The 275,967-nt window shown below is 49.6% G+C and overlaps 16 protein-coding genes, 3 long non-coding RNA genes and 2 other non-coding genes across 72 annotated transcripts in view; 8 read left to right on the forward strand and 13 right to left on the reverse strand.

The window, feature by feature from the left end:
- Nucleotides 1-34,807: 34,807 nt before the first annotated feature.
- On the forward strand, nt 34,808-40,144 carry CD27 (CD27 molecule). 6 transcript variants are annotated; one of them, XM_025283068.3, is made up of 6 exons: nt 34,811-35,434; nt 35,599-35,735; nt 38,313-38,465; nt 38,659-38,746; nt 39,384-39,509; nt 39,734-40,144. In XM_025283068.3, the coding sequence occupies exons 1-6, from the start codon at nt 35,299-35,301 to the stop codon at nt 39,862-39,864; spliced, it is 771 nt and encodes a 256-aa protein (XP_025138853.1). In that variant the 5' UTR covers nt 34,811-35,298; the 3' UTR covers nt 39,865-40,144. The 6 variants fall into 6 exon arrangements, with proteins under 6 accessions (XP_025138856.1, XP_025138853.1, XP_025138854.1 ...); XM_025283069.3 differs by having other exon boundaries at nt 34,818-35,434; nt 39,384-39,497; XM_006065789.4 differs by having other exon boundaries at nt 34,823-35,434; nt 35,599-35,730; nt 38,657-38,746.
- Nucleotides 40,145-42,617: 2,473 nt separating this feature from the next.
- On the forward strand, nt 42,618-49,573 carry TAPBPL (TAP binding protein like). 3 transcript variants are annotated; one of them, XM_006065793.4, is made up of 7 exons: nt 42,618-43,166; nt 43,712-43,930; nt 44,081-44,353; nt 45,523-45,861; nt 47,079-47,381; nt 48,895-48,984; nt 49,150-49,573. In XM_006065793.4, the coding sequence occupies exons 1-7, from the start codon at nt 43,106-43,108 to the stop codon at nt 49,191-49,193; spliced, it is 1,329 nt and encodes a 442-aa protein (XP_006065855.1). In that variant the 5' UTR covers nt 42,618-43,105; the 3' UTR covers nt 49,194-49,573. The 3 variants fall into 3 exon arrangements, 2 of the variants coding, with proteins under 2 accessions (XP_006065855.1, XP_006065856.1); XM_006065794.4 differs by having other exon boundaries at nt 43,715-43,930; XR_328178.4 differs by lacking the exon at nt 49,150-49,573 and adding an exon at nt 47,838-48,023.
- A 640-nt stretch (nt 49,574-50,213) lies between these two features.
- VAMP1 (vesicle associated membrane protein 1) lies at nt 50,214-57,211 on the reverse strand. Of its 2 annotated transcripts, none has more exons than XM_025283073.2 (5): nt 57,028-57,211; nt 53,871-53,997; nt 53,526-53,684; nt 52,736-52,787; nt 50,214-50,800 (listed from the first exon to the last, which is right to left on the reverse strand). In XM_025283073.2, coding segments are annotated over exons 1-5 (567 nt in total). In that variant the 5' UTR covers nt 57,030-57,211; the 3' UTR covers nt 50,214-50,573. The 2 variants fall into 2 exon arrangements, with proteins under 2 accessions (XP_025138858.1, XP_006065854.1); XM_006065792.3 differs by having other exon boundaries at nt 50,657-52,338; nt 57,028-57,205.
- Nucleotides 57,212-67,264: 10,053 nt separating this feature from the next.
- On the reverse strand, nt 67,265-68,596 carry MRPL51 (mitochondrial ribosomal protein L51). The gene is made up of 3 exons (XM_006065797.4): nt 68,364-68,596; nt 68,173-68,283; nt 67,265-67,752 (listed from the first exon to the last, which is right to left on the reverse strand). Exons 1-3 carry the CDS (start codon nt 68,440-68,442, stop codon nt 67,556-67,558), a joined length of 387 nt encoding a protein of 128 aa, XP_006065859.1. The 5' UTR covers nt 68,443-68,596; the 3' UTR covers nt 67,265-67,555.
- Nucleotides 68,597-68,711: 115 nt separating this feature from the next.
- Nucleotides 68,712-94,149, forward strand: NCAPD2 (non-SMC condensin I complex subunit D2). 5 transcript variants are annotated; one of them, XM_006065798.4, is made up of 32 exons: nt 68,713-69,432; nt 70,174-70,323; nt 77,179-77,254; nt 77,535-77,593; nt 78,051-78,232; nt 78,616-78,758; nt 80,424-80,551; nt 80,624-80,747; nt 81,777-81,924; nt 82,898-83,095; nt 83,419-83,553; nt 83,648-83,735; nt 83,832-84,012; nt 84,472-84,596; nt 85,096-85,329; nt 85,628-85,802; nt 86,320-86,404; nt 87,988-88,121; nt 88,445-88,577; nt 88,670-88,754; nt 88,830-88,997; nt 89,600-89,769; nt 90,490-90,601; nt 90,676-90,799; nt 90,882-91,037; nt 91,364-91,541; nt 91,628-91,722; nt 92,209-92,289; nt 92,392-92,575; nt 93,223-93,349; nt 93,446-93,598; nt 93,803-94,149. In XM_006065798.4, the coding sequence occupies exons 2-32, from the start codon at nt 70,197-70,199 to the stop codon at nt 93,886-93,888; spliced, it is 4,194 nt and encodes a 1,397-aa protein (XP_006065860.1). In that variant the 5' UTR covers nt 68,713-69,432; nt 70,174-70,196; the 3' UTR covers nt 93,889-94,149. The 5 variants fall into 5 exon arrangements, with proteins under 5 accessions (XP_025138870.1, XP_006065860.1, XP_044796931.1 ...); XM_044940996.2 differs by having other exon boundaries at nt 68,713-69,427; XM_025283085.3 differs by lacking the exon at nt 83,419-83,553 and having other exon boundaries at nt 68,712-69,432.
- Nucleotides 77,655-77,975, forward strand: LOC112584840. The gene has a single exon (XR_003109235.1). It is a non-coding gene; the product is annotated as a small nucleolar RNA U85 (small nucleolar RNA).
- A 2,485-nt stretch (nt 94,150-96,634) lies between the features above and the next one.
- On the forward strand, nt 96,635-100,987 carry GAPDH (glyceraldehyde-3-phosphate dehydrogenase). The gene is made up of 12 exons (XM_006065800.4): nt 96,635-96,752; nt 97,037-97,077; nt 98,868-98,967; nt 99,055-99,161; nt 99,280-99,370; nt 99,474-99,589; nt 99,682-99,763; nt 99,951-100,102; nt 100,189-100,267; nt 100,366-100,449; nt 100,535-100,632; nt 100,725-100,987. The coding sequence occupies exons 2-12, from the start codon at nt 97,055-97,057 to the stop codon at nt 100,792-100,794; spliced, it is 1,002 nt and encodes a 333-aa protein (XP_006065862.1). The 5' UTR covers nt 96,635-96,752; nt 97,037-97,054; the 3' UTR covers nt 100,795-100,987.
- A 748-nt stretch (nt 100,988-101,735) lies between these two features.
- On the reverse strand, nt 101,736-113,886 carry IFFO1 (intermediate filament family orphan 1). Of its 11 annotated transcripts, none has more exons than XM_006065808.4 (10): nt 113,087-113,886; nt 109,428-109,488; nt 109,239-109,334; nt 108,233-108,373; nt 108,008-108,013; nt 106,833-106,987; nt 106,609-106,729; nt 106,235-106,330; nt 103,249-103,379; nt 101,736-102,805 (listed from the first exon to the last, which is right to left on the reverse strand). In XM_006065808.4, exons 1-10 carry the CDS (start codon nt 113,857-113,859, stop codon nt 102,697-102,699), a joined length of 1,689 nt encoding a protein of 562 aa, XP_006065870.1. In that variant the 5' UTR covers nt 113,860-113,886; the 3' UTR covers nt 101,736-102,696. The 11 variants fall into 11 exon arrangements, with proteins under 11 accessions (XP_006065870.1, XP_025138873.1, XP_006065871.1 ...); XM_025283088.3 differs by having other exon boundaries at nt 106,833-107,011; XM_006065809.4 differs by having other exon boundaries at nt 106,235-106,327; nt 108,008-108,016.
- Nucleotides 113,887-114,385: 499 nt separating this feature from the next.
- On the reverse strand, nt 114,386-123,274 carry NOP2 (NOP2 nucleolar protein). 3 transcript variants are annotated; one of them, XM_045165265.1, is made up of 16 exons: nt 123,125-123,274; nt 122,752-122,861; nt 121,293-121,338; nt 121,024-121,112; nt 120,600-120,835; nt 119,623-119,678; nt 119,339-119,499; nt 119,025-119,224; nt 118,789-118,878; nt 117,945-118,032; nt 117,728-117,868; nt 117,104-117,243; nt 116,889-116,978; nt 116,628-116,750; nt 116,295-116,523; nt 114,386-115,153 (listed from the first exon to the last, which is right to left on the reverse strand). In XM_045165265.1, the coding sequence occupies exons 2-16, from the start codon at nt 122,855-122,857 to the stop codon at nt 114,483-114,485; spliced, it is 2,466 nt and encodes an 821-aa protein (XP_045021200.1). In that variant the 5' UTR covers nt 122,858-122,861; nt 123,125-123,274; the 3' UTR covers nt 114,386-114,482. The 3 variants fall into 3 exon arrangements, with proteins under 3 accessions (XP_045021200.1, XP_045021202.1, XP_045021201.1); XM_045165267.1 differs by having other exon boundaries at nt 122,752-122,895; XM_045165266.1 differs by having other exon boundaries at nt 123,088-123,274.
- An 827-nt stretch (nt 123,275-124,101) lies between these two features.
- Nucleotides 124,102-153,596, reverse strand: CHD4 (chromodomain helicase DNA binding protein 4). Of its 8 annotated transcripts, none has more exons than XM_045165262.1 (40): nt 153,442-153,596; nt 152,429-152,606; nt 148,930-149,051; nt 148,517-148,711; nt 148,210-148,328; nt 147,844-148,085; nt 146,294-146,421; nt 145,893-146,028; nt 145,571-145,749; nt 145,172-145,411; nt 142,985-143,188; nt 142,677-142,882; nt 142,204-142,335; nt 142,028-142,124; nt 141,176-141,367; nt 140,494-140,694; nt 140,195-140,332; nt 139,631-139,752; nt 139,344-139,517; nt 138,869-139,010; nt 138,649-138,780; nt 138,442-138,559; nt 136,985-137,109; nt 136,408-136,645; nt 136,071-136,246; nt 132,718-132,898; nt 132,547-132,633; nt 132,367-132,455; nt 132,133-132,266; nt 131,659-131,803; nt 131,381-131,546; nt 131,025-131,122; nt 130,792-130,921; nt 130,467-130,538; nt 129,857-129,994; nt 129,511-129,619; nt 129,264-129,396; nt 125,710-125,905; nt 124,827-124,990; nt 124,102-124,643 (listed from the first exon to the last, which is right to left on the reverse strand). In XM_045165262.1, exons 2-40 carry the CDS (start codon nt 152,526-152,528, stop codon nt 124,626-124,628), a joined length of 5,718 nt encoding a protein of 1,905 aa, XP_045021197.1. In that variant the 5' UTR covers nt 152,529-152,606; nt 153,442-153,596; the 3' UTR covers nt 124,102-124,625. The 8 variants fall into 8 exon arrangements, with proteins under 8 accessions (XP_045021197.1, XP_045021196.1, XP_045021198.1 ...); XM_045165261.1 differs by having other exon boundaries at nt 125,707-125,905; XM_045165263.1 differs by having other exon boundaries at nt 125,707-125,905; nt 145,571-145,710; nt 148,517-148,732.
- On the reverse strand, nt 131,204-131,341 carry LOC123465743. Its single transcript, XR_006641035.1, has one exon. It is a non-coding gene; the product is annotated as a small Cajal body-specific RNA 11 (non-coding RNA).
- On the forward strand, nt 132,260-134,995 carry LOC123465665. The gene is made up of 2 exons (XR_006640914.1): nt 132,260-132,514; nt 134,391-134,995. It is a non-coding gene; the product is annotated as an uncharacterized LOC123465665 (long non-coding RNA).
- A 9,351-nt stretch (nt 153,597-162,947) lies between the features above and the next one.
- On the reverse strand, nt 162,948-175,398 carry LPAR5 (lysophosphatidic acid receptor 5). 2 transcript variants are annotated; one of them, XM_006065812.4, is made up of 2 exons: nt 175,005-175,398; nt 162,948-166,889 (listed from the first exon to the last, which is right to left on the reverse strand). In XM_006065812.4, the coding sequence occupies exon 2, from the start codon at nt 166,664-166,666 to the stop codon at nt 165,563-165,565; it is 1,104 nt and encodes a 367-aa protein (XP_006065874.3). In that variant the 5' UTR covers nt 166,667-166,889; nt 175,005-175,398; the 3' UTR covers nt 162,948-165,562. The 2 variants fall into 2 exon arrangements, with proteins under 2 accessions (XP_006065874.3, XP_006065876.3); XM_006065814.4 differs by lacking the exon at nt 175,005-175,398 and adding an exon at nt 172,154-172,506.
- A 1,585-nt stretch (nt 175,399-176,983) lies between these two features.
- Nucleotides 176,984-184,830, reverse strand: LOC102408233 (acrosin binding protein). Of its 3 annotated transcripts, XM_006065817.4 has the most exons (10): nt 184,706-184,830; nt 184,256-184,474; nt 184,008-184,102; nt 183,438-183,558; nt 182,009-182,471; nt 181,417-181,549; nt 179,326-179,505; nt 179,028-179,195; nt 177,870-177,953; nt 176,984-177,292 (listed from the first exon to the last, which is right to left on the reverse strand). In XM_006065817.4, exons 1-10 carry the CDS (start codon nt 184,746-184,748, stop codon nt 177,170-177,172), a joined length of 1,629 nt encoding a protein of 542 aa, XP_006065879.1. In that variant the 5' UTR covers nt 184,749-184,830; the 3' UTR covers nt 176,984-177,169. The 3 variants fall into 3 exon arrangements, with proteins under 3 accessions (XP_006065879.1, XP_044796937.1, XP_044796938.1); XM_044941002.2 differs by having other exon boundaries at nt 184,256-184,829; XM_044941003.2 differs by lacking the exon at nt 179,028-179,195 and having other exon boundaries at nt 184,256-184,830.
- A 939-nt stretch (nt 184,831-185,769) lies between these two features.
- Nucleotides 185,770-193,366, reverse strand: ING4 (inhibitor of growth family member 4). Of its 5 annotated transcripts, none has more exons than XM_025283104.3 (8): nt 193,217-193,365; nt 189,907-190,008; nt 188,051-188,217; nt 187,755-187,869; nt 187,481-187,586; nt 187,121-187,268; nt 186,797-186,858; nt 185,770-186,700 (listed from the first exon to the last, which is right to left on the reverse strand). In XM_025283104.3, the coding sequence occupies exons 1-8, from the start codon at nt 193,251-193,253 to the stop codon at nt 186,661-186,663; spliced, it is 777 nt and encodes a 258-aa protein (XP_025138889.1). In that variant the 5' UTR covers nt 193,254-193,365; the 3' UTR covers nt 185,770-186,660. The 5 variants fall into 5 exon arrangements, with proteins under 5 accessions (XP_025138889.1, XP_006065882.1, XP_025138890.1 ...); XM_006065820.4 differs by having other exon boundaries at nt 189,937-190,008; nt 193,217-193,364; XM_025283105.3 differs by having other exon boundaries at nt 187,764-187,869; nt 193,217-193,364.
- A 1,890-nt stretch (nt 193,367-195,256) lies between these two features.
- On the reverse strand, nt 195,257-215,498 carry ZNF384 (zinc finger protein 384). 10 transcript variants are annotated; one of them, XM_025283100.3, is made up of 13 exons: nt 215,219-215,349; nt 214,956-215,019; nt 214,003-214,062; nt 207,495-207,565; nt 207,012-207,249; nt 206,729-206,776; nt 206,185-206,527; nt 205,242-205,334; nt 201,077-201,301; nt 200,206-200,388; nt 198,706-198,784; nt 197,598-197,756; nt 195,257-196,856 (listed from the first exon to the last, which is right to left on the reverse strand). In XM_025283100.3, exons 4-13 carry the CDS (start codon nt 207,558-207,560, stop codon nt 196,473-196,475), a joined length of 1,818 nt encoding a protein of 605 aa, XP_025138885.3. In that variant the 5' UTR covers nt 207,561-207,565; nt 214,003-214,062; nt 214,956-215,019; nt 215,219-215,349; the 3' UTR covers nt 195,257-196,472. The 10 variants fall into 10 exon arrangements, with proteins under 10 accessions (XP_025138885.3, XP_025138881.3, XP_025138884.3 ...); XM_025283096.3 differs by lacking the exon at nt 214,956-215,019 and having other exon boundaries at nt 215,219-215,498; XM_025283099.3 differs by lacking the exons at nt 214,956-215,019; nt 215,219-215,349 and adding an exon at nt 214,222-214,780 and having other exon boundaries at nt 214,003-214,117.
- On the forward strand, nt 215,496-222,149 carry LOC112584471. The gene is made up of 3 exons (XR_006550365.2): nt 215,496-215,683; nt 219,002-219,071; nt 220,463-222,149. It is a non-coding gene; the product is annotated as an uncharacterized LOC112584471 (long non-coding RNA).
- On the reverse strand, nt 221,570-227,174 carry LOC102411202 (PILR alpha associated neural protein). Of its 2 annotated transcripts, XM_044941008.2 has the most exons (7): nt 226,712-227,171; nt 224,532-224,588; nt 224,255-224,328; nt 223,817-223,939; nt 222,969-223,050; nt 221,993-222,214; nt 221,570-221,711 (listed from the first exon to the last, which is right to left on the reverse strand). In XM_044941008.2, the coding sequence occupies exons 2-7, from the start codon at nt 224,546-224,548 to the stop codon at nt 221,690-221,692; spliced, it is 540 nt and encodes a 179-aa protein (XP_044796943.1). In that variant the 5' UTR covers nt 224,549-224,588; nt 226,712-227,171; the 3' UTR covers nt 221,570-221,689. The 2 variants fall into 2 exon arrangements, with proteins under 2 accessions (XP_044796943.1, XP_006065891.1); XM_006065829.4 differs by having other exon boundaries at nt 223,817-224,328; nt 226,712-227,174.
- Nucleotides 227,175-251,444: 24,270 nt separating this feature from the next.
- Nucleotides 251,445-258,524, forward strand: COPS7A (COP9 signalosome subunit 7A). 3 transcript variants are annotated; one of them, XM_006065831.4, is made up of 8 exons: nt 251,445-251,600; nt 252,067-252,271; nt 254,152-254,227; nt 254,451-254,539; nt 255,335-255,537; nt 256,330-256,435; nt 256,603-256,754; nt 256,902-257,757. In XM_006065831.4, the coding sequence occupies exons 2-8, from the start codon at nt 252,110-252,112 to the stop codon at nt 256,939-256,941; spliced, it is 828 nt and encodes a 275-aa protein (XP_006065893.1). In that variant the 5' UTR covers nt 251,445-251,600; nt 252,067-252,109; the 3' UTR covers nt 256,942-257,757. The 3 variants fall into 3 exon arrangements, with proteins under 3 accessions (XP_006065893.1, XP_006065894.1, XP_044796944.1); XM_006065832.4 differs by having other exon boundaries at nt 251,553-251,713; XM_044941009.2 differs by lacking the exons at nt 251,445-251,600; nt 256,902-257,757 and adding an exon at nt 258,208-258,524.
- Nucleotides 254,122-255,818, reverse strand: LOC123333188. Its single transcript, XR_006550366.2, has 3 exons — nt 255,660-255,818; nt 254,971-255,115; nt 254,122-254,255 (listed from the first exon to the last, which is right to left on the reverse strand). It is a non-coding gene; the product is annotated as an uncharacterized LOC123333188 (long non-coding RNA).
- Nucleotides 258,525-273,839: 15,315 nt separating the features above from the next.
- Nucleotides 273,840-275,967, reverse strand: part of MLF2 (myeloid leukemia factor 2) — a 5,273-nt gene continuing 3,145 nt past the window's right edge. For both annotated transcript variants that reach the window (XM_025283108.3, XM_006065834.4), the window contains 3 exons: nt 275,812-275,967; nt 274,873-275,094; nt 273,840-274,349 (listed from right to left, as the gene is read on the reverse strand). The exon at nt 275,812-275,967 is cut by the window's right edge and continues 4 nt beyond it. In XM_025283108.3, the coding sequence (XP_025138893.1) occupies nt 274,907-275,094; nt 275,812-275,967 (344 nt within the window). In that variant the 3' untranslated portion in view covers nt 273,840-274,349; nt 274,873-274,906. The remainder of the gene's footprint in view (nt 274,350-274,872; nt 275,095-275,811) is intronic.

Below are 275,967 nucleotides of genomic sequence, written 5' to 3' on the forward strand. Positions count from 1 at the left end.
GCATATTAAAAAGCAGAGACATTATTTTGCCAACAAAGGTCCATCTAGTCAAACCTATAGTTTTTCCAGTAGTCATGCATGAATGTGAGACTTGAACTATAAAGAAAGCTGAGCACTGAAGAATTGATGCTTTTGAACAGTGGTGTTGGAGAAGACTCTTGAGAGTCCCTTGGACTGCAAGGAGATCCAACCAGTCAATCCTAAAGGAAATCAGTCTTGAATATTCATTGGAAGGACTGATGCTGAAGCTGAAACTCCAATAATTTGGCCACCTGATGCGAAGAACTGACTCATTGGAAAAGACCCTGATTCTGGGAAAGATTGAAGGCAGGAGGATAAGGGGTCGACAGAGGATAAGATGGTTGGATGTCATCACCACCTCGATGGACATGAGTTTGAGCAAGCTCCAGGAGTTGGTGATGGACAGGGAAGCCTGGTGTGCTGCAGTCCATGGGGTCGCAAAGAGTCGGACATGACTGATCAACTGAACTGAACTGAATAAATAAATAAAAGGGAAACATTTTTTCTAGATGTTTTACAGTTTCACTTTTTAAATTTATCCTTATGAGCCTTTTTGTGTGTGTGTAAGTATGAGGTATGTGTTGAACTATTTGGTCTTTGCATATAAATGTCTAATTATTCCAGCACCATTTGTTAAAAAGACTGTTCTTTCTCCGTTGAATTATCTTTGTTTCTTTGTCAGGTCAGTTGATAATATTTGTGACGCTTTATTTCTGGACTCTGCTGGCTCCATCAGCCTCTGTCTATCCTTTTGCTAACATCACAGTCTTGATTTCTGTAGCTTCCTAAGTCTTGAAATTGGGTGATGTAATTTCTCCAATTATTGTTCTTTTTTTAGTACCTTTCAGTTTCTTTTCCGCATACATTTTAGAATCCACTTGCCAATTTCTTTAAAAAAAAAAAACCTGCTGTGATTTTTGAGTGAAGATGATTGACTCTATGATTCAAATTGGGGAGAACTGACATCTTTACAATATTGAGTTTTCCAACCCATAAACATATCTTTCCATTTATTTACATCTTTTTTTTAATTTCTTTTAACAGTGGTTTGTAGTTTTCAGCATACAGATCCTACACATTAGTTTTGTATGCAAGATCTGTACTTTATGGAGAGAGGAAGCTACTATAAATTGCATTTTTAAAATTTCAAATGTTAATTGTATGTTGCTGAATATGGAAATATGATTGACTTTTGTATATTGGCCTTGTATCTTACAAGCCTGTTAAACTCACTTCTTAGTTCTAGGAAGCTTTTTGTAGATTAATAAACAGTCATGTTGTCTTCAAAAAAACAGTTTTCTTTCTTTCTAATCTGTATGCCTTTTATTTGTTTTCTTCACTTATTACACTGGCGGGGCTTCCCTTGTGGCTCAGCTGGTAAAGAATCTGCCTGCAATGTGCGAGACCTGGGTTCAGTCCCTGGGTTTGAAAGATCCCCTGGAGAAGGAAAGGCTACCCACTTCAGTATTCTTGCCTGGAGAATTTCCATGGGATCACAAAGAATCGGACATGACTGAGTGACTCTCACGGTTACACTGGCTATCTTGTATGATATTGAATAGGGGTTGTAGCCACGGACTCCTTACGACAAATTGATGAGATCTGTCAGAGCATTTACACTGATTGTAGCATTTATAGGACAGATTTTTTTAGGTTTATGGAATAGCTATACTAACTATACTACGCATGCTTAGTCGCTCAGTTGTGTCTGACTCTTTGCAACCCCATGAACTATAGACTCCTCTTGTCCATGGGATTCTCCAGGCAAGAATACTAGAATGGGTTGCCATTCCCTTCTCCAGGGGATCTTCCCAACCCAGGGGTCTCTACCTGGGTAGACTCTTTACTATCTGAGCCACCATAGGATATGTTTTATTTTGGTTTAATCTGGGTTGAGATAACCCCCTAAAGAACTTCCATAAGTTTGTGGGGCCACAAGATTCCCCCACGTGAGCCCTTTGGGCTTCAACAGGTAAGCAGAGGGCCACTGCCCCATGACCACTTCAACCTCCGTCTAATAACATGGTCAAGACAGTCTGTTGGGCCAGGGTACAGGCCCTTTCCCAGCTGGGTCCAGCATTATCCAGCATTATTGGTTGAGTTTGCCTGACCCACTTTGCTAAAGCCTCATTGTTTTGTAAGCTGACTCATCATTTGCTTTGCTCCTGAAAACTCCCTTAACTCTGCCTAGCCTAATTAATAAATCTTTTCTTCTGAATGTCATTCTTCATTGAAGCAAACTCCAATTTGTCCCAGGATACCTAGACCAGCACCTATGTCCCCTAAGGCCTTTACCTGTCCTGTGGGCCAGTCCACTGTACGTGCTGTTGCCTTTGGGTACTAACGACCCCTGTGCAGTTAGGATACATGTTTTGCATCCAAAAACGTTGGGTCCCCCCCACCGGGGTTAGGTGACTGTGGCTCAGTGGTAAAGAACCTGCCTGCCAATGCAGGAGATGCAAGGGATGATGGGTTTGATCCCTGGGTTGAGAAGACCCTCTGGAGGAGGAAATGGCAACCCACTCCAGTATTCTTGCCTGGTGGGCTACACTCCATGGGGTTGCAAAGAATGGGACATGACTGAGCACACACACCTAGATGTAGTTTAGCCTGAGTGTGCCCTGGGGGCCTCTCACAGTGTCCCGTGTCTCAAGGCGGGGCCAGTCTCCCGGAACTCAAGTCCACCACGTGATGTCCCCCTCTTTTAATTCCAACCAGGACTCATTGTTTTTCCCTATTGTGCTTAATAGCTTTCCATCCACAAAACAAGGGTGATGTGTATTAGTGCATAGCACCCAATGGGAATGGCACACTGGGCATGCATGCTGCTATTGTATCTTGTCAATTATAATCGGGGGCCTTGTTATGAATTTTATCATTAAGATTTATAGTTGCACAGCCGTAATTCTGTTGGGAGCCATACACCACCCGGTCTGAAGGCCCAGCAGGAAGCAGTTGTCAGAAACTGCTTCCCAAGTGATACCCTTTGTAATAGATGTAGCCTGAAAAATAGGAGTTCAAAGATACTGGCCAATCACTGCAGCTCCCTTTGGTCATTGACCATTGGTCTAGTTCACCATCATATCGTATGAACAGAAGGTCTTCCAGGGCACTGCCCACTCAGTTTTGCAGGCTGCCATTTGACCTTGTCAGTGTTGATCTGAACAAAGGATCAGAAATTGAGTTTATTCTGAAACAGTAAAAGAATCGCAATTTGGGAAAAGGAATCTCCAGCAAGCTACAAATTGAGGGTTTGGAGTGGGCTGGATTTATTGGCAAGGTCCCAGAAGTAGGTTCATTGGCCTCAGAATGGGGAGAAAACCTTGGTTGGGCGTTCATTGGTCAGGAGATAAGTCTGTCTCCGTAAGTCAGGCATTTGATGGAAATCAGTCTCTCGTTTTTTAAGTTCCCTTCTCCTGAGTACACATGTGTGTCTCCATTTTCTATTCCCCAGGTTCCATTTCAGACGGAAATCCTATTGTGTATTGGTTTGATATGATTTCAGATCTGCTTATTTATGATGTCAGTGAAGCTGTTTTAAATCCACTTGTTCATGGTAAAGATTTTTTTAAAAAGGTTGTTTTAGAAATAAAGTTGCTTGGGAGGGCAATGAATTGGGAGACTGGGATTTAACATGTATACACTATTAATACTGTTTGTTGCTGTTGATTAGTGGCTAAGTCATGTCCAACTCTTTGGCGACCCCATGGACTGTAACCCTCCAGGCTCCTCTGTCCATGGGATTCTCCAGGCAAGAATACTGGAGAGGATAGCCATTTCCTTCTCCAGAAGATGTTCCCAACCCTGGAATCGAACCTGTGTCTCCTGCATTAGCAGGGAAATTTCTTTACCACTGAGCCACCAGGGAAATCTATAAAACAGACAACTAACGAGAACCTCCTGCACAGGGAGCTCTACCCAACGCTCTGCGGTAACTTAAATGGGACGGAAATTCAAAAAAGAGGGGATAAATGTATACGTATAGCTGATTCACTTTGCTCTCCAGTAGAAATTAAACATTGTGAAGCCACTAGACTCCAATAAAAATGTTTTAAAAATAAAGTCTTACTTTTACTTATTACTTAAAAAAAATAGAAAGTTGTTTCGATGTAAGAATGTAGTGCCTTGGGTCAGGATGTCCCCACCTCATCTATTGTCTTTGATAAGCACAAAGAGCTTAACTTCTGAGGAGACTCTCGGGGGCTTATATGGATCAGAACACATGGAGAAGCAACTTTGATAAGGAGATGTCTAGGCTGTGAGTGCTGAGAGTTTGTGAGAAATATCCAGAGTTCCGTCTGGGCAAAAGCTACCGTTTGCTGATCCAGCTCCATGACAGTTTTGAGACACTGGCTCTTGCCCTGGTCAGGCCACTCTTGGTGGTGGTAGTGTTAAAACTGCAGCCGTCTCAGGGAGAGAAAGGGCGTCTGTTCCTGCCTCCGAGAGGCACTCCTCTTAGGCAGGTAGTGCCTGGAGTCATAACCCACAGTTCCTGGAGTGATAACCCTCGGAGCAGCTCTGCCTGCCCCCAGCACTCACACCTTCATTCCCTAGCAACACACATTAGCAATGAGGATTTTCATTTTTTGCCCTGGCAGCTGCAGGTCAGCTCTTGGTTCGTCAAGTGTCTCTGCTGAGTACCAACCTATATAAAGACAAACGTTGAACTAAATTTGGAGTTTATTTCTTTCATCTCCCCCTACCCTGGCAAAAATAGTGTAATCAGTTATTTGTTTGTACTATGTAAATGTATTGGTTTAGTAAAAGACATTATCCTGCAGGTGGGGAAGGAGAGTGTGGGACGAATGGAGAGAGTAGCCTAGGAACATATACACTACCATATATAAATAGAGAGCCAGTGGAAATTTGTTGTGTGCCTCAGGGAACTCAAACTGGAGCTCTGTGACAACCCAGAGTGGTGGGATGGGGTGAGAGGTGGGAGGGAGGTTCAACAGGGAGGAGATATATGTACATCTATGACTCATTTTTGCTGATGCACAGCAGAAACCAGCACAATACTGTAAAGCAATTATCCTTCAATTAAAAATAAATTTAAATAAACTTTACACAAATTTTTTAAAAGACATTATCCTAGATTCCATATATATGTGTTAATATACTATATTTGTTTTACTCTTTCTGATTTACTTCACTCTATATTACAGACTCTAGGTTCATCCACCTCACTAGAACTGTCTCAAATTCATTCTTTTTTATGGCTGAGTAATACTCCATTGTGTGCATGTACCACTTCTTCTTGATCCATTCATCTGTCAATGGAAATCACAGTGTATTGAGCTGTCCTGTCAAGGAGTCCCAGAAACACCTCCCAGAGACACCCCAGCTGTTTATCCACTCACATGCATATGGCCTTGAGTCCCCAGCTGGGAAATGGGACCAAGAAGACGCTGGCCTATCCATCAGTCTTTACCTGGATTAAGCTAAACACTGCCCCGCACAATTCTCATCATAATTTTTGCCTTCCAATTTGCAAAACTCCTACAAAATGGAGTAAATGGAATAAATTAGTTTGGGGCCTTTTAATGTTGATGGACCAGCAGAGGATCCAATTGGTCCATTGGATAAACTTCAGTAGAGTTTATCAACAACTATGTTTCAACACCATCAAAAGTCCACCATCATTCCCCTCATTTCTCAATAGCCATCTAAAGACTTCTACTCTGCTGGCACAGCCCAGGGTGCTCCCCTCCATCTCACCCCTTTTTCTTGTTAATTACTTTAATGTTCTCAGTATCAGTAAGAATCACACAAGGGGACTTCCCTGGTGGTCCCGTGGTTGGGAACCCCCCTGCCAATGCAGGGAACACTGGTTTTATCCCTGGTTTAGGAGGATCCCACATGCCACGTGGCAAGTAATCCTGTGCACCACAACTACTGAGCCCATGAACCTAGAGCCCATGCTCTGCAACATGAGAAGCCACCGCAATGAGAAGCCAGCACCCCACAGCTAGAGAGTAGCCTCGGCTCACTACAATTAGAGAAAGCCCCTGCTTAGCAAGGAAGACTCGGTGCAGCCAAAAATAAGTAAATAAATAAATTTAATTAAAAAAAAAAAAGGATCACAAGGAAGCTGAAACAGCAAGTTTGATAGGGCTTCTGCTATTGTGGTCCAATTTTGCAGCAGGAAAATTATATGAGGTATGCATACTAAAGTGAAACGTGAAAGTGCTAACCACTCAGTCGTGTCCAGTTCTTTGCAACACTATGGACTGTAGCCCACCAGGCTCCTCTATCCATGGGATTCTCCAGGCAAGAATACTAGAGTGGGTAGCTATTCCCTTCTCCAGGGGAACTTCCCAACCCAGGAATCGAACACTGGTCTCCTGCATTGCAGGTGGATTCTTTACTAGCTGAGGCACCAGGGTGTGTCCTAAAGACACCCCATAGTCATAGCATTTCCTACGACCGGATAATGAGCATGTTCATCAGGTGAGTATCCGGGTCATCCTAAAGCCAGTCCTTGGGGCTTGTACATGAAGCATATAAGCCACTTCATCTGGAATGTTCCACTTGGCTTTGATGGGGGGAGTGGAGTGTTCCCTCCTCTCAGGATAAATACACTGTGCAGTGGCTTTCACCCAGCCATATGTGATTCTTCAACAGTGGCCCGGCATCAACACAAACATGCTCTTCCGCCTCTGCAATGTCAAAACCAAAGACACAGCCCCCAGATTAAACACACTCACATCCATCTCCCTAAACGTTCCTCAGGGAGCCGAGGATTCCAGTCTACAAAGTGAGGCAATTCCTTCTCCCTGTACTCCCTGGCTTCCGTCGCTTCCTGATTTCGTCCTCCCTCCATGTTGACCACTTTAGAGATAAGCAGAGGCTTTGTCCTGCTTTCTGTTTTCCTGGCACAACTTTTCCCTTTGGGAGCGGCTTTGAAGCTGGTGGCCAATGCTCAGACTGACCTCAGTGTGAGCTTGGTCCAGTATTAAGTCCGTATCACTCCCTTTTATTTTCACTTTCGCTATGTCAGCTAACAATAACTGTGGGACTGTGTACTTAGCATGCTTCTGATTATTTTGCATTTCCTTATGTACTCAATAAGCCAGCTTCTCAGAAATCCAGTCCACCACCGTTTCTAAATCCCACTGGTAACCATCACCGCAAAGCTGCAGTTTCAGACTACGCGTGACTAGATAGCCATCAGGGATCAGAGGTTCCTCATCCCCCACCCTTTATACTTTCTCTTTCCCAAACCACAAGTTTCCGGGAACCAGGACTGTTTTAGCAAATCCCACTGCTCCGACTGCAATTAATGGGATCTGTTTCTATTCACGACACTTCTGACACCAAATGTGTGGGTTTTCCACAGCAAGAGACCCTCCAGTTCTCTGCAGACACCTATTGGGTGTGTTATTAATACAACTTAGTTCGGTTTTAACACTAAATACTCAGTGTTAGCAGGTTACCCACCCTTCTGTCCAAGGGGCTCAGATCAGGGATTCCCAAGATCCTCTCCTCAGGTTCGATAATTCGCTATAGCAGCTTACAGAGCTCAGGGAAAGCATTTGGTTTACTATTATAGGTTTGTTATAAAGAAGAAAAATGATCAACCAGATAAAGAGGTACATAGAACAAGGTCTGGAAGTGTCCAGAATACAGGAGCTACTGCTCCCATGGAGGCTGGGGAGCACCACCCTTCCAGCTCGTGGATGTGTTCTCCATCCCAGAACGCTCTGAACCCCGTGGTTTAGGAATTTTTATGGAGTTCTCATCATGTTGTTGCTGTTATTCAGCCACTCAGTTGTGTCCCACTCTTTGCGACCCCATGGACGAAAGCACTCCAGGCTTCCTTGTCCTTCACTATCTCCTGAAACTTGCTCAAATTCGTCTCCATTGAGTTGGTGATGCCATACAACGATCTCATCCTCTGTCACCCCCTTCTCCTCCTACCCACAATCTTTCCCAGCATCAGGGTCTTTTCCAATGAGTCAGTTCCTCCCATCAGGTGGCCAAAGTATTAGAGCTTCAGCTTCAGCATCAGTCCTTCCAGTGGATACTCAGGATTGATTTCCTTTAGGACTGACTACTGCTTTGATCTCCTTGTAATCCAAGGGCCTCTCAAGAGTCTTCTCCAGGACCACAATTCCTAGTTGTTCCTCTAGCCAGACCCTTGTTTGTGTCTCCCCACTTGGCTTTGCACCCTCCTTTTGTGCTGCTCCCCAGAGAGACTCTGTCTCTTGCAAGCTCTCCCAGGTGTGTCTCTGCTGTCTTGGCTGGAGCCTGTTCATGTGGTGATGGGATGTGGAGGAGGTTTCATGCTGTCTGGTGTTATCGCTAAGCCAGGATCTTAGGCAGACACTGTGAACCTGGGCCTTGCGCCAGGTGTTCCCCCTCTTCTCCAGATGCACTGCTGGGCCCTGCATGTGTTCCTGCCCTCCCTCAAGGGAAGAGTTTCTTTCCCTGCTCTCCCAACTCCCCCCGCCCCCATTTCAATGGGCTTCCCTCAGTGCGTTCAGCCTATGGGTTTTGACAACCTTTCTCTTGCAGATCAAGTCTTGTCTAAAAGGAGCAGAATTTTAACAGTGACAGCACCAAAGAGGGTGGGTGGGGAGACTTGCTCAGAACCCTTCCCCACTCCCACTGTCTTCTTTTGGGTGGCTGGTGGGGCTCCTGAAGGAAAAGTCTGAAAGAGAATACAAGCCCTTCTGTGTCTCAGCTCCCAGGGGCTCCATGCTTTCTCAATAGCCAATACTAGGCTTTTATTTGTCAAAAAACTCTAGTCTAATCCTCTTTCTCAAGTAAGCACATCACAAGTATTATTTCTCCATGTCAGTGTCTGTCACCTTCTAAATTCGAGGTTAATGGTTGGTCCTATGATCTCAATTCTCTGATGAGATCAAAAAAAGTCACATTTTCTCTCTCTTTTTAAATTAATTTATTTAGTTCAGTTGGAGGCTAATTACTTTACCATTTGGTGGTGGGTTTTGCCATACATTGACATGAATCAGTCATGGGTGTTCATGTGTCCCCCATCCCGAACCCCCCGCCCACGTCCCTCCCCATCCCATCGCTCCGGGTTGTCCCAGTGCACCGGCTTTGAGTGCCCTGCTTCATGCATTGGACTAGTCATCTAGGTGGAGCTGATGTAATAATAATAGAAATAAAATGCACAGTAAATGTAATTCGCTTGAATCATTCCAAAAACATCTCCCCCGCATCCATGGAAAAATTGTCCTCCATGAAACTGGTCCCTAGCCAGAAAGGTTGAGGACCACAACACTAGAGTGTCAAGCAGAAGAATGAAATGATCACATGTGTAACTTTATTTCTTCCTTGTTTTATGGAGATACAATTGACATGCAGCACTGTATACATTTAAGGTGTACAACATAGTGAAGTGACCTACATGCATCATGAAATGATCACCCCAATAATTTTAATGAATAGCTGCCATCTCAGATACAAAATAAGAGATGTAGAAAAAAATGTTTTCCTTGTGATGAGAACTTTGAGGATTTACTTTCTTAATGATTTTCATATGTAACGTAAGCACTGTTAATTATATATATCACATTGTATACTACATCTTTGTGTGCTAAGTCACTTCAGTCATGCTTGACTCTGTGTGACCCCATGGACTGTAGCCCACCAGGCTCCTCTGTCCATGGGATTCTCCAGGCAAGAATACTGGAGTGGGTTGCCATGCCCTCTTCCAGGAGATCTTCCCGACCCAGGGATCAAACCTGTGTCACTCCTGCATTGGCAGGCAGGTTCTTTACCACGAGCACCACCTGGGAAGACCCACACTACATCCTTAGTACTTATTTATTTTCTAACTGGAAGTTCAAACCTTTTGGTTACCTTTGTCCAATTTCCCCATCTTCTGGTAATCACAAATCTGATCTCTTTTTTTTCTATGAGTTTGTCTGTTTCTCAAGCACAGTTGACCTCCAACACCATGTTAGTTCCTGGGGCACACCATAGTGATTTGATATCTCTATACATTTCCAAATGTTCACCACCAGAAATGTAACCTTAAGTGCTTCTGACTTCAGTGGGCAGAATGGGGTTAGTGGTGGCAAGGGAGGAAGGGTTAGGAGGAGCCCATAGCTGTCATACCTGAAGGAGGGGATGCTCACCTGGGCAAGGCTCATGGCAGTGGGAATGAAAAGAAGATGGATTCTGAGACTTCCCTGGTGGTCCAAAGGTTAAGACTCTGCGCTTCCACTGCAGGGGGCACAGGTTTGATCACTGGTCTGGAAACTAAGATACCACGTGCTGTGTGATGCAGCCAAAAAATACTTTTTAAAAAATTTTAATTAACAACAAAAAAAGATAGCTTCTAGAGATACTTGGGAAGTAGAGTAAATAGAACTGGCTAACAGGCTGGATGTGGGAAGTAAGGGAGAATTGAGCAGACAGGATGACTCCCATAATTGTGGCCTGAACACTGAATGAGTAATGATGTCATTTACTGAACTAGAACACTGTGACGCGTTAGTACATTTGATTATATTAAAACGTAAAACTTGGACTTCCCTGGTGATACGGTGGATGAGAATCCACCTGCCAACGTAGGGGTCACAGGTTCGACCCCTGGTCCAGGAAGATTCCACAGGCTTCGGAGCAACTCAGCCCGTGCGCCCCGACAACTGAAGCCTTGGAGCCACAACTACCAAGCCCACATGCTGCAACCACTGAAACCGCGTGCCCAGAGCCTGCGCCCCGCTTCAGAGGAGCCACCAAAATGAGAAGCCCGAGCCCTGACGCTATAGAACGCCCACACGGCAATGAAGACCCTGCTGCTGCTGCTGCTGCTAAGTCGCTTCAGTCGTGTCCGACTCTGTGCGACCCCAGAGACGGCAGCCCACCAGGGTCCCCCGTCCCTGGGTTTCTCCAGGCAAGAACACTGGAGTGGGCTGCCATTTCCTTCTCCAATGCATGAAAGTGAAAACTGAAAGTGAAGTCTCTTCAGTCGTGTCCGACCCTTAGTGACCCCATGGACTGCAGCCTACCAGGCTCCTGCGTCCATGGGATTTTCCAGGCAAGAGTACTGGAGTAGGGTGCCATTGCCTTCTCCAAAATACAATACTAAAATGTAGTAATACTGTAAATAGTAAAAAATGTTGATACATGTAGCTTTAGTATCAGTCCTGTGACTTTGTTCTTCTGTGATAATGAGTTGGCTATTCTGAGTCTTTTTGCCTCTCATATAAAATTTTTTAAAAACATTTATTTATTTTATTTACTTATTTATTTGGCTGTGTCAGGTCTTAGTTGCATCATGCGGGATCTTTCATTGTGGTGGTAGGGCTCAGTAGTTGGGGCACATGGGCTTAGTTGCCCTGAAGCACGTGGCATTTTAGTTCCCCAACCAGGGATCAAACCCCCATCCTCTGCATTGCAAGGTGGATTCTTAACCACTGGACCACCGGGGAAGTCCCTCATATAAATTTCTAAATCAGTTTGTCAATATACACAAAATAACTTGTCAATATACACCAAATTGTGATCGCAATTGTGTTGATTCTACAGATCAGGTTTGAGAAGAACTGATATCTTAACAACATTGACTGGAAGATTTTTTTTTTTAAGATGAAGAGAAACTTGAGCATATTTTAAAGGTTTGGGAAAGGAGCCAGTAGAGAAGAAACGACTGAAGCCTCAGAATGGAAGGAATAATCAAAAGCAGAAGGCTCCTAAGCAAGCTGAAAGAAATGGGGTTCAGAATGCATGTGCAGGAACTGGCCTTAGACTGGAGGAGGGACCTTGGTCTGTTGTAAAGCGAGGAGGAGGGTAAGGATGGGGGCAAATGCAGGTGTATCTGTCAATTTGGGAGTGTTTGGATTTGGGGCAAAGAGGGAAGCCAAGTCATCTGTTAAGTGAATGAAATAGCACTTGGAAGTCTGACTAGAGGAAGCATGAATGGTCATTGCAGTGAGGGAAAGAGCAGGTTGACCAGAAGGACATAGCAGGCTCATCAGGCAGAGTTGGGGGCTCAGTTGGTCATAAACTGAAGTCCTGGTCTATGCTGATACGTGGGTGCTACTGCCTGAGGGTGCTCAGAGATCTAACGGCACACGTGGAAGAGGAAATACTTCTGTTCATCCAGGATTAAGATGTTCCTACGAAGGTGTGATTAAAAGTCAGAGAGGCAAGGGTGGAACTTCCCTAGTGGTCCAGTGGCTAAAACATCACAATTCCACTAAAGAGGGCTCGAGTTCTATGCATCTTCAGGGAACTAAGATCTCGTAGCCTGTGCAACCCAGCCAAAAAAAAGAGAGAGAGAGGCAAAGGATTTTATATTATTGACAAGAGAGACAGAAATAGGGTAGGATCTAAAGAGTACAGAAAGGGAAGTGAGAATGGAGGGAGGGAGTGGATGGCTGGAAACTGAGGAGAGGAGGCCACGGCCGGCAGCCCCGAGTGAAGAGCAGACACAGAGGGAGCAGTTGGGCAAGAGCTGGGGGCTGTGCCCACAGAGCTTCCACATCTGTAAAGTGGGGAAACAACAGCGCTGTAATGAAAAGTAAATGTGACAAAGCATGTGCTTCATAAACCGCTAGACACCATACAATGTTGGTTTGTTGGTTGGTTTTTCACTAGACTGCAAGTTTTCTCTTTTTTTTTTTTTTTTTTTGGCTTGTGGCACAGGCCTTGGGCAAGTCACTTCTGGGTGCTGATTTTGCTTTTCTCCCTCTATTTGCCACTTACCACATTTTACTGTTTGTCCACTGGTCTCCTGCTTTTCCCTGATCGTAAACCCGAGGGCAAGGCCTTGTACGTATTCCTCACAGTGCCATTGCTGGCCACCAGCACAGAGCTCAGCATCTAATTAGAGGCAGTTCATTTGGTGTTGCAGGAAGAGTAATGGTCTGGTAGGAAAACACCCAGGTTCCACTCCCAACATCACCATTACTATCCTCATGACCTTGGAGAAAGCTTTCCATGACCTGGCTTCACTCACCTGGTCAGACTCATCACTTTGCCCTCTGCTTTTACAGTAGCCCTTCTGAGATAATGGTTCTCAGAACCAACAGTTCTCAGAACATCGCTTGCTTTTGTATGTTTCTCCACCTATGCCCACATCTCAGGACTGGTAGTTCATACTACCAGTGAAGTATTTCACAAGTATTCTTGCCTTTGTGAAAATTAGGAAAAAGTACCTCCTCGTGCCAGTGGAGTGCAGGCTGGATTTCAGGCCCCTCTCAGCCCTTGGCCTGGCCCCATGTTGCATGGATCAACCTGTACACCATTTCCGAAGCCTGGAGCAAACACAGCTAGCCTGCCCAGCAACCCCCTACTCATCCACCAAGTATCAGCTCAACCACTGCCTCCCCTGTGACATCATCTTCCTCTAGCAGATGTTGTTGGGTTTGGGGTTTAAGCTTCCTCTTTTTTTGAAGTAGCCTCCGTTAGAGAAATTGTCTTCATGGAATCACGGTTGCTTGTCTACATACCTCTCTACCCGCTTTAGACTATTCTCAATGTTTGTTCCTCTTTTATTCTTCACACAAAGGCCAGTTCCTAACACATAGGAAGTGACCCCTAAACTTGAGTGAATGAATGAATGAGTGACTTTTTAATTTTCTGGTTCTCATGATGCTTGTCTGAGAATAAAGGAATCAGAATAAGGGACACCTGGACTTCCCTTGTGGTCCAGTGGTTAAGATGCTGTGCTTTCAATGCAGGGGGCATGGGTTTGATTCCTGGTTGGGGAACTAAGATTCCACATGCCATGGGACATGGCCAAAAAAAAAAGAGAGATGCCTGAATTTCTTACCAACTCTAGAATTCCCTTTTAAATATACATTATATAAATGGCTGGTGAGCAAATGAATAGAATCCAACCAAAATAAAATCCCTTTGAAGGTGCAACTCTAAGGCATGTGGGTCAGTTTGTTTAAGTTCTATTCTAGAAGCAGTGAGTTTTGCCTAAGTTCTGTTCTAGAAGCAAGTTATTGTGTTTTTTTTTTTTATCTCCTACATATTTTTTCTTGCCGCTGAGACCTTTCAGAGACATTTCAGACTATCTGAAATAGAGTTTAAGAGGAACTGCTTTATGAAGCCCTTCCAGAGAGTAGATTGCCTTTCATCTCATTATGGCACATTAACTCTTTCTGTTATTGATCTTTCTCAGATACTGTCCCAAAAGGAACAATCATTTCTCTACACAGGGCAGCTCTTTAGCCTCTTTGAAGCACATGTGCCTTCTCTCGAGAGAGAACATTTTACCCTGAATCTTTCCTCCCTCATCAAAAATATCGTCCTTAAGTAGACTTTGTCAGTCTCCCCGAAAAAGCAGCAAGTCATTCAAGGGCATCAAGCCTCTGCGAAGCTAACAGAAGCAGAAGGTCTAGAGTAGGGGTTTTACAGACTATTCCCTGGTTCCCCAAAGAGTCCAGTAATTCGCTGAGTCTAGTCACAATATTGTGTGCATTTTCCAAAGACAGATAAGGGCCTTTTCAGATTCTCAAAGGAGCCCCTTGACCCAGAAAAGCTAAATAAGAACCACTGGTCTAGAGTCTGGGCTAAAATAGACTGGGAAGTACAGGGGCTTTTAAGTTCAGATAAGAGGCTTTTCCTTGGTGGCTCAGATAGTAAAGAATCTACCTGCCATGCAGAAGACCCAGGTTTGATTCCTGGGTCGGGAAGATCCCCTAGAGAAGGGCAAGGCAACTCACTCTAATACTTTTGCCTGGAGAATCCTATGGACAGAGGAGCCTGGTGGGCTACAGTCCACAGGGTCACAAAGAGTCCAACACGACTTAGAGACTGAACAACAATAACAATACTCAACAGTACTCTCTGGGATGATATCAAAGACAGATGCTTCAATAGCCCCAGACTGGAGTCCTTGGAACCGAGTCCATCCACCCATCAGCAGCCCACCCTGAGGGGCTCCTCCAAATCCCTGGGTCTTGCTGAAACCCAACCTGCTCTGCAGACAGGGGGAAGCTTTGGGGAGGGCGGGGGCGGGATGGCCTTGGAGCCAGATGATTGGGGTATTGGTTTTCTAAGTAGCACCCGCGCGGAAGACAGAAACATTATTCTGCCACAAGGGGGCACCCAACACTCAGACAGATAGGACTATGAACTTCTCTTGCTCAGAGAAGCTTCTTAAGCTCTGAGCCAAAGCTTCTGGTTATCCAATCCGCCTACAAAGCCCTTCTACCCACGCCCAGTGTCCCGGGGGGAGGCTTAGTCACTCCTTTCCGTACAAAGTATGTTCTTGCTGGCTTCAGTCCTTTCCCTATAGGTGACCCTGGATCCCACGTTCCCCCTCGGAGTCTCCCTGGATCACGTAACTTGAATTGTGAAGATCCTGATCAGAGGTGAATGCAGCACATGCTTCCTCTCTCCACTCCCCGGGTTACTCCTGGGCCTGCAGGGTCGTCATTCAGGGCTCTGTCCTTAGGGTGAGTTCACGGCTGTGCGCAGAAGTCTGCAGATGCTGGTGGGATGTTATGAAATCATCTCTAGAGAATTGTGACCTACTCAGACAGAATGTTTAAAAGGCTGATGCTTTCAAACTATGGTGCTGGAGAAGACTCTTGAGAGTTCCTTGGACAGCAAGATCAAACCAGTCAATCCTATAGGAAACCAACCCTGAATATTCATTGGAAGGACTGATGCTGAAGCTAAAGCTCCAATACTTTGGCCACCTGATGTGAAGAACCGACTCATTGGAAAAGACCCTGACGCTGGGAAAGTTTGAAGGCAGGGGGAAAGGGGATGACAGAGGGTGAGATGGTTGAATGGCATCACCAGCTCAGTGGACATGAGTTTGAGCAAACTCCGGTGATGGACAGGGAAGCCTGGCATGATGCAGTCCATGGGGCTGCAAAGAGTCAGACACGACTGAGCGGCTGAACAACAACAGCAGCAGACAGGATAAGGAAAACATCCAATACTTACTGAAGCTGAAGGAAAGGGTTATCAAGAATTAGCTGAGGCTTGGGTGGGGTCCCGGGCCGCCACGTACTGTAGCGAGGGTGCAATTTGGACCCAGAAGGCAGGGTGCAAATCTAAACCCATTGAAAGGTTATGGACTTAGACAAAATCAAAAATATTAAATTTATAAATGGAGGTTAAAATATTTCAGGGAACTTATTGTATCCAATCGAGAAGACTCACCAAGTTGTACATTGGCCCCAGGTCTGGAATCCTAGCTTCAAATCCCTGGCAAATAGATAACTTAAGCCTTCTTGAGATAGTCATCACAGATCCTGGTCATACATTGTCCACTTGAGATAGTAACACTGTTCCCTTGGTGGATAGGTGTCCTTTTAACTCCAGGAAGGTTTGGGATCGACGCAGTGGCATTCTCAGCATAGCTAAGATGAAGCCACGTTTCTTGAAATTCCCTCTCTGTGTGGTTCCAGATGAGGACTGGCTATGAGAGACGTGTGCGAGGGGTCTGAAAGGTGGAAAGGCAGAAGTGAAGCAGCAACCACTGCCCTGAGGGTCAGCATGGGTGCATGGGTGCGGCAGCCCCCACCCGTCGCAGCTGCCCTGACAGTTCACTTTTTCAGTCCAGGGAGCAACAACCGGTCCTGCACAGCCTCCTGCTCCTGTCAGACCTCCCCCTTCAGCTACGCCAGGTCCTGGGCCAGGAGTGTGTGCCTCTCCATGGCAGAGGGTGCCGAGTACTTCTGCAAACAACCCACGTCATCCAGGTTTGAGCTGTGGGGGACAGATGCAGGTTCCACGTGGTCCTTCCGAGCCCTCCCCCACTTCACAGCCGGCATTTCTTCCCGACTGATCTATGGTGATCTCAGGCCCACCACAGAGCCTTCCTCAGTCCCTTATACCATGTCACTCACAGCGGTTTTGCTTCTCCGGTCAAACCTTAACTGATCCCAGCAAGACGTGATGAAGGAAATCAGACTCATGCTAAGCTTCACATATGTTTGAGTTCTTTTTGGTTTCTTTTCTTTTCTTTGGTAGCCTCACATGGTAATGCAGAATTTTAGTTTCCTGACCAGGGATCAAACCCACGCTCCTTGCCGTGGAAGCTCAGAGTCTTAACCACCAGACCACCATGGAAGTCCCTCAGTAGATTTTAAAAGATAGATATCATAAAAAGTATCTTCTCTGATCAATAGAATGAAGTTAGAAATTAATAAGAAAATGAAGACTGTAAAATTCACAATACTGTGGAAATTAAACAGCATATTTTTACAACACTTTTACATTTTAAACAACTAATGGATCAAAGAAGAAACCACACAGGAAATTATAAAATACTTAAAGGCAAATGAAAACACAACATAAAAACTTTGGGGATGTAGTGATTGTGGTACTAAGTGGAAATTTTATAGCAAATTTTCCTACATTAAAAAAAGCAAGATTTCAAATCAACAGCCTAACTTTACAATTCAAGGAACTAGAAAAAGAAGAACAAGCTAAACCCAAAGCTAGCAGAAGGAAGTAAATAACACAGATTAGGGCAAAGATAAACAAAATCAAGAACAGGAAAACTACAGAGAAAATCACTGAAACCAAAAGTTGGTTCTTTGAAAAGATCAACAAAATCAGCAAACTTTTAGTTAGATGAACTAAGATAAAAAGAGAGAAGACAAATTACTAAAATCAGAAATGAGGGAATTCCCTGGGGGTCCAGTGGTTAGAATTTTGCATTTCCCCTACAAGGGGGCATGAGTTTGATCCCTGCCTGGGGAACTAAGATCTTGCAAGCTGTGAAGAGCGGCCAAAAATAATAAAATCAAATTAAATACACATTACTACTCATTCTACAGAAATGAAAAGGATTATAAGAGAGTACTGCGAACTGTACACCAAAAGACTGGATAACCTAGATGAAATGAATGAATTCTTAGAGACACAAAACTTGCGAAGACTACATCACAAACAGAAAGTTTGAATAGACCTGTAACTAGTTAGGAAATTAAATCAGTAATCAAAAATCTCTCAGCAGGCTTCTCTCATGGCTCAGTGGTAAAGGATCCTCCTGCCAATGCAGGAGACACCGGTTAATCCCTGCTCCAGGAAGATTCCGCATGCCATGTGCCAACTAAGCCCGTGGGCCACAACTGCTTAAGCCCTGTGCCCTAGAGCCTGTGTTCTGAAACAAGAGAAGTCACTGCAATGAGAAGCCCGTGCACCACAACAGAGTAGCCCCTGCTGGCCACAGCTGGAGAGCCCACGCGGCAACGAAAACCCAGCACAGCACAGATTAAATTAATTAATTTTTAAAAAACCTCTCAGCAAGCAGCACTGTTTACAATAGCCAAGACTTGAAAACAAACTAAGTGCCCATCAACAAACGATCGATATAAGAAAATGTGGTATATATATAAAACAGAATATTAACCAGCCATATAACAGAATGAAATATTGCCATTTGCAGCAACATGGCTAGACCTAGACCATATTATACTTAGTGAAGTAAGTCAGACAAAGACAAATATTATATACCACTTACATGCAGACATCTAAAAAATAATACAAAAGAATCTATATTTAAAACAGAAACTGACTCGCAGACATAGAAAACTTATGTTCCCAAAGGAGAAAGGGTGGGGAGGGGTAAATTGGGAGTGTGGATTAACATACACACTCATATATGTAAAACAGAAAAAACAAGGACCTATAGTATAGAGCAGGAAACTATATTCAATATTTTATAATAACCTATAATGGAAAATAATCTGACTATATATACATATATATATGTGTATATATACGTATATATATACATATATAAAACGCATTGAACTTCATGAAAATTTTCAGAATTTGTTTACCAAAAGATGCTGTCAACATAGTAAAAGAGTAACCCAGAGAATGGGAGAAAATATATGCAAATCATATATCTGATAAGGGATTAATATCCTGATTATAGCGAGAACTCTAATAACTCGATAGCAATTTAAAAATATAACAGCAACAACAAAATCCTCAAAAATGTGCAGAGAGGGAATTCCCTGGCAGTCCAGTGGTTAACTTTCTGCGCTTCTATGGCCAGGAGCATGGGTTTAATTCCTGGTCAGGGAACTAAGATCCCACACGCCCTGTGGCATGGCCAAAAAAAAAAAGTGCTAAGAAGTTGAATAGACATTTCTCCAAAGAAGACAGATAAATTGCCCATAAGCACATGGAAAGATTGTTCAACATTACTAATCATTAGAGAAGTGTGAAACAAAACCACAGTGAGATATCACCTCATACACATTAGCATGGGTGCTATCAAAAAAAAAAACAAACAGAAAATACATGTTGGCAAAAATGTGAAGCAATTGGAAATCTCATGCACTGTTGATGGGAATGTAAAAACAGTACAGCTACTGGCAAACAGTGGTGCCTAAAAGATTAAAAATAGAATTCTCACATGATCCAGCAATTGCATTTCTGGCTATATGCAGAAAAGAATTGAAATCAGGGTGTAGAAGAGATTGGTTTACTGTGTTTGCAGCAGCATTATTCTCAATAGCTAAAATGTGGAAGCAACTCGTATGTCCATTGACAGATGAGTGAATAAGCATAATGTGGTATATGCATGAAGTGGAATATTGTTCAGCCTTAAAAAAGAAGATTCTACAATATGCTACAACATGGATGAACCTTGAGGGCATCGTGAGAAAACTATTCATTTCATTTATCTGAGGTACTTAGAATAGTCAAGATCATAATGTCAGAAAGTAAGACGGAGGATGCAAGGGACTAGGAGGAGGGGAAAATGGAGTTTTTGTTTAATACATGCAGAATTTCAGTTTTACAAGTTAAGAAGAGTTTGTGGGGGTGGGGGGGTGGATGATGGTGATGGCTTCACAACAGGTGAATGTATTGAATATCACTGGCCTGTATGTTGATTAGTCACTCAGTCATGTCCGACTCTTTGCAACCCCGTGGACTGTGGCCCACCAGGCTCCGCTGTCCATGGAATTCTCCAGGCAAGAATAGTGGAGTAGGTAGCCATTCCCTTCTCCAGGGGATCTTCCTGACCCAGGAATCGAACCCGGGTCTCTATCATTGCAGGTAGATTCTTTACCATCTGAGCCACCAGGGAAGCCCTGCACTTATACCTATACTGGACTGTATACTTAATTGTTGAGATGGTCATTTTTATGTGTACTTTACCACCATAAAAAAATGCTCAGTAAAAGTGAAGATCACTGTCTTTGTTTTACTCTATTATAAAGAGTCAAACAACACCTATAGGTTGAAATTAAAGAAAAATAAGTAAGATTTTACATTTTTATTGTATTTTTAACAGAATAACAAAACTTATTTGAACCTAAAGAGCCTAAGGAAAATAAGGTTTGAAATTGATTAATAAGTAAAGTTACTGGATCTTTAAATTCCAGTTACTATGCATAGACTTTTTTTTCTGTGCCCTCGAATATCAAAAGACACAAACTTGCAAATATCCTGCTTCCTTCAGCTGTACCTAGCCAGCCTATCCCATTGTTTTAGCATGAACATATGATGGGGTCTCCTTGGCCACAGAACCCCTCCCCACCCCATTGCCCATCCTAAAGCTCTCATTGATGTCTCTGAGCTCTAGTACAGGTGAAATGTGTCATCCCATTTACCAGATTTTCACCCTCCCCAGACTGCTCTGATCCCACCACCTCCAGGACCCTTCCTGGAGGGACTCACACCAAAATTGGACTCATGCTTCCCAATTTCAATACTTACCACAAAGCTTTGGTAATCAAAACAGTACGGCACTTGGCATAAAGACATACAGATCCATGGAATAAACTCAAGAGTCCAGAAATCAATTCATGCATCTATGGCCAATGGATTTTGACATGGGCACCACGAGCACTCAACGTGAAATGAGTAGTCTTTTTAACAACTGGTGCTGGCACGATGCATATTCACAGGCAAAAGAATGATGTTGAACTCTTACCTCAAATCATATACAAAAAATTAAGTCAAAATAGATCAAAGAAATAAGACTTTTAGAACCAGATGTAAATCTATGTGACCTTGGGTTAGGCACCCTCTCTGTTCCTCTGTGGGCAAGACGTTCATCAAAGAAGGGAGGATTCTGGTCCAACTCACACATAATAGGGATGGCTGCCACAGCCCTTGACCTTCAGAAATGCCTCAGAGGTGCCCCAAGGTCAGGGAAAGCAACTGTGAGAGATGGGGAAGCTCCCTTCACCAAACCACCCTCTTCCTCTCCCAGTAGAGGGAGACAAAAGAAAAGGAAGTGTGGGGAAGATGAGTCAGATAAGTTTCCCTTTCCGTCACAGAATCAAATGCTCCAACAGTGACTTCAGATAAGTCACAGGTAACCCAAGCCACGGCCCACCGGATGTAATCGTAACACACACCAAGTTCTAACCCTGTGGAGAAAACAATGGCCTCCTCTGAATGTCAAAGTGTTACACGAACAATGAACAATTCGAAAATGAAACTAAGAATAGTTACATGCCCAGTAGCATCAAACAGAATAAAATACTTAGGAATACATTTTAAGAAGATAGAGCAACACTTGTACAATGAAAACTACAAAGCAATGTTGAAAGACATCAAGGAAAATCTAAATAAATGGAAAAATAGCTTATCTTCTCATAGATTGGAGGACTCTGATTTTCTGATTTTTTTTTTTTTCCCAGCCATAAGGTATGTGGAATCCTGACCAGGGATTGAACCTGTGCCCCCTGCAGTGGAAGCGTAAAATCTTAACCACTGGATTGTGAGGGAAGTCTCAGGACTTCACATTTTTTAAGATGACAATACTCCCCAAATTCATCTACAGATCCAGTGCAACCCTTATCAAAATTCTAACTGCCTTGTTTTACAAAACTAGACGAGCTAATCCTAAAATTTGTACAGAAACACAAGAGATATAGAATACCCAAAATTATCTGGAAAAAGAAGAACAAAATTGGAGGACTCACGCCTCCCAGTTTCAGTACTTATTACAAAGTTTGGGTAGTCAAAACAGTGTGGTACTGGCATAAAGACAGACAGACAGATCCACGGAATAAACTCAAGAGTCCAGGAATCAATTCATATATCTATGGCCAATTGATTTTGACGGGGCATCAGGATCACTCAATGTGAAATGAATCGTCTTTTTTTAACGACTAGTTCTGGGACAATGCATATTCACAGGCAAAAGAATGATGTTGAACTCTTACCTCAAATCATATACAAAAATTAAGTTGAAATAGAGCAAAGAAATAAAACTGTCGGAAACAGGTGTAAATCCATGTGACACTGGGTTACGCAAGGATGTCTTAAATGACACCGAGATCACAAGCAATAAACTGGACTTTATCAAAATTAAACATGTTAGTGTATCAAAAGACACTACCAAGAAAGTGAAAAAAAAATTCATAGAATGGAAAAAATATTTGCAAGTCACATATTTGATGAGTCTAACATCCAGGATATATAAAGAATTCTTCTAACCAAACAAAAAGGACGACTAATCCAATTTAAACATGGGCAATGGATTTGAACAGACATTTCTTAAAGAAGATATATAAATGTCCAAAAAGGACATGAAAAGAATGTATAACTAGGGTGGCTATAATTTTTTAATGGAAATTGACAGATGATGGTACGCTTGTACAGTAACTACATGTACCACTAGGGGGAATGCAAAATGGTTCAGTTACTGTGGAAAACAGTTTGGCAGTTCCTGAAGAAGCTAAACATAGAATTAACATATGACCCAGCATTCCAATTGTAGGTACATACTTAAGAGAACTCAAAACATATGTTCAGTTAAAACCTATAGTGAATGTTGACAGAAGCTTCTTTCATAACAGACAAAAAATGGAGACAACCCAAATGTTCATCAGCTGATAAATGGATAGGCAGAATGTGAGACACCCATACGATGGAATATTCAGTTCAGTTCAGTTGCTCAGTCGTGTCTGACTCTTTGCGACCCCATGAATCGCAGCATGCCAGGCCTCCCTGTCCATCACCAACTCCCAGAGTTTACTCAGACTTTTGTCCATCAAGTCGGTGATGCCATCCAGCCATCTCATTCTCTGTCGTCCCCTTCTCCTCCTGCCCCCAATCCCTCCCAGCATCAGAGTCTTTTCCAATGAGTCAGTTCTTCGCATGAGGTGGCCAAAGCACTGGAGTTTCAGCTTTAGCATCATTCCTTCCAAGAAATCCCAGGACTGATCTCCCTCAGAATGGACTGGTTGGATCTCCTTGCAGTCCAAGGGACTCTCAAGAGTCTTCTCCAACATCGCAGTTCAAAAGCATCAATTCTTCGGCGCTCAGCCTTCTTCACAGTCCAACTCTCACATCCATACGTGACCACTGGAAAAACCATAGCCTTGACTAGATGGACCTTTGTTGGCAAAGTAATGTCTCTGCTTTTTCATATGCTATCTAGGTTGATCATAACTTTCCTTCCAAGGAGTAAACGTCTTTTAATTTCATGGCTGTAGTCACCATCTGCAGTGATTTTGGAGCATTATTCAGCCATAAAAAAGAATTATGAACTGAAGTCATGCTGCAATGTGGGTAAACTTTGAAGATACTTTGCCAAAGTGAAAGAAGCCAGACACAAATGACCATATATTATATGACTCCATATGTATGAAATGTTAAGAACAGGCAAATCCATATTGACCAAAAATAGATTAGTCATTGCCAGGAGATGGGGGAGGAGGGGTAGTGAGACTGACTGCTAGTGGGCATGAGGTTTCTTTTAGGGGAGATGGGAATGTTCTGGAATCAGAGAGTGGTGTTATCTGCACAACATTAGGAAAAATCCTAAAATCCACTGAATTGTACATTATAAAATGGTTAAAATATGGAATTTTATCTCAATTTTTAAAAAGGCCACATGCACCAAGTTGCTTTTCAGTCTGGACCAGAAGAGGTGCAGTCTTAGGGAGGCGTTTGGTGCTGAGGCAGAGCAGTCTGGGGTTCCTCCAAGTCCTATTGGAATTTTGCAAATGAGGAAAGGCACACCACCTCCACGCAGGTCTGAAGTTTCTGGAGGTTTGTAGGGGAGACAGGAGTGACCTCCACTGCTGCAGGGACATTGAGCACCTAGGATGAGGACACACAGCTGAAGGGGGACTTCCCCAGTGGTCCTGTAGTTAAGCTTCTGTGCTTCCAATGCAGGAAGCCTGGGTTTGATCCCTGGTCAGGGAACCAGATCCCACATGCCACAATAAAGGGTTTTCGCTATGACTTAAAAAAAACAACAATCTGAAGGGATCCACAGGACTGGTGGAGGCCCTGCAATTTGAGTCTTAAAACAGGATTTTCACAGGGAAGAACCAAGACTGGTCTTGAAGACACCTGTGGTGATCCAGGGATTAAAAAGATGTCAAAAACAAAGAGAAAATACAACGGCCGACAATCACGGAAGGATGCTGGACCTCGCTGGTAATCAGGGGATGGACACTGAAACAGCATGACAGCATTTCCCCCAGTTTGATGGTCCACAGTGGTTTGCTGATATGACAAGTGAGCAGGGTGTGAGGAGGCGCGCTCTCATCCCACAGCTAGTGGGCGTGTGAATTGTAGAGCCTCTTTGGACAGCAATTTGCCAGTATCTATTAAAGTGAAAAATGTGCACACCCCATGACTCAGCGATTCCAGTGCCCAGAATCTATTCTAAAGGAACACTCCCACAGACATACAGATACTTCAGAAATTTATGCAACACCATTTGTAATAATGAAATGTTGGGGGGAAAACTGAATATTCTAAACTAAATATTTCCTAAAAAGGAAAATGGCTAAAAAGCCTGCATATATCCATCCTCTATCCAAACTAGTAGTTCTACATGTATAACATGAAATGATCTCTAAGACCTATTACTGGATTAAAAAAGCAAATTTTAGAAGGATGTATACTGTGTATCAAGAAAACAAAAGAAAAGTGAAGCTGCTCAGTTGTGTCCAACTCTTTGTGACCCCATGGACTGTAGCCCACCAGGTTCCTCTATCCATGGAATTTTCCAGGCAAGAGTACTGGAGTGGGTTGCCATTGCCTTCTCCAGGGGGTCTTCCCAACCCAGGGATCAAACCCAGGTCTCCCACATTGCAGGCAGATGCTTTACCATTTGAGCCACCAGGCAACCCCCATAAGAAAACAAAGCAAAACCCAAAATGCAAGTGTGCTAGGCCCTTGGAGAATTCTGCCCGGCAGGCTGGGGTGCGAGGCCAATTAACAATCCTTTCTTTATCTGGAAAAAGATGGTATGTGCATGCTAAGTCGCTTCAGTCACGTCCAGCTCTTTGCAACCCCATGGACTGTAGCCCTCCAAGCTCCTCTGTCCGTAGGATTCTCCAAGCAAGAACATTGGAGCGGGTTGTCATGCCCTCCTCCAGGGGATCTTCCCAATCCAGGGATCGAACCCACATCTCCTGAGGCTCCTGCATTGCCGATGGATTCTTTACCACTGCGCCACCAGGGAAGCTGAAAAAGATGGACCTTTATTTATTTTTAAAATTTTTATTGGAGTTTAATTGCTTTACAATGTTGTGTTAGTTTCTGCTGTACAGCAAAGCAAATCAGTCTATATATATCCACTCTTTGTCACCACAGAGCTCTGAGTACAGACAGTTCCCTGAGCTACACAGTAGGTTCTCATTAGTGATCTACTGTATACATAGTATAAAGTATGCATAAAGTATAACTGTATATATGTCAATCCCAATCTCCCAATTCATTCCACTCCCCATTCTTACCCCTGACCACACCGGGGTCCACATGTTTGTTCTCTACCTCTGTGTCTCCATTTCTGCCTTGCAAGTAGGTTCAGCTGTACCATTTTTCTAGATTCCACATATATGCATTAATAGAAGATATTTGCTTTTCTCTTTCTCACTCACTTCCCTCTGTATGACAGTCTCTAGGTCCAAAAGATGGACTTTTAAAATCAACCCAAGAAGAACATGGACTTGCCAGTCTTGAGCTGTTTCATTTCCAAGAGCTCATTTTTAATGAGTACAGAGACTCAATGCATAGTTGGTTCCATAGGCTCTTCCTGGCTCTGAGCTAGGAGAATTACTGCAGGCTTGCGTAGTACTTCATTTTAAGAACAGAGGTAACCTACCATTTCCAAATCAGAAAGGGAAGGTGCATTCAACTATCTCGGTATAAAGGCAGGAGGGGTAAGCTCCGTGCCAGGGAGAAGTAGTGACCGCAGGCTGTACAAGCAGCTTTTTGCTCACCTCCCTGGAGACAAAGGGACTCCCTTTGTCACCTCCCGACTCCCGCAAAGAATGGCACACGACTGAGCAACTGAACTGAACTGAACTGGAGACAGGGGCTTCCCCCAGTGGTTCAGTGGTAAAGAATCCACCTGCACTGTGGGAGACGCAGGTTCAATCCCTGGGTTGGGATGATCCCCTGGAGGAGGGCATAGCATCGCACCACCTGTACTCTTGCTGGGAAAATTCCATGCTCAGAGGAGCCTGGCGGGCTACAGTCCACAGGCTTGCAAAGGGTCAGACTGAGCAACTGAGCATTGGAGACAGGACATCTTCCCTCCTCTGGGAAATTCTAGCAGAAGGTCCTCAGTAGGAGGGGGGCTAAGATCAGAATGAGAAATATTTGAGTTTTGCTTAATAATATTTTAAGTAGGAAATAAAACGCACTTCACTGGAAAAATTTGTCAGGTTTTCCGCTGGTAGATATCTGCCTCCAGCAGTTTTGGACTTTCATTCCCTGCTATATAAAAATAACCTGTTTATCAACCACAGCCTAACAAGGGAAAAGGAAAGGCACCTTTCCTCATCTGGGGCTGTGAACATTCCTAAAACAAAACACACACATAGAATTTGTTTGTTTAGAGAAAGTTCTGCAAGAATCCTCACTAATCTTAAACAATGATTACCCCTGAGGGGCAGGGAGAGGACCAGACAGGGGCTGAGGGGAGGAGGTCAATCAAAGGGAATTTGAGTCTTATCTATAATTGTTCAATATTTTTTCCATCTTCACTTCTAATTTTTTAAATAAAAAAGGATGACAGAAAGTTGAGGAAAACGAGCTCCCTGGTGGCCTAGTGGTTAGGATGCTGGGTTTTTCACTGCCATGGCCCAGTTTCAATTCCTGATCAGGGAACTGAGATCCCAAAGGCCAAGTGGCACCACCAAAAAAAAAAAATTTTTTTTTAATTGGCAAATTTTGAGGGACTTCCCTGGTGGCCCAGTGAGTCAGGGTTCGATCCCTGGTTGGGAACTAAGATCTCACAAGCTGTGTGGCTAAAATAAAAATTAAGTTGGGGAAAACAACATTTAGAAATAATATTAATATTATTTTTACTTATTTACAACACCAAAGATCTCTCTTACTCTCACTAAAACATTAATATATAATTAAATCTTATACAATGTAACAATATTCAGCAATAATATATTTAGTAAGAGCAATGGGATTTAATGTGTTTCATTATTTTTTTAAATCCTGCTACAATATATTATATAGAGTGACTAGGAGCTCTAGATTTAAGTTCAAATATTTGGTTTTAATGCCTGACCCAGATGGAAACAGGTGCCCTAAGTCAAACTGTTTGAGGTGAGTTTTCTGATTTTGAATCTCAAGTTCAGATGCCATGCCCGGGTGCCAAGGGCACTTCCCTTCAAAGTGGCTTTGAAGTTGATTTTACCAGGTGTCTTATTTACATATGTATATGAATATATAAATGTATTTTTATTTTTAAGATTTATATTGTGAGCTGTACCAAATATACAAAATAGTATATAGAAATCACAACATGAAAACCCATGCTGAGACCAGGACCTCCCCAAGAAACGTAGATGTTTCCCGATCATACCCTTATTCCCCAGCAGGGGGCGCAGTGTCTCCCACTCCCTTACTTTTCTTTCTAGTTCTACCTCCTAAGAATGTATCCTAGCAACAAAACTGTTTCGTCTTGCCTGGTTTTATACCTCATATATATGGAGTCTTATCATGTTCTTTTCTGTGTCTTGCTTCTCTCACTCAATATCACTCAATATTACAGTTTTGCTTATTTGTTTGCTTGGGGTTTTTTTGCAGTAAAATATACATAACATAAAATTAACTTTATTTTTTGGCTGCACGGCTTATGTGACCTCAGTTCCCCGACCAGGGATCCAGCCCAGCGCGATATAAGTACAGATTCCTAACCACTAGACCGCCAGGGAGTTCCCTAAAATTGACCATTAAAACCATTTTTAAGCATATGATACGCTGGCATTAAGGAATGCATTCACATTGTCATTCAATATTATATTTTTAAGATTCATCCACATTATTATATGTGACTTCATGCAGGTCACTCATTTCCATTCTTTGAAAGTATTCCATTGGGTGAATATTCTGTTAGGGGAATCTATCATTTATTAATCATTTATTATTCAAGCAAAACTCATTTATTATTCAATCACTTATAGACTGATGGGTTCTTTTCTTTTTCTTTTGCTATTACCCTTAGTAGTGCTTGAAAATTCTGGCATGTATCTGCTGGAGCATATGTACAAGAATCTTTAGTGCATTTAATTTCTGGTGGAATTGACAGATTTTACTGGTTTAATTTTCTATAAAGAGATACTATGAATATATTCATATATGAATGCATATGAATATGAATACCTATGAATTTTCTGTAAAGAGATGCTATGAATACATTCACATGGCAGGCTACAATCCACAGGGTCTCAAAGAGTCGGACACAACTGAAGTGACTTAGCACGCAGCACACATAAATATATTACTCTTATAATTAAATTTCAATTTAGAGAAAGAAAAGTAAAGAAAGAAACTGAGGTGCTTTCAAAGAGCAAAAAGGCAGAGAACAGTGTCTGTGAAATGGCCAGCAGAAAGGTTCAGGAAAAGTAGCTGGGCAGGTCTGCAGGCTGAGAGTATCTGCCTACAAGAATGCAGTCCAGCACGTGCACAGAGCAGTACGTGCCGGCTCTGTAAGTGCTACCGTCAGCAGTGGACCGGGGTTCGGGACGCCTGTATGACCTCCTGTCTCTGCCACAAAGAACTAGTCATCCTGCCTCTTGGGCCCATGGTTCTGATGTCTGTAACATAAGGGGATGGACACACAGGATTAGAAACCTCCTTCAACTTCCCTGGTGATCCAGCAACTGAGAGTCCGAACTTCCTTCCACTGCAGGGGGTGTGGGTTGGATCCTTGGTGGGGGAATTAAGATCCCACATCCCATGCAGCCAAAAAAGGAAAAGAAAAAGAAACCTCCCTTCCAGCTATGCTAGTCTGGGAGCCTGAGCAGGTTGGAACATTAAGGTAGCTCTCTTGTGCTCACGCTTAGTTGTATCCAATTCTTTGCGACCCCATGGACTGTGGCCCCCCATGCTCTGTCCATAGGATTTCCCAGGCAAGAATACTGGAGTGGGTTGCCATTTCCTACCCCAAGGGATCGAACCTACATCTCCTGTGTCTCCTGCATTGGCAGGCAGACTTTTTACCACTGAGCCATCGGAGAAGATTGGAGTAGTAAGACAGGGGCTCACCTCTAGTGGTTCTAAGTAGAAGTTAGAAGGAATGGGCCTGGGGTCCTGATGAAAGAACTCTGCCTTCCCAGGATCTAAAACAGGATAAAGACAAGGGTTGAGCTCAGCCTTAGTGGGGTTAGGAAGATCCCCGGGAGAAGGGAACGGCTACCCACTCCAGTATTCTGGCCCAGAGAATTCCATAGACTGTATAGTCCTGCTGCTAAGTCACTTCAGTCATGTCCGACTCTGTGCGACCCCATAGACGGCAGCCCACTAGGCTCCTCTGTCCCTGGGATTCTCCAGGCAAGAATACTGGAGTGGGTTGCCATTTCCTTCTCCAATACATGAAAGTGAAAAGTGAAAATGAAGTCTCTCAGTCGTCCCCAACTCTTAGCGACACCAAGGACTGCAGCCTACCAGGCTCTTCCTTCCATGGGATTTTCCAGGCAAGAGTACTGGAGTGGGGTGCCATTGCCTTCTCCGCTGTATAGTCCATGGGGGTGGCAAAGAGTTGGACATGACTGAGCCAGTTTCACTTTTAGAAGCCATGTGGTGGTAACCGTTTAACAGTAGCTCTCGATTTGTAGCATTTTCTGACTTATGTGGTTGTGAGTACTCCCACTGCAGCCAATTTCAAGCTACTAACGCGTAACCAGCTCACAAGATTCTTGACAATTTAACAATTGGGCTTTGACTGGACAGTGCTGGCTGGCTGCAGCACATCACTGAGAGGTGAACTGGCCTGAGAGGTAAAGGCTCAGATGACACACCACAGGCCAGGAGTGGGAAATGAAGGCAAGCTACTGACAAGACTCACCATGCTACTAGACTCAGTCAAAGTTTGGGGAAATCACAGAGCTGCCTAGACTGGTGTGTATACAGTCGTCACTCATTTGGGTGGGCAAGAGAAATCAGGAAACGCCAGAGTGCAGGAGCCCACAGGGAGGGGAAGTGGCCCCTACCTCCTTGTAACATCACTTTTTTGCATAACAAGAGCCATCTGAGTGTACCACATGGAGCACATATACCACTCCGAGTAGCTGGCTCATCTACTGAGTCTTCGTCTCTTTCATGCTTCTTCGGTTCATTCCCAGGTTAAAGGGCTGTTCTCTCAATCCCGTGTCTTGAGACTCGAAGCCTCAAACACCAAGAAAGGAAGGGAAGGAATGAACACTTCTTGAGTGCACAAAGTGGGCAAGGCATTTCATTCATATGCTGCTGTCCTCAGTCACTCAGTTGTGTCCAGCTCTTTGGGACCCCATGGACTATAACCCGCCAGGCTCTGTCATGTAATTTTCCTGGCAAGAATACTGGAGCATGTTGCCATTTTCTACTCCAGGAGATCTTCCCAACCCAGGGATTGAACCCACATCTCCTGAACCTCCTGCATTGCAGGTGGATTCTTTATCACTGAGCCACCTGGGAAGCCCCTTTCATTCATGTTGTTAAGATTAATTCTCCCAACATGACATTATCACCAAGCAGATGCAGACTCAGTTCAGAGAGGTTCTGGGACTCGCCTGAGATGATCCAAGTAGTAACTGACAGAGATGCTTTTAGACCACCAGCCTGAGATTCTGAAAGACATACTCGCTCCACTTATCCTGGGATCCTCCTGTCAAGGTGGGTATGGAGGGTCCCAGACAGTGACAGATTTTCTTTTCTTGGGCTCCAGAATCACTGCAGATGTTGACTGTAGCCAAGAAATTAAAAGACGCTTGCTCCTTGGAAGGAAAGCTATGACAAGCCTAGACAGCGTGTTAAAAAGCAGAGACACCACCTTGTCAACAAAGGTTCGTATAGTCAAAGCTATGGTTTTTTCAGTAGCCATGTATGGCTTTGAGAGTTGGACTATAAGGAAAGTTGAGCACCGAAGAATTGAAGCTTTTGAACTGTGGTGTTGGAGAAGACTCTTGAGAGTCCCTTGGACTGCAAGGAGATCCAACCAGTCAATCCTAAAGGAAACCAACCCTGAATATACATTGGAAGGACTGATGCTAAAGCTGAACCTCCAATACTTTGGCCACCTGATGAGAAGAGCCGACTCATTGGAAAAGATCCTGATGCTGGGAAAGATTGAAGGCACAAGGAGAAGTGGGTGGCAGAGGATGAGATGGTTAGATAGCATCACCGACTCAATGGACCTGAATCTGAGCAAACTCTGGAGATGGTAGAGGACAGAGGAGCCTGGCGCGATACAGTCCATTGAGTCAAAAAGAGTCAGACATGACTCAGACACTGAACAGTGACAACTAGACCGCGTAGTAAATCTCAAACAAATGCCAGAGGATCTGTATGCTGTTTTTTTCTGTGGCTGCTGGAACATATTACCTCAAACTCAGCAGCTGAAAAGAAGGCAAGTTTTACTGTCAGAGTTCTGAAGGTCGAAAGCCAGAAATGGATATCACTTGGCTAAAACCAAAGTGTCACAGGCTGTTTATTTCTGGAGGCTCCAGGGGAGACTCTGTTCCCTTGGTTTTTTGTTTTGTTTTTCTTTCCTTTTTTATTATTTATTTATTTGGCTGAGTCAGGTCTTTGTTGTGGCACTAGGGCTCAGTAGTTGCCCTACTCAGTCTTAGTTGTCCCCAGCCATGTGGGATATGGGATCTTAGTTCCCAGACCAGGGATCAAACCTGCATCCCCTGAATTATAAGGCAGATTTTTAACCACTGGGCCACCAGGGAAGTCCCACCTTTCTCTTTCTAGTTTCTAGAGGCTTCTCACATTCAAAAGCCAGAATATCCAAATGCAATTTTAACTTGTACCCTCACGAGATCTAAAGATTCAGAAAAGCTTTAGACCTAACAGCCTTCTGCTTTTAGGTGGTTTGGAGGAAAATCCAAGATGGGCCTGTGTCCCCCATCCAGGGCCTGTGGCAGGGCAAGGTACGGGAACACCCAGGAGCAGAGAGGCAGGAACAAGGCTACAGCTGAAAGAGGAAGCAGAAGCAGAGGTGACCTTCACATCCAACCCACAGGAATCCTTGCAAGTCCATGGCACTGTTCTTCCCTCTCTAAGCGGGACCTGTCCTCACCAGAAGACACCAGAAGACTCGAGGTGTCCTGTCTAGGGATACGGAGCAAGGGGAACCTCAGTTGATGCCAGGCCTCTGCCCCTGCTCCAGATTACCTTCCCCAGAGTGATGAGAGTCATCAGAGGTGAAGGACTTCTGTCTCCGGAGATTCAAGAACAGGAGGGACCCTTCTGGGAAAAGATCATGCATCTTGGCGCCAGCCAAGAGTTGGGGAGAAGCTGAATCCCCAAAGAGAAAGTGGTGGTGGAGGACTCGATGGGGAGAAGTCAGCAGGCTGCACCCACAGGTGAGTGGAGAACAGGAAAGACTGTCCCGTCCAGAGCAAGATCCAGGACAGGTGAGGCCCACCAGAAGTTGGTGCAAATAGCACAAAAGGCAGACGAAGTCATTCCATTTGTCCAGAGGAGCCAGGGCCAGAAATCTGACTCCTGGCCAGGGGTTCTCCAGCAGAGCTGGGCAGACTCTGCTCCTGCCTCCCCGTCGCTCCATGCCACACCCAGAGAGTGAAGAGTAGAGGAAGAGACAGGCCTCGGCTCAGAGAAAAGAGGCCTCCTGTGGGGGAGCCCAGGGTCTAGTGGAGGCGGTTAGTTCTCAGCATCCTCAATTCCCTCTTTGGAAAGTTTCTCCTTAAAGGTCCCCAACTCCTCCTCGTTCTTCTCCTCGTTCTCCATCCCTACATCTCTCTCTGAGGCTGCCTTAAAGTTTAAGACCAACACGGGGGCTTCCATGGTGGCTCAGTGGTAAGGAATCTGCCTGCCAAGGCAGAAGACCAGGGTTCAATCCCAGGCCCGGGAAGATCCCGCATGCTGGGAAGCAGCTAAGCCCGGGCATTACAACTACTGAAGCCTCAATGGCCCAGAATCCGTGCTCCGCAACGGGAGAAACCCTCTCAATGAGAAACCCTTGCCCCCCAACTAGAGAGCGGCCCCCTCTCGCCACAACCAGAGAAAAGCCAGAGCAACAATGAAAACCCAGCACAGCCAAAAATAAATAACAAACAAATAAATATTAAAAAAAAAAAAAAAAAAGACCAACGGGGAAGGGAATTCCCTAGTAGTCCAGTAGTTAGGGGGCTTCCCAGGTGGCACAAGTGGTAAAGAACAGTAAGATATGCGGGTTCGACCCCTGGGTCAGGAGGATCCCCTGGAGGAGAGCATGGCAACCCACTCCAGTATCCTTGCCTGGAGAATCCCCGTAGACAGAGGAGCCTGGCCGGCTACAGTCCACTTGACATAACTGAAGAGTTGGATATGACTGAAGCAATTAGCAGGCACGCCAGTGGTTAGGACTCCTTATTTTCAGTGCTGAGGCCCCAGGTTTCAATCCCTGATCTCAGAACTAAGATCTGGCAAGCCATGCAGGAAAAAAAAAACACCAACAGTGAAGATACAGACCATAATCTGGGAATGCAGGTACTGGTGGCAGCAGAATCTCAGATCCCCAGGGCTCTCTGAGCAGGGGGAATTCAGGCACTTGGTTGGATATAGCCAACGGGATGGTTTTGCACAAGCAACTCTTCAGATCACACCCCTGTGTGGCTTCCCACTCGAGAGGACCCTCCTGAAGAGTAGAGGAGGTTGGGGAAAGGCAGGAGGATGGAAAAAATGAAGAGAAAGGAAACCGAAGAGTGAGACAGAGAACAGATCTGACAGAGGAGCCCACAGGGGTGTGAGGTTTCATGAGCAGAATGGAAACAATGCAAAGACCCTGAGTGAAAAAAATAGCCTGGAGAAACAAGGCTATGACCAATGCGCTCCTGGGACTCAAAGAGAGGAAAGTTCCACTGTTTCTGACATCCCCAAATCAGTCTTCCCAGGAGAGCCACAGATACAGGGGAAACAGGGAACAGCCTTTAATCCCAAGTGCCCTAAGCTGGGCGAGCAGACACTCAGGTGCTCCAGGACCCAGGGCAAACACAGCCGGTGGTGGGAGGAGAGGATGCAGATGGTAGAAGGGGTGGGAGGCCTGGCAGGAAGGTTAAGTGACCATGCGTGAGCTCCTGGCACACAGCCCAACAGGGCCCAGACACAGGTTCAAGCCTCTTGTGTGCAATTCTGAACAATCCCAAAGCAAACTCTTTTGGCTGTAAAACCAGACGTCAGTTGACGCGAGGCTGGTTATAGTCGTTATTCACCCACCGAAACAGTGGATAGTCTGGGGACAGGAACACTGTGCTGGGTGGTGAGCGATGCCCCAGCCCCGTGAATTTGTTGTATGGGGCTGGTTTCTTCCCCAAATCTGAAAAATTCTGAGCGTTATCTGACCTCCCTGCCCCCCAAGAGTTTCAGAGGACAGCGTGCACACCTGTACTCAGTTCTGGTTTCCCTTCTCTATAAACTGATGACATCTGTGTAGGAAGAGACGTGGGGGAGGCGTGGGGACACGCAGCTTTGAACAGGGGGGCAAAGGTGGGCATTTCTGTGTACAGATGTGTGAATACGGGAAGCAGATCCCTGTGAACATCCAACACCTGGTAACAGTGGCAAGCAGAGACGATTCAATTTGGAAGAGAGACAGAGACCACGAGAGGCTGGGCATCGGGGCATCTTCGAAGACAGCAGGTCTTCTGACAGAGCCGGCCCCACACCCAGCACCCAGCACCCAGCACAGGAAAGGGGGAGGGGTGGCAGTGACTGCCTGAGCGAAAAACAGCTACGAGAGAGAGCTTCAACTGCATCAAAGGTCAGCCTGCCACTAACTCGGGACTAATCCGAGAAGACCTGCCCTGGAGGTGCTAAGAAGAGACATCAGCACCCAGCTGGGAAGGTGCCAGCTGCCCCCCACCCTGCCGCCCCGCCCTGAGGCCCGCAGTCAGCAGCTGGGGTGCAGGAAGAGCTCCCCCCAGGGCAGGAGTCATGGCCCGGCTACCTCCCTGCTGGCTGTGGGTTCTGGGGACCCTGGCGGGGCTCTCGGCAACCCCAGGCCCCAAGAGTTGTCCGGAGAAGCAATACCGGGCTCAGGGAGGATGGTGTTGTCAGATGTGTGAACCAGGTAAGAGGGGGCCTTTCCAGGGGCCAGCTGCTTGGGGAGAGACAGGACCAGGCCTGGGACCGGAGGGAAGCAGGGAGGAATGCTGCAGAGGCCAAGAGGCAGCCCCTTGGAGAGGGCAGGGGAGTGGTTTTCCTGGGGCCTTGACCCTGGCACTCTGCTCACAGGAACGTTTCTGGTGAAGGACTGCGAGCAGCACGGAGAGGCAGCTCAATGCAATCCGTGTACACCGGGGGTCTCCTTCATGCCGGACCACCACAGCCGGCCCCACTGTGAGAGCTGCCGGCACTGTAACTCTGGTGAGGTGGGCCAGCGTTTGGGGGAGCAGGGCGGAGAGCTGGTGTGGAGAAGCAAGAAGGTTGGGGCAGGGGGAGTCTGAGCTTCTGTGGCTTCAGTGGAGCCCATGGTGGGAACTGGGGTGCCCTGGGCAAGGCGTGTTGATGTACAGGGAGCGCTGTGAAGAAGTGGTTCAGGGCAGGGGTGAGCAGAGTTTGACGGACTGATGAGGAGGGGTCTATGACTACGATCGATGCAAAACAGGAAGCGGCTCGGGGACCCTAGATTTCAGATGAGCAACTCACCCCCCGTTCCTACCCCCTCCCCAACTGATGAATTGGTGGTGTTCTCAGAGGGCACATTTGTTCTGGAACTTGGAATACATCTTCCTAAGGACGTGACAATACAAGCTAGTGAACCACAACCTTTTTTTTTTTCCCCTCCAAAAGCCAGTGTAGGAAAGAGAATGTGTATGTGGCTTGACTTTTATTTTGTGATTTCATCTTTTTTACAATTAAGAAATGAAATAGCAGCTGCGTTGTGAACACTGTCATGCTTTCCATTTTAGCTAGAATTTTTGAAATGACGTATGTGCCAGTGTACATAGATCGGGAGCTTGAAAGTGGTTCCTTTGAACAGATATTCTCCAGCAGGATACACTTGCGGGCTATTTAACTCAAGTACGATATTACTTGCCTGTAAATGCATTGAGTCCAGTTAGCTTTTTCAATATTGTATTCTTTAAAATAAATACAAGGTTTTGCCACTGCAAAACATTCAAGTGGCAACATCTGTAACACATAAGAGGTATTCCTCAGTCTACTTACAAATAGGACTGTACATGGGTGTGTCTCTCTTCTGGGCCAAAACCCCCAGCAATATTGGGTTTTTGGTTTTTTTAGCCAAAGCCCCCCAACTCACTCTGCAGGCCCCACTGGAAGGCCTCTTCCCAGTACTGAGCCAGTCCAGCCCCCTTCACTACTCTCCGGCCCAGTGCAACCCACGATCTTCCTCTGTGAGGTTCAGCCCATAGAGCCCCAAAGCACCCAGGCAGGACTGGCTGCAGGACTCAAGGGCACTGGACAGAAGTTGACTGGGTTGGGTCCTCTTGAACCTCAGTATTTCCATCTGTAAGATGGACGAGCGCCTGCAATCAGCATGGGATTCTGTGCACAGGTTATACACGGCGAAGAGAACTCCCAGGCTCCTGAAGGCTCCACTGAAAACAGCGGCACTTCACTGACTTTTGACCAATCCCAGACCCCTTTCTTTAACCCTTCCCATCCCTTTTGGCAGGTACCCTCCTGGATCTCCTTCACCTTTCGTACCCTTTCCCACGTTTACCACCACCGTCCCCCCTTCCCCATCAATGCTCTCCCCTTGCAGATCCTTATCCCGGCTGGATCACAATTCCTAGTAAGCCACAAGGAAAGCAAATTCTAGTAGCGACTACAAGTCAGAATTCAGAAAGGAGATGCCACAGGGGCATAAAGATGAGAAGGAATAAGGATGAGAAGAAATTCACACCCTTTCCTGACCAAAGGCATGTGCTAAGGAAATTGTCAGGGTTGATGGAATTCTTCAGCATCCTCAGACGTCCCTTTCTGTAGCCCTCTCTCGCCTATGAGGGCTGCTTTCCCTAGGTTCCCATGAGTGCACTGCCCTAAGCAATGGCCCCCAGAGACTCCCACTCAGGCCTGGCCCACATCCGGGCTCCACCTTCCCCAGAATCACCCTTCTCTTCTTGCCCCCAACCACCTGGGAGCCCAGCCCACGCAGTGCCCTTCCTACCCTCCTGCCCCAGGATCACTGATTGGCAGCCACTCAGCACCTGACCTCTACACTCGACTACAATCTCTATTTTAAAGGCAAAGGATGTCAGTACAGGTGAAAAACCTATCCGAGATCACAGCAGTTCCCAGTTGCTAACAATTAACTACCCAAATGCCCATTAACAGTAGAGGGATGGCTAGGTGTAGCCACACCATGGAAAACTATGCGACAGTGAGAATGAATGATTTGCAGTCACACTCAACACTGTGGATCAGTCTCACTAAGAGCTGAGTAAAAGCAGGCACAGACGAGCACAGGCACAGGGTTCCTTCCATGTACAGAGTTCAGAAACTGGCAAGACCAGCTCGTGGTGTTAAGAGGTCCGGAAGTCAGTGGCTATTCTTGGTGGGAAGGATGTTAGCGACTAGAACCGCACGAGACTGGTCATCTTGTTTCTTAATCTGGTGCTCGTTACACCTGAGTCTGATTTGTCCCAGTTCTCATATGAGATGTTTGTGACCTGTATACCTCTCGGTAAGTATACTTCAGTAAGGAGTTACAAAAGCATCGGTGAGCGAGAGGGAAAATGATGCAAGCTGTTTCAACTTCTGAACCATGAAGCTTCTAGAAGGTTCGAGGTATTCTTGAATAACAATAACACTACTGGCAAAGACACTGGGTGACGGTGGAGGAGGGGCAGGCCTGGGTGGAATGGGGCAGGGAGGCAGGGATGGGAAGGGTAGCACATCCCTAGAGGTGGGCCTGGGATGGGGCTGGAGAGGGGATTAAGCCAGTGGACCCTGTGTGTTCCCTCCTCCTCCTCCGTCACCAGGTCTTCTCATTCGAAACTGCACCCTCACGGCTAACTCAGAGTGTGCCTGCCCCGAGGGCCAGCAATGCAGGGACAAGGACTGTATGGAGTGTGATGGTCCAGCCCAGGCCCAAGGCCCACACCCTCAAACCTCCCACTTACCTTATGCTGAAGGTAAAATCCAGTAAACCCATGGTCTGATCACACCCCAACCAGCATCCCCTCTCCTATACCTAGCCCCACATAAGCTGTCTCCTGTCACCCCGTGTCCACCTTCCCATCTCCCCCAGGGCCTCTCAGGCCTTCAGTCTTGCCTTGTGCCCTCCGGGGCCCGTGGCTGCTACCCAACTCGTCTGCTTTTCCAGAGATCCCAGAGGCCAGGACAGATCGGCACACTCAAACTCTGGCCAACTCCAGGTGGCTGCCGGCCCCAACCCTCTCAACCCACTGGTCACGTGAGTTTTCTCCCTACTCCCCACCCCAAGAGAGGAGGAGAATGCATGCAGGAGGGTTCACAAGGGAAATGGAAAGTTGCTCAGTCCCATCCAACTCTTTGTGGCCCCATGAACTGTAGCCCACCAGGCTCCTCTGTCCACGGAATTCTCCAGGCAAGAATACTGGAGTGGGGAGCTGTTCCTTTCTCCAGGGGATCTTCCCAACCCAGGGATCAAACCCAGGTCTCCCACACTGCAGACAGATTCTTTATCATCTGAGCCCGCAGGGAAGCCCCCCAAAGGGAAGCCAGCCACAAAGCTCCTAGGAGCAGGGGTAAGAAGAGGAAGAAAAGACTTCCCTGGAAGTTGAGTGGTAAAGAATCCTCACTTCCAATACAGGGGACTTGGGCCCGATCCCTAGTGGGGGAACTAAAATTCCACATGCCACGGAGCAACAAAGACCCAACATAGCCAAAAATAAATAAAAAGAAGAAACAGAAACAGAGTCCAGAGATTAGGAAAGGACATGGTCCAATGGTGGGGGTAGGGGAAGAAGGCGGGGAAGGGGAGAGAAGCGGGCAGGAGGGCTTGGCTGAGGGGAATCAAGGGCTAGGCCCTCCCCCAAGCCCCCTTGTGACCCCTGCCCACCCCATCACAGCCCAAAGGTCCCTGTGCAGCGCGAACTGCATCCGCATCTTTGTGCTCCTCTCTGGAATGTTTCTTGCTTTCACCATAGTCGGAGCCCTGTTCCTCCATCAACAAAGAAAATTAAGTAAGAGATTAAGTAAGAGACAAAATACAGGTCCTGCACCCCACCCCACCCCACCATCTTGGCTTTGCCACCCAATCTGGAACCTCTGGGCCTCTCTAGCTCCATCTTTACCAGCCTGTCGCCTCTCTTCCCCTCTGCTATACTGGGGCCCTCCTGACAGCCCGCTTTCATTCACCCCTTCTCCCTTCACCCCTCCTCTACCACGGGCCAACAACTCCTCTGATTCTCCTCTGCAGATGCAGGAGAAAGTCCAGTGGCACCCGCTGAGCCTTGTCCTTGTCCTTACACCTGTCCCAGCGAGGAAGAGGGCAGTGCCATCCCCATTCAGGAGGATTACCGAAAACCAGAGCCTACTTCCTACTTCTGAGCCAGTGCTCCTCAGAGAAGGCCACCACTGCAATCAAGTCCTAGCCTCCACCTCACCCCATTGGCCATCCAAGGAGATCAAGAGAGGGCACCTCGAATTTCAGCACCACCCTCTCATCGGGACCCTTTCCTGTGTGCAGACTTGAGAAACTATCGTTGCTCAGTCGCTAAGTCATGTCCAATTCTTTGTGACCCCACCGACTGCAGCACACCAGGCTCTCCTGTCCTTCACTACCTCCTGGAGTTTGCTCAATTCATGTCCATTGAGTTGGTGATGCTATCTAACCATCTCATCCTCTGTCACCCCCTTCTCCTCCTACCCTCAATCTTTACCAGCATCAGGATCTTTTCCAGTGAGTCGCCTCTTCACATCAAGAGGCCAAAGTATTGGAGCTTCAGCATCAGTCCTTCCAATGAATATTCAGGGTTGATTTCCTTTAGGACTGACTGGTTTGATCTCCTTGCTGTCCAAGGGACTCTCAAGAGTCTTCTCTAGCATCACAATTCAAAAGCATCAATTCTTCAGTGCTCAACCTTCTTTATAGTCCAACTCTCAAAACCGTACATGACTACTGGAAAAACCATAGCTCTGACAATACAGAACTTTGTTGACAAAGTGATGTCTCTGCTTTTTAATACGATGTCTAGATTTGTCACTGTTTGCTGTTGTCCCTAATGGCTCAGACGGTAAAGAGTCTGCCTGCAACGTGAGAGACTCGGGTTTGATCGCTGGGTCAGGAAGATCCCCTGGAGAAGGGAATGGCAACCCACTCCCGTATTCTTGCCTGGAGAATTCCATGGACAGAGGAGCCTGGTGAGGTACAGTCCATGGGGTCACAAACAGTGGGACACAACAGAGTGACTAACACTTTCACAATTTCACTTTCACTTTTCTTCCAAGAAGCAAGCATCTTTTAATTTCATGGCTGCAGTCACTGTTCACAAAGATTTTGGAGCCCAAGAAAATAAAATCTGCTACTGTTTCCATTTTTTCCCCCATCTATTTGCCATGAAGAGATAGGACCAGATGCCATGATCTTTGTTTTTTGAATGCTGAGTTTTAAGCCAGCTTTTTCACTCTCCTTTGTTACCTTCATCAAGAGACTCTTTAGTTCCTCTTCATTTTCTGCCATTAGGGTGTTATCATGTGCATATCTGAGGTTGTTGATATTTCTCCTGGCGATCTTGATTCCAGCTTGTGATTCATCCAGCCTGGCACTTCACATGATGTACTCTGCATAGAAGTTAAATAAGCAGGGTGACAATATACAGCCTTGATGTACTCCTTTCCCAACTTTGAACCAGCCGATTGTTCTATGTTCAATTCCAACTGCTGCTGTTGTCTAACTTCCTGACCTGCATACATATTTCTCAGGAGACAGGTAAGGCATTCCATCTCTTTAAGAATTTTCCACAGTTTGTTGTAATCCACAAAGTCAAAGGCTTTAGCATAGTCAATGAAGCAGAAGTAGATGCTTTTCTGGAATTCCCTTGCTTTTTTTCTATGATCCAACAGATGTTGGCAATTTGTTATTTGGTTCCTCTGCCTTTTCTAAATCCAGCTTATATATCTGGAAGTTCTTGGTTCACACACTGCTGAAACCTTGCTTGAAGGATTTTGAGCATTGCCTTGCTAGCATGTGAAATGAGTACAATTGTACAGTAGTGTGAGCATTCTTTGGCATTGTCTTTCTTTGAGACTGGAGTTAAACTGACATTTTCTAGTCCTGTGGCCATTGCTAAGTTTTTAAAATCTGGCATATTGAGTGCAGCACTTTAACAGCATCATCTTTTTAGGCTTTTAAACTGCTCAGCTGGAGTTCCATCGCCTCCCCCCTAGTTTTTGCTCATACTAATGCTTACTAAGGCCCACTTGACTTCACACTCCAGGATGTCTGGCTCTGGGTGAGTGACCATATCATTGTGGTTATCCAGGTCCTTAAGACCTTTTCAGTACAGTTCTTTTGTGTATTCTTGCCACCTCTTCGTAATCGCTTCTGCTTCTGTTTGTTAGGTCCTTGCCATTTCTGTCCTTTATTGTGCCCATCTTTGCATGAAATGTTCCCTTTTTATCTCCAATTTTCTTGAACAGATCTCTAGTCTTTCCCATTCTATAGTTTTCCTCTATTTTTTCCGCATTGTTCACTTAAGGCTTTCTTATCTCTCCTTGCTATTCTCTGGAACTCTGCATTCAAGAGGGACAAGTCGTGGGTCCAGACAGGGTAGGTCAGCTGCAGCCCTGAGCTGCAAGAGGGCTGGGGCTCCAGGCAGAAAGCATTCCGCCTTCGTAAGGCCCACGTGCTGTATCTTTGGTCCAGCTGCTGCTGCTGCTGCTAAGGCACTTCAGTCGTGTCCAACTCTGTGCGACCCCAAAGATAGAAGCCCACCATATGCCCCCGTCCCTGGGATTCTCCAGGCAAGAACACTGGAGTGGGTTGCCATTTCCTTCTCCAGTGCATGAAAGTGGAAAGTGAAAGGGAAGTCGCTCAGTCGTGTCCGACTCTTCGCGACCCCATGGACTGCAGCCTACCAGGCTCCTCTGTCCATGGAATTTTCCAGGCAAGAGTACTGGAGTGGGGTGCCATTGCAGAAACCTGGCGAAATAAAGCTACAAAACACAGCGTGCATAGCTCTCCTGTTCGGAACTCAGGCTCCCAACACAGGCCACGCCCACTTCCCGCGCAGACCCGCCCAACCTGCGAGCGGACCCGCCCACCCTGCGCTCAGGCCACGCCCGCCCCACGATCTGAGGGCGGAGCTTTCTTCGGCGCAGAAGCGCTGGGGCCCCCGGGGGTGGTGGCGGGGCTGGCAGGTGAAGGGAAGTGGGAGAAGGTCCCAGCTGCTGGGGAGCCTTCGTCTGTCATCAGTCCCTTCCTTCCTCCAACCTGCCTCCGTTCCCGTACTCTGTCTACACTTTCTTGGGGCTGATCAGAAACAAAAGGGCAAAGGGGCGCACGCAGCAGAGTCAGGTCCTGAAATCACCAGGGGATTTCTTTTGCGGGCGAGAAGGTGAAAAGGAAGAATAGTGACCAGACTCTGGCTCCAGCGGCTTCAGCCAGCGGCTAAGGCAGCCGTGATAACACTTTCTTAAAGTGAAAGCGAAAGCCAAGTAGACGGAGAAGACTGACGGCGCCACGCGGCCGACCAGGCAGGGGTGTTTGAAGCCCCTTCTCCAGCCGACCCCTGGCCAGCGGGGGGACTGAAGTAGGGCGGCGGGGGAGGAGGGCCCGAGAGCAGCCCCCATGGGCGCCGAGGGGTGGTGCCTACTGCTCTGCTTGGCTTTCTCCGGGGCGGCAAACGTCGGTGAGTCGGGTGGACAGGCTGGTAGGGTGCGTTGGGCTCAAGAAGCATCAGGTAGTCACCCTCACCGACGTCCTAGAGAAAGGGGCCGGGGATGGCTTCCAAGCGCCCTCTAAGCCCAACAGGTGGAAGGTTCCGCGACTAGCAACGGTGAGAACCAATTTTGCTCCGGAGGGAGGCTGAGAACTCCGTGGAAAGGGCCAAACCAAGGAACTAGGGGCCTTCTCGGTTACACCGCAAAAGCAACAGACCCTGGGGACTAACTGGGAAGTTGAGACGCTGTTAACGTCCAACAACCAGGCTCGTCTTCTCTCCCAATGCAGCTTTGCTCATTCATTTCCTTTTGCTGAGAATTCCTTTGACGGAAGAGAGAGCTTTTCATGGATTGTTGGAAATAAGAGTTTCATAAATCTGGTTCAGGGTAAAACAGGAGAGGAGCTAGGGATCAAGAAGATTAACCCTTGATGACTTGGTAGTTTCGGGCAGGGAGTAAATATAGGAGTAACTTTCTGGGCAAGAGGGTGCTCACACCAGCCTGTTCCCTGCAGCAGAAAGGCAATGGCAGGCAGTGGACGTGGTCCTGGACTGCTTCCTGATGGAAGAAGGTGGGCACCATGGAGGGTTCGCCAGCAGTGAGAACATGGTGAAGGCCGTGCTGGTGCTGAGGCAGGTACCAGTGCCAGACGATGGCTCCCTGGAAGGCCTCACGGATTTCCAAGTGGATACACTGACCAAGGACAACTCACTCATTGCTTTCGAGGCCTCAGGTACAAGCCCTCCACCCTGTGCCCCAGTCCTTCTGGGCTCCCTCCAGTTCCTGAGTCTGGTTCCCAAGTAGGCTCGCCCACACCGGCTTCCCATCAGCCCAGGTATTCCCTACCCAACTCCATATCTGTGCTGCCCTCTTCTCTCCACAGTGAACCTGGTACAGATTCCCCAGGCCGAGGCCCTGCTCCACGCCGACTGCAGCGGGAAGGAGGTGACCTGTGAGATTTCCCGCTATTTCCTCCAGGCCAGGCCAGAGGCCACCGTGGAGATGGCAACCTGGTTCATCACCAACGTGCAGGTGTCTGGAGGAGGACCAGGTGTCTCCATGGTGATGAAGACTCTTGAGGATGCTGAGAATGAGGCTGTCTTGCACCCCACGCTGAAACTGCCCCTGAGCCCCCAGGGGACTGTGCGGACTGCAGGTGAGAAAACGAAAAGCAGCAGAAAGTTTTGATTTTTTTTTAAAGGGGCAGAGATGGGGAATAGTAGGAGAAGGTAGGGGACAAGACCATCTCCATGCACATTGGTCATCTCAGGGGGTTCCCTAGGCCTCAGTCTGTTCTTCCCAAAGACCCCAAAGGGGGATGATTTTCACCTGGTCGGGTGACCTGAGGACATAAGACATGTGATGCTCTAATCCACTTGTGCTGTCCACAGCTGCCTTAGTGAGCTGAGTATTAGCTTCTGCAGGGAGCAGCTAGCCTGATCTAGTGCTTCAAGATAAGAGTGGAACACAGGCCCACAGAATTTGTTCATTATCTTTCTCTTTTAATTTATTTATTTGGCTGTGCCAGGTCTTAGTTGCAGCATGTAGGATCTAGTTCCCCAACCAGGGATCGAACCCAGACCCCCTGCATTGGGAATGTGGAGTCTTACCCACTGGACCACCAGGGAAGTCCCCCTGGATGTTTCTGAATCCCGGCTGCTATCTTGTAGATGTCCCACCACTTGGATTTGTCTTTTTTTTCATTAGACTGAAGTTCAGCATGTTTGGATCAGATTTCATCACTGTGTGCTTTTTTAAACTCTGACTTCTTTAGTCTTCTCGTCAGCCTTGCCCTAAGCACATGAACATGGCAACACTGAGTGGCTTGCCCTAGGTCACAGAGCCAGTAAGTGGAAGAACCAGGCTTCCAAAAGCTTTGCTGGCTGCTCCAGGAGTTCCTTTCTACCTGAGGGTCCACAGTAACCCATACTTTCGCATGTGTAATTTGTCTGGTCCGTAACTTTCATCAGATTGTGCAGGGGGTACAATCCAAAATGGTGAAGAGTACCATGTGTGCATGGTGTCTCTCAACACGCCCCAGGCGTGCTACAGCTCAGGGGTCAGGTGGCCTCAAGGAGGGAGCAGCCTACAATCACCCCTCTTTCTCCCCGGTGGCTCAGATGGTAAAGAACCCACCTGCAACGCAGGAGACCAGGGTTTGATCCCTGGGTCAGGAAGATCCCCCGGAAAAGGGAATGGCAACCTACTCCAGTATTCTTGCCTGGAGAATCCCATGGACAGAGGAGTCTGGCAGGCTCATAGTCCATGGGGTTGCAAAGAGTCGGACACGACTGAGTGATTAACACTTTTCACTTTCTCCCACAGTGGAGTTCCAGGTGACCACACAGACGCCATCCCTGAATTTCCTGCTGGGGTCCACAGCCTCCCTACACTGTGGTTACTCCGTGGCACCTGGCTTGGACGTTACCAGCGTGGAGTGGCGGCTGCAGCATAAGGGCAGTGGCCAGCTGGTATACCACTGGACCACAGGGCAGGGGCAGGCCAAGCGGGAGGGTGCTACCCTGGAGCCTGAGCAGCTGCTCACAGCTGGAGATGCCTCCCTCACGCTACCCAGCCTCACTCTACAGGATGAGGGGGCCTACATCTGTCAGATCACCACCTCCCTGTTCCAAGCTCAACAGGTCATCCAGCTCTACATCCAAGGTGAGGCCAGGGTCAGTGACCCTGCAGAGAGGAAAAGGAATATGCCTATGAGAGTGTTTTCCAGAATGGGATCAAACACAAGGGCACTTTGCTGAGAGGCAGACTGCAGTCCCAGAACCTGAGTGCCTTCTCTGTCCTAGAAGCACGGATGGCATCAGATTGAGCTTCCCATCAGGCTCTCAGAGAATTCCATTCAGTTTCCCATCAGGCTCTCAGAGAATTCCATTCAGTTTCCCATCAGGCTCTAGGATAATTCCACTGAGAAGTGTCCCGGCCAAGACCCTGCTGCCCCGCCCCAGCGGGCTATCTCCAGTCACCCCAGTCCTTCTGGACCACGTTCTAAGGAGGAGCAGAAGCAAACCAGGGAGGGGCTGTGGGGGCGGTCCTGGCGGGAAGAATTGTTTTTATTTATTTTTTTAATTTTGTTTCTTTTATTTATTATTGATGGCTGTGCTGGGTCCCTGGACTTCCCTCTAGTTGCCCTCCACAGGTCTGTCTTCGTGGTGGCTTCTCTTGTTGCAGAGCCCAGGCTCCAGGGCATGCGAGTCCAGTAGTAGCAGCTTGTGGGCTCAGAAGTTGTGGTTCCCAGGCTCTAGAGCACAAGCTCACTAGTTGTGGCTCGTGGGCTTAGTTGCTTCGTGGCACAGGGGATCTTTCCAGACGAGAAATCGAGCCCGTGTCTCCTGCATTGGCAGGTGGATTCTTTACCACTGACCCACCAGAGAGGGTCCCTGCCCCGCACCGGGAGGACTGTTTCAAAGCTTCCCTTGTAGCTCAGCTGGTAAAGAATCCACCTTCAACACAAGAGCCCCCAGCTCGATTCCTGGGTCGGGAAGATCTGCTAGAGAAGGGATAGGCTACTCACTCCAATATTCTGGCCTGGAGAATTCCATGGACTGTATAGTCCATGGAGTTGCAAAGAGTCGGACACGACTGAGCGACTTTCTTACGTCACCTTACACGAGTGTTTAAAATCACTGGCTGATGGTGATGTTAAGGAGCAAGCCAACCTCTAGTTGGTTTTGCTGTTGTTTTTCAGTGACCTGTGGGAATCATGCCCCTTTATGTCCTGCCTCCAGGATGTACCCCGCACCTCACTGAGTAGAAACCCTCCTCCCCCACAACCTGCTATCATGCTCAGCAGGAGGAGAAGGCTCCAGGCTCCTCTGCTGTCCTGGTGATCCCTGTGGGATTTGATCGCTCCTCCTTTCTTCCAGCTTCCCCCAAAGTACGACTGAGCTTGCTGAACGCAGCCCCGCCAGCCACCCTCATCTGCAATGTTGCTGGCTACTACCCACTGGATGTGTCTGTGACCTGGACCCGGGAGGAGCAGGGTGGCTCCCCAGCCCCTGTCTCTGGCGCCTCCCTCTCCAGCCTCCGGCAGAGCCCAGCTGGCACCTACAGCATCTCCTCCTCCCTGACGGCGGAGCCTGGCTCTGCGGGAGCCACTTACACCTGCCAGGTCACCCACGTCTCCCTGGAGGAACCCGTGGGGGTCCACGCCTGGGTTGCCCCACCAGGTATGGGAGTGCCCTCCTTTCCCCACCTCCACACCTGGGCTCAGGGCTCCTGCCCTCTGGCCTAGTTCTGCTTCCCATGGTCTCAGCTGCTGCTTTCCCAAGGTGGGGGCCTTCAGAGGTCCGACCACATGTTCCCCGAATCTTTTATTACCCCCTGGGTCCTGGGGTACCAGGCACTGCTGAGAGCTGGAGACCAGGGCTGAGCAGTTCCTCATCCTGCCCTCGAGGAGCTGGAGGGACAGACTAGGCCATCAGGGCAGATGACCCACCCGGGGGGTATGGGGAGGGCCTGCGAGGCTCAGATGGCCAGGAACACCGGGACAGAAGAAACGCATGTGTGACAGCCTCATTATAGAATAGCCTGAAAGAACCGGGGGAGTCGCACAGCTAGGGGCAAGGGTGTGGGGGGAAGGGGGCTGTGGTCACGAAGCTTGAGCGGTGTTTGTATTTATTCAGGACTGAGCCAGCACTGCACTGAGCACTCAGACGTGGGCCAGCACACATTCTCACACCTCCCATTTTAGAGATGAGTAACGGACTACAGCCCAGAGGGTCGCAAAGAGTCGGACACAACTGAAGCGACATAGCGCAGACGCAACGGCACTTACAGATGTCCAGTCAAGGTTGTCTGCCTAGAAAATGGTAAAACGGAAAATGTGAACAATAGGTCGCCTGATTTCTCTACAGCTTTAACCCCCCTGCTGCTATTGGTGGGCAAATAACAGGCCTCCAGCTGAACTTTATCCTGAGGCCACAGAATGTCATCAAAAGGTCTTTTTTGTTTTTAATGTTTGGGGGATATTGAAAAGTTTATTTTTTGAACATTGATACTTTTATTTTTTAACTAGAGGAAAATTGCTTTACAATGTTGCATGGAAAAGTCTTATGCAATGCAGAGTTTGCAACTTGAAATGCATTACTTGGTGGCTTGAAAGGCCATAAGCTTCCCTGAAGTTTATGGTATTTTGCCTCAGCTTACATCACTCCCCAGTTATTTACAAAATTGCAGTTTAACTGTCAGCAGCTTTGTTCAGTTGTTCAGCCCTGTCCGACTCTTTTGCGACCCCACAGAGTACAGCACGCCAGGCTTCCCTGTCCATCACCAACTCCCGGAGCTTGCTCAAACTCAATGTCCATTGAGTCGGTGATGCCATCCAACCATCTCATCCTCGGTTGCCCCCTTCTCCTCCTGCCCTCAATCTTTCCCAGCATCAGGGTCAACTGCTAATCTAAACTAAATCTCTCTTGTAAGACAGTTTGGAAAACTATTGTCACAAAGTGGGAAGAGGTGGAGGATTGTGTGTGGAGTAACAGGCGGACAACCACCCCTAGCAGGTCCCAGCACCCCATATGCCTGGTCCCTGGGTGAGGGCAGAGGAGCAGCTGATTGGAGCTCCTCGGCCAGAGACATACACACACACACAGAGCGCGCTCTGTGCTTCCTGCATGCACATGCTGTGGGCGAGGGTTCAGGATGATTCTTGCCACTGATTTCCCTCCACGCCTCTGTCAGTTGCAGAGCAGAAGTCAGCCCTGGGAGTCCTTCTGGCCAGCATCCTCTTCGTCCTGACCTTGCTGTTCCTGGGGCTGCAGAGACGCCAAGGTAAGAAAGTGCCTGGACACCATGGATTCTATCCCTGACTGCCCTCACTTAGAGATCAGATGCTCTGAACACCGCCACGCCCAGACCAGGAATAAAGCCAGCCCAATCCTGGCTCTTGGGGTTACCCCACTGACAGCAACCTTGTTCCCTCCTGTTTCCTCCTAGCTACCTCACCAAGGTCTCCCAAAACCTCAAGGCACTCTGGGTAGCCGCTCTCCTGCCTTAAATATAAGAGATTCACATTCTCCCAGAAGGACTCTGAGCTGAGTCCCAGACTCCAAAAGGCCCCAAGAAAGCTAAAAAGAAGGCATGGATCACTGACTCTGGATTTCTACAGGCCCCTGCCCTCCTTCATTGCACGCCCTGGGCCAATATACCAAGGGAAAGAGCGTGGAGAGGTGGCAGGGTGGCAGGACGGCAGAGGTCTGGGTGGAGCTTGAGACCTGAGCCAGCTTGGAGGTGGAGGCGTGGGGCTGGAAAAGATGCCAGAAAAAAAAAATTCAGAAAGGAGCAGTGGGACAGGGTGGGAATTGGACGAACACACAGTCACTGAACTATGTGCAAATAAAAGCGCCAAGTGTCCTCAGAAGCAAAGCTTCTCCACTTGTCTGTCTTTCCCCACTTGGGGCCCCGCCTCCCAGCCTTGCTACTCTACCAGCCAAGTGTCCGAGATGTGAAACAGAGACCCTCAGAGGTGGCCCCCAGGGCCCCGTCTCAGCTGCTCTGTGTAACCCTGAGCTGTGGTTAAGTTCCTGCCCCTTTGGATGGCTGCTGGACATTTTAGGACTCTACATGCCCCTCACCCCCTCAGCTGCAGGGGAGAGATTGCTCCTTTTAGTCATTTCTAAAACGGGTCTGGTCAGTGCACTGGACTTGACAGCAGACGGCTGTGCATGAGGGTCGTGGGGAGCAGAGCGCCTGGCCCAGGACCTAGGGGGAGATGGCGGCAGCTGTCTGAGAAGACCTGCAGGTGTCTGTCGGTGAGACGCCACTCAGCTTCCTGCCACGGGTTCCTGTCACTCACACCTGGAAGAGCCACCGGGTGGCATCAGGCATGAAGGCTGAGAGCGGAGACCACTTCCCCTGCCAACACCCAGACCTTTCATCTCGAGGGTGATGGCACACATCAGCCATCCTTCCAGCCCAAAGCACCATGGGAAGGGAACCAAAGAGAAACACCACCCTCCGCCCCGCCGAGGTCACTCCAGCCCGAACAACAGCCGACTCGCTTTAGTGGTAGGAAGCTGTATTTTTTGGCCTTTGTTCAGAATACAGGAAATTGGTGAATACATGCCTTTGGTGGAAGTACATCTGTTATTATTCCATACATGGAGGAGAGTGGGGTTAGGAAAAAAGACAGAGAGGTGATGACAGACACACAGCGGAGACCCCACACCGTCTCATGGCAAACCGAGGAGGGGCTGTGGGGCCTCAGCTTCACGTAGCCGCCGAGCCCCGGGCTCAGTTGCATATGTGCTTATGCACACGGGTGTGGGGTGCGGGGGTGAGGACAGCGAAGACACAAAAGAGGGGACAGGCGGGGTGAGAAAGAGCGTAGAAGGCCTGCGTCCCCAGAAGCACTGAGCCAACTACCTCTGGGACAGACGGGGCAGAACCCAGAAGTGATTTCCTGTGATGGGGCGGCCCAGGAGGGCGGGTTTGCTCCAGGCTTGGGACACATCGAGGCCAGTGGTGGTTCTTCTCCGGCGGTGACCCCCTGCATCAGGCAAGGGGAGCCCAGGGGAGAGTGGAGGCCTTCGAGGGGGGCCGTGAGGAGGGCACATTGACTGCCTTCGTCCAGCTCTTCTGTCCCACCCTGGGGCAGGACGAGGGGAAGGGGGGTCGGGGCGGAGGGAGAGGCAGGAGGGTTGTGCGTTGTGAAATGCTACTGCATGGAGGGCCAGCCAGCCCAGCCTGGCCCCCTGCCGCCTCCCGCTGGCTGGACGGGAGGCATGAGGGGACCGGGTGGGCCCTCCGCCCCTCACACCTGGTCTGGCCCACTGATGCCCTTTCCTGAGCCCAGCCCCAGCCCCTGAGCAGGCCGAGCAACCCCGTCCTCGGGTCCCACTGTCTGTGCCACAAACCACACAGAGAATTAGGGAGCGGAGGAAGCAGCGCGGAGTCCAGGTGCACAGGGTGCTCTGGGATGGGAACGAACTGCGGCAAGAACAGAGGCCACTCTGGGTGGGGAGGCCCCGAGGCGGCACAGGACCCACAAGCAGGCCTGTCTGTTGACATCCACCTCAACCCCAGGGCTGGGTCGCTGCGGGCACTGGGCTCCTTCAGCACTCAGAGCACGGCCGGGCCCCCCCTGTCTTTAGCAAGTTCACTGGGGGAGTATAGGGGGGTAAGGACTCCCCAAGGGTCCAGGGCTCCTCACCTCCAGCCCCTCATCCTCCTCCATCAACAGGAAGGAGCAACAGGAACCTCAGAACGAGAGGGTGAGAAGTGACTCCCTCCAGGCTTGTTATTTTTCGGGTTAGGCCCTGGACTTGCTGTGTCTCTATAACCCACAGGCATCCTCTCTTTATCTATGCCAGTAAAATTCAGTGAGTCTCAAACTCTGGCTAAATGAAATTATTTGACACCCTCATGAACAACACAGAATGGTGTAGAAAACATGGACGAGCGCCCCATCCAGATATGAGCTGGCGGGACTGCTTCTAGGATGGGAATGGGAGTCCTGGCATTTTTTCGCTATGAATATGTGTCCTCCAGGTCGCTGGAGGACAAAGTAAAAGGTGGTAAGATCCCTGAAGACAGAAAATCTTAAGACTAACGGATGGGACATCCCTCTGCAAAACAGGCTTGACTTTCTTAAGGCATCCTGCACCAGGCCCAGGCTGGACTGCAGACCCGGTCCAGGCTCCCCTGCAAGGCCTGGCCCAGGAGAAGGACTCCAGGTGAGGGACATTCTCCCAGCTGTCCCCAGCCACCTCCTGCCAGCGGCCTGGCCTGGCTTTTCCTGGCAACACCACAAACACAAGCCTCTTCTCCTCCCCCTAGTCCTGGCCCCTTCTTGGGTAGGTCACCTCAGCTCCGCCCCTTCCTAGGCCCTCTGCCTCCAACCCTTTGGGGGAACTTGAGAGAGCATGAGAGGGGAGGAAGGAGATGCCCGCTGTCATTTACCAGGCAGTTACCTCAAGACTGCACCATGAGCAGCATTTCCGGTGTCGCGGGACCAAGTGCAAATGAAAGCAACAAAGGAGGAGGAGTGGGCGATGGCAAAGCGGGGCTGGGATGGAGGAAGGCGGATGGGGGAGTGCCGGGAGAAACGGAGGGAGAGAGGGACATGAGTTCAGACGGCCGGGGAGAACAGGGACGGGGTGGCACGTTCTCAAGCAAAAAAGTAGACTGGACACAGGAATCGGGAGGTCCCAGATGGCAAAGAGAGAGACGGGAGACAAGAGGGCACATGACATCAGGTTACTAGGCACCAGGGGTGGCCGCAGGTGTCCCACCCCCACAGGCACCCTCCACCCATGCCTGTGACAAAAGAGCACAGCCCTACCTCCTCAGAACAGGAGGAACCACAGTCCCCCACAGTCCTGCAGAGGGAAGGCATGTCCATCCAGGAAGCCCCTCCTGCCCTCCCGCACCCAATGATGACCCTCCCCGCCGCCCTGGCAGCGATCTGATCTCCGTACCTCAGTCAGAGCAGCCCCACTCCCCAGGCAGGCAGGCAGGGCTGGGAGGAGACTCCGGGACCTTCCCACCTCTTCACCCCACCAGCAACCTCAGCGATACTTACTTACAATAACTACCACGATGATGGCGCAGATGGCTCCCAGCATGATCATCATCTGGGGGAACATAGACAAAGAGTGAGCCCTTGGGTTTGGGGAAGGAGGGAAGGAGCCCCGGGCTGGGGACACAGGAGCAGCACTGCCCCAGTCCTGGGGAACAGTGGAAGAAGCCACACAGCCCCCAGGATAGCTGGAAGCCTTCCAACCCCACCCTGTGCACCACCCCACTCCCCCATCAGACAGTAACCCCTCCACCACAGCTGGAGCTTCTCGAAAACGTCAGAGCATCTGCAGCCTTCTCCTTTTCCCCTCTTCCTGTAGCCTGGAGGCTTTCAAAGAACACCAGAGGAGATGCAAACTTTGAACCTTTAGTCATCTGGTTCATTGTTCATCATAAAGTGTTCAGCTCATTCCCCAAGAGCTGCAGGTGTTTAAATATGTACCTACCCCAGCCATTGTGTTGACATTGGTGTGTCTTTGGAAGGGACAGGTAAGAATGTTTGCAGGGGTCCTCTGGGAAAAAGCAGCTTGACTAATCCCTCCAAACTCCTCAAGGTCTCCAGGGCCCCCAGCGAGTGGTTCTGAGTGCTCTAGCGTACCCTGGTGGCTAGCTTGGGTAATGCAGCTTAAGAAGGCGGCGATCCAGATTTCCTCCCAGATTTCCTCCCAAGAGAGGCGCCAGCAGAGGATGTGGAACCATTCCACATTCCACAGAGAATGTAGAACCTAAGGGTTTTCCTGCCTCCTGTGCGTTGAGACCCAGGAAAATAACAGGGAGGGGACAGGAACACTCACCTTGCAGTTTTTCCACCAGTACTTCCTCTTTAGCTTGGCAGCGCTGCTCTCAAATTGTGATGCACCCGCCTGCAGAGCGTCGGCTCGGTCATCCAGCTCTGACAGCTTCTGGTCCCTCTCCAGGACCTTGTCCACGTTTACACGTATGATGTCCACCACCTGAGCAGGGCATGGGAACACAGAGCAGCTAAGCTCCCCCAGAGCTGGGGAGAGCACCCAGAGGCTGCCCTGCCTAACTCTACATGGTGCCCTGCCTCCCAGAGCCGTTAGCTGCCCCTCTACATAAAGAGAAGTTTCCAGACTCCCATGATTTGGAAACCCTTGGAGAAAAAGCTATCCACCTACCTCCTCCACTTGTGCCTGGGTCTGCTGTAGTCGTCTGTTACTGGTCATATTAGGAGGAGGGCCAGGGGGACCCCCACCTGGGGCAGCCCCTTCTGCCCCTTCAGTGGGTGGCTGAGCTGGAGCAGACCTTTGGAGAGAAGGGCACAGAGTGCATGAGGCAAGAAAGGAATCCCGTGCATTCTCGCCCCGCAGCACCAAGGTGGTGGCAATAATAAGGTTATTCGCAAACAGCAGGGGTCTAGCTCCTTGGCAATGCCAAGTGGGGAGATACGATACAGAGACACAAGGCAAAAAAACAAAAGATCTTGCAACTGATGGGGCCCAGCGACACCCTGGGTGGAGGGTGGCGTCAAGAGCTCTCATCTGGGCTGTCCTCTGACCCAAACTCAAACGCATACTCTGGCACAATGGCTACAGGGACAAATGGGCAAGCCGTATCCTGATTGTCATTTCTCTGCCTCCCAGAAATCAACCTGGAAAACTCCAATCCAGGTTAGGAGAATTATATGCAAAAAAACTAAACCTTCAGGACAAGCTTTGGAGAAGGAAATGGCAACCCACTCCAGTAGCCTTGCCTGGAAAATTCCATGGACAGAGGAGCCTGGTGGGCTACAGTCCATGGGGTCGCAAAGAGTCAGATATGACTGAGTGACTGAGCAAGCACTCAGGACAAGCGTACAGATTAACAGCTTTTTTTTTTTTTTTTGCAAAGGCTGAATATGAAAATAAAAGCCAAGTGGACAGACTCTGCTGAAGGGGAGTCAGTTATTGGTATATTTCACGTAGTGATTATAGTGTGTCGTGGCCACTGTAGGACGACTTGGAGAATCACCAAAGGCCTCTGTAGTTGGAGTGAGTCAGAACTGTTTGCTTGCTTCATTTTTTGGCAGAGAAGGTTGGGGGCTCACTTAGATAGAAGCGGGGCCCAAACCAATTGTGTTAATTGTGAGACTGTTCCAAGAGCCTAGGCAGGAAACAAAAATACTGGACACAGTCCTCAGTGTATAGGCATCAGGGACATTCTGTCCCTTCTTTTTCTAGATTTGGCATCAAGTCTAGGAGACTCTCTTAGTTCTTATGTCCCAAAGAGAAATCTTGGTTTACACTGAATATATACAGAGACCATTCTCTTTCTCCCTTAGCCTTAGGGTGGGGGAATAATCTAGCATGAAAAAAGTGTTAGTCGCTCAGTTGTGTCCAACTCTTTGCAACCCCACGGATTGTAGCCCTCCAGGCTTCTCTCTCCATGGGATTTCCCAGGCAAGAATACTGGAATGGGTTGCCAGTCCTTTCTCCAGGGAATCTTCCCAAATCAGGTATCGAACCCAGGTCTCCTGCATTGCAGGCAGATTCTTTACCATCTGAGCCACCAAGGAAGCCCCATCAAGCATGGAGTCCTCCAAATAAATCCCCCTCCATGTCTCCCAACACGTGGAAGCTAAATTCATGCCCTAAAGAATTTTCAGAAGTCTAACCTAAGGCTGAGCTATTCTCTGCCAAGGAAGAACTCGCAGGTAGGAGAGAAATTGCTCAAATTTGATGGAGAAGAGAAATTATAAGAACTCCTCAAACAGAAGCAGAATCTCACAAAGCACACCTCATCAGAGCAGTCCAAGAGTAAATGTACTACAGATGAAACATCACAAAGTCACCAAAAAGGAAAAGCCTTGACTATTCACAGTAGAACTAATACCCAGAAGTTCCTCCTCTCTATGTAAATTTCAGTCTGAGACAGAGAATAACCCCTCAGAAAGGCTATTCTAGCAGATGACACCTGACTCATCCCAGTTAAAAGAATTGTTTTCTCATTTCCCTTTAAGGCACAAAAGAGGCAAAGTAAAGATACGGAGCTCTGGAAGCCACTAGACTCCTCTGCTACTACTGAGCTAAGCAATCTAATTCTCTGATGAAAGTGGAAAATTCAATGAGTAGGAAGCAGCCAGTGTTTGGTCTTGGAAGCAGTCCAGGCTGGTGGCACCAATGACAAGACTAAGGTCAGAGACCTCGTGACACCCTTCTAGTCACCATGCTTTCCTCACCTCCTTCCTTCATCCCACATGGATGCTACTGGGAACCAGTCAGCGGAGAAGGCTCCCCCTGCCCAAAATGAAAACACAGAGCATCCTAGGGCTTGGCCAAAACACGTAAACTACCATATACAGTTAAAATTGTAGAAATCAAATACAAATAGTTAGAAAGCTTTGGAAGGGACCATTTCACTTACTACTTGTTGGGAGTTGGGAACACGCAGGAGTAACATATCCAAGGCTAGTTATAAGCCTTATATAACATAAGTACATCTTTCCCCTTTTTTTTTGTCACCAAGAGAAGCAACATGAATACGTCTTGGACCAGGCCAGGACTCTGGGCAAGAACAGGAAGTTCTTCCACTTGTCTAGCTATAGTTCTCCCTTAGGATCTTGAGACAGGGATGACCATGACCAGATGACTAAATTGATTATTAGAGACTAAACCTAATGTGTTAAGGGAAGGTGGAGGTGCGGGAGTGGTCCTCAGCTCTATTTCTCTTCCAAATACTTGGCTAAGACTCACTGACAGGAAAACACCTCCTCTATGGGTGGCCTTGGGATGAAGGGCTGCTCGGAATTGCCTACCACTGCCCCTGGAGTCCTTGTGAGCTGCTCACCAGAGAACTGGCAGACAAGTTTCTGAAGCTTTGCTCACTACCAAGAGGGGGCTGCTCGTTGCGATCGGGTTGAGGGGTGTACACAAGTGCAGACGCTGCAGAGCAACCCAAGCAGCTAACTGGCAGGTGCACCCATGACTGTCCTTCCAGAAGCCCTAAGTACCGCCTTGATCAGTGACAAGAAAGAGCCTGGAGCCCCTCTCGGGTGTCTCCACGCCCCACCTTCGCCGGAGACCCGACTGAGGAGTCCCGCAGGCGAGAGGAGAGGGGGCAGTGAATGTGGGACCCCCGCGCCCCGGCCGCGCCCGTGCGGTGCCGGCTGCGGCTGGTGCAGGAATGGGGTGCTGTCTCCCCTCCCGGGGGGGTGGCCCGGCCCGGGGGCGGTGCGCGGCGGTGGTTCCCCGCGCCGCCGCAGCTGCTGCAATGCGCCATTTTCGGTCCCGCAGAGTCCGGCGCTGGGGTGAGAGTTGGCAACGAGGTGTCGCGCCCCCCACATCAGAGTCAACTCACATGTCACCGAGAGAAGAATGAGAGGACCGTTTCCTCTCTGGAGTCTGCGGCTAGACACCCGATCGGGAAACGCTGCGGTGAAGCCGCCCGCACCTCCGAGCTCCGCCTCTGGCTGCCCACCGGAGCTCTAACTGCGGTGGAACTTACTGCAGTTGCCGCTCCGGCCCCAGTCTTTATCAGTGCTGGCCACGCCCCCCAGATCAAGCTGACAACCCTGCAGCCCAATCCATGCCCAGGACGGGCGCTAGTCCCCGAAGCGAAGGCCGGACAAGGCCTAGAGTGCCCGCCCCTGAAAATTGGCCAATCACAGCTCTCTTCTCATTCTAACTCTGGAAAGGCGCTGCACCGGGAAGATCTGACCAATACAACTCTGGCTTGCTTATCTGTCTAACTAAGCGAAGGGGTTGGGTGGAACTCGGCGCCAACCCTCTGGAAAGGCGGCTCCAGTAGTTTGAATTGGACCTTTTTTTGGTGCCTCCCAGCCAATCGCTGAGCAGTTCCTCGCGTCTGGGCCCGCCCATGGCCCCTCTCCAGCCAATCACGCAGCTTTCTCCAACAGCAATGGGCGGGCCCCCGGCTCTCCCAAACCAGGACTCCCGAGCCCTGGGAGCTGCCGGTGTTCGGCGATCTAGGCAGGGCCCAGGTACCCGCACCCTGCCGATCTCCACCTCATCTCCCTGCCTTTGACAGACAGCTCTGAGGAGGCTGAATCCATCAAGGCAGAGCCGCAGGCTCCCGGGGCCAAAGTAAATATCAGAGCTCCTGTCATCCGATCTACACAACCAACAAGCCCCTCACGCAACGTAAATTTGACTCCCCCTTCCCTCTGCGCCTCCTATCCATCCCAGGTAGTTTACCACGTCGACTCAGTTACCCAAACCAGAGACCTGGAAACTATCTTAGATTTCCTTCCCGTTCATTTTCACCTGTCCTCTAACAATTCACCAAGTTCCCCTTCCTAGTATTTGAAGTATTCTCTTCCCTCGTCTCCCTGTCCCACTTCAGATTATTATCTCATACCTGGATGCCATCAGTTGTAAAACTATTACTTTATGTCCCGATGAGTAAAAAGGTAACAAATAAACTGTGACATAATGCTTTCTTATCACTTCGAATTTTTATTTTATATTTATTGAAAGTGTAGGTTTCTATAGGTATAGGTTTTTATCATACTTCATTCCCATGGAAAAACATAAAAAGGAAAACAGAAACGAGTAACACAGTAACAGTGTTCCTGAAATCTCACAGACAGCAAATTTTATGATTCATTTTTTTTTACTCAGATGTGCATGATTTCCACACAATGTAGTCCTCTGTGCATGCCATCAAGGGCTTTGGTGATGCAGCATTTCTTAAAGGAATGTTCCTTTTCTGTCTCTGGAATTTTCTTCCAAGCCTCAGACACCTATTTGGCAAATTTTGATTCTTATGAGCCAGTATGACAAATACAGTATGACTGTTCTGGCTAATAATTATAGTCAAACATCCCAATTTATATGTTCAAATGAAAAAAAAAGTGCCAAGTGGCCTCATAAAATTAATGAAATATAATATCTTCCTGTTTCATCTTGCCCCTCAGTTATAAACATCCTCTAAGAAACCACAAGGGTGATCTACCCAAATGTCACAACCCTACTTAAAAACTTTAAACAATTAGAAACATAATGCATTGATCATATGTGTTTATCCCATCCCCCTTCTGAAACTACATCGAAATGAGAATTTGTAAAAATTGAAAACAAATTATAAACCCTTCAAGACAAATAGAATGGAAGGAATTGGTCCTGACAGCACGAATGGCTAAATATGCCCACCAGATTCATATGAGGTTGAAAAAAAAAAATACAGAGAGGTTCCAGTTTAGGCTTATTACAGATAAAGCCGCCATGAACATTCATGTGCAGATTTGTGCCATGCATCGTGCCAAGTCACGCCAGTTGTAGCCAACTCTGTGACCCTATGGACTGTAGCCCGACAAGCTCCTCTGTCCATGGGATTCTCCAAGCAAGAATACTGGAGTGGGTTGCCATGCCCTCGTCCAGTGGATCTTCCCCACCCAGGGATCAAACCTGAGTCTAATGTCTCCTGCATTGGTAGGCAGGTTCTTTACCACTAGTGCTGCCCATGTGCAGGTGTGCATGAACATAAACTTTCATTGCTCTGAGATAAATGCCCAAGAGTGCAATTGCTGGGTGGTAAAGTAAATACATGTTTAGTTTTGTAAGAAACTGCCAAACTGTTTTTCAGAATGGCTGTACCATTTTAGAATCCCACCAGCAACATATGAAGAATCCAGTTTTTCCACATCCTCATCAGCATTTCGGAGAAGTTCTAGAGAAGGCAACCCACTCCAGTACTCTTGCCTGGAAAATCCCTTGGACAGAGGAGCCTGGTAGGCTGCAGTCCATGGGTCACGAAGAGTCAGACACGACTGAGCGACTTCACTTTCACTTTTCACTTTCCTGCATTGGAGAAGGAAATGGCAACCCCCTCCAGTGTTCTTGCCTGGAGAATCCCAGGGACGGAGGAGCCTGGTGGGCTGCCGTCTATGGGATCGCAGAGAGTCAGACATGACTGAAGCAACTTAGCAGCAGTAGCAAAGGCTAATGATGTTGACTATATCTTAATGTGTTCATTTGCCATCTTATATATCCTCTTTGTTGAAAGATCTATTCATGTCTTTTGCCTATTTTTTAATTGGGTTGTTTATTTTTTTGCCTTTGAGTTTTAAGAATTATTTAGATATTCCAGATAAAGTACTTTGTCAACTAAATAGTTTCTCCCAGTCTCTCTTTTGTCTTTTCATCCCCTTAACTGGAACTTTCATAGAATAAACATTTTCAATTTTGTTAAGATCCAATTTATGAACTTGTCCTTTAATGCATCACTTTCTGTGTCACACTTTGCCTAGCCCTAGAGTCTCATACTTTTCTCCTATTTTATTTTCCAAGAGTTAGATAATTTTGTTTCATAATCCATTTTGAGTTAATTGCTGTATGAGGTGTGACATTTAGGTCGGGGTTCCTTTTTTTTTTCAATGGATGTCCAATTGCTCCAGGACTGTTTGTTGAAAAAGAAACCCTTCCTCCATTAAACTGCTTTTGCATCTTTGTCAAAAATCAGTTGGGCTGGGAATTCCCTGGCTGTCCTGTGGTTAGGATTCAGCACTTTCACTGCTGCAAGCTCAGACTCAATCCCTGGCTGGGGAAGAGCCCACAAGCCATGCAGACCCACCAAAAAAAAAAAAAAAGAAAGACAAAGGAAAACCAGCTGGGCATATTTGTGAAGGTCTCTTTCTGGGTTTTCTATCTGGTTCCATTGATCTATGTGTCTGTCCTTCTGCCAATGACACACTGTCTTAATTACTGTAGCAACAGTAAGCCTTAACATCAAGTAGAATTATTTCTCCCATTTTATCGTGCCTCTCCCAAGTTGGTTTAGCTATTCTAGATCCTTTGCCTAAAAGATCATTTTAAAAAGGCATTTATGTAAACTGGCACGAAAGTAGACTATTTAAGGACCAAAAGACTAAGTGAACACTGGTGCCTAGAGAGATTAACTGGGCACTGAAGCCTGTTTTGCCTTGAGGGCATTTGCTTAAACATTTAATTTAGGCATGGTGGCCTCATAGGGTGCCACTGTGGCATAGGAGACAGAATCCAGGGCCTCCGTAGAGTTGGAGATCAAATAGAAGGCCCTACCATAAAGTCAGAACCCCAAAGGACTATATCCTCACCTGAGAGTGAATTTAAAATATGCTAATATCTGAACTGCCCCTATGGGGCTACATAGAAAATCTGCTCATCTGAAACCTAGGTAGCTACTAGAGAACTATTCTTTTTTCTTTTAAATATAAGCAGACAGGGCTTCCCTGGTGGCTCACCAGTGAAGAATATATCTTCCAATGCAGGAGACATGGGTTCCATCCCTAATCTGGGACGATCCCACATGACACGGAGCAGCTAAGCTTGTGTGCCACAACTACTGAGCCTGTGCTCTAGAGCCTGGGAACCGCAACTACTGAGCCCACGTGCCACAGCTATTAAAGCCCAAGCACCCTAGAGCCCGTGCTCTGCAACAAGAGAAGCCACCACAGTGAGAAGCCAACACGCCGCAACGAGAGAGTAGCCCCCGCTTCCCACTAGAGAAAAAGCCCTTGCAGCAACAAAGACCCAGCACAGCCAAAAAATAAATGATAAATAAAATTATCAAAAAACACAGTTATAAATATATGCAGACACTTTATAACCAATGCTGTGGTTTTTCTGTCTGAATTCCTTATTGGTCCTAAAAACAAAATAGCAAGAGCTTAAAATATTTCCAGGTCGACAGTGCCACCAAGCACCGGCTGTAGCAATGCAAGTCCTCTCTCTGGATGAGCTTATCTTCAATCTAGGCCTTGGGGAATTTCCACAGATACAGTTCCAAGAAAAATAAATTGTGGTCAAAAATTGGAAACAAATAAGGAACAATGAACCAGGAGCAAGAGCCAACAAAGATGGAGATAGGAAGTAAGAAAATTAGAAAATCAAGCCAAATAGTTCAACATCTGATTAATAGGCCTTCTGCAAAGAGAAAACAGGATATGAGGGAGAAGTATTACAAAAGAAATACAAGGGAAAAAAAATCTGAATTGAACAAGTCTTTCTGGATTAAATAGTACACCATGTGCCTAGCATAGTGAAAGGAAAAGAATCAGGTCAAGATATAGCTTTGTGAAATCTCAGAATATTAGGGGAAAAGAGAAGATCCTAAAAGATTTCAAGAAGACAGAGAAAGGGAGAGGGACTTCCCTGGTGGTCCAGTGCATAAGAACCCACCTGCCAATGCAGGCGATTCGAGTTTGATTCCTCATCGCTCAGAGCAGCTAAGCTGGTGTGTTACCACTACTGACTGAGCCTGAGCTCTGGAGCCTGTGCTCTGAACAAGAAATGCCACTGAAGTGAGAAGCTGGAGCACCGAAACTAGAGAGAAGCCTGCCAGCAACAGAGACCTAGCACAGCCAAAAATAAACAAATAATAAAAATTATTTTTAAAAGAAAAGCATAAGAATGCCTTGCGGAGACTCAAGGCTAGAGTTATGTGTTGAATTGCATTCTCCCCAAAATTTTTATGTGGAAGTCCTAACACTCAGATCTTAGAATGTGACCTTATTTGGACCCAGGTTGTTGCAGAGATAATTAATTGAGACGAGGTCATATTGGTGTAAAATGGGCCCCTACCCCACTATGACTGCTGTCATAGAGTGGGGAAGCTTGGAGAGATATGCATGAGGAGAATGCCTTGTTCACATTTAGATAGTTACCTGCCTGTTATGTCTATAAGCCAAGGAACACCAGATACAGCCAACAAACCACTAGAGGCCAGGAGAGAGGCAGGGAATAGATTAACCCACACAACCCTGGTGATGCCTAGTCTCAAGACTTCTAGCCTTAGGAACTGCAAGTAGATACATTTCTGTTGTTTAAGCACCCGACTAATGGTACTTTGTATACAGCAATCCCAGAACACTCATACACCTGTCTTGAACTAGTACATGTGTTGGATTCCCAAAACAATCAACAAATTTTGTACTATATCACATGCACGTGATAAAAATACCAGAAGGGATTGATTTGTTATGAATACTGGTAAGTTTAAAAACCAACAGGAGTAAACAAATCCAAGTGTTTCTTAGACCATGAACCACCCTGAAGACAAAAACAGAACATAGTTTTTTCTGCGGGACCTTTAGGTACAGAAGGCAGAGATAATCCTACTCTTCAGTTCATGACACATGATCTCTATGTATGCATAAAAAGATTTTGTTTCTTTTTTTGTTCTCTTTTTCCTTATTCCCCTTCCCAGCCATAGACAGCATTATAAATTATCTGATATTTATACTTTTGTGTTTTTGCAAAATGGGTAGTCTTCCATGTGTATATTTTTAATTTACATAAATGATATCCTGTTTTAAATCTCATTGTGTTTTTCCACTCAGCTGGAAGTTTTAAGGAGGAAAATTGAAAAAAAAAATAAAGAGGAAAATAGTACAATTTGTAAATGAGCAGTTTGCTCTTTTGTTCCGATTCTCACATCCATTTAATTCCTTCCCTCCTCTGTTCTTTCCTCCCTTCCTCCCTGCCTTCTTCTTTTTTTTTTTTTTGTATAACACTAAGTAGGACCTTCAGTACTAAGTTAAAGTACAGCAGCAATAGACGGCATTCTAGTCTTGTTGCCGATCATAAGGGAATTGATTAGTCACTAAGTCATGTCTGACTCTTTGCAACTCCATTGACTGTAGCCTGCCAGGATCCTCTGTCCATGGGATTCTCCAGGCAAGAACACTGGAGTGGGTTGCCATTTCCTCCTCCAGGAGGTCTTTCCGATCCAGGGAGGGAACCCTTGTCTCCTGCATTGCAGATGGGTTCTTTACCACTAAGCTACCTGGGAAGCCCACTCTTAAGAGAATATATATCCACTCAATATCTGGCGTGGATCTCCAGGATGTCACCTTTACCAAATTAAGGAAAGGTCCATCCTTCTGTTCTTAGGGTTTTTAAAATTATAAATAGGAGCTGAATTACTTAACTTCCCTTTTCTATATCGACTAAGATCATCACAGAGAATTAAACCTTCATCTTTCAAAACAGGAAGCTGATAGACGTCTAAAGCTGCTAAACCATGAAGAGCAGGAGGCCCAGGTTTAGTTGCTCCGCAGCAAGTGGGATCTTCTTGACCCAGGGATCAAACCCATGTCTCCTGCATTGGCAGGTGGATTCTTTACTAATGAGGGAAGCCCCCTCATTCATTTTTATAGCTGAGTAATATTTCATTATATGCATAGACCACACTTTGTTTATCCATTTGTCAGTTGATGGAGATTTGGGTTGTTTCCTTTCTGGCTATTCTGAAGAATGCTGCTGTGAACATTTGTCAACACGTTTTTGTGTGACTATGTTATCAGTTCTCTTGGGTGTATACCTAGGGGAGGAATTGCTGGGTCATATGGTAACTCTCTATATAACTTTTTGTGCAAGTGCCAGTTTTCCTAAATGGTTGCACCATTTTACTAAAGGTTAAGTCTTAATGGTTCTTTTTTTTTTTTAATATACTTTATTTTTAAAAAGTACTCATTCACTTGACTATGCCAGGTCTTAGTTGCAGCACATGGGATCTAGTTTCCTGACCAGGGATTGAACCCCAGACCCCTGCATTGGGACTGTGGAGTCTTAGCCAGTGGATCACCAGGGAAGTCCCCTTAATAGTTCTTTAGTCTTCATCATAATCTGACTCTGGCTTCCATCTCCTGCCCAATTTCTCCTTAGCTCTGCCAACAAATGCCGGTCACAGTTTTCCCGTATGTGCCAGGCTGTTTCTCACCTCTGACCTTTGTTTCAGTTTCATCTGCCTGGAAAGCAGGCTAACCTCCATACCGTATCTGTTAACTGCCTCCTCCAGAAAGCCTTCCCTGCCTTCATTCCTGCTCCCCTAGGATGAGGTAAGGGGCCCTCTTCTCTGCACCCATACAGTAGGTAATTAACATGCTTTAAATGCCATAACAGATTTTACAATTATGCTTTTTCCCCCTCTGTTTTATTGAAGTCTAGTTGCTGTACATCAAAGTGATTCAGTTATACACATTCTTTTTTTAATATTTTTTCATTATGATTTATCCCAGGTTAGATATAGTTCCGTGTGCTATACAATAGGACCTTGTTGTTTACCCATCCTAAATGTGCTGAAGTGTAATAGTTTGCATCTACCATCCCCAAACTCCCAGTCATCCCTTTCCCTCCCTGTCTCCCCCTGTAACTATGCTTCTTTGTCTACCTCCTGCACTAGGAGGAATTCTTTAAATGCAGTTGTTGGGTTTTTTTCCTTTGTATCCCTCGAACCTACTGGTAGCCTTCAATAAATGGCTGTTGAATGTGTGACTTCTAGATATTTACCAAGGGTCTACTAAGAGCCAGTATACAAAGAGACCAGATATGAGACTAGTACAGTGAACAAATGTGTGCAAGACAGTCCCTGCCCTGAATGGGGATGAACCCTAGTCAATGGGGAAGATGGACACAGAGACATATAAAACCAAGCAAGATCAAAAAGCAAACACATGACTTCAGGGGCTCGGACACCTTAAAAAGTCTTCCCTTGTCTTCTTCCATTTTTCCAAAGCCCTACACACACTCCAGAGGACTGTATAGCATTTACACTTGCCAAATTGTGTTAAATACTTTATGTGCATAATTTCATTTATTCCTCACACAACCCTATGGAAAAGTATTGCACTGCTCCTAATAGACAGACTAAAAAAAACTAAGCCTCATAGAAGTTAATTCCTTTGCCCAGGGCCACAGAGTGTTACAGCTTGAGTTTAAGCCCAGATATGTCCAACCCCAAAGGCCATGTTCTTAATAGTTTCTATACTATATGCCCCTCCCCAGACTATACTATACTGCTCATATCAACCTAAAACATCCTTCCAAGAAACATAAATAGCACTTATAACCCACATAAAATATTTCTTTAAAAACAATACATCAAATACTTTCCTTATTTTATTTTGCAAATATTTACTGAGAGCCTCACACAACTGGGCTTCCCTGGTGGCTCAGACAGTAAAGAATCTGCCTCTACTGCAGGAGACCCAGGTTTGATCCCTGGGATGGGAAGATTCCCCTGGAGAAGGTAATGGTTACCCACTCCAGTCTTCTTGCCTGGAGAATCCCATGGACAGAAGAACCTGGTGGGCTATGGTCCATGTGGTCAGAAAGAGTTGAACACGACTGAATGACTAACACTTTCACAATTTCTTTCACTTCACATACACTAGGCACAGGTGACACTCAATTTACCTCTAATCAATACACAATTCTAGGAACTGTAGCATATTTTTCTTCTCTCAATTGAGTAATGTCAAACATTTAAGTTGATTTATAGCCGAGCAAGTTATCTAAAACACAAAAAAGCAGCTAGTGCCATACTAAGGTTCATTATAGCTAGACCTACCCAGCCATCTCCCAACAAATTGTGTTCCCTCACCATGTACCACCGACCACTCTTCCTCACAGGCAGTGTTCTACTTCTTTCTCTGCTTACTAAAATCCATCCTTTTGTATGGGGCCACTCCTGATTAGGCCAAAAGCATTCTCTTATCTGGATTATTTATCACCCACATCAGTGGTTTCCAAACACAGCTCATTAAAATAAACTGGCTGTTAAAATGAGAATGCCCTAAAATCAGCGGAGACATACTTTGACAAAGCAAAGGCCTAGAAACTATTGTGCATACAGGCTCAGTCACATCCAACTCTTTGAGACCCTGTGGACTAGAGCCCGCCAGGCTCCTTTATCTGTGGGACTTTTTGGGCAAGAATACTGGAGTGGGTTGCCATTTCCTATTCCAGGGATCTTCCTGACCCAGGGATCGAACTTCATCTTCTGCGTCTCCTGCATTGGCAGGCAGATTCTTTATCACTGCACCACCTGAGAAACAATCTAAACGTGTGTCAAAATGGATTTGGTTAAATCATTATGGCATATAATATGAGGACAAAAAACTAAGTTACATTAAGTGAAAACGTAACTTAATGTGCATGGAATCCAGCTGTTCAGAAAGAAGACAGGTAGGTAGATTGATAAACAATCTTGTACACGCAGTATATATTAATATCCAGAAGGATTAAAAAGAACATCATGCATGACTGCCTTGAAACGGAGCACACAAAAAAAACCCAGCTGTGAGAAAACTTTTCATCTTACTCTTCTGTAATTTTACAATTTTGAACTATCTCCCTATATAGATGGATACATTTTAATTATTAAAAAAAAAAACCCACAAAACCCAAAAAGACTCTTAAGACTCAGCTCAGTTCTAAAGATCACAATCTTTGGGGGCAGGGACTAGACTTTTTAAACTGTTAAACTATGCAGAGATTCTGATGATCAATAAGGCTTAGGAACCACTCATATGGTACTTAAGGCCTCATATATTAAAGTGTACATATGAGACTATAGCTTTATACCCATAACTAGAAAAGCATGGAGGGAGAATATTTTATACTGTTTTTCCTAGAGTTCTCATCTCAGAAAAGGTACTCAATAAGTATTTTGACAAGAATGGTGTAAAAGTGTAACTATTTTTCTATGACATTTCATTCCAGTGCAGAAAGGTTTTTAAAAATAAATTTAACATGGCATTATGGGACAATTTAAAATGACCACTTTCAATATATGAAGGGCCAAACATCAAAAGTGCCAACAATGATTTTTTTATTTTTTTAAACACCACAGGTATGGCTAGACTGCAAGGGCAAGTGGTGAAGTCCAAAGGTAAAACTGTAAGACTTAGGGATGAGTTCCACTTCCTCCTTGCATGAATGAGTAAAACTAGCATCTAGAGGAAACTCAAGTTGCGGATAATGGATTACAAATGAGTCCTGCATTATCACTGAGAGCATTCAAATCCCCTGCCTCATAAGGAAAAGTACTTTTCCCTTCTCTCTGGTGATAGACACGCCTCTTCCACAGTTCCCAGCTTTTTCTTCTACCGGTGCTTCCCATGTCGATTAAAGCGTTTGTAGAGAAAGCTGATGCGTTTGTTCAGGTTGTGCAGGTCATCAATGAACATCCGATTTCCTACCATTCTCTTCTTTCGAATACAACGCTGCAGTTCATTCCCCTTCCAGCCTCGAAGCCATATGGGGCCCTTGATCAATTCTTTGGGGTGCTTTTCAAAGTTTCCTGTGTAATGTGACAGAAGGCATTAGTTCCAGTCCGAGAGAACCCAACCTCCACCAGCTAAGCCCTCACTAACAGCTGCATTTCCCCCAGCAGCACCTACAGACACGACAGTCAGGCTACAGTATAAAGAGCACAGATTTTGGAGCAAGACTGCTTGGGGTACAAATTCTGGCACTGCCACGTATTAGCTTTGTAAAAACTACCTAACCTCCCTGTGCCTGAAGTTCCTCACCTGCAAAGGAGAAAGGTTATGAGGATTAAATGTGTTAAATGCATGCAGGGGACACAGAAGAGTGCCAGGTAAACTGCCAGATAAGTGTTCTTACTATTCAACAAGGTACCATTCCCACACAGGTGAAAAAACAGTCGTTACAGCGTAACTGCCATTCTGAAATTCTGCACCATGGAGTCAAGTCTTACCCAGGATCCCGATGTTGTCATATACCCCGAACATCGCCCTCTTCTGGTTCCAACGATCAATCACTTTGGGGGGCGGGAGGGTGACCCTTACATGGAACAATCTGGGAACACCTATGGATGGGAAAGAAAGAGAATGAATCTGAGCCGCTTACGAGAAGCAGCTCTCGGGGTGTCCTGCATCAGCCACTTACCCAGAAAGAAACTTCTGCAGGCCAGCGGCACCAGGCCCCATAAGCCCCTGCCTGCCACCCAAGAAAGGCTCCCTGCCATTGCTCTCGTCTCTCCCCTGCAAGACTGCACGAGCACTAGAGGGAGGGTTAGACGTGACCTTCCAGGAGATAACAGAACCTTCTCCGCTGGGGTCACGCGGGTACTAACTTCATGCAGCCATCTTGGATTTTACCCAGGTAGCTCTGGGCTCAAGGCCCGCCCCAACCCCGCCTTTCCCAACCACAAGCCCCGCCCCGCCGCTTCCGTTCTGACCGCCGGAAGTTTTTAATGCGCTAGAAGAGCAGAAGGTGTCGTCTGCTTTAGGGAGTCCCCAAAATGAACTTCAAGCAAGAAAATTCACCTATTCTTATTTCCTTGGGCGTCCCTCAACTGAGGGAGATGAAGGTCCAGAACCTGGAGCCCAGAGCTTCCTTTCTCCGTGCCCCACAGCAGTTTTGCGCTATAGCTGTTTTTATTCCCCCTATTCGACCGGGGAGGAAATCTGAGGCTGAGGGAGTGAAGTGAACTTCTGGACGTCACATAGCAGACGAGATGGCGGAAGCTGGACTAGAGCCTAAGCCTTCTAACTGTCGGCTTCTGTCCTCGGGGTGACTGAGTGGGTCACTGTCCCAGGGGCACGGCCCCTGCTCCGGTAGGAACTCGACTCCTCCAGCAGGCACCGCGGAAAAAGAGGACTTTGTAGGGAAGAAGGCGGCCACGAGTGCTGCGTGGGTGGGGGAGGGAGCTGGAATCTAAGTCCCGCCCTCCTTGGGCAGTCGGCTCCTGCGCTCTGATTGGTCGGTCTCTGCAGCGAGCGTCGCGATTGGGCCCCTTGCGGCCGTTGTGATTTGAACTCCACTTTTGTGGCTTTGCCCGCGCCGCGCGGGGCTCGGTGGCGGGTGTTTTCCTCTGCCTGGAGTGTATTGCTCGGTTTCTCTCCCCGCGGGAGTGCTGCCTCGCATATTGTGCCCTCCGTGGGTTTTTTTTTTTTTTTTAATTCCAGCCCCACGACGCGAGTTGGAGGAACGGCGGGTGAAGCTCTCTTGTAAGGTGTGGTATTCTGGGGGAGCGGGGAAGAGAGGCCGGGAAAATCTGGCATCCGGCAGTGAGATGCGGTATTAAGCTGTAGTGGATGTGTCCTTGTGGTACAACGTGGTGGAAACAGTCATAGATCCGCAGTGGAATTTGAGCAAATCGCTTAACGTTCCTTAGTTTCAATTTCCTCATCTGTAAATGGAGCCAAATTACTATGGACTCCATGAAATGGGCATTTTGGAGACTTAGATCAGGTATGACGTTCGCGTAGCCTAATAGAACCTGGCACAGAGTAAACAAGTAGTAAATATTAATGATCTGTCATTCTGGAGACAGGAAACCTATCAGCTCACACTGGGTCACTGTTCTGGTCTTAGATGAGACCTCTCTATATACTTAAGTTTTCTCATAGAAACAGAAATAAGAGTGCTAGTTTAATGCATTGATATGCCACTTTACAGTTCTTTAAATGTTTTAATATTCCTTGACTCCTTTGTTCCTGAGAGCAACTTTGTAATCAGAGATCAGTAATCCTGTTTTACAGATGAGGCCCAGGGGGTTAAGTGATGTGACCAAGTGTCAGAGTCACAATTAGAGTTCAGTTCTAGTCCAGGGTTAATCACATCCTTTAAGATAATGTTATTAGCTTGATGCAAAACTAAAAAGCATGTATATTCAAGGAGGAGAGTAAAAGAAGCAGATTAAAAAGACAGCCTTTAGATGTAGACCCTGACTTATTTGCTGTTTGGCTTCCAGCCCTGTGAGCCATTGGGAGAAAGATGTCTCCCCAGGTATGGGAATTCCATCTGCCCTTATCCCCAGAGGAGTTGTTGAAAAGTGGAGGGGTGAATCAGTATGTCGTGCAAGAGGTACTGTCCATCAGACATCTTCCATCGTACCTTAAAGGTAAGACTCCGTAGTTGCCACTATGACTAGCACTTCAGAACAACTGCCGGCATCTGATTCCACTGTCTGTCTGTTCCACTACATCACTAAGCTCCATGGGAGTGAGGGACATGTCTTTTCTATTACTTTCTGTTTTCTGTGTAGTGTTGTGTTAAATGAAGAATATATTCATTAACCACTTTCTCTAAGGTACACAATAAACAGTTCTGGTGTATATGATTAGTCTTCGGGGAGAATTTAATTTTTGATGTTTACCTCTTACCATATGCCAGAATAGAGTCGTGGTGGTTTTAAGAATTATAGGACAAGATGTCTCCTAAAATGTCTGAGACTTGACCTGACCTGTTTCAGGTAATAGTTTTTTAGAGTCTAGATCACATTTCCAGGAATGTCCAATGATGGAAAAAAGCATATGTGCACAGTAGCAATACTGTATAATATATGTATAGTTCAGTTACACACTGAAACCTATAGATGACTGCAGACAATTCCTGCAATTATCAACAAGACCCCATGCATAATGTCACTGTACTGCTTGGAAGTGCCTTGTATCAGTTAGATTGCTTTGGAGAGTTACAGAGAGTAGAGAGTAAGTCTGTTATTGCCCACAGCAAGTAGGGTTCATTCATTATCAAGCAGCTTGATGATATAACTGCAGCTTGTCCCTTCTTGGCCTCCTTGTTCTGATGAGCAGAGGTAGGGAAAGTGATTTTTCTATCTTTTACTACAAATGCATTGCTTTTGGCATTTAGAACCCTAAATATAAGTTCTTTAAATAATTCATGATCAGATCATTTAATTTATTCAAGCATTTACTGGTGATAATGCTGTTTGCCAGGAAGTGCTCTCTTCACCTGGGGATACGGTAGTAAACAGACAAGATGACAAAATTGTTTCTCTCACAGCTTTCAGCAAGTGATAGATAAATTGTAAATGCCAAGGGGAAGAATTGTTAAATATAGAAAAAGAATACAGTGTGCATTACAGATTGGCATTTTATGTTGGATGATCAGAAAAGACTTGCTGATAGGAGACATTTAAGCAGAGACCTTACAAGTGAGGGCATTAACTATGCAGATTCCAAAGGAAGGGCAGACAGGAAAAGCCAGTCCTGAGGTGGGAAAATGACAGTGTGGTTGGAGGGGAGTATGCTAGGAAAAAAGAGATCAGGAGGAAAGTAATACAGATCATTCTAGAGTCTTGAACCTCAAAATGTGGTCTTCAGGAGCATTAGTGTCATTAGTTAGGAGCTTATCATGATTTACGAGGTTATTAGAAATGCAGGATAAAAACCCATCCCCAAACTGCTGAATCAGAAAATCCATTTCTTAAGAAGATCCTCAGATGGACATTTGGTGGCTCAGACATTAGTAATCTGCCTGCAATGCAAGGGACCCAGGTTCAATCCCTAGGTCAAGAAGATTGCCCTGGAGAAAAGAATGGCTACCCAGTCCAATATTCTTGCCTGGAGAATTCCATGGACAGAGGAGCCTGGTGGACTGCAGTCCATAGCGTCACAAAGAGTATCTACTGTGTTGAGCAGAGACTGTAAGGGGCAAGGGAAGAAGCGGGGGCTAATTCAAAGGCTAATGAAATAATACCAGGGAGCTTGCTTGGGGTGATAGCAGCAGAGATGATCATAAAAGGTTAGAGTCTGAGTAAATTTTGAAAGTAGAGTCAACAGGATTGTTGATAGACTGGATTAGATTTACAGGGTTAGAAAAAGAAGAATCAAGGATGATTATAAGGCTGTTTGACTTGAGCACCTAGAATGGAGTTGTCAACTACTGAGGTGGGGCAGTGTAGGAAAGGAGAAGGTTTAGACTGTTGGTTATATGATTATGGAGTTCAGGGGAGAGGTGCCAACTAATGATACATAATTGGGATTTAATATTTAACATATAGAGGGTGGTTAAAGCCATGAGATTCAGTTGAAGAAGAAAAGCAGTTTCAGACATAAGACCTAAGACAGTCCAACATTTGAAGGCTGGAAAGATGAGAAGGAACCAGTAAAAGAAATTAAGGGCCAGTCACTGAGGCAGAAAGTGAGCAAAGATGCTAAATGGAAGCTAAATTAAGAGACGTTTGAAAAGGGAAAGGAGAAATCAGCTGCATGTTTAATCCTGGACTTAGCAACGTGGCACTTGCTGGTAACCTTGATGAACGCTATTTCAGAATGGTAGGCTCAAAAGCCTGATTGGAATGCATTTGTGAGAAAGTGGGATGAGAGAGGTAATTAGAGATGGTAGGTTTAGATAAGCCTTTCTGTTTGTTTGTGGGTTGTTTTTTTTTTTTTTTTTTTTTTTGCTCTAAGGAGTAGCAGAGAAATAGGGTGTAGCTAGAGGGGCAAACAGAGTCAAGGGAGGATTTAGTATTTTTTTTTTCAAGATGAGCAACATTACATGTGTTTATGCTGAATGTGGGGCCTTCTATGTGATGCTAGTGGTAAAGAACCCACCTGCCTACACAGGAGGTATAAGAGACTTGGCTTCCATCCCTGGGCCAAGGAAGATCCCCTGGAGGAGGAAATGACAACCCACTCCAATATTCTTGCCTGGGAAATCGCATGGACAGAGGAGCCCAACAGGGTACAGTTCATGGGGTTGCAAAGAGTCGAACATGACTGAAGTGACTGAGCACACATGCGTGCCTGCCGAATGGGAGTAATCTGAGAGGGGAGAGTTGATGATGCAGGAGGGAGAGGGAAGAAGGATTGTTGGAGAAGTATCCTGTAGGGGGTCAGAGAGTATGTGATAGGGGTGGGGGGGAGGAGATGGTTTTATTAGAGCAAGGACGGTTTATCCACGGCAGTGCAAGAGAAAGGAGGGCATGTGGACCCAGATGCAGATAGTGCCTGCCGGTAAATACAGAGTTTGGCGCAGCTGGAGGCTCTCTTCTGTCTGATTCTGTTTTGTTATGGGTGGAGAAAAGGTGTGAAATAATGCCTAGAAGAAAGCAGATAGGCCTGGGAACTTGTAAAAGGCTTACTAAGGGCCTACTTGAAGTCCTGAGATGAGAATAGTTGGCATGGTTGTATGTTTTTTCAAGCCACGTTTATAATTTTAAAAAAGCAGAACAGAGAAATGAATATGTGATATGACCTTGACAGTCGAAATAGGATGCATAGAAGATAAACTGAAAAGAAAAATTAGCCAGATGTTAACAGTATTTATTTCTTTCTCATTTTCACTTTACTGTATTTTCTAGATTACAGAAGGAGGTTTGTAAGAATGGGAGATGGCTTACAAGTACTGAGTTACATTGTGTGCCAAGTATTACCCTGACTGCTTCACGATTATCTCACTTAATCTTTACCAAAAAATTCTGAAAGCCCTATGAGATACGATCTGTTATTATTCCCAATTTACAAAAGAAGAAACTGAGACTTGGTAAGCTAAGTAACTTAGTCTAGTAAATGTTCAAGCTGAATATAAATGTAAGCAGTGTGACTAGACTAGATCAGTGGGTGGTGCATCGGAGAAGTAAAGGGAGGTGTGAATGGAGAGAATCATTGAATGTAATAAAAAGTAGGTAACAGGTAATCTTTGAAAGAATAGCTGTTAGATTCATCAATCTCAGAAACTAGGTTTCAGGGAATTGAGAAAGATTAGACAGATTTTAATGGGACATGAGAGCAAACTCAAATGAAAGGCATTGATTGTTTTTGTATTGTTTGTTTTAAAGAAGTGGGGGCCTGAGCATGTTGTCAGAAAGAGAGTGTTCCCTGGAAAGGATGAAATCAGAGGTGAGAGAAAGGAGATAAGACTTTGGCAAGGCAGTGAGAACAGAAAATCTTTTCACTTGAGACTGAAACAAAGTGGGAAGGTGTTGGCGGAATGATTTGTTGACTGAGAGACAGGATTACTTTGGGTCTCGTTCTTTTGGGTAAAGTAGAAAACAGTCATCTACTAAAGGAAGAGAGGCAAAGGGTCAGAGAACGTATAAAGGGGAAGCTGTGCTGTGAGTATAGTGTAAGGAGTCAGTAGGAGTTGGGGAAATAAAATAGTTTGTTAAACGTTGCAAAGGACCAGGTCATAGTTGGACAACATAACACTGTAATGTGATGAATCAGGTCAGCGAGCCAGCAGTGATAATGGAGTACAGGTTCAAGCTTTACTTTCCAGACAGACCGACTTGGTGCCGCAGAAAAGATTTTGACAGAATTCTTTCCCTCCCCACCCACAGAAAGAGCTAGATCTACAACTTGTTTCAAAAACGGACTCCATACAGGGGTAACAAGGCTACCGGGTTTCCCCAGTGGCTCAGCAGTGAAGAATCCTTCTGCCAGTGCAGGAGACTCAGGTTCAATCCCTGGGTGGGGAAGACACCCTGGAGAAGGAAATGGCAACCCATTCTAGTTTTCTTGCCTGGGAAATCCCGTGAACAGGAACCTTGCGCACTACAGTCCATGGGGTTGCAAAAGAGTCGGACACGACTGAGTGACTAAACGGCAACAGCAGCACTCTCATTACACGGGGCAGCAGCAGCAGTTGCAGCTCCCGGACAGCCACATAATCACAGGGGTAGACAGCCTATACACTTACAGCCATCCTCAACCCAGACAGCCATTCTGCTCTTCACTTGGAGGAAGTATGCTGCTGCTGCTGCTAAGTCGCTTCAGTTGTGTCCAACTCTGTCCGACCCCATGGACGGCAGCCTACCAGGCTCCCCCGTCCCTGGGATCCTCCAGGCAAGAACACTGGAGTGGACTGCCATTTCCTTCCCCAGTGCATGAAAGTGAAAGTGAAGTCGCTTAGTCGTCTACAACTCTTAGCGACCCCATGGACTACAGCCCACCAGGCTCCTCCGTCCATGGGATTTTCCAGGCAAGAGTACTGGAGTGGGGTGCCATCGCCTTCTCCATTGAGGAAGTGTAGCATTCAATAAATTAAAAGAAATATTCACCACTTTATTAAAAAACAGGCTTTGTACTAGGTGGTTTTTGCCCCCAACTGTAGGCTGTTATAAGTGTTTTGAGCATGTTTAAGGTAGACTAGGCTAAGCTGTGGTATTCAGTAGGTTAGGTAGTATTAGATTTTTGATTTAACAATGTTTTCAGTTTATAGCAGATTATTCCAAATGTAGCCCCATGGTATATCAAAGCAGGTCTATGGAGGCAAATGAACCTAAGTGTATTGCACATGTTTGAACACACTAAAGGACTAGAGAACTAAGTAACTAGGAAAGCCAGCATTTTGACTGTGAGCTGTATATGAAAGAGCTTTACACAATTAGCATCAGGTAATTAGTAAATTTATTTTTTAAAGGGGTGTGGGTTAGCAGTTCTGCAACTGTTACATGTGTATACTAGTATTAAGCAAATACATAAATGAACTTATGTTTTTAATATACACTAGAGGTAAAAATGGCACCCCACTCCAGTCCTCTTGCCTGGAAAACCCCACGGATGGAGGAGCCTGGTGGGCTGCAGTCCATGGAGTCACTAAGAGTCAAACACGACTGAGCAACTTCACTTTCACTTTTCACTTTCATGCATTGGAGAAGGCAATGGCAACCCACTCCAGTGTTCTTGCCTAGAGAATCCCAAGGATGGGAGAGCCTGGTGGGCTGCCGTCTTTGAGGTCGCACAGAGTCGGACACGACTGAAGCAACTTAGCAGCAGCAGAGGTAAAAATAGATACAGGGGTATGTCCATTTATACCTATACACATGTATGTCCTGCATTTCGCAGTCTGGTGGAAGGAGCTCCTAGTCAAGTACGGGACTGTCTGAACAACAAAAGAAAAAGTAATAGGAATGGATTAAAACACAATGAACAAAACATTCATGAGCCCATTCTGACATACATAACTGAATACATAAATTATGTATTGAAGGGAAAGAAAAGCTCATACTTACAGTGGCATTCCCATTAGTGACTATATAAAAGGAATGATAGAGATAGACAAACCACCATTTAATAAAAGTAATCTTTGTGTCAGGTAAGAGTCATCCCTTGTTGCTTAAATTAGGGGCAGAATGTAGTGAGAAACAGTATGTCTGCATAGTTGCGAAGTATCTCCCTACACAAGATACTTATTAGTTGCAAAGGGGGAAATAGTAACTTGGCAGTGGAGACACCTGGCGAATCCTACCGACTGATCAGTTAACATTGCCAGTAATAAGGCATCATGTCCTTCTGGGTATAATGGTTGAAGGACACAGCCTCCCTTTCTCAGTGATCTAGCCAAAAGCACATGACCTCAACCTAATCATGAGAAACTAGCAGACAAACCCAGAGTGAGGAACATTGTATAGAATAACTGGCGAACAACACTTCAAGTGTCAAAGACAAAGATCAGAGGAAAGTAAGAAGGTGTGATGGCTAAATGCACCGTGGTGTCCTAGGTTGACTCCTGGCCTGGGAAAAGGATAGAACAGCTAGCAAAACTCAAGCTCTACAGGTTAGTCATTAGCATGCAGTTACTGTTTATTTTCTGGTTTAGAATAGATCCTTATAGTAATACAAGATGTTACCATTGTCTGGGTGAAGAATACAGGAACTCTACTGTTTTTACTACTTTTATCATTTCAGACTCTAAAAAGATTCTGGGTTTGTATTCATTAGTAAGTTGGACAAGTCACAAAACTACTCTGACATTTAATTTCTTTTGCCACAAAATAGACACAGTACTATTTGCTTCATCTCCCTCAGAGATGGAGTGATAAAACTCAATTGTTTTGATAAAACAGGACAAAATGTCAGGTGTTACTATAATATGTTACATTGAAATGAACTGTGTCCTTTAGTGATTCTACCAAGAAAATCAGTTAACTCCATTTTTTTCTGTCTTGAACAGAATTAACCAGAAATGCCTCTCCCTCTGTACTGATCAGTTTCTTTCACCTTTACAGCTTTTCAGACTGCCTTTCGAGCTCAGGGGCCCCTGGCTGTGCTGGAGCATTTTGATACCATCTACAGCATTCTGCAGTAAGTAACGTAGCTCCTCTGGTACTTTAAAAAGAACTGGTGGCTATTTGTCCTAACTTTGCATGTTAGTCCGGAAATTCCATATTATAGTTCTCTGATACTTGGTTCTGGGTGCTGATATTTCTGCTCATGAGCATTTACCCTAGCTCGCCACCGTATTTATTCAGATGAGTGATTTCACATGTTTTTATAAGCATTAGACTCCTTGGGTTTGATCTGATCTGTTAGAATGGGCTCTGCAGGTTCCTGGCTCACCCCCGGCACTTTCTTTCCCTCATAGTCACTTTCGAAGTATAGACCCTGGCCTCAAGGAAGACACACTGGAATTCCTCATAAAAGGTGTTTATGGGAAGTGGGTAGGGGATGGAAGGTGTATGTTGCTGTTTGCTGCATTTTATCAGCCATGTGATGATATCAAGGCTGTGGTGAATCAGGTGGTTTGGCTAAGCCCGGGACCTCTGACCTACTAGGTCTGTAATCTTGGTGGGCGATACAGAGCAATGTGTGTTCACTGTAAGGGCAGACCGACAATATTCTTCCTACTTGTGGGCTGCCTCTCTTCAATGGAGGCTGTTCTTCCCGTTGCCAGAGAGAACGTGGGGTAACGAGTGAGAAGTAGGGATAGGGCATGCTCGGGACATCAGGGTCAGGTGTCCAGAGGACTTAGCCTGTGCTGTGGCCACTGAGAGATGAAACACAGATCTTTGGTAATCTGATGGCTGCAAGTGCTGGGGCTTTGAAGTTGGGTGGTGTGAGGAGCTTGAGTGAAACTGACCCCAGATCCTGCCCTTTGCAGTGGTGTCCCGCCACTCCCAGGAACTCCCTGCCATCTTGGATGATGCAGCTTTGAGTGTGTCAGACAGAAGCGCCCACCTGAATGCCCTCAAGATGAACTGCTATGCTCTGATACGCCTCTTGGAGTCTTTTGAGACCATGAGCAGCCAGACGGGTCTCATGGACCTGGAGCTAGGCGGGAAGGTAATTTGGTGTTCCTGGCTCTTAATAAGGGGTCTGGGGAGATGGGGGAGTTGGTGGGAAAGATGGAAGTCAGTGATTCTTAGAATCCTTTCCCTTTCTGCCCTTGGTCCTTGTTTAAAGTTTATGAGAAGGTACTCAGAAGTATCACAGTGTATCTTTTGCTGAGAAGCAGCTCTTTCATATTTTGAAACTTGTAATCCTTCTGTCTTACCTTCTACCTTGTCTTGACACTGGATAGCTTGGGCACTCAGACTAACAGATTGTGATCCTCTTTTCTTCCTCATTTTTTCCTGCTGCTGCTACTGCTAAGTCACTTCAGTCGTGTCCGACTCTGTGCGACCCCACAGACGGCAGCCCACCAGGCTCAATATATCCTTTTTTAGGGTAGGAAATCCCGGGCCAAGGCAACCCATGGCTTTGACTGGGAGGAAGAGAGGCAACCGATTCTTCAGCTTTTAACCCAGCTGCTCCAGTTGGACATCCGTCACTTGTGGAACCACTCGATAATCGAAGAGGAGTTTGTCAGGTGAGTGGTGACTGCGTCAGGGGATGCTGGCTGTGAGGAATGAGGGCTCTAGTGTTAGAGATGCTTTTGAAACGCTTCATTTCATGCTGCAGTTCTGTCTAATACATAGACGTGTGCCAGTTACTGTGAATTGTTCAGAAGTAGACAGCAAAGGTTAGAAACAGCTTTATTCAGTCACGTAACAGTATTTACAGAGAATCTCCTAGGTACGTGGCTGCTATCATTAAAGATATTGAAAACCAGCATTTCTGCTCTCTTAAGAGTTTGTATTTTAGAGCAGAAGACAATTTTTTAAATAAGCAAAATATATAGTGTGCTTTCAGGTTTATTACTGTGGAAAAAAACAGAAGGGGTGGGAAGTGTAATGGGAAAGGGCTGTAATTTGTATCGGCGACTCTAGCAAGACTTTTTGAGGTGGTGACTTTTGAGCAAAGCCTTCAAGGAGGTAATGAGAGCCACGAGGAGAACTGGAGGCAGAGCAAGGGCAGGAAATAGGTACCAAGGAGGGAAGGTGCTGAGCAGGTCCAGGTAATAGCACTGAGGCCAGAGCGACAGCTGAGACAAGATGAGGGCTGAGCTGTGAGGTCAGGGCAGGGGGAGCCAACTGCAGGTCCCCTAGGCCATCACAGTGACTTCACCATCAGCGTGAGGTGGGGCCCCTCGGGGTTCCGAGCAGGTCAGTGAAGTGGTCTGGCTGCCCTAACAAGGTCACTCTGGCTGTTGTGTCAAAACAGACTGGCGGGAAAGGAGGAAAGCGGGAGACCAGCTAGGAGGCTGTGGCGGTGACTTGGGCAGGAGATGGCCCTAGCTTAGACCCAAGAGGGAGTGGAGATGGGGAGCCGTGGGTGCAGTCTGTATTTGTTCCTTAAGGAGAGTCTACAGGATGAGCTGGCAGATGCATTAGAGGTTGGAGGGAGGGTGTGGTCGAGGATGACTCACCTTGGGTTCTGGGTTGAGCATTTGGGAAAATGGAGCTGCCAGTAACTGAGATAACAAAGCCTGTGGGAGTGTGTTTAAGGGGAAAGCAGAAGTTCTGCTTTGGGTGTAGAAAGTTGGAGGTGCCTGTTAAGACATCCAAGTAATGTCACTTTTGGGTGTGAAATGTACAAAGTGAAGTAGTAAGGGAGAGAGATCTGAGCTCGAGCACACATTTGGGAATGTAATGTGTTTATATAAATGGTGTTTGTAGCCATGAGACTGAATGAGATCAGTAAATCAGTAAGCATAGCTAGAAGAGAGCAGAAATCTGAGGACTACCTCGGGGTACTCCAGCATCAGGAGAGTGATTTGAGGAGGAACCAGCTAAGAAACAGAGAGGAGCCTGGGCTCCTGCTGCCAGATGAGGCATGTTTCAAGGGAAAGGGAGTGACCAGCTGTGTCAGATGCAGCTGAAAGTTCAGCCAAGATGAGGACTGAGTTGGCCATTCAACATTGAGAAGTCATCAGTGATTTTGTCTGACTTTTATCATATATTCAGCTTCTGTGCAGACATCATAACTTGTGGGAAGGAGGGAGTACCTACATGGCGGTCAGCAAAGCAACTAGATGCAGAAGGTGATAGAGTATAGGACCCTGACTGCAGCAGCAGAGATAGGATGAATGAGTCAAGGGCAGTATAATTGAGTCCAGACCACTGATGTCACCATCTCAATCTTCTTTTCTCAGCTTGGTTACTGGCTGCTGCTACCGCCTCCTGGAGAACCCCACCATTAGTCACCAGAAGAACCGCCCTACCCGAGAAGCCATAACGCACCTGCTGGGTGTAGCTTTGACACGTTATAACCACATGCTGAGTGAGTCGACCCTTCCTTTTCCCCACCCCTTCCCGAGGCCCAGGGTCGTGGCTCATGTGCAGGACTCCACAGGTGCCACTGTGAAGATCATCCAGATGCTGCAGCACTTTGAGCACCTGGCATCCATCCTGGTGGCAGCTGTGAGTCTTTGGGCAACTGATTACGGAATGAAGAGCATTGTAGGAGAGATCGTAAGGTGACCCTGCCTTCTCTACGTTTCTAATTCTCATTTTCCTCAGGGAGAAAAGGAATTCTCTGTGTAACACTACATTCCTTCAGATGTTGTTGTTAGTTGCTAAGTCATGTCCAACTCCTTACGACCCTATGGACTATAGCCAGCCAGGCTCATCTGTCCATAGGATTTCCCTGTCAAGAATACTGGAGTGGGTTGCTATTGCCTCCTCAAGGGGTTCTTCCCAGCCCAGGAATTGAACTCCCGCATTGGCAGGCAGATTCTGAAAGGTTGCTGCTGCAAGCTATGTGTTACACCAGAATTCGTGACCTCTGGAGGAGAGGATTTCTATCCCGGCTCAGAGATGAGGCTTGACTACTTGGAGCTTTTTGTGTAGCGAAGTTTTATTAAAGTATAATAGAGAGAGAGAAAGCTTCTGACACAGACATCAGAAGAGGACAGAAAGAGTGCCCCGTTGCTGGTTTTTAGCAAGGCATTTTGTGTCTGTTAGCAAGCTGCTAATCAGATAAGAGAGATTCCTCAAGGCTGAGGGAGTTTCACCAGGCCCCTCTCCCACAATATGCATTTTTGAGATAGGGCGGCACAAAGTGTGTCATCCCTGGCCGTAAAACAATTGACATGAATACTGGCTGGTTGAGCCATTATCACCCCAAGGTTTGAGAAGAGAAAAAAAGGTTAGTCTTAGGTGGAACTATTTTGAAGAAAGGCAGATTCCAAAGCAAATACATCATTTCATTAACATAGCTTAAAAAAATATTTCCATAAGAAAAATTGGTTAGCTCAAGGCAGAACCAGGTGTTATTAGAAGCCTCTTTTAATTTTGTTGAAGAGAAGGGACAAAAAAGTCTGCCACTTGCAGTTTATTTCCTCCTGCCACTTGGGGACCTCTGGCCTTCCTCTGTTACCCTCTCAATTCTTTACCATCTGACCCACCAGGGAAACCCCCTTCAGATGTTAGATGTCAACTTAATTCTTGCCGGGACCTAAGTGATTAGGTTACGCTGCTCTGGCTGTGTTTATTCCCCTGTGTAGAGAGATTGGACAGAAGTGTCCCCAGGAGCTGAGTCGGGACCCTACGGGGGCAAAGGGTTTTGCGGCCTTCCTGACGGAACTAGCAGAGCGCATCCCAGCCATCCTGATGTCCAGCATGTGCATTCTGCTAGACCATCTGGATGGAGAGGTAGGTGGTCGCTTGGTCAGTGGGTTGTGAGTCCATTGTTGAAAGGCTGTTTCTTAACATGAAGGTAGTAACTTTCACATGAAGTCAAATTGTCTCAGCTTATCACTGTGGCAATTCCTTCCTGTAGAGAAGCAGATGAAGTTTATTGAATTAAAGGGCCATGTCAGTATCACACTGGTTTTATCTCAGCGTGGTAGAGAGATGACAGTTCCACAGCTTAAGTCAGTGAGAGACTCAGCTGTGGTTCTGTGTCCATCCATTCTGCAGGATGAAGCCCCTTTCTGCCACCCGGCTCTCAGATGCTCCCATATCACCTCTCTCAGTTCTCTTGTCCTCAGTGTTAACCTGGCTCCTTCCCAAACCTGATATTAGCTCTCCTCAGTGAATGTTAAGAACCACGATAATCTACTCATTCACCTAATGTATTGATACCATGACTTTAGATTGCAAGATCCCATTCTCTGGCTCTCGGTGTGGCAAAAACCCTAAACTGTTCTCCCATCAGATTCTGCAGTGCACATGGTCAGGCCTAGGGCTGATTGCTGTTTCTCTGTCAGTGAATTGTGGGAAGGGGATTGTGAGGGAAGGCAGTGTTATTAGTAAGGATCAAAGGCTTTGAGGCCTCAGAAGCAAGGTGGTAATTAATGCTTCTGAAACATGTATTGGTGGGTGGATGTGATTTCACCTTCAGCTGCCACCATGGCTACCTCCTTGCATGGAGGGGAGGGGAAGGGGTACTGCTCTGGGCTCTTATTTGTTTTGTCCCTACATTCTCTTCTGAGCAGTCAAGGCCCTTTTGGCATTCAGCTTTTTCCAGTGACCTCAGGGTGAATGCCAAGCTTCCAATGCAGGGGGGTGCAGGTTCTATCCCTGGCCAGGGAACTGAGGTCCCGATGCTGAGCAGCATAAGAGTTTAGGGCAAGGACAGTCAGGGTTGGGGTGCAGAGCCCCCACCAGCCTCGCTCTCCCTCAGAATTACATGATGCGCAATGCTGTGCTGGCGGCCATGGCAGAGATGGTGCTGCAGGTCCTGAGTGGGGATCAGCTGGAGGCGGCGTCCCGGGACACCCGAGACCAGTTCCTAGACACTTTGCAGGCCCACTGCCACGACATCAACTCCTTTGTGCGCAGCCGCGTCTTGCAGCTCTTCACCCGAATCGTCCAGCAGAAGGTGAGTGGCCATTGATGTGATAGAGATCCACAGAACCCCTCTGTGCAGGCCGAAGAAAAAAGGAAAGTAGCTGTGTCAAAGAAGAGTCTAGAATTCAGGATTTCACTGCCAGTAGTAAAGGTCCTCCTCTATCAGGGACAGCGATTCTGGCTGCATTCAAGAACTACACTGTCTTAATACACACAGTATTCCAGAACTGTTCACGTCCCGTAGAAAAGTTTCCTCAGATGAGTGGCTCGCACATGTAGAGTGCACTTCACCATCATCTTGATGTTATGGCCAGTGTGGGCTGGGATCTGATCCTCTCCTCCTGCCCCCCACAGGCTCTGCCCCTGACGCGTTTCCAGGCAGTGGTGGCCTTAGCTGTGGGGCGTCTGGCAGACAAGTCGGTGCTGGTCTGTAAAAGTGCCATCCAACTGCTCGCCAGCTTTCTTGCCAATAATCCCTTTTCCTGCAAGGTACATAGCCCTTGGCCCACCCAGAAGAGGGATTAAATGGAAACAGGTGAAATTCCACGAGTCAATGATTCTGATATTAATTGTTTCTTGGTAGCTTAGTGACACTGACCTTGCTGGACCACTGCAGAAGGAGACCCAGAAATTACAAGAGATGAGGGCCCAGAGGCGAGCCACAGCACCTTGTGAGTAGGGGCTGTGGGGGAGCTTTCAACCTTGACACCTTTCTCCCCACAGTGGGGAGCTCAAGGCAAGAGTCTAAGTGAAACCTTCTTGTTCAGCCGCAGAGCTAGACCCCGCCGAGGAGTGGGAGGCCATGCTGCCAGAGTTGAAAGCTACCCTGCAGCAGCTGCTGACGCTTCCCCAGGAAGGAGAGGGGATGTCTGAGGGCGTTGCCGAGACAGAGACCCCCAAGGAGGTGGAAGGACGCATCCGTCAGTTGCTAGCCAAAGCTAGTTACAAGTATGGGAAAGAATGCAGTATTTTCTCGTGACCCATTAGGTTTAGAGTTCACCTTTGGGAAACTATATATATATATATGTGTTTTTAATTGAAATATAGTTGATTGGCAATGTTGCACTAATTTCTGCTGTACAGCAGAGTAACTGTTCTACACATGTATACATTCTTTAATGATACGTTTTTTAAAAATGAGAAATCTCTTCCAAGCCTGCTTTCTAGCCACGTAGTTCCCTTCCCATGGAGCAGCAACAGTAGTGTTAAGCGCCTCCTTCTAGAGATAATGTTTAGTCACACAGCCAAACTTAGCTTCATTTCCCCCCGACCCCTTTTCACACGAGTGACAGAGTTCTCCACCGGAAGGTCTGGGTTCTGGGTGGATTCGTGAGCTAGGCCCTCTGACACAGGCTGCAGTTGACGCTCTCAAGGGGGCAGGATTGGTGACAGGCCGTGTTCTGTCAGGCAGGCCGTTATCCTCACTCAGGAAGCCATGGGCCGCTTCCAGGAGTCTGAACCCTTCTGTCATGTGGACCCGGAAGAGTCAGAGGAGACCAGGTTCCTCAGTCTCTTAGGAACCATCTTCAAAGGTAAATTCCTTTTCCTTCTTCAGTCAGCAAACAAGACATTTCAGCTAGTATTTATGGCCCATTGACTTTATGTCAGACACTGACCTGACTCACAGCCTGGCACTGAAAGAGGCCAGAGCGGGGTCTGCAGTGTGTCTGCTTGGGAACAGAAGCAACCCACAGGCCTGAGATCCATAGTCACAGGGAGTGGAAGGGTATTTTAAGCCATAGCTGACTCAAGAAATCTTTTCTGAGAAATGAACCAAGATATTTTAGACTAAATTCTAAGTTTATACTTTGCTATTGGGAGTTCCCTGGAAATCCAGTGGTCAGGACTCCACATTTCCATTGCAGGGGGCATGGGTTTGATCCCTGGTTAGGGAACTGAGATCCTGCAAGCCGCATAGCATGGCAAAACAAAACTTTCCTATGGTAGAAACACATACTCATGGATGTTTAGAACTGTTGGGTTTCCCCATATACCCTTGAGCAAAACCATCCTGTAATTCTCTAACTCTAGGCCCAGCAGCTCCCACCCAGGAGGAGAATCCCCAGGCGGCTGCAGGGAACTTGGGCCCAGGAGAGACTGGCTGTAAGGACAAGCCCAGTGGGTCAGAGCCTGAGGAACGCAACGATGAGCTGGTGAAGCAGGAGTTGCTGGTGCAATACCTGCAGGATGCCCACAACTTCTCCCTGCAGATCACCAAGGCCATTGGCATCATCAGCAAGATGATGTACGAACACACAACTACAGGTGTGCCAGCATCCCCACCACAGAGGCCAGGGCTTGCAGTTGGAAGGACCCGTCTCGTCCATATTTGATTGATGTCCGTCTGCTCCTTTGAAGGGCCCAGATTCTCTACTTCCATTTGGCTACTGTAGCCCTGTGGAGTGTGCATATCGCATTTGACAGGGCACTAGAGAGAGGTGGGGTCCTCAGGAAAAATGGGGAGGGTATCCCCTCACATGTTGCTACATTAAGAGAGGTTCTGTCTTTAAATGTTGGGGCGTTTTGCTGTGCTGATAGGTGACATTTGTGTCTGTCCTCTCAGTGGTGCAGGAGGTGATTGAATTCTTTGTGATGGTGTTCCAATTTGGGGTACCTCAGGCCCTATTTGGGGTGCGCCGCATGCTGCCTCTCATCTGGTCAAAGGAGCCTGGTGTCCGGGATGCTGTGCTTAATGCCTACCGCCAACTTTATCTCAAACCCAAGGGGGACTCCGCCAGGTACACGGGCTGCATTGCCTTTGCTAACTTCCCTGAAGTCAGCCTCTCCCAGGAGGTGTCTAGTCTCCTGAGGGGAGGCGGGGGACTGGGCTTCTCCTAGGGGACTTCTAGACCCAGAGGCAGTAGGTCTGTGATGGACTGGGGGAGGGAACTCCCAGTGAAACCCAACCTAAGCAGTTATTTGGTTTATTTTTGTTTCTTTTTATTGAAATATAATACAACATTATATAAGTCACAAGTGTACATGGTAGTGATTCACAATCCTTAAAGGTTATGTTGTTTTTAGTTATAAAATATTCCCCATGTTGCACACTGCATCCTTGTAGCTCATTTGACACAGGCTAGTTTGTCCTGTTAGTCCCCCGCCCCTCTCCCCACTGGCAACTACTAGTTTGTTCTCTTTGTGTATCTGAAGTAGTTGTTTGTTGTTTGACACTGGCGGGATTGCCTAATAACCTATTTGCCAGGTTTAGCTTCTCCGTCTTTTAATGACCCCTGATCTCTGCTGTTTCCACAGAGCCAAGGCCCAGACTTTGATTCACAATCTCTCTCTGCTGCTGGTGGACGCCTCAGTTGGGACCATTCAGTGTCTTGAGGAAATCGTAAGTATGCTCACTTCCACTTACTCACTCAGCAAATATTAGTAAGATTATGGTGTGCTCAGCAACTTACTCAGCCCCTCAAAGAAATATAAGATTATTTGCTTTCAACTCTAGTTGGCAGCCAAAAAACATAAAACATTTTAGAGCAATGCAGCAGATAGTTAAGTGGTATAGGTAACAGTTATTGTAGCGACAGTAATAGAACACATTATGCCAGGCACTGATTGAATCACTTGGCTCGTATTAACATGTTTCATCCTCACAATGGCTCTAGGAGGCAGTATTATTATCTACATTTTCCAATAAGAAACTTGAGGTAGAGAGAGCTTAAAGAACTTGGCTAACTTCAGCCAGTTAGTGACAAAGTTTAAGATTCAATCTCAGGCTTCAGAGTTCCAGAAACCATACTCCTGCCTGGTACATTATGTTGACAAGTAGAGAAGAGACCAGTGTCGCGTCGAAGAGTCGAGGGCAGAGCTTCCGAGTCAAGGGCAGAGCTTCCTGAAGGTGGCAGGACTTGATTTGGATCTTGATGCATCAGATTTAGAGAATTCAAGAGAGGAGGGGAAACATTTCAGACAGAGCTGAGCAAGAGCACACTGCCTGTGTTGTAGAAGGAAGACTGTTGCATTCTGGCCCAAGATTGTTACCTGGAAAAGATAGTGAAGCTGGAAACAGGTTGGAGCTGAACTGGGAAGATCCATGGGATCTAGGACTTGACCCTTAGCGGCCAGGGGCCCCAGCATTTCAGGGTGACAGAGCTACTTTGAAGGGTTTGGGTGGTGGGGCTCAAGGCAGAGATGGTGCTGACCACGAGCCTCCACTGGGAGGAGCAGCACCACCAGCCTCATTTTCTCCTCACTGCGGAAAAGAAAAGCCTGCTAGAGGCGCCTGGCCTGAGATGGCGCAGGGCAGCAACTGGCCAGGAGCCCATACAGCAGGCCACAGAGAGCTGTTTCCACCAGTACTTGGTGAGCAATGCTGTGGCCTGATGAAGCAGAGGTCTGGGAGAGCACAGCACACAGGCTGGTGGGAGCCGAAGCAGGGAATGTTCCTGGAGGCTGCTGCCGGTGTGCAGTGACAGGGATCTGGACTTCGGGGGTGGGAGGAACATCTATAGAGTGGCACTTCATGGAAGACAAATTTTAAAAGGGAGAAAAGGTGGAATGAGCAACCGATGCATTAAAAATCAGGTGACAGAGGTTTGAAGCATATGAGACTATTGGTGGTGGTGTCACTGGCAAAATGAAAAGGCAAAGATGATGGTATCCATTTGGGACACATTGAGTTGATGTTAGCAGTGAGAAAACCTACTAGAAATCTCCACAAAGTGTTGTCCAGACTATAGATGTGCACAAACTCAGCAAGGTCCGTTTCAGCACGTCATCTAAAGAAACGTTTGCAGGCAGGAGATTAGAAAGTAGCAGAGGTGGAGGTATCTCCCAGACCCCAGCTTTACATCTTCAGCTGCCTAAGGAGCTTCCTCTCCACTTCGGGTTCTCAGTGTTCTCTTCAGAGGAGGCAGACCAGGTGTCAGGGGATTTGTTACTTTGGGGCCTGATCCCTTTTTCTTTTCTCTCCAGATCTGTGAGTTTGTGCAGAAGGATGAATTGAGCCCAGCAGTGACCCAGGTGCTGTGGGAGCGGGCAACCGAGAAGGTGCCCTGCTCCCCTCTGGAGCGCTGCTCCTCCGTCATGCTTCTTGGGATGATGGCACGGTGAGGCTCAGATCAGACAGGCCGAGGGGTGAGCGAGAAGAGAAAGGTTCCCTGAGGACCGTTCCTACTGCTCCAGTGAGAGCACTCGGGCCGGCTGCGCTCTGCGTGTGCATCGCTGCCTAAATGGAGGACAAGTGACAGGGCAGTTCCAACCCGCCCAGCAGAGTGGTCAGTGGCGTGCGAGGGATGCTGAGGGCCGGCCCCACACGTAGCGCCCCAGGGCTCACGAAGCCCTGGGTTGGGAACTGGCTCCTACGGTCCTTGGTGGTGTTCCCCACACAGAGGTGTCTGAGTGGCTTGAACTCTACGGCTTCTTCTCCTAGAGGAAAGCCAGAGATTGTGGGAAGCAACTTGGACACCCTGGTGAATATAGGGCTGGACGAGAAGCTCCCACCAGACTACAGGTTGGCCCAGCAGGTGTGCCACGCCATCGCCAACATCTCGGACAGGAGGAAGGCACGTGGGGTGGTAATGTCCAAACTAGGGAGAGTGGGTACCCCTTGTCCACCCTCGACACTCACCCGCGTTGTCTTCCCTGCCCGTAACAGCCTTCTATGGGCGAACGTCACCCTCCCTTCCGGCTGCCCCAGGAGCACCGCCTGTTTGAGCGACTGCGTGAGATGGTCACGAAAGGTGAGCTGCCGCGCAGAGCCTGGGGCAGAAGGGCTCCTCTGTCTGTGGTGGCAGCTTCCCCCTCTTCCTGTGCAGGCAGCGTCCACCCAGACCCGCTCTGGGTCCCGTTCAAGGAGGTGGCTGTGGCCCTCATCTACCAGCTGGCTGAGGGCCCCGAGGTGATCTGCGCCCGGATACTGCAGGACTGTGCGAAGCAGGCCCTAGAGAAGTTGGAGGAGAAGAGTGACCACCAGGAGGCCCCGCGTAAGTGGGCAAGGGGTGCTGGGCCCATGGCAGCAGCTCCTGACAGCACCACCTCCTGCAACTGCTCTGACCCCCTCAGCCCTCCCTGTCCCTTTCTGTCACTCAGGCTGCACAGTCACTGCTGCCATGCCCTCCACCCTCATGTCTTGCTTCTTTTTTCTTTTTTTACATAATTTTATTTCTTTTTGGCTGTGCCCAGTCTTAACTGTGCAGGCATTTCTCTAGTTGCAGTGAGTGGGGATGACTCTGTAGTTGTGCTGCATGGGCTTCTCCTGCTAGTGGCGTCTCTTAGTGTGGAGCGTGGGCTCTAGGGCACAAGGGCTTCAGTGGCTGTGGCTGCCAGGCTCTAGAGCACAGGCTCAGTAGCTGCGGTACCTGGGCCCAGTTGCTCCAAGGCATGTGGGATCTTCCCGGGCCAGGGATGGAAACCCACGTCTGCTGCATTGGCAGGTGGATTGTTTACCGTTCTCTACCAGGGAAGCCCTCCTGCTCCTTGCCTGGGTATAGAGCACGTGAGCCAGGGGACCATCAGTGAAAACAGTGCGGGGGCCTGTGAGACTTGATGGCCTTTCTCTCCCTGCTTTCCTGCCCCCGTCCTGCAGAGGAGACGCCCGTGCTCCCCACCTTCCTGTTGATGAACCTGCTGTCCCTGGCCGGGGACGTGGCTCTGCAGCAGCTGGTGCACCTGGAGCAGGCCGTGAGCGGAGAGCTCTGTCGGCGCCGAGTCCTGCGGGAGGAACAGGAGCACAAGAGGAAGGAGCCCAAGGAGAAGGTGAGCAGCGCACTTGCGCTTTGGAGTTCCTGCCCCAAGTCTTGCCCAGACTTGCTTCTGGCCCTCAGGTCCTTTACGTTTCCTTCTGGGGAGCTCTGCTTCTCTCCTATTCATTGAGCTCATGGGGGCTCTGCCTCCTTGCTCCTGATACCCTGGAAACGATTAGTGAGAACATAAATGGATCACCCACGAGGTGTTTTAGGTAAATCCAGAACATCGAGGTAGGGACCTCAGCATAAAATCCAGGCTGTGCCCGAGGCAGTGTTTGCTAGACCCTGCACGCTCCCACCGCCTTGCTGGCAGCCTTGGAGACTGGGCCTGGCCCCTGATGGGACCTTGTGTTCTCTCCACTAGAGGCAGTGATGTCTGGCAGACAAATGAGATACAGCCCTGCAGCAGTGGGGTAAAGTCTGACCTTCTCTGTGACCTTGAGCTGTTGTCTGGCAGGTTCCATCGATTTATTTTGTTCAGGAAGTTATATGCCGCTATGAGGATGAATCGGAAGAGATGTGGGATGCTTTGGCCACTTTAGACACAACTGGAGGGGATCTAGTACTTTTCCTATTTGATTCACGAGTCTTTCCTCTTCAGATACATGTGACAAGCCTGTGAAGAGCTTTGCAGAATTTGCCCTTCCCCAGATCCATTCATGTGAAATGAAGGGTAGGCTGGAATCAAAACTGTCTGCTCACCCATGATCCCTGGCTGCTTTCCCATCAGAATTCAAAGTCTGAGTCCACCTTGGAGGAGGAGATGGGGCTGGGCGGGGCCACAGCTGATGATACCGAGGCAGAACTCATCCGAGGCATCTGTGAGCTGGAGCTGCTGGAAGGTGAGAAGGGCTGCTGGGTGAGCCTTCCCCAGCCGGGTAGCCCGTCCCACACCTTGACTTGTTCTTTAAACCAGGCAAACAGACACTGGCTGCCTTTGTTCCACTTCTGCTTAAAGTCTGCAACAACCCTGGTCTCTATAGCAACCCAGAGCTCTCCACAGCTGCTTCACTCGCCCTGGGCAAGTTCTGCATGATCAGGTGGGCCCCAGGGTGGACACTGCCTTCCCGAGGAGGGTGGGGGCTTGTGCAGTTTCCCTGACGATCCTCTCTTTGCCTCTAGTGCAACTTTCTGTGACGCCCAGCTTCGTCTTCTGTTCACCATGTTAGAAAAGTCCTCACTCCCCATTGTTCGCGCTAACCTCATGATTGCTACTGGGGATCTGGCCATCCGCTTCCCCAACCTGGTGGACCCCTGGACACCCCATCTATATGCTCGGTGAGAGACCCCTCCCAGCGCCGTCTCGGTCCCTGCCAGCCCTGGAGGCCGTGGGGAAGTCGGTCTGGGGATCCCCAGAACTGTGTCCCCCCGGTCTTTAGGGCTCCCTCCCACATCTGGGCACGCCCTGGCTGGGTGTGACCCAAAGGGATTGATGCCTCTCATCTAAAGCCTTGGCACCAGGCTTGTCCTCTTTCCCCAAACTCAACTCTAGACATCCTCGACCGGTACTGTCAGAAGAGGCCGCGGCTCCCTACTGAGGCCTCCCTGCCACCATCGGGTGCGCCCACAGTCCCTGTCCTAATGCTGTGAGATTTTATCCCTAGCCTCCGGGACCCCTCTCAGCATGTGCGGAAAACAGCCGCCCTGGTGATGACCCACCTGATCCTGAAGGACATGGTGAAGGTGAAGGGGCAGGTGAGCGAGATGGCCGTGCTGCTCATCGACCCTGCCCCTCAGATTGCTGCCCTGGCCAAGAACTTCTTCAACGAGCTCTCCAACAAGGTGAGAAGTGGGGTGGCTTAGGACTTGCTGCTGAGGGATGGGGCAGTCGTGTGCTGGTCTCTGTGACCTGGCTCTCTCTTTTACAGGCGAATGCCATCTATAACCTCCTTCCAGATATCATCAGCCGCCTGTCAGCCCCCGAGGGAGGTGTGGAGGAAGAGCCTTTCCACACCATCATGAAGTAGAGTCCCTGGGCCTTGGGGCATTTGTTCCTTTGTAGAGCAGGCTCGGGAATCACGCAGACCTGTTCGTGATGTGTGATGTCCAGTCTGATGCTCTGAGCCGTGTGGACTTCAGCATCAACCCGCCTCTGTAGTATTCCTCCTGTGTAAAACGAGGCCTCCAAATACTACTTCCTTAGTTCTTGAGAAGATTCAGTAAGATAAAAGTCCTAACACATGCTTACATGATAAGCATGTAAACAGGACTCATTGGATGGCAGCTGCTTTTGTTCTGAGTTTCCAGTCACACTGTAAATTCCTCAGGAGGGTGGGGTGGACCCTTCCCTGAGGTGAGGGAGTGGGCAGGAGGGACAGGCCAGGGCAGAGAAGGGTCTGCCCCTGAGGCAGGAGGGCGACAGAAGGCGGGTGCCGGGGAGGGCCTGTGCGGGTGTCAGTGGTGGGTTCGGGGCCGCCCCCAAGGTGGTCCATCTGTTTCCCGTCCGCAGGCAGTTGCTCTCCTACATCACGAAGGACAAGCAGACCGAGAGCCTGGTGGAGAAGCTGTGTCAGCGCTTCCGCACGGCCCAGTATGCTGCCTTCCTGGAGGGTTCTCGGGGCCTCCGTGGGGCTGGAGGAGACCCTTCCCTCGGGGGTCCCGCTGAGCCTCACCACACCTTCCCTGCCTGCAGGACTGAGCGGCAGTACCGGGACCTGGCGTACTGCGTGTCTCAGCTGCCCCTCACAGAGCGGGGTCTCCGCAAGATGCTCGACAATTTCGACTGCTTTGGCGATAAACTGTCAGACGAGTCCATCTTCAGCGCCTTTTTGTCCATCGTGGGCAAGTTGCGGCGTGGGGCCAAGCCCGAGGGCAAGGTGCGCGGTGCCTGCTGCTTTCAGGCCGCAGCTCACGCGGGTGTTCTGAGGCTCCAGGTTTCTGACTTAATCCCCAGCTGATTGCAACCAAGTAACCGGGTGACCTGAGACCACATATTTCTGTCTCCAATTCTATTCTTTCTTTTTTTCTTTTCTTCAAGAGACTTTCTTAAGGGCCATTTCAGGTTCAAAGCAAAATTACAGTATTCCTCATGTACCCCCAGTTACCCACGTCCCCTGCCACAGGCTGCGCAGGACATCTGTGAACCTGCCTTGACACATCCCCGTTGCCCAGAGAGCGTCATTTGCAGGAGGGTTCACTTCTGGTGATGTGTGTGCCGATGAATGTATCGTGACTGTGCCCACCACTGTGTGTGCTTCACAGTTGACGCCCCGCCCTGAGCGTCCTCTGCTCCCCTGCTCACCCCCCCAGCCCTGCCACCACTGATCCTTCTACTGTCACGGCAGCTTCGCCTTTCGCAGGGTGTCATGTAGTTGGAACCACAGAGCGTGTGCTCTTCTCATTTGGGTTCTTCCCTTTAGTGATCCACATTTAAGATTCCTCCATCTCTATTCATGGACTTGTTTCTTTTTAGTCATAGAAATAACGATTTCCAGGCCTGTTTCTAATTTGTTTTTTCCTCCAGGCTATAATAGATGAATTTGAGCAGAAGCTTCGGACCTGTCACACCAGAGGTTTGGACACAGTAGAGGAACTTGAGGTTGGCCAAGGCAGTAACCAGAGAGCCCCGTCAGCCAGAAAACAGCCAGCTGGTATGTGGGGCTGCCCTTTGGGAGATTCTGGGCGGGGCCCTCCTCTCAGATAGAGGTTCCTTTTTCCTTCTGGACCCACACTTCTGCCTCTGGTAGCCGCTCGGCACAGGCATGTGGCTTCTACAGCCTCAGACGACTTTGTCACACCGAAGCCCCGCCGTACCACCCGCCAGCATCCAAACACCCAGCAGCGAGCTTCAAGAAAGAAACTCAGGATTGTCTTCTCGAGTGATGAATCCAGCGACGAAGGTGCCATGCTCCCTTCCAGACCCAGCCCGGCAGGGGTGGAGTGGGGGCCAGGCTGACTTTTGACGGGGTCCTGCTGTGTAGGCCCCACCCCCAGGTCATCTTCCTGTGCAGTATGGTCCAGGACTGTCCCATTTGTTCTCTGAGACCTATTTTTCACCATCTTTGTGACTCAGCTTTTTCTTATTCCCCCAATTCTTTGTACAGAACTGTCAGCAGAGATGACAGAAGATGAGACACCCAAGAAAACCACCCCCATCCGCCGGGCATCTGCTCACAGGCACAGGTCCTAGGGGCAGCCTTGCCTATCCCAACCCTGCTGTGCACGTGTCTTATAAAGAGTGACCCTGAATTCATTCCTTTTGTAAAATGCTTGTTTGCCTGTCTCCTTGGTTTTTTAATGCATAAATGGTCATTATAACGTAAGGCTTTGCTCTTAAACCAGCCCAACTGAACTGAGTTGAGCTGCTTTCCTTGGAATGTGTGTATATATATATATATATGTTTGTCAGTTTTCTTGTTTTCTAACGAATAAATATTTTTATATAGTTTTAGAGGTTTTTCCTAAGCTTGTCTTTGTCTTGTCTTTCTCGCTAGCCTGGAGGCAGGCAGCAGCAGAGGGTTATTGATCCGGAGGGAGACGCTGAGCCCAGGGGTCTGATGTGTGTCCAGCCCCTCAGTGCCTCATCTCTCCCCAGCCTCCCCCCTGCACGTGGCAGGACGCTCGGCTGTGTAGAATTAGGCAGCGCCTAGACTCCAGAGCCGCACTTCTCAATCTAGGGGCAGTTTTACCCTCTGGGAGACATTTGGCAACCTCTAGAGACTATTTCTTTGTCACAACCTAGCAGAGAGGGGTGCTACCAGCAGCCAGTGGGTAGAGAGAGGCCAGGGATGTTGCTAAATATCTGACAATGCACAGGACAGTTCCCACCACAAAAAAAGGATGCGTCAGCCAGTGAAGCTGGGGTTGAGAAACCCTCCTCTGACCAACGGCTCGCTTTGTCCTGCCCCCACCCCCACTCGTGCCCCTCTAAAGACAGAAGACTGAGCTGGCCAGGCTGATGGGAGACCAGGTCATGAGTCCCCTCCAGCTCTAGACAGTGTCTCTGTAGACAGTCCCCCAGGGGTTCCTCACAATGTTACAGGGTCTACAGGAAGTCAGCCCCTAGATGCAGGCCCTGTCCACCCCCTTCTACTCCCCAGGTCCTCTGCTGAGTCACCTGAACCGCAGGCAGTGTGGCTGCTGTCATGACAACAGCAGACTGCGTCAGTCCATGGTCCCTGGGCACTGAACTCCCTCTTCAGCAAAGGACAGTAATGAGAAATGACAGGCGTGCGGCAAAGGGGAACACGCTGCGGGCAGTGTGGGAGGGCGGGGATGGGGGGTCCTGCTAAGGCCCTCTTCAGGCAAAGTACCGTGTCCTTGGTGCTGGGGAGGAAGCCCCATCCACTTCCCAGCAGGCTCCTCAGTGTGGCTCCTTCCCTCGCCATTAAGTGCCCACTGGCCCTGCTCTTGCAAAGCCCGGGGCGTGGACCATGCAGATGGCCGCCTGCCACAGCAAACATTGGAGGAGGACAGTCCCAGAAAGGGAAGGAACCGCTGGAGTCGGGGTGCAGGACTGCATGCTCTCTGCCTTTTAAGCAAAGGTTATCACCAGCCGGGCTAAACTTAGCCACAGGCTTTTCAGCTGGAGAAGGGGGCTGGTCTCATGTTACGCTGGGCCAGCAAAGAGGCCCCAATTCTGTCCCCCAGCACCTGCTGATGGGCAATGTCCATTCTACCCCACCCCACCCCACTCCCCTCCCCTACAAACCCTCAACCCTTGAGTCCTCAGATCCAGCCCTTTCAACATCCTCAGTTCACAGCCCCGGCACAGTCCCTGGCTTCTGACTGACTGGGCTTTTAGAGGAATGGATTCCTTCCTCCACATCACCTGTGGAGAGGAGCCGGGGCCTGGTCCCACCAAGTGCCCAAGACTCCTGATTTTTTTTTTTCCCTATTCTGGACTCCACCCTACCCCCAACATCTCCTGGAGGCAGCCACGGGAAGGGGAGGCCCTCACTCCAGGGCTGGCCTGCACGTCCCGGGATGGGGAGGGACTTCCGCCCTCACGTCCAGCTCTCAGCCCCGGGGGTGGACCGAGCTGGACAGGGTGAAAGGGGCATTGTCTCCCAGCCCAGGCCGCACAGCCCTCAGGTTTCCCAGGAGCGCCTTTGTGGGAGGCCTCTGGCCTCTACCCGCCCAGCCCCTAGCAAGATGCTATCGCCCCCGGGGCCCCCGGCCGAGCCTGGGGGAGAGCAGCTGTGCACCCAGGGCCCGGTTTCTCAGGTCTCCTGCTGCCTGCACTGCAGGACATTGTGACCTTCAGTGCTGAAACCTCCACGCCTCAGGCGTCCTCCGGCATCTCCTTCCGCTCCAGGCCCCCACAGCCTAGTGCCCAAATCGCCCCCCGGCCCAGAGAGGCCCGAAGCCAAGTTATGGGGGGTGGGGGAAAGTGGGGGAGCGGGGAAGTAGCCGGCAGGAGGCCCCTCCCGTGCTTTTCCTTTGCAATGCGGGTGTCATTACCGAAGAGCCTCGAGAAGTTCCTCGGCCTTCCGGCTTCTCAGCCTTTGAAAGCAGGGGAAGCGGGGGCGGGAAGCGGGGGAGCCTGCAGCCGCAAGCTGTTCCTGCCTCCGGCTCCAGTACCCCATCCAGCCGACTCCCCAGGTCCTCCTGTTATATCCTTGAGGCAGCTTTAACGTCCCTGGCTCCCAGGTGTCCTTATTTCTCACCAGGGCCTCCGGCCCCGAGTTTACTACTCTCCCGCAGTGCTCCCCCCTCCCCACCAGTCACCATCGTCGGTCGCCCCCTCCTTCCGGCCAGTCTCAGTCCCCTCCCCCACGTCGTCCTCAGCCCACACGCGCGGTGCGTGCACATCTCAAGAATCTGGCGGACCACCCCCCCGCCAAAAAAAAGCAGTAGGCCGACTACTCAAGAGTTTACGGGCGCACGTAGCTCAGGCCTCCGCACCCCGGGGGCTGGGACTGGGCGAGGCGGGCCCGCGTCACCACGCCTCTCCCCGCCCCCCCCTCCCTTATAAATTAGGGCTGCAGCCTCCTCCTACGCTCTCTGCTCCTGCCCGTTCGACAGATAGCCGTAACTTCCGTGCTGTGCCAGGTAAAAGCCTGGCCGAGAGGCGCCACAAGGGGCTGGGGATAGGCCCACCCAAAAGGGACGAGGGGGACGCGCGCCGGGTGTGCGGCTGCGGGGGCTGGGGTCGACAGATCGCGCCCAGCCGGGCCCCCCGCATTGCAGGGGCGGGAGGAAGGACGTGCGGAAGCGCAGGTCGGGGATGGAGGCTTGGGGGGAGGGGTGGGGAGGGGCTGGTGGGGAGAGGTGGTCAGCGCGGGATTCCATCCTCTTAGCCCCGCGCTCTAATGTTCACCTTCCTCTGCCCATAGCCGCATCCCTGAGACAAGATGGTGAAGGTCGGAGTGAACGGGTGAGTTACGGGCAGGGGTGGAGTGGAGTGGGGTGGGGTGGGGTAGTCTTGCGGTCCTCACCGCATTGCGCTAGCGGGTCTCTGCAAGCGCGAGGAGAACCTGGATAGGGTGGTCGTACCCACCGCCCCCCGCAAGGAGAACTCAAGGTCAGCGCTCAAACCTGGAGGAGGCCCTCGAAGGCTTCGTGTGCCCCCCACCTCCGGCTCTTGCGCCTCCTGTAACTGTGCCCCTGCGGAACCTTCCACCACCTTGCGGCAGATACACAGGAGGTTCCAATTTTTGCTTGGGCCGCATCCCCTAATCCCGCACCTGGGGCTCTTTTCTTTCCTTTCGCGCTCTGCGGGGGTCACGTGCCGGGGAGGAGCCCGTCCCTCACCACCCCCCTAGCCCGTGCCCCCAGCAGGCGCGGCCCGGAGGGTACAGGAGGCACAGCTGCGCACAGAACCAGCTGGGAGGGGTCATCTGCGGTAACCCAGCCGCCATGTTGCAACTTGGTAGGAAGGAAATGAATGAACTGCCCGTTAGGAATCCTTCCTTAGCCCTGCCGTCTTTTCGCCTTCCTTGCCCATGACTAACGCTTCTACCCCTGCCTCGTGGGATGGAGTCACGTTTAGCCCATAGGCCAGGTGAGGCCAGGCTTTCCCGTTCTTGCAGCTAGACCTCAACCCTGACCCTAGTAACCCCAGACCATCACTTAAACCGCCAGCCAAATTCCGCGCCCCTCCCCCCCCCCACTCCCAGGAATGAGAGGATGCTTTTCCTAGATGGTTCTCTGAGGAATTCAAAACGTGGGCTCGTGGGAGTGGTCTTGTAGTTTGGGGGTGTTTCTCCTTTCCTTTTCCGGAGAGGTGTGGTGGCCCTGGCTGGGTGCCATGCTTGGGGGAGCTGAGTCATGGATGGGTACTTAGAAAATTTCCACCACAAAATGGCTCCCAGAGCTGCAGCCCCTGTGGTCTTGCCGGCTCTCCTCGAAGCTCCTTTCCCCCATCTTCACCTGGAGCTGACCCCACCCTAAAGGCCAGGCTTTAAAGGTCACCAGGAAGATTAAGTGTCTGTGAGCCCCGGGAATCCTGCCCTTCTCCCCATCCCATCCTTCAGAAACCAGATCCCTGTTCCACCTAAGCTGGGGTTAAATATAGCTGCCTGACCTTTCTGCAGCTGGGGGCCTGGGCTTTTGCTCTCCACCCCCGCGCCTTTCCCCCCCTACTCTCTAATACCTGTTGCTCCCAATCCTGGTTTTTGGAAAAGAGCTTGGGAGGACAGATGCTGAGCAAGTCAGAAAGAACCCCAGGATGAGGGGGTTGAGAAACCAGTTTTCCCTCTCTCCTCTTCTGGGGGAGAGGGTAGGTTTCCCCGTCCAGTTCATGCTGACCTTTGCTCTTGCCCTTTGAGCTTGGTGATGCTGAGTGGACTAGTGTTTGAGGTTCAGAGGGTGTAGCCCGAAGTTGGGCCAAACAGGAGCAAGCGTTTGCAGAGAGTAGGTGTGATGAATGCCATGTGCCTGCCACGTGCCCAGCCTGTAGGTGGCAGCAGCTGCGCACCATCCCATCAACTCAACAGATTGCCAATTACTAGGGGGTGGGCAAGCCTTTGTGCCTGATTACCTGTGAGCCTTTCACTCTGTGGGCTGACAGGGTTGCTCAAGAAAAATAAAGTGAGTTCTCGCGAATCTTTGCAGGGGTAACAGAGTGGCCTCTTCTCTGAAAGAGGGTGAATGGGCTGGGGGCTGCTTCCGTGCCTAGGAGGAATCCCCTCCTCCTCACCCCTTCTCGTCTCGCGTCCCCCTCAGATTCGGCCGCATTGGGCGCCTGGTCACCAGGGCTGCTTTTAATTCTGGCAAAGTGGACATCGTCGCCATCAATGACCCCTTCATTGACCTTCACTACATGGTGAGTGCTGCCCCACAGCAGGTGGGGTCAGAGCCTGGCTGAGGTGTGGCCCCTTGACGTCCCGCTCCTTTGTGGCCCCCCCCCCAGGTCTACATGTTCCAGTATGATTCCACCCACGGCAAGTTCCACGGCACAGTCAAGGCAGAGAACGGGAAGCTCGTCATCAATGGAAAGGCCATCACCATCTTCCAGGAGTAAGTGTGGGAGACAGAACAGGAAGAACTTGGCCTTGGAGGAGGCACTGGGATGGGGTGATCACCTGGGGTCTGTGGTACCCTGTGTCCCTGAGCTTTGTCCTGTCTTCCCTCATAGGCGAGATCCTGCCAACATCAAGTGGGGTGATGCTGGTGCTGAGTATGTGGTGGAGTCCACTGGGGTCTTCACTACCATGGAGAAGGCTGGGGTGAGCAGCGTGGGGCTGGAGAGGAGGGTGTAACAGGAGGATGGGGGGAAAGCGGACTTAGGAAAGTGAGAGCCTGGGTGCAATTACTTGCTCCTTGCTGCAGGCTCACTTGAAGGGTGGCGCCAAGAGGGTCATCATCTCTGCGCCTTCTGCCGATGCCCCCATGTTTGTGATGGGTGTGAACCACGAGAAGTATAACAACACCCTCAAGATTGTCAGGTGAGCGCAGCAGAGAGGAGGTGGGGAAGCGGGCTGATAGTGCCCCCTGGTGCCCAGTGGACGTGCCCCTGACTTGCCTCCCTCTTTTCCAGCAATGCCTCCTGCACCACCAACTGCTTGGCCCCCCTGGCCAAGGTCATCCATGACCACTTTGGCATCGTGGAGGGACTTATGGTAGGAGTGGTGGGAAACTTGAACACACTCAGTTCTCAGCTAGTGTGGGACCCTTCTGCCTCCCGCAGAGCAGGGCCCTTCAGAGGGATCTGTATCCCTTAATTCTTCCCCAGGGGAGGGGGGAGGTGAAGGAGGGCATGGCCTACTGAGCACCAGGTGGGGCCTTCACTCCCTCCTCCTTCCGCAGACCACCGTCCACGCCATCACTGCCACCCAGAAGACGGTGGATGGCCCCTCCGGGAAGCTGTGGCGTGACGGCCGAGGGGCTGCCCAGAATATCATCCCTGCTTCTACTGGCGCTGCCAAGGCCGTGGGCAAGGTCATCCCTGAGCTCAACGGGTAAGACCCTTGGCTGTTTTCTGCCATGTGGACCCAGGGAGCCGGGAGGAGCAGTGCAGACTGACCCTGCTTCCTTGTGTCCACAGGAAGCTCACTGGCATGGCCTTCCGCGTCCCCACTCCCAACGTGTCTGTTGTGGATCTGACCTGCCGCCTGGAGAAACCTGTAAGTTCGAGTTGGAGCAGCTTCGATGGCCTGCGGGGCCAGTGTGGGGGAGTTGCAAGACTGGAACTCCTGTGACCATCTGTTTTTTACCTTGTCAGGCCAAGTATGATGAGATCAAGAAGGTGGTGAAGCAGGCATCAGAGGGCCCTCTCAAGGGCATTCTAGGCTACACTGAGGACCAGGTACAGTCAGTGGGTCAGGGGACTGGTGTCTGCATGGCCCCTGGGAGCCAGGCAGGGTTCCATATGAGGCCCTCTCCTCCCCCAGGTTGTCTCCTGCGACTTCAACAGCGACACTCACTCTTCTACCTTCGATGCTGGGGCTGGCATTGCCCTCAACGACCACTTTGTCAAGCTCATTTCCTGGTATGTGGGGGTGGGGGCGGGATGATGCTTCAGCATGTGATCTGGTGCCCCCTGGTGGCTGGCTCGGTAAACAGCCCTTCACACCCCTCCAGGTACGACAATGAATTCGGCTACAGCAACAGGGTGGTGGACCTCATGGTCCACATGGCCTCCAAGGAGTAAGGTCCCTGGACCCTCAGCCCCAGCAGGAGCATGAGAGGAAGAGAGTTCCTCCGCTGCTGGGGAGTCCTGCCCCACCTCCACCACACTGAGAATCTCCTGACTTCTACACGTTTCCATCTCTAAGGCCCTGAGGAAGGGGAGGGGCTTAGGGAGCCCTGCCTTGTGTACCATCAATAAAAGTACCCTATACCCAGCCTGCAGTTGCGTTTCTTGCTGTGAGGGAGGCTGGGCTGGCACCCAAGCTGCCAGAAACCCCGCCCTGGTCTAGTGGTCACGCCTCCTATCCTGGGTTTCTCCCTGAGGCCTTTGGGTGCTCCGGGCCCCAATGTGTGCCAGATTGCCATGGCTGAACCCAGGAATGGCCTGGTGGTGTGTATCCAGAAGCCATTCTGTCTGCAGCCCTGCCCCCTGAGGGTGACCCTGGCACAGGAAGTCAGGTTGGACAGAGTCCACCTGGCTTCCAGCCAGTTAGCTGACCTCGGCAACAGTGTGGAGCATGGCCAGCCTGGGAGAACTAGGTCCCAGTTCTGCCTCAGTGTGCCCTAGTGACCACCTGCAGTATGACCAGGCAGGTGCCCAGCTCCTAGGATCTGCAGAAGGGGAGGGCTGGGATGGCTTTGCTTCCGGGTGTCTGTCACTGGTGGATGCGTGTAGTCTTACTGGGAAGCAGCACAGACTTGGTGCTGATAACCTGGGCTGAGGCACCATTATTTTGGAGTTCCAATCTCCGCATCTGCCTTGCACCTGCGTGTTGGGAAATGCTGGGAACCAGCACACACTGCTGTTTGCCTGGAGAATCCCAGGGATGGGGGAGCCTGGTGAGCTGCCGTCTATGGGGTCGCACAGAGTCGGACACGACTGAAGCGACGCAGCAGCAGCACACACTGCAGAGGACTGTGTAGCCACCACCAGAAAGTGCTGGAAACAGTGACACAGACGTATTCAATAAATACTCGCCAGTTTCATTAGATTCCACTTAAACATCAGCTCCGCCCAGTCTGCCTCAGGCAGTGACGCGGAGGGACCCTCGGTGTCGTTGCCCCAGTTCTCCAAGCTTTTTTGAGTCTGGGACGTCTTCTCAGCCTGTTGGGTCTCCGTGTGTGAGACACGGAGGACACCTGCAGCTGATGCTTGAAGAAACCGAGACCCTGAGCACACGTGTGCACGCATACACCCGTGCCTGCCCACCCACTCCCACACAACGCAGTTTCAACTTTGCCACCCGGTGGTGACGGAGACAGACAGGAGCTTCTGTCTCTTTCTCTCCACAACACTGCACCCAGTCAGCCTAAAAGCTGCCTTGCCCAGACGCACTAAGGTCCTTATAACGCGTGGCACTTCCCAAGAGGGAAGGGGCAGAGCCACGTCAACTGCTGTCGACGGGCAGCCGGCCCTGAGCACTTGAACAGGGAGGAAGGCGCACCCTGCCCAGACCCACTCAGTCCACCTGCGATATGGAGGGCCTCCTCTGCTGCACAAGCCACGGAAGGTCTGGCCTCCTCCCCTTCATACCGGTGCCTGGGCCAGTTAGCACCAGTATGGAATCAAGACGGCCAGCTGGCCCCAGGCCACAGGGAAGGAAGGAAGGACAATCACACTGCTTACTCGGTGGAGAGGGTGAGGGGCCACAAGCGCTCCTGCAGCATTAGAGGTGGGAAAGCAGCAGACACCCGCGTGAAGGCAGGAGGGCCGGCTGTGCAGGGAGTGGCCAGGAAGGGCAGCCAAGCCTTGTTCCAGACGCCCCGGAACCCTGGAGGGGCCGAGGACCGAGGGAGGAAGCCGGGGAGCAGCGCCCAGTCCTCGGGGCCAGGCTGGTGCCGCAGGACGTGGGCTTCCCTTCTGTGAGCTCCCGGCCCTCTGCTGCGGCGGGTCCCGGCGGGCAGGCCGAGCACGAGGAGGTCCCTATCTCATGGCGCCGTCGGAGGAGACATCGCGATCGGAGTCCTCAGCCTCGCTTGGCGGCGGTGGCGGCGGGTCGCTAAGCGGGACCGCAGTGAAAGCAGGAGACTTTCTAGAAAAAAACACCAGTTGTAACCTTGGGGCAGGGCAGGTAGGACTCCCGTCAGGACTGGCACCCCTGCCCATCCCAGCCTGATGATGCCCAGGTGGGCAAGAGAGTAACATCTCAGGCAGAGGAGGACCACAGGGCAAGGGAGTGGGGATGGGAGGACACCGCCTCCCCCAGTTCACCCTGAGGGGGGAGACAGTCCCCACCTCAACCTGGGGACCCCGAGATGCTCTGCAGCCCCAGTTTTGCGTCTATGGAGCAGTTTTGTGACTGTTGGGTTTTCAGCTGCCTTTCTAAGCAGGGGAACTACCAGAGGCAGGGCATGGGGAGGTTTCAGCCAGGCAACCACGATGGACTCCTGTATCCTCGAGAGGATGGGTCTCAGGGCTCACCCTCGAGGGGCGCCAGGCACCGCCCCTCCCCACCTGCGCCCGGGGGGCCCTCACCGGTCCCCGGACTGGGTGATGAGCCGGCGGCAGGTCTCCATCTGCACATCCAGGCCCCGCTTCATGCTGCACATCTCCATGTACTCATGCAGGTGGCGGTTCATGTCGTTCTTGGCCGTGGCCAGCTCCAGCTGCGGGGTCGGGCCATCAGATCAGCAACCACCCCTGCCTGCACTCCCAGAAGACTAACCCGCCAAGCCGTGAAGGAGGTGAAGGGCTCAGGTTCAAAACTAAACCAGCTCGAGGCAGAAGGCACTGGATACGCCATCGTTCCTTCCATGTTCCCTGGGGAAGCTCGCCCACAAAGGCTTTTACTAAGGAGTCTGATGCAGGAGACCAGAGTTCTCTGGAGAGACTCACAGCAAGAGCAGTGAGGAGGGGGCGGAGGCCCTAGAGAGGCGGGATGTTCCTGAGGCACTCGGCCTCCTCCTGGGGTTCCCCACAGGGGCCTATTCTGGCCCATAGAGCACTGTCCCCCACAGACAGGCCCCGCTCCAAGCTGGGGCCTACCCACCCCTGCGTGCACACTCAAGTTGAGCCATTACTCAACTTCAAGAAGCGTCTACAAGACTGTCAGCACACGGGCCAGCTGGGCCCTGTGGAAAGGGGCTCCGCTCTCACCACCAATTTCCTCTCGTTACTTCGCTCACATGTAAGCTCTTTTCAGAGATGAGTGGAAGGACTGCCTGCCTCGCTGAATGTCTGACTGGCTACGAGCTGCGGCCTGAGTCAAGGACTGTTACGTGTCCTTGACGGGGCTCAGAGTCAAGGAAACAGTCTCCTTCCCAGAGCCTGACTCTGCCCGCAGGCTCCGTGGTGGAGCTGAGAGGCAGGCACGGAGACCGTGAAAAATCTGGGACACAGACACTCTTGCTGCCTCCCTTTGTTCTGGGGACAAAGAACAGGGGCCAGAAGCGGGTGGGGGCAGAACAAAACTGCCCGGGGTGATGTGCTTGACTGCCCGAGAGCAAAGACAAAGGGCAAGAAACCACCCGTGAATGATCCGAACTGGGCCACAAGGATGGGAACTCAGACAGAAAAGCAAACCGTCACAGGGCCGGACAAAGAGACAGTTAGGACAGTAACATGGGGCGAGATGGTGGCCTGGGTGGGTCAGAAGCCCCAGGGAGCACAACTTGGACCGTGGCCCTGGTTCCAGAGCTGGGGTCTCAGGCACTCCCCGGCAGCAGCACATCCAGGGGCAGGAGGTGCTGACCATTCATTTAGTCCAGGAAAGAAGCAGGGTGCCGCCAGCGCTTGTCCAGACTGGCTCCCTCCTTCACCCCAACCCAGGCCCCTCGGGAGAGCTGGTGTTAGAGGGGAGGGCTGGGGGCTGTGCTGGGGAGCCCAGCACTCAGTGGGGCAGCAGGAAGAAATGAACCCAACATGTCCCAGCAGAACACGAGGCTACGATGGCCATCAGCCTCTACGTTTATAGAGGGCTGCGGGAAGGAGACGACCCCAAAGGCCACAATGAAAAGCCCGCGCGTGCGGTGGGGCAGGGTGGAGGGGTGAGGCTGGGAGCAGATCGTGAGTGGAGACCTGGGCCTGGGTCTCTCTCATCATCCAGTAATGGAAATGGTCCCTGCCTCCATCCCAGGGTCCCTGCAGACCCAAGGTCACTGAGATAAAGGACCTCCAGAGCCCCGGGTGGACAGCCAGCAGCAACGGCCTCCCGACCCCTCAGGACCTCCTAGGTGCAGTGAAGAGGGGGAGAGCAGGATGCGTGTTGACAGAGGCGTGGGGGCTCCTTCCCAGCTCTTCGGCTGGCGGCACATATCCAGCTGTACCTTTTCTTTTTTTTTCCTTTTTCTTGGCTGTGCAGCACATGCGATCTTAGTTCCCTGACCAGGGATCCAACCCATGCCCCCTGCAGAGGAAGCATGGAGTCTTAACCACATGACCACCGGAGAGGTTCCCCCAGCTGTGCCTTTAAAACAGAGTGTCAGTCTGCCTGGGAGTAAACAATGGGGGCAGGTTTTGCTTAAAGAAGCAGGGCAGCTGCTGTGTGCTGGGAGAATGAGGATAGAGGAAGATAATTCCTCAGCAGCCACCGCCTCGGTGAGGGCAGTGGCCTGGAGAGAGGCAGAGCATTCTAGAAGCCCCTAGCCTCATCTCCAGAGTGCATGGAAAGGACCCCCTCAGGCTGTGGCCTTGGGGTCACCGGAATCACGTGGCATCTTGGCCGCAGCACCCTCTTCCCAGGTGTCACAAATCCTTCCTGTCAGCCCCTCCAGCCTAGAGTTTATGTTAAAGCTCCAGCTCCACTCGCCAGCTCGGTAAAGTTCCTCCAGGTGAGGGAATGAGCATGGAGACTCCTCCATGGCTCGAAGGCTGAGCTGAGGCTGCGGCGAAGGTCAGGTTCAGCGGCGTGGACCCCGATACAGCACTGACTGTAGTAACAACCGTGATCACAGTGGCTGCGATGGTGTGACTGCCAGAGGCCCCACGCTCCGCCGGCACTGTAGCCCGCCTGACCTTCAATCGCCCCTGAAGGAGGTGCTGCCAAGACCCCCACGTGACCAACAAAGGAGCAGGCTCAGGACTTCCCTGCTGTCCAGTGGTGAAGAATCTGCCTTGCAACGCAGGGGACTCGGGTATGATCCCTGGTCAGGGAACTCAGGTCCCACGTGCCGCAGAGCAACTAAGCCCACACACCACAACTAGAGCATCCGTAGGTTGCAATGAAAGATCCCACGTGCTGCAACTAAGGCCTGACACGGCTGAAGAAAAAAATATTAAAAAAAAAAAAAGGCAGGCTCAGCGAGAAGAGGCCTGATAAAAGTCAGAGTGGCAGTAAGTCACAGAGCTGAGATTGGAACCTACATCTGTCTGCCTCGCTCCCCTCCCCAGCCTGAGGTCTTCAGGACCCAGTGGGGAGATCGCCCTTCTCCGCCAGGAGGAAACGGAGAGGCCCTGGTGTCCTGCAGTACCATTCAGGACCCCCCGAGAACCGGGGTCCCTCGGCTTCAGCTCTCAGCCTTACCTCGATCTGGTCAATGGTTTCCTGATATTCTTTCTCCCGGGTTTTGAAGAGGGACTCGGTATCTTTAATCACCTTCTCCAAACTGTCTTCTGGCTGCTGGAGTGGAAAGGGAAGGTGGGGGAAGCAGAGGGGAGGGATGGATGGGACAGGGTGAGCCACAGGGCAAGGCCAGGGAGGGAGAGAGAGAGACAGAGAATGAGGTTAAAGGAAGCTGGAGAGACCGAGGACGAGGACTGGGGACAAGGACGAGGGGGAAGCAGGTGACGGATGGCGGCCACAGAGGGAAGACAGAGCTCGGAGGGGCCGGCAGGTGGAAAGATAGGCCTGGCGTCCAGGGAGGAGGAGCCGGGGCCCAAGGCCGGGAGGTTGGTTACCTCTCCCGGGGCCTCTGCGGCGGCCAAGGCATAGCCCGAGAAATCCTCCCAGAGCAGCAGGGTCTCCTCCGTCTCCTCCCAAGTCAGGCTGTCACAGTCGTCCTCAAAATCATACTCCCTCCTAGAGACAGGGAGCCTGGGCGTCAGGGCGGCCAGTGGGGCGGGGGCTGTGGGGCTGCGGGGCTCCGGCCTCGGGCAGGTGCGGGGCGGCCGGGCGGACTCACAGCTGGTTCAGCATGCGCTGCATCTCCTCGTTGATGCTGAGGGCCGTGCTCTCCTCCTCATCCCCGTCGGGGCGGCGCGGCCCATCACTCTCCGCTAGGGAGGTGTCCTCCTCCACGGCCTTGCGCTCCCGCTTCCGCCCCCCCATGGACGGGACCTTAATGGGAGACAAGTGCAGAGACTACAGAGACGAGGCCGGGTGCGTGAGGAGAAGGGCAGGGGGGGCGCCGGCCGGGAGGGAGGGAAGCGGGGACCAGCGGGGAGGGCGGGCGGACAGAGAGAAGACACAGTTACAAGACGGAACAGAAACACCAGCATCACCGAGACAGGCAGACAGACGCGGGTGGGGCCGGGGCTGCAGACTAGGAGGAGACAGACGAGAGACAGAGAAAACAGAGCAGTAAGATCGGGGGAAATGGCTGGCCGAGACCAGAGTGAGATGTGCGGAATGGCCCAGAGGAGTTCTTTTCTAAAAAAAGTCTTCTAGTGAAATGACTGAACTGAGAGGGAAGTTTCAGGCCGCAAGGAGGAAGGGGGCATGAAGTTGATAAAGCAGAACCTGAGTCACATCCAGATCTGGAAGCCAGATAGGGGAAGGGAGGGAGAGAGAAGGAGCCAGAGAATGAGAGAAATGGGGGAGAAGTGGGGAGTGAGATGGAGCCAGAGAGTGAGAAAGGGGGAGAGAGGGAGGGGAGAGGGGGGGAGGAGGAGGAGGGGAGGGGGACGGGAGGGGAGGGGAGGGGAGGGGAAGGGGGAGAGGGAGGGAGGTGGGGAGAGAGATAGAGCCAGAGAGTGAGAGAAGTGGGGGAGGGAGGGGGGAGGGGAGAAGGAGGAGAAGAAGTGGAGAGAGGGGGAGAGGAGGGGGAGACATAAGAGCCAGAGAATGAGAAAACTGGAGGAGGGCAGAAAGATGGAGCCAAAGAACGAGAGAAAGGGGAAGAGAGAGAGGGAAGAAGGAGGGGAGGGGAGAGGGAGGGGAGGGGGGAGAGAGATGGAGCCAGAGAATGAGGGTGGGGGGAGAAGGGAGAGAGGAAGGGGAGGGAGGGGTGGGCGAGAGGAGGGGGAGAGAGGGAGAGAGAAGTAGGGAGAGCAGGAGGATGGAGGGGGCACTGCACTGAGAGCCCAGCGGGTCAGGAGGCCCAGGGAGCTGAGAAGCTTGTGTGAGAGCAAAACTAACCAGCTTCTTCTGTGGAGGAAGCAAGAGAAGATGAAAGGCAGAGAGGAGAGGAGGCAGACAGGAGAGAGGGGAGAGGGAGATGGCGTTAGAGACAGCTCCGGACCCCTCCAGAGGCCGTCCCTCGCCCCCCAGCCTCGACCCCAGGGCCCGGCTCTGGCCTCCCCTGTGGGGCTCGGGCACGAGGCGGGGCCGCTGGGGCCGGGGCGAGGCGCCCGCAACCCTCACCTGGAACATCTTGATCATGTCCTCGCAGTTGCGCTGCTGAGCCAAGTCGCAGAGCTTGGCGGTGATGTCAATGCGGCGGCAGATGTCCATGTCCACCTTCATGGCCTTCTCCTGGATCTTCGTGTCCAGCTCAGTCAGGTTCTGTGTGGGGAGCGCAGGGAGCGGTGAGGGGGTCCCACCTCATCATGAGCAATATCCCCTCATCATCCCAGTCACATGGCTCCTGCTGGCAGAAGGCACCCCTTGACCTGGGTATTTCCCAGCGGTCTGCCCAGGATGACTGGCTCCTTGGCCAGATGGCGCCCCTAGAGGATATGGGCCAGCGCCTGGTGCATATGCACGGGGCTCCTCCTGGAACTCAGACTCCCAGAGAGAGAGAGAGACTAGTCCTCGGTGGCTCAAACGGTAAAGAATCCACCTGCAATAAGTGAGACCTGGGCTTGATCCCTGGGTTGGGAAGATCCCCTGGAGAAGGAAATGGCTACCCACTCCAGTATTCTTGCCTGGAGAATCCCCATGGACAGAGGAGCCTGGCGGGCTACAGTCCATGGGGTCATTAAGAGTCAGACACAACTGAGCGACTAAGCACAAAACCAGAGCTCTGAGCGCTGGAGAAAGAATCCTAAGGACAATGTTAGCTGACCCTCAGCCGCTGCTGTCCTGACTCTACAAACATCGTGACCTTGGAACCATCCTGCAAAGCACTTGCTTTCAATCCTATCCCATTCCACAGACCCAGAGACAAGGCAGAGCAGGTCAGGATGTCACCCAGGGCCACACTGCGAACAAACAGGCCCGAGTCGCCATGGAGGCCAAGGGGACTTTCATTCCTCTTGAGTTAGAGGGCAGGCAAGGGGGAGAAAAGGGAAGCACATCAACTGGGACGCCGGGTGGTGAACGGGCGAAACTAGAAAGGCCTGCTCCCGGGCCTCAGGCAGCCTCAGGGTTGAGCCCAGGCTGGTGCGGGGGTGGCACAAGAGGCAAGGGATGACCTGGCCACACTCACGTTGCTCATGAGCCCCTTGAAGACCACCAGCTCTGCCTTCAGCTGTTCCACCTTCATGGCCAGCTCCTCCTGGCAGGCGTCAGCCTCCTGGGCTTCCTACGGTCAGGAGAAACCAACCGAGGTGAGCGGCAGGCAGGCAGTAAGCAGCGGGCAAAGGATGGTGGGGAGGGCGGGCGGGGCGGCCCTCACCTCCTGGAGCTCGTTCACGCGCTCCTGCAGCTGTAACCGCACCGTGTACTCCTCTTCCCACCTGCAGACAGTGAAGGGCGAGCACCTGGGTGCGGGGCCCTCTCCCCTCAGCCCCCACCCCCCACCTATCTGGCTCAGGCCGGGCCCTGGGTCGGCTTCCCCAACAGGAGGAACGTGTGGCTCCAGGCTGCTGGCCAGCGCCCACCGCCCAGCTCACAGCTGCCTTCCCGGAACCTCTGGCCTTGCACCCAACTGTGGATGCACTGTGCCCTCACAGGGCCCGTCCCACTAAGGCCCCAGCCCGACCGGCTGTCCTGCCAGCCTTGACCCCTCCTCCTGACCACACTACCCAGCCCAGTCTCCCACCTTCGGTCCACAGATCCGGGCTCCTGCTCTCCTGCCTGCACCAGAACAGAGCTGCCCTGCCTCCCGTGGGACCATTAACCCTGCAAAAGCAGCTGCAGGACACACAGGGCATCAATGGCATTGGTCAAGAGCCTGGTAGGAGGCGCTCGAAGTCCACCCCCACGAGCTCTGGAAACTGCCCACCTGGATGCCCTCGGTGGGCTGCATAGAGGTGCCCGGGCACAAGCTGGGATCACTAGGCGTCCACACCCAGGGGGAGAGGGAAACTGGAGCATAGAAAAGTCCCCCGTAAAGAGTGGGAGATGAGAACCACAGGTGGCACCTCCGGAGCTGCAGAAGGCAGAGCCTAAGACCAGGGGTAGGCTAAAAAACACTCCTGGCCGAGGCAGGGGCCTTGCCCAGGGCCGCGAGCAAGCCAGCATGTCCCCCTCCACATCATGGAGGCAGAAGGGCAGTGGCGGGGCAACACCCGGGCTTAGGGTTGATGTTGGCTGGACCAGCAGACTCCTCGGACCCCACTGACATAATAGCCCAGCACTTCTTCCCCATCCTGGAAAGACTTCTTCCAGACTGAGAAAGGAAGGGGAACTGCACCGGGAGAGAAGCTTTAACACCCAGAAAGGTGGTTAGGAAGCGGCCTAACATACACAGAGAACACACACTCAGGCCTGGGGTCTGGTCCTCTCCTCCCCGCCTCCATCTCTCTTCCCCAGGCTCCTCCTCCGGGCCCATCTCTCCTTGCTCTCCTGTTCCTCACTCACATCCGCACTGCAGTATTCCTAATAATAACTCCTCGACATCACCGCGGCTGCCCCTCCTGGGTGGCTGGATGGGGAGGAGGCAGGCAACCTGGTTCCACCGGCCAGCTCAGAGCAGGCCAGCTCCCGCCTTCCTGGCTCTGGGCCCAGCCTTCCCTGGCGGCCCCCAGTCCTCCTCCCCCTGCACTCTGGCATTCCCATTCAGGTTATGTGTTTTCTTAGATAAGACCTGCAGCTTTTCTGGGCCTTGGTTTCTCCATCTACAACATAAGGGCATGGGATGGTACCCTGAGGACCCTGGGGTCCTTGTGTCCCTGGAGGAAGCAAGCAGGACTGACCAGGGGACAGCAACCCTGGAGAACACGCACCAGGAAGGGTGGGACTGTGAACTCACCTGTTTCAGGGAGAAACTCAAGGAAGTTAGGTAAGGATGAAGATTAATAAAATCTTACAGGGTTTAAAAAAAAAATCTGAAAATAAACCATCTGGAACCTCACTAGAATTCTATTCGTACTCCAGCCTGATTTTCCCGTGAGTGGGTTTATTTTGACCTCTATTCAAAGCTGGGCTCACTTATAAGGTTCTCTAAGCATGCGTAGAATTTGAGCAATGTCGTATTCAACATTGAGTGAACACCTTTCTTCCAAATATACATAGCATCCTTGAGTTTTCGCTGTAGTTGGCCCAGGGAGATGTTGGAAAAACTGAGACCAAAAGAGACACACCCAAGGTCACTCTTGGCAGGGGAGCTGAACATAGAACTAGGAGGCCTCAGCTCTTTTTCAGTTCAGCGCTCAGACGATGCCCATGTCTTCCAGACTACAGACCGGAGTCTGAGCCGCTGGAAAGAGACAGAACGAGGGGCAAGGGGATCTGGGGTGGAAGAATGAGTGACAGGCTGCTGGTACCAGCCAAGCCTGGCCGTGAGGCCCTCTGCACAGCAGTGTGCTGCAGAGCCATGAGCTCATCAGTCCCGGAGGAATAACTCTTTGCTGCCCTGGACAGCTGGACCAAGGACGGATACTCCGCCAGTGAAAAAAACAAAACGCCCCAACGACAGCAGTTGTTCCTGTGGTTATGGATGTATTCCAGAACTGTCCATGTTCCACTGCTGACTGTGTCAATTAACTCCTGCAGGGGCAGGGGGTGGGGCAGGAGCAGAATGGTTCTGGGTGGATCTAAACGATGGTTTGAGGATAGCTGAGAGTCCCAAGGACACTTAAATCACAGACTGCCACTAAAGAAGCCAGCCAGCATGAGGCCAGAACTCAACCTCAGAAAGTCTGCTGGTCTGTGGTCTGCTAGACTCTGTCGGGTTACAGATCCCTGAAGGTCGCCGCCAGACCCAGCAGTCCTTCCCCAGAACATTCAGCCAGTCCCCACCAGACACAAATCTCTGCTCTACCAGGCTGGAAGGGTAATTCCCAGGGTTGTCCACAAGGGGTCAGAGTAGATCATTAAGAGGTTAAACCTGAAGGCAGAGCCTCCCCCTGAGCCTTCATCTCCTTGGTCTTCAGTAATGGTACCTTGGGCACAAAGTCTACAAAGTGCTGACTGTACTCAAGCTTCTGTCCTCACAGGCTGGTTATCAGGGGATCCCCTGGATGTAGCCAGCGCTCCTGCATCGCATCCCCTCCTCGGGCCCCTTGGGCTACCCTGCAGGATTTCCTGCCGAGAGCCAGTGCTTCATTTTCAGGGCGACAGGGCTTGCCCCAGCTGCTCTGTGTGAGGCAGTCCATCACTGGTGTGTCCACGTTTCCAGCTTCCTCCTACTCAGGTCCTTGCTACCCTCTTCACATCTCCTTCTGCACTTTCAGATCGCCCCCAGCTTTCACTCAGCCTGAGTCAACTACAGGCCTTTCACCTTTCCCTAGGGAATTCCCTCTTCCCCACACCCTCTTTTCTGATCAACTTCCAAAAATGCCCTGAGGGCCCCAGAGCCTCTCAGCGGAGGTGGAACTAGAGCTGGCATGGGCTGCTACCATGGACACTGTTTTGGAAACCTGGGCAGTGTCAGGATCACCTCCTCCAAGGTTCAACCCAACCAGCACCCTCCTGCCCCACCCCCAGCTTCTTATGGCATTTAGACTCCCAAATTAAAGGTACACCTTTTGCTTCTAACTTTTGCTCAGTATTCGGAGCTTATATCACAAAATCGCTCTGAGGGCTGAGGCTGGCAGGGGGGGATATAAGTGGTAGCCCAGATGCGACTTCTCAGAACAACGTCCCTTTTACACATCATAAAACCCCACAGTTAACACAGCCGTGCAAACGCTGCAGCCTATATGAAAAACAAGGGTTCCCGGCAGGATTCTGCTCCTAGACTCCTCCTTCCTGTCACGAGCCTGACTTCTGCATTCTCTGTGGATTCCAGTCTCCTCTGCGGACTTCCTAGCTCCTCCTTAAACAGCAGGAACTTTACTCATACTTACTCCTCCCTTATTCTTGGGCCCCAGCGGCTCTGTGCTTCTGGACAGGTAGCCGCGGCTGAGTGCGGCCTGAGCTGAGCCCCGTCCCCACCTTCCAGGTCCCTACCTCCGCTTGTACTCATCCCGCTCGCGCTTCACTTTGGCCAGCACGTTGTAGAGCGCGCGGATCTCGGGCGTGATGGTGTCGATCTGGACGCCCACCCCGTCGGGGTGCACCCACGACAGGCCAGGCCCTTGCACCAGAGTGGGCTCCAGTCCCGGCCCGAGCCGGCGGGCGTGAGAGAAGGACCAGATGGTGCCGGGCATGAAGCGGGCCGACGAGGAGTAGGCGGTGGAGGCGGAGGTGGAGGGCGCTGGATGGCAGGCCGCGGACGGCGCGAGAGGGCCGGCCGGTGAGCGCGCGGGCGAGCCCAGGACCCGCGCCGACGGGGTGCAGACGGCGGCCGGCCGGGAGCCCAGGGGCAGCCCCAGGGGTCGGACGGGGCTGACGAAGCCGGTCTGCACGGCCTGGTCGCGGCGAGGCAGGCCCCGCCGGCCCTGCTTACCCTCCTCCAGCGCCTGCTGCAGCTGCTTCTCCAGCAGTCGGTTGCGGCGCTCCAGCTCGTGCACCTTGGCCAGGAAGCAGCGGAAGCGGAGGTTGAGGGTCTTGAGCACGTTGATGTTGGAGCCCAGGTCGTTGCGGAGCGCCATGGCGGCGGGGGGCGCCGGGCCCGGCCCCGGCGGCGAGTAGGGAGCCGGGCCGGCCGGGGCGAGCGGCGCCGGGGGCACGTCCCCGCCGCCGGCCAAGTGGTCGCCTCCCAAGGGGTCCCCCAGCGGCCCGGCCAGGCCCTGCTGCTCCTGCTGGAGGAGGAAGAGGTTGGGGCCGAATAACGGATTCATGGCTGCGCTTTCTGCTGGGAGACAGAACCCGTGCGGGAGCAGGGATGTTGGGCGAGGGAGGAGAGCCAATGAGACGCCAGGGGGACGCGGAACAGCCAATCAGACGGCTCGGCGGGAGGGGTAGAGGTCATGGGGGCGGGTGAGGGCAGTGGGTAAGCCAATGAAAGGCTCGTTCGAAGGCTGGCACCTGGACAGACCTTTCCGGGTCTGAGGCTTAGCCCTGAGCCCAGCGGACCCCGGCCGGTGCCCGGAATCCATACAGCGGCTGAGTGACTGAAACCCAGGTCCTCCAGTACTGCGTGGTTCTGGTGGCACCAAATCCATCTACATCCCTATTGCCCTCCTCCCTCCTAAGTCCAAACACCCAGCTCTGACTCCATGAACCTCCTTCCCTGGGTTCCCGGGAACTGACCTGATTTCTCAGTGCACTGCACTGTCCCCTCTTCTGAGGATCCCTGTCTCACCCTCCCTCCTCTGCTCTTTAAGCAGCAAAGCCAGTACCCACCCCCAAAAAACACACAGTGGCCAGAGATTGTAAAACATGTATTAAATTTCACATCCATGGTTGGGAAGCCCTCCTCACAGAGGAAAGAGTTCCAACCCTGTAACAATGGCAGTCTAGTTCAACCATCCACTGAAGTCAGTGCAGGCTGGCGGCCGCCTCTGGACTGAGATTTTCTCCTCTTTGCTGGCGGGGGCTGGCTGCAACTGCGGGAGGACACGGTGGGAATGTTAGGTCCCTTGGGGGTACCATTCTGTTTCTGGAAGGCAGCTTTCTTGAAAGGTTGCTCTGCCACCTGCTGCTTAACCTTCTCAGCCCCTGTGGTGTTTCCGAAGGGCTGGTCACAGTCCTCAGGCTTGGGTGTGGCCTGGGTCTTGGAGAGGGATGGTGCTGCAGGCAAGTCTGTGTCCATGGCCTTGGGAGGAGCACGCTGCTTCCGGAAGGCAGCTTTCCTGGAGGACTGCAGTTTGGGTGACTGTTGCTTTAGCTTCCCAGCCTCCTTCGGTTCCCTGACCACTGCTGCTGTTTCGGGCGGCTGACTACTGTCCTGGAGCTTGGAGGACGCCTGGGCCTTTGTGACAGCAGACACAGTGGACAATTCTGTGTCCGTCCCTTTGGAGATGCCATTCTGCTTCTGGAAGGAAGACTTCTTGGGATGCTGCTGTTTCTGCAGCTGTTGCTTTGCCTGACCAGCCTTCTTGGTAGGTGGGCTGCCACTCTCAGACTTGGGGGTCACCTGCCCATTCACGTTGGGCAAGTCTGGGTTTGTGGGGGTGGATGTTGCAGAATTTCCTGTGGTTAAAATTAAACAGTTTGAGAAATAAGGCCCATCACTGGGTCATGATCATCAGGGGAGCAGGAAAAGCAGAGATATTAAAGTAAGGAGACTTCCTGGGTGCCACGTCCTGCTCAAGTGTCCCACACAACAGGGGCAGCACCTAAGAGCAGATCACCCAGATTCAGATTACTTAGTTTCACCTAGCCTCTACTCAAGTTGTATTTGAATCTGTAATAAAGAGAAAATACCATTACCCATCCATGGGCCAGAAGGTTTTCAGAGGAAGCTGTGCCCCGTGGGGGCCAGCAGGAGGTGAATCCTGAACAAACTTGAAGCACTGGGCTTCTCCTTTAATCAGAAAAGACATTTTCTTCCATGCAGCTTTTGATGAGATACAGAAAAATAAGAAGGCACACAGAGTAACTAAAAACAAGCTAGTCTTCATGAATGAAGACTGACATATTAAATATGTATCTTTAAAGTTACAGCAATATATATATATATATATATATATATATATATATATATATATATATATATGGTCCTTTGCTACTTCTTGAAGAAATGTGTTAACATTCAAATGTGACTCATGTTAAGAGGCATTGTTTATAGAGAAAAGTCACCAAGTTTGTGTGCAAAGACATCCGCCTCTCCCTCGTCCAACTAAGCCTAGGGTAACATCCCAGGAGGCACAGCCCTCAGGTTTGTTTCAGAAAACCCCACCCTGGCCTTTATGGCCCAGCCCAAACTCCCCAAGACAGCCAAGAAAACCATCTGCAATTAGTGAGATTGCAGAGAACTGACGGTTCTGCGGAGTCCTGCACCAGCCCAGTGCTGATGAGGCTGAGATCTGCTACCAGGAAGGCTGCCCTGGGCCAAGAAACCACACCCCCACGGAGAGCATTCACTGCTGACAACTGCAGCCACCTGGCACAACTGAGGAAAGGGCTCGATCCACGCGAACCCTTTAACATACCCAACTGGGGTTCAGGCCTCGGACCAATTCTAGCTGGAATGAAAAGGATCGCTCACCCCAGCATTCAAGGCTAAGCTAGGGGGGCAAGGACCCGCCCTTCCCTGCAGCCACACTCCAAGGCCTCTGGAGGAGGAAAGAGCAAAGGTGGAGATGAAGAGAGCAAAAAACAGATCGCTTACCGGTTTGGGACTGGGGGATAGAATTGGAGAATTTCTTGAACTTGGCAATAAAGAAGCCATCCATGTTGTGGGTGTGAGGGTAGAAGCGGCGGGTGGAGCGCAACGTGGGGTGGAAGCGCCTTTCCCGGAAGCGGGTGAAGCCCTCCTGGCCGAAGTCCAGGCCGGTGGGCACCAGGCGCACATTTCTCTTTTTCAGGGCATAGTCCACCACCCACTCGTTCTCCTCCACCTGACGTGTGGGGGAGACGGAAGGAAAGCAGAGCTGGAGTTGAAGGGACGCTGAGGGCATGGCAGCCCCAGGCTAGCTCCCTCCCGCGCCCCAACAGGCCTCACCATGATGGAGCAGGTGCAGTAGACGAGGTAGCCCCCCGTCTTGGAGGTGGCGTTGACAGAGTCGATAGCACTCAGGAGCAGCTCCTTCTGCAGGTGGGCACAGCGTAGGATGTCCTTCTCGTCCTGCCCCCAAGACAGAGAGATCCAGGCATTGGAATCCCAATGGGAGGCTTTGGGAGGAGAGCGCTGCTGGCTGCCCGGGGGGCCCCCTCCCCCAGCTACCCCCGCAAGGCTTCTCAGCTGGTCCCCCACCCCCTGCACCTTGTTCGTCTTCACGGCAGGGTCCTTGGAGATGACCCCGGTGCCACTGCAGGGAGCGTCCAGCAGGACTCGGTCAAAGCCGCCCACCACCTGGGGAAAGGGGAGGTGAAGAGGGTAGTTTGGGCAACGGAACCATACCGTGAGCTTCCCAGGGGCAAGTCTCAACATCCTGAGGTCAGAAGTGGGGGAGGAGAGACACCCAGTGGGAGCCCCACCTTGGGGAACTGGCGCCCGTCGTAGTGGCTGATGATGGCATTGGTGACCCCCAGCCGGTGCAGGTTGCCCACCACGCTCTTGAGCCGCTCGGCATTGGCATCGTTGGCGAGGATCACCCCTGTGTTCTTCATGAGCTGGGCTGAAGGGAGAAGGGCACGGGGCTCAGCTGCAGCTTTTCTGCCTCCACACCTGCTGGGCTTCCCCTCCCCCTGCCAGCGAAGCCTCAGCCCTTCCCCAGGAAGCCATGTTCCCCGCTGTCCACCCAGTCTGTGCTGGGCCCTATGATGAGCAAACCTGCCAGGGTGGTTTTTCCATTGTTACTCAGCAGCCTCAGTTATTCTTCCAAGCTTAATTAAATGGTTACAACTAACTGTATGTAACGGTTACTTGTGCACACACATGTAACTCTCACGATCCAAGCAAGACATAAAGGCCAACCCGTGCACTATCACCTCACCATTCTACAGAGGACCAGGGCCTTGCCCAAGGTCATGTGGGCAGGAAAAGGCACCCATGGGGCTAGAGGTGGGCCTCCTGGGGCTGTTTCTTGAGTGCCCTCGAGTCACTGACCCCACCCCTGCTTCCTAAGGATGGGTCCTCGCCCTGCCGGCCCCTCCTCTTACCTATGTAGCTGGTCTTTCCTCCAGGGGCACAGCACATGTCCAGGATCCGCTCGTGTTCCTGGGGTGCCAAGGCCATGACAGGCAGCATGCTGGAGGCCCCCTGCAGCATATAGTGCCCAGCCAGGTACTCAGGCGTGGCCCCTGCGGAGGAGAGCCTGCAGGTGACGCGCTGGGACGAGGGCAGGGGTGGAAGGGCTCTGGGGCGGGGCACACTCACCAATGGGCACCGAAGAGTCATACACCACGAGTCCTGTCTTGGACCACTTGCCCAGGGGGTCCAGATTAACTCCACGATTGATGAGTGCCTAGAGGTTAAGACGGATGAAGGTTTTAGAACCTTGAAGTCAACTCTGAGAGAGGCTGGAGACGTGAAGACGTGGCCATGTCAGAGGCCTGTGGCACCACAGCCCTAGAGCTCAGTCAGGATGCAGTCGGCACAGATGGGAGAAACGAGCGTTTCTCCCATCTCTCCCCGTGTCTCCCCTTCCTGGGCCTCAGGGGAGGTCTGAACTCCATTCCCATGGAGCAGACTGCCAGCTCCTGCTCTTTCATCTCCTGGAAGCAGAACCCAATTTTCCAAGAGCCTCAGCCCCCTTGCCATCAGTTGAACATTACTGGTGACAGAACTTTAAAGATAGCTGTCGGGTTACCTAACACCAGAAGACACGCCACACACAGGGCCACACCACTACCTCTAGACCCCAGGTTATTAACCTGGAACCCTTGGAAATGATGAGCTTCAAATACTGCTTGGGCCTGTGTGTCCTGTCTTTTCCTGCAGGCAGGAATTACGGTCTCACCAGCTTCCCCATGACTGATGAGACAGACAACTCCACCCGTCTCTCTGTGAGGCAGCACTTCCATCACCGCCCAGTCACAGGGAGCAGAGGCTGAGGGGACGAACTTCCCACTCCACAGGGGTCCTCAGCCCTGAGCCGGCAGGTTGACCCAGCTTGGCACCAGGCCTGTCAAAGTCCGCCCCCTGGATTGTGGCAGTAAATGCTAAGGGTGGTATGCAGGAGTCCCTGGGTGCACAGAAGTCACTGCCTCCCACCCCTCACCTGAGCAAGGTCCCGGCGCCGGGTCTTCAAGGTGTTGGTTCTGAGGGTGATGGGCCGAGGCACCTCGTTGGCTTCCAGGAACTCCACCAGCTGAGACAGAGGACGGCGGGAGGAGGGGGTCAGGCTGGCCAACGGGCTCCACCAGGAGAGCAGAGGGCCAAGAGGCCAGCTACCTCCTTACACGGGGGAACAGGAAGGAAATGCAGGAACAGCATCAGGGACGAATGAGTGGGTACCTCGGACAGAGGGAAGAGGTCCATGAGCTTGCCCAGCAGGAAGTCGCCATACGAGTAGTAAGTGGCCAGGTCCTTGCGAAGCCGCTGCAGGTATTCCGAGCGAGACCGACCCTCCTCCCGCTGAGTCCCGAAGTCACGCAGCACACCCACTATATCCTGGATGCGTTTGTGAACACGCTGCAAGTCTGGAGCCTGGGTATGTGGGCCCATTAAGGAACTGTTTCTGGGTGTGTGTGTAATGGGGAGGGGGGATGGCAGGCCTAGAAACCCCTTCTCACAAACACATCCCCCCACACCCTGCTCTGGAAGGATATCCTGCTCCACCTCCCCATCAGGGGGCAGCAGAAAAGGCTCCTCCTCATCCACATTGATCTGCAGGCCTCCTTCAGACTCCTCGTCCTCTCTGGGGCCTGACTCTGCAGACACCTGCTCCTCTTCCTCCTCTTCGTCAGTCTCCTCCTCGCTCCACTGGTCCCTGCACACAGGTCCAGGAGCAGGGTGGCTCACAGATCAAAGCCAACACCTCCTCCTTCCTTGAGCTTTCCTCCTCCCCAGCTGCTGCCTACACTCCACCCGAAGAAGAGTTTCCACAACTCACCCAGCAACCGCTTCCTGGGCCTTCTGCTTTCGAGCAGCCCTTTCAATGGGCAACAACTGAAAAGAGAGACAAGTGGCTGGAGGTACAAAGCCGGCCCATCCAGCAGCCCACAGAACACTTCCCACCTGTTTCCTTCCTAAATACAAATCTAACTCGTGCTCCCACAAAGAAATACAGATCCTACAAAAGTGACTGTATGCTTCGCACAGTATTTACCATTGTTGAAATAAAATGAGGGATTCAAAGCGTTCATTATATTGGTCTTCCCACACCATATGTACACGGGGTGGGGACAAAAACTGCCCTGAGGGTGCCCGTTTCACTGTATTTCCCTCCACACTTACTCTACGTCATTTTTCACAGTTAAAACCACGATGCATTTTCAAGTTTGCCTCTTGCCTTTCTCATTCACAGTTAGAACACAAGCATTTACACAGACATATTGGCCAAATGTTGATTTCACATATGAATGAACTTTAATTCACTTAAGTAAACTGGACATTTTGGAAGCTTCCAGAGTTTTGGCATTATGGTCCACATGGACGGTGCCTAGAAACTTCAAAATGGTAGCTCTGTAGAGAGGAGGGGGGTTGTGGGTGAGGGGTACAAGTGGACACTTTACTGGATTTTGCTTGAACTTTTCTAATGACACAAATATATGAACTGTATAATACGAAATAACTTCTTATACTTTAACAAGTAAACCTTTGTCTACATTCTGGATCACGAACCTAAGGTGGAATTGCTGTATCAAAAGGAAAATCTCATGTTTCAAAGTACTCTATCCCTATGGCTCTTCTAAACTTGCACATGTGCCGAGAAGAGGTAATCGGTGCTCTGAGACAGTGATGGCGCACCAAAGTCCCTTTTCTCTACTCAGGCTTACCCTCATCACTGAGAGACAGTCAGAGCGATCTGCAAAGACTCTAATAAAAGGCAAGGATCACTTCTGGGAGACCCAGAGGGATGGAGCTCACCTCTTCACCGCCATCCTCATCTTCATCCTCTGAGTTGGAGCCAGCTCCATAGTCATCTACCATATCGGCATCACTGTCCTCGGAGCCCCAGAGGTCCTCCTGGTTCACCACACCGTGCCCTTCAGAGTCTTCCTCCTCCTCCTCTGCACTGCTATGGGTTGGTGCTGGGCGCTTCTTGCCTCGAGCAACGTTAAATAAGGACAAGGCTTCCTTCTTACCAGGTGTCTGGACAGCTCCTGCAGAGACCCCAAAGGGTTTGCAGAATCCTAGACCGGTGGCAGCCATACACTGATGGAACCTGCCCTCTCTACCCCCGAGAATATCCTCTGGCTGTTCCTTTCATGTCAGAAATGCTCAGCAAGTCCCTCCTTCCCCAGGACCCAGAGGACTCCTAACGTAGCACCCAGCTCTTATTTTCACTGACCTTTTGGTAGCTTTCCAGGCAACGGTTTGGCCCCAGGGGACTTATTCGTCTTAGGGGCTTCAGCAGAGCCCAACCTTCTCTTGGCTGCCCTAAAAACACATAAGAAGTGGAAAACGGAACACACCTCCAGGCTCTGCCACCTCCCAGAGTAGGGAAATGTGACAGTCCCCAACAGCTCTTCCCATCAGCTTGATGATTACACAGGATCACATGCTGAAAGACGAGCAGGACCGATTTAATCCATGTAATGTAGGTCTGGACACACTCACCTCTTTCGAGCACGACTTGACAGCCTTTTAGAATTTTCATCACCACCTGTTTAAAAAACAAACAATCAAAATAGGAGATTACAGGAGAAACAACTAGGATCTAGTTAAAGGGAGTAAACGGTAACCCACTCCACTGTGCTCTGGGGGTTCCCTGGTGGCTCAGACCCTAAAGAATCCGTCGGCAATGCAGGAGACTCAGGTTCAGTCCCTGAGTTGGGATGGGGAAGGGAATGGCAACCCACTCCAGTATTCTTCCCTGAAGAATCCCATGGACAGAGGTGCCTTGCAGGCTACAGTCCATAGGGTGACGAAGGGTGACAGAGCACACACACCATTATGCTCTCCCAAGAGCCGGCTAACAGATGCCAAGGAGATGATCTCCATCTGGTTGTTCACCAACCAAATCCAAACTGGGCCTCCCTCCAGACTGATTTCAATGGCATCATCACCATTCTGGTAACACCGATTCTTTCTTCTGTTCTTTCTTTTACTCTCAACTAATCAGTTACCAGGGCTTCCCTGGTGGCTCAGTGGCAAAGAATCCACCTGCCAATGCAACAGACACAAGTTCAATCCCTGGCTCGGTCCCCTAGCAAAGGATGTGGCAATCTACTCCAGTATTCTTCCCTGGGAAATCCCATGGACAAAGGAGCCTGGCGGGCTACAGTCGATGCGGTACAAAAGAGTCAGACACGACTGAGGCGACTAAACAACAATACAATCAGTTACCAACCACAGATTCCACGACTGCTGCTGCTCATATATTCTCTAAATAACTTTACATTTAAATCCCAGCTCTTTGATAATTAACAATTACGGACAACTGAAAATTGTCTGCAAGTTAAACTCTCAGCATCCACTTTCTAAGCAGCACCTCTCTCATAGGACACTGTGGTGATATGAGCTCCAAGAGTTCCGCACAGTGTGGAGCACTTGCCAACACCTCAATTAATCACATCTTTTACACAATGATGGACATGAACTACCTGCCCCTTCTCCCCTCCCACCCTGTCTTCCATGCAGTAGACAACCAAGTATTATGCAGGAACCAGATTTGTGGTTATCATCTCCATCCCCTCCACAACGCAGTTCACAGTGACTGGACTGCCCCCTTCCCAACCTCCACTTGCTACAGTGCCACCCATTTTTTCCAAAACCCAACTTCTTTACAGAATCTTTTTAAACCCTCTTAACTCTATGGCTTGCCCCTTCCTGGGAACTCCCTCAACGTTGAATCACACCTGTCCTTGCATAGCTTCTTGTGTCCCTGCTGCATCTTCCCTAAGTTCTAAATGCTAATGAGAGTATTTCATTCATACTAGTCTTCTAGTAAATCATTACAAAGTTCTATTTGAACAGAAAATGAACACATAGACCAAAAAAGCGAAAGAGTTAAGCTATGAAGGAAGAATAACGCAAAAGCGGGAGTATCAGGAGGGGAAGCACGCCTGACCCTTACCTGCAGGCAAGAATTTGGCGAGTTCGGTCTCTGCACCTTTCTGTTTCCGGGCCTTTCGGCCCGGCCCGCGCTTCTCCTTCTTCGTAGGGTCCAATTTGCGCCCCATGGTCCTGGGGAACACAAAAACGGGAGATGATAAACGTGCTGAAAGGGAAAGGCAGATCGCAGACGATCAGGAAAGGACACTAACTCCATCAGAACCTCGACTCAGCAGCCCCCTAGCCCCTCGAGGCCTAGCCAAACCTCCACTCCACGCTGAGCCCCAGGCCCTGGGTCCCACGCCCCAGGTGCCCCTCCACACGTCCCAATCCAAGTCAGCGTCTCACTCTCCCTCACCTGACTTAGTTCAGACTCGCCCGAAGCCTCGGCTCACCTGGAAGAGACAAGCACGGAGTTCCACGTGCGGCTCGGCCAGGAGATCAGACGCCACACCACGGAAACGTCTCGCGCAGGCGCACTGCGCGCCCCAAGGTCCCACCTCTTCCGGCCTTCCGGTCCGATGAGGAAGCCGGAACTTTTGCTCGCCGGGCCGGCGCGAAGCCGGGCAGGATTCCGGAGTGGACCGCTCCGCTCCGCTCTCCCCGCAGGCGGAGAAGGCGGTGCCCACGAGGCGTCTTCGACTTCCCCGCCCTCCACTCCCGGCGTGGGCCTTTGGCCTCGTAAAGTTCATTTGGAAATACCGCACCCGGAAGCCGCCCCTTCCCCTCGAACACCGGCGCTAGAGCTGCGCCCTCCGCCTGAGGTTGCCCCGAGATCGGCGGCCCCCACGCCTGTGACGCGGGAGGCCTCTTCCTTGACGGCAGGACCCGCGCTGCCCCTCAGGTAAGGGTCCTCCCTGCCCAGGTTCCCGTCTTGGAGGTCGGGAGGAAGGCATCTCGTGTCCGCATTTCACCCACGCAAGTTAACAGAAAAACCGACTAAAGCTTTGCTGCAAGGTGGCGCTCCGCTGTTAAAATAGTGTTCCAGCCTGGTTCCACCTTCACAACACTGCGAGGAAGATCCTTTCATTTTATGCGTGATATCCCTACAGCTTGGAGAAGCCTGCTTCCGCACGGTCGCAGAGCCGGGAAGCCCAAGATCAGGTTGTGAACCGCGGGTGGCGGGGCGGGCGGCTGTGCACAGGGGACGGCGTCCTGCCCGGAACACGTGCACAGATGGGGGAGTCGATTCTTCCGTGGACTCTGATGATACAAGGAAACCCCTATTCTCCAATTACAGGTGTCCCAGGGCTCCCGTCACTCACCCACCTGCACCTACACCCACACTGAACCAGAGCACTAAAATACAAGGAAACTTTTATTTTGTTTTCATCAAGAAATCTGCTTTTTTTTTTTTTTATGCTTTTGGTTCTTTTTTTTTTTTTTTTCCACTTTATTTCATTCTAGCCACTCGGGCTGGAGCCGCTGGGTTCCTGGTATTAAAAAGATGCCAACAGAGGTAGCTGTGTCTCGCCCAGGGGCCCGGCCCACTGTGAATACCCCCCAAAAAGGAGAAAAGAAAACACAAAATCAACCAACAAAATAAAACGGAAGGAGGAAGAAACTCAGATCATTTTCTTCAAGCCTGGCGGGAACCCACAACAGTACGTGTTGTAACAGTGTTACAGTGGGGAGAAGCCAGGGCCCAGAAGGCCAGCCCGCCAGCTCCCTGCAGATGGCGCCGGCGCTACTGCTGCAGTCTCTCCAGCAGGAAGGGCACCACTGCCCCTCACTCCCTCCCCTCCCCTAGTGCTCGGGGGGGCTGTTCCTCTACAACTTAGAAGATGGGGCAGAAGGAAGGAGAGGGTCTCTCGGGCGCCCAGGGGAGAATCTGGGCAAGGGAAAGTGAGGAAGGTCACTGCTCAGCGGTGGAGGTGGTATTTTCCATCTGGGTCTTCACTGCTGCTGGGCTACCTATAGGAAGAGAAGGCCAAGGGAGTCAGAGTTCCAAGATCACAGCAACCCACCAGATCTGAAGAGAACTCACTGGTAAGCCCACCCCGCTGCCCAGCCTGTAAAGCTAGGGACAAACAGTAAAGTTTCCCACTTCCGGAATGGCTCTGTTCAACAGCTGGCCAGAGGAAAATGGTCCTATACCTGCTGTGGAGGTGGTTCAGGCGCCCGGTTTGCCAGGCGACTGAGAATATTACGCTCTGACATCTGTAGCCTCACAGCAACTGGGGGGATTCGGGCAATAGTGGCTGGGAGTCGAGTCACATCGGCTTTCATGTCACTCAGCAGTTCTTCTAGCTGTTTCAGAACTGCATGGGGAGAAAAAGAGGCGGTGAGCCGTGGTGGTCAAGACCCAGGTCTGTCCTCCCATATGGGGACCATCCCTTCCCCCTAGTACTTCTCAGAGACCGAAACTGATGTGCTGGAATACTGTCATTTGTCACTGAGTCACCTGACCTGGCTCCACCACGTATTTCTTATTCCTCATGTTCCAGTTCCAGCTGCCCGTGAGTCTATGATTTTAAAGTCACCTGTTCCTTGATCCCTATTGTCTTATTTCCTCCACTTCTTGAATAGTTATTCCGTTTCCTTTTCTCATCTTTCCTCTCTTCTTTTGGAGCTCTCCCTTCTTCCTATATACCAGCCTTCTTTCTGTCCTTTCACCCTCCACCCCCCTCAGTGTCTTAACTTTAATCAGAAAATGAATGTTGAAAGGGGTCTAGAACGTGACAGGATATTAAATCACCTGAAATTACCTCTAAACTACCACAGATGAAACTATGTTATTCTGCTTTGTTTCCACCTCCAAGAACTTGAATATATTCGAGTTAAGAGGCAAAGAACTACTATCCTTGATTGCCTCTAAGATGTCAGCTGCCTGAGGAGGAAGGCGAGGATCCCGCGCATACCCTAAGCTCCCAGACAAAGGGGCTGGATAAAGGCTGAGGCTGGAGGAGTAACTGTGTACTGGGGAGGGGCAGAGAAGGAAGAGGCCAGGTCGGCAGGAGGCAGGGGAGCCACTGGCTACCTTTGTGCAGGACTGCGTTAGCTGGCTTGTTTCCTGCCATGGACTCCTTGGACAGGTGCTGATGACTCTCTGCCAGACACTCCACCTCAGCAAAGCGGGTGTTTAGGGCCATGGAAGGGTGAGAAGGGTCCTCTGACATGTTGAGGTAAGCTGCCCGACGCAGCTGCTCCTCAATCACCAGGGCTTGTTCTAAGAGCTGGACAAGAGACAAAGAGGAGACGGCAATCAGACTGATGCTCACTCCGCTTGCTTCTGACGAGCCTCTCAGAACCTGTAAAGAACCTCACAGATGGATGCTCCCTCCCCCTCATCTGGCAGTCCAACATTATACTACGCCCTTTTTTACCCCTCTTTGGAGGTCTGTGTTTTTAAAAGTTCTTCACCCTTTACTGATTCACCCTTATACAAAAATGATAAATATTCAATTTAGAACATAATGTATAAAGAATTCAAATCACAATTCCACCTCCAAAAGATAATGTTAGAGGTTTTCAATTACGTATGTTTTTTACAAAATTAGATCCTATATACGTATTTATATTGCTTTCACTCAAAGTTACGTAGTTAAGTGAAGTCACTCAGTTGTGTCCGACTCTGTGACCCCATGGACTGTAGCCTACCAGGCTTCTCCGTCCATGGGATATTCCAGGCAAGGATACTGGAGTGGGGTGCCATTTCCTTCTCCAGAGGATCTTCCCAACCCAGGGATCAAACCTCGGTCTCCCACATTGCAGGCAGACACTTTACCATCTGAGCCACCAGGGAAGACAAGTCTTACGTAGTAAAACTCGATAAATAAAATATGACTTTAAACGGTTGCATGACAGTCATCCTTTGGATATAACTACCCTATCACTTAAGTTGTTTTACTCTTCAAAAAATTATTCCTGTTGTTTCTTTTCTTTCACCTCCATATCTCACTCCCATTCCTTTCCTTCCTCAAATAGGCAATCCTTTTAATATACCTACTTTTTTGTGGGTTTTCTTGAGGATAGTATTGTTTCATGTGTGTTTTCTAATTTACAGAATGTTTTTCTGTACATTATAAAATTCTGTTTCCTCCTTTCCCCACTGCGTATCTTTTTAAACAGTCCATTTATGTTATAGAAATGTATTTTGTTGCTTCTACCTGCTGCTGAATGATGTGATGTGAATCCACATTTTACCTACCCACACACCCAGTGTCGAATATCTTTGGTTGCCTCCAGACCCCACCACCAAAACTCATATTGCAACAAACACTTGACATGTCGCCTGCTGGAGCTGTGTAAAAGGTCCTTTGAAACACATTCCAAGGGAAAGAATGTTGATACTTGAGTCACGAGGCTTATTTTACTCAATGATCCTCTGGTTCTTAAAAAGAATGAATCCATTAGAGATCAGGAAAAAGGAGAGTATGAGAATAATGGACTGTTGTTTCTTCCACAAGACCTGCCTACATCAAGGTCTACTAATTTATGCTCAAACAGACCAGACACCTACCTTCAACTTATATACCCTGTCTCCTTCACCAGCTCCCTCCCTCTTGCCCCAAACTATAAGCTTTCTCCAGAATCAGCCTTCTCTCGCACCTCCCAGCATCAGCCAGCCCCTCTATGCAAATGGGATGGTGCTTCTCAAACCTGTACCTCAGGCACCGACTGTTCTGTTCCCACTTGTGCATGGCTGATCACTTTGATCCCACTTGTTGATGGTGCTGGGGTATTTACTTCTCAAAAACACCAAAGGACTTGTCTAGAATGGAACTCTTTTCTACAGACTGCTTGCTCTCCTCACTTCTCTGATCTGCCGATTATAATTTAACTTTCTCAGCAACTCAGACTTAAAACCTCAGTTAAGAGTCTCACTCCTTTGTATCTCAAATCCAGTCAAGTAAGTCAGGGGTCAGCAAACTATGGCCTGTGGGCCGAATCTGGGCCACTACGTTTGTGGATGACCCAAGAACTAAGAATAGGTTTTTGGCTTTTAAATGGTTGGAAAAAAATCAAAGTAATAGTTTATAACACTTCATATAAATTATATGAAGTTCATATTTTAGCATCAGTAAATCAAAGTTTTAGTGGAGCACATTCATACTTACTGGTTTATCACATACGGCTGCTTATATCGCTACAGAGTTTGTCTTACAAAGGAGCCTGAAATACTCTGGCCCCTTAACAGAAAAAACCTGCTGACCCCACAGTACATCAATAAATCCTAAAAATTTGTCTAGTGTTTCATTTCCTTTATCTCATCCTTTTCCACAGCCAGTATAAGAGTTGAGCCCTCACTACCTCATGAGTATAGAGTAGTTCTGTAATCTCATGAAATGTTCTATTTCAGTTTCCCTTGGTTGTGTCAAAACCCTTCACAAATCCTCAATAGCTACCCATGAACTGTAAGGTTAAGTCAGGCCTCCAGCCTTACCTCTCTCCAGCCTACCTCCTACCACCACCACGAGTGTCTTCTACACCCGACCTGGACTATTTGCTGTTTCCAAACACCCTACCTTAAAGCTCTACAGCCTGTATACCCAACCTAACCCTTTTGATCATAAGGCCTCCTGTTTCTATCTATCCGACAATGCTCTATTACTTCATTCCAAAGGGATTTCTCTGGTAGTCCAGTGGTTACAACTCTTGCTTCCCAAGGCAAGGGGTGCAGGTTATATTCCTGGTTATGGAACTAAGATCCCACACGCTTCCTGGCCAAACAACCAAAACATAAAACAAGCAATATTGTAACAAATTCAGTAAGACTTTAAAAATGGTCATTAAAAAAAATAAAAAATCTAAAAAAGTAGGAAAAAAACTTCCATCTTCTCTGTGAAGCATTTGTGAGCGCTCCCCACCTTCCCCCTGGAGAACTTCTTTATGGATTTAGCAGTCTCCGTTGCAGCACTTAGACTGACACACACTTGACCACGCATTTGCTGCTACTTTAAACTGAAAGCTTGAGAACAGGCACCAGGCCTGTCCCTGTGCCACCTGCTACTTGGCACATGATGTTGGAAGGCTCACTGGTACGCATTCCTCCTTCCCCAATTATAATACGCAGCTTGAGATTCATGTGCCTTGTCTTCATTTTGATGTCTCCACAAGGTGCCCTCAGTACAATTTGCTGCATTCCTGACAAAGGTGTCCCTTCAGTCCTGGGCATATTAGCCCCAGCATTTCTAAAAATGGAGCTCTACGTCTCTGCATCTCCCCACCCCTCATCCGCACAGACTCAGGAAAAAGTATGACCAGCCCACTGACAGCCCCACCTCCTTACAGTGAATTCAATCACACTTGAGTCTTTCCTGAACACTCCAACCTGCAGAGGTCCCCTAGCACACCCATGGTGCTGGTCTCTCATTTGTCAGGCAGTCATCTTCAGCCATTAAGTAACTGCTTACTTTTCAAGTCTGTCTGTCTTGATCTCTAAGATACTTGGGAGCAAAGTCATTCACAGGATACACAGTTAAGTACCCAGGAAAACATACAGTATGGCTGAAGGACCAGACTTCCTCTGCAGTCCCTTCTGCACTCTAAAGGCCATCCTATAAAGCCTGTATTCCTCCCATTCCTGCTCACCTTGAACCTTCGGGCTAGAAACTTATTCTTGATCTCTAAGAAATTGCCACGGTTCATTTCCCCCTTGAAAGGTTCGTTGAGGATGGCATAGCGTGGGTCATTCTGGATGTCCTGCCAACGGGCATAGCCATGGCTGTTGGAAAATTAATCGCTCAGGAAAAACGAAACAAGGGAAAGTAAGAACATCCAACTGTTGGACCGGCAGAAATCCCACCAGAACCTTGGATCGGACTCAGACAAAGGATACTTTATGATGCCAGCCAGTAGCCAGTAGTCATGGCGTCGGTGCCAGATCTCGTAAGTCTTCTTGGTGACGGTGGCTGCCCGCTCCTCATTCTGCCACAGGGAGTGCAGCTCTGAAGAGAGGTATGGGGAACGGGGAGAAACACAAAGGCAGACACCACTGAGGATTCAGCTACTTAACTCCTGACCCGATAGCAACTTACTGTGCCTTTGGCTTTGGAACAGGGACCCCAGAGGAGTGTGCTGTAGGCCTGGCATTCCCTCTAGGACAGCTAAAGTCGCCATACCTTGGTTTCTGACAAGAACCCTAATTTCACCTTGAATCTTTCCAGTGGGCCCCTTTTTCATACCCGTAAAACCACCATCTGCGATGTTGAACATGAAACGCTGTTTAATATTTTTCTTCTGCTTCTCATCATTCAGGTCCTTGGGGGTCTCTCCATTCTGAAGCATCACCTCTTTTTTCTCCTCCTCTTCTTTCTTCTCTTCTACAGAACAGGCAGAAGAGAAATGTCAGCTCTAGACAGAAGACAGCACCATGGCCCTTACCTGTACATACAGCACCATGTGCTACAAGACCACCCATCTACTTCCACCCTTTCTCCACGTGTTTTATTCATATATATATATATTTGGCTGCACTGTGTCGTAGTTGCAGCATGTGAGCTCTAGTTCTGTGACCAGGAATCGAACCTGGGCCCCCTGCGTTGGGAGAGCAGTCTTAACCAACAGACCATCAGGGAAGTCCCCACATGTAACTGTTTCTTAAACCCACAAAAAGGTGCCACCAGCCCACTGACCATCACAGGCGGGGAGAGGGGGAAGTCTTTTAGCTTGGGATAAAATGATTCTATCAGTATGGATGGGGAGCCTGTGGGTGGAGAGGTGTCTGGGAGACAAAGTTCTTCCTTTCAGCAATCGAGTCCTTTTACAGTACAGTCGGCTTCTCCAAACACCCACCTTTGTCCTCCACCACAATGGGAGTCAGATCGACTGCTGCCTTCTCCTCCACCTTCTCCACATCAGCATTACCTGGGGGGAATAGACGGCACTGAGAACATACCTAAACAAGAGTGCTCCCCACCTCTGTTAGATCTGAAATAGTCCTAAACCTAAATCTTAATGATTAAAGTCATAAAAGATGTCCTGAGGGACAAAAGGCCCACAGTTAAACTCAGGGGTGAAAAAGTCTTCCATGTGTCAGTTCCTCTGGACTGCCTCCAGCTGGGCTGCAAGTCGAAGTCCTTTGGCTCGCAGGGTCTGTAGGGCACACAGATAGACATACCTTTGGGATCTGTCTCCATCGCTTCCTCTGTTCTCTCCTTGACCTCTGCCTTTTCCACTTTCTCCTCTCCCTCAGGAGGCTCCACTGGGACCTTCTCCTCCTCTGAGGCAGGGGCAGGGGGCTGTGTACACTTCAAAAGAGAGAAGACAGAGGTTGAAGCAGACGGGCCAGCCTCCCAGAGGGAGGATGGGCCAATCCCACGGCCTCCAGTGTGGCGTCTGTCACCCTCTCACCTCAACGGCGGCCTCAGGGGGTGCAGACTTCACCTCCTTCTCTGCCTCTGCACTCTCTTCTTCTTTGAGGTTATTTTCCTCTACTTTTATCCCATCCTCTGCAGACCAACAATAGACATTAATTAAGAAGGTCCTAGATCAAAGAGAAGGTCATGCCTTCTCAGTCTGTCTCATCTTAAACTGTCCTCTCGTGCCTTTAAGAGCCAGCCCTATTCTCAGGACGGCCCTCCTAAACTGAGAGGGAGCTTGCTGTGCGTCCTGCCGGAGTCCCCTGAGAACTGAGCACAGGGGAGCAGAAAAACCACAGGCCAGGACAAGATGAAGAGGACAGAGGACTACCACCCAGGAGCACTCACCGGCAGGCGGGGCAGGAGCTGGAGTATTGGGTTGTGTGTCCCCAGGAGTGGAGGGGGTAGGTGTCTTTGGGGACGGTGACCCTGGCTGGGACATTTTCTTATTTTCCTCTACTTCTGCGAGTTCAGGCATGCTCCAGCGCCCGTTAACATGTTCAAACTCCTGAACCTGCAGCAATGGGACAAGAGGTTGAAGACCCGAGTCCAACTAGGCTCCTTCCCTGCTGGCTCTCCAGCTCCCACTATAAGCCCTGGATCACAGAGGGAGGCTCAGGGCTCACCTTCTTGCGAATCAAGGACATAACCCCAATCCGAGTAAGGACATGCTGACGAGACAGGCCTTCTCGGGGAACGCCATCAGCAAAGGTCTCGGCCCCATCTGCTCCCGGCTCACATAAATGCCGCATAAAAAGCGAGACATAAGCCCTGTGGTAAAGAAACAGAGAAACAGGTTAAAGAGCAGCCAGCTCCCAGACCAGACTCCTTCCCACCCGCAGGGCAGTCAGGCCTCATGCTGGAGATGACCGTGGCTCCATGTGAGCTAAAGCCCGCCACGGTGCTGAGAGTTGGTCTCCAGACCCCGCGCTGTGCCCCAGGTCCTCTGCTGGGGAAGCAGGGAACAGAGAGCCCTACTCCTAGCAGCTGCACTTCCAGCTTCAGCAGAAGTGCCTCCTGGCACAGCAGGCTCCAGTGTGCAGAAAAACCCGGACTCAAGAGGCCTTGCTTTACAGTGCTCACCCAAGCACTCGACTTACTTGAACTCCTTCTCCGATTTGCCTCGCAGATCCCGCACGAGCCACTGGGTGGTAAAAGCATCCTGAGGGGGCATCCCATAGCGCATAATTGCATTAAGAAAGGCTTTTCGCTGACGAGCATTAAAACCAAGAACCTGGGGGCAGAAGGAGCCAGGTGAGAGGGAGGCAACCCAACTCCCCCAAGACCCGACAGCCGCTCGCACCCACCCTGCCCTAGGACCGAGTGGTACTCACTTCAATATTCCCACCAACACGGGCCAACAGAGGAGGCAATGGCTTATCTTTATCATTCCGCAGGCCCTTGCGACTGGGCCTGCGGGGAGCTACAAGAAGAAAAAGGACGTGTGAGCGACGCTGATCGGGATGTTAGACAAAGCAACAGGTAAAAATCCAACAGAAAGGCATGGGCCTCACCTTCTGAACGTTCGTCAAAGTCTTCATCACCTTCCTCTGAGGCCACCGAATAATCGGACTGGTTGTCGGACTGGTCGTCCTGCCAATCTGGAGGGAGAGAGGGCAGATGAGCGGGGCCCACTGCTCTAGTGGAACGGCCCATGGGTGGGGGGCGGGGCCGGCCACACACACCTCGGTCCTCCTGCGAGCCATCATTGTAGTTGACCTGTTTACGAATTCTTTTTCCTTTGCCCAGGTTTCGGGCCAGATCTTCTTGCTGCTGCTCATAATGGTGCCGCAGCAATTTCTCCCAGTAGTCGGGATCCACACTTTCTTCCTGTTTTATGATCTCCCGTTCCACCTCCTCTTCCTCCTGGGGCAGAGGGAGGGCCAGGACTCAGGGCTGCTGCACCCCCAGCTACCCCTGGTCCTCACAGTTCCCACTCTGTTAGCTGCTGTTCATGACTTGACTCTGAAATACATGGTGTACCTGCTTGAACCTAAGAACTTGAAAGAAATTTAATTGACAGGACAAGCTGTTATCACAAGACAGAAGGATGAAAAGACAATGTGCATTCTTTTAACCCCTTTTACTGACACACAAACAGTTGGGAGACGGTAAAATGCAGGAAAGAGATTAGAGCCTTAGCAAGGCAGAATGGAGAAGCTTCTGAAATACTGCAGAAGATTTTCCCAAGCAATAAAGTAGAAGGGCCATAAGCCCTTTCTGTTCTTCATAAACTTCATAGAAGTTTACCAGCTGTGAAAAAAAAATTGCATATCCTCTTATATCCCCAAATGTTTATGCTCCTCTGAAAGTCTTCACTTTTTTTTTTTCAGATAGTTTAGGACCACCAGTTCCAAATCCTTTACATTAGAATTAAGCTGTTAACAGCATTGATATAAGAAACAACCTACATATCCAGCATTAGGGAACCTGAATAAATTATGGGGGGGTGAAATGGATGAAGAGAGTCAAAAGATATAAATTTAAGTCATGATGATTTTATACATAGCATGGAAACTCTAGTTAATACCATACTGCATATCTGAAAGTTGCTATTATAGTAAAAGAACAGTTCTTAAAAGCTCTCATCACAAGAAAAAAAAAGTTAATACTATATATATGGTAACAGAACTAAACTTACTGGGGTGACATCTTGCAATATATATAAACCATTATGATTTGATACAATATATCAAATCACATCATACACCTTTAATAGTATTTTATATTATATCTCATTTTTTTTAAGTAAATAAATTATGGTACTTTCAAATGGTGACATATTACACAGGGGGGTGAGGCAGAAGTTCTTTCTGTACTGATTTGGATGAAATAAATCCTCTAAGATCAGGTAGACAAAAGTGAGGTACAGAACATCATGGAGAAGAAGCCACTTTTCCTTACATAGCAACAGGGAGGCAACTAGAAATGATCATAGTCAGAAACAAATACCATATCACTTATACATGGAATCTGAAAGTATGACACAAACCTATCTATGGAACAGAATCATGGACCTAGAGAACAGACGGGTAGTTGCCAAGGGGAAGGGACTGCAGTGGGAGGTTGGTATTAGCAGATGTAAGCTTTCATATATAGAAGAGATAAACCACAAGGTCCTACTGTATAGCACAAGGAACTATATATAACATCCTATGATAACATAACGGACAAGAATATATATAAAGAAAATGTGTATATATACATATATATTAAAAAGTATAACTGAATCACTTTGTTGCCCAGCAGAAATATACACAGCATTGTGAATCAACTATTCTTCCCATTTTTGTGTGTTTGTGTGGTGTGATTTAACACAACAGAAGTTTATTTCTTGTTCCTACAATGTCCATTACAGATCTGGGGGACTCTCCAGAACAGATACCTCTCTCCAGTGTGGGGGCCTCAGCATTCCAGACTGCTCTGATCTCATACTCCTCTCTCTGGATGTGCTCACACGACAGAGGAGGAAGACAGCACTAGAGAGTCCTACACCAACAAATAAATGCTTCAGCCACGAAGTGAGGATTCTGCAACAACCCACTGCTCAAAACTGTCTCAGGACCCTGTCTAACCACAAGGAGCAGAAAAGAATAACCACTCCCTTCTTTTTTTGGCTGTGCCATGTGGCTTACAGGATCCCAGTTCCCTGATCAAAGGCTGAACCTGGGCCCTCAATAGTGAAAGCGTGGAGTCCTAACCACTGGATCACCAGGAAATTCCCTTCTTACTGTTCACTAGGATCCAAGCGCCATGTCTCCTTGTCTACTGCTATACCTCACTTAGAAGAGGACCTGGGGACTTCCCTGTGGAACAATACTTCAACTTTAGAAAAAACTACTTTCCTTAAAAGAAAAAGGGAAAAAGGTGTTTCTGTGTATATACACGTCTATATATATGCATACACACATGTGATTTATATGTATATAAAATAGTTTGTAAAATAAATATCACTTATCCCCAGCGAGGGTGCTAGGTAGCCAAAGGACTGGGGTGGGGAAGAGATACTTCTATAGCTTCTGAATTTTGAATCAGGAGACTTACAGCTGACCCCTGAACAACACAGGTTTGAACTACACGAGTCCACTTACACACAGATATTTCTCAACAGTAAATACTACAGTACCACACAGGGCACAACTGAATCTGTAGATGTAGGAGCTACACATATGGAGGGCTGTAATATTCAAAAAATAAAACTTTATGCAGCCACCTAGAGGGCCATCATCAGGAAAGGTTAACAGTGGGAGGGAGAGTACCAGCCCTCCCTTGCAGCCACTCAGCACCTTCTGCCCTGGGTCCCTCCCAGGGTCCCTCCCAAATGTGGGCCACCCTGACAGGAGGGCAGTTTTGACCGAAGACTACTAGGCTGCAGACCAGTCAGACTTTTTAGCCATAAGCACACAACACTGAGGTTAAGATACATATCAGAAAAACAGCAAGAGGAATGATTCAGAGTTGGAAGGATGAGGATAGATGTCAAAGATCATCAGAGACTGATGTCAATTCAAAGAACCTTGACCTGGGTGGCTCAAAGGGGACCAGAAGGGAAAGAATTTTTTTTCTTTAATTCCATACCCTATTATTACATTGGGGGGAAAAATATTAGAGTCCACACATTCGTAACTGAGTATTCTTTGTTTTCTGTTTTAAAAGACCCAGGAAACAGAAGGGAAAAAGGAAAAACAATTGTACAGGAAGACAGGCTAAGTACATATCACACCTCCTACCTTTTCTCTGGAGAGAGTTGGGTTAGCAATCCAAAGTCTATTTATAGAGCTAATAAAATGCATAAGAGAAAATAAAGTGAGAGTCTGATAAAGCAGTTAATATAAATGCTTTGAGTGTGAAATGTGGCCAGTTACGTCCAAGAAGTGCATGTGATTTGCTCATACTTACAGAATTTCTTTTCAAAGAGGTGAAATAATAATCACTGTACTAATTTGCCTACAGATGTTTTCCTCGTCTCAAATACCATCGTGGTCTCAACTCCAACTTTTGGACGAATCACCAAGCACCGCGTTGGACTCATACTCACCCCCATTTCTTCTTCTCGCACCACATACTGGGCCACTTTGAAGGAGCTCAAATATTCATTCATGCCCTGTAGCTCCGTGTCTTCAGTCTCATCCTGGTTCCGGTCCAGCAGTCGTTCAATGGCTTTATCATCATAGTGGATGACACTGCTGTCTTCTCCCTCTTTGTTGTCTCCTCCTATAAAGAATCAGGGGTCCACACCCCCAGTTAGCATCAGCAGCTGCAGTGGAGAAAGCTAGCCCCACAGACCCAAGGTCTGAGTCCCAAGACCCTCGGGATCAAAGATGCCCTTTAGAGCAGCCACACCCCACACCAACACAAGTTCCTGACCAGCTCACCTCCATCTGTGGCCTCATCTTTGAACAGCTCCTCGGTGCCAAACTTGAGGATATCATCAAGCTCCTGTTTGGACATGGATCCAGTCTTGGAGCCCAGCCCAGGCCGAACAACGAGATGCGTCAGCATCATCTTTTTCTTGGCCACCTGCGTGATGCGCTCTTCCACAGACGCACGGGTCACAAACCGATAAATCATCACCTTCTTATTTTGCCCAATACGGTGAGCTCTGCTAAAGGCCTGGAGTGGGATACAAAACGAAGACAAAAACTGAAGTAACCGTGTTTTTTTGCCCTGACTTTCACATAGTAAGCCAAACCGAGCATGAGGCTCGAGCTGCAGCTTGCCTCATGCAACTTCCTTTTGCACCCCTGCTCCCAGACACCATCCTCTAACTGTGTTACCCAAAATAGGACCAGAGCTAACCCAAACTCTCCAGCTTACAATAAGGTAAAAGGCATTTAAAAAGAATCTATTGTTTTCCCCTGAAACAACTAATTCCAGATGATGGAGCCCTTACAGAGAACACTGTGCATTTCCAGTAAGTTACTGTATGCCAAGGCTGCTGCCTCTGCTCACCTGGATGTCATTATGGGGGTTCCAATCAGAGTCGTAGATAATAACTGTGTCAGCAGTAGCCAGATTGATTCCAAGGCCCCCAGCTCGAGTGGAAAGCAGGAAGCAAAACTGCTGAGCACCTGGTGCTAAGACAGGAACCACAATTCCAATGAACAAATGTATAAGGAGCATCAGAAATACAAAACCTCATTAGCAGATGCAAAATGCTACATATAGGATGGATATACAACAGGTCCTACTGTGTATAGCACAAAGAACTGTGTTCAGTATCTTGTGATACACCACAGTGGAAAAGAATATGAAAAAGAAGATATATTTTTAAAAAAGACTTGTATATATGTATGACTCAATCACTCTGCTGTACAGCAGAAATTAACCCAACACTGTAAGCCAACTATACTTGAATTAAAAAAATTTAAAACAAAAACACACCTCTTTAAGCAAACACCAAAGTATCAATAATGGTATCGTAAGCAAAGAGCAACAACAGATACTGAGATGTGTGTGAAAGTTTAAGAAATAGGATGTCACCATGGTCTCAAGTGTCCCCTAAAGGAATTTATCAATCACAATGAAGAAAACCTTACAGGGGAGAAATTAAGCAGACACCACCTGAACCAAGTAATCAAGGCCAACACCAGCAGTGGAACATTATCACTGTCACATCATCCCTGGGAATGATGCACTGAAAAGGACACAGCATCGCTCTTGCAGACTCCTGCCCGAAATGTCTAACGTTGATCAAATCATGAGAAAACATCAACTAGACTGGTATTAGAAAAGCTAAACATTCTATAAAGAAGCTGACTAGTCACCATCAAAGATATCAATATCATGAGTAAAAAAGAATGAAGAAGTGGAAGAGACAACAACTATGAGTGATGTGGGATCCATGAGTGGATCCTGACACATGGTCAGTGGTGACATTCAAGTCTATGACCTGGTTAGTAGTATACTAGACACCAATGTTAATTTCCTGGATTTGAACATTGTACTGTGGTCATGTAAGTTATCAAGAAAAGCCAGGTGAAAGGTATACATGGACTCGCTATGTTATTTTTTTGAACTTTTGTGTTCAAAACTATCTCAAGTTATAAAGTTAAAAAAAAAAAGAGGAGGTGGTAATGGCTACTGAGACAAGCCTGCCACTAGCTTGCTATCTGGGCTTGGTAAATCTGGATAAATCCGGGTCCCTCCCAGGCCTCAGCATGCAATGAAGATGATTAAATGAAGTGCCCTTCTTTTCAGCAGAGAGAACAAAGACTCCATAGGGAATAAACAATCTCCCAGGAATAATCTGATACATTCTTCCAATCAAGAAATTCTAAAGTACTCTTCCATGTCTATAAAAGACCCTGAACCACTACCCAGAAAAAGAGATGTGAGAGAACAAGTGATAGGTCGAGAGCTCTGAGTGAATGAAGATGCCAGGATCAAAGCCATTCCTCCCCTCTTACCATTGAAGCGGTCAATGGCCTCCTGACGCATGTTCCCAGTGATTCCCCCATCAATACGTTCATATTTATAACCTTCATGTTCCAGGAAGTCCTCTAGCAGGTCCAGCATCTTGGTCATCTGAAGAGGAGCAGAGTTGAATTACGGGATTAATTAGATGACAGTCCTCCCGTATGTCTCTGAGCTGTCCACTGCTACCTGGAAGTTACCTGGGAGAAGATGAGGACACGGTGCCCACCCTCCTTGAGGTTCTTGAGCATCTTCTGAAGCAGCAATAATTTCCCGGATGCTCTGATGAGGGCACTGCCGTCATACATGCCGTTAGGCATCTTAGGGGCTTCCTAAAGAGGAGCAAAAAAGAAAAAATAAGGAAAGAAACCCCACACGGAGTGGTCCCCACCCAGGGATGGACAAGAGGTGGCGAGTTACCATGGCGGCCACCGGGAAGAGATATGGGTGGTTGCAGCACTTCTTAAGATCCATCACCACGTTTAGCAGAGAGACCTGGTTGCCACCCCCTCGGGCATTGAGGGCTTCAAAATTCCGAGTGAGGATGTACTTGTAGTATTTCCTGTGTAGACGACAGGGTAAGGGATATCACCCTCGAGAGTCGTCACCTGGCTCACCATGTGGGCCCAGGGTCTGGGGCCTTCCTTCCAACACCTCTCACTTTGGGACTGAGGAAACCCAAGAAGCGCCATTGCCATCCTTTTAAACAAGGGAAGGAAGCGCTGAGCACTCTGGACCCAGCACCCCGGCCACAGGTTCCTTTGAGCCTCACTGGCTTGGTCACTACCCATCTCATATCAGAGTACGGGGAGGACTGGCAAACACCACACAGACGGGCCGGCGTGTCTAGCTGTGTCTGTCAAACTGAGCCAGCACCCCGTTTCTCCACACTCACTTCTGCATGGGGCTCAGCTCCACACGCACGATCAGCTCTGTCTTGGACGGCATGTTCTTGAACACGTCAGCCTTGAGCCGCCGCAACATGTGAGGGCCCAGCATGTCGTGCAGCTTTTTAATCTGGTCCTCCTTGGCAATGTCCGCAAACTCCTCCAGGAAGCCTTCCAAATTGCTTCAGAAGGAAAAGGAAAGAAGCTGTTAGAGAGGGGAAGAGAAGGGACATGACGCAGGAGGCAGAAGGAGCAGGAAGGATGAGGAGCCAACTGTGGACAAGCACACACTTACTGGAACCTCTCAGGGGTGAGGAAGTTGAGCAGGTGGAACAACTCTTCTAGATTGTTCTGCAGTGGAGTCCCTGTCAGCAACAGCTTGTGCTGGAGTGAGTAGCCATTTAGAACTCGGAAAAACTGGTGAAGCAGATGGAGAGAAGTGGAGTACAATGAAAACAGGACTCCAGTACTTCTTTGTAAAGTCCCGTTTTACCGCCCAGCAGTTAAGCCCCTGCCCCTACCTCTCTCTCTCTTAAAAAAATTTTTTTTATTATTCTTTATCTTCTTTCCGCAGTGACTTTTTCTTTCAGCCACACTTTGCAATCTTAGCTCCCCAACCAGCTAATGAACCCGTGCCCCACACCCCCACCCCAGAGTAGAAGTGCAGAGTCCTAACCACTGGACCACCAGCAATGTCCTCCATCTCTCTTCTAAGGCCTGGCCTCCAAGGCTTATCTATCATGAGTGAGTAAGGAAGGCAGAGATCCTTTTTCCATCTCCCGTACTCCCAGGTCTCCTCTTCCTGAGTTGGTGGTACCAAAACCCTAAAACTGGAGACCACAGCTCCCCGGCCCCTCACCTTAGACTGATTGTTCTTGAGCCGATGGGCTTCATCCACGATGAGGCAGGCCCAGTCAATAGAGCCCAAGATGGCCATGTCAATGGTGATCAACTCATAGGATGTCAGCAGCACGTGAAACTTCACAGATGCCTCTTTCTGCACAAGAAGGTGACTTGGTCACTCGTGTCCAGGCCAAGTCAAGGGACTGGCCGGGGAGGGTGGGAGTGGGGGAATTCCCTCCTCTCACCTCAGCCCAGGGACCAGACTCAAGGACACCATAGCAACAACTCTACCCTACCCCTGCCTCTCTCAGGTACCTTCATGCGGGAAGCCTTCTTGCCGCCACGAATGGCATTGTCCTCAAAGGAGAACTCATTCTCTCGGATGATAGCACGGCTGTCTTTGTCACCCACGTAGGTCACCACGTACATATCTGGAGCCCACATTTCAAACTCCCGCTCCCAGTTGATGATGGTAGAAAGAGGGGCGCTCACTAGGAAGGGGCCCTTGGAATGACCCTGTGAGGAAAAAGAGCAGAGGGAGAATGAGGACTCAGGATCCCACACAAAACCCCAGGGTCCACGGTCCGGCACCCGGCCCCTCCAGCAGGCAGAGGACTGGCCTGTGCACTGCTGCTGCCCCTCCTCCTTCCCCAGGATACAAACACACCCAGCCGCCTCCCTCCCACAGGTCCAGGCCCGCCTCCAGGGAGCTCACACACTGGTCTCTCCACACTGGCTCCACCCACAGTTCTGCTCATCTCAGCGCCCAGCCGACCCCCAGGACTGAGGCTCCGGGCACCCACCACTAACCTCCCCAAGGCTCCACTCCCTCCCATCTGTCTCTGGGTACTTAGGTCTCTCTTACTGTCACTCAACACTGTTCTCCAGGTCAGAGACTAGTTTTTTTTTCCTTTCTCTGTCTCTTGGGAGTGCAAGAGAAGACCCTGAACACAGAACATTCCCCCAGACACAAAGCCAGTAGCCCCAGCTCTCGTACCTCCTTGTAAAGGGAGTACAGGAAGACTGCAGTCTGCACTGTCTTCCCAAGGCCCATCTCGTCGGCCAAGATGGTGTCGGTGCCCTGAGCCCAGGAGAAGCGTAGCCAGTTCAGGCCTTCCATCTGATAGGGGTGCAGGGTCCCACCCGTAGCATCCAGGTACTCTGGCTGGCGCTCATACTTCACTGTTGGCTGAAGGAGGAAAAGAGGAAGTCATGAGCTGGTGAGGAATTCCCTTCCTTCCCTAAGACAGTAGCTGCTCCTCCTCACACATGCTCACTAGAGCCTACTCAAGGAAGCCACAAAAGACTGGCAGGGGAAAAGGTGCTTAATGGTTATTTTAAGTTTGTGTTTTACTTAGGGTCCTGCAAGAAGCAAGGCAAGATGGAGGTCTTGGTCCCACAGACATTAGAAGACAGACACGTCACAGTCTCCCTGGCAGCACAATAATTCTACCAGTCAGGGTCTACCAGGTGAAAAGTTCTACGTTCTCCACAAATTTACTTTTAACCTTAACCTTACTCATATGTTACACAAAACCCCAAGGAACTGAGCCATGAATTAAGGCTCAAAAGATGCAGGTTCCAAAAAAAGTTTCATAAAAGCTTGGTGGACTCCTCCATACTTAACACTTCCTCAGTCATACGTTAATGCCTATGTTTTTGCTTTTCTGACGAGGGAAAAGAAAATAAAAGTATTCCCAGTACTTTTCCTGGTTTCCAGAGACGTGGAGACACCAGGAAGCCATCTGTGTGAAGCATTTTAGCCACACCGACTTGAATGTCTTAGACCACCACTGTCAGAGGAGCACAGAAGACACGTCGTCCTGCCCGCCCTTTTCTGCCAACTCACATCAACCGTTGGGGTTTCAGGGGGCCTCTCCAACTTCCTCAGCTTCACCTTCTTCAGCTTCTTGCCTGGTCGTCCCTCCTCACCCCTCATCAACTCCCTGAAGAGGACAGAGATGTCACAGCGCTGCCAGGGGTCCTTCTCAACAAGCAGCAGCTCTGATCACTGAGGTCGCTCACCTGTGATTCCAGTAGCTCTGCTTGAACAGGTCATAGTCCTGAATCTCCACATCCTCGCTCTCCCAGGATGCCTGGTCATAGGGTAGGTCCCGCCACTTGATCAAGTAGTGGACGTGGCCCTTCTTGTCCACGCTGCAAGGTCAAGAGGAGAAAGCTCTGAGCCAGAAGGCCCCCCTGCTCAGCTCCCCAGTCAGTCTTGCTCTCAGAAACCGCCAACAATAGATGTTCCAAACCAGGCCTCTGAGGAGGCCAGATGCCACATGGATTCAGAACCAATACATCTGGTCTACCAGTCTTTGCACCAAAAATGATCTCTAATCTACAGTCTATGGCTCAAAGGCCAGGATTCAGTCAGTTAATAAATAACACACTGAGTGTCTTGTCCAACTGTAAGTTACTGGTGAGGTCCATTTTCTGAATCCCCTGAGGATACGCAGCCCACCTCCAGGATGCCCGGCCGGCTCCACCGGTACCTGTGGTTGAGAATTCGGTGGATCATCATCCACTCGGGCTTTATCCCATAGCGATAGAAGCGCTCCTCCATCTCAGCGAATTTAGGGTCCTTGTTCTTCCGCTTCCGACTCTTCTCCTCGTCACCACCGAAGTCCCCAGAGGGTGGTTCATCCATGTCATTCTTGCGCTGATAGTTTCGGAACATCACTTGACAGTGTAGCTCCAACTGCAAGCAGGACGAGAAAGACATCAGCAAAAGTGACAGCCACCCTTCTCTCCACAGGCTGTACTATCACTGCCGCCCCCATCCAGTCTCTCCCAGGCTCACCTGCAGCTCAGACACCCAGGAGCAGTGCCAGTACGACATCCCTTGCCACTTGACGAAGAACTGCCGCTCTGGCCGCCCCTCCAAGGGCTTGGGGGACGGAGTGTTGGGATCAGCATCTGGGGGCCGAGGCACTGGCGTGGGAGATGGTGGCTGACCCCACTTCCAGATTAGGATCTTCTGAACTTTGCCCTTGAGAGCTGGACACTAAGAGAGAAAAAGAGATGAGTCAATACCAAAGCACTACCATAGGGAGGAGATGTATACCTGAGAGCAGCTTCAACCTCATAGTTAGTAAAATCTCATTTCAATTACAGTCTTATCCCAAAACCCTATGAGAGAGAGAAGAGAATCTCCTGTTTTTGGACTTAGTCCAGGACTGGTGTGACATCACTCCTATCTGCCTAACAGAGCTAGCAGCTAGAGCAAGTAGGCACAGAGAAGTCACAGGCCTGGAGCCCAGGTTTCCTTGCTTAATCTATTAGATCGGTGCAAACATAATTGCAGTTTTGGACTGTGAAATTTAACATTTAATCATTATAACTAGGCTCAAACACAGTTTTATCAATCAAAATAGGGACTAATACAATAAACACATTTTTGCCAATGAGAAATATGTTTATTCCTGTGGTGTAAAAATCCAGGCTTCGGGATTCAATGAATTCTTGGAAAGGATTTTCCACATTATGCTGGTTGTGGAAGTGTTTTCCCTGCAAAAAGTTTTTAAGCTGCTTGAAGTAGCAGTAGTTGGGAGACATAGAGGTAGAGGTCAGGTGAATACGGCAGATGAGGCAAAATTTTGTAGCCCAATTTGTTCAACTTTTTGATTGAACATTGTGTGAACACTGCATGATGTTCAACATTGATTGAACATCAACTTTTTGACTGAAGCGTTGATTGTGTCATGTATGGTTGGGTGCTGTCATGGAGAAGAATCAAACCCTTTCATTGCTGTAGGTCTGGTAGCTCACACAATAAAGAATCTGCCTGCAATGCAGGAGACTGGGTTTCGATCTCTGCGTCGGGAACATCCCCAGAAGGAAATGGCTACCCACTCCAGTATTCTTGCCTGGGAAATCCCACAGACAGATGAGCCTGGTGGGCTATAGTTCATGGGGTTGCAGAGTCGGACACTACTGAGCAGCTAACACACTTTCACTGACCAATGCTGGCTGCAGGCGCTGTGGCTTTCAGTGCATCTCATTGCTTTGCAGAGCATACTTCCAAAATGTAATGGTTTCACTGGGATACAGAAAGCTGTAGTGGATCAGACCGGCAGCAGACCACCAAACAGTGACCATGACCTTTTTTTGGTGCAAATTTGGCTTAGGAGATGCTTTGGAGCATTTTCTCAGTCCAACCACTGAGCTGGTTGTTACCAGTTATTGTATAAAATACACTTTTCGTTGCATATCAGTCTGATTGAGAAATGGTTCTTCATTGTTGCATAGAATAAGAGAAGATGACACTTCAAAACCTTTCCAATTTACTTCAAATGCTGAACCACCGTAGAATGGTTGATGTTGAGTTCTTCAGCAACTTCTTATGTGGTTTTAAGAGGATGAGCTTCAGTGATTACTCTCAGTCGGTCACTGTCAACGTCCTATGACCGGCCACTACACTCATCTTCAAAGTTCTCATCTCCTTTGCAAGACTTCTTAAACCACCACTGAACTGTACATTCGTTAGCAGTTCCTGGGCCAAATGTGCTGTTGATGTTGTGAGTTTTCTCCACTGCTTTATGACTCATTTTGAACTCAAATAAGAAAACTGATTGAATTTGCTTTTTGTCTAGCATCATTTCCACAGCTTAAAATACACATAAAATAACTGTTAGAAAAGACATAAACCAAGAAATATCCATTAAAATGATATATAGCACAACCACATTTAAGAATGTATTCCAATTATCAAATAGCAAAGTTCAACAGTGCTAAACCTCATTTACATCCCACTTGGGAGAACAAGCAAAGCATCAGCTCTGTTGGAAGTCAGTCCTATAGCTTCCCAGGAGAAAGGCATCCCAGGACCACAAAGTAAGGAAAACCCCGGTTTCGGGGCTCAAAGGCCTCCAGCCCTCCAGTGGCCTCTCCTGCACCTCAGCCTGGAGATGCCCACATGGAAGAGGGGTGAACCCTTGGGCTGGTCCACGCCTCCCTCGTCTGAGCCCAGTTGGGGCCAGGCACTCACCGTGCAGCGGGGACACAGCCATTCGCCGTTGGGGATCTCTGGGAGGGGGGGGTTCAGGCAGTGGATGTGGTAGGAGGAGGGACAGGTGTCACAGCAGAGCAGCTCCCCGCCATCCTTGCAGACCCGACAGAACTCCATGTGGTGATCATCCTCTTCCTCGGGGTCTCCCCCAACCTCCTCCAGGATCTCCTCGCCCTCCGAATTGTCCTCCTTTGCCTCCCACTGGATGCCTTCCTTCTCCTGAAGTTGAAGACCACAGAGTCAGGTTACAACCACCCCCCACCCTCGCCCAGTTGGACCGCACCCTGCATTCCTCCAAGAGCATCCCAAAGCCCACAGCCAGCAGCACCAGCATGTCTCCCCCTGCCCAAGGCCGCGCCCTCAAGGCAAGGCACTCACGCAGTGTGGGCAGCTCCACTTGCCCTCGGGTGCCTTCTCCATGTCCGGGTCCAGGCAGACCATGTGGTATGCGCGGGGACACGTGTCACACAGGATGATCTCTCCGCCTTGCTGGCACACCTCACAATAGTCCTGGTGGTCTGTCTCATAACCATCCACAGCAGTCACCTCCTCCTCGCCTGGGCAAGGAAGAGGGAAAGCCCAGTTATTAGAAAACGACCACCTCCCCCCACCCCTGAAGCCCAGGCCCCATCTCCTTAGGGAGATGCCTCCCAGTCATTCCCCTCAGCCCATCACATATTGATACAGAAAAGCAGCACACCTTTCTTCTTCTTTTTTGTGGTCCGCAGTTTCTTGCGACTGCGGCTACTGCGACTGGTAGAACCATCAGAAACAGAATAGCTATTGATACTGGCGTCGTCGAAGTCAGACTCCACATCTAAGTCATCGTCCTCACTCTAATGGGGTGAGAGGAAATACGGCTCAAGGTTCAGGCCAAGGGGAAGGAGAGAGTGGTGGAGAAGGGAGGCAAGGGAATCGCTCTTCACTCGGGGCACTGCAATCATGGCAAGGACTTACACAGTGAGCCTAGATCCCTGTTCTATGATCAACTCCCCACATACTTCAGCAACCATCATGAAAGGTGAATCCTGAACTAAGCCACCATCCTCTACACGGGCTAAGGCACCATCACCAGGGGACAGGGACAGGCTGGGCTCTCACCGAGGATCTCTTCCGCTTAGAACCGAAACCTCCCAGCTTGATTTTCAAGGGAGCTACTTTCTTGGGTTTAGGCTTCTTGGCATCGGGGACACGAGGGCTGCCCTTGGGCTTCCTCCGAGCATTGGGACCTAAATCAGGAGAAAGCAAGTGAGATCATGCAGTCCAAACATCCATGACAGAGCAGAACACGGGGAAAAGGAAATATTCACCACCCAGTCTTTCCACTGGGTTGGCCAAAAAGTGCCTTTTTAAGTAAAAGTAAGACACGTTTTTCACGTTGGAGGAACTTTATTGCACAATGTATCCATCATTTTGTTCCACTACTTTCTGCCACTTTTCTGGCAACTTCATAATTCTATCTTCCCAAAACTTATTATCTTTTTGAGCAAAGAACTGTCCCAGATGCCTTTTACAGTCTTGCAGGGAACCGAACTTTTTTCCATTAAGAGAATTTTATAAAGATAAAAATATATGGAAATCTGAAGGTGCAATGTCTGATGAACAGGGTGGATAAATCGGAACTTCCCAGCCAGGTTATAACTGTTTTTGCCTTGTCATCAAAGAAATGTGCAATCTTGCCTTACCCTGATGGAGCTCATAATAAAGGACTCCTTTCCAATCCTACCACAAACACAACATCACCTTTGTTAGGATGGAGACCAGTCTTTGATGTAGTTGGTGGTGGTTCATTTCACTTGCCTCAGGATCTCTTCTGTTCCACGTTACTATACAGCATCCACTTTTCATTGCCCATCACAATTTGTTTTAAAAATGGAATGTTTTTGTTACGTTTAAGTAGAGAATTCCATATGGAAATACAGTTAAGATTTCATTTAACTTACATGGAACCCAAACATGAAAGCGATGAACATAACCAGGCCAGTGCAAATGATTTTCAACACTTGATTTGGATTTTTTGAGTATGTCAGCAATCTCCCATGTGGTATACAATGTTGACTGTTCTCAATTAATGTCTTGATTTGATCGCTATCAACTTCAGTTGGTCTACCCAACCATGGAGCATTGTCCAGCGAGAAACCTCCAGCCCAAACCTTTGCAAATGACTTTTGACACGTTCGATCAGTCACAGCACCTTCTCCACATATTGCACAAATCTTTTTTTGCATTTCAGTTGCTTTTTCACCTTTCTTGAAATAATAAAGCATAATATGCCAAAATGTTGCCTTTCTTCTTTTGTCTTCAATATAAAAATGACTACACAAAAATTCAATTTTGGTAGTTTTTTTTAAAATGCACACTGATAGGACAATAATCACAATACGATCTAACAAAACTGTTTCAAATAAAAAAAAAAAAAGGACAACTAAGCGAGACTACAGCCATCTTATGGAACACAATCGAAGGAACTTTTTGGCCAACCCAACAAAATACGCCCCACCTAAAACATTTCTACACTGACCTTCCCAAATTTCCCTCCTGATCCAAGATTCATCCTTCCCTCCTAGCTTCTATCTTTGGGCTGACAGAACAGCGCATCCACACGTCTGCCAACCACACTAGCCCCCATTTCCACTGGGTCCCATTTTCACCTTTGCCCTCCTTGGTCTTGGCCTTGCGGATAGGCACCTCCACAGGGGGTGGAGGCGGTGCCACTTCAGTGGCCGTCACCATGCTCTCAACCACGGCCACCGCTGCCGCTGCAGCTGCTGCCACAGAAGCCCCAGAACTGCCTTTGAAGGGATTGTTGGTGCTGAACTCCCGCCACTTCGCACCCAAAACCATCATCATCTTGGAGACGGCGATCTTGGGGTTTTTGGCAGCAATGAGGGGTCTGGAGGAAAAAAGGCAGGAACAGAAGAGGAAAAGTTTAAAAATAAAAGATAAAAGATGGGGATGGAGGTAAGAAGAGATAACGGAAGTGCACTCCACCCCATCCCCAAGACCCTCCTGTTTACCTAACAAACTGGCTGAAGGCCTTGTAGTTGGTAAGGGTGCGATAATCCTCCTCAGAGAACACATGGTCGATGTCTTCCATGCCCCAGTCTTCCAAGAGCTGAGCTGATGACTTAGGCTCCTGCAGAGAGAACAGGGTCAAGGCTTGATTCCGAGCGCCCACACTCACCAGAGGATGTGAGCTGCAACTAAGGCTGGCAAGTCCAGGGTAAGACCAAATCATTAGAAACAGGAGGAGAGAACTCAATCTCAGGGGCAGCAGAGTGTCTGGGAAGCAAAGGATAGAGAAGAAGGTGGAAATGCACGCACCTTTGAGTCGTCGTCATCCTCGTCCTCCTCCTCCTCCTCTTTCCGCTTGGATTTACTCTTCTTCTCCTTCTTAGGGCCCAGCTTCTTCTTCTTCTTCTTACCAGGGGTATAGTCGCTGCCTTCGCTGTCTGAGCGCAGGGCCACCTCTTCTTCCTCCTCCACAAACTCCGGCCCCTCCCCAGAGCTGTCCCCCAGCTGCCGGCATAAGAGCAAACGCTGGAGCAGGGAAGGAGGGGAGAGGGAGACAGACACACACATGCTACACACATGCTGACCTCAGGACAGCCCCGAGGCGACGCCTGGGACCTGGCAACCCACTCCAGGGCCAGCAAGCGAAGGCCCCAGCCCTCCAGCCCTTCTCAGGGCTCCTCCTGTGTTCCTCCTACTCCCCATGACATCAGTCACCCACTCACCTCCTTTTTTTGGCGCTTGCTCTTAGGGATTTTAGGGTCCCGAGGTTTCTTAGGCTTTTTCTTCTTCTTGAGCTTTGGAGTCTCTGCTTCTGACAAGTCCTCTTCTGGGTCTTCTTCGTTTTCTACATTTATTTAGCAAAGAATGGTATGCAGAAAAAAGATCAATAGCAAAAGGTTAGCACCTAATCCAGAGGCTTTAGACTTGATTCCCCCACCTCTTGTCCCAGATTCCACTGAAGAGAGCTGCTACACACGCCACCAATGGAAGCTGATACTCCAGACAGAAACAGAGAGCTGGAGATCTTTGAAACAGGCCTACAGGGCCAAACTGGGCCCACCTCAGGCAGCTGCCCAGATCCTGAGCAGAAGTCCTCTATACGCTCACCAGGGCAGCCAAATCAAGCTGCACACAGTTAACCAAGGAAGAGAAATAGGTCCAGCCCTCCTGTATTCCAGAAACCAGGAGTGAGAATGAAAAATCCTACCCAGAAAACAAAAACCAAAGACACCACCCTTGGCACATTCCCAGAACAGTACCTGCTCAGTGGTCCCGGAAACCACATCCTTCACTAACCCCCTTTGGCTCATCACTGCTCCAGAACCTCTAAGCCCCAGATTCAGCTTGCCAGCCTAGTATCATGCCCACTCCCAAACCGGACTTCCCTTCCCCATCTCCAGCCCTACTGTTCCTTCCTAGCTTCTCCTGGGTCAGTAGCCTCTTCTCCCCAGGGGCCCAAATCAGCCCAGCTGTCACCATCTCCCCCCCTTCCTCCTCCCATCTGGCTCCGCCTCCTGCCGGCTGGGAGCACACACAAAGCCTGGGGTAATGCTGAGAGCTCCAGGGCAGGCATAGGTGGGAAGGGGCACCGAGGGTGGGGGAGAAGGCCAGGAGGCAGCTTTCTTTGTAACAGACATTCATACCAGCGCACCAGCTCCCTCCTCCCTCCTTCCCAAGCCACCCCCGCCCAAGGAGAGGGGAGTGGAGAAGGGAGTGGAGGAGGAGGGAATGCCTCACCCACTGAAGAGAGGGAAAATGGCTCCTGACCACAGAAGCCAGCCCAGGGCACCCAGCTGCCAACAGAGGACAGACAGGAAGTGGCAGGGGAGGGGGGTGGGGTGGAGAGAGGTAGCCAGAGGGGAAAAGACTACCATCTCATAGATTTCCCAAATGATCACCTGGCCCCACGTCCAAACGCCACTTCTCCTAACACTACCCTGGGATGACACAGTTCGCAAGACACCATTCTAATGTCCTAGGCAAGGATACCCATGGCACCTTGAAGAGGGACCCCACATGAGGGCCTGAGTTACTCCCTCAATCGTTAGGATTTCGATTATCAGAGCTAAGGTTTAACAAAAGTTTGGGGGTACTGTGTCAGAGTACACAACCTTCTTTCTGACACCCAAAAGGTTGGCCTTCCTTGCAGGATGGAAGCCCACAAGAAGTCTCTGAAACTCAGCTTCCTCATCACCTCTACCCAGAGTGCAGGCCACAGATCCTAAAGCACCTCTAACAAGGTTACAAGCCGCCACCTATCCAACCGGCTGAGAAAAAGGGAGCAGCACCTAGAATAGTGGACAACAGTCTCCGACACAGGTTCTTAGCTCCTGGCCCCTAGAACTGGCCCGAAAATGCCTCTGGCTCCACCCTTCCGTGAGGGGCAGATACTGGGGAGCAAGATACACTGGACAAAGCGCCATCAGCCTCCCCCTTTCCCTCTCAGCCGGGGATCAGGCCAGGCACAAGACAGCCCCTCCCATTCCCCTGGGAATGGAACACCAGCTTGGATCTCAGCAGAAAGAACCATTTTCTTAGGCCCTTCTCCCAAGTCATCCCTGTACTGTCCCTGTCCCCAGTCAGCTACATCTCTAAGAGTCACCATCAAAGCTGGAAGTGGAGACCGGGACAATTCACATAGGCAAAGGGGACTCCCTTCCATCCACAGAAGACCCTCCAACTTCTCAGGCAGATGTGCTGACCTGGCAAAAGGCAAACTGGCTGATACAGAGGAAGATTTGGGATAGGGGCAGGAATGGGGTGTGGCAGGTGGAAAAACTGGGTCACACTACAGCTTGGGGCAGAGTTCACCCTGGGAGCCCGCACAGTTCCCAGTCAACACAGGGGCAGCCCCAGCCCGAGGGGCCAACGGGAAACACAGATGTGGAGCCAGCACAGAATCCTCTCGCCACCATCACTCTCCCCCGCATCCAGGGCCACAGCACAGAAACCTGCCACCGTGCCCTCCACGGTGACAGGATTCAAGCCTCTGATTCAAGTTTCTGATCCCAGCAGCTGAAGACTCAACAAGAACACTGACCCTCTCTCCTAAGTGGCCCTGGGGGGAAGGGGAGACTTCCAACTAAGAAAGCGCCAAACGTGGAACCATCTTTCCCAGACCACCTCAACTTGCAGCTGGAGCTAAGGAGAGAGAAAGCAAAAGGGAAAGATGTTTGCTGGGAAACAAAAACAGAGCCAGCAGGATCCCATCTTAATATACACAGAGAAAATGAAGAAATGACAGGTAAACAAAAAGATGAAGAAACCAAGTAGGTGACTTAGCTAGGTGCTCTAAAGAAAGGACAAAGGAGACAGAGATCCACTTTACAAACATAACAACAATCATCATTTGAGGATAGACAAGAGTCATTCCAATCAGGCAGGGTGGTTAAAACAATTCGGGTTTGGCCAGTCCAAGGAGCCACCCCAAATCACAGACAGCACAACCCCCAACACACCTACACAAACACTTCACACCACCAGCCCAAACCCTAGGCTACCTGAGCAGGGCAGAGCCTTCTGGGAAAAAAGCCAGGATTAAACCGACTTGCCAGAGAAAGAGGGGTGCCGAGGGTATCACCTCCCTTCTTTCTGCCCCTCCTAATGTATCCTGCAGGCTATGACATCCTACCCCAACCCCACTCTTAACATTCCAGCAATCTGCCTGACTAAAAGCGCTCTAGATAGCAGTTGAGGAGCGCAATTCAAACTTCACACAGTTGAAACTGCACAGAAAGCCGGTAACTGATCAGAAGCTAAAAATAATCAGAGAGTAACCCGCACTCCCTCTTTCTTTTCCACAGCAGCAACCACAAGATCCTGCTAACAGAGATGCTCTGACGGTCTCCTCCAAGAGCAATCCTCAACCCCCTCACCGCCGCTGCCGCCGCGCCCAGCCTCCAGGGGTCCCAGGCACCTGCAGTCCTTCGGGGACCCACACCAGGCAAAGCCTACCAGCCCCGAGAGCTCCCTCGACCGGGATCCGCAGAGCGTTCCCGAAGACAGTGCAGCAAGCTTGCACCGCGGTCCGCGGAGCCCAGGAGGCACATGGCTTCCACCCCCCTCGCGCCAGAGCTCCGCAGAAGGGAACCACTCCCTGCGGATGCCCTCCACCTCAGGCTGCATGGTGGGAGCCCAGAAACTCAACCCTGCCTCTCTACAGCCACTAGGGAGGGCCCAGATGGCTCCTTCCTGCCCGGGGGCCCTGGGGGAAGGTGTTACCTGGGTGGGGTGGGGGCAGACTGTTGTTCAAAAGTGCATCCATGTCGTCCTCCTCGCTGCCCGCGGAGCAGGGGGACGGGGAGCCCAGGCCCGAAGCCATCCCCTTCCGCTCCCGGCCAGGGAATTGGCCCAGCTGCTCCTGCCTGCGGCCTGGGGCCCTCGACACTGGCCCGAGTCACTGTGCGGGGGAGGGGGGAGAGAAAGAGAACAGTCAGTGACGCGCACGGCCCCCTCCCCCACCCCGCCGCGCTTTCCGCCCACCCCAGCCCCCCCTCAGCCACCCGAGCAGGGCACCCGAACCACTCAGGCTGAACTTAGTTCCACACTCCCGGGGGCGGCCCGGAAGCCGGTTCCCCGACTGAAGCCCCCCGGAGAGCTGTGCCCCCGAGGGCAGGCCGGTGTCGGCGTGGGGAGGGGAGAGGCCGCTGGACGGAGCCGGGCGTGACGGGGGAGGGGGTCCGAGTGGCCGCGGTGCGGGGTGCGGGGTGGGGGCCGGGGGAGGCGGCCGGCGGCGAGGCGCTCGGGGACACAAGGTCACTTGGGGGTGGGGGGGGCGCCTCCCTGCGCCTGGGGAGGGGCTAGTCCCCAGACAGGGCAGCTCTCCAAAGGCTGTCCTCTGGGACAACTCGGGCTCTCCGGAGGAGCCGCGGGGACGAGGGGGCGTGGAGGCTCGACGCTCCGGGGGGCTGGAGGCAGGGGCGTGGGGGGCCGGCACTCCCACCGGGCAGGGGGCCGAGCCACGTGTCCCGGGGGGCAAGTGAGCTGAGGGCGAGGGGGGCGCCGAGCATTGTGGGAGGCCGAGTACGAGGTGGGAGTCGCTGAGAGCGAGACTCGGGTCGGGCGAGGGCGGGGGCTGGGCGCACTGCCGGGCTGGGAGAGGCAGGGTCGGCTCCCGGGGCAGGGGGCGGTCCGCGGGTCCGGGGACGCCCGAGGAGCAGCTGGGTGAAGGAAAGACCCTCGGGGCTGGTCGGGCTGAGAGGGGCGTCTCTCTAGGAACCCTGAGCTCTCCTCACCCCGGAGCCGCCGCAGGTCGCGCTGGGTCCGGCCCGGTGTCACTCCCGCTCCGGCTCCTCCTCGCCGCGGCCGAAGGGGGGAAAATGGCTCCGGCTCCGGCGTCGCCTCTTAAAGGGCCCGAAACACCGGCCGGGAAATCCCACCGCACAGGCCCCGCCCCCCCACGGACAGCCCATAATAACCTCAACCAACTCCAACCCCCCCCTCCACTACCGCCACCCTCCTCCCTAGGTCTCCCGGGCAACCCCCGCCCCCTCGTCGCTCCGGCAACCATTGGCCACGCCCCCTTCGAGAGCGCGCGCGCGTGTCACCCGGGCAACCACCCACCTCCTGGCCATCCCATAATACACACGGACACCACCCCCCCCACCACCACTACCACCCCACGCACACACACACCATACACATACATGCCAGGGTTGTTGACATCTCATGATATTGCAGACCTTTTGCAACTAACCCTTTATCCCCACCCCCCCCGACATCCCATAATAGCTATCCTTTGCCAACTTCTTCACTCTTGGCCCTAACGCTAACATCCCATAATAATTCGTCACCTCTCCCTTCCCATGGCCATCCCATAATAAGCATCCGTCCCAGCCCTTCAGCCTCACATCCCATAATACTCATCCCCATCCCCCACAGACATCCCATAATAACCACTCTTCATCCACCCCCAGTTTGATATCCCATAATAGTCAGAAACTCACCCCCCCATCAACGGACACTTCGGCCTCCTCCCACACACATCCCGTAATAATCAGTCTCCCACTTTCAGTACTGACATCCCATAATAACCCACCCCCTGGCGCTGGCCTCAGCCCCTGCAGGCTAGATCCTCACAACACGACCCCCAGACTTCACACATTCATTCTAGTTCCACAGCCCTTAATAACCACTCCTCCCCATCAGAGAGATATCCCATAATGATCAACAGCCATACCGTCACCCCACAGATGGACAACTAATCTCCTTTCCTCTAACACTGGAAAGATATCCCATCATTTCACTCCCCCACCCACACACTGACAGCCCATAATAATTGCAAAGAACTCGTGGTCAACCAGACATACCATAATACTCCCAGCACAACCCAGAGTCACATCCCATAATGCTTCACCTCCACTCCACTACCCCTATACCTTTTCAGTCAGACATCCCATAATATTCATACTCATACCTCCCCCATCTCCAAGGCTGTCAGTCTATTCTAACACCCACACCAGAGAGGGTGAAGCAGGCTACCCACATTGCCCTGTCCCCGCCCCAACTTGTACACACCTTCATCCCTTAATGAGCCAAAGCAGTGTCCTGGCACAAAGCCTCTTGATGTATAAGACGGACCCTCGCTTTCCTCATCCATCATTTCCAGACACCCACGAACTGACAATCAACCTAGGACCCCACCCAGTCCCACCAAAACCCAGATGTTCTCCAGACACTTACCTTCAGGTGAGTTTTCAGTAAGACCAACCAAATACCATACTGACCAGATGAGCCATTCACATAAAGTTTAGCTCACCCCAAAGCATCCCATAACAATTACAAACCCCCACCTAAAGACTATTTCTCAACATTCCAGCAGTCCTTACCCCATACCACCTCCCCAAGTCAAGCGGTCCATTCTCCTTCCTATGAATGGACATCCCACCATGGTGTGAACTGAAGATCTTGATATCTGCTCACAAAGACCCAAGATTTGCTCTCCTTATACTCATGTTTATGCAACAGATGTTGAGGGAGTACCTAGCAAGGCACAGAGCTGGGCACCATAATGCGTCCCTTCAAGAAGCCTAAACAATCAAATGCTGAGGCTAGATAGAATGCCTGGTGTCAATGAAACACAGTGCTATTTCCTAATTTCCTGTCACAGGGAATAAAACAAATCCCAACTGGTCTCAGGAGACATCAGATCCCAGTAGAGATTCTCAGTGGTCCTTCTAGAGGTGGGAGGTACTTCTAGAGGATTTACAATGTAGACGGATGGGCAAGATAATCTCCTCTCTGCTCCCTATGTACTAAGGGATTTTGATTGGAAAGTGCTGTCCATCCATCCAGCAAAGCGTTTCTAATACAGAAACCCTATAATGTCATCATGTGCTTCCTTCCTGAGAGACTCCTCAACATGCCAGAATTGTTATATTTGAACACCAAGGGCTTCCCTGGTGGCTCAGACAGTAAAGAATCCATGGGCAATGTGGGAGGCCTGGGTTCAATCCCTGGGTTGGGAAGATCCCCTGGAGAAGAGCATGACAACCCACTCCAGTATTCTTGCCTGGAGAATCCCAAAGGACAGAGGAGCCTGGTGGGCTACAGTCCATGGGGTCTTAAAGAGTTGGACACACAACTGAGCGACTAAGCACAGCATGCTTGCACACCAAATCCTGCTGACCAATGACCCACGTTTCTCATTTATATGTTCTCATTCTGTATCCTCAAGTCTCATAACAATTCCAACTGCCTCCATCTTCCTCTTGTTGAAGTCCCATTCTTGCCCCCCGCAAAAAAAAAAAAACCCTCATCACTGTATAATACTCACCATCTTCCCCTCCCGTGTACAAGTCAACATCCCAGAATGCCTTTTTCATTTATAATGCCACAAGGAAGCCTCCAGAAATATACCATTCCCTTCCTTACCTGTACCTACCCTGCAGCTACCCTGGGGACCTAACCTAAGAAAGTCAGAGAACCCAATCTTAAAATCTTTTGACCCTTAGAGAACCTGAGCCTATAGCCTATCACTTTTTCCTCTTCCTGAGCCCCAGAGAACCTGGGTGAGAACCAGTATCTCAGCACCACTTCCTTGCTGCCCTCACTCCAGACCCCAGAGTCAGCTAACATCTTCCTCTACTCTCCTGTGCCTTTTCCACACAAGTCCAAGGCCCTTGCGGGTACAACAGGTTGAAGAGCAACCGGAACTTCCTCCTAGGAGAGGCCCTTCCTGACCAGAAGTGAGTGTGTAGCCCTTCTAATCTCACTTCCCTAGAGAAAGGGCCTGGCTAGATGACCCTCCCTCCTCTGGGAACCTCAGGACTGGAGAGCTGGCAAGGAGAGATGAATTTAGGAGAGGCAGAAACTTGCTTAGGGAAATCAGCATCCCTATGCTTCCAAGCATCACTTTGCCAACAAAGGACAAAGGTCCATCTAGTCAAAACTACGGTTTTTCCAGTAGTCATGTACAGATATGAGAGCTGGAGCATAAAGAAAGCTGAGCACAGAAGAATTGATACTTTCCAATTGTGATGCTGGAGAAGACTCTTGAAAATCTGTTGGACTGCAAGGAGATCAAACCAGTCAATCCTAAAGGAAATCAACCCTGAATATTCACTGGAAGGACTGATGCTGAAGCTGAAACTCCAATACTGTGGCCACCTGATGCAAAAAACTGACTAACAGGGAGAGACCCTGATTCTGGGAAAGACCGAAGGCAGGAGGAGAAAGGGGCAGCAGAGGATGAGATGGTTGGATAACATCACCGACTCAATGGACATGAATTTGAGCAAACTCCAGGAGACAGTGAAGGACAAGGAAGCCTGGTGCTGCCATCCACAGGGTCGTGAAGGGACTAAACAACAACAAAGGCTTCCAAGCAGAACACCAATGATGGTGACTGGTCTCTCCCCCAGCTCCTGCCTGACTTCACTCCCCAGACCACCCTTTCAGCACATCCCCTCTGGCACACAGGCTATTTCCCTCATTCTGCAAGGCTGCCTAGTATTCCCATTCAATTCTCTTGTCTTCAAGGTTGGGCCCCATTCATTTGTGCAAATCCTCCCCCATGCTTATTCTGAGGACTAAGAGCAAACCCTGCCCTCCTCACTTGGGGGACAGGAGGCAGCTCTTTCATTAAGGTACCATATACCTCCTTTCAGGAAGTTCTCACTAACCTACAGAGCTGCCAGAGCATTATTATGCCCTCCTCTCTCTCCCCATTTCTTTAGGGGATCCAGCCTGCCTCTGGGCCTCAAATTTCGTTCTGTAATGTCTACATCTGCCCCATACCCTCTTCTTCCCACATATACACCAAGTTACCACAGAGATTCATAAACCAGGAGAAGAGTTTTGTAACTGGGTAGTCACAGCTTCTTGTCTGTGGAGACACACATGGTCCCTTTTGTCCACCACAGCCCTTTACCCCATCCTGCCGGTTGTACCCACTTACCCCTTGGCTCCTCTTACGCCCCACCTCTCCCTGATAACCCACAAGGAGTAGGTCAAAGGCTCTTCTCTCCTTGAGTTCCAGGGGGGCTAGGATGTTCATGTCACTGTTGTGGTCTTTCCGCCTCTGTGCTCCCCCTTCCTACCCTGGCCCCAGGCTCCCCTCCCAGATAAATTATAAATAAACCACCAGCGAGATTGGCCCACAGAGACTAAGGGTGGGATAATCTCCTGATTAATGCACCCAGGGGGACAGCCTCTCTAGCCTGTTACTTTAGTGTTCTGCTTCCCTCCCAGAAGAACCTAGAATAACAGAGTGGGCTGTCCATGGAGTTTTCAGCACATACTCTGTAGTTCCCTCTCCATCTCTGTTCTGTGAGTCCCAGAAACTCTGTTCGCTAGGCATCTAAGAGTGTTCCTGCTGTCAGAAAAGGGGGTTTAGGAAAGCAACATAGGACAGAAAAGCCACAGGGACAGTGCAGGCCGACGACTAGGCAGGAGGGAGGTGGTACAGGGCTGGGGGGCACCACCGCACATGTGTCCTGAAGAAGCCAACTCAGTCTTGCTCCTCCGGTGCGACTGCAAGGTGGCACAGCTCCCCTGGTTGGACCCCTACCTGAGCTACAGTCCAGCCAGAACTCAGGCCTCCTCACCGCAGGCTTGGACTCAGCCACCCTTGTAGCTCACAAGCGGTTTAGGGACCCAGGTGTCCAGGGTTCAGATCCGGCTAGCTCCAGTCTGCCCCCGGGGCCTCTTCAAACAGCTGTCACGGACGAACCTCTCCAGCCAGTCACTCTTGCCAGGCCTCAGGTCTGGCTCCAGGGCTCACCCCACCCTCCCCAGCTCCTTCCCTCCCTCTTCCTTCCTTTCCTTCCCCCTCCCCCCTCCCCAGAGCTTCACCTACTCAGGACAGCCCCACCCAGCTGCGCTGGGCACATCCCATAATAATCCTTCTCCTTGCTAGCCCCCACCCCCCCCAAAAAAAGAGAGAGGCGGCCATCCCATAATAGCCACCCACAAGAGACATTCCGCGGTGACCGCCCCCTCCCTGCAGAGCTGCCGGGAGCAGCCATCCCATAATAGCTGGCCGCCTGTTTTACTGGTTACGGCTGTGGAGGGAGCTGGAGAGGAAATGGAGGGGAGGGGGAAGGAGAGGAGGATCAACGGCCCCCACTTTGTGGAAGGGAGTGACAAGGGGAAGGACAGTGACCCAAGGGGATGGGGAGCCAAGGGGACATGGACAGGTGGGAGGTGTGGCCCACTGGCCACCACAACCCTGCTTTGGGACCTTCTCCGCATCCTCAGGGGGTTCGTTTCCCCTTCAGCACCCAGAGGTGGCTACTAGTTAAGGAAGATGCCTAGGATGGGTTGAGGTGCTCAAACAGCCAGAGTGTGGGGGGTGGACTTCAGGTGTTCTCCTTGGGCCATGTACGGAAGAACGCAGACCTTAGAGACGATGGCTAGAGAGTAAAGGGTGGGGGGGGTCGGAGAAGCTCTCCTCAGGCCCTCCCCATTCTGCACCACCATCCCATAATAATCCCCCAGCCCCACTCCCCCTCCCACACACGACATCCCATAATATCTTCTGGAGAAGCAGTCCCCGCAGTAGGTACAAAGAGCTATCCCATAATATGCTCCCCCACCCCCACTCGCCACCCCCCCCAACTTGGCCCCCCCCTCAGTCACATGCAGCCGGTGCCATCCCCCGCTGCTCCCCCCTCTGGCCACCGAAGGCCTTGCCAGCCCATAATACTCTTGCCTCTGGTCGCAGGAGGCCTCCAGCCCATAATATTCCCTTCCACCACCACCCCCCCCTTTCCCGCCCCGCACCCCTTCCTCCCGCCTCCAGTTGGAGCCGGGCCTCACCAGCCCATAATATTCCCCAGTCTCCTAAGGCTGCTCCAGCCCATAATACTCTCCCTGTCTCCTAAGGCCTCTCCATCCCATAATACTGCCAGACGCCTGACCTGTGGGCCAAACCCCAGCCCGTTCCACACATCGAGGCTGTGTCAGCGCCGCCGGTCTCCCTCCCTGTCCCTCCCTCCTCCCGCCTCGGCGCTCTCCCTCCCAGGCTGTCTCCCTTCCGCCCTCCAGCCCTGGGCCCCTCTCCCGGCCCCACCAGGGCCTGCCCGGGCCCTCACTTCCCCTCCAGCCTCCTCTTTTGCCCTTTCTCCTCTGCTTGGTTCTTCATCCCATGCCCCCTCTCCTCTCCATTCGGGCACTTTCCCACCCACTTCTCTGTCTGTGGAATGGACAAGGGGCCGGTGAGGAGAGAGTGCCCCCAGAGGGCGACAGGCCAGTCACTGCCCCGGCCTCCTCCTTGACCAAGCACCGTGAAAGCTGGCCCCGCCTGCCTTGCTCACCCATCCCTGGCCTTGGTTCTGATTGCTGGCAGAGCTCCATCTGGGCGAGGATTCACCTGGAACCCTTGCTGTCTTCCAGAAACTCTCCCCTTGGGCATCAAAAGCCGACTTCACCAACGGCCTGTCCTCCCCAGACCCTGGTTGGAAAGAGAGCTCCCCCTTATGGGATGTCTCTCAGGTGCCTTTCAAGGGTGACCTCATTAACCCTCACTAGAACCCAATAAGTAGATGCTATGATCCCCATTTCATGGGGAAATAGAGGTTCAGAGAGGTTAAACAACTTCCAAGGTCACACTGCCAAGAAGTGACAGAGCCAAAATTAGTCCCCAGGTTTGTTTGATGGCAAAGTTCTGAGAGCCTTTGGGATTCTCCAAGCCCCTGGGAGAAACTTCACTCTTCAGGGTTTTCAGTGCTCCTCTGGAAGACACAGCATGGTGACAGTTCCCCAGCCTCCCTGGTCTCCAGGTCTCCTGAAAGAAGGAAGAAGGAAGGCTCCGTGGGAGGTTAACCTCCCCCTCCACTTTTCTTCAGGGGACTCCAGGTGGCAACCCCACAGGGATTTCCTTCATGCTCCAGGGCTAATAAGCATCTCTCCTTGTTCTCCTGAATTTACCTCAAGACCAGTGATTGTTCCTCTTCCCCCAGCTTCTCTCACCACATGGACGGACCATTCTACAGAGGATACGGACCTTGAGGAAAACCATGGAGTGGTGTCCTCTTTGGTTTAGTTGGTGGACAATCAGGAGTGCTGTCTTGGAAATGTTGGGCACATCCCAGGTGGGGGAGGGAGTGCATGAAGGCTGAGGTGTCCAGCTTTGGGTGCTATCCTTGAGCCATGCCCTTCCAAACCCCCTCGATGTGGTATGTTTTAGGGCCCAACACCATTGGAACCATGAATGAGCCCTGTTCTCAGCGCTCACTCAGCCACAGTGGGTTCTGCACTGGGGCGGAGGCAGGTGGAGAGGAAGGGCTGGTGTGTTGTAGGGTGAGTGAGTTAGGAGCCCACGGAGGAAGAACTCCATTGAGTGGAGGGACAGGTGACACAGTGGACTCAAGGTGAGAGAGTGGTGGCCTACATGAGGAGGGAAGGAGAGGAAAGGATGCCAAGGAGTGGTGGGTGGAAGGGAACCAGGGATGAGACAGTGGGCTGTAAAGGAAGGGGAGATACAGTAGGGTGTTCTGTGAAGAGTAGAGGACTTTGGGAGTCGCAGAGACACTGTCCCACTTCCTGGTTGTGTGACATTAGAACCTCAGCTCCTCCAGGATGTTTCATCTGTAAAGTGGGGGTAATCATTATTCCTAACTCAGAGGGTTATTGTAATAATTAAATAAAATAATGCATTTTGAGCACAAAACTAAGGTCTTGGCATGAAGTGAACTGAAGTGAAAGGCACTCAGTTGTGTCTGACTTTTTGTGACCTCATGGACTATACTAGAGTCCATGGAATTCTCCAGGCCAGAATACTGGAGGGTAGCCTTTCCCTTCAGGGGATCTTCCCGACCCAGGGATCTAACCTAGGTCTCCCGCATTGCGGGTGAATTCTTACCAGCTGAGCCATGGGGAAGCCCAATTGCATAGAAAATATTTTTACAATGTGTTCACACACTTCTCCCTGTGTCTGAGATTTTCTCATTTTCCTCCTTTGGGTTTTCCTAACCCCCCAAAAGCCTGGTAGGCTGTAGTCCATGGGGTCGCTGAGGGTCGGACACGACTGAGCGACTTCACTTTCACTTTTCCCTTTCATGCATTGGAGAAGGAAATGGCAACCCACTCCAGTGTTCTTGCCTGGAGAATCTCAGGGATGGGGGAGCCTGGTGGGCTGCCGTCTATGGGGTCGCACAGAGTTGGACACGACTGAAATGACGCAGCAGCAGCAGCAACCCCCCAAAAGGTAAACTTCTGGACACAGGGTGGTCTCTGGATTTCCCACATGTAGTTGCCATTACATTGGCCACCCAGTCATCGAGGGATCCTGTGAAAATAGCAGTGACTGCAGACATCCTTAAACTTCCTGTTCGTATCAGGTTCTGCTCATTCCTCCTCTGCCTGCAACATCTCCTGAATCTAATCTCTGCACTGTGCAGCATATGGGATCATAGTTCCCCAACTAGAGATCAAACCAGAGCCCCCTGCGTGGAAGTGCAGAGTCTTAACCACTGGACCGCCAGGGAAGTCCTCCTGAATCTATTCTTGCCTCTCTGTTCTCATGGAAACCCTGTGGATACATTGTCCACTGGAGTTTAAATGATGGAGAGTCCACACTGGAGAAAACTCATTTCCATCTGCCTCTGAAAGCACACCTCCTGGATCCACCCCCTCACCTGTCTTTCTCCTTAGACTCTTCCCCGCCTCATTTCCCTGTAGTTTATCCCACACAGTGTGTCAGGGTGGGCTGAACCTCCCTTAAGAACCTCCAGGGACTGTCCAGTGCCCAATAAATTAATGGTCAGTGCCTTCCCCTGCATTCTTCCATCTTCCATCTTGAATAATAACTATCGTTGACTTGTTCTTTGGTCCATGCTAGATAGTAAACTACTTCACAACAAGGTTCTACTGTTCATTTTGTTGTTGGGTCACTAAGTCATGTCTAACTCTTTGTGACCCATGGACTGTAGCCCACCAGGCTCTTCTGTTCATGGGATTCTCCAGGCAAGAATACTGGAGTGTGGAGAAGGAAATGGCAACCCACTCAAGTATTCTCTCCTGGAGAATCCCATGGATCTCCTGGCAGGAGCCTGGCAGGCTACAGTCAGTGGGATCGAATAAAAAAAAAAAAAAAAAGAATACTGGAGTGGGTTGCCATTTCCTCCTTCAGGGGATCTTCCTGACCCAGGGATCAAACTTATATCTTCTGTATGGGTCAGGGGGATTCTTTACCACTGAGCCATGGGGAAGCCCAATTGTTCATTACAGCAGTAATTAACATTGTAATTCAACTATACTGCAATAAAAAATAAAAAAAGAAAAATGACTCAACTGTTCATCATTTCAACAAATATTTATTAGGAACTTCTTTGGCACCAGACACTGTTCTGTATGCTGGGGATACACCAGAGAACCAAAGATCCCTCCCCCCAGGGAGCTTACATTCTACTTGCCGGGGGGCGGGGCGGTGAAGGGGAGACAGACAATAAACTATAAAACATAATAAATAAATAAGTAAATTATATAGCAAGTTAGAAGATACTTGCTATGTGAGCTTTAATTGCTTTGGAATTCATCCACTTATCTGCATATAAAAATACTCAAATAGAGAACTCCCTGGCAGTGCAGTGGTTAGGACTCCATGCTTTCGCTACGGAGGACATGGGTTCAATCCCTGGTTGGGGAACTAAGATCCTGTAAGCCATGCAATGTGGCCAATGCAAACAATTTTTAAAAACTGTTAGGTTCAGTTTGGATAGGGCAAAATGCTGAGACTTTGGATGATGATGACATTTGATGCCCCCAGGTCTGGAAGGTCTGAACGCTAAGGACGGAGCAATTGATGGAGCAGGTACTAACCTGCAAACCACCAGGCCTCGTCTACAGCAGCAGCAGGCTATTAACCTCAGACCAGACAGAGGAAAGCTCTGCTTCACGGCTCTCAGGGAGGATGCTGGGTCAGTTCTCTGGTTTGGCCACCAGGGGTCATTTTACCCTTGTAAATCACTATCTGGAGGACTCAGGTAAACACAAAAGGCTTAGTACGAACTAAAACACACAGTGGCACAGCCTGGGAAACTCTGACAGTCACACACAGACACAGACACACACACACACATGCACACACACAGAAACATACAGCAGTGAGAAACAGAAATGCATGCAGGACATGGACATGAGCATGTCACCAACTCCCTTGTTAATCTCACTAATAATGTCAGGGTCTGAGGATGACATGGGGCTTCCCTGGTGGCTCAGAGGTTAAAGCGTCTGCCTGCAATGCAGGAGACCTGGGTTCTATCCCTGGGTCGGGAAGATCCCCTGGAGAAGGAAATGGCAACCCACTCCAGTATTCTTGCTTGGAGAATCCCATGAATGGAGGAGTCTGGTGGGCTACAGTCCACGGGGTCCCAAAGAGTTGGACACAACTGAGCGACTTCACTTAGGACGACATAGTGCCAGCCCAGACTCCATTCAAGAAGGAAGGAACAGTAGGTGGCCGGCAAATCAGACTTCCATTTCCTTACTTTCAGCTCACTAAGAGCAGTCACCCTGTTTCTGCCCTCCTGTCCATCATTCATCGGATTTACTTCCGTGTAAACTTCTTGCCTGGCTCTTGTTCTGTTCCCTTTTCCCTGCCCAGAGAAACTCCCACCCCCACCTCCTCCTGAGTATTTGTGCATTTCGTTCCACCCCCACCTCCCGCTGCAGCTCCAGGATCCCCAGATAGTGCTCCACTGGGGTACAGCACCTAAGTGCCTTGCCCCCACCCTCACCCCCAGAAGCTGCAAGCCTTACAGACTACAACTGGCAATTGACTTGAGCACTGCTCTTTCCCTGGCATTAATAAAAATAATGTATATAATAGCCTGGGAAGAAATCACACAAACTCTAATACTTGAGTACAGGTATAGTTCTAAAGCATGATCTGGGGATGGATTCTTTTAGAAAGTCTAAACTATTTTCATAATAATACAACTAAGCTGTTATTTGTCCTTTTCACTCATTCTCTCACAAGGAGATGATGGAATTTCCCAGAGGCTTCGTGACACTGTTGCTCTCACAGCTATTGGAATGTGCGCTTGCCTATTTCCGTTTTTAAAGTTATTCTTTTTTACTTCTAATATGGTTAAGTATCAAAAGAACAAAGTATCAGCAAAAGTTCTTTGGAATGCTCCATGTTTAAGAGTGTAAAAGGGTGTGAGACCAACAAGTCTGAGAACTGTTACTTTAGAACAAGAATGTTCTCCTCATTGTATTATAGGTGAAGCAGCAGACGGGGCGCCAGCTGGAGGGGGAAGAACTGAGGACCTAGAATGGAGGAGATCTTGAAGGGGGAAGGCAGGACCTAGAAAGGGGACTAGGGACCAAGAACTTGGAGGGAAAACTCCTCTAACTCAATTTTGCCCTGCCCCCAACTATCCATGCTGGGTGTCAGGTCTAAATTGTTTGAAGTCACTAGACAAAAAGGAAACCAATTCAGTGAGCATCCAATACGCTTTTGTATTATTAATATTATGCCTCAGTGCTGGGCAGGCGGAGCCTCCTAAGACTCCCGAAGTCTGCTGTGGTTGGTCTAAAGGCAGGACACCCATCTTCCGCTCCATCTACCAGCTGTGGGCCGCGTTTCCTGCCCACCAAGGACATTTCATCCAGTCTCCTGCCTCTACATGGGCAGGTTCACAGCAACACTTTTCTAGGGGCTGGGGAAGGGGTCCTCCCCTGCTCACCATCACCCCCAGTTAAAGACATTTCCAGCGGCGCTCTTCCTACCGCGCGCCCCTGGGCCCCACACTTCGTTCTCTTCTGCATCCGGGAGCGGGAGCTGCCACTCCTAAGTCCCAGCGCCCACCCTACCGCCCCCCGGTGCACACCCCGGCGTGTCTGAGAGTACCAGAGGCGCGGGAGTGGGGGTAGGGGTGGGACCGTGCTCTGACACGAACGACTGTGCGTTCAGAAGGACGAATCCTCGTGGGATGGGGTGAAGGATGACCGGGGATCGGAGAGCTGGAGCTGCCCCTGGCTGGTTGTGGTCAGAGTAGAGGCGTGGGCAGTCTCGGTGAGCGGTTCAGCGAGCGCCTCCTGAGCCCCGTTGGCGGCTAAGGTCCTGTCTCGGAGCGGGGCTCTCAGGCCTCGCAGGGTGTTGCGGAAGCCCTCCGCGCTGAAGTAGTACACGAGGGGGTCGAGCACGCAGTTGGCACCGGCCAGCAGCACCATGACCATCAGCACCCCGCGCACCTTCTTGCGCGCCTCGGAGCTGGCGGGCACCACCTCGCCGCGTAGCAGCCCGTACACGGCCAGCGTGGCGTTGTAGGGCACGAAGCACAGCAGGAAGATGACCAGGCTCGCCAGCAGGAGGCGCACAGTCTTCCGCCGCCGCTGGCTCCGCGTGGCGTCGGGCCGCGCCAGGGTCCAGAAGACGCGGCCCGACGAGTAGACCACGGCCGCCAGGGGCAGCAGGAAGCCCAGCGCCTCGGCCAACAGCAAGAGCGGCAGTAGGCTGCCCTTCCACAGCTTGTCGCTGAAGCTCTCGAAGCAGAGGGACACGTTGCGGCCGTCTCTGGCGCAGGACGAGGGCTGATGCGCCAGGATGGTGGGTACGGCGAACACCAGGATGAGCGCCCACACTCCCAGGCAGAGCAGCCGCGCCACGCGGGGCCGCCGCAGGTGGCGCAGCCGCAGCGGGTGCACGATGGCGGCGTAGCGGTCCACGTTGATGAGCGTCAGGAAGATGCAGCTGCCGTACATGTTCATCTGGAAGACGGCGCCCGCCAGCTGGCACAAAAAGTCCGGGAAGGGCCAGTAGTGCCGCGCGTAGTAGGACAGGCGCAAGGGCAGCGAGAGGGTGAAGAGCAGGTCGCTGGCTGCCAGGTTGCACATGTACACGCTCACCACCGAATGCACGCGCAGCGCGCGCAGGAAGACCCAGAGGGCCAGCGCGTTGAGGGGGAGCCCGGCCGCCAGCACCAGGCTGTAGACCACCAGATGCAAATGATGGATGGGCTGGTAGTCTGGGCACTCGGTGGGAAGAGACTTGGCCGAGGAGTTGGCTTGCATCGTGCCACTGTGCGCCGAGGAGCTAGGCTGGGGGCATCAGGGGGCGCACCCACGTCCTAGCATCTCCAGTCTCTGGGGCCGGGGCCTGGGGGCTGCACAGAGAGCCCCAGAGCAAACGGAGGTTCAGCATGGGCGTGTGGGTTGTGGTTGCAAGGCAGCCGGCCTGGGGGAAGGTGGGGAGCAGTGGGATGCCTTTGGTCACAGCCTCATAGGCAGTGGAGACCTGAAACAGGAGGGAAGCCAGAAGTCAAGATAAGGCAAGGAAGGGCTGAAGACACAAATGTTATGGAGCTGAACTCCCTGGCCTCTTGAGACCTTTTTCAGCCTCAGACCTTTCCCTTACCTTCCTTCTGTGTCCAGAACAGCTTTCTGCAGCCGTCTCCATGGCACAGTGTTAAATGCACAGGCTCTGGAGTCAGACTTGCCTACGTATAAATCTGTGCCTTTGTCCTCGTGTGCCTTAGCCACTTCCCTGGTAGTCCAGTGGCTAAGACTCAGAGCTCCCAACGCAGGGTTCAATCCCTGGTGAGGGAACTAGAGCCTACATGCTGCAACCAAGAGTTTGCATGCCACAACTAACACCCTGCACAGCCAAATAAATATTTTTTTTAAAGGAAAGAAAACTGAATTAATATCTCTACCCCTCATTTTCCTTACCTGGAAAACAAAAGAAAGAAAGGAGAGGCATTCCTACTTTACAAGGTCGTTAGACTCAACGAGTCAATATATATGAAATGCTTTGGTTACTGTTATCTGCTAATAATCTCTTCCTTTCTTGTACAAATGCTTCTTGGGACTTTAGAAGGTTTCAGGCATGTTCAAAGCAGTGAACAAAACAAAGGCCTTGCCCCCACCTATTTTCCATTCCCCTGAAAGGAGACAGATGATAAAGTACTGGTAAATAGGTATTGGCCTCCTTGGGTGGATGGCTCAGGGGTAAAGAATCTACCTGCAATGCAGGAACCACAGCAGATGTGGTTCAATCGATGGGTCCAGAAGATCCTCTGGAGAAGGTAATGGCAACCCACTCCAGTATTCTTGCCTGGGAAATCCCATGGACAGAGGACCCTGGCAGGCTACGGTCCATAGCATCACAAAGAGCTGGACACGACTAAATGACTTAGCGCACGCACACGCACACAAATAGCTCTTATGTCAGGTGGTGAGAAGAACAGTGGAGCCCCTCCCCTGGCACCAGCCTGTTCTGCTTGTTCCCCATTATCTAAAGAATAAAGTTCAAACTCCCAAGTACAGGATGAAATCCCAGCCTCATCTCTGCTGTTGCTCCTGTGTGGGCTGGCTTTGTGGTCAGAGTGACCCGGTCCAGCTGGATGGTTTGACCTTGCTCACTCTCAGTTTTTTCATTTGTAAAATGGGGACAGTAATAGAATGGGGGTCCCATAGGCTGATGGCACACCTCAGCACAGTGCTGCCAGATGGGGGAAGGCCTTGTGGGTTGAACTTCTCTGGGTGCTTCCCTGCAGAGTCTGACTTGGATGTTTCCTAGTGAGGGTTCTATGATGGGGGGAGACGGTGGTTTGGTCCTAAGGGCTTGAAGGGGGCGCTTAGCCCAGAGAAGGTGGCAATGAGGCCAGGAAGTACTGTGGGCTCTGATAAGACTGAGACTGCCGGAAAGGGCAGACCACAGCCGCTGCCACCCTCAGGCAAAAGCTGGCAGATGAAGGGTATGGCCAGAGGTAGTGGAGTCAGAAGACAGGACTTCATCTCAAGTCCTTCCTTAATACCAGAAGGCCACAGAAGAGACTCCTCCATTGTGATCCCCACATGCTGTCTATTTTGTGTGTGTTGTAAAATATACAGAACTTTTAAAAATTACCATTGCAACCATCTTTAAGACTACAATTCAGTGACATTAAGTACAATCGCAGTATTGTGTAACCATTGCCACTATTTTTGAAACTTTTTCATCATCCCAAACAACAGCTTTATACCCATTAAGCAATAACTGCTCATCCCCTTTCCCTCCCTCTCCTGGCAATCTCTATTCTACTTTCTGTCTGTGTAAATTTGCCTATTCTTGACCCCTCCTCTGAGTAGAAATGTAGAATTTCCATCCTTTTGTGTCTGGGTTATTTCACTTAGCTTAAAGTTTTCAAGGTCCCTCCATGCTATAGACTGTATCAGAGTTACAGTCTTTTATGGCTGAATAATATCTTCCTGAGCTTCCCAGGTGGGTCAGTGGTAAAGAACCTGCCTGCCAATGCAGGAGTTGCAGGTTTGATTCCTGAGTCAGGAAGATCCCCTCCCTGGATGAAGAAATGGCAACCCACTCCAGTATTCTTGCCTGGAAAATCCCATGGATGGGGGAGCCTGGTGGGCTATACTCCATGGGGTCTCAAAGAGTCGGACACAATTGAACAACTAAACAACAAAAACAAATATTTTCCCATATAAACACCACATTTTGTTCATCTGTTCATTTGTTGATGGTGACTTGGGTTTTTCCATCTTTTGGATATTGTGGGTAATGGTAATGAAGATGGGTGGCCACGTGCCGACTTAGGGATCTTAAGGAAAGAAGTTATCTGAAGACCCTGAGCCATTATCCCAAAATACTGAACCTACTCCTTTCAGTAGGAACCACTTAAAGCCTTACATGGAACAAAGTTGTAAACCTAATCGTCATACATTTTCTAGTGTGTTTTTCGCTTGTTTGTTTGTTCTCCCTCCAACCAGCAGTTTAAGACTTGTAAGAAGCACAGCACAAGAATAAAGAAACATTTCTCCTACGAAATACCAATTTCATCAACGAAAATAATGTTGGATGGGTCTTAAAAGTGCGGAAAAGCAAGTAACACCAGTTCTCTTTCTAAAATGTGCCCACCTCCCATGATCCTTCGCTCCAGTCATGCCAAACTAGTGATAATTCTGCAAATACTTGACATCTTCAGGGCTCTGCCTCTCACGTGCTGTCTCTTCAACCTGGAATGCCCTCTCTCCCCTTCTCTGACTGGTAAACTCAGCCACTTCTCAGGGCCCCATGATGCCTTTCCTGACTCCCGCCCTCCCACCAAACAGGCATAGTCCCCTCTTTGGTGTCTCCCCAGCACTTTGGATGCACGTCAGCTCTTCCTACTCAGGCTGTCATGAGCTGTTCTTGGTCTGCTCCTCCCACTCACCCGTGAACTCCCTGAGGGAGGGCCTGTGGACTGTGACTTACTCATCTTTGTAGCCCCAGCCCCTCCCTCTATAAATGTTGAGTCAAAAATAATAGCTGCCTTACTGATCGCTCACCATCTCCCTGGGTGCCTTCTAAGTGCAAGCTCTAATCCTCCCAGCAGCCCTTGGAGGTCAGTGTTTCTCCTGATTTTTACTCAAAAGTGGTCAGTGAGGAGTGAAATCAGGACTCAAACCCAGGACGTCTCACCTCCAAAGTCCAAGCTGCCTCCAATAAGAATGGGTGGGTGGGTGTGAGCTGGATGCTGCACCTAACTTTTATTGCTGCCTAGATGAAATCTGTGCCCATAGGTGAACGCTTTTACTTCCTCCTTTGTCCAATTGAAATATGTACTGTTTAATAACCCACTTCCTTCTTTCTCCCACTTCAAACATTGGTACCACAGACTCATCTCTCACACACACAAATATGCCTCCTGATGATCTCCCCTTACCTACTGAATCAGTTTTCTGCTTTCAGCTCCTCAGGTCATGTCCTGTGTATTTGTCCCATTGATAAGGTCCTAGGGTGGGAATTAGGCCTTGTACAGCTTTCTTCCCAAGCTCACTCACACTTCAGTCTTTACACTTAGCAGGCCCTTGTGATATTCACTGGCTGCCTGGAAGGAAATCTTCCCTCTGGCCCCCATGTCCATCCAGCCTGTAATCCTGTTATAATATTTCATGTATCATTCCAACCTCTTCTTATCACATTCCTGACTATCTTTTCCACATGTGCAACTCTGAAAAGCATGTCCCTTTGGAGAGCCTTGTTTGGAAACTGCTTGTGATAAAACTTCCGTAACGGTTTACGGCTGCAATTTTTGTTGCTGTTTAGTCCCTAAGTCATGTCTGGCTCTTTGCAACCGCATGGACTGTCGCCCACCAGGCTCCTCTGTCCATGGGATTTCCCAGGCAAGAATGCTGGAGTGAGTTGCCATTTCCTCATCCAGGGAGGGGATCTTCCCAACACAGGGATCAAACCCAGAACTCCAGTATCTCCTGTATTGCAGGCAGATTGTTTACCACTGAGCCACCTGGGAAGCCCACAGCTACAATTACGGTAACATTTTATCATTCTTAACCATTCTTTGGAGAATCAATAGCTCCTTACAATTAGGATGAATGAATGAGTGAATGGATAATTCTCTTCCAAGAATACTAAATCTCTCAGCACTTCCCTCGTGGCTCACTGATAAAGAGTCAGCCTGCAACGCAGGAGACAATGGAGACCTGGGTTCGATCCCTAGGTCAGAAAGATCCCCTGGAGGAGTAAATGGCAACTCCAGTATTCTCGCCTGGAGAATCCCATGGACAGAGGAGCCTGGTGGGCTCCAGTCCATGGGGTGGCAGAGAGTTGAACAGGACTGAGTGACTAAGCACACAGCACACGAGGCTCTCATCAACAACATTGCATGTTAATGAGACCACAATGTATTAGGTGAGCTGCTACTAAAAGGTGGAGTTAGGAATTCTTCAGAGATGCTCTCTCCTTCCTCCATTCCAAAGCCGAGAAGCCCTTGGGTTGATGTCTCAAAAAACCAGCCCTCTCTGACAGACTCACACAGAATGGCCTAAGCCGAGCACTGAGAGCTGCCAGGCCCCTGCCCTGGTCCCCCACCCCATCCGCTTGCTTCCCTGGGGCTCCCTGTCAGAGGAACTGAATGGGCACAGTGCCAGGCCAGATGGCAGAGATGGGAAAAACTGCCAAAAAGGAGGCAAACAGGAAATGGAAGGAGGGCTCTAGGTATGGGGAAGGGGCAGCAAGCCCCTCTCCTCTGTCCTGCCGTCAGCAAGAGGTCAGGTTGGGGGTGGGGGCGGTAAAGCAAAGAAACAGCAGCAGCCCCAGAAGCGCAGAGACACCAGGACTTCATTTAACCAGGGAGAAGGGGAACCTGGAGGCCCACACGGGCTCAGCAACCTCAGCATGCCCAGAGGTCACGTGAGCGCACAGCTGCACTCACGTGCAAGGCCACAGGCAGATAAGGGTGCACCACAGGATGGGCACACAAGATTGCTAGTAACATACAGATCAGTGTGTAACACATGTGTGTGTGCATGGAGCCTCAGACAGCCAAGCCAGGGGAGGAGGGCAGACCCAGCCCCCGTCTTCGAGACAACATCCTTAGGTGGACAGACAGACGGGCAACTTCAGGGGCACACACACAGGTGTGCAGATGGCCACAAGCAGATCCGTGCCCCAGGACACTGAGAGGCAAAGAGAGGCCTGGGGACTGCCCCTCCGGCATCCTACCCCCCGCCCCAACACCATGCACAGACCAGAGTATGCGTGGTCATTCTCCTCCTCACCTTCTCCGTCTTTCAGCTTGCCATGAGCACACCCAGGGCCCAGATCCCTGTGTCCCTGGGGCCTCTGGGACCGGCCCCACTGCCCTCTGAGCTGGGCTGGGCACCACGCTTTGCTGAGATAAGTCAGTGGGGCAGGGCTATTTTCTGCCCTGGCAGGAAGTGAGAATGGAGGATAAAAGTGGACAGAAGGCTAGATCATGATCTTTCCCTTCCTCTCCTCCACACAACTGGCCCCGTGGCGTCCACCCTTCTGGCGCCTGACCAGGGATGCAGAGGGGAGCTGAACAGAAGGGGGTTGGGTGATTTGGGACACTGATGGGGGCAGGGAGGGAAGACAGACACCTCCAGCTTCCTCCTGTCTGCTACCCTCCCCATGAGCTTCCTGCCCCACTTCCCCCCTGCTCTCCCCGCCTCTCGGAACATCCACCAAAGGCCTTGCTCTCATCACCTCTTTGCCTTCGGAATCTACACCCTTCAGAAATTTGGAAAGTGGGAATCTCTGGTCTCTTCATCCTTCTTGCCCCAGAAGACCAGCTCTGAATAGCTCTGACCTACTTTTAGATTTGGGCAGTCAAAAGCCCATCAGCATGTCTCCCCACCCCCACCCTCACCACACACACTGTGTAACCAGACCCTGTAGCTAACTGAACCCACTTCCTCTCTTGCCGCAACCTGGCAGCCACGAGAAGATGCAACCTCTACCCACAGACACGTGTGATTGTGAAGACTCTTAAGGCCTGTATGTTCAGATTTCCCAAACGGATACAAACTGTACTGAGCATCCAGCAAAAGGATGATGAAAGCTTTAGGAAAATCTCTGTCCCAGGGCTGCTCTGGAACACAGATGAATCCTACCCATCAGCTTGTCCTGGGTCTGGGGAGTCTGTGAAAGTGACTAATAGTCACTCAATCTTGTCTGACTCTTTGCGACCCAGGGACTGTAGCCCGCCAGGCTCCTCAGTCTATGGAAGTTTACAGGCAAGAATACTGGAGTGGGTAGCTGTTCCCTTCTCCAGGGGATCTTCCTGAGTCAGGGATCGAACCTGGGTCTCCCGCATTGCAGGCTGATTGGGGCAGTCTGTAAGGTGGAGATAGTACCAGGTCACCCAGTTGAGTGGATGGCCTCCTCCTGACCCAGGGGTCATGGTCTTCCCCTCCACGTGTCCTGTCTAACTTCCATCTTCCTTCCTCTCTGGTTCAGCCCTGCTCTGCTTTCTGCAGCCCAGATCCTGCTCCAGCCTCTCCCCACCCTTCCCCTCTTGGCCTCTCTTTCAGCTCTTCCAACATCATCCTCGGCTGCATCTTTTCCCTTTCTCTATTCTCATCCCATTTCTCCTTTCTAGGAAAAGGCCAGAAGTTCAATGACTAGTCGCCCGGTGAGTGGCTGTCACCTCCCCACCTGCATACATTTCTCCACCCTGCTGTCAAGAGCTGGAAAAACAGGAAACAAAGTCTCGATCACTCAGGACTCAAATGGGATCAACTCTCGGCAGCCCTGTGCTCTGGGTGGTCCTTGCTTTGGGACTTGGCTGGGTCCCACAGACTCAAAGAAACCTCGGGAAGCCTTTGGATTCATGGACCTGGCCCTGCCCTTGGGCAGCACTGAGTGCGTGTGGTGTGGAGCCCTCAAGCCTTTGTGATCCCTCCCTGGGGGCCTGGGCTTGGGAGGCTTCTGAGCTGCTGGGGTGCATGCTGAGGGCACCAGACAGGGACACAGCTGGGCTCTACGGTCTCTGGGTGGCCAGGAGATGAAGCTCAAGGGTTGAAAGTTTGTGCTTCTGTCTCAACCCAACCCTTGCCTCCAGGTCCCCTTTGGCGACAACCTCAGATCACCCTGAAGGGACCAGAGATGCAACCTGATGGGAGGGCCCCTTCCCATCAGGGAGGCCCCCACAAACAGGGAACAGCCACCCCCAGTGGTGTGACACACAGGTGTCAGGGACATCGCTTTGATCCCTGATCTGGGAAGATCCCACGTGCCTCATGGCAACTAAGCCCCTGAGCCACAACTACTGAAGCTCCATGCACCTGGAGCCCATGCTCTGAAACAAGAGAAGCCACCACAGTGAGAAGCCCATGCACCACAAGTAGAAAGTAGCCCCCACTCTCTGGAACTAGAGAAAAGCCCGTGTGGAGCAAAGAAAACTCAGCGCAAACAAAAATATATGAATAAATACATATTAAAACAAAACCAAAAGAAGGCCCTGCACACCCTCAAATATCACCCCCACCCTGACCCTGTGCCCAGTATCTGAAACTTTATCCACTGCATGACACTCCTGGACCACATTCAACCAGACCTGGCAGGACATTGGAGACGTCTAGCCTCGACATCTTATAAAGAAAATGCCCTGGGTGAAGGCAGTGTCTCTCAGGCGCCTCTAAGACATTGGATTTGGCTGGGAAGGTCCCTATGAGGGCAGGTCTGTGCCTTGAACCCGCTCTGGAGTTTAATCAGGTCAGGTTACTATCACCAGCAGAGGCCTGGCTCCGGATGAGTGGGCGTTGGACATTGTCTTATCTGAGAATGGGAGAGGGTTGGAAACCATCCTCAGAGGGCCCGCTTTCCTCAGTGGCTCTGGGACCCCGAGTTCAGCGTGAGAGTAGGTGAAGGGGAAAACCCAGCCCCCAGGACAGACAGGCCCAGGGGCTGGCTTCATGCTCCAGGGCACGTCCTCTGTCTGCGGTCTGCCTGCCTGAGGTCGTCCCTTTGAGCTCTTTATTCAGAAAGATTTCTCCAGGCCCAGGGCCCTCTCTCACCTCCACTCCCACCCACGTCCCCCAATTCTAAAGGAGGAGTGCTGTCCTTGTGCCCCTGTGAGGTTCAATCCCACCTGTGAGGCCCCCTTACCTGTGCTCGTCGGTGTGGCTCGCAGCTCTCCCGAGCTGGCTTCTGCCTGCTCTGCGCCAGGCCGGGCTGGTAGGACCTGCTCCCGGCGGTGGGACACACCCACCTCAGCAGATCTCAGCAGATCCCGGCACCCTGCACGCACCCGCACCCAACCCCAAGACAGCGGGCAGGGAGGGAGACAGAGGAGGAAGCCGTGACCTCAGTGCCTTCACAGTTTGGCCAGAGAAGAAACCCCAGCAGAATGTCACTTAATGCAGCCCCAACCCTCACCCTCACTAATGCCCTCACCACCACCCATCCCTCTCACACCCCTTGTAGTTTCCGGGAAGCCTAGCTGTCACACCCAGTACCGCAGATTCCAAATTACTAACCCCCAGCCTCTTGCTGTCCTGCCGGTTCCCCCTGGCTGTCTCGTGTCTTCTGGGTTCCAGCAGATGGTTTTGCTCTTGTCACAGGTGGCTTATACCTCCCTCTGTGTGTTTGTGGGGGAGGGGGAGCAGGACTCAGATGACAACCCCTAGTCTCTGTAGCCTGGGCTGAGCCCCTTGTCTTCCAGATCAATAGGGCCAGGCATGTTGTCTGCACTCCATGCAAAAAAATAAAACAAGCTTTGAGCCCTAGGTGAAAAAGGACATTGTGGTTGAATGAGTATGGGAAACACTAAGTCGAACAGGTTTCTCTATTACAGGGTTTCTCAGGGTCTTAAAAGCTTGACCACATGTTGATAATAAAAGCTGGGTGATGGGGGCATTGAGGGTGCATTGTGAGTGTGTTAGTTGCTCAGTCTTGTCCGACTCCTTGCAATCCTATGGACTGTAGCCCACCAGGCTCCTCCTTCCATGGGACTCTCCAGGCAAGAATACTGGAGTGGGTAACCATTCCCTTTTCTGTCCAGAGGGTCTTCCTAGCCCAGGGGTCGAAACTGGGTCTCCTGCGTTGCAGGAAGATTCTTCACCATCTGAACCACCAGGGTTGCATTATTCTATATTTGTGTATGCTTGAGCTTTTCCATAACGTTTTCTGTTAAATGCTATATAGTTATCCCCACGTGTGTGTCTCCAGAATATGTTTTGGGAGATCCGTTATTTTTTTTTGTTTGAAAGATTTTGTTTGTTTTTTTAACGTGGATCATTTTTATAAGGTTTTATTGAATTTGTTACAATATTGTTTCTGTTTTTTATGTTTTTGGTTTTTGTGGCATGTTGAGATCTTAGCTTCCCAAACAGGGCTCGAATCCATACCCCCTGCCACTGGAAGGCAAAGTCTTAATCACTGAACAGCAAGGGAAGTCCCCCAGGTTATTTTTTTTAACTTTTTAAAAAAGGTGATATGTTGTATTTTCATTTTTATTCAGTTCAAGAAATTTTCTTTTTCATTTTTTTGGCCACATGGCATGTGGGATCTCGTTTCTCCGACCAGGGATCAAACTTGCGCCCCCTGCATTGGAAGCATGGAGTCTTAACCACTCGACCACCCGCTAGGTCCTGATTCCCACGTTATTAAAGGCTGATGCTGGAGTCACATCTCCATGCAAGCTGTCATGACGCGCTCCGCCCCATTTGGACCATTGGGCCCATGACTGGATGTCAGAGCAAGGGCTTCCAGCCCAGTTGCCTCCTCCCTCCTATAAATGGCAAATTCTGCCATACTGCCTGGGGCTGGCCCCCCCTGGACACAGTCTCATTCAGATGACCCTCCAGAGGGACAGTCCTGCACTCACATCTGAGATCATGGGATCAGAGCTTCAGAAATGGAGACACACACGCCCTCGTGGCCCACACGGTCCCCAAGACACCGGCCATGACTTCTTCTGACTTCTCAGTCTTCTCCTGGCACAGGACTGCTTCCCTGAGAACCACCCCCAGGGTTCCCTTGCCGACAGATGGCTCCATAAGTGCCAGGGGCTGGAGGACTGACTCCCTGGGGGCAGGGGGTGGGCAGGTCCAGGAGGGGATCACAACCAAACCAGGCCACACAAGTTAAAAATAAACATTTTATGTATAGACATCCTTTAAGGTGGGCAGAGTTCCCATCACTAACCTCTCTGGGACCGGTGCCCCAACCCAAAAGACACGTGATTCGGGCCAAGTAAGAGACAACCCAGGGTCTGAAAGCAATGGAGAGTGTGGGAAGGGGTAGCGGGTGGGGAGAGGACAGAGTCCAGCTCATCCAGCTTGGCCAAGGGTCAAGGTGCTAAACTCCTGGCTCCATCGAAGCACGAGGTCCTCACTCTTGTCCGGAGTCAGGACAGTGTACGTCTCATTCTGCAGACATCTCATGCGGGACACCTATGCAGGGTCCGAGTGGGAGAGCCAGGAGCCAGAGGTGTCAGAAGTCCAGATCCCGGGGCGGGGGCAGGTGTGGTTGCAGGGAGTGCAGGAAAAGTCAGGGAAGGCGGAAGCTCAGATATGGCTTTTTTTAAAAAGCAGCCAGACACACCACATAGCCCGAACCCCTCCTTTTAGAAATGAGGAGCCCGGGGCTGGAGAGGAAGTGACTTGGCTCAGACGAGTCAGTGAGTAAGAGCAGGAGGCAGGACTGACATCTAGACCTCTCTGACCAACCAGGCTGGGGGTTCTTCCCTCCCAGTGTGTCCCCAGGGCTTCTGATGGCAGCCTCCCCTTTCCACCCCCATCCCGGAACCCTTGGCCTGGGGGCCTGGGAGAGCTGCTCACCTCGTGGCTGGAGGAGTAGGGACAGAGCTCCGGGGGACACACCTGCTCTTCACACCCCCACCCCCATGCTCAGATGGATGCCACGGCTCGGGGTGCGTGGGGGAGGCGGAAAAGTGGCCAGAACAGGTCAGCGTGCAGTGACCCATGGAGGGGCTGATGGGGGTGGTGGGGGCAGCGGGAGGCGGCTCACCTTCCGGTCCCTGTTTCTCATCATACACTGCTGGCTTTTGAAGGCACAGTAGTTGGGGTACTGCACATATTCCGTGTCACAGATCTAAGGCAGGAGCGGGGGATGGGAGGTGGAAGACTTCAGAAGCCTCAGAGCCCTTCAGAGTGCCCCCCACGGCAGAAACCAGGGCAGAGAACCAGACCCTCTGCACCGGGGTGTCCCCTTCAGTGTCACCCTGTGTCTGGGAAGAAGCTGGGAGCTGAAACTAGGAGGAGGCTGCTCTGCCGGTCAGCAGGCTGCAAAAGCAGCTGAGGAGAGGACCGGGGAAGTGAGTACCAAGGGTCCAGATCATGGAAGGGTCCCAAGTGGCAGTCCCATCTCAGGGAGCCTCCTGGAGACGGCTTAGGACGGAAAAGGCGGAAGTGTTTCTAATGTGCGACCCTGGGTGGAGCCACTTCCCTCTGTGGCCCTCACCACCCCACCCATAAACCCAGGGGAACAGCTGAGATGGTCTAAGGCCCCGTCCAGATCTAGGGGCTCAGGGAGGAAAGCTAGGCGGAGGCCCTTCTGCTCAGCTAAAAGCCCTTTCTTAAGTAGCCTCAACTTGTTCTGGTCTTGATTTTTTTCTGTTAAACCACAGAAGGCGGGGGTTGGGGGAGTGAGGGGGGCGGTGCTGGCTCTTAGCTACAACAGGTTGTCCCACAGGGGAGGTGACTTTTCGGGAGGGGGTAAAGCTGATCCCACTGAGAGGGAAAGCACTGGAAGATTCAGGAAGGAGCCTACAGACTAAGGCAGGGAAGCACTGGATCACTGTCAGCGGCACTTCAGGCATCACCCAGAAGTTTGTCTTAGGAATGAGGCCTCCCACCCCCACCCACTGAGGGTAACTGGCAGAGCTGGGACCAGACCTGTCTTGTGTCCCCAAGTCCTGTACCCTCCAGCTTCCCGGATTGCTAGTCCTTTGCTAAACACAATCCTGGTCTCCTGGGGGCCCAGGGGAGGTGGAGGTAGGAGGAAGGGTGTTGGGGAGGGGGGAGGGGAGTCTGCTGGAAAGAGGCAGGAGGCTCAGTGAGGAGCAGCTCTCAGAAGCCAGGGCCCCAAGACGCCCCCCGCCCCACATCCTAGGGTTCCCCGGAGCGAGGGACTAGGAGGAAGCGTGGTGAGCGGGGTGGGGCTGACCCTGGTGGGGAAGTCTCCATCCTGGAAGCTCAGGAACTCAGTCTGGAGCCAGCTGGCCACTCGGTTGTCTTCGCAGCCCTTAGTGGCCAGCCGGGCACACCAGAAGTCCATGCGCAGCCCGCCATACAAGTCCAGCCCGTAAAAGCGGCCCGATTTCAGGCTCCCTATCTGTGGCATGGGACACAGGAGAGAGGTGGGCACCCTGCTCACCCCCCCAGCCCCTGGTTGCCCGACCTTGCCCAAAGCCCTACCCCCACCCCCACCGCCACCACCGCAGCCCGCCCGGCTGGGTCGGTACCTGGGTGCCAATGGTCATGCTCTGGGAGGCAAGCAGGGGGCTGACAAAGGGTGTTTTGTGGGAGCTGTCGCACTGCTGTCGCTGCAGGTTGGCCTCCGAGTGGCACTGCTCCAGCTTCAGCGAGCAGAAGTCACAGAGAGTACACGCGGCTAAGTGTCGCCGCCCCAGACTGTCACAGACCTGCGGAGGGGTGCGGCTGAGGGCCTGAGGCTGAAGTCCCACGCCCCCAAGAAGGTCCCCGCATTAAGCCTTTTCCAGAAGCTCCTCTGGCTTTTCCCAAATTCCCCTCCCCAAGGTCCTCCCCTCAAGGACCTCCCATCAGCTCTCTATTTCTTCCCCCTCCTCCAGGATGGTTTATTTCCTCACAAACAATCTTCATCTTCTTGCAGGTGACACCCAAGCCTCTATCATCCGTTCTGATCTCTTTCCTGAGCTCTGAATCCCCATGGCCAAGTGCCTGACAGATGTCTAACTTTGCCTAACTGAAAAAGGCTCACAGTCCTCCCTTCCTCTCTGCTAATGATAATGCTAATATTTACAAAGAGCTGGCACGGTGCTGCGTGCCATGGCTGATAAATGCCTTCATCTTATTTGGTCTTCCTAGGAATAGAATAGCTACTAAGCATGGCTCCATTTGCCTGCCAGGAAACTGAGGTTCCCCGAGGCTGAGTCACTTGCTCAAACACACATCGAGTGCATGATGGACCTGAGACACTGGTCCGGCTGCTTCCAACTCAAAAACCCAGGTCCTCTGCTGGAGCACCTGGGTTCAGAGCCTCCAAGTTCTTGGAGGACCTTCTTGGATGTGGAGCCGCCCATCTCCCTGCAGGGCTCTCCGCCCTGAGTGAGTCTCCTCAGGAAGAGGAGGATCACTTTGGCAGGATCTCCAGGCCGTCCGGTCAGCGCGTCACAGTCACACAATCTCTTGCTCGCTCCTCATAACAGCTCATGGGGGAGGCATCATCAGGTCCCTAACCCCAAATCATAACTGAATTCCCCTTTCCTACCAAATGAAATACAACTGTTCGGACTGCCATTCGGGATTATTCACATCATGGCCTCTTTGACTCTGTTTCCAGGTAAAATGGGCTCCTTACTGTTCTTTCAACCAAGCCCTAAAATCCCATGAGCTCTCCATTAGTCCTGAACTTCCTACGTGCAGTCCACCTCCACCAGAAAATAACTCTCTTTCCATCACCTACCATCCCACACTCCTTTTGTATAATGCTACTCAATCTCAGCTCCCTGAGAGCGGGAGGAAGCGTAACAGTGTGCTCATTCTTGGTCCCTCGTGGAATTTCTTCTCTCTTGCCTCTGAGCTTTTGCACACACTAGTCTGTCTAGCAGGAACCTTCTACCAACCCCTTCTTCTGCCTGGTTAACTTCTTTTATCTCCAGGTCTCAGGTCATCAGTTCCTCTAAGAGGCATTCTCCAATCCTGCCCCAGCATGACTTTTGTGCTCGCCATCTGCTCTCTGAACTTTAGACTTATCCGTCATGCGTCGATCCCTGTCACACTGGTCTCTGTTTTGTCTCTCTCTCCCAGTGGACTCCAGGAGGACAGAGGATTGGATCTTGTTGCACTCATCGCTAAATTACCTAGGACAGAATTGCTAGTGTCTCAAATACCTAGCCAGATCAATATCTGTTGAATAGACAGATGCATGGATGGCATGCCAGCTCTTAGCACACATTTGCTAACTTGTGCTTTTGGAAAGTCCTACACTTCTTGGAAATAGAATTCGCTGGGTTATGAGGACATATCAAGATTGGGATCTCTCTACAGAGCCCTGGAACGGGTTCTAGGACCCCTCCTGGAAGAAGAGCTGCATCTAAGGTACAGCCACATCCTGTGGTTGGTGAACTGACTCTGGACATGACTCAAGCTTAGCAACTGAACCACAGAAGGAATTCTGACCAGGAATGGATTCCAGACTCTGTCCTGAGCCTCCTTCCTTTTAGGGGAGCTGGAAATGTCTTTCCAAGAACGGGTTCTCACTTGGAGAGCTTTTCAGGCTTTCTGTGGTCCCACCCATCCTCTACTCCCTAGGCCCGTGAACTTGGAGCCAGTGAACAGCTCGGTGGGCATACCGATATCCCAAAACCAAGGATCTCATTTTCCAAGTACTGCCAGGCCTTGGCTGTCGGGGTTATGACGCAGGTGTTCTCCACAATCGAGTAGCACAGGGTCAGCAAGGCCTCCACGTGGGGCAGCTGTAGCAGGCTGCAAAAAGACCAAGATGGCACCACTGCAGGGGATGGGCCAGAGGGCCAGGGCAGACAGCCATGCCTACTCGATCCCCACTGCCCTTACCATCCAGTCTTAGTCACATGCACTCAGCATGCTGGAGGTGAGAGGCCTCCAGATTAACCGCCTCCTTTTACAGATGAGGAACTGAGACCCAGAAAGGGGAAATGAAATTTGCAGTGCTCATCAGAGGCAGAGAGAAACCCAGAACCCAAGTCTGGTAGCTCTAGCTTCAGGGCTCACCCCATGCCAGGTAGAGATGGGCATCTAGGACAGTGCTTAAGCGACAGAGCAGGTGAGGCGGGCAGCCGCTGGGTGCACCCAAAGCCCAAGCAGATCTGGGTGGGTCTGAGGCCAAGGCTGGCCAAGTGGGCTTCTCATCCCCAAAGGCAGAAGGAAGGGCGGGGCCGGTGGGGGAGACAGAACGTCCAGTACCTGCCGGGGCTCTGGGATCTCCAGATGGTCTCCCCGTCATACACGTCATTCATTTCATCCATCTCCTGCGCCGATCGGATAAGCTCCTGGAGGTTCTCCATCAACATGGGAGTAGACTCCACTTCCCGCACCCGGGGAGTGAAGGAGAAAGGGTTGGAGGACACAAGTTCAGACCGAAACTTGGGCTCTGGGTCTGCCTGCAGCCTAGACACCGACTCCAGCGCCTCCTCTGTGCCCTGGCCCTCCTGCTTCTCCTCCTCCTGCTCCTCCTCCTGCTCCTCTTGCTCCTGCCCTTCCTCCTGCTTGTGCTCCTGCCCCTGCTCCTGCTTGTGTTCCTGCCCCTGCTCCTGTTTGTGCTCCTGCCCTTGCTCCTGGCCGCCCAAGGACAAGGAGGACTGGAGCAGCTCCTCCACGTTGCTGTTCAACCGCTCGGGCCAGGGCTGGAAGACCTGTCGTTCGGTGGCTGCAACAGGGTTTGCGAGGGACCAAGAGAGAGAAGGGAAAGGGATGGTCAGGCTTCTGGCATTCCGTCTTTGCAGAGGGACACACATAAACATGTAAAGGCACACAAACACACACATAAGCACATAAGCACACTCAAAACACACAAACACATAAGCACACACAAACCGACACATAAACACATAAGCACACAGACACACATAAACACACACACACAAACACATAAGCACACACAAATACAGAAGCACACACATAAACACAAAAGCACACAGACACACATAAACACATAAGCACATACAAAATGCACAAGCACACACATAGGCATACACAAACACATAAGCACACATAAACACATAAGCACACATAAACACACACATAAGCACAGACACACTCATAAACATATAAGCACACACATAAACACATAAGCACAAACACACACATAAACACAAAGGTAGAGGAAAGCAGCCTAAATTACACATGTTCACACAACCAATCATACAAAACACAGGCAAGAATACAAATATCAAAACAATAGTACTATGGTGACGGTGGTGGCAGTGTTACGGGTCCCCTTTCCACCTCCCTCACAAAGTGTCCTCTTTCCTAACTCACTTCTAATACCACCTTTTGTCCCTCTCACTTAGGAAGCACCAAGTACTTTGAATACCTAGCAACCAATCCTTTTTGGAATGAAGATGTGAGCTGAGAAAGGTGCCAGAGGACTTCTTAATGCAAGAGTGTTTGGGGGAGCAAGGAAAAATCAGTTCAGGGCAGAAATAGATGTAATGTCAGAAAACACCCTGATACAGGAAAGCCCTAACTTTCCTGTATCAAAAAAGTAGGCTCTCCCCTTATGCAAACAGCTGCCCAAGGCTACCTCCAGCAGCTCACCTCCCCAGGTCCCTCCCGTTGATACCTTAAGCCCTGGGTTTGGGGACTCTGGGATGAGAGGCTGGCAGGGTCTCACCTGTGACGTGGGAGGACTTGGGGGAGGTCACCGTGGTAGGTGGCGGCACTTCAGGTGAACTGTCCACCTCCTTAAGGGTATTGGGTGAGAGGATGGAGACTGGCTGGGAGCACCGGACCCTCTGCAAGGAGAGAAGCAGAGTGGGAACGCCTTTCACAAAGCGCACATTTCCACTCCACCTTATCCTCTGTCCCCAGGTCTCCTCTCTCACAGTTCCTGGGAGGAAATCAGGGAAACACGGCCCTGAGTCGAACCCTCTAGATCTGAGACAGGGTCCCCTGCAAAATCAGACGCCCTGCTGGCCCACTTTCCTGCCTTCAGGCTTTTACATTTGACTTGAATGACATCACTACTGGGAGGAACTGTAAGGCTTCTCTCTGCCTCCTCCCATCCCTCTCCCTTACTTTTCTGTCAACAAGGGGGATTGTTCAGAGAGTCTGAATGCCTAAGGTGAGACGGTCTGCACACAGAATCTGGGCAAGTGTCAGCCAGTGACTGAGAGGGAGGACCTAAGGATGGCCTGGAGCCCTTCCTCGGTGACACCAGGTTCAAGCTCTGTCTTGACCTCACCTTGGCGTAGTAGACATGGTTGGAACAACGGTACTGGGTGAACTGGCAGAAGGACTCAAACCAGGAGGCATAAGGGAGGTCAGAGCAGACTGCGCCTAGGGAAGGGTGGGGCACAGGTGAACACAGGGGTGTAATCCCTCCTGGAGGGAGGGTGCGATGGGCTCCTGGGGTCCGGAGAGCGGGGCACCCGGGCTCAGGGCCACCCGTCCCCTCGCTCTGGGTCGAGGGCGCACAGGGCTGGCCCTCACCGTCCGGCACCAGGCCGTGGTTTTCATACTGGTCTAGCTGGACGAGGGTGGGGTTCCGGCAGCCGTGGGTGGCGCGGAGCCGGCAGGTGGTCTCCGCCTTCCAGGTAGGGGTCAGCAGTGCGAAGAAGCGCTCATACTCCGTGGGGGACAGGGGGCTGCCCGGCGTGGAGGTCGAGGCGGAGTCCTGGGCGGGGGCCGGTGCCAGAGGCAGGAGCAGCACTGCGGGTCGGGGACAGACCACGATGGGCCCCTCTCTGCACCCGCCGGCCGGGAACACCCACCCCGAGAGCGGGGCGTGCACTCGGGGGCTGGGTGCCTGGCCGCCAAGCTGGGGTGAGTGTGCAGGGGCGCTGGCGAGGCGGGGAAGGACGATGGGGAGAGGCTGCAGGCGGCCCCGGGGGAAGGCGGCTCGGGGACGGTGGAGAGCTCCGGGGGCGGAGGCGCGCTCACCCCTCAGGAGTGACAGAAATGAGCCTGCGGCGAGATGCCTCATGGCCCCAGACGGTCGCCAGCGTTCCCCGGACCGAGCGCCTCTAACCGGCCAAGCCAGGGCGAGCAGATAGGCGGGAGGGCGGGGCCGCGGGGGGTGGGGGGTGGGGGGGTCGAGACCAGTCGACGTCACAAAGTGGGGGCGGGGAAACTGATGAGAGGCTGGACTCGGCCGAAAGGCGGGGGCGGGTCCCGGTCCCCCGTGTGTCACATCCCAGCTCGAGGACAAGGACGGCAGGAGTGATCTGGGACTCTGGCAGGGGCTGGATGGCGTAGCTCCTGTCTGTTCTTTACCTTATTACCTATCCCATCTCCAAGCTGGCCCCACACACTGGACACTTTTTCTCCCTATTTTACAATCTGGCCTTCCAGTAGTCACATAAGGATGTGAGAGTTGGACCATAAAGAAGACTGAGCACGGAAGAATTGATGCTCTCAAACTGTGGTGTTGGAAAAGACTCTTAAGAGTCCCTTGGACTGCAAGATCAAACCAGTCAGTCCTAAAGGAAATCAGTCCTGAATATTCATTGGAAGGACTGATGCTAAATCTCCAGTACTTTGGCCAACTGATTCAAAGAGCCAACTCACTGGAAAAGACCCTGATGCTGGGAAGGATTGAGGGCAGGAGGAGAAGGGGGCAACAGAGGATGAGATGGTTGGATCATAGACTCAATGGGCGCCGAGTTTGAGGAAGCTCTGGGAGATGGTGAAGGACAGGGAAGCCTGGTGTGCTGTAGTCCATGGGGTGGCAAAGAATCAGACAGGACTGACTGACTGAACAACAAATCCCGTGTGAGGACTGGGGCAGAGATGGAACATACAACAAAGTTGGGGCCTGGATGGTAGAACTACAGAGGACACCTCCAGGTAAGCCAGCCAGAGCAGGGAGTAAGATGGGGATTCCGGTGAGGAGAACCTGCATAAGGAGGGCTTAATCTATGGAAGTGGTTCCAGGTGGGCATGGACAATTCATTGGTGATAAGTTTTTGCTTTGTGTTTCAAATAAGTCAGGCTAATACTTAGTATAACAGTTCATGTATAAAACACAAGTACACATTTATTGGAAATTAAATGAAAGATATCTTATAGGGAAAAGATACACAGTCCTGAAGGTTTTGGAAACCCCTTGTCTGAGGCCCAGTTCCAGCCAGCTCTGTCCTTCCCATGCTGAGAGGTGGTGGGTCCTGGGGCAGCGGCACCACTTCAGGTTCCATGTCTGGTCCTACTTTCAGCGTGTCATCCTCCTGCCTTTTAGCCGACTCAGAGGATGCAAGCTATGCTCAGCACATGTGCTAAAACAGTGTCTCTACAATAAACACAGCAGGCCAACACGTACAGCTTTTATTCACCAACTCGATTCCTTTACAAGTGAGATACTGACACTCTGCCCTGCCCCTCCCACTCACAAGGCTGGACGAATCCTCTTGGCACAGAGGAAGGGGTGCCCCTTCAGCCAGGGCCGTGGCCCAGAGGACCCCCCCCGATGGAAAAAGCATGGAGAGAGTGAAGGAAGTTTATCACGCATGGCCCCCCCCACAACGAGGGGAGGGAATCAGGAAGCTGGGGGAGGGCCCCATGCTACTGCCCCAGTCCTTAAATACAAAGCAACGGGAGAAAAGAGGACCATCCCTCAAAAACACAGCACCAACCTCGGTGTGGAGGCAAAAGGACAGTGGGCAACACCACTTCCCTCTGAAGGGGGCGGGCTGAATGACAGCACATACCGTTAGCGGCCGCAGCACCCCTGGACCAGGGTCTGGGTGCAGCCTCAGCACCGGAAGTGGGGAGGGGAGGAGAGGAGATGACAACATGTGCCACCCACCTCTCCCTGACCCCCGGCCCAGCCAGGCATCCCACTCCCCACTAGCCAGGTCAGGGGATGTGGAAGAAACTGTGTTGGAATCCAAGGCCCTTGTCTATTTCTTTTTTCGTTCTTGGGAGCAGCGTGGGCAAAACCTACAAAGGAAGGTGGGGGAGAAGGTGAGCGAAGGGGAGGATGCCCTCTGTCACTCAGCTCAGGGTAGTCCAGCCCCGACCACAGCGCTCACTCACCATTTCCCCCGAGGCTTGGTGGTCAGCCCCACACAGGCAAAGTGGAACCACTCAATGGAGCACTGGAAAAGGAAGACGGTGGAGGAGCAGAGGGCAGGGAGCAGGGTGGGGCCAAGGAAAGAAAAGAACCCCCCAACCTGAGAGTCCTCAGGAGCATTCCCTTATTCCATCCTGTGGGAGGATTCTTGAAGGGTCCAAGGCCAACCACCTCCAACTCCCTTCCTCCTGTCCTGAGGTCCCACTCTTCGGCCCTTACCCCCTTCTGGTACCCAACTCCCTTCCTGTCCCCCAGAGCCCCCCGCCCTGAGGCAAACCAGTTCTTACGTCAGGGTTGTCACAGCCAATCATCTCCCCGTAGGAGACCTGGTGACAAAGGCAATAGGTGGGTTCGTTGGGATCCACAGGCATATCCAACACATCAGAGGGGTGGACACTGCCAAAGGTCACTGAGGGCATCCCATACTCAGGGCTTCTGCGTGCCAAGAGGGAGAGAGAGTGTCACCTGCAGGAAGGGACGCTACAGCTTGACGCTCAGAGTGGCACGAGGAGATCCCTGTGGGGCTAGTGGTCTGTGGCTTCTCCTCTGTATCCAGCAGATACCAGAGTGATAGAGAAGGGGGCGAGGGGCGGGGCAGGGGCAAAGAGGAGCCTGTCACTTGGCAGGGTGCTCCCTGACTCACTCACGTGCGCACAAGTTTTAACTTCTTCTGGGCGGCCTTGGGGGCTTCTTCGTCTGAGTTTTTCCCTTTGGAACGAGCACGGGCAGCTTTCTTCTCCTTTTGAGTCCGACCTTCCAGGGAAGAGGGGGAGGGGCAGCCAGAAGGCAGGGGGACAGAAAGATGGGTTAAGGACCCCTCCTCTCTTCCAACGTGGGGGGTCCTCCCTTGGAGCTGAGGGATGGGCTGGCTGCCCCCTTGGAATCTTCGCTCCAACTCTCATGGCCCACCCCCCTCCTCACTCTTTTTGCCTTTGCTGGAAGAGCTGTCATAGTCACTTGACTCAATCTGCTTCTCCTTCAGATCAGCCTCAAAGCGGGCCAGGTCTGTGTCCAGTCGCCGAATGTGTTTGTCCACCTGGGTGGGAAGGAAGGAAGGAGAAGGAAGAGCTACCAGGCTGGTTCCAGTAAAAGCAAACAGGCTAAGGCAGAATCCATGTATCTCCCAGACCCCAAACAGATCCCAGCACACTAAAGGAGGGGTGGAGGACCCCGAGGAACAGACGGGAGGTAGTGGGGAGCCGTGGGTAGGGCCATACCATCTCATAGGTCTGCATGGCAAGCTGCACCTTGTCATCACCAAACTCCTTGCACTTGCCATAGGCTTCCTGGATCTGTCTCAGAAGGGCCAATTTTTCCTCGGAGCTCCGGCTGCGGGCGCTACTCATATATTCACTGGCCAACTTGTCAATTTCAGCCTTCAGGTCTACAACAGAGACAGGGCTGGTCACAATGGCCCCCGAGTGGCAACACTAAACATACTTCTTCCTCTTGCTCCTCAGACCTTTTGCATTGACCATCATAACCTCTGAATTAAAACACACTCAACATTCCTAGGTACTGTGCCACATACTCAAGTGATGCAACATGGCCACAACATGCGTTGTGACGGCACCTTTGATTGCTGGAAACATTGCTAGCATAGTTGAAACTGGACTTATGGAAACACAAGGAAGGATTCTTTGCATGCTGCACTAATACAAAGTACGTTTCTGTTGATGTCTAAAGATGCTTCTTTGCACGGCTTGCTGCTTCTTAAACCATGACCTCTGTCTCAAAAGCCATCTGGTTTCTCGTCTCAGAAACATTCTGCGATAGCTCTGAGAGCTGCAGACCAGGCCGAGTCATCTGCTGCTGCTCTTGACTTCCAGGGTCCGTACATCTACATCTCAGTACTGAAAATTAGGCCAGAGTTCACTCATGGAACAGTTCTTCTGCTTACTGTCCACCCTGCTTGGTTCATCATTTGCAACTTGCGAATATTCTCCATCATTTTTTTCTCCTGTGTGTTCATTTTAGATGTTGCTCCAAACATTTTACTAGGGGAAGGCTGGTGATGCCCCCAAACACTGAGACCATAGATGCCTACTGCCTAATACTATAGCACTCAGAGAAAATGTGGATGGAGACAAAAGCATGACTCCCAACACGGTGTGGCAACAAGTAACCACAGCGAGGACCTGTGAGCATACTAGGTTTACGCTCTGCTTTATTCCAGGCCCTTGAAGGAAGGTGGAAAAACATGTATGTGGTTCAGTCATCTCAATGGGTCTTTCTGTGTATGAATTCAAGAGCCAGAACTATATTACAAAGCAAGGAGCTGGTGTTTGGCATTCAGCAGGGAAGTTCTCAGGGGCCTATGTCAAGTATCTTAGATGATATTCATTTGTCCATGAGCAAACTGACCCAGAGTAACTTAAATCACAGCTTTAGGCATTCTAACACCCCTGGGCAGGGATACATAAGCATACACCTACATATCCTTCAGCAAGCACGGACGATAGCGCCAACAGAGACCTTCGACTATGAGAGACAAACTCGACCACTGCAGTGTAGCCTCAAGCGCCAAGTAAATGTCTCAATGCAGCCAAACTTAATCAATGTCCAAGGACGGCCACAGATGGCACCCAATGCCTCTGTAAGGTTGAAGAATATAGTGTAGAGATTCTGATGTTAATTGCTGCTTTTCCCCCTTCCTCCCCCCCACTTTCTTTTTAACATCTCCTCATGCAGCAAAGCTGCTGTGTACCAATGTGAGCTGTAGTCTAAAGCCACACTGAATTTTGTGACAGTAACGTTAACAACCCAGTGGAGTAGAAACATTCTAGTCAGTCTTCCTACAAACACATCGAACATGGAGAACAGAAATGATTCCAGGGTTGACTTTGATTTTTCTCGTTTTTCCTGAGGGAGCTATAAAGAGCACAGCATCTCTAAATCCTTGTGCCATTGTCACAATACTCCACGAGTTATGAAAAAGCTAACACAGAAACACAGGTCATCATTACTCTCCTTTTAAGAATTGCAAGAGGATGAAAGAGAAGACAAGCAATCTAGATCAGACCAGGTGATAGGGTAACACCAAACAGGAGGAGAGACGACCACACATACTCACTCGGCACTGGGCCCCTTACTCTGCACATACCCTCTGTTCTTTGGTCCAGGTCCCTCATGAGCTGGAAGTTTCTCTGCAGTTCAAAGGGCAGGTTTTCAATACCTGGGGAGAAGAGGAGAAACTAAGACTCCCTGGACTTCCTAAGCCCTATAGCTGCTTTTGGGGGCTTCCCTGGTGGCTCAGATGGTATAGAATCTGCTGGAATGTGGGATACCTGGGTTCAATTCCTGGATCGGGAAGATCTCCTGTAGAAGAGAATGGTAACCCACTCCAGGATTCTTGCCTGGAGAACTTCATGGACAGAGGAGCCTGGCAGGCTACAGTCCATGGGGTTGTCAAGAGTCAGACACGACTGAATGACTAACACACACACACACACACACAAACCCTGCAGAGAGTCAGGCGACTAACACACACACACACAAACCCTGCAGATAGTCAGGCGACTAACACACACACACACACACACACACACACACGATAGCTGCTTTTAAAAAACAGGTCCAAAGAGCACTTGGTTATCCCTCCTCCAAACCGTTAGATTATCTGTGACAGCACTCATCATTCCTTTCTCAGGAGGAGCCATGTCTGTCTGTCTCCACACCTAGCTCCCCATCTCTGCACAGGTTTGTGTCCACCCTCCCCGCTTCAGTAACTTTACAAATCAACCCTTCCCTCTCCATGCCCTCGGGAGTTCCCTGGTGGTACAGTGGCTAAGACTCCATGCTCCTAATGCAGGGGGCTCGGGTTCAATCCCTGCTCAGGGAACTAGATACCACATGCTGCAATGAAAGATCCCACATGCTGCAACTAAGACCTGGCACAGCCAAATAAATACTTTTCTTTTTTTTAATAAAAAGATCTCTTTGCCCTCAACTTACAAATACCCTCCTGGTACCCTCCACTGATCACACACACACTTCCAATCTGCTCTCCAAACAGTAGCCAGAATGTTCTTTTTAAAAATGCAAATCTGATCAAGTCTCTCTCCTGTTTATAAACCTCCAGTCACTTCCACTGCAATATTCCCAAGTCCTACTCTGCACTTTCTGGCCCTTGCTGCACACAAGACCTCACTCAGGTCAGTGTCTATGCGCTCTCTGCTCTGTCACACTGGCCTTCTCTGAGTGCCTTGAGCTTTCCAGCGCTCTTCCAGACACATGGCTTTCCGCACACTGCTCTCTCTGCCCAGGACGCCCTGCCCCGTCTCTTTCACCCCACTTCCACTATCCCTCTTGACCTACTAAACTTCTGTTCATTCTTCAAAGTTCAGCTCAACCCTGACTGCCCCAGACTCCAACAAGTGCCTTGGGTTATGCTGTCATGCTATTCTATGGCTACCCTTTGGCAGGGTAGATACTTTGGGGGCACTTATCCAATGTAATTAAATAAGTAATTATGTAAATAGTTATATGGTATGTCTCCCCAGCTCTCCAAAAGGGTTAGATATGTCTGTCTTCTTCTCTATTTCCCTAGTGTTCAGAACTATGACATGCATACAGAGGATCCTCAATAAATAATTGAATATAAAGGCATGAATACTTACGTTTCTCTCATTAAAAAAAAAATTCTCTTTCCATGACTCCACTTTCAAACTTTTAAAATGCATCCAATGCTTTAACCTATAGACTTGGGTCCACCATCAGTTTACTAAGATTAAGTCACCACTGAGTTACCAAATCAAATAATCTAATTACTAGTTCTATCCCCAAAAAATGTTTGCAGCATTCTCACCATCTTCTTGCCTATATGTAACTTCCTATTAAGATTCCAAATCTCCTCACACACTTTCAAGTAATTTCATCACTGGCATTCCCTTAGCCCCTCTCTTAAATGTTAGTATTTTCTTGAGCTTACACTTAAGTTAATCCTATTATTTTCTCACTTACTTTCTCTAAATGATCTCCATACTCTTACAGACTCCTGAATTTCCTATCTTGTTGATGATATGTCTACCTCACTTCCCAAACAGGAAATCGAGAAGTCACCTTAGATTCCTCCTCCTCTCTCAATCACTCATTCAGTCAATTCTGTTATATTTACCTCCTAAATACTTCTGTCACTCTTTGAGATCAGGTCCTTATCTCTGACCTCTGTTATTACTAATTAATCTTGTATTACCAGGGTCATCATGCTCCAATTTACCATACATCAATTACTTTCCTTTATTAAAAAAAATCACTCCATTCAGAAAATCCGTTGGTTCCTCACTATTTAGAGTGCAAGCTTCTTAGCCTGCCTTTGAAGACCATGCACAACCTAGCCCCAGCTACATTCTCCAGTGTCATTTCCCAATCTTTCACCTCAGAGTTCTATACATCAAACACTCTGGCCTCATCTTTCCCTGATCTTGCCACAAACCCATCAGAACACCTTTGCTGATGCTTCCCCCAACCTTCAATCCCCTCTCACTCTCCACACCGGCAAATAAACACTCAACCTTCAAGATTCGTCACATCCTCTGTAAAGCTTTACCTACACCTCCAGGTAAACTAGTCTCTCTCTCTTCAGTGTTACCAACTGTCTGTTTAATGTATTTTTGTTATTTCATTTGTCACACTTCTATAATTATTTATTAGAATCTGTGTCCTACTAGTCTATGAGCACCTTGAGGGGAAGGTCTGTGTGGTATTCATTCTTGTATACCCCCAGTACCTGCCATTATGTCTGACTCACAGAAGGACCTCAATAAACGAATGAATGACTCCCAACGCTAAGGCAAAAGAGAATAGGTGACAGGCTCTGTGAAGGGCCACACAAATGCCACACAAATGGTATAAATAGAACACCAAATTTCCATCTGATGGGAATTGCGTCTTTACTCCAAGAGGAGAAGCCTTTCAGTCCATCATCTGACAGTGGTCACTCGTAACCCCCTATCCCCATGAGAAGACGCGTCTTCGAAAGAACTGGGCGGAGAACCGCGAGCAGATCTTTGTCGCTGCTCCAATGGCAGTGGATGATATACTAAAATGACTGACTCAGAACGACTTTAAGAAAAAGATTATCCTGAGGCCGGAGACCCTGAAGACAGGGGCAGCAAATATCTTCCAGGCTATGCCTACCAGCACTTCAAGAGCCGTCCCCCAGCCCCGCCGAGCAGCCCCTCCCTCTTCTACACCTCAGAGCGAGGCCTCGACCCCGCTGCCCCGCCCCCTATTTCTTCACACACTCCAGTATTTTCTCTCACGCAACCCTTCACGATTGTGACTTTCTGACCATCGGGACTTCAGGGCCATAGAGCTCCTCAGCCCGAACCCCCACCCCCACCCCTCTGTGACCCCTGACCCGCTCCTCCAGCGGCTCTTACTGTCCAGATAATGTTCCAAATACATCCCCGCAGCCATCTTGAAGCAAAACAAAGCAACTTCCGCTCCGCCCCGGAAGTGACTGAACGCAACGGGCGCCGAAGCGGTCTTCCACCCCCGTCCGGGAGCCCTTCCGCCCTCAAGGGTAACTTCCGCCCTCACGAGGTCAATTTCCGGTCTGAGTACAGCACCCGTCGAATCGCCTCCTCCTGGCGAAGACACTCGTCCCTGGCGGGGCGGCCGAGCGCGGGCCCGACGGCGGCGTTGGCTGAGGGCGCCATTTTGCGTCCTCGCTCAAACTTCCGTTCCCTCCAGGAGGGGGACGTGCGGGCGAAGAGACCTGTCTCTTTGGGCTTTTAGTCCACAAAGAGCTGTTTTCAGCAGCCGGGAAATGTGAAGCTGGCGACCAGGGCAGGTGCCTTCTCGAGTCACGGTGCGAGGTGTAAATCCTCCCCGTTTCTGTTCACTCACGCGAATGCCAACTCTCCAGGATTATGTTTTAATGTGGAAACAGCTCATTATTTATAAACGCTGCTTGTAAGTACAAAGTACTCCTCACAATAAAGCTGCGATTCTCCTCATCTTTTGTAAGGGTTTCTGCCACTCCAGGACGTTCCCGCTTGCAAAGTGACAGAGTACTGCTGGCCTTGTCCTCCCGTGTTTGTCTCCCAATTTTACTCGTTTTTGTATGATGTTAACTGGCACAGAGCTGTCACAACTGGGCCAGATGGATACCAGCTATCACCCTGACCCGCGACAAGCACAGTGACAAATACACGTCTCATCAGGATGGAAAGCCAAGTGCAGACAGGCCACCACACTAGGGACGCAGATGTCAGCAACCAGAACTGGAGAATGTTGGAGATCACTGTCACCCCTAAGCCACACATTCTTGATAATTATCAATGCCACATGGCAGGTTTTTATGACATTTTCAGCCACATAAAATGTTTAAAAAAGGGCAAGGTGAAACCCCAGATATACTACTGAGCAGGTGGTACCATCTGGCCACAAATCTAGATGATGTCCTACCTCAGGAGCAGCAGGCCCTTGGATAATTTAATCTCCACGCCCAGGTCCTTCTCTACAAAATGACCCTATAGGGTTGTTACTGTGAGTGTGAGTATATCCTTCAAGAGCGTAAATTCTGATTGTAATACCTGTGATGAAAGTAGGACTGATAGTGTCAATTCAACAGTTAGTGAGAACAAGGGAAAAAGCAGTAAATATTCAGGAAACTAACAGACACCACCTACCTGGTCACATGTGGTACATTCATTCCTGTCACACTACAGACTGAGACTCTCTGATGCCCACACAAGGTCCTGCGCCCTAAACCAAGAGGCCTTACTTCACTGATTATCCACATCCACCAGGTAACTAGTATGGGTGCCCAGCAGTCCCAGAGATGATGGCCACATTGTTGGACGTGGGAGCTTTGTCACAGCTTTTTCAGTGCTTAAAGACCTTTAATTCTCAAAAAATCTTAAGAGGTGACCTGGCCCAATCCCTTCATTTAACAGCTGTAGCAGCATCACCGCCAACACGCTGATAGGAGAGAGCGGGGCTGAAGTCAAGGCTCCCCAAGCATGCACTCCTCCTCAGCACAACCATCCTGTTGTTCTTCAGTCCTGGTGATGGTGTCCACCACTGGAGACCTCTGGTGTTAGGTGACACAGCTGAAGTTAGCACTGAGCCCTCGGATCCACAGGTCTTTCCAGGAGACTGTGCTTCCATTTTTTGGATATGGAGCTTCATGGTGTCCTGTTGAATGCATGACTGATACCCTGCTCTCACATACTTGGGCACTTAGTCCTCACCACAGGATTTGTCTGTAAGAACCCTCGTAAACCAAAGTTCCACTTCAGAAATTTCAAGGCTGTGTGGCCTTCTGTGGCTAGGGACACACACGGCCCCATCGCACAGCTTTCACTCTTAACACACACACACTACTGTCAATCCTCCATCCTGGCCTTGAATGCCTCTCCAGATAGCTATTTCCCCCATGCTTATACTCACATCAGTAGCTCCACTGCCTCTGATCCTTTTACACGAATTTATTTCTATACAAGGTTCTAAAAACACCCCTTGGTTTTTATACATAAGCTTTTCCTTTTTTTTTTGTCTTCATTTTAAATTGCTTTATAACAACTTGTTTCCTGATTTTTTTTTTTTCCATTTTCTCTTTTCTCGGAAATCTGCCATGATTTAAAAAAAAAAAAAAAAAAAAAGACCAAAAAAAAAAAAAAAAAAAATGTTGCTGGCCAGGAGACAGGGTGGAGAAAAACAAAAAGGGGACAAAAATAAACAAAACATCAAATATGAAAATTCTGAGATAATGCATTTATAAACACAGAAATGGTTACAACAAAGATGGCCGTGATGAGTGGGTATATATATATTTATATATATATATTTATATATAAATCCGTGTCCGGCAACTGACCGTGGCACCTAGGGAGCTAAGTCCAGTCTTTGCATTTGCCCTGAACTCTCCCTTCTCTGCAGCACTCCCTTGTGGGGTTTCTTAAAGAACCCACAGCTCCTTAGGCTGGGGATTGGGAGACAGAGCACAGGGCCTCAGCTGGCAGAGAAGAGGAGAGACTCCAAGGAAAACCATAACCCACACTTCTAAGCCACCTTGACCATTTTGGGGATCTCTGGCCCCTTGGGGACCACATCTCAGCCCTTGATCCCCCACCCCCAGACCTCTTTCCGGTATTAGGTAGAAGTGAAGTGAGGTCATGAGGGAAAGAAAATGGCTCCCAGGGAGAGGGGCACGGGAGGAACTTCTGTTCCTTCGCAGGCAAGAGTAGAACAGGAGGCTGGTTGCATTTAGGACTCCCTCCTCTCTGACATCCGGGAGGGCCAACCTCTAGTCCTCTTATCAGCCCGAGCTTGGAGGATCACGAGGGTGAGGAGAGAGTAAGTGCCCCGCTGGAATAGTCTCTATGAGGTCATAGCAAACCCCTCCCCTGAGCACCAACCCCCAATTTTAAAAGCTATGCTTAGGCAGGGAGGCTGCCGGATTACGCTACCAGCTCAGTACTCCTCTGCCCATCGGGAGGGCTGACGTTCCTTCTGAAGAGGAGCTGAGAATAAGGATGGTATCCTGGGAAGGAAGCCCGTGCCTGAGGCCCAAGGAGGTGGAGCTGTGGCCTGTCAAAGAAGAAGAGGACTTTTCCCACCGGGAGGAGCTGGAGAAAGGAGGGACCGGCTCTTCCTCCCCCTCTTCCCAGTGGCCGGCAGCACAGGTCTCTACGAGCTGGCCAGGTGCTCCACCTGGATGGTGCTGGTGGTGACGGTGAGGCAGATGTCCTTGTGATGCTCCGCCGTCTTATAGGGCGTCAGGTCAAAGGAACACTGGGGTGGAGGGTTCGGGTTGCTGTCCCCGCCACCCCCACCCTGGGGGGCTGCCCCAGGGGACTGGAAGTGTGGTGGCTGTGGCTGCTGTTGCTGTGGCTGCTGCGAAGCCTGAGAGGCCTGGGCTTGGGCCTGGGCCTGGGCTTGAGCTTGAGCTTGGGCCTGGGCCTGGGCCTGGGCCTGGGCCTGGGCCACCGCTGCTGCTGCTGCCGCCGCCTGCACCTGCTGCTGGAGATCAGGAGGGTTGTGTTTGCGCATGTGTTTCATCAGGTACGTTTCCTGGGGGAGATGGAAAAGGAGTTGAGGGGAGGAAAGAAGGGCTGTTATTTTGCTTTAAATGGAACAACATGGATACAGAGGTATTCTGGAACCTCACGGGTTCTCCCCTGAAGCAACTTTCAGGGCTCACTACTGGGTGGACAAGAGAGGGGGACCTTTATAGAGTCACCGTGGGCATTCAACTGACGTAGGGAACGCTGTCATTTTCTCCAAGATCTCTTAATGGAACAACTTGAACACCTTTTTCTGGAATCTAATGTGTGTGTGTGTTAAGTCGCTTCGGTGTCTTGACTCTTTGCAACTGTAGCCCACTAGACTCCTCTGTCCATGGGATTCTCCAAACAAGAATACTGTAGTGGGTTGTCATTTCCTCCTCAAGGGGAGCTTCCCGACAAAGGGATAGAACCCACGTGTCTTACATTTCCTGCGCTGGCAGGCGGGTTCTTTACCACTAGCGCCACCTGGGAAGCCCCGGAGTCTAATGAAGAGGTCTAACTAAAATCTCATCTCTCACAGTTTCAAGGTGCTTTCTTTTGTCTTATATCTAAGGAAAATGAAGAGTCACTGCTGAGCAGTTGACCTAGGCCTAAAGGACCAGGCATCCTCTACATTTCTCAGCTCTGCGTCTTTTCACTTTGGTTCTCTTTCCTGATCCTTCCAAGTTGGAGCAAGGGAGGGGGCATGGTCACAGCTATCAGAAAGGTGGGGTGCAGCGCCTTGAGGGGGTGGGGCAGTGCTCACCGACGTGTACGCCCGGCTACAGATGGTGCAGGTGTACACCTTGGCATGCTTCACTGTGTGCGTGGACAGGTGCACCTCCAGCGAGGTCGCGTCTGTGTACGCCCGGTGACAGTTGTGGCACTTGAAGGGTTTATCTTTGTTGTGCTGCCGCCTGTGGGACTGAGAAAATTGGGAGAAATCAGGATGAGTGTGCCAGACTCTGCCTTCCTGCCTCCTCAACCTTAATGGAAGGTCCCGAGTTTGCCCAGGACTCTTGACCTCTGCTTCTGTCCACAGACAGTAGAAACCGCTTCAGATGAAACCTCAGGAGGCACCAGCTAAGGGAAGCAGCACCCATAGGGCAGCAAGCATCAGGATCCCAAAAGTCAGACTGGCGGCTACGCCGGGGCCATTTATTCAGTGGTTCTCAAAGAGAGGTGCGGGGATTGCTGGAGAACACCAAGACCTCTCAGGGGGCTGCCAGGTCAAAAGTATTGTCAAAATAGTGGTAATAAGACACCAGTTGCCTTTTCATGATCATTTTTTCCTGACTGCACGGAGATAACATGATGTCTAACATGGAATAGAATAAATGCAGCACAAAGAGAGTCCCTCCATCTTTCAGTCAGCCAGATGTTACAGAAGGAAGCATAAAAGTAAAACAATGCCATTCTTCTAAATTTTCTTTTTGGCGGGCAGTGGGAAAGGATTTAGAGATATTTATGCTGATGTGCAACAGGGTTTGTTATTTTTATTTTTTTAATTTTTAAAATTTATTTATTAAAAAAAAAATCTTTTAGCTGAGCCACACAGCACGCGGGATCTTAGTTCCCTGACCAGGGATCAAACCCACACCCCCTGCACTGGCAGTGCAGTCTTAACCACTGGACTGTCAGGGAAATCCTGTTTGTTACTTTTATAAACAAATTACCAAACAGTTTTTCAGTTTGATAATCTCTGTAATTAGGTGTGATTACCCACGTCAACAAAAGCTCTTTGGGTTCCTCGATGACTGTTAAGAGTGTAAAGGGTCCTGAAAAAGTTTGGGAACCACTGGCTGGTGACACGGCACCTCAACCCCCAAGACTTGGTGCCAAGTCTCAGGCCGTGTGGAGGGTGGAGCAGTTACCTGCAGGTTGGAGAGCTGTGTGAAGGCTTTCTCGCAGCCTGGGTGTGCACATTTGTACGGCCTGTCCCCAGTGTGGATTCTGCATGGGATGAGAGGAAAAAGGGAGAGGACGTCAGCGAGGCCGCTCAGGGACCAGCGCCTCAACAGGCCTACTTGGGGAACACGGCGCGGGTCTCCAGGAGGCGCCAGCTCAGGCCACGGGCCCAACTTCTGCTTGCTGCCCGTGCCACACGGCTCAAGCTGGGCTCCTTTGCGGGGAGGGGAAGGCTGGGGGCCTAGCAGCCAAGGGACAGTCAGGCCACAACCTGGCAGCTGAGGTAGCTCCCACAGTAACCATCCCTCACAAACGTTCAGAAACGTAGATAAACAAAACAGAAGAAACACAGGACACTGCTCCCATGGTCCCCAACACACAGCCAGAAACCATCACTTCAACCTTAGCACCACTCCCAGAGAAAATTCTGGTGTCAAAGAAGAGCAGAGTTATGCGAACCGTGAAGAACAACGTGACACTGGAAGCTCCTGGGGTTCTGCCTAGTTCTGCCCTCACAGTAGGAAATGCCCAGGTTAGTACAAATCTGACCTCTTCAAATACCACAGGGCCCTATGCTGAGGCGAGCCAAGGACTTGAGGGTCTCTAGACCCCTGCTCCTCGGCAGGGACTTCAGAAGCATCTCTGTGACCAGTTGCTTTTTGAGACCACGGGTGTAAAAATCCTGAAAACCTCGCAGGATGAGTCTCCTTGTGAGGAAAGCCTGATTCCTCCTCTTCGAGAAGCCAGCTGTGGGACCACGTTAAGGGGAACTGCCACCTCCAGAAACAGCCGGGAGAGGAGGCCTATGGCCAGCAAGACCCTGGACTCCAGCTCAACTTGATCCCATCGAAGGTCATCAGGTCTTCCAAACGCAGGCTCACCTCCTCCGGGCTACTCGAGGATCACGGGACAAACTGCACATCCTCATGGGGTGGGAGCCTTTTCGTTTCGTTGTGCACATTTGGCATGTGTTCTGTTCTGTACTCCTGGCCTCCCTGGGAGCCTTGCGTGGTGCTGTCGGTGTCGCCAGGCTGGCAGCTGGCTGAAGTCTCATTCTACCTCCCATTCATAGTTGGTGCCCAAGGGCCAGAGGGACAGTCTTCTCCAACCAAATGTCCTTGAGGAGAAAATCTTGGCAGACATGTGCACTTGCCAGGTTGTCTCCAGGCAGGAGGATGAGGGAAGGACTTGTCAGCTATGCTCCCAACGGGTTTCCTCCTCCCTCAGATCAGGGAATGGCCCACAGTCATTGCGTCTCCTCGGCACTGCTTCTGACCCACAAAGGCAGATCTCTGAATGTCCACCGGTGTCTCCAGTCTTGCGTGGTCTTCCTCCCCGGTGCCAGCTCTCTCCTCCAGCCGGGTCTCTCCCCCGCCCCCCGCATGCGGGTTGTTGTGTGTGTCCGGGGCGGGGGTGGGGAGGGCATGCCAGCGGGGCGGGGGCAGTAGCCCGCCACTCTCCCTTACCGTGTGTGCTGCTGGAGGTGGGAGAGCTGGCGGAAGGCCTTCTGGCAGTAGGAACAGTTGTAGGGCTTGGCCCCCGAGTGGATACGGAGGTGCTGGGCCAGGTAGGAGGTGTTGGCGAAGGTCTTGGAGCAGTGCGGGCACTTGTGGGGCTTGATGATCTCCGTGTGCACCTTGGAGTGGATCCTGCCGGAGAGGAGAGGAGGGAGGGGGAGGAGGGAGCGGCTCGACACCACGGGCTCAGCTCTCCGATGGGTGCAAGGATGCTGCTTGATGGACGAGAGCACCCCGCCTCCCTCCCCCCGGAGAGGCTGGTGAAGAGGACACCCGCGTCTACGCTGCTGCTGATCTTAAATCGGTGGCTAGAATGGCAGTGAGATGATGAAGATCGGCACCCCTGGCTCCAGTAACCTTAAAGAATTCCGGCGCGTCAGCCCTCTGCTTTGGGCCAAGGTCACACACTCACCACGGAAACCCTGCTTCCACACAGTAATCTGAACAAAGACCACCACCGCCTGCTGCCCATGGACCTGAGGCTGAACGCGCACCTTCGCTCTGACCTGAAGTATATAGTAAGAGCAGGGCCTGCTCTGCAGAAGATTTCCAAACACAGACACAGAGAGAAACCGCACAGATGGGTCCAGTCTCTGGGGCCAGAGAGCACAAGTCTCCCGGCCCCACCCCGCCTGAGCTGCAGGGACATGTCATTAGTTTTCACAAACAGGCGAGTCGAGGCTCCCAGGGGCAAGGTGGAAAGGGACACAGGAAAAAAGGTGGAGAGAGGAGGAGGAGGTGCTGACCACGCGGCCTCAGGGTCCACGCTTGGCAGGGGGTTTCGGGGGGTGGGGGGGGGGGGTACCGAGAGCAGCCTTACCGGGTGTGCTGCTGGAGATGAGAGAGCTGGCGGAAAGATTTCTCACAGAAGTTACAACTGTAGGGCTTGGCCCCTGAGTGGATACGGATGTGCTGGGCCAGGTAGGAGCTGTTGGCGAAGGTCTTGGAGCAGTGTGGGCACTTGTGGGGCTTGGTCTCGGTGTGGGACTTGGAGTGGATCTGCATCTCCGACTTCGAGTAGAAGGTCAGGGAGCACATCCGGCACCTGGGCCAAGGGAGGGCAGAGGTTAGGACTCCGTTCACCAAGCAGGAGTGGCTGAGCCCGCCCCTCCGCTGCCAGGGACGCCACCCCCTCTGATCTCTCCTGTGCCAGCCACTCCGCAGGCCCTCCAGAGGAGGGGCTCTATTTTATCTATCCTCACAGCCTATGCTTCCAACACAGCCCAGCACAATGTGAGTATTTAATTTAAGTGTTTGCTTAATGCCTGGACTCCCCAGTGTGTACATAAACAAGAATTCAACCAGGTGAGACAGGAAAACCTTATGACTGGCCCTGGGCTGACATGAATTCGCCTCACGCCCATCTTCCTTCTGCCTGGAACTTGATTTCAGATTTTTAAGCGCCCCTTCCTCCAGGGTCCCGTGGCGAAAGGACATCCCTTGGGGAACCCTCCAGCTCCTCAGAGGACAGTGAGGACAAACCGACCAGGCTCCCCAGAAGGACTTTTCTTCTGTCTCCTCAGATTTTCTCCTACTTCCTGTTTGACAGTGAATCTAGATTCCTCCACAGGGTGGAGAAACAGCACGATTACTTGGAGGGGGCCTTCCCCAACCCTGCATCTGGCCTCCACCCTGTATCCAACGTTTCACCCACTACCCCTCCCCCAGCCCCTCACCAGTCACGTGAGAACTACTTCTGCAATGAGCCAAGGAAATTGCTGGAGTGGGTTGTACCCCCCAAACGTTCAGGAGAAGACGACTGGCAAAACACTGAGCTTCCTGCTGAACCTTTGCTTGGCACCAATGCCAGCACCTCAGGTTGACAGCAGCAGCATCTGTGTGAACTTGCACTCGCCACCTGAGCTGGTAATCCTTCTCCTACTGACACTGCCCAACAATATCAAATAAGGAGGCCTGTGGGCAAGATAAGTCACAGCTATCTAGACTTTACTGGGGAAAAGCTATGTAGTCTCTACATGAACTGGAACCCTATCACTCCTGAACAACTCAGCAGCACGTGACGTAGGCTGCCAGCAAGGGCCACAGCCTGGGAGCCAGGGCAATCTGGACCCTCTGCTCTGGGTCCTCCTTCTCAAAGAGGAGCTCAGGGATGGTGAAGGGGGGGATTCTGCTTTTTTTCTGATCCCAGGAAAATTTTCAGAGAATAATTAAGATGGGGACTAAAAAGAACTCTTGAGCTCCTCAGAGAAGATGAGACTCTAATGAGTTGGGGATACAGTTGCTGTATTAACGCTTCCACTAAAATGCCCATCGGTAAGGCTATTTCTATTCTTGAGTTGCCTGAAAACTCTGAAGGAAATCCAATTACCAGCTGACCAACCCCTTGCTGTTGTCTGGCATATCCACCCATTGTGTGTGTGTGTGTGTGTATCTTTGCGCGTATGGGGGGGTTGCTGTTTATAGTCAGTAGGGTCCAACGGAAGTTTGGACACCTGGGCTCTATGCAGGGTTCAGTTACAATCCTGCTTGTCAATCTAGACCTCGATTTTCTGGTCTGTAAAATGGAGAGAGAAATATCTGCCCCTCAAAGACCCAGAATGGTCAACAGTAAGCCAAGTGTTCTCCACTAATAGAATTGCATTAACGTTAGCAGCACCAGTGCTGGACGAGCTCACACTACTCTATATTTCACTAAGACCGAGGTTAACAACTAGACACGTTGTCACTTGGAGGAGAAACTGCACTAAAGTTACAAGATTAATTTCCTTCCACAACTAAGATTTCTCAGGCAGGTGGAAAGACACACCCACTCATGTTAACTCCAATGAAACCTCGTTCGTTTACGTGTGAATGCTGAACACATAACTGTACCCTTCATCTGGAATTAATTATAAAAAACAGAAACAAGCCTCTTCATCAAAGTTTTCAACTACAGAAGCTCTGCCAAACTTAAATTCATCGAAAATGGACTGGCAACAAAATGTGCCGTCTCCAGAGGGTAAGTATCATCCAGATGACTGTGATAATGACTCAGTACTAAATGGGGGTTAATAGATGTCATTTGCTGTTGTGCCTGAATTAGGCCCTTTTTTAAAACAAAAAACAAAAAACACGTATTATTCATTGATTTGGCTGCACTGGGTCTTAACTGAGGCATGTGGGATCTAGTTCTCTAAACAGGGATCGAACCCAGGCCCCCTGCATTGGGAACAGAGTCTTAACCACTGGACCACCAGGGAAGTTCCTTGAATTAGGCCCTTTAAACACACGGTTTCCATTCCTCACAACAATCTGGCAAGCACTGTCCTGTTTTACAGACAGGAACACAAATGCTCAGAAAGGTGAAGCCATTTGCCATTGGACAACCCATGATTCATTCTCACCTGACCTAAGACTCCTCACTCTAGAAGGGATCGAGGGAGAGCTAGACCACTGCAGCATCTGCCAGAAACATTTAAACACTAAAACTACAGGGAGGCTTAGGTGACCATTAATGTACTTCCATCTCTGAAATCCTCTGAAGCCAAGTAAGTACAAATCTAATGCCAGGTGTGTGTGTGAGGGGTTGGGGTTGCGGGGGGAGGGAGAAACCCGACTAGGAGAGCTGTGGCAGTGGGCAGGATAGGAAGGCCAGTGTCCACGTCACTGGGCACATAGCTCCAGAGGCCACTGTGCACACCTGATGCCACAAGGGTGCCCCTGTGGAGACATGCAAGGCCACAGCCTTGGTTACAAGAACAGCTTTGAATGAGCGACTCTTTTTTCCCCTAAGATGATCAAAAACATCTGGATACTCAGATTTTCCTCAGAACATTTCCGCAAGAGATGAGGGCCAGGATGAATCTTCCCATTTTACAGATGGGAATAGAGAGCAAGAAATAAGTTGACTTGCCCAGAGAAAAAGAACCCAATTCCCTCAACGCCCAGTTAAATGCTATGGACCACAGGAGTGGTTGTGGTTGACCCACACATGGATTTGCAAACACGATTCTTCATGATTAAAAAGATTCCTCTGGCACCTCCGAGTTCTGAGTTTCTGAAACAATTCTATTTACCTATATCATAGTTGTAGTGTTGGTTTAGTTTCTCAGTCATGTCTGACCCTTTGTGACTCCATGGACTAGAGTCCGCCAGCCTACTGTGTCCATGGAATTTCCGAGGCAAGAATACTGGAGTGAGTTGCCATTCCCTTCTCCAGAGGATATTCTCAACCTAAGGATTTAGTCCCCCTTAAATTTAGAGTTCCCTTTAGCCACCTGGAGGTGGGGCTGGTCAAGAATTCCCAAAACACTGTGGGTATGGGAAGTCCTGTCACGGCTGCCCTCCAACTGTAAGCTCACATTTCTTTCCACATGCAGTGTGATAAGTCCAGAAATGGCTCTCATGTGGGTCCAGAAAGCACATGAGAAACCACAGCAGAATCTGAGGACCCTGATCCCTGTGAAGGGCCCCCCAGTGTCAGGGAGCCCTCCCATCACTTCTACAAGGAATGAATTCATTGAGCTGTGGCTCCGTGTCACAATGACCTCACTTTAAGCAAATACATAAAAACCCAGATTTGTACAAAATAAAAGGGATTTTCATTTTATGAAATATATAAAACGATGCCTTTAAATGAATCAAGCTTGTCAAGTACCTTTATGATATGACATGATGTAAACATTTTTCAGGAACACTTTTACTGTATAAAGTAGGGTACACCTGCAATAATAAAGCTGCAGTGAACTTTCAGGTTATGAGCTGGAATTCTGCAGTGTTCAATACTTTCTGCAGAGCACAGCAACACTCCCCTCATTCTGATTTACAAAGAAGACTTTTAAACGCTCTGAACTCTCCATGATAGAAATGTACAACACTTAAAAAATAAATAAATGCTACGTGATGACCATTTCTTATCTGTTTTGAAGTTCCCAACATTTCAAATCTTATCTTGTAAATACTCCCAACAACTGGGAGGCATAAACAGAATTCTCCCCATTTTACAGATGAGGAAACTGAGGCCCAGAGAGGGGAAAAGGACTTGCCCAGGGTCACACAGCAAGTTCGTGGTGGAGCCGGGAACTGAATCCATGAGCCCAAGGCTCTGTCCATTTCCTGTGCCGCAGTTCCCTTCGCTCCTAAAATGGGAACAACATTGCCCATCTCGGTACGCTAAGGACAGACCCAGTCTCCCAGCCATGCATGTCTGCCCATCTGCGTCAAAGCTTCGACAATGGTTATTCCACTCTGTACACTGGGGCTAAACTCCCCGAACCCTCTAGGGCCCTTGATGGTTCTCAAGGGGAATAAAAGATTTCCAATTTTCAAAGGGTAGGGAGTTCAGATAATGTAACCATTTTCATATAGTATCACATGCAAATATGCTTAGAATGCTTTTTGGCAATGGGCAACTTAAAGGAAGTAGGAGATGAAAAGAACTTCCATGAATGAGAAGGTGAGCAGACAGCCATTTAACAAGCGAATATTCCACAGGTGGGAGGGGAGGGAATCCTATTTGCTCCACGTTTTAATACAGACCCCTCCCATCATCCCGTCATCCCAACCATGCAGGGTCAGGCAGGCTCAATGCTCAAACAGGGCCCACAAACTGGTGGATGGAACACAGGTTAAGGTTAGCTGCTTAACCAGAAAAGTTTCTTGGAAAAAAAGGAATGGAAAATGTAGAAAGCAAAAAGGAGATGGAGACAAGAGTCTTGAACCTAGTCTAAAGCCTTGTAACAAGACAAATTCCATTATGTCACCCCCAAGTAAGTCAATGCTGACAACCCCCAAAAATGAAGGGGCGAAATGGGTCTGCTTCCTGGGGAAGAGGTCCCAGAGAAGGGCCAGCAGCCTCGTCTTCCTCCCCCTCAACTGAATACCTGACATGCACATGGATCTGAGGTGGAAGCTGCCAGAGCGCTGAGCCCAACAGGGCAGGGAAGCTGAGAGCGCGGCACCCACTCCAGCCCCCGGCTCCACCCTTACCTGTAGGTCTTGCCGTCTTTCTGATGGTCATCGTCGTCCTCAGGGGAGAGGACATAAGGGTCATTCATCTCCGGCAGCCCTGACTCCAGCATCCGCTTCTTCTTCCGGCCCCGGGGGGGCTTAGCGGCCACCACAGTGCCACCGCCGCCGCCACCACCGCCACCGCCGCCTTCCTCAGTGAGGGTCGATGCTACCTTCTTAGAGAGGTCGGGGACCACCTGCAGGGCTTGTGAGCCAGGGGGAAGAGCTGAGACAATCATGGGAGCCGAGATGGGAAAGGTCTGAGCTGACGTGGCTGTGGTCACGAGGGAGCCTGAGGGGGACGTGATAACCAGGCCGGGACCTAGGATTGCGAGAAAAAGGAGATGGTGTCATGTTGTCTGGTCCTCACCCTGGTCCTACTTCATTTTCCCCAGATCATTATCTACGTAGCCCCTCACCACCGTCCCCCCGCCCGGAGTATACAGGAAACCCCAAGCCCTGTAGAAAAACAACAGTCTCCTAACCCCTGTCCCCACCCCGCCCCGGTAACAGTGAGATTTACCCCTTGATTGACTCCCTTCTCTTCTCCACCTCTGAGAACAGGAGACTCCTTGATTCAGAGAAGGAAAGAATGTCACCTCCTCAAAGGCAGGGACCGCATCTTCTACTTCTTTGTTTCCCCCACAATGCCTAGCGCATTGCTAGGCAACAGTAGGCACTTAATAAAGATTTGATTGAGGAATCAAAACATGTATCCCACTCCCCATGTCCCCGGCACCCTCCAGCCTGGGGTACTGATCGCGGAAGATCAACACCTCAGATTGGAGAAGAGTGGAGGTGCTCACCGGCGGTCATCAGTCCTGTTGACGGCACGGGGACCACTGTGATGTTTTGGGTGACCGATGCCTGGCTGTGTGGGGTCAGCTGGTCTGACTTGGACTCTGTGTCCATGCTGATGCCCGAGGGCAGGGACACCGAGGCAGGCACTGTCAACAAGGTGGGGTAGTGGGGCGGAGCCAGCCCACAGCCCTTCTCTGGCAGCAGCTGATCCTTCATCTTGTTGATAAACATTGTGTTCTCAATCTGAAAGGAAAGGAAGGAGAGAGCAGCCTTTGAGGGAGGGTCCAGCCTGCATGCTCCCTTGGCACCCTGCTCCGTGGAGACCAAAAGACGGTGGTTAATAGCTGCGATTCCAGAGATTAGCTGAGTGGAAACGCTATATAATCCTGGGGAGACAGCATAGGATTTATCTTGCTTCAGCATCCACAGTCACAGAACTCTCTACTCAGAGCTGACAGAAGTACACAAGGGAGCCAACCACCACCTACCTGTCCTGAGACCGTGGGGATTGAAGGCCAGAAGTACGGGTTAGAATTGAAGTGAGATTCTTCCATTCTACCTGAAAAGATGGAAAGAGATACCACGTCACAGGCAGGAATAACTTGAACCAGCTCAGCAGTGGGGAGAGGAGCAGAGGAGCTCCTGCGGTCAGGGCCCTCGGCACTACATCCGCATCCAACCGGGGCTCCCAGGATCAGATGCTGGGGAGAGAGCTCGTTTACCCACACAGTGCTTCCCGTAGCCCAAAGAAATAGAACTGGTATTGCTTTCTTTAGTGACAAGAAGAGAAACTGAAGTCATGGGCTTCCCTGGTGGCTCAGTGGTAAAGAACCTGCCTGACAAGGCAGGCAACACGGGTTTGATTTCTGGTCTGGGGAAGAACCCTCATGCCATGGGGCAACTAAGCCTGAGCGCCAGAGCTACTGAGCCTGTGCTCTAGAGCCTGGGAACTGCGACTACTGAGCCCATGTGCCCCAGAGCCTGTGCTCCACAGCAAGAGAAGCCACCTCAACGAGAAGCCCAAGCACCACAACTATAGAGTAGTCTCTGCTCATCGCAACCAGAGAAAAGCCCCTGTAGCAACAAAGACCCAGCACAGAGAAAAATAAATAAAATAGTATACTAGAAAATAAGAAGGAAAGAGAAACTGAAGTCTTTCCATGAGAGAGGAAGGCAGGGGCCCATGTACACACAAAGCAGATCATTGATCGGGTTGAAAAGAGCTGGGGCATCTATCCTTGTTCCTCTCCCTTCATCCCTCAAATCCATCTTCCTTGAAATAAAAAAAATTCCAAGGCTTCCAATCCACATGTCTATAGGTCATATAGTTTGAAAAGGTTCTTGGTCAGAACACAAAATGCCCAAGAAAATTAAAGAATGAAACTGATGAGAATCAGAATCACAGTATTTTGGGGCTCCATATGATATCTGGGAGCCACGCCCCCACAGATCTCCTCAAGGTATAAGAACAAACTCAGTGCTGTACTGGGTACCACACACCCTGGACTGAGCAGCAAGAACATGCGGTAACCAGTTTGTTCTTTAAATATATATTTATTTGTCTACACTGGGTCTTAGTTGTGGCTCGAGGGACCTTTGTTGCAGCATGAGGAATCTTTAGTGGTGGCATGCGGGATCTAGTTCCCTGACCGGGGATCAACCACGGGACGGTGGAGTCTTAGCCACTGAGCCACCAGGCAAGTCCCTGGAGTACGCAGTTTTAAAAGGGGTGTTAGCTCTCACAGTAGCAGAAGGACCCCGGATCGCAACCTAAAGGGACTGAGAACAGGGACTTTGGTGGGCCAGAACACACACACATTACCAGACCCCTCTGGAGTTCTCAAACACTGCCTCTACGAGCTCAAGTTCTCTGTGTGCAGATGACACATAAGCTTAAAACCCTGGGAGTGAGGAATAAGAAAAAAGAAAAGGAATCCCTCAGGATCACACTGGAAGTCACCGACGGGTCTGAAACCCAGGCAAGAGATCCCACCACTCACTCTCTTTCTCATTACTGTTTTTATTTTTTAAATGTATTGTTCTAATTGAGATGCAGCTGACCCACCGCTTGCTTTCACACTCTGATCACTGTTCCTGGCAAGGCTTAATTTCAGGCTGCTGGTCCACAGTAGCGTCCCAAAAGCCTGGACCAAGGGGACGTCCAGGCCAGCAGAACAGGTGAAGGGAAAAGAGGAGAGTGCTACGAAGGGACGTGAGTAAAAGCGGAAACAAACATGAACACCTGCTCTGGGCCAAGAGCAATCAAGCTCCAGGAGGGGCAAAAGACTCGCAGGAGGCACTGACTTATAACCATGGTCCCGCCAAGGACACACTGGAGGTGGACATCAGGGATACCAATAGCTGGAGGGGAGACTGGGCACAGAAACCTGGTCCCAAGAACTGTTTGACTAGGCAAACCAGGAAAGTTCTCCAACAAGGGAGGTGCAGCCAAAGTATCTCACTCAGACGTAACCCTGTTCCTCAGCCTCTGAGAAGTCTCAGCACACTTACTGCTCTATCAAACAACACTCTCAATTTTCTTAAAACCTGTGAGTGGAAACAGAACTGAATTTCAGCCTATTCGTTCCCCAGAAAAGAGAGGACAGGAATGTACCAAATCTGTGGCAACCACAGCTTCACATGAGAGGCTCAACCTGAAATGCCCCGAGGGTCAAGCACACACAAACCCTGCTCCCTGAGGTATAAATACAGTAAAACCGGATACTCTCCACCCAGGTGCTACCCGCTTGCCAACCGGTGCTGGTTTATGAAGGGAGGGCCCTCTGCAGGCATTGGAAATTGAGAAACAATGAGATCCCAGCATAAGGGGATCCAATCTGGCCCAGCTTTGGGGAGAGGCAGGGCCCACATCTCGAACTTGTTTCCCAACTCTATAACGCAGGGCCCATCTCCTAGTAAGCAATTTTGTACTTAACGAATCCAGTGACAGCAGCCAGATCTTGAAAGTCATGCCCAGGGCTCCAACTTGAACCTAAGCCCCCATCCATCTTTCTGGCTGAGAGAGAGGCTGGTGAAATAGACAAGGGTGGTGACTATGCTGGAAATGAAGTAGAGAATTAGGCTGGCAAGTAAAGGAAAGGTGGGTCTGGGACTTTCCTGGCGGTCCAGTAGTTAAAAATCTGCCTTGTACGCAGGGAATATGGGTTCGATTCCTGGTTGGGGAACTAAGATACCACGTCTTGGAGCAACTAAGCTCGCACCACAAGTACTGAGCCCACACGCCACAACTAGAGTCTGCAATGCAACAGAAGATTCCACATGGTGCAAGGAAGATCCCCAGTGCCTTGACTATGACGGTGCAGCCAAACAAATAATAAATACATAACATTTAAAAAGAATGTTTTTAAATAAAGGAAAGGAGGGTCTAATTACAATTTCCCCCTAAAGAGATCAAGGAAGTCAACTTATATGGATGTGAAATGTAAGAGGGAGGAACTGAGAGCCTGAAAACAGGTTTTCCTCCGACAGGATTCCTGCGCACAAGGCCCTCTGTACCTCCAAACTACATTCATTCATAGTGTCCACTGGGGGCTCCAGAGAAGCGGTTTCTGGGTCAACCGTGGCCTGTCGGTTCTTACACAGGGGTGCCAAGTGATCTGGTGGACGGTATCACCACCGCCATTAGCGCTGATTAAGTGCCGACTGTGTTCAAGAAACTGTTCAGAGCACTTTACAACCATCACACCATTTAATCCCACAACAATTTCATGAACCAGGATACCGCAATCCCTGTTTTTTTTTTCTTAAAAATTTTTATTGAAATAGTTATTTCTAATATGATGTTACCCACTTTTCAAATGAAGAAACTGGAGGTAAACAGTAAACAGCAGAGCAGGAATCTGAACCCAGGACCAAAGAGCAAGCTGGGAAAGGGTCCTAGGTGAGACCAGCTCTAGTACGTGCTCTCTCACACTGCGGATGATTCACAACTCAAAATTTAGACCATTTCCAGGGATGGACTATACATTGTGCAGGTAGTTCCCAATAAATGCTTTTAAAAATGGAAGTTTTCAGGGAATTCCCTGGCAGTCCTGTGGTTAGGACGCTGCACTTTACTGCCATGGGCCTGTGTTTAATTTCTGGTTGGGGAACTAAAATCCCAGAAGCCCCGGCTCAGCCAAAAACAAACCCCAAAATGAAGTTTTCAATGATGCAAAATGCAGTGAAAGATGATATTCACCTGACCACCAAGATAAGGGATTTTAGAATGATGGAGTCTGAGTTAAAAGACCAGACAAATGGAATACAGGCCCCTCCAACCCCTTACCTCATCCTCTGTTCTCTCACTCTGCTCTAGTCCTTAAAAGAACAAAGCCGCAGATCAGAACCATGGCTGTTCCCAAGACAGCATGATAAACGTTGACTGTGGGCTTCTGATAAACATACTGGCCCAAAAAGGGGGTACACGGGGAGCCCTGCTCACCCAACTAGAAGCAATACTTGCCGGCAGGGTGACACCTGAGAAGGGTCAACACTGTCCTGATGAGGCCGACTTACATCTCTGTATCCTTGACCTGAGATCAGAGAGGCCAAGAAGGAAAACTGCTGCAAGAAGACATGTCAACGGCGCCCCCTGGGGTTGTGTCACAGGGTGCCCCGGCCAGTGCCAGGTCACTCAAATACCTGCCAACTGTTGTTTGACCCCTTCTCCTTTCAACTCTCTATGGTGCACGAAAGAACTTCCACCAAACCATCCTGACATCCAAGCAGGCACATGTCAACAGTCTTAAAACCCAAAGAAGATAATGATATTACAGAGAAACTTCACCTCCATACAGAGTGCCAGGTTTTTTTGGTTGTTGTTGCTTCTTTTGCTTATTTTTTGTTTTCTATTTTGGCTGTGCTAGGAATCTGGTGAGATCTCAGTTCCCAGACCAGGAATAGAACCTGGGACATGGAACTGACAATGCCGAATCCTAACCACTAGACCACCAGGCAATTCCCCATAGAGCAGCACTAATTTTGATGATTATGCCAATATATTAAAAACAAAAGCAAACAGAATAGGTGACCCTAGAGTGGGAAGGAAGGGGAAGACTTCTATCACAGCCCCAAAGTGCAGGAAAGAAGGAAAACACAATACGTGGAAAGATGTTGGCAGACTGAAAATTTGCCAACTTTACTTTAATTTAAACTTTACTACTGCACCATGCCTCCACTGTTCACCAGTGAGAAGCTGGAGAGCACGTTTTTTTTCAAGAGGTTCAGGAAACTACATATCCCTCTTCCAATCTCAAAAGAAATCTTGGAAGACCGAGGAAGTGAAAACAACATTTTCTCACCCAACCAACCTTTAGGAAATCATGAAATACACCAACCAAATTTAGTAGCGAGAGGATGGACCGAGGAATCAAGGCTTCCAGAATCTACATCTGGCCCTGCACATCAGTGGATGACTCTGAATAATTTACTACTCAACTAGGTTTCTACTTGGGTAGAAGATGGAAGAGTATAACGCCCATAAAACAAATTCATAAGACATATGGAGATGAGATGGAGGCAACACAAAAATGAATAAAATGCTCAAAGTATTCCTAAAAAGAAGAGAGTTGAGAAACACATCCACGTAATGAGGACTAGTAGTGACAATTAGTAAAAGTTACATAAAAGTTCCATAATTATAAAAGAACTATCCCAAAGTCTCAGAACTATAGCCTCCAACTTACTAATGACCAACTAGAAGCACTAACAAGAGATGCAAAGAATAACTAAGTTGAATTCAACTACAGAAAGAACTTGACACATGGATCTCAGACACTCATTAACCGTTTCAAGATGCACAACTGCAGAAAGGTTGCAATATTAGTTAAGAACTTGAAGTGAAGAAGCACCAGGATCATTTTTCGTCAGTTATGAGACAAATCTTTTTCTCAAGTCATAAGGGCCTTCGAGAAGGGCCATCCCAACAGGATTTGGGACCCTCCTACCATGAACTCTTCCAACTACAAAATAATTCAGAACAGGTTTATCCCAACTCTACTGGGAAAGACCAGCACACCAGGCCCAGAAAGATCGACAGAACCTCAAAGCCGGCAACCTTCTACCCTAGGCACCACTGGATCACTGCACCTATGCCCTGCAGGAAGGACACCATAGTGGTTCTCCTTGCCTTGCCTATTCCACCAGTAACTGACAGGCCTGGACAACATGAGGCAAGAAAGAAAAAAAAGGCTGGAGATGAGAGAATATGCACCTAATATTTAATCATCAATTTGGCTCAGAAACCTACAGGGGAATACATTTTATAAAGCAGCCTGGAACTGGTTCTCAGAAGACATATCTAGAATTATAAGCTCTTTGGGGTTGATATATTGTCATTTTCCGACCACCTGAAACCCAATCACTATCAAGCCTCCTATTCTGAATTCTTTCAGACCTACTTCTGGAATCCATTCCATACAGTTTTATCCATTTTTATTTCAAACTACCCACAAATCAGTTCTTTTCCCCCCAAAACTTCACCCTGCTATATATCAAATTCAAATAACCCCTTGTCACAGACTCAAATCACTCACCAGATCCCCTCCAAACACTGATGCAATGTTAAGGACACAAACTCCACTCCAAACTCAGTTCTGCTTGTTCCAAATACATGAAGGCGATTCCATAAGCTATGCCACAAAGGCTACACTGGCAACTAGGGCCCATGTGTCCCCAAAGCAGAATAAATCTCTCCTTTAGAAACAGTGCAACGCTTAGTGCAACTGCTTAGTGATTTCACTTGAGCATTTCCCAACTCATTCGCGATGAGGACTGGTGGGAATGGAAGGTGATGGTTACAGTGGCAACTTTCTGCACAGAACTTCCTGGGTATCCTCAAGAGATAACAGGAAGAGGCTGATTTTTCTCCCACAGCAAACCCCAGGATTACAACTGCTATTACTTGAAAATTTCTGTCACGTTAAAAGGCCTATTTGATGATGACCCCCTTCTCCCCCCAAAACCAGAAAAGCCATTAACCCCAAATTGTCTTACCCTCTCTCTCTCTTCCTCCTGTCGTCTTATTCCTTGTCCTTTCCAGGGCTCCTGAACTTTCTGTAAACAAATTGTCGGGGTTACAGGGGCCGGTGAGGATGCAGCCACCAAGGAACTGTGGAGAAGCTCAGGAATTCTTTGACTGTCAGCACTCAAGACTGGAGGGCAGGCAGATCCCCCACCCCACCCCAACCTACAGATCCAGAGATGCAAGGATACAGTAACAGGAATGCAGAGCCACCCTCTATGTGGATACAAGGAAAACAAACCCAATTCCCAGCAACTGAGAAGAACTCTACCACCACTGTGTGGGTTCCACCCCTGGGCTCAGACACTGCTTCTTCTAAGTTCCCGGGGGGCCCCCAGGTGACCAAGGGTCAGAGAACAGAAGAGTTGGAAGAAGAAAAGGGTCCCTGCCTCTCGAGGGTTGACTCAGAAGGCAAAGCTGAGGACTGGGGGGATGCACAAGGCCTTGTGTCAGGCACAGTGCCAGCTCAGGCCCAGGCACTTCCTCTGGCCTCCCCCCACTCTGCGAGGACTTCGCCCCTGCCTACCCAAGGCCCTGCGCCAAGAAGTACCTCCCTCAGCCTGCACAGTGGTCTAGCTACAGGAGTCCCCGGCTGTGCCCTAAACACCTTCTCTGCCCTGGGACAGCCCCTGGGCGCCTTCTCCTGAGGTCGCCCACCACCCGTTCCTCAAAGACCCTTCTTTGGGACGCCCCTCCTTCCCCTCCAGGGAGCTGAACTCTGCCACCCACCAGACAGACACCCGCCCCCTAAACCCCCCCATTCCTCCCCATCGCCCGCTCCTCCACAACCACTTCCGGTTCCGGGACGGACACACGTACAGTCCCATCGTGGACCCCCCCCCTTCCCCGCCCCCCCCAAGGAAAAGGGGAGGGGGAAGGAGCAGAGAGCTCGGCGCGTGCCGGCTGCAGCGACGGCGAGACTCACCAGGCGGCGGCGGCGGCTGCGGCGGCGCCAGAGCCGAGCCAGAGCGCGGGAGGGGCGGTGTTTGCTGGGAAGGAGGGAGCCGAGTGCGGTGGGAGGACCCGGAGGGGGCGAGGGGAGGGGAGGGCGTCAGGCGAGCGCGCGGGCACGCACTTTAGGCGCGAGACAGACCCACACACTCACACGCAAGGATCGCGCGCGAGACACCCGCAGGGCGGGGGCGCGAGGCAGTGGGTGGCCCCCTCCCTCCCTCCCCTAACACTCACCCGGAAGTGGTGCTGCAGCTCGTGCTCCCGAGAACCCCGATTCCTCCACGCCCCCTCCCTCCCCTCCCTCCCCCCACTGACTCAGAGTTGAGCCGCGGCGGAGAGAAGGCGGGAGTGCCGGAAACGAAAAGGGGGGAGGGAGGGAAATAGCAATGTGGGGGGGCGGCAATGGGGAAAGGGGGGGAAATGCAAAGGTCGAGTCACTTCCGGGAGCGGCTAGAGCACATCCGGCGCGGCCCAGGCTCCAGCACATCCCGGGAGGAAGTTACGACAGGTAGGGGCGGAAGTAGCTTCTGCCCGCTGACGGGATAGACCTTTCAGGGATGTGACGCCACCGCGGAAGTGAAGGCAGGTTCTGCTAAGGAAAGGGGCCGAACCTTCCGAAGAGCGGTCTCGGCTTCCGGAAGGGACTTCTGGGGAAGTGGGAGGGTGGGAACGCGACAGCTTCATGAATTATGCATCAAGGTAGGAGGGTCGGTATGGATTCTTTAAAGACCGGTCCTGGTTCTCTAACCTCAGGGGGCGATAGGCTGATTTAGGGAGTTACCGTTCTTTTTTCTTATATACTCTGAAGGATGTCTCAATGCTTTGAATATGCAGGAAAGAAAAAGAATGTGTGAGTGGTTTTCTGAGATCCCTCAGGGCCAAAGAGTAATAACTTCTCCCAACTGTCAGAATCCGATCCCTAAAAAAAAAAAAAAAGAATCCGATACCTGCCTGACCACACCCCTTACTCCCTTTGCTTTGGTCTCTAAGTTCCTGTGGCACATCTCCTATCTCCTACTTAGGCGGCTTTACTTTTAAATACAACAGTCACCTCTCACTGATACTTTATTGTCTGTTGTCCTTCCACCGGAATATCGTCCCCACGAGAGCAAGCACTCTGAATTGTTCACTGCTGTGTCCTCGGAGCCTGGCACTTTATAAGCGGTTGGTAAAATGTTTGTTGCATCAGTGAACAATTCATGTGAACGCTCTCAGGAAGCCTTCCTTGGTTGTTCCAACCTGTAAGGGTCCCACGTTCACCAAATTTGAACAGCATTTAGTCCCTGCTTTATAAAATTATATATATTTAGGAGAAGGGCACTGGCAACCCATTCCAGTATTCTTGCCTGGAGAATCTCATGGACAGAAGAGCTTGGGAGGCTACAGTCCATGGGGTCACAAAGAGTCGGACACGACTGAAGCGACTTAGTACACACACATATGTTTGTATGTATATGTGTGTGTGTTAATCGCTCAGTAGTGTCTGACTCTTTGCGACCCCATGGATTGTAGCCCGCCAGGCTCCTCTGTCCATGGGATTTTCCAGGCAAGAATACTGGAGTGGGTTGCCATTTCCTTCTTCAGGGGATCTTCCCGACCCGGAGATCGAACCCCGTCACCGGCATTACAGGCGGATTCCCTACCAGCTGACCCGCCTCCCTTGTGGCTCAGAGATGTGGGCTGTGAAGAGGTTAATCCAATCAGGGAACCCCATTAGCAATCCTCTTATTGTCATTCAGTTTAGCCATTTCATTCATTCATGAACAAAATTTATTGGCTTTTATTGTGATTTATGGGGCTTCCCTGGTGGCTTAGCTGGTGAAGAATCCGCCTGCAATGCGGGCCACCGGGGTTGGGTTCTATCCCTGGGTCGGGAAGATCCCCTGGAGAAGGGAACTGGTACCCACCTGGGTATTCTGGCCTGGAGAATTCCAGGACTATATATTCCATGGGTTCGCAAAGAGTCGGAAAGGACTGATTGACTTTCACTTTCAATTTCTTTCATGTAACTTTTCAGCAAAATTGTCAGCAGCTCAGGAGAAATTGTCTCATACATGGTACTTTCCCACTACTTTGCTGAGCACACAGTAGATGCTAAATAAATAGATGTTATTTGAATAAATGAATGCTGCCACCAGGCTGCCCCAGATCTGAGCTGAATCCCTCTGGGCTCAGCTCTATTTTGAGTGAAACAGAATCAAAGTGCCTCCTATTAGCAGTAATAGTTCCTTGCCTAGAGATAAATATAACCTATATAGGAATAACTATAAAGCCAAATTTTACAGATAATGAAACTAAGACTGTAAAGACTTGTGATTTTTCCCAAGGTCACAGCAAGGAAGTAGCAAAAGACACCTAAAAATAAAAATTTCAATTAAACATTTAAAGAGAAGATATGTATTTTTGGCTTGTAACTGTATCTTTTTAAAAGTGTCTGCTCTCTTAGAGGGAGACTCACAGACTTGGAAAACGGAACTCATAGTTGTCAGGGGAAGGGACAGTTAGGGACTTTAGGAAGGTCATGTACTCACTGCTATATTTAAAATGGATAACCAACAAAAACTTACTGTATAGCTCATGGAACTCTGCTCAATGTTATGTGCCAGCCTGGATGGGAGGGGGGTTTGAGGGAGAATGGATCCATGTATATGTACAGCTGAGTCCCTTCGCTGTTCACCTGAAACTATCACAACATTGTTAATCAGCCATACCCCAATACAAAATGTTGTTGGTGTAAAAAAAAATTTAATTTTTCTTTAGAGTGCTCTCTTTATCACATTTTGGGACTCTGTAATCAGCCTGTGTTAACCCAGGAGCAACAGTTGGCGGAATAAGGGTCTGAAAGGTGCAGATATGAACAGACCTAGTTGCTCTATGGGTTAGAGATGGATCATTTGAGAAACCTTGACTTTGGGGGCTGAGCTAGAGAAGCGGGAGCAAAATGGCAATAGTCACTGTAACAAGTCCTGGTTCTCCTGTTCTTCGCCTGTTTACAATAACTGGTACCCCTTTGGGCCTTGGTGTCTCCAACTGTCAGCCCTGCTTCTCCTGCCCTTAGTATAAGAAGCAAGTTTTAAGTGCTTTGAACTCCTTAGAGAAAAGCTTTAGAGAGAGAAATGGGCGTAGGGGGAGGAGGGCTGTTAATTTTAGCCTGGGGTTTCCCAGCTGGCACACTGTTTCCATCTTGAATCACTTCCACACCCTGAGCTCTGCCTGGGAGATCCCTCCTCCTGGGGGCTTACCCACTCCCTGGTTTGGTCTGAGCCACAATGGTAAGCATTCCAGAAAAATGCTTAAGAGAAGTCTGGCTTAGTCATTTAATGAACAGTTCAGGAGGCAAAGGAAGCATAGAGATGAGAGATGCTGGTCCCGGTAGGTACTGATGTGTGGACTCCAAGAACCAAAGGGGTAGTATGGCCACTCTTTGTATTCTTGGTCTGTGACTGAGCAGTGACTCTCTGCCATTTGCAGCCCTCCAGGACCTTCCCAGGCCCCATAGTTTCAGTTTCAACTCTACAAGAGAGAAAGTTAGGATTCTTCTCCAGGGCCTCTTCCTGGTTAGCTTGATAATGGGATGTAGTTTGGGATCATTCCTGAAGACAGGAATTCCTGGTGGCTCAGATGGTAAAGAATCTGCCTGCAGTGCAGGAGACCCATGTTCCATCCCTGGGTCAGGAGGATCCTCAGGTTGGGAAGATTCCCTGGAGAAGGGAATGGAAATCCACTCCAATGTTCTTGCCTGGAGAATTCCATGGACAGAGGAGCCTGGCGGGCTACCGTCCATGGGGTTGCAAAGAGTCAGACACGACTGAGCCACTAACATTCCTTAAGACAACTCAGAAGATCGAGACATCTTTCTCCTCTGTCCTTCCCCCACCATCTGATATTCCCTAAGGAGGGCATTTAGGGAGAAAGAACAGGTTAAGGATTTCCTGTGTCTTGCTGGTGTGTTTTAATTTATTTAAATTTAGAGAAACAGCAGTCTAATCAGGCGGTAATTAATTCACTCTTCATTAGGGGCCTTTATTCGTGCCTTCTGCATATGGATGAGCCTCGGGGTCACACTGTCCCTCTGAAGAGGAAGGTGGTAAGAGACAAGTGCTGTCCAGGCACTTCAGCTCTTCCCCTTTGGTGCCTCCTCTTCCCCCAACCCCGACCTAATAGGGACTAGATTCCTTAGGGGAAGGAAGAGAAAGGTCCTCTCCCGTCCTCCTTCTCCTCCTCCTCCACATTCCTTGGGTCCCTCCCTCGCTGCCCCAACCCATCCCAGCAGCACCTCTTCCTGCACTTCAGGTCCCATCCAGCCCTGTCCCATCCACCAGCTGCAGGCTGGAGTCTCTTCAGGTCCCACTGGATTGACTCTGAGCTCCTTCAGCAGTGTGTTTGCTTCGCGCTTCTGCTTTCAGTTGGTTCATCACTCCTTGGCCTGGCTCTGCTGCCTCTTTTTCTTAGGGAGTCTGACACCCTGAATCCACATACTGCTCCGATCCTGAGAAATACACTCCCTCCTCCCCGCGCTCACCGTTGTGTGCTGCGTAGACTCAGCCACACCTCACTGATGTTACACAGTAAAGCTCGCCAACCCCTAAAACACGCACCTATGGCCACATAGACACTCCTGATTTGAGCTGCAAAAGTAAATACGCAAAGGCCAGCAGAGGCCAGGGCAGCCCCCACTTACCTGTGATTGTCTCCTCTCCTTCCTGGAGCTCCCCCATTTCCAGGGAGCAAGTGGGGCACAGATGGGGGTGGGGGTGAGAAATGGGACCTGGATGGTTACCATGGCAACAAAGCCTAGCAACAACTGAGAGGCTGCTGTGTGGGCTTTTGCAGGGCTGTTACAAGAGCCAAACCTAGAATTGGGGGCTCAGAGGTGACTGATCCCAGCTGGGCAGCCTGTGTTCCCTCCTTCAAATACACCCCTCGATGCCACCCCCACACCCCAGCAGTGCCTCTTCAAGAGGGCAGAACAGGAAAAGCTAATGAGAGTTAACCACAGGGCTTCTGGGGGACAGCTGTGGGTGGGGGCAGGTTAGGGAGCAAGGCTGAAAATAAAGCAAGCAGGGCAGCCAGCCTCTCTCCTGCTGCTCCCTCTCGTCTTGTTTCCATTGCTCCATTTTTTCTTCTCCTTTTGCCCTTCACCCTCCATCTGCCTTATCAGCTCTCCTCTTCCTTTTCTGGCTGGCGCCATCGCCTGAGCTGCTACAGAAGTGTCCCTTTGCTTCGGCCTCCTTTCTCATGGTCTCTCTTGACCTTCGCTGGTAATTAACAAGCCACTCTTCCAGTTTGCTCCGGCTGCTCCTCATCAGGTCTGCTCCCGTCAGTGTCTGTTCCTTCAGCTCCATCCCATATCAAAGCCCCCAAACCCCAACTCCAGGTCAGAGCAGGCCAGGTCACTCGGGCCTGGAGGGTCACCCCTCCATCCTCCTTTTCCTCCCTTTTGGCTGCCCATAGCCTTTCCTCCTTTCCTCACTGCAGGGCTCATGAGGCAGAACCAGGGGACTCAGGTATCTTGCAAAGGCTTTATTTGAAAATTTTGAAACTTACATCCCACAAGAATTCAAGATTATCACCACAAGAAGAAAGAGATAATACAAAAATATATATCACAGCATAGGAGCCAGGTAAGAGAGGAAAGAAGGAAGGAAGGTGGGAAAGCCATGAGAAGTTGGGACAAACCTGAGGGGTGGAGGGGACAAAAGGCAGGAGAGTTGGAGGAACCAAGGAGGGAGGGAGGGGCAGGTTGGGAGGCAGAGCTCCTGATGGCCTTAAACCAGCTGGCCCCGGTCCCTGGCAGCCTAGGTGGAATTAGGGAGGCCCTCAGGGGGACTGGAAAGTGGAGGACTTGATTGGGGGGGACGATGGGGAGGAAAGGGGGCTCTGAGTTCCAGAGTGACACGCACAGACAGCCAGGACAGAAGAGACAGAAGGACTTGGGAGGCAGGGGAGGGCAAATGGGGGCCCCTTTCTCCTGCACTGCAGCAGGAGGCTCCCCAAAAGCCATCTCCCAGACAACAGAATTTAGCAGTGGGGCTGGGGAGGAGTTTTGGGGCCTCATGACTCCCCATTTCCACAGGGGAGTCCTTAGAGTGGGATGGGGGACATGGTAAAACCCACGACGTGGAGTGGGGTGGGACCGGGACAGATGGGGCCCAAAGAGCCCCCAGCTCATCTCCCACCCCCCTCCAGGGCAGCATGCAGGGGACACAGAAACTCCACCCGTGGGTGTTCACGAAGTGGAGTGTGAGCACGACATTTACAACATCACAACGAGGGGCCGGGAAATGCACATGAGAGGTACACCCACTGACCGCTGAGTGATGGGCTGAGCGCAGGACGAGGGAGGAGAGGAAGTGAAAAGTGTGAGACAAAAGGGAGGACACGGGGAGCCTCGGAGGGGGGATGTGGGTGGAGAGACTGGCTGTACAAGAGCGTGAGTGTGCGATGGCCTGAGAGGGAAGAGGTGAGTGTGCAAGGCTCGTGTGAGTGTGCCAGGGTGGGGACCGGGGGGCCAGAAGCCACAGATAAGTGAGGCCCCCACCTCAAGGAGGGTGAGCAGCTGGGCTTGCCTGTGGGCCAGCGAGTGTTCCCAAGGTATAAGCCCAGGCAGAGCCGCAGCGCCCACAGCCGCCGTGCCCTCAGCAGGATGGGGGCTATGCCGGGCCCTTGGCCCCCTGCCTGGAGGTGCCCCAACCTTGGGGGACATCACAGATTCACCAGGGGAATCCTAAGGGGAAAAGGGAAAGGGCACAGTCAGGAACCAAGGGGCAAGCCAGAATCAGGAGGGCAGTTCAAGAAATAAAAGGGATGGAGATTAAGGGGGCAAGGTGGAGTGAAATGGCAGCATGAAAACAGGACATAGATCTACAGGGAGACAGGTGGGGCCCCCCAGAGAGCAGAGGTCCAGTCTCCTGAGCGTGGGCCAGTCTGCCTCCTCCCCACCCACCCAGTGGGGAGCGCCCCACCCACTGCCACTGCCCGCCTCCCTGCCCTCTGCCCTGCCCTCACCGGTTCAGCTGGAAGGCTGGTGCCCCCTTGGGCTGGGGCATCCCGGGCCGGGGCCCCCCTCGGGGTTCCTCGTGGTCAGGGGTGGGGGTGGGCGAGTCTCCGAAGGCCCCCAGCACAGTGACCCCGGCTGGGGACAGGTCAGTCAGGGGCTGCTGGCTCTCCTCTTGCCTCAGGGCCCCTTGCTGCCCCGAGGGCCTGCGCCGTTTCTGACTGCGGTCCCAGCTGGTGACCCCAGAAGGAGAGAGGGTCTCACCCATTCAAGAAGTCCCCAGCCTGGGCCCCCTCGGGAGCTGGTCACCCCCCCAGGCACCCGCAGAATCTGACAGCAGAGAAACCAGCCTCTAATTGTTCCCTACGCCCCAGATCCTGAGACCCTGTCCACAAAACCACTTCCTGTCCCCGCGCCCCCAGGGGGGCTTGGGAATCTAAACCACCCTCCCACCTGGTCCAGAGCCACAGAATGGGCGCCCCCTCCCCATGGACACATAGAGTCCCCCACCACTGCCCCTACCCTCCCACACCCAGAGAGCCATTTCTCTCCGCAGCAGGTGCCTGGCAGGTTTAGTTCTAGTTCAAAGTCAGCTAATGACCTGGACACCTGAGTCTAATGAGTCTTGCAGTAAAGTGTGAAGGACTGAGTGACCTGGTATTAAGTGCATGCAAAAAGCTGGGATTTTCTCCCTCTTCCCTTTAAGGCGGCCTTAAGAAGGGCCCTGCAGAATGACAAGGGATGGCCACCCTAGCCCCCCAACTTGTGCTCACAATGATCTCCCTATCTCTCCCACTCTCCTTGTATTTCCCCAGCAGGAACCTGAGCTCATTTCTCACAGCTTCCCCTGCCCAGATCCTTCCTATCTTTCCCCAAGGTCTTGCCTTAATCCACCACTTCCTATTCCACCCCCAGCAAAACTGCCACCCAGGCTCCTTCCAGCCAAACATTCATGGGGATGTCAGCATCCCCTTCCTGCTGGCTTACCAGAACTTGAAGATAATGCCGGTGGCCACGAGGACAATGATGATGGAGATGGTAATTGTGACGTAGAGCTGAGGGTCCACACCTGCTTGGGGGCAGGGAAAAAGTCTTAGGGAGGCCTGGGGCCCGGGAAGCCAAGCGGGGTTGGGGGTGGGGTTAGGCTGTAGGTGCAGGAAGCTTGAGCAGTGTTGCCATTGGAAGCCACATCATCCAACTCTTTTTCTGCTTCTTTAGGGCCTCCCTGCTTTATTTTTATCACCAGCTTTCCCCAGAGTTTTCAGCTCTTTCCCTCCCAAATCTTTTTTCTCCACTTCCCCAAATCTTCTGTATATATGGGATGAGAAGGAGTTCCAAGGTCAGAGAGAACCTCTCAGAACCTCTCTCTCTCTGCACGGAAACTAGCGGGTGAAAATGTCCATCTCTGCCCTGGCCCCGCCCCCAAACCACTGGCCCTGTGTCTGCGTGCCCTGAGTTGAGGTGTCATCCTGAAGGGCCTTCCTCTGCCTGGACTACTCCCACTGTTTCCAGGGTCTGGCTCAAATGTCAATTCTTGGAAGGTGTCCTGATCCCCGGGCAGAAGTAGTCTCTCCCTTCTCTTTGCCTAAAAACATGCTGTGCACGCCTCTATTAGAGCATGTATTACTGTTGACTCATCCCCGAGGGTTTACGCGTCTGTTTTCACCAGTGGACCTGAGCTCCTCTGGGGCTCAGACACACCTTCCTCTCCGCCTCCTGTGCCAGCCCAGGGCCCGGCACACTTGTGGAAGGAGCTGATACACAGGACCCCTGTTGCTGCCCTGAGAGTCTTCAACCAGCGCCATCCATATCCCTTCCCAGCCTCTCCCGCTCACCTTCACCGCGGCCCCCGAACAGGAAGGGCCTCAGGGTGGCAGGTGCTTCTCCAAGGATGAGCCCATCTCCATCAGCCCGCATGGAGTCTGAGTTGGGGTGTGGAGTAGCCAGCCCGTGGGGGGCTGCAAAACCATAGTCCAGGGGCAGAAATCCAGGATTGGCAGAGTTGGGGTCCCCCCCATCCTCTCGAGACACCGTAGGGCCCCACACAATAGCCCAGGGGTACTGGGATGAGGGTGGACCCTCCTCAAAGCCTGATGGGGTGGCCGGGGGCGCGGTGCCTGGCAGGACTTGCCGACGTGATCTCAGGACCCGAGGGGATCGGCTTGGTGGAGGTGCCCGCTCCCACACACACACGTGGCGTGGGGCCGAGGGGCCTCCCCGGGCACAGGGGGGCCGGGCTGGGGCTGGTGGGGTTCGAGGGGAGGAGGAGGAACCTTGAGCAGGCGGTGGGAGGGGCAGCAACAGCAGTGGCCAGAGAGAGAGGAGATGGGACAGCAGCAATGCAGGCCTGCGGGAAGGGAGAGCGAGCGATGAGTCCGAGGCCATCTTGGGCTGCCTCCTTCCTCTGTACAAAAAGTGGCTGCGGGAAGACATGTCTCACTTCCCATCTTCCAAGGGTCGAGCCCTCAGGATGAAAAGCCCTGGGTGGGCCTAGGAGGGAAAGGGCCAAAACCCCAGGAAATGTGACCTCTAAGCTCCCTCCAAACTTACCGCATCCTGGACTCCATGTCCGAGATCCTCAGCGGTGACTCAGATTTTCAGCCTTTACTGGGGGAGAGAGGGGTTGTCACATCCCAAGCTTGCCCTGAGGACCTCCCCAGCTCATCCATCCTCCCCGTTCACCTCCATCTCCCCTCCCAGCTGCAGCTGCCATCTATGCTGCCACCACTCAGGACCCTCAGTTGCCTAGCACTGTCCTGGGGAGGGCAAACTCCAGACCAGTCCCCTGTCTAGCCCCAAGTCCCTATCTGCAACTTCCCGGGTCCCTGTTACTTCCCCACCCCAGGGTCTACTCTCACTTCTCTGGCTTCCTTCCTTCTCACTTCCTCTGCCCACAGCTCCTAGCTTTTCTTGGATCTTAATTTAGAGCCAAGAACCTTGTGATTCCTTGAGCACCTACCGCGAGGGAGGGCGTCTGAGAGGGGGAGGGAAGAGGAAGTCAATCAGATTAAGTGTGTGAACGTGTAGGGCTGCACAGAGGGGAGCATCCCAGACTGCCCACCCCACTTGTCCTCCGAGGCTTTTCTCTGAGGAGTGAATGGCCCCAGGAATCTGCATCTTCAGGAGCAGAGGAAACGGAGATGGAGGGATGGAAGGAAAGAGACAAGAAAGGGAGAGGTGGGTGGGAGAAAACTACAGAATGTAATTTTTGCTCAGTGTTCAGTCATCCAAACGCATAGGTGCCCTCTGAGAAGAAGAGTTGGGGAGAAGCCGGACCCTCAAATGTCACTCTCCGGGGTAAAGAGTCTGGGAGAATCATCGGGATGGAGGGTTCTGAAAGAGGAGGACACGTTCTCAGAGTCGAGGGTGGCAGACCCAGGGGGAGGCAGCAGGCTCCCCAGTGAATGAGGATGTGACATTCAGTATCCTCTGGTTTCTGGGTCCAGATCTGGATATGAAGCGCTCTCGGAGAATAACAGGGAGTAAGGTGGGAGAGTCTGGGGAAGGGACTGGGAAAGTGGGCTGTGGAGAGAGCTGTGAAGAGGTGATGGGCTGAGAGACGGAAGGCTGGTGAGGCGTGAGAAAGGAGAAAGGTGAAGAGGAAGAGGTGAGGGGGGCTGGTCCCTGAAAGAATGGACTGGGGTGGGGGGCGCGCACAAAAGATGGACAGCTGTAGGATGCTGAGCATAAGAGGAAAGGTCAGGGAGGGAAACTGAGAGGGTTCCGGGGTCGCAGGAGCCGGGGAGAAGGAGGAAAGAAAGGTCCAGGCAGGACGGGAAGTGGAGACCGCGGAAGGAGAGGGGAGAAGAGGGACGGAGGAGACCAGGGATGGGGAGGAAGAAAGGGGGGAGGAGACGACAAGGTACCGAGGACAGAATGAGACAAGGAAGGGACTGGGGAACAGCAAAGATGGAGGAGTTGGAAATTGTCTCATCCAACGTAAAAAGACACGGAGCTACGGAGAGAGGCAGGGAAGGGGGCCTGGTGGGAAGACACGAAAGGAAGCCAGGAAGAGAGCGAGGCTGCGGGGACCGAGGAAGGAGTGGAAGCCGGTGGAGTGGAGAGGGGTTCCCAGGGGCAGCTGTGGCCAGCTGACGCCGGGACCCACTCGCCTCTCCTGCCTGTGCATCCCCCCGCCCCAACCAACGTCAACTCCAGTCCCCGGACCCCGCACCCCTTAGTCACCCCCTCCAGGAAGCCCGCAGTCGCCCGGCTGGCGCGCCACCCCCACCCTCCCCTCGCTCCTCACCGACCTGTTGTGCGCAGGAGACGAGCTGGGGGTGGGGCGGGAGTCTGGGGCTGGGGGAGCAGGGCCCATCCCCAGCGCGGCCGCGAGCCCACCCTTCCCGAAGGCCCGCGCTCCCTGGACCCCGCTGGAAATCGACGAGTGGGGTGGGGGTTGGGGGGTGTGGAAACGAGGACCAGGAGGTTGGCGAGGGGATCCGTGGGAGGGAGCGCCGAGAGCAGAAAAGGAAGCCGAGGCAGGAGGATGCGAGGGGCCGAGCCAAAGGCGGGATGCAGGCAGCCGCCGGGACCGCTGCGCAGGAGGGCAGGACAGAGTCGGGACCCGCGGTGGGATGCGGAGCGCGGCGGGCGAGGCGAGCTTCTGGGCTGGAGGCTCGAGCCGGGCGGGGGTCCGCGCCGGGAGGGTTAGGGGGCGAAGGGCGCGGAGTCGGGGAGGGCAGGGCCGGGCTCCCTCGGGTGGGGATGTGGGGGGCCCTCTCGCTCACCTGCATGCCTGGCGCGGCGGCGCGACGGCTGCGGGCGCTCGGGGCTGCGCGGGCCTGGGGGGTCGCGGGAACGCGTGGGGCACGGGGCATGGTCGGGGGGTTCTGCGGGATACGGGGTGCAGGAGAGGGTGGGGGGCTAGCGCCCGGGGCGCGGGGCGGCGGCGGCGGCGGCGGGAGATGCTCGGCTCGGCTCGGGCTGCGCTCGGCTCGGCTGGGCTCGGCGCGGCAGCTCGGAGCGCGCGGTCCCCGCCTCTCCTCCTCCCTCCGCTCGGTTTAACCCTCCCGCTGCCGCGCCTCGAAAGTCGCGCCTGGCCGCGTCCCAGGTGGAGGATGGGAGAGGGCAGCGGAGGGTGAACGACCGTCCGATTCCTAGGGTTCCGGGGGCGGGCTTCTCCACCCTCACCCCAACTCCGTGGACACCAGTGAGTTTCTGAGATTCTGAGTCACCCGAAGCTCTGGGTTCCTATCTGTTTCGCCTCTGCTGGGGGATGAGGTGGGATGAGGGTGGGTGTGATGTTCTCGCACCATCCTCGGATTATCACAACAGCTGGATCCCCTGATTCCATTCTGGCCCAGCTGCAGTGTAGCCTTCCCAGAGCAACCCAAACGATCTTTCAAATAAGTGGACCGAGTTGCATTACTCAGCTTTTCTAGCACTTAGAGTATCCCAGCTCCTTACTGTGCCTTAGGAGGCCGCGCATAACCTGGCCCCCCAGGGAGCTCCCCATTCGCTCTTCATGTCCCAGCCACACTGGACCTGATCTACGTTCCTAGAATCAGAGGAGGTGAGCTTGCCTCAGGGCCTTGGCACTTGCTGTTCCCACTGCCTTGACCGTTTTCCCCTGGCTTCTTTCAGTGATTCACTCATTTCATTAAAATTTCCCTTAGTTCCTATGTCACCTCCTCTAGGAGGCCTTTCCTAACCCCTCTAGCTAAATGGGCTTCCCCAGCCCCTAATCTCACCCTGTCCTACCCTTCCTGTGTCTTTCAGGTTACCCTATTTTATTTGAGTTGTGAGCAGACACCATGCCTTCTAGTTTCCTTTCATTCCCACTGGCTTTTCCTTCTCCGTCTTCTGCTCGACCTCTAAATGTTAGAGCTTCCTAGGGCTTAGTCCTTGGCCCCTTCTCGTTCCACATTCTCTGTCCAGTGATGTCATCCAGTCCCAGGGCTTAAATACTATGTAAATGTCAGCGAGTCCTAAATTTATATCCAACGCTCCAGACTCATTTATCCAACAGCCTACTTGACATCTCCACTTGGATGTCTAATAGCCATGCAAAGCTCATGTGGCTAAAATAGATGTCTTGAATTACCCTCGGCCCCGGTCAGTCCATTTCTCTCTTAGCAGTGTTCCCCATCCTGGAATACGATGGTTTCCACTTTTCAGGCTAAAAACCTAGGAAACATCCTCCCCACCTTTTCCTTTTCGCTCTGATTCCCACCCTGTATCTAATTTACCAGCAAGTTTTGTGAGCTATACTTCCAAAATATACCACGAATCCATCTCCTTTTCTCCGTCATTGTTTTTTGGTCACGCTGAGTGTCATGTGGGATCTTAGAACCCAGACCCCCTGCAGTGGAAGCACAGAGTCTTAACCACTGGACCACCAGGGAAATCCACTCTATCGTTGCTGCTGTCACCCTGGTCCAAGCCATCTGCTCTCTCTGAAATAATGAAGTGATTACCTAGCTGGCTCCTTGCTTCTGCCTCTGCCCTTTACAAACTAGTCTTCACAATATCGAGTCATGTTTTGAAAAATCTAAATTATATCATTCTCTTGCCTGCTTGGGCTTCCCTGATGGCTCAGATGGTAAAGAATCTGCCTGCAATGCGGGAGACCCAGGTTTGATCCCTGGGTGGGTAAGATCCCCTGGAGAAGGGAATGGCAGCCCACTCCAGTATGCTTGCCTGGAGAATTCCATGGACATATGAGCCTGGTGGGCTACAGTCCATGGGGTCACAAAGAGTCAGACACAGCAGAGCGACTAACGCCTGCCTGCTTAAAACATCTGAGGGGCTTTTCATTGTACTTAGAGTAAAATCTGAATTCGTTGTTAGGAGAGGCCCGCCCATTAGTATTCCTCAATATTCAAACGATGTACCAGATCAGACTTCTAAAAAGTTCTAAACATCTGAAATTATCCTCTTGACACCCCTGTACTTTTCATTCCAACTTCCTGGAATCCTTTGCCCACCCCCATCCCCCATCTTCCTCTTATTGGGTCCCTCTTGTCATTCAGCCACCCACTCCGTCTCATCAGAAGGTTTCACAGTCTTTCCGACTCATCACTCTCTGAAATGATCTTGTATTTGTTTCCTGTTTATTATCCGCCCCCACCCCACCCTCTATGCACTGCAGAACAAAGACCTCATTTGCCTTGTTCATCAGTATCCTTCTTCAGTGCCTGGCGCATAGTAGATGCTCAATATCTGTTGCTTAGTGAACTTCACCTGGGACTCCTGCCCACTCATCCTCTCCCCTGCTTTTCACCTGCCTTTTCTGTCTATCTGCCTGCCCTCTCTGATCTCTGCCCTGTGGTGAATGCTCTAAGTCAAGTCTCTGCTTGCACTCCCACCCCTCTAGATTCTCACCCCTCATCCCCTGCCTTATTACTATTATTAACCTGACACGCTCGCCTCCCGGAAGGAAACCTACTGTTCTGATCAGCATCTGCAGGGACTGCCCTCCTGCTCATCTGTCCCCGACAGCCCTTCATTCTGAGATCAGAAGTCAGTGAGTGAGCCCTCCTCCTAGTGTCTCCCTGTGGCCAGGAAAAATGGTCCACATTTTATGTAAACACAGTCATGTGAGGCTGGGTGTGCGACCCATGCTGTGTCCTGGGCCCCGGTGAGCCCCAGCTGCATCCTGAGAATATGCTGTGAGAGGCCTCATTATATGATGAGTGTGGGTCAAATTTATCAAGTGAATATTCACTATCAGTCTAAGTGCCTTTTATGCTGAGTACTTTGGGTCATTATGACTTATTTCAGGTATTCCTGATTGATTCATTCTTGCAGGGACTATTTCTGGAGCATCCGCTATAGGCTGGGTACTGAGTTACAGCCTGGGGCATGGTGGAGAGCAGGAACAAGGCCATCACTGTCTTCATGAAACTTAGAATGGAGCCAGGGAGACAATGAAACACAAAGTGATACATGTGTCTTTAGATGAATTTGAGGACCTTCCCACACGCCACAGTCTATAAATTCTCTCCTCATGTCTGGCTCTGCTGGTATCTTTATCAACTTCTTTGGGCTCACTGGGGCTTCCCTGTATTTGTCAGAGAAAATTGCTGTCGCTTTCCTGTCCTCAAATGTCCAGTTCTTCTGAATTCTTCTCACTCTCAGCTGATGATCTTGCTTGTTGCTTTTTTGAGAAAACAGAAAGAGGGAGAAGAGAACTTCCCCACGTCCACCACCTTATCCCAGCTGCACCTCTCCTTCTGTGGGGGATCCCAGGCCCTTTTCAACCACCCAAAGCTATTACTCCAGCAACTGTCTCTCCCTCTCCTGCACTATCACCTCCTTCTCTCTGCTTGATGATGCCCAGCAGCATGTAAAAACACTGTAACTTCTTGCAGCTTTAGCTTGAAACAAACCTTCCTTAGCTCCACCTTTCTCCTCCAGCATCAGTCCTTCTCTGCCTCCCGTTACAGCAAAGATCACAGATGCTCTCTGTTCACCTGCTCTTTCACTTCTCCTCCCATTCCTTCTCGTTCTCTTGTATCAACTTGAACTTCAATTTTTGTAATGCATTCTTTTGAATTGGCAATACATTTCCCCATGTGCAAAAAAACTTTCCAGTATACAAAAAGCTGTATAGTGAAAGTTCTCATTTTCAGCCCGTCCACTAGCTTGTCCAGTTCCCGTCTTCTGCCTTCAGGGTGACTCATTTCTACATATTCTTCCAGAGTCTTTATTCCCACACAAGCAAATAATAATGCAAGTTCTTATTCCCCCATATATTTGACATAGTCTTGCCATGACATAGTCTTACTGTCTACACTGTTCTACATCTTTATTCTTTTTAAAAATAAATAAATAAATAGTTTATTTATTTGTGGTTGCCCTGGGTCTTCGTTGCTGCATGCAGACTTTCTCTATTGGTGGTGAGCAGGGGCTACTCCCTAGTGGCAATGCTAGGGTTTCTCACTGCGATGGCTTCTCTTGAGGCTGTAGTTGTGGTATACTGGCTTAGTTGCCCTGCAGCATGTGGGATCTTCCTAGACCAGGGATGGAACCTGTGTCCCCTGCATTGGCAGGCAGATTCTCAAACACTGGACAACCAGGAAAGTCCACTTCCTCTCTTAATAGATGGCATCTCCTTTCTTCCAGTTGATTAGGGCAAAAATCTTGGAATCATCGTTTTTAAAAAAAATTTATTTTTTGGCCATGATACAAGGCATGTGGGATCTAGTTCCCTGACCAGGGATCTAACCTGGGCCCCCTGCATCGGGAACTCAGAGTCTTGGCAAATGGACCGTCAGGGAAGTCCAAATTATTTTGGCACAGCTTGCAGGGTCTTAGTTGCTTGACCAGGGATCAAACCAGGCAGTGAAAGCACAGAGTCCTAACTGGACAGCCAGGGAATTTCCTCCACTCTTTTAAAATATCATTTCTCACAAATGGATATAAGGTTAAACAATATGTTACTTCAGTTCAGTTCAGTCGCCCAATCGTGTCCGACTCTTTGCGACCCCATGAACCGCAGCACGCCAGGTCTCCCTGTCCATCACCAACTCCTGGAGTTTAGCCAAACTTAAGTGGGTGATGCCATCCAACCATCTCATCCTCTGTCGTCCCTTTCTCCTCCTGCCCTCAATCTTTCCCAATATCAGGGTCTTTTCAGATGAGTCATCTCTTCGCATCAGGTGATCAAAGTATTGGAGTTTCAGCTTCAACATCAGTCCTTCCAATGAACACCCAGGACTGATCTCCTTTAGGTTGGACTAGTTGGATCTCCTTGAAGTCCAAGGGATTCTCAAGAGTCTTCTCCAACACCACAGTTCAAGAGCATCAATTCTTCGGGGCTCAGCTTTCTTTATAGTCCAACTGTCACATCCATACATGACTACTGGAAAAACCATAGCCTTGACTAGATGGACCTTTGTTGACAAAGTAATGTCTCTGCTTTTTAATATGCTGTCTAGGTTGGTCATAACTTTCCTTCCAAGGAGGAAGTGTCTTTTAATGTCATGGCTGCAATCACCATCTGCAGTGATTTTGGAGCCCCCCAGAATAAAGTCAGCCACTGTTTCCACTGTTTCCCCATCTATTTACCATGAAGTGATGGGACCAGATGCCATGATCTTCGTTTTCTGAATGTTGAGCTTTAAGCCAACTTTTTCACTCTCCTCTTTCACTTTCATCAAGAGGCTCTTTAGTTCTTCTTCACTTTCTGCCATAAGGGTGGTGTCATCTACATATCTGAGGTTATTGATATTTCTCCCAGCAATCTTGATTCCAGCTTGTGCTTCCTCCAGCCCAGCGTTTCTCATGATGTACTCTGCATATAAGTTAAATAAGCAGGGTGACAATATACAGCCTTGACATACTCCTTTTCCTATTTGGAACCAGTCTTTCTTGCTTATTTTCAAACTCTATGAAAATATCATATTGTTTGTAGCTTTCTCGGAGAAGGCAATGGCACCCCACTCCAGTACTCCTGCCTGGAAAATCCCATGGACCAAGGAGCCTGGTGGGCTGCAGTCCATGGGGTCGCTAAGAGTCGGACACGACTGAGTGACTTCACTTTCACTTTTCACTTTCATGCATTGGAGAAGGAAATGGCAACCCACTCCAGTGTTCTTGCCTGGAGAATCCCAGGGACGGGGGAAGCCTGGTGGGCTGCCGTCTATGGGGTCGCACAGAGTCGGACAAGACTGAAGCGACTTAGCAGCAGCATGTAGCTTTCTAATACAAGTTTTTTTCCCACTTAAAATGATGCTTCTAAGATTTGTCCATATTGTTGCATATTGCTGGAGCTCATAGATTTTCATTGGAATATACTATACCACTGTGGATATGTGATATGTATCATAATTTATGTATTCTCCCGTGGATGGATTTATGAATTGTTTCCATTTCTTGCTATAATAGACAGTATTTCTGTGAACATAACTATGTCTTCTGCATGCTACAAGAATTTCTCTAGAGTATAAATATAACCTAGAAACTGCTAGGTTGTGAGCTGTAAGAATAATTATCTTTGAAAAAGAATGCCACATTGTTCTTTTAGTTTACACCCCTACCATCAATATTTGAGTTCCCATTGATCTACATTCTCTCCAACATTTGTATTTTTAGACTTTGTAATTCTTGCCCATCCAGCAGATGTACAGTAATATCTTCTTGTGGTTTATTTGTCATTTTTCTAATTAAAAATGTAATTGAGCATCTTTTCATATATGTCACAGTCTTTTGGGTTTCCTCTTTTGGGAAATGACTGATCATTTGGGTTTTATGTTTTTCTTATTGATTTGCAGAAGATCTTTATATATTCTGGATATTAATGTTTTATCAATTTTATGTGTTGTAAATATCTTCTCTGTGAAAATATTTGTGACCTGTCCTTTTGTTTTTTTCATCATATACTTTGATTATCAGAAGTTCTTAATTTTAATAAAGATGTATTTATCAACCCTTCATTTTATCATTAAGCTTTTTGCATCTTGTATTAAAAAAATCACTCTCTGCCCTCTTGGTCAGGAAAGCATTTTCTTACATGATCTTTAAAAGATTTTAAACTTTTTCTCTTTATCCTTAAGTTCTAAACCTACCTAGAATCAATTTTTGTATATAGTGTGTTACAAGGGTCTATTTTTCATTGTTTAATATGGAAAATCAGTTATCCACCATTATTTATTACATAGCCCCTCTTTTCTGACTATTCTGCTTTACTAATGGTGTTGGATATCAAAGTTCCATATATATATGGATCTATTTCTGACACTCTATTTTGTTCCACTGGTCAGCTTTTTAAAACCTGCACATGAAACATACTTGCTTAATCCTATGGCTTTAAAATAAATCTAGGTATCTCCTAGAGTGAACACAACTTTACCAATATACTCTTCTAGAGTATCTTGTGACTTCTCAACTCTTGCTGTATTTGAGAATCAACTTGTCAAGTTCTACAAGATTTGATTAAAATTGCATTGAATACAAAGTCCAATTGGAGACAAATTGATACCTTTTTTGGTACTGAAACTTCCTGTCATGGATTTGGGATATGTCTCAATTTATTTAGACCCTGATGCTGGGAAAGACTGAGGGCAGGAGAAGGGAATGACAGAGATGGTTGGATGGCATCACTGACTCAGTGGACCTTGAGTCTGAGTAAACTTCAGGAGATAGTGCAGGACAGGGAAGCCTGGTGTGGTGTAGTCCATGGGGTTGCAAAAAGTCGGACATGACTTAGCTACTGAACGACAGCAACAGCAGTGTCTTTCAATGAACTTGCATCATTTTCCACATACAGATAATTCCCATCTTCTGTTTTATGTACTTCTAGGTACTTTATTGCACTCATCTCACATGCTAGTAAAGTAATGCTCAAAATTCTCCAAACCAGGCTTCAGCAATACATGAACCGTGAACTTCCTGATGTGTAAGCTGGTTTTAGAAAAGGCAGAGGAACCAGAGATCAAATTGCCAACATCCACTGGATCATGGAAAAAGCAAGAGAGTTCCAGAAAAACATCTATTTCTGCTTTCTTGACTATGCCAAAGCCTTTGTGTGGATCACAATAAATTGTGGAAAATTCTGAAAGAGATGGGAATACCAGACCACCTGATCTGCCTCTTGAGAAATCTGTATGCAGGTCAGGAAGCAACAGTTAGAACTGGACATGGAACAACAGACTGGTTCCAAATAGGAAAAGGAGTACGTCAGGGCTGTATATTGTCACCCTGTTTATTTAACTTATATGCAGAGTATATCATGAGAAACGCTGGACTGGAAGAAGCACAAGCTGGACTCAAGATTGCCAGGAGAAATATCAATAAACTCAGATATGCAGATGACACCACTCTTATGGCAGAAAGTGAAGAGGAACTAAAAAGCCTCTTGATGAAAGTGAAAGTGGAGAGTGAGAAGGTTGGCTTAAAGCTCAACATTCAGAAAACGAAGATCATGGCATCCAGTCCCATCACTTCATGGGAAATAGATGGGGAAACAGTGGAAACAGTGTCAGACTTTATTTTTTGGGGCTCCAAAATCACTACAGATGGTGACTGCAGCCATGAAATTAAAAGACTGCTTACTCCTTGGAAGGAAAGGTATGACCAACCTAGATAGCATATTCAAAAGCAGAGACATTACTTTGCCAACAAAGGTCCATCGAGTCAGATCAGATCAGATCAGTCGCTCAGTCTTGTCCGACTCTTTGCCATCCCATGAATCGCAGCATGCCAGGCCTCCCTGTCCATCAAACTCCCAGAGTTCACTGAGACTAATGTCCAACGAGTCCGTGATGCCATCCAGCTATCTCATCCTCTGTCGTCCCCTTCTCCTCCTGCCCCCAATCCCTCCCAGCATCAGAGTCTTTCCAATGAGTCAACTCTTCGCATCAGGTGGCCAAAGTACTGGAGTTTCAGCTTCAGCATCATTCCTTCCAAAGAAATCCCAGGGCTGATCTCCCTCAGAATGGACTGGTTGGATCGCCTTGCAGTCCAAGGGACTCTCAAGAGTCTTCTCCAACACCACAGTTCAAAAGCATCAATTCTTCGGCGCTCAGCCTTCTTCACAGTCCAACTCTCACATCCATACATGACCACAGGAAAAACCATAGCCTTGACTAGACAAACCTTTGTTGGCAAAGTAATGTCTCTGCTTTTGAATATGCTATCTAGGTTGGTCATAACTTTCCTTCCAAGGAGTAAGCATCTTTTAATTTCATGGCTGCAGTCACCATCTGCAGTGATTTTGGAGCCCAGAAAAATAAAGTCTGACACTGTTTCCACTGTTTCCCCATCTATTTCCCATGAAGTGATGGGACCGGATGCCATGATCTTCGTTTTCTGGATGTTGAGCTTTAAGCCAACCCTCTCACTCTCCACTTTCACACTCATCAAGAGGCTTTTTAGTTCCTCTTCACTTTCTGCCATAAGAGTGGTGTCATCTACATATCTGAGGTTATTGATATTTCTCCTGGCAATCTTGATTCCAGCTTGTGCTTCTTCCAGTCCAGCGTTTCTCATGATATACTCTGCATATAAGTTAAATAAACAGGGTGACAATATACAGCCCTTGACGTACTCCTTTTCCTATTTGGAACCAGTCTGTTGTTCCATGTCCAGTTCTAACTGTTGCTTCCTGACCTGCATACAGATTTCTCAAGAGGCAGATCAGGTGGTCTGGTATTCCCATCTCTTTCAGAATTTTCCACAATTTATTGTGATCCACACAGTCAAAGGCTTTGGCATAGTCAAGAAAGCAGAAATAGATGTTTTTCTGGAACTCTCTTGCTTTTTCCATGATCCAGTGGATGTTGGCAATTTGATCTCTGGTTCCTCTGCCTTTTCTAAAACCAGCTTACACATCAGGAAGTTCACGGTTCACGTATTGCTGAAGCCTGGTTTGGAGAATTTTGAGCATTACTTTACTAGCGTGTGAGATGAGTGCAATTGTGCGGTAGTTTGAGCATTCTTTAGCATTGCCTTTCTTTGGGATTGGAATGAATACTGGCCTTTTCCAGTCCTGTGGCCACTGCTGAGCTTTCCAAATTTGCTGGCATATTGAGTGCAGCACTTTCACAGCATCATCTTTCAGGATTTGGAATAGCTCAACTGGAATTCTATCACCTCCACTAGCTTTGTTCGTAGTGATGCTTTCTAAGGCCCACTTGACTTCACATTCCAGGATGTCTGGCTCTAGGTCAGTGATCACACCATCGTGATAATCTGGGTTATGAAGATCTTTTTTGTACAGTTCTTCTGTGTGTTCTTGCCATCTCTTCTTAATATCTTCTGCTTCTGTTAGGCCCATACCATTTCTGTCCTTTATCGAGCCCATCTTTGCATGAAATATTCCTTTGGTATCTCTGATTTTCTTGAAGAGATCCCTAGTCTTTCCCATTCTGTTGTTTTCCTCTATTTCTTTGTATTGATCGCTGAAGAAGGCTTTCTTATCCCTTCTTGCTATTCTTTGGAACTCTGCATTCAGATGTTTATATCTTTCCTTTTCTCCTTTGCTTTTCACTTCTCTTCTCTTCACAGCTATTTGTAAGGCCTCCCCAGACAGCCATTTTGCTTTTTTGCATTTCTTTTCCATGGGGATGGTCTTGATCCCTGTCTCCTGTACAATGTCACGAACCTCATTCCATAGTTCATCAGGCACTCTATCTATCAGATCTAGGCCCTTAAATCAATTTCTCACTTCCACTGTATAATCATAAGGGATTTGAATTAGGTCATACCTGAATGGTCTAGTGGTTTTCCCTACTTTCTTCAATTTAAGTCTGAATTTGGCAATAAGGAGTTCATGGTCTGAGCCACAGTCAGCTCCTGGTCTTGTTTTTTTGACTATATAGAGCTTCTCCATCTTTGGCTGCAAAGAATATAATCAATCTGATTTCAGTGTTGACTATCTGGTGATGTCCATGTATAGAGTCTTCTCTTGTGTTGTTGGAAGAGGGTGTTTGTTATGACCAGTGCATTTTCTTGGCAAAACTCTATTAGTCTTTGCCCTGCTTCATTCCATATTCCAAGGCCAAATTTGCCTGTTACTCCAGGTGTTTCTTGACTTCCTACTTTTGCATTCCAGTCCCCTATAATGAAAAGGACATCTTTTTTGGGTGTTTGTTCTAAAAGGTCTTGTAGGTCTTCATAGAACCGTTCAACTTCAGCTTCTTCAGCATTACTGGTTGGGGCATAGACTTGGATTACTCTGATATTGAATGGTTTTCCTTGGAAACGAACAGAGATCATTCTGTCATTTTTGAGATTGCATCCAAGTACTGCATTTCGGACTCTTTTGTTGACCATGATGGCTACTCCATTTCTTCTGAGGGATTCCTGCCCGCAGTAGTAGATATAATGGTCATCTGAGTTAAATTCACCCATTCCAGTCCATTTTAGTTCACTGATTCCTAGAATGTTGACATTCACTCTTGGCATCTCTTGTTTGACCACTTTCAATTTGCCTTGATTCATGGACCTGACATTCCAGGTTCCTATGCAATACTGCTCTTTACAGCATCGGACCTTGCTTCTATCACCAGTCACATCCATAGCTGGGTATTCTTTTTGTTTTGGCTCCATCCCTTCATTCTTTCTGGAGTTATTTCTCCACTGATCTCCAGTAGCATATTGGGCACCTACTGACCTGGGGAGTTCCTCTTTCAGTATCCTATCATTTTGACTTTTCATACTGTTCACGGGGTTCTCAAGGCAAGAATACTGAAGTGGGTTGCCATTCCCTTCTCCAGTGGACCACATTCTGTCAGATCTCTCCACCATGACCCGCCCGTCTTGGGTTGCCCCACGGGCATGGCTTAGTTTCCTTGAGTTAGACAAGGCTGTGGTCCTAGTGTGATTAGATAGCCATCTAGTCAAGGCTATGGTTTTTCCTGTGGTCATGTATGGATGCTAGAGTTGGACTGTGAAGAAGGCAGAGTGCCAAAGAATTGATGCTTTTGAACTGTGGTGTTGGAGAAGACTCTTGAGAGTCCCTTGGACTGCAAGGAGATCCAACCAGTCCATTCTGAGGGAGATCAGCCCTGGGATTTCTTTGGAAGGAATGATGCTGAAGCTGAAACTCCAGTACTTTGGCCACCTCATGCGAAGAGTTGACTCATTGGAAAAGACTCTGATGCTGGGAGGGATTGGGGGCAGGAGGAGAAGGGGACGACAGAGGATGAGAATGGCTGGATGGCATCACTGACTTGATGGACGTGAGTCTCAGTGAACTCCGGCAGTTTGTGATGGACAGGGAGGCCTGGCATGCTGCGATTCATGGGGTCGCAAAGAGTCGGACACGACTGAGCGACTGAACTGAACTGAACTGAGGTACTCTATTGCTTTTGTTATGGTAAATGGTGTTTTTTTAAGATTACATTTCAAATTGCTTTTTGCTGATATATAGAAATGCAATTGATTTTCAATATTGATTTCTAGACCCAACAACGTTAATAAGCTCTCTTTTATGTATACTAACTTTTCTGTAGACACTTGGAAAGTTGTCTGCAAAGACAATCACGTCATCTGCAAATGACAGCCGTTTGCCTTTTCCTTTCCAACGCTATGCCTTTAATTCCCTCTGCTTGTGCTGGCCAGGACCTATATAGTACAATGTTGTTGTTATAATGGCTGGCTTCTTTCTTTTGTTCTTGTTTTCTTTTTCTTTTTGTTTTTTTAATGTTGGTTGCACTGGGTCTTTCTTTTGTTCCTGTTTGTTTGTTTTTTTTTTAATTTTGGTGTATACAGTGATATTTCATTATGGTCTTAATGTCCATTTCTTTAATCTAATAAGGTTGGCCATTATGTTCATTTATATGTTCATTGACCTTGTGGATTTCCTCTTGTGAAGTGCTAGTTCAACTCTTTGAAAAAGTGAGAAGCATTAGTTCCTCAGTCGTGTCCAACTCTTTTGGGACCTCATGGACTGTAGCCTGTAGCCTGCCAGGCTCCTCTGTCCATGAAATTTCCCAGGCAAGAATATTGGAGTGGGTAGCCATTCCTTTCTGCAGAGGGTTTTCCCAACCCAGGGATTGAACCTACATCTCCTGCCTTGTAGTTGGATTCTTCACTGTCTGAGCCTCTGAGGAAGCCCAGTTCAACTCTTTAGTTCACATTTATTATTTTTATTGTTAGGATTTTTTTTCTTAATCATTTGTAAGAGTTCTTTACACATCCAGGACACATCCTTTGTCAGTGATGATGTTATAAATGCTTCTTTCTATTCTGTGGTTTGTCTTGATGAACAGATGTTCTTCATTTTAATGTAGTCAAAAGTATCAATCTTTTCCTTTATGCTTAGTGTATTTGTCTTGAGAAAGATTTCCCTACCTTGAGTTCATGAATAAATTCTTCTACATTATCTTTTTTTTTTTTTTGGCCAAGCTGCACAGTTTGATGGTATCAGTTCCTGGACCAGGGATTGTACCCAAGACAAGGCAGAAAAAGCCCAGAACCTTAATCATTAAGTGACCAGGAAACTCCCTGACATTATTTTCTGAAACTTTTACATTTAAGACTGAATGTAGCATAGTGGGGAATGAATTTTTGTATATGGCTTAAGATAGGGCTTCCATTTTACTTTTTCTTACAGATATCCACTTGTCACAGCAACATTGACATTTGTATCTTTCTCTGCTGCTCAAATGTGCAAACTCTACCAGAAATCACGTTTATATATTTGTGAATTTGTTTCTGAGCTCTGTTTTATGTCCTAGTGGCCGATTTATCTATCTTGTGTCAACACTATACTATTGTAGTCTTTGGGGATGGTAGTGGTTTAGCTGCTCCATCTTGTCCAGTTCTTTTGCAACCCCGTGGACTGTAGCCCACCTTGCTCCTCTGTCCATGAGATTTCCCAAGCAAGAATACTGGATTGGGTTGCCATTTCCTTCTCCAAGGGATCTTCCTGACCTAGGAATAGAACCGGTGTCTCCTGCACTGTCTGATTAATTCTTTACCATCTGAGCCACAAAGGAAGACCATCTTAATTATTATAGCTTTGTAATTATGGCCTGGTATCTGATAAAGCAAGTCTTTCCACCTTGTTCTTTTCAAGAGGCTATATTTGGCCTTTTGCATTTCCATGTAAATTTTAGAATCAGTTTGTCAGTTTCATACGCCCACAAAAAAAAGCCTGTTAGGATTTTGATTAGGATTGTGCTGAATCTGTGAATCTCTTTAGAGAGAACTGACTTCTTCATGATATTAAGACTTCTAATCTATGACTGTGAAATACCTCTCCATATATTTGAGGTCTTCAGGGTCTCACAATAAATTATAATTTTCTGCATGTGAGTCTCACTCATATTTTGTTACATTTATACAAGACATTTGACAATTTTCATAGTATTGCAAATTATAACTTTAAAAATTATTCATCTAATTGTTGTTCATATGTAAATATATTAATTGATTTTATATTTTCTTAACCAAACTCTTATTATAATAATTTATTTGTAGATTCTTTTGAATTTTCTACATAGGCAATCACAATTTCACATTTTATGTAAATGATACCTGCTTTGTTTCCTTTAAATAGAATCGGTGATACCAAGCATTCTTTTATCAGTCACAAATTTCCTTCTAGTTTTTTTTTTTTGACTACGCTGTGTGGCTTGTAAGATCTCAGTTCCCTAACCAGGAATTGAACCTGGGCCACAGCAATGAAAGCCCAAAATTGTAGCCACCAGGCCATTGGAGAACTCCCACAAGTTCCCTTCCAGTTTTCTAAAAGAAGATTTTTTTTTTTTTTACCACAAATATATGTTGATTTCATCACATGCTTTTTCTATTGAGATGATTGTGTGACTTATTCTTTTAATACACTAAAATGATGAATAAAATGAATGTATTTTCTAATATTAAGCTACATTTAAATTCCTGACATAGATTCAAGTTAGTCTTGATGTATTATCTTTTTTACACTTTGTTGGATTCAGTTTGCTAGTGTTTTATTGAAGATCTTTGTATCTATGTTAATAAGTGAAATTGGCCTGTAATTTTTTTTTCTAGTGTTGCCCTTTTCTGGTTAATTATCACAGTAATTCTGGCCCCATAAAATGTCTTTTCTTTTCCTAATTTTTGGACAAGTTTATATAAGGTTAAAATGAGCTGCACTTTGAAAGCTTGGTGCAACTTGCGTGAAGGATGTAATTTTTAACTCCTTATTTTCCCTTTACATCTCATATCTCATCCATTTGCAAATTTTGTTCACCTCAGCTTTAGACTATTACTCAGCTTCACTGCCACCACCTTCACCTAAGCCACCGCTATTTCTCACCTGAGTCATTGGAGTACATGCTCAGTCACTTTAGCTGTGTCCAACTCTTAGTGACCCCATGGACTGTAGCCCACCAGGCTCTTCAGTCCATGGGATTTCCCAGGCAAGAAAACTGGAGTGGGTTGCCAGGCCCTTCTCCAGGGGATCGTCCCTACCCAGGGATTGAACACGCATCTCCTGCACTGCAGGCATATTCTTAGCTGGTCAAATGATCATATTCAAAAGGTGTGGATGAATAGATCATTGGCAGCATCAAGGGCTGTGTATTATTCAGTGCTGAGTCTTAACAGTTTGAAAGAAATAAAGGTCACTTGGAGTGTGCTTAGAAAAGAGCAACTTGAAGGGCAAAGGGCCCAGAACCACTTCAGCTGAAAAGAGATCTTAGGAGCCAGCAGTATTTAGCCAGGAGAAGGGAAGACATAATATGGTCCTGTCTTCAGAGACTTGAAGAGCTTCTCTCAAGGAAGTGAAATGAGCCTCTATTCAGAGGTGCCTGGAAGAGGCTGTTTCCAGATTGTTTGACATTCTGTGATTCTATGATAGGTTCTTCATGAATGCAAAGAGTATGTCTTAGTTCAAGCAGTTATAACAAGGCACGGTATACTAGATTTAGGAGGGGTCATGGATCTTCCCTCCTAGCTCAGTCAGTAAAGAATTTGCCTTGTAAGGCAGGAGACCCAGGTTCGATTCCTGGGTCGGGAAGATCCCCTGGAGAAGGCAATGGCAACTGACTCCAGTACTCTTGCCTGGAAAATCCCATGGACAGGAGTCCATGGGGTCGCAAAAGTCAGACATGACCTAGTGACTAAACCACCCATTGGAGTAGGCTCCTGAATAAACTCGTTGTTTCTGATTACACGGCCATCACAATATTTTAAACATGTGGGTCAGATCCTGCTACTGAAGGTGCAATCATTGCAGCAGTGCAGCAAAGGTCAAATCCTCCACTGGTCAAAGGTCAAATCCTCCACTGGCTGTCCATCTCATGCAAAGTAAGAACCGAAGACCTTACAATAGCCCACAAGGCCTGATATGACCTGGCCACCGTGCTCTCTCTTCCATCTCAGCCCATACTTCTCTCCCTTACTCACTCTGATACTGACCAGGGTTCTTGGCCTTCCCCAGTCAATAGAAATTGACTAAAGGCCAAACAAACAATTCAGGCAAGCCTTCACTGGGGCTTCTGTGCCCTTAGGAGGGAGCGGAAACAAGGAATAGATTCTTGTTCTCCTCTGGGAGAGGAGGAAGCTGGTTTCTCATATGGGGTGAGGATAGAGGTGTGTCCAGGGGGTTGTCCAGAGGTTGGTAGGTGGTGGTTTGCCCACCCCTTTGTGGTATTGAGTGCAGGGGCTCAGACGGTAAAGTGTCTGTCTACAATGCGGGAGACCCGGGTTCGATCCCTGGGTTGGGAAGATCCCCTGGAGAAGGAAATGGCAATCCACTCCAGGACTATGGCCTGGAAAATCCCATGGACAGAGGAGCCTGGTAGGCTATAGCCCATGGGGTCGCAAAGAGTCGGACACGACTGAGCGACTTCACTTTCACTTTGTGGTATTGAGTGCAGGGGGCATTCGCAGTACCCTGCTTTTGCTCCTGACACCATTTTTTCTCCCAGATCTTCAGAAGTGGCCATTTGTGTGTTTTTTTGGTCTTTTTGTATCTTTTTGTTCATAATTTGCCCCAACTGTGCATGCACACAGTTATTTTTGGCCCCACATAGTTTCTTCATATTTTGTTGCTTGCTCCAGGAGAGGTGTATCCAGGTGCCAGCATTGCAGTGCTGTAGCGAGCCGTTCCAGGTCCAAGATCCCATCTAGTCTCAACTCAGCTCTAGCCACAGAGGCCCCCCATGCTGTTCCTCAAACTCACCAAATATGTTCTCATCACAGAGGCTTTGCACTTGTAGTCTGCTCTGCCTGCATCTGGTCCCATCACTTCATGACAAATAAATGGGGAAACAATGGAAACAGACTATTTCTGTTGGAAATGGAAATGGACTTTATTTTCTTGGGCTCCAAAACCACTGCAGATGGTGACTGCAACCATGAAATTAAAAGACATTTGCTCCTTGGAAGAAAAACCATAACAAACCTAGACAGCATATTAAAAAGCAGAGGCATTACTTTACCAACAAAGGTCCATATAGTCAAAGCTATGGGTTTTCCAGTAGTCATGTATGGATGTGAGAGTTGGACCATAAAGAAAGCTGAACACTGAAGAGTTGATGCTTCTGAACCATGGTGTTGGAGAAGACTCTTAAAAGTCCCTTGGACTACAAGGAGATCCAACCAGTGAATCCTAAAGGAAATCAGTCCGAATATTCATTGGAAGGATTGAAGCTTAAGCTGAAGCTCCAGTACTTTGGCCACCGATGCGAAGAACTGACCATTGGAAGAGACCCTGATGCTGGCAAAGATTGAAGGCGGGGAGAGAAGGAGACAGCATAGGATGAAATGGTTGGATGACATCACTGACTCAATGGACATGAGTTTGAGCAAGCTTCGGGAGTTGGTGATAGACAGGGAAGCCTGGTGTGCTGCAGTCCATGGTGTCACAAAGAGTCGGACACAACTGAATGACTGAACTGAACTGAAATGCCTGGAATGTTGTCCCCACAGAAAGCCTTGTGACTTGCTCCTTTTTCTTTTTTAAAAATCTCTACTCCATTGTCACCTTATCAGAGAGGCCTTTCCTTACCACCATATACATCACAGGAAATGTCTCTTGCATTGTCTATCCACCTTCCTTGTTATGCTTGCTTCATAATTTGCTTCTGACCAGCTTTATGTGTGGACCTGTGTATTTATGGCCCGAGTCTCACCGCAAGAATGTAAATACCAAGAGGGCAGGTATATTGTCTGTATCCCTAGTAGTTAGAACAATGCCTGGTAACGAGAGGTGCTAAATATACTCCTTTGAATCAGTGATGAATATTTGATTAAGTGTCTGACTTCTCAGACGGCAGCCTGCTTCTCTAGCTTTACTTCAGTGCATCTTGTTTTCTACCCTTAGCATTAAAAACAGCACCTGGCACATGGCCTGTGCATAACTGTCACTTAGTAACAAATAAATAACTGTTATATCCTAGGCTTTGCTTCAGTTTAATTAGCTCCCATCCTCTCCCTTGGAGATCTTTACTTTTCTTCCCACTTTCCCCACTTCTTGCTTCATTTCTTTTTTTTTCCCCATCACATCTACCCCTCCTCCTCTTCTCTCTCTGCCTTTTCTAATCTTGTTTAGTCCATCCCCTCTTCCTTCTTTCTCCAAATTTTCCTTTCCTATTTATTTATTGTCCTCTCATTTTCTCCTCTTATTCCTCTTTCTCTCATGGAACCATGAAGCATCAGAATCAAAATTGGCCTTAATCTCTTCACTTCCACTTTTTCACTTTCTCTCACTTTGCACACATGAAAGAGGAGACGCCACAAGATGGCACAATTCCCTTTAAGGTCATAGCTAGAGTAAAACTCAAAGAAACCAGGACTAGATCTCAGATTACCTCTTTCTCCCTCTTGGCTTCCCCCTTTCATTTCTGCTTTCTCTTCTCTTTCTTAGCATAGTGTTGGAGTCAGACAAACTTGCATTTGGATCTCGGTTCTATCACTTATACTTGTGATTTTCAACAAATTATTTACCTTCTGTGATCCTTAATGCCCTCACTGGGCTTCCCTGATAGCTCAGTTGGTAAAGAATCTGCCTGCTGGGACTTCCCTGGTGGTCTAGTGGCTAAGACTCTGTGCTCCCAATACAGGAGGTCTGGGTTTGATCCCTGGTCAGGAAACTAGATCCCACATGCTACAACTAAAGATCCCACAAGTCACAACTAAGACCAGCGCAGCTAAATAAATAAAAATAAATATTAAAAATTATATATACATTAAAAAAAATTTTTTTTAAGAATCTGCCTGCAATGCAGGAGACCCTGGTTCGATTCCTGGGTCAGGAAGATCCCCTGGAGAAGGGAAAGGCTACCCACTCCAGTATCCTGGTCTGGAGAATTCCACAGACTGTATAGTCCATGGGGTCGCAAAGAGTTGGACACGACTGAGTGGCTTTCACTTCACTTCACTTTAGTGTCCTCACAAGTTAACTAAGATATAAAGGTGCACCTCAAAGGGTTGTTAAGATTAAATAAAAATGACAAAAACACACACAGACCAAAAAAACCCTACAACTAACATTATACTTAATAGTGAGAAACTTGAAGCTTTCTAAGATCACGTACAGGGGTTTCCCTGGTGGTCCAGTGGTTAAGACTCTGCACTTCCACCGCACATGATGTGGATTTAATCCTTGGCCAAGAAAGTTACCCATGCTGTGAGGTGTGCCCAAAAAGAAAAAAAAAAGAAGATCAGGTACAAGGGAAGGATATTCCCTCTCACCATTCCTTTTCAACATTGTACTAGAAATCCTTGCTAATGCAATAAAGAAAAAGAAATAAAAGATATACAGATTGGGAAGGAAGACATAAAATTGTCTTTGTTCACAGATGACATAATCATGTAGAAAATCTTAAAGAATCAACAACAACAACAACAAAAGTCTGCTGGAACTAATGAGCAATTATAGTGAGGTTGCAGAATACAAAGGTTAGTATACAAAAGTCAGTTGCTTCCTATATACCAACCATGAACAAATGGAATTTGAAATTAAAAACAATGTCATTTAGAAACCAGAAATGTGAAATACTTAAGCATAAATCTAGCAAAGCATTTATAAGATCTATAAGGAAAACTAGAAAACTCTGATTTAAAAAAAAAATCAAAGAACTAATTAAATGGAGAATTAGTCCAAGTACATGAATAGGAAAACTCAATATCATCAAAATATCAGTTCTTCCCAACTCAGCCTATAGGTTCAGTAAATCACAACCATAATTGCAGCAAGTTATTTTATGGATAGCAACAAACTGATCTAAAGTTGATATGGAGAGGCAAAAGGCCCAGAACAGTCATTACAATTTTAAAGGAGAAGAACAAAGTTGGAGGACTGACACTACCTGATTTCAAGACTTACTATAAAGCATTTTAATCATCAAGACAGTATGATATTGGTGAAAAAATAGACAAACAGATCAACAGAACAGAATAGAGAACCCAGAAATAGACTCCCATAGAGCCAACTAGTCTTTGAAAAAGAACCAAAAGAAATGCAATGGAACAAAGATAGCCTCTTCAACAAATGGTGTTGGACATCCACTTGCAAAAAAATAAAAAGAAAGGAATCTAGATCCAGGCTTTACACCCTTGACAAAAATTAACTTGGATAGATCACAAGCCTACATGTAAAATGTGAAACTATTAAACTCCTAAAGATAACATAGAAGAAAATCTAGATGAACTTGATACGTTTTTAGATACACCATCAAAGACATGATATGTGAAAGAAATAATTGATAAGGTTGACAATCAAAATGCAAAACTTCTGCTGTGAAGTAGATAATATCAAGAGAATTAAAAGACAAGCCACAGACTGGAAGAAAATATTAATATTTGCAAAAGACACGTCTGATAAAGGATTGTTATCCAAAATATATACTTTAAAACTATTATCAATAAAACTCAACAAATAAAACAAACAACCCAATTAAGAAGTGAACCAAGACCTTAATAGACAAGGTGGTATACAGATGGCAAGCTCCACATCATGTTATCAGGGAAATGCAAAATATGTAATAAAAGAGCAATGAGATGCAACCACACACCTATTAGAATGGCCCAAACCTAACACTGACACCACCAAGTGCTGGTGAGCGTGTGGAGCAGTAGGAGTTTTCACTCACTGCTGGTGGGAATACAAGTTGTACAGCCTAGTTGGACAGGCTTTCACCATATGATCCAGGAATTGTGCTCTTTGGTATTTCCCTGAGGGATGAGAAAACTTATGTTCACACTGAAACCTGAACATGGATGTTTATAGCAGCTTTATCCATAATTGCCTAAGCTTGGAAACAACCAATGTCCTTCAATAGCTCAATGCAAAAACAGTGATACATCCAGACAATGGAATGCTATTTGGCACTAAAAAGAAGTGAGCTAACGAGCCACAAAAAGACATGGAGGAAACTTAAAGTGAAAGAAACCAATCTGAGAAGGCTACATACTGAATGATTTCTACTCTATGACAATCTGGAAAAGGCAGTGGAGGTGATAGAATTCCAGTTGAGCTATTCCAAATCCTGAAAGATGATGCTGTGAAAGTGCTGCACTCAATATGCCAGTAAATTTGGAAAACTCAGCAGTGGCCACAGGACTGGAAAAGGTCAGTTTTCATTCCAATCCCAAAGAAAGGCAATGCCAAAGAATGCTCAAACTACCACACAATTGCACTCATCTCCCACGCTAGTAAAGTAATGCTCAAAATTCTCCAAGCCAGGCTTCAGCAATATGTGAACCGTGAACTTCCCAATGTTCAAGTTGGTTTTAGAAAAGGCAGAGGAACCAGAGATCAAATTGCCAACATCCACTGGATCATGGAAAAAGCAAGAGAGTTCCAGAAAAACATCTATTTCTGCTTTCTTGACTATGCCAAAGCCTTTGACTGTGTGGATCACAATAAACTGTGGAAAATTCTTCAAGAGATGGGAATACCAGACCACCTGACCTGCCTCTTGAGAAATTTGTATGCAGGTCAGGAAGCAACAGTTAGAACTGGACATGGAACAACAGACTGGTTCCAAATAGGAAAAGGAGTACGTCAAGGCTGTATATTGTCACCCTGTTTATTTGACTTATATGCAGAGTACATCATGAGAAACGCTGGACTGGAAGAAACACAAGCTGGAATCAAGATTGCCGGGAGACATATCAATAACCTCAGATATGTAGATGACACCACTCTTATGGCAGAAAGTGAAGAGGAACTAAAAAGCCTCTTGATGAAAGTGAAAGTGGAGAGTGAAAAAGTTGGCTTAAAGCTCAACATTCAGAAAACGAAGATCATGGCATCCGGTCCCATCACTTCATGGGAAATAGATGGGGAAACAGTGTCAGACTTTATTTTTCTGGGCTCCAAAATCACTGCAGATGGTGACTGCAGCCATGAAATTAAAAGACGCTTACTCCTTGGAAGGAAAGTTATGACCAACCTGGATAGCATATTCAAAAGCAGAGACATTACTTTGTCAACAAAGGTCCGTCTAGTCAAGGCTATGGTTTTTCCTGTGGTCATGTATGGATGTGAGAGTTGGACTGTGAAGAAGGCGGAGCGCCGAAGAATTGATGCTTTTGAACTGTGGTGTTGGAGAAGACTCTTGAGAGTCCCTTGGACTGCAAGGAGATCCAACCAGTCCATTCTAAAGGAGATCAGCCCTGGGATTTCTTTGGAAGGAATGATGCTAAGCTGAAACTCCAGTACTTTGGCCACCTGATGCCAAGAGTTGACTCATTGGAAAAGACTCTGATGCTGGGAGGAACTGGGGCAAGAGGAGAAAGGGACGACAGAGGATGAGATGGCGGGATGGCATCACTGACCCAATGGACGTGAGTCTCAGTGAACTCCGGGAGTTGGTGATGGACAGGGAGGCCTGGCATGCTGTGATTCATGGGGTCGCAAAGAGTCGGACACGACTGAGCGACTGATCTGATCTGATGGAGATGACAAAAGTATCAGTAGTTGCCAGGGGTGGGAGGTGGAGAGAGATAACTAGGCAGATCATAGGGAATTTTTAGGGCAAGGATATTATATATATAATATATATAATAATCATAGATATATGTCATTATACAGTTTTCCAAACCCAATGAATGTATGCCACCAAGAGTCAACCCTTAGGTAAAATTTTGACCATGCTGCGCAGCACGTAGGATATTAGCTTCCCAATCAGGGATGGATCTCATGCTCCCTGCAGTGGGAGCATGGACTCTCAAGCACTGGACCACCAGGGAAGTCCCTAGACTGATGTTAATAATGGAGATTATGCACGTGTAGGCTCAGAGGCTATATGGCAAACCTCTGTACCTTCCTCTCAATTTTATTGTAAACCTAAAACTGTTCTAAAAATATAGTCTTTAAAACATTGAACAAGACATGGCACATAATAGAACATATATTGTCTCATTTCTCATTCTTTCCTCATATTTCTCTTTTTCCTTTCCTTTTTAAATATTAATAGATATGGTTAGATCGAATAATTATTTGGTTCCTCCAAACTTTGGATGGTTTCTTATGCCTTTGATTCCTTCTCACTTTGAGGTATCAACTCATTTATTCTTTCTCCTCCCCTGCCTCTTCCTCCTCATTCTTTTTCATCTCCTTCTCTCTTTTCCATGTTTACTTAACTCCCCGAGGCCTATTTTTCCATTTGGAAAAGAGAAACAATGATTAATTGTTTTAAGTATCAAATGAATAAGTAAACTATTAGCTCAGTGCCTCACCAGAAGTTCCAAGACATCATTAACTCTCTCATTTGACCTTCTGCAAGGCCAGTATGAAATACAGAACACTATAGAAATGTTAGTTGTTTATTTTTTTCACCTAAAGTATCATGGTGAATTGGAAAGATTTGAAAACACATGGGTTTTGAAAATCCAGGTTTGAAAACACATAGGTTCCACGTAAAATCAATTTTTATGAGCCTCAGTTTTTCTAAGCTGTAGAGTGAGAGTAACAATATATGCTTTCCCTCCTCTTAGGTTTTTTTTTTTTTCCTTCCCCAGGAAGTAAAAGAGTCAATATTACAGAAAAGCATCTCTCTATAAACACATGTTGTAATCATGATAAGATGGTGTCCTGGAGTCACAATGGGGACGCTGTTACAAGGATTCAGTGGGATACAATTTTAATTTTAAAAGATGTCTGATCAATAATAAATATTCAATTTGTTGTTTAGTCGCTAAGACTCTTTTGCGACCCCATGGACTAGTCTGTCAGGCTCCTCTGTCCATGGGATTTCCTAGGCAAGAATACTGGAGTGGGTTGCCATTTCCTTCTTCAGGGGATCTTCCCAACCAAGGGATCAAACCGGAGTCTCCTGCATTGCAGGGTAGATTCTTTACCATTGAGCCACCAGGGAATATTCAATACATGGTAGTTATTACTATCTCCTTTATTGTTTCCACTTTTTCCTCTTGCTCCTCCAAAAAAAAAACGAGTGGTTGCTATACCCAGGTGATCTCTGCTACTGGACGTCTATTACTGATGTCCTCTTCTTCTCTTCATCCTACCTTCCTTTTTTCTTTCTGACCCTCTCTTCCGATCACAGCTTTCCTCTCACCTCAAGCACCCCATGAAGCCAGAAGTCGAGCTATTAGGCTGCTGCTGCTGCTGCTGCTAAATCGCTTCAGTCATGTCCGACTCTGTGCGACCCCAAAGACGGCAGCCCACCAGGCTACCGCGTCCCTGGGATTCTCCAGGCAAGAACACTGGAGTGGGTTGCCATTTCCTTCTCCAATGCATGAAAGTGAAAAGTGAAAGTGAAGTCTCTCAGTCGTGTCCGACCCTTAGCGACCCCATGGACTGCAGCCTACCAGGCTCCTCCGTCCATTGGATTCTCCAGGCAAGAGTACTAGAGTGGGTTGCCATTTCCTTCTCCGAGCTATTCGGCAGGCAGCTTAGATATAACTCTGAACAAGCCCGGACCTGCCTGAGACTAGGAGCCCCCTCCTCATTTAGCGTCTAGCACCCGACCAACAATAAAGTTTTATTGAAACAGAGCAGGAAAAAAGTCGTCCATCAGTCTTTCCTCAACAGCCAATCAGAGCGCAGAATGCCTGCGTCGCTCTCAGGAGCTTCAGCAGTCAGAGGCGAGGGCGGGGCATGTCGCGCCCGAAATCCGCCCCATAAGAGCGGAAGTACGGCCGGAAGCCAGCCATAGAGTTTAGGGCCCAGAGTGACCCTGCAGGGAGGTGGCAGGAAAAGCTGAGAACAGCTGCCGGAGGTGACGGAGCGGTGGCCCCGCCCGGTGCGCTGGAAGACGGAGCTTCCAGGTAGCGGCCCGCAGAGTCTGACCCAGAGTACGACGGGGTAGCCGGCGGGAGCCCACGGTCCCTCGGCGGCCTCTTTAAGGGAGGGGGCGGAGCCACGTGAAAGGAGCGCTAGGGTGAGGTCACGTGGTGTGGGGCACCTGCGGGGCACAGTGGATATTTGGGGAAGCGTCGTCTTTGGGGTGGACACTATGTAACATCCCTTCCCCCACTGAGACTTGTGCCTTGGAGTTCCATGGGGTGCACGTGGTGGGATTTGGGGATAGGCTCAGGCATGGGGGAGGTGGGCGTGACAACGCTGTATCAGCCAGGGTGCCATCGAAGTGGCTGATCTTAGGATTCCTAAGATAGGAGGGTTACACTGTGGTTACAAAGTGGCTCAGTGCCTCTGCAATCCAGCCCCTAGGCCTTGTGCTTTCCAGCTTCCCCAGTTCACAAACCTCCAGCTTCCCATCCTCTTTCCTTGCAGCTCCAGACTTCCTGAGCCCAGGTCCCCCCAGCTCAGCGCCAACATGAGTGCGGAGGTCAAGGTGACAGGGCAGAACCAGGAGCAGTTTCTGCTCCTGGCCAAGTCTGCCAAGGGGGCAGCGCTGGCCACACTCATCCACCAGGTGCTGGAGGCTCCTGGTGTCTACGTGTTTGGGGAACTGCTGGATATGCCTAATGTTAGAGAGGTGGGTTCCTGACCTGGATATCTCCCAAGGAGGCCTGGGGCTGAAGACTAAGAATGGGTGGACAGGGCTCGTTTTGCAACCCGATAACCATTCAGCTGAATAAGAGCTTGTGATTCAGAATAGGAGAACTGATTTCAGCCTGTCTCCATCAATGTTACAGCTCTTAATAATCATATTACCTTGATTGTAGTGTGTGTTAGTTGCTCAGTTGTATCTGACTCGTTGTGACCCCATGGACTGTAGCCCATCAGGCTCCTCTCTTCATGGGATTTTCCAGGCAAGGATACTGGCATAGGTTGCCATTTCCTACTCCAGGGGATCTTCCCCAGGAAGGGATCAACCCCTGGTCTCCTGCATTGCAGGCAGGTTTTTTACTGTCTGAGCCACCAGGGAAGCCTGTTACCTTAATCAGGTCACTTTTATTTTAGGACCTACATTTTCTTTTTAAAAACTGGACATGGGGGCTTCCCTGGCAGTCCAGTGGTTAAGACTCCACCTTCCAATGCAGGGGGTGGAGGTTTGATCCCAGGTGGGGAAACTAAGATCCCACATGCCACATGGTATGGCCACAAAAAAAAACAAAACAAAATGGACCTGTTACTGCCCCTCAGTGTCGTAGAAATCAGGTGAGATTATGTGAAAGTGTAAAGTCTGGTACAAATAGAAGGAATGAATGTGAAATTGTCATGACCGGTAAATTCACTTAAGTTAGCTAAGGTGGAAGGTATCTTTTTCTTCAAGACACACAATAATATGCTAGGAACACAGGGGAGAGAACTGTTCACACAGAAGTGATAGAGTTAAGAGTTTAAAGTCCAGAGTGAGTAGATTACCAAGATGTATGGCACCAGCCAAAGTTCTGAGATACTATGGTGGTAGGTGGGTGAACTCTGAGTAAATTTTTTGAGGGCCAGTGATTGAGTCAATGCAGTTAACCTTTCGGGATACTTCTTGTCCAAAGAAAACTGGCCGCCTTCTTTCCCTGCTTTCCTCTGCAGTGGAATCAAAGAGAATCAAGGGGAAGGAAGAGAGGTAGGTTTTGGGTGCCTGTTTAGCACTCTTCTAGTCATCTGGGAATACCAGGAAAGTACAAGGCACAGGGCTTCCCTTCTGAAACGTACAGTCCAGTTGCGGAGATAAGATGAATGGATATCCATGTATAAATCACTTATTTAGCAAGTATTTATCAGCAGAGCCAAGTACATGCACATTTCTGCTAGATCGGAGTGGGAGAAACCAGGTCTGTAATCTTGTTGAAAAGAAAGACATTGTTAGGTAACAGCATCAGGTGGGCTCTGATGGACTAAGTGGGTGATCAGTGGTAGGAGGAGAGGACGTCTGGGTGGACTGGCTTGGGTGATGCACGCTCCCAGCTGAGACCAGTCTGAAGCAGAGGCACCTGCCAATGCCGGCCCAGATCCTGCAGCTGTCAAGGGAGTGAGGCCAAGGTGGAAGTCCTTGGTGAACTGGGGAGTACAGCAGACTCCTAAGGGTATTCAAATTCAGAAATACTAGATACACTCTAAGGATGAAACAACACAGTTTGTAATGTCCGGGGGGTGTGCGTGTGTGTGAGATGTGTTAGATAACTAAACACTACGAAAGTTTTTAACTCTGACTTTAGGGTAGGAATTGGGAGGCAAATGGAGGAAGAGGGTGTTGTGGGTCTGGGGGACAGAATCAACAAAGGCCTGGAGGTGAAAATGAGGCTTTCTTGGGGAGAGCAATCAGAGAGGCAGAGAATTCCTTTCGGTGAGCTGGGAGAGCTAATGTTGGAGGGGAAAGCTGGGCCCGGAGATTGGGGTTCAAACAGGCAGAGTCTGGAGGGTGGGGAGAGAGGCCCTTCCTGTCACTGCTTCTCTCCCCTCATGTTTCCGCAGCTGGCTGAGAGCGACTTTGCTTCCACGTTCCGGCTGCTCACAGTGTTTGCTTACGGGACGTACGCTGACTACTTAGGTAACCGGAGGGGTTGGAGCTCTGGAGACTGGAGGTGGGAGAAGGGCAATTTACAGAGGGACTTATAAGACATTCCTAGGGTACCTGACTTAGATCCCTTGGGTACACAGGGTCAGGGTCAAGACCTGAATTGGCATGGAAAACTCAAAAAAAAAAAAGGAAGGAGGCTAGGACTTCCCACAAAAGTGCAAATCAGGATTTCCTACACTTTATTTTTTTCTAGCCGAAGCCCGGAATCTTCCCCCACTCACAGAGGCTCAGAAGAATAAGCTTCGACACCTATCAGTCGTCACCTTAGCTGCCAAAGTCAAGGTGAGTGACAGTCCCTATCGGGTCCTGAGTCACAGAACACCTTTCTGTATGTCCCTTCTCGAGGGTCCATCGGAAGGGAACGGTCACCGTGTTGCTTCTTCTTGCCTCCCCCAACGATCCTCCAGGGCCCACATCTGAACTCCATTACCTTCGGCCTTTGGGGCTGAATATGATTCTGCTAGTTTTCTCTTTTGCTTTTCAACCAACTCAGGTTCTAAGTAAAACACCTTTTGCGTTTGGATTCAGAATAGCAACACGGATGCTGCTGGCTGTGTCCTTCAACAGCCCCCTCCTCCCCTAAGATCCTGCAAGGTGTACCATGTGACCAAAAAGAAAGAAATCTATAACCCAGAAGTGTTTACACATTTGTATTCCCTGTTGGGTCCTGTTTTTGACTATCCCCCCACCCATCTGCATCTCCCAGGTGTTACCTCACTCTCCGTCATGCTTATGGTTTTACGTAAATCAGGCTGACTCCTGTGAGATGCGTCTTTGGAAGTAGATGGAGTAGCTCCAGACCTCCCCCACACCACATCCTCCCGTGATGTCAGACGGGTTCTTTACCACTGGCGCCACCTGGGAAGTCCAAGGGGGCGTATGTCTTTTATTTAAGATTCTCATCCTGTTATTTCTCAGGTGGGAATACTTGTTAATTTATGTTGCCTTAGAACCAGCCTCTTAGAGGAGGCGATTAGGAGTAGGAGTGGAGGGTGGGCAGGGGGATGGAGAGAAGGGCGTCTTGGAAGCCCATCTCTGCCGCGGCCCCACACAGACCCCGCCGCCCTGGGGCCCCAGTGTATCCCCTATGCAGTGCTGCTGGAGGCGCTGGCCCTGCGCAACGTGAGGCAGCTAGAAGACCTGGTCATCGAGGCTGTGTACGCCGACGTGCTGCGCGGCTCCCTGGACCAGCGCCACCAGCGGCTGGAGGTCGACTACAGCATCGGGCGGGACATCCAGCGCCAGGACCTCAGCGCCATCGCCCGGACCCTGCAGGAGTGGTGAGACCCCAGGAAGGGAGGGGTGCTTTGGAGAGGGAGGAGGGCTGGGCAGGGCAGAGGATGAGACTTTGAAAGGGAAGGAGGAGGGGTGGGGGCCGGAGGGAGAAGCATGCCTGGAGTACCTGGTGTGGGCGGGGGTGGTAACCTTGAGTGGTGGTCCCCTGGGGGGTGGGTCACCCGTCTCAGGCTGGATGCAGCTCCCCCGCTCTGTGACCAGCACTGTACACAGGCCACTGGCCTCTCCCGTGTCTGTTTTCTCTGTGTTCTTGTCTGACTTCAGTTTGTTAACGTGCCTTCCTTTTTTCCTCTGTAACCTTTGCCACCCTGTTTCTGTTTTAGCTCCTACTCCCATTTTGGGGGGGCTTCCAAGGCAGGTAAAGAACCTGTCTGTAATACAGGAGACCCAGGTTCAGTCCCTGGGTTGGGAAGATCCCCTGGAGAAGGGCATGGCAACCCACTACAGTATTCTTGCCTGGAGCATCCCATGGACAGAGGAGCCTGGTGGGCTACAGTCCATAGGGTCACAAAGACTCGGACACAACTGAGCAACTAACACTTCCCCTTTCCCGTCTTGCACATCACTCCAGGCACTGCCTGTCTCCTCCCTTTTCCTCCCTGAGTGTCCTTCTGTCCTGGGAATTTTTTCACAGGCGGTCTCCAGGTGCCCTGGCAAAACTTCTAGCTCAGACAGGGTTCCCGACACTGGGACTGAGGGGTCTCCCTGAGTCTTTTCCTCGTGAACCTGTGGTCAACACCCTCCCACGCTGACCGCCTCCCCGCCAATTCCCACAGGTGTGTGGGCTGCGAGGTGGTCCTGTCAGGCATTGAGGAGCAGGTGAGCCGGGCCAACCAGCACAAGGAGCAGCAGCTGGGCTTGAAGCAGCAGATCGAGAGTGAGGTGAGCAGTTGAGGGGCCAGCCGGCCGAACCCAGCTCCTCCTCTGGCCCGGACTGCTTGTCCCGGGCAGAGGAGTTTGGACAACGGTGGTGGAGACAGACCAGGTGGGCAGGGACAGTCAGGGTCTGGAACCTTCCTTGTTTCCCCCCATTCCTTTCCTCCGGGTAGGTCGCCAACCTGAAGAAAACCATTAAGGTTACAACAGCCGCAGCGGCCGCGGCCACGTCTCAGGACCCCGAGCAGCACCTGACTGAGCTGAGGGAGCCGGCCCCGGGCACCAACCAGCGCCAGCCCAGCAAAAAAGCCTCCAAGGGCAAGGGGTGAGCGGGTGTGGGGGGCCACTCGAGTCCAGCCTGCCTGCTTCTGCCTCCCTCATCCCTTCAGACACTTGTGGGGGTCAGGAATGGGGGGGTGCAGTGCCTAGCGGTTCCCTACAGCCCCCTCTGTCTCTCTTTCCCCCTTGCCAGGCTCCGAGGGAGCGCCAAGATTTGGTCCAAGTCGAACTGAAAGGACTGTCATTTCTTCTCGGGATGTGGGGTGCTCACTGCCCACCCACCCACCCCATAGGAGTCCTCAGCCTTCCTGTGCCCCTGGCCAGCTGATAATCTAGGTTCCTGACCCCTAGCCCTGCCGGCTCCCATGCCTGCTCCCCCACCCCCAAGCATAGGCCACACCTTCTCCAGGGAGGAGGGACGTACAAGTCATGTTTTTGTTGGTACTTGTTGTTTCACATGACTTTCTTACGTGTTCCATTGTCCCCTCCTCCCCCCCGCCATGCTCTTCGCCCTGTTTCTTTAGGACCCAGCATCTGTCCCCATTCACTACACACCACTGTCCCCACCATAACACCCACAAGTCCCTTTCCTGCCGCCCACACCTTGCATGCCTCTGCCCGCCTGCCCCCACCCCCCAGCCTGTTCAGGCAGCATCCAAAGAGCCGTAGGGCTCCCACTTTTATTCCCATGCTGAGAGCTCTGGGAGCCAGCCTGCCATTCTAGGAGTCGCTGAACACTCGCAGCCTAGAATCTTGTCCCTCTGCAGCCGTTCCCATCCTGTCTCCCCACGTCGGGTCATGGGAGCACTGCTGCTCCAGTGACCCCAGAGCCTCAAGACAGCTGTTCTCAAGCTGTCATGAGATGGTTCTTTCTTGGCCCTGGCTGTCCCTCGAAAGCCTGACGGCCATCCTGGAAGGATTTATACTTCCTCTTGTGAGTTTGGTGGGGAACGGGAGGGGATATAGATTGTATAAAAAGAGTATATATACATATATCTATATATAACATGACACACAAATAAATCTATGAGAAGTCTATCTACAAACTATCTCACCAGCCCTGCAGGGGGTGTCTTCTGTCTTTGGTATTTGTGGACGCACAGAAGGCTCTTTCCCAGCTCACTCTAAAGCAAAGTACCAGAAAAACAAGAGAACCAAATACTATGCCGAAGCCCACTGGGTGCCTGGAGACCTAGATCCTAGGCCGTTGAACTTTGAACAGATTGCTCAGTATGTCGGCATTCATTCAGGAGCCGAGGGCGCTTGCTGGGCACCAGCGTGTGCGCAGCTGGAGATGCAAAATGATGGTCACTGTCCCTGCTCTCAGGGAACTCTGAGTTCAGCCTGTTTACGTCCACCTCATAGAATTCTAGGGCAAGAGTTGATAGTAAACTTCAATTTTTGCATCAAAACCACACAGGAGGGCTTCCCTGGTGGCTCAGTGGTAGAGAATCCGCCTGCCAATGCAGGAGACACAGGTTCGATCCCTGATTGGGCAGATCACACAGGCCGCAGAGCAGCTAAGCCCGTGCACCGCAGCTACCAACTCCATGCTCGAGAGCCTGGGAGCTGTGACTGCTGAGCCCACGTGCCACAACTACCGAAGCCTGTGCACCCTAGAGCCCGTGCTCCACAACAAGAAACGCCACCGCAACGAGGAGCCCACACACCACAACTAGAGTAACCCCCAAAAAGCCTGAGCAACAGTGAAGACCCAGCACAGCCAGAAATAAACAAATGAAAACAAATCACAGGACTCTCAGGTCTCAGTAAGAAGCTGTAGTTGGACTCCTGTCCCCCGTCCATGGCAGGGCATTCGAGAGGTGTGGGTTTGGTCCCCTTGGCTCAGTACACTGCTGTGCACACCCTAAACTTGGGGTGCTCTAGTGTAAGGGACAGTTGGTCTCCCACTTGCATGAGAGGCAGTTGCCTCCTGAGGGTCCCAGCGTTGACCGAGCCGCTTTCCCTAGCTTGTGCTGTCCTCTAGGGGGAGACCATCGTTTACTGGTCTTAAAGTATCAGTTTGAAATAGAATTGGAAGTAGGGGTGGATCCTGAGTGTTTGGTTAAAAGTGGGCTGGGTGAGTCTGTTGTCTTGAGGGGCAGTGGAGACGTCCTGAGACCAGTCCAGCGAGCCCTGTCTTCGCAGTTGACGCTCGGCCTCTCATTTTAGCTTTGGTCTAGACTAGCTTCTTGTTCAGCCGCTAAGCTGACTCTGTGACCCCATGCCCTGTAGCACACCAAGCTCCCCTGTCCTTCATTATCTCCCAGAGTTTGCTCAAACTCATATCCACTGAGTCAATGAGGCCATCCAACAATTTCATCCTCTATTGTCCCCTTCTGTCCTCAATCTTTCCCGGCATTAGGGTAAACTTTTCCAGTGAGTTGGCTCTTCGCATCAGGTAGCCAAAGTATTGGAGCCTATTGAGACTTTCGCATCTTGATTCAAGTCTTTACCTTTGAAATAAATCCCTCTGTCCTCCCACACTGTCCATTTCTGTAGAAGTCGCTAACTCCTGGTGCTTCGAGCCTGTGTCCCCTCCCTCTGCCCATACCCCACTTTTTCCTTGAACTTTAATATCTCGTTTTCCTGTAAGCTGCCTCCAGCTTTGACTCCATAACTGCCCTGATCCCTGCAGTTCCAACCTTCAGTGAAGGGCTCCAGGGTCTGATGTGGGTGGTCTTGGACTGCCAGGTCCTATACCCAGAGGGAGAAAGGGCCATTCACAGCCTCAAGGACATGCAAATGCAGTTTGACTTACAAAGACAGAGCACTTGCCTCCCAAGGCTTGGAGATGGGGGAGTGAATTATTGTGGACTGTTTTGACCGTGGAATTGGTTCAGGATTTAGGATTCCCACGTGGCGCTATTGGTAAAGAACCTGCCTGCCAATGCAGGAGATGCAGGTTCAGTCCCTGGGTTAGGAAGATCCCCTGGAAGTGGAAATGGCAACCCACTCCAGTATTCTTACCTGGAGAATCCTACGGACAGAGGAGCCTGGTGGGATACAATCCATAGGATCACAGAGTCGGACAGGACTGAAGTGACTTAGCGCATTAGGGATTCCATGTATAACAAAGCCTAGGGTTCCAGGAAAATTCTAGCCGAAAATTCTCATCACTTGTACACTCTCAGACGATGATCCCAACTCGATGGCAACCCTAGCTAGAGGAGCTTAGGGCTGGGCCACTGATAGGAGGAGAAAGAGAACTTGAATTCGTGCGAATTCAGAGTTCACACACATGAAACAGGTAATTCTTAGAAGGTTAAGCCAAAGTCTCTGGACATAAAAAGTATGTTTGGACTGGGGTGCACCTTTCTACGCAAAAAGCAAAGACAGCGTCTCTAGCCAGTATTTGATGTGCGTGCGTGCATGCGTGCTCAGTCGTGTCAAACTCTGACCCTGTGGACTGTAGCCCACCAGGCTCCTCTGTCCGTGGGATTCTCCAGGCAAAAATACTGCAGTGGTTTGCTATTTCCTTCTGCAAGGGATCTTCCTGACCCAGGTCTCCCAGATTCCTCTTCTCAAACCCACGTCTCTTGCATCTCCTGCATTGGCAGGCAGATGCTTTACCACTGGCACCACTTGGGAAGCCCGTATTTGATGAGATCGTATTAAAGAGAAGTGAGAAATTCTCTGCTTAGGTGCATCTTCCAGTATGGGTGGAGAGACAGTAGTTTGGAGGGGCATGTCTAGGCAGTGAGTGAGTTCTCTGTTGCTGTGTAACAAATTACCCTGAAACCTAGTGGCTTAAAACAACACATGGTTATTATCTCGGTTTCTACGGCCCGGAAATCTGCACAACTCAGCACTACAGTTTTCTGCTGAGTTTTCAGGGTCGCTTCCAAGGCTACCGCAGGGTGTGAGTAAGGGTGTCTCAGCTCAGGGTTCCAGTGGGTGGGACTTACTTCTGGGCATAGCCAGTGATTGTCAGCAGGATTCCCTACCTCTGGGTGGTCAGGCTGAGGTCCTCACTCCTTGGCTGACTATAGGTCAGAGGCTGCCCCCTTCATCAGAGCAAGAGCCAGAGACCACCTCAGCAAGGTGAAAGCCCAGTCTTCTGTAACCTAACTGGGGAGGAAACATCCCGTCATTTACCAGTCACCAGGTCCAGCCTAGTGATGGTTAGAAGGCAAGGATCTTTGGAAGGCGTGTCGGAGGTGTCCTACCACAAGCAGTTTTTTTGGTCCATCAGCATCAGAATCATCAGGGCAGCTTTTGAAAATGCATGTTGCTGGACCCCACTTGCACCCCAGTTCCTACTGAATTCGGATCTCTGCGGTTGGACTGGAAAATGGGACTTCACTGCTCATTGACTCAGCTCGGAGCTGTGATGGCCCATTTATGTAAGCAGACTTGCCCAGATTAGTGCCACCTTGGATCAGCCGAACAGGCTTCAACCATAGGGCCTTGGAGGATGGATGGGGAGGCCAGGGGCACCATCTGGGAGAGAAAAATGAGCAAATGTGAAACTCTTGAGTACAGAACTTGTCTGTCCTCTGAGATTCTTAACTGTATGGTTACGTAATTAAGTGCGTGGTAAGTACTAAGAAGTATAGGGTGACACGAAAGCCCTTACCAGAGAATCTACTTCTCATCTGGGGTCAGGAAAGCCTCCTAGGAGGATGTGACCTTTAAATTGAAACTAGATACCCAAGTAGCAGTTAACCTGATAAAGAAAGGGGAGGATGAGCATTCTGAGTGGGAGGAATCGTGGGAAGAAGGCCCAGAGCTTGAAAGTTTTCTTCCTGTGACCTGCTTTGGTTCCCTAAAGTGAAATGTATCATTTGGGGAACAGGACAGGGAATACAGTTCTATGCTTCTACTAATTGTTCATGTGTCCAATCAATTAATAAATATATCTTGACTGAAAAATTTGAAATAATACAAATCATAATGCATATATTATACTTCTGGGCATTGGGATTTTGGGTGACTTTCATCTTTTTGCCCATCTCTATTTTCTAATCTTTCTATGATAATTGCTAATGAAAAATATTATTTATTATTAAGTACTGTTAGTAATATTTATTAAGCACTTACTGTAATCAAGCACTCTTAGTGCCTTATGGATATAAACTCATTTAATACAACAACCTTCTGAGGTTAATATCACTACCATCCGCTTCTAAAGATGACGGATGTGGTATGGAAAAGTCGTCTTAACCTGCCTAGGGTCACACAGATTGTAAATGGAGTAGGCTCACCCCACCCTGTCTCTCTGACAGTCCTGGACAGAACGCACAGAGCAGTTATCTGAGATCTGTGGTGAACAGTAAACAAAGCAGGGACGTCCCTGGTGGTCCAGAGATTGGGACCCATGCACTTTCCCTGTTGAGAGCCTGGGGTTCGATCCCTGGGAACTGGGATCCTGTAAACCACACGGTGCAACCAGAAAAACCCAAAAAGCAAACAAGCAAACAAGAAGTAAATGGTAGCTGGGAGAAAGACACCAGAATTCAAAGTTCCACTAAAGCAGTGGTGAGTTTTCCTTTCCCCCCACCCCTCCAGTATCACCTGGAATGAACCCAAAGGCAGCCCAAACCTAGAATGCACATCTGGTGTGAGCTGAAAGGCTCCCCTTGGAGCCCTCAGCTGCAGGTCTAAGAAGGGGGCTCTGGCAGTGGGAGGAAGTCCCCTCTTTCTTTCCCCTCTCCCCTCCAGCCCCGCGGGACACCAGGGTGGCGGTCGCCACAGCAGCACGGTGACGGCAACGGTGGCTGGTCAGACACTGAAAACTCTGGGAAGGAAAACCCTTCTCTCTGACCACTGGAGCTCTGGGCACAAAAATGTGGAGCGAATCTGCCCTTCTTTTTCCTTTCTCTCTTCTCTTATTGCTTGACCCAGACACATAGTGAGAAATATCCAGCAGAGGGACTTTCCTGGTGGTCCAGTGGCTAAGACCCCCAATACAGAAGGGCTGAAATTTGATCCCTGGACAGGGAACTAGATCCTATATGCTGCAACTAAAGATCCAAGTGCCACAATTAAGACATGGCTCAGCCAAATAAATGTTAAAAAATGTCCAGCAGAGCAGAGAAACTAAAACTCTGACTTTGGGGCCAGAGGATTGGAAAGAAAAGCTCCAGAGAACCAGAAAGTACCAGGAGATCACAGAAAGAGAAATCAAGAGAGCAGCCCAGATAGCTCTGTGCAAACTCTTGGGCTCACCTCTGAACTGTGCAAGCATAAATCTGATCCTGAACAGCTTACCTGAAGCCTTGTGAGCTGAGCTATAGGATGGGCCACCGTCCAGGTCTGACTGGCCACTGGGTGGCACACGTGTAGGACTGATCCGAATAGCACTGCAAACTGAAAATTAAATTGACATTGGAACCACAGTGCAAAAAAAGGCAGGTTGCTGCCTGACTCTACCCTGGTCGATCACTTGCTGAAACAGAAGATATTCTCTTTAGTATTTTCATAAGACCCAGAGTCTTGAAACTGTATTCCATCTTTCAGGGTATGATCTGAAATTACTCAGCATGCAAAGAACTCTCTAGGAAAAGACAGAGATGACAGAATTTTTGGAAGGCAAAGACTCCAAAACAGTTAGTATAACTATATTGGAAGAAGAAAGGGAGAATGCTCTTGAAACAAATGAAAATATATTAATAGTTTCAGCAGAGAAGTAAAAGGTACAAAGAAGTAAATGGAGATTTTAGAACTGAAAAATAGGAATAACCAAAATAAAATCTTTGCTGGATAGGTTTTAATAGCAGAATGAAGATGACAGACAAAAGCGTGAGTTTGAAGGTAGATTAATATAAATTATGCAATTTTGGGGAATTCACTAGTGGTCCAGTGGTTAAGACTTGAGCTTTCACTGCCAGGGCCTGGGTTCAATCCCTGATCAGGAAACAAAGATCCCACAAGCTGAGCGGCACAGCCAAAAAAAAAGAAAAAAAAATTATGAAATCTAAACAAAAGATAAAAAACAAAAACAACCAAAAAATGACCAGAGCCTCAGGGCCTGTTGAACAATATTAAAAGATTTAACATTTCTGTCAACAGATTCTCAGAAGGTGAGGCGAAAAATACAGAACAGAAAAATTATTAGAATGGAAAATAATTTAAAAAATAATACGTGTATATGTATAACTGAATCACCTTGCTGTGCACCTGAAACATTGTAAGTCAACTATAGTTCAATAAAATATATATATTAAGAAAAAAAAGATCGTGTCTGACTCTTTGCGACCCCATGGACTACAGCCAGGCCTCACTGTCCACAACCAACTCCCGGAGTTTACTCAAACTCACGTCCATCGAGTCAGTGATGCCATCCAATCATCTCATCTTCTGTCGTCCCCTTCCCCTCCAGCCTTCAATCTTTCCCAGCATCAGGGTCTTTGCAAATGAGTCAGATTTTTGCATCAGGTGGCTAAAGTATTGGAGTTTCAGCTTCAGCATCAGTCCTTCTAGTGAATATTCAGGACTGATTTCCTTTAGGATGGACTGGTTGGACATCCTTGCTGTCCAAGGGACTCTCAAGAGTCTTCTCTAACACCACAGTTCAAAAGCATCAATTCTTCGGTGCTCAGCTTTCTTTATAGTCCAACTCTCACATCCATACATGACCACTGGAAAAACCATAGTTTTGACTAGACGGACCTTTGTTGGCAAAGTAATGTCTCTGCTTTTTAATATGCTGTCTAGGTTGGTCATAACTTTTCGTTAAATGAGTAAGTGTCTTTTAATTTCATGGCTGCAATCACCATCTGCAGTGATTTTGGAGCCGCCAAAAATAAAATCTGTCACTGTTTCCATTGTTTCCCCATCTATTTGCCATGAAGTGATGGGACCAGATGCCATGATCTTAGTTTTCTGAATGTTGAGCTTTAAGCCGACTTTTTCACTCTCCTCTTTCACTTTCATCAAGAGGCTCTTTAGTTCTTCTTCACTTTCTGCCATAAGGGTGGTGTCATCTGCATATCTGAGGTTATTGTTATTTCTCCTGGCAATCTTGATTCCAGCTTGTGCTTCATCCAGCCCAGCATTTCTCATGATGTACTCTGCATATAAGTTAAATAAGCAGGGTGACAGTATACAGCCTCGACATACTCCTTTCCCTATTTGGAAGCAGTCTGTTGTTTCATGTCCAGTTCTGTTGCTTCCTGACCTGCATACAGGTTTCTCAAGAGGCAGGTCAGGTGATCTGGTATTCCCATCTCTTTCAGAATTTTCCACAGTTTGTTGTGATCCACACAGTCAAAAAAGGATTTGATGTAGTCAGTAAAGCAGAAGTAGATGTTTTTCTGGAACTCTCTTGCTTTTTTGATAATCCAGTGGATGTTGGCAATTTGATCTCTGGTTCCTCTGCCTTTTCTAAAACCAGCTTGAACACCAGGAAGTTCATGGTTCACGTACTGTTGAAGCCTGGCTTGGAGAATTTTGAGCATTACTTTACTAGCGTGTGAGATGAGTGCAATTGTGCGGTAGTTTGAGCATTCTTTGGCATTGCCTTTCTTTGGGATTGGAATGAAAACTGACCTTTTCCAGTCCTGTGGCCACTGCTGAATTTTCCAAATTTGCTGGCATATTGAGTGCAGTAGCACTTTCACAGCATCATATTATAAGATTTGAAATAGCTCAACTGGCATTCCATCACCTCCACTAGCTTTGTTTGTAGTGATGCTTCCCAAGGCCCCCTTGACTTCGCATTCAAGGATGTCTGGCTCTAGATGAACGATCACACCATTGTGGTTATCTGGGTCATGAAGATATTTTTTGTACAGTTCTTCTGTGTATTCTTGCCACCTCTTCTTAATATCTTCTGCTTCTGTTAGGTTCATACCATTTCTGTCCTTTATTGTGCTCATCTTTGCATGAAATGTTCCCTTGGTATCTCTAATTTTCTTGAAGAACTCTCTAGTCTTTCCCATTCTGCTGTTTTCCTCTATTTCTTTGCACTGATCACCGAGGAAGGCTTTCTTATCTCTCCTTGCTATTCTTTGGAACTCTGCATTCAAATGTGTATATCTTTCCTTTTCTCCTTTGCCTTTAGCTTCTCTTCTTTTCACAGCTTTTTGTAAGACCTCTTCAGACAACCATTTTGCCTTTTTGCATTTCTTTTTCTTGGGGATGGTCTTGATCCCTGTCTTCTGTACCATGTCATGAAACTCTGTCCATAGTTCTTCAGGCACTCTGTCTATCAGATCTAATCCCTTGAATCTATTTGTCACTTCCACTGTATAATCATAAGGGATTTGATTTAGGTCATACCTGAATGATCTAGTGGTTTTCCCTACTTTCTTCAAAGATAAACATACAGACTCAAGAAACTTGGTGAGAGCAAACAGGATACAATCAAAGAAATCCATGACCAGACACATCATAATCAAATTGCTGAAAATTAAAGACAGAAAAACACTCTAAGGCCATTCAGAGAAAGACAACGCATTTCATATACAAAAACATATATCAAAAACAATGATTCAGATTACAGAAGATTTCTCATTAGCAGCTACAGAAGCCAGAATAAAGTGGAACAATGCTTTAAGTCCTGAAAGAACATCGTCAACTCAGAATTCTGTATCCAGTGAAAATATCACTCAGGAATGAATGTGGAATAAAGACATTCTTGGGTGGAGGAAAAGTATGAGAATTTGTTACCATCAGATCTACTGTAAAAGAAATGCTAAAGGGTGATCTTGAGACAGAAGAGAAATAACAGAAGAGACTTGAGATGTCAAGAATAAAGGAAGAGGTCCTTCCCTAGTGATCCAGTGGTTAAGAATTTATGCTTCCACTGTCTGGGGTCAATCCCTGTTCAGGGAACCAGGTCCCATATGTTGCAACTAAGGCCCAGTGCAGCTAACTAAATGAACAAATATTAAAAAAAAAAAAAAAAGTAGAAGGATGGGAAAAGAAGTACCACGCAAATACTAATCAAAAGAAAGATGAAGTGGCTGTAGTAATATCAGACAAATTAACTTTAGAGCAAAGAAAATTACCAGGGATGAAGAACAATGATAAAAAGTTGTTTTCCAAGAAGACATAATTCAAAATGTCTCTGTGTCTAACTACAGAGCTTCAAAATACATGAAGCAGAAACTGATATATATCAAGGAGAAAATGGACAAGTCTACAGTTACAGCAAAAAAAAAAAAAAAAGTCAAAACTGCTCCCCCAGTAATCAATGGAACAAGTAAACAAAATTAGTGAATATATAGCTGTATAGGGCAACCCACTCCAGTACTCTTGCTGGGAAATCCCAGAGCCTGGTAGGCTACAGTCCATGGGGTCACAAAGACTCGGACACAACTGAGCAACTTCACTTCATAGAACTGAATGATGCCATCAAACACCAGAAACTAATTAAAATTTCTAGAACACTCCCACAAGATAGTATAATACACTATTTTTTCTCCAAGTGCACACAGAACATTTACCAAGATAGATTATATCCTGGGTCATAAAATTAACAAATTTAAAAGGTCATACAAAATATATGTTCTGAGCATAATATAATTAAAACTAGAAATCAGTAACAGAAAAATAAAAAGGAAGTTGCCGAACACTTGGAAATTAAACAACACACTTCTAAACCCAGAGTCCAAAGGTAGTCTCAAAAGAAATTAGGAAATATTGTGAACTTAACAAAAAGGAAAACATAAAATATTAAAAATATGTGCAATCACTAAGGCAGTGATTACAGGAAAAATTAGAGTATCAAATGCTTGCGTTAGAAAGGTCTAAAGTCAACAATCTGTACTTCTCTACCTTGAGAAGGTACATAAAGATGAGCAAAGGCAAGTAGGAAGAAAACCCAAGAGCAGAAAATAATGAATATGAAAACCAAAAAAAAAAAAAAAAAGCAATGAAACAAACATTGATTCTTTGAAATGGTCAATAAAATTGATAAACTTCTAGCCATACTGAACAAAAAGAAAAAAAAAGAGAAAGTACAGATAACCAATATCAGGAATAAAAGGAGATATCACTGCACACCCCACAAAGATTAAAGGTTAGTAAGGGAACTCTACAAATAATTCTACACACAAATCCAACAGCTTTGATGAATCAGACCAACTCTGAAAGTCACAAGTTACCAAAACGCAACCAAGAAGAGAGATGTAAATACAAATGTACAACCAGAAGACTTTCAGAAAATAGCAGAAGAAAATCTTCGATACCAAGAATTCGGCAAAGTGTCCCTGGATAGGACACCAAAATCATGATTCATAAAAGAAAAAAAAAAAGTGAGAAGTTGGACTTCATCAAAATTTAGAATTTTGCTTTGAAAAAGACAACACCAAAAAGAGGCAAAAACAAACTACAGAATGGGAGACAGTACTTGTAAATCCCTATCTAACAAAAGACTTCTAACTAGAATACATAAGGAAAGCTTGAAACTCAACAGTAAGAAAATGACCCAATTTTGAAAAAAGAGCTGAAAGCCTTAGACACTTCATCAAAGAGGTTATAATGATAACAAACAAGTGCATGAAAGGCTGTCCAGCACCATTAATCCCCAGGGAAATACAAATTAAAACCATGGTGAGATGTTTATAAACGTTTCACTGTGCATGAAAGAATGCCCACCCATCTAATAGAATGGGCAAAATAAAATAGAAACTGACAATACCAACTACTGGCAAGGATACAAAGCAACTGGAACTCTTCATACATGGCTGCTGGGATTGCAAAATGGTTCAGCCACTCTGCAAAACAGTTTGGCATTTTCTCACAAAGGTAAATAGGCACTTCCATATGACCTAGAAATCCCATGCCATTTCACTCCTAAAGAAACTAAAACATGTTCACACACGTGTACATGATTTTTTATGGCAGTTCTATTCATAATTGCCAAAAACTGGAAACAACTGGAATGTTCTTTGACAGATGAATGGATGAACAAACCATAAACACACAGTGAAACAGCGCTTGGCAGTAGGAAGGAGTGAGCTATTAATACACACAACAACGTGAGTGCATCTTAAAGGCTTTATGCTGAGTGTAAGAGTCACTCTCTAAAGGTTGCATAGCATAGCAACACCTTTATTGCTGGTTTGGTTCCGGAGTGAGTCAGATGAATTTTTTGGTTTCCCAGTGCACATAAAAATTATGTTTTCACCATACGATAGTCTATTATATGTGCACTGGTATTATGTCTAAAAGTTAATTAATTTTAGACATAAATTTATTTTAAAGTGCTTCATACGTTACTTTAGAAATGCTTCATCCTTAATTTAAAATGCTTCATCGCTAAAAAATCCTAACCATCTTCAGGGCCTCCAGCAAGTCATAAGCTTTTTGCAACAGTAACATCAAAGGTCACTGATCGGGGTCTTCCCAGGCGGTCCAGGGGTTAAAACTTCGCCTCCCAATGCAGGGGATGCGAGTTTGATTCCTGGTCGGGAAACTAAGATCCCACATGATTCTTGGCCAAAAAACCAAAACATAAAGAAAAAACAGTATTGTAACAAGTTCAATAAAGACTTTAAAAAAGCTCACTAGCCACAGATCACCTCTGCAAATATAATGATAACGAGAAAGTTTGAATGTTGCCAGAATTACCTTCTCCAGTGGCTCAGCAGTAAAGAATCCACATGCAATGCAGGAGCCAGAGGGGACATGTGTTCCATCCCTGGGTCCAGAAGATCCCTTGGAGGAGGGCATGGCAATCCACTCCAGTATTCTTGCCTGGAGAATCCCATTGACAGAGACACCTGGCAGGCTACAGTCCATAGGCTACAGTCGCAGAGTTGGGCACACTGAAGCAACTGAGCATGGCATAGAGACATGAAGTGAGCAAAATCTGTCGGAAAAAATGGTACCAATGGCCCTGCTCAGTGCTGGGCTTCCACAAATATTCAATTTGTTAAAAAAAAAAAAAAAAAAGCCAAAAAACAGAATCTGCGAAGTAAATAAAGCAAAGCACAATAAAACAACATATGCCTGTGTATCATTTCATTATATGACATTCTGGAAATAGTGCATTTGTACCAGTGATGAACACATCAGTGGTTGCCAAGGGTTAAGATTGGGGGAAAGGGGTGGCCACAAAGGAGTAGCAGAAGAGGGTTTGGGGTGACAGAACTTTCTTTAGAAATATCTATGTATGTATTTATTTGACTGTGCCGGGTCTTAGTTGCAGCCTGCGGGATCTTTGAACTCTTAGTTGCGGCCTGTGGGATCTAGTTCTCTGACCAGGGATCGAACCCAGGGCCCCTGCACTGGGAGCTTGGAGTCTTAACCACTGGACCACCAGGGAAGTCCTCTGAGGGAATTATTTTGATCCTGATAGTAGTGGTGCTTCCACAAGTGTGCAAGTGTTCAAACTCATAGAACGCATGCACAGAAGTTTTATTGTATGTTAAAAAATATTGAAAAAAAAGCACAAATAAACCAGACATACTGCGCCACTGGCATCCATCATTTTAAACACTATGCTTTGACTTGGGTAAATGTTATAAGTTGAAATTAAAAAAAAAAAGTCAAGGAATGTTCTATTTAAAGGACCCCCACGGGGAATCATGCCGCACAGCACGTTAGTATGGTTTGTGTCTGTCTGGACTTTGAGTCCCGGCTCTTGAATTCTGCTAGGTAGCTGTATGGGGTTCAACAAGTCACCTGTTACTTAAGCAGTGAAGCAGAAGCAGGTGTTTGGAGGGCATCTGTAATTGTTGCTAGGCTGCACTGGAATCCTCTTCAACCTTGAGATTCTGCTTTAGTGAGTCTAGGGTGGTGGTTCTGATCAGTTGCCACTTTGGGGAACATCCAGAGAAGGTGATCTCAAAGGTCTCTTTCAACTCCACAAGCTGTTATATCATATACTGGCTTTGCTTGGAATTAAGGTCTATCTGTGCCACCTTCCCTGTGAATTGGGAATTGCCCCCACTCCAAATCTAGGCTATCAAGTTCAGCGGTGGTTTTCTTAGACTCTAGTTTTGTTTACTTTGTTCTTTCTTTTTAAAAGATACAACTTTTAAAATAATTTTATAGGGCTTCCCAGATGGCACTAGTATAAAGAAACTGCCTGCCAATGCAGATGAAAGAGACACAGGTTCGATCCCCAGGTTGAGAATATGCCCTGGAGGAGGGCATGGCAACCCACCCCAGTATTCTTGCCTGGAGAATCCCATGAACGGACGAGCCTGGCAGGCTACAGTCCATGGGATTGCAAAGAGTCGGACACAACTGAAATGACTTAGCACACATTTATTTATTTTTGGCCGTGTTGGGTCTTAGTCGCTGTGAGGGCCTTTTTTCTCTAGATGGGGTGATCAGGGGCTACTCTCCAGTTGCAGTGTGGAGGCTTCTCATCCCAGTGGCTTCTCTTGTTGTGGAACAAGGGCTCTAGGATGCTTGGGCTTCAGTAGTTGCGGTTTCCGGGCTCTAGAGAGCAGGCTCAGAAGTTGTGGTGCACGGGCTTATTTGATCCGCAGCATGTGGGATCTTCCAGGACTAGGGATCGAACGTGTGTCCTGCATTGTCAGGTGGGTTCTCTACCACTGAGCCACCAGGGAAGCCGTCGCTCTGTTTTCTTTCATCAAACCATTTCCTACATCAGTGTCACCTTGACCTTTCCCCCAGTATTTCTGCTCTTTCTTTTAGAGACTCAACCCCACTCCATGGCCCTTTCTCACACCAGTTTCTCTCCCATCCTCCAGCTTCCTGTGTCCAGATTCCTAGCCTCAGACCTTCAGACACCTGGTTGGTCTCCATCTGGAGAAAACTGACATCTCAGGGATAATTGTTCAGACCCTGCACGCGATCCAGGTGGCAGGTAACAGAGCAGATGAGGAGAATGGGCTGGATGCTGGGAGAAACCAGGGATTTAGTGGTGTCTGACTCTTTGAGACCCCCTGGACTGTAGCCCACCAGGCTCCTCTGTCCATGGGATTCTCCAGGCAAGTATACTGGAGTGAGTTGCCATTTCCTTCTCCAGGGGATCTTCCTGACCCAGAGATTGAACCTGGGTCTCCTGCACTGCAGACAGATTCTGTACTGTCTGAGCCATCAGATGGTGGACCAAAGGTGCAGGACAGGGGCAGGGTCACAGGGGCAAAATCAGGCGTCTGTCTCACGCAGTCAAACGTGTCCTCTGTACTCATACACCCCACTCTCATATTTCTGAGCTATGAATCTGTGTCCCCACTGCCAATAGGGCCTGGAAAAAGGCCCATTTTACAAAGCAGGACACCAACTCTGAGAGGTGAAGACTCTTCCCCCAGGCTTGCTCCTGCCGGTCTGTACTCCTAATTTCACCCCTCTCTCTAATTCATAGTCTCCCACCAAGTCTCAGACTCTCCCACCCTGTCATTTTCTCGGGTGGAGGAAATCATCCAAGTGAGTCTGGCCACATTCTCTGGACACCTGGCAGGTCGAGGCTGGGTCATGGCGACTGAGCCATTTCAAAGAGCTGACCCGGAAATGAAACATCAGCATTCCTCCTGAGTGCTTTCCTGCTCCCTGACCCTCACCTGCTATGGCAGACAGGTCAGGAAAGTGCCAGGGGGCTGGTTTTAGGGCATTTCATTCAATTTTGCTAGTGCCTAGTTTCCCACCATGTATCTTAGCTGAAGAATACCATCACAGGGCTTGCAAATATGAGCTGGGTTTGCAGGGTGGTCATCACCCAGGAGCTGGGAGCAGGGGTGAAAATTGATTTATTCATGTGCTTGAAGCCAGGACCCAAACGGCAATGCTTGTGAAACCCTGGATGACTCACCTGGATAGAAACCAGGGCAACCCTTGGCCTGCTCCAGCCCCCACTCAGAACTGCGCCCAAGAGCGTGGGCACTGGAGCAGGAATCAGGTTGAGAGGTTGGGCTTGAGCTGCAGCCTGAGACGTTGGAGTGAGAAGGGACACCCACAGCTGCAGTCCAGGGAAGGGAGGTCTTGCCCAAGGCCACATGGCTGGGCTGGTGGCAGAGCTGAGCCAAGGAGCAGGGGGCTCCTTCTACATTCCCATGCTCTTTCACCTGCTGCCTCCTCAGGAGATTGATGACAATTCCTCCACTCCCAGAGGAAGAAACCAGGGGCAACCTGGACAGGGCACAGTTTACACTGGAAGTTGAGGACTGGGGACGTTTTGAGCTCCTATTTAGCATCCCAGGTGGAAATGAATTCTCTCCTGTTTGACTTCTGGGATTTCTGGATTCATCACTGGTTGGTTCCTTTGACCCTGGAAGTGCATCGTCAGTGGCTGGGTGACTAAGACTTAGTACCCGATCTGAACAGGACGTCAGTGCTTGGTTGCTGACGAGCTCACCTTCGTCTGCCCATTGTGTGTCTGGATAAATCTGCTTCAATCTGTTTGCCTGTCAAGGACACGGGAAAATCTCCTTCCCAGAGAGGACCCGGTGCTGTTTTTACCTTTGATTTATCAACTGACAAGGCCAGCAGATGTTTATAAAGCAGAAACCGCCCTCAGACTCTCACAGACACTCTCCATCACTGGTGAGTTCCCGGGAGGGACAGGGTGACCCATTTGCTGAGCCAGGTCAAGCAGGAGCGAATGTCTTAGAGCTTCTCAAGCTGGTCCAGAGCTGCTCAGGTTCCAGGCTAATTTTCTTCCCTGGGCTCAAATTCTCAACAACTGGGGCTGGAGGTTTTGAAGAACACTGCTGCCTCGAGTTCCTCCCGTTTGAAGACTGGAGCGGGGTCCTTCCTGCTCTGTACCCCAAGTGTTCCTGCCCACAGTCCAGGCGAGAAATGCCCAAGCGACAAGGGGCAGAAAACTTGTCAGACACCTACAGGTGTGCCCTGCCACCCCCTCAAAAGCGAGGAAGCCTGCAGGACAGTCACCCTCAGTCTCACCCCCAACCCAGCCTGGCCACACGCATCGCTGCTTCTCATGAAGCACTGACAGCCCCACTGCGGGACCACTGCGGTGCTGGGCGTGAACGAGTTAAGAAGGCCACACACGGAGATAGAGGGAAGGTAAGGCGACTAGAGAAGGAAATGGCAACCCACTCCAGTATTCTTGCCTGGAAAACAGTTCATGGGGTTGCAAAGAGCTGGACACAACTCAGCGACTAAACACAAGGTGACTAGGAGACAGGAGGGTTGAAACTGAACACGGAAGAGATCAACAAAGCCAGACACAACACCATAAATCAACTATACTTCAATAAAATACATTAAAAGAAAAAAAAAGTAAAGCCAGATGCCTACTTGGTCTTTTTTCCATTCTCCTTTATTTCATAAACACCTAGTTACAAGTTGCACAAATCAAAAAATAAAGGCAGAGAGGGTGTGGGGAAGACCTTTGTGATGTGAAGCGGGTTGGAAGGGAGAAAGGGCTGGGGACAGGTCCTCTCCCTCCACACACAGCCCTGGACGAGGGCTGTGGCCCCTACAGTAGGGGATCCAAGGAGGAGGTGGGCAGAGAGCCAGGGTCGCTGGGGCCCCTAAACCCAGAGCTCACCCTCAAAGCCCCTTCAATGCATGGCAGGAGTAGAACAAGGAAGGGAGGGAGATTCAGAGATGGAGTAGCAAAGTGAAAAATCAAGTCATCCTGGTAAAGAGGTTAAAGGAGGAAAGGAAAAGGGGCAGTGAAAGGTTCTCCCTGAGACCCCCAGGGAGGGGCTGGGGCCAGCTTGCCTGTTAATTTAATATTAAATTGGGAGTGGGAGTTGAAGAGGAAAAGTTATCTCAGGGGATGACGTCTCAGCCTCTCAGCTTGTACCTGGGATGGGAAACAGAAACACACAAATTAAAAGGAAGACAAGATACAGAAGCCAGAAGTTCTGTCTTTCTGTACCAATTAGAATTCTACTTGGGGGCTTCCCAGGTGGTCCAGTGGCTAGGACTCTGTGTTCCCAATGCAGGGGGGCCCGGGTGTCATCCCTGGTTAGGAAACTAGATCCCACAGGCCACAACCTAAGACCTGGTGCAGTCAAAATAAATAAACATTAAGGGACTTCCCTGGTGGTTCAGTGGCTAAGGCTCTGCACTCCCAACGCAGGGGACCTGGGTTTGATCTCTGGTCAGGGAATTAGATCCCACATGCTACAACTAAAACTTGATAACAGCCAAAATTTTAAAAATTTTTAAATAAATACAAAAAAAAAACCACCAAAAAAACCAACCTCTTCTACCATCCAAGGTGGTGGTTGCTGGGTACCTAGGCTGCTTCTGCCTCAAGGCTGAGTGATGCTCACATTACACGCCTCGCCCCCTCCTGTCCCTGCCCACCCCTTGGTACTTACAAGAGATACAAGAGAGGCCGAGGGCCCAGGGCCCTCACCAGTCGTAGCGGCGCGACTGTCGGGATGGGGAGTCCTCGGTTCCCTGTATAGCCAGGCGGGGAGGCCCCTCAGCCCTTCGTCCTCCACCCCCGGAAGCCTCGTGCCTCCGAAATTCCAGAGGGCGTTGCTGCCGGAATCGGGAAGTCTCTCTCCGCCACTCATCATCAAACGCCGCGGCCTCGCCTGAAGAGGACATGGAGACCACACAGGGCACCTGAGTTATCACCCCACTTCCCAGGCAGACCCCTGCCCGATGCAGGCTTGAGCCACAGGGTCTGAGACCAAAACCCAAGGCTGAAAGGCCTTGGGGCAGGGAGGCGGGGGGAGGGGAGAGGGGAAGTTGGATTCATCATGGTTTCCTGAAGCCACGAGCAGGAAATCAGGAATGGATACTTAGTTAAGGAGCATAATCCCATACACACTGTATTTAATAAATGTTGGCTGATTTGAAAGAAATAAAGATGAGAAAGGAAGACACTGATGGAATAGGGTAGATTACTATCAATATCTGACTTAGGTGACAAGAGTTTGCCCTCCCCGGTGAGGCCATCTCCTGCACTGACTTAGCCCTAAGCTGACAAAGAGGCCCTGAGTAAGTGAAGAACATGGAGCTCATCCATAATGTTGCCCAAGAAACACGTACAGAGCTAGGGAGCATGCATGAGGGCTCAGTCGTGACTGACTCTTTGCAACCCCATGGACCGTAGCCCACCAGGCTCCTCTGTCCATGGGATTTTCCCAGGCAAGAATACTGGAGTGGGTTGCCATTTCCTTCTCCAGGGGATCTTCCCAACCTAGGGATCGAAGCAGGGAGAAAAAGCTGCCATTTCTCAGCTCACGAGAAGGGGGTTAGGGGCTGGTGGCAGGAAGCCGGCAGGCTGGAGCCGGAAGGGGGCTTACTCTCGTCCAGGTTGATATAGTCCTGCCGCTCCTCCTGGTCTCCCGTGCGGTGGTTTCGGGAGCGCTGGAGGATGTGAGCCCGGTCCCGGATGTGATGCCCGATGGACATCTGCTCCAGCCCGCTGTCAGAGTCGCGCACGGTCCGCCGGGTCTCCC

Source organism: Bubalus bubalis, chromosome 4, assembly GCF_019923935.1.
Source record: "Bubalus bubalis isolate 160015118507 breed Murrah chromosome 4, NDDB_SH_1, whole genome shotgun sequence".
NCBI classification, from domain to species: domain Eukaryota; kingdom Metazoa; phylum Chordata; class Mammalia; order Artiodactyla; family Bovidae; genus Bubalus; species Bubalus bubalis.

Bases quoted from the DNA above. Each gene is read 5' to 3' on its own strand.
- LPAR5 (XM_006065812.4), bottom strand. From the start codon at position 166,666: ATGCAAGCCAACTCCTCGGCCAAGTCTCTTCCCACCGAGTGCCCAGAC.
- LOC102408233 (XM_044941002.2), bottom strand. From the start codon at position 184,748: ATGAGGCATCTCGCCGCAGGCTCATTTCTGTCACTCCTGAGGGGTGAG. The intron at 184,103-184,255 runs GTGAGGGCCAGC...ACCCTTCCCTAG, and splicing joins CCACGGCCTGGTGCCGGACG to GCGCAGTCTGCTCTGACCTC. The intron at 177,293-177,869 runs GTGAGCCGCCTC...GACCCTGCATAG, and splicing joins TGAGAAACAGGGACCGGAAG to GTGTCCCGCATGAGATGTCT.
- ZNF384 (XM_025283096.3), bottom strand. From the start codon at position 215,471: ATGTGCTGGAGCCTGGGCCGCGCCGGATGTGCTCTAGCCGCTCCCGGA. The intron at 207,566-214,002 runs GTAAGACAATTT...CCATCTTTTCAG, and splicing joins AGGAGGAAGAGAGAGAGAGG to GTAGAATGGAAGAATCTCAC. The intron at 206,777-207,011 runs GTGAGCACCTCC...CTCTGAATCAAG, and splicing joins AACAGGACTGATGACCGCCG to GAGTCTCCTGTTCTCAGAGG.
- GAPDH (XM_006065800.4), top strand. From the start codon at position 97,055: ATGGTGAAGGTCGGAGTGAACGG. The intron at 100,268-100,365 runs GTAAGTTCGAGT...TTACCTTGTCAG, and splicing joins CCTGCCGCCTGGAGAAACCT to GCCAAGTATGATGAGATCAA. The intron at 100,633-100,724 runs GTATGTGGGGGT...ACACCCCTCCAG, and splicing joins TTTGTCAAGCTCATTTCCTG to GTACGACAATGAATTCGGCT.
- NCAPD2 (XM_006065798.4), top strand. From the start codon at position 70,197: ATGTCTCCCCAGGTATGGGAATTCCATCTGCCCTTATCCCCAGAGGAG. The intron at 70,324-77,178 runs GTAAGACTCCGT...TCACCTTTACAG, and splicing joins TCTTCCATCGTACCTTAAAG to CTTTTCAGACTGCCTTTCGA. The intron at 80,552-80,623 runs GTGAGTCGACCC...AGGACTCCACAG, and splicing joins ACGTTATAACCACATGCTGA to GTGCCACTGTGAAGATCATC.
- NOP2 (XM_045165265.1), bottom strand. From the start codon at position 122,857: ATGGGGCGCAAATTGGACCCTACGAAGAAGGAGAAGCGCGGGCCGGGC. The intron at 119,225-119,338 runs ATATCCTTCCAG...TAATGGGCCCAC, and splicing joins TGATGGGGAGGTGGAGCAGG to ATACCCAGGCTCCAGACTTG. The intron at 116,524-116,627 runs GTGAGGCCTGTT...CCCACACGTCAG, and splicing joins ACTGCACCTGCTCCATCATG to GTGGAGGAGAACGAGTGGGT.
- IFFO1 (XM_006065806.4), bottom strand. From the start codon at position 113,859: ATGAATCCGTTATTCGGCCCCAACCTCTTCCTCCTCCAGCAGGAGCAG. The intron at 109,489-113,086 runs GTAGGGACCTGG...CACTGTCTGCAG, and splicing joins CGGGATGAGTACAAGCGGAG to GTGGGAAGAGGAGTACACGG. The intron at 108,374-109,238 runs GTGAGTGTGGCC...CTCCCCACACAG, and splicing joins TCAAGGGGCTCATGAGCAAC to AACCTGACTGAGCTGGACAC.
- VAMP1 (XM_025283073.2), bottom strand. The intron at 53,685-53,870 runs GTAGGTGGATAG...TGCCCTGCTCAG, and splicing joins CCCAGGCACAAGTGGAGGAG to GTGGTGGACATCATACGTGT. The intron at 52,788-53,525 runs GTGAGTGTTCCT...ATGTTCCCCCAG, and splicing joins ACTGGTGGAAAAACTGCAAG to ATGATGATCATGCTGGGAGC.
- LOC102411202 (XM_006065829.4), bottom strand. The intron at 223,051-223,816 runs GTGAGCGGGAGA...GCCCCCAAGCAG, and splicing joins GTTCGGGGGCCGCGGTGAAG to GTGTGGACCCTCAGCTCTAC. The intron at 221,712-221,992 runs GTGAGGGCAGGG...TTTTCCCCTTAG, and splicing joins CCAGCCTTCCAGCTGAACCG to GATTCCCCTGGTGAATCTGT.
- MRPL51 (XM_006065797.4), bottom strand. From the start codon at position 68,442: ATGGCAGGGAGCCTTTCTTGGGTGGCAGGCAGGGGCTTATGGGGCCTG. The intron at 68,284-68,363 runs GTAAGTGGCTGA...TCCCATCCATAG, and splicing joins CTGCAGAAGTTTCTTTCTGG to GTGTTCCCAGATTGTTCCAT. The intron at 67,753-68,172 runs GTAAGACTTGAC...CACATTACACAG, and splicing joins TGACAACATCGGGATCCTGG to GAAACTTTGAAAAGCACCCC.
- TAPBPL (XM_006065793.4), top strand. From the start codon at position 43,106: ATGGGCGCCGAGGGGTGGTGCCTACTGCTCTGCTTGGCTTTCTCCGGG. The intron at 44,354-45,522 runs GTGAGAAAACGA...TTTCTCCCACAG, and splicing joins GGGGACTGTGCGGACTGCAG to TGGAGTTCCAGGTGACCACA. The intron at 48,985-49,149 runs GTAAGAAAGTGC...GTTTCCTCCTAG, and splicing joins GGGGCTGCAGAGACGCCAAG to CTACCTCACCAAGGTCTCCC.
- COPS7A (XM_006065831.4), top strand. From the start codon at position 252,110: ATGAGTGCGGAGGTCAAGGTGACAGGGCAGAACCAGGAGCAGTTTCTG. The intron at 254,228-254,450 runs GTAACCGGAGGG...ATTTTTTTCTAG, and splicing joins GACGTACGCTGACTACTTAG to CCGAAGCCCGGAATCTTCCC. The intron at 255,538-256,329 runs GTGAGACCCCAG...CAATTCCCACAG, and splicing joins GCCCGGACCCTGCAGGAGTG to GTGTGTGGGCTGCGAGGTGG.
- CD27 (XM_025283068.3), top strand. From the start codon at position 35,299: ATGGCCCGGCTACCTCCCTGCTGGCTGTGGGTTCTGGGGACCCTGGCG. The intron at 38,466-38,658 runs GTAAAATCCAGT...GCTTTTCCAGAG, and splicing joins CCACTTACCTTATGCTGAAG to ATCCCAGAGGCCAGGACAGA. The intron at 38,747-39,383 runs GTGAGTTTTCTC...ACCCCATCACAG, and splicing joins CCTCTCAACCCACTGGTCAC to CCCAAAGGTCCCTGTGCAGC.
- CHD4 (XM_045165257.1), bottom strand. From the start codon at position 152,528: ATGGCTTCGGGCCTGGGCTCCCCGTCCCCCTGCTCCGCGGGCAGCGAG. The intron at 140,695-141,175 runs GTACGAGAGCTG...TTTTCCTCACAG, and splicing joins TGTACTCCCTTTACAAGGAG to GGTCATTCCAAGGGCCCCTT. The intron at 132,267-132,366 runs GTGAGTACCACT...TTCTGCCCCCAG, and splicing joins GTGTTGGTGGGAATATTGAA to GTTCTTGGTTTTAATGCTCG.
- ING4 (XM_025283104.3), bottom strand. From the start codon at position 193,253: ATGGCTGCGGGGATGTATTTGGAACATTATCTGGACA. The intron at 190,009-193,216 runs GTAAGAGCCGCT...TCTTCTCCCCAG, and splicing joins TTTGGAACATTATCTGGACA to GTATTGAAAACCTGCCCTTT. The intron at 186,701-186,796 runs GTGAGTGAGCGC...CTTCCTTTGTAG, and splicing joins ACCAAGCCTCGGGGGAAATG to GTTTTGCCCACGCTGCTCCC.